Source organism: Cavia porcellus, unplaced genomic scaffold, assembly GCF_034190915.1.
Source record: "Cavia porcellus strain 051 isolate PalLab524CR breed Dunkin Hartley unplaced genomic scaffold, mCavPor4.1 scaffold_4, whole genome shotgun sequence".
NCBI lineage: Eukaryota > Metazoa > Chordata > Mammalia > Rodentia > Caviidae > Cavia > Cavia porcellus.
Genome location: NW_026947487.1, coordinates 84444329 through 84662008, shown reverse-complemented (window position 1 = coordinate 84662008; position 217680 = coordinate 84444329). Strand labels below are relative to the sequence as shown.

General features: G+C 50.6%; 5 protein-coding genes, 3 long non-coding RNA genes and 1 pseudogene across 30 annotated transcripts; 4 read left to right on the top strand and 5 right to left on the bottom strand.

Annotated features, from left to right (window-relative positions):
• The first annotated feature begins 18781 nt into the window (after positions 1–18781).
• Positions 18782–80638, top strand: Kifc3 (kinesin family member C3). 9 transcript variants are annotated; one of them, XM_063247393.1, is made up of 22 exons: positions 18783–19002; positions 50349–50556; positions 52914–53056; positions 56739–56877; positions 59622–59824; positions 69253–69318; positions 69804–69950; positions 70052–70291; positions 70716–70889; positions 71383–71530; positions 71612–71742; positions 72926–73037; positions 74134–74315; positions 74980–75084; positions 77045–77175; positions 77633–77756; positions 77933–78062; positions 78149–78378; positions 78697–78831; positions 79204–79312; positions 79759–79785; positions 79979–80638. In XM_063247393.1, exons 1-21 carry the CDS (start codon positions 18790–18792, stop codon positions 79761–79763), a joined length of 3075 nt encoding a protein of 1024 aa, XP_063103463.1. In that variant the 5' UTR covers positions 18783–18789; the 3' UTR covers positions 79764–79785; positions 79979–80638. The 9 variants fall into 9 exon arrangements, with proteins under 9 accessions (XP_063103464.1, XP_063103462.1, XP_063103463.1 ...); XM_063247394.1 differs by lacking the exons at positions 56739–56877; positions 79759–79785 and adding an exon at positions 59010–59064 and having other exon boundaries at positions 18782–19002; XM_063247392.1 differs by lacking the exon at positions 79759–79785 and having other exon boundaries at positions 18782–19002; positions 56742–56877.
• Positions 34253–50354, bottom strand: LOC134475752 (uncharacterized). Its single transcript, XR_010046983.1, has 3 exons — positions 50027–50354; positions 39256–39634; positions 34253–35667 (listed from the first exon to the last, which is right to left on the bottom strand). It is a non-coding gene; the product is annotated as an uncharacterized LOC134475752 (long non-coding RNA).
• On the top strand, positions 46328–47465 carry LOC134475751 (uncharacterized). Its single transcript, XR_010046982.1, has 2 exons — positions 46328–46837; positions 47163–47465. It is a non-coding gene; the product is annotated as an uncharacterized LOC134475751 (long non-coding RNA).
• Positions 80639–81357: 719 nt separating the features above from the next.
• Positions 81358–101155, bottom strand: Katnb1 (katanin regulatory subunit B1). Of its 6 annotated transcripts, none has more exons than XM_005004676.4 (20): positions 100983–101155; positions 99562–99868; positions 95666–95796; positions 92455–92572; positions 87222–87322; positions 86918–86959; positions 86334–86417; positions 86025–86140; positions 85512–85583; positions 85171–85321; positions 84861–85051; positions 84654–84784; positions 84222–84272; positions 83228–83295; positions 82965–83108; positions 82740–82889; positions 82508–82584; positions 82357–82431; positions 82023–82139; positions 81358–81741 (listed from the first exon to the last, which is right to left on the bottom strand). In XM_005004676.4, the coding sequence occupies exons 2-20, from the start codon at positions 99599–99601 to the stop codon at positions 81609–81611; spliced, it is 1992 nt and encodes a 663-aa protein (XP_005004733.1). In that variant the 5' UTR covers positions 99602–99868; positions 100983–101155; the 3' UTR covers positions 81358–81608. The 6 variants fall into 6 exon arrangements, with proteins under 6 accessions (XP_005004733.1, XP_013010301.1, XP_005004732.1 ...); XM_013154847.3 differs by having other exon boundaries at positions 100992–101131; XM_005004675.4 differs by lacking the exon at positions 100983–101155 and adding an exon at positions 100845–100975.
• A 4745-nt stretch (positions 101156–105900) lies between these two features.
• Positions 105901–125847, bottom strand: Drc7 (dynein regulatory complex subunit 7). 2 transcript variants are annotated; one of them, XM_003471961.3, is made up of 18 exons: positions 124300–124591; positions 121396–121622; positions 120708–120882; positions 119577–119702; positions 119050–119244; positions 117173–117331; positions 116559–116777; positions 113836–113964; positions 111881–111953; positions 110747–110875; positions 110422–110550; positions 109178–109398; positions 108225–108440; positions 107615–107725; positions 107421–107531; positions 107072–107266; positions 106232–106371; positions 105901–106139 (listed from the first exon to the last, which is right to left on the bottom strand). In XM_003471961.3, the coding sequence occupies exons 2-18, from the start codon at positions 121587–121589 to the stop codon at positions 106046–106048; spliced, it is 2616 nt and encodes an 871-aa protein (XP_003472009.1). In that variant the 5' UTR covers positions 121590–121622; positions 124300–124591; the 3' UTR covers positions 105901–106045. The 2 variants fall into 2 exon arrangements, with proteins under 2 accessions (XP_003472009.1, XP_023421775.1); XM_023566007.2 differs by lacking the exon at positions 110747–110875 and having other exon boundaries at positions 124300–125847.
• Positions 125848–126695: 848 nt separating this feature from the next.
• Adgrg3 (adhesion G protein-coupled receptor G3) lies at positions 126696–155880 on the bottom strand. 5 transcript variants are annotated; one of them, XM_013154984.2, is made up of 14 exons: positions 153941–155880; positions 144272–144337; positions 142890–143064; positions 137858–137993; positions 136135–136281; positions 135454–135588; positions 134949–134988; positions 134752–134852; positions 134484–134596; positions 132510–132698; positions 131439–131719; positions 131206–131299; positions 130234–130508; positions 126696–127684 (listed from the first exon to the last, which is right to left on the bottom strand). In XM_013154984.2, the coding sequence occupies exons 1-14, from the start codon at positions 154035–154037 to the stop codon at positions 127572–127574; spliced, it is 1962 nt and encodes a 653-aa protein (XP_013010438.2). In that variant the 5' UTR covers positions 154038–155880; the 3' UTR covers positions 126696–127571. The 5 variants fall into 5 exon arrangements, with proteins under 5 accessions (XP_013010438.2, XP_013010441.2, XP_013010439.2 ...); XM_013154987.2 differs by lacking the exon at positions 132510–132698; XM_013154985.2 differs by lacking the exon at positions 144272–144337.
• A 137-nt stretch (positions 155881–156017) lies between these two features.
• On the bottom strand, positions 156018–191539 carry Adgrg1 (adhesion G protein-coupled receptor G1). 4 transcript variants are annotated; one of them, XM_063247388.1, is made up of 14 exons: positions 191438–191539; positions 168480–168578; positions 167539–167961; positions 166124–166256; positions 165424–165571; positions 164876–165007; positions 164201–164317; positions 163967–164012; positions 163658–163761; positions 162459–162577; positions 160874–161142; positions 159814–159922; positions 158614–158882; positions 156018–157445 (listed from the first exon to the last, which is right to left on the bottom strand). In XM_063247388.1, the coding sequence occupies exons 2-14, from the start codon at positions 168541–168543 to the stop codon at positions 157315–157317; spliced, it is 2064 nt and encodes a 687-aa protein (XP_063103458.1). In that variant the 5' UTR covers positions 168544–168578; positions 191438–191539; the 3' UTR covers positions 156018–157314. The 4 variants fall into 4 exon arrangements, with proteins under 4 accessions (XP_063103458.1, XP_023421776.2, XP_063103456.1 ...); XM_023566008.2 differs by lacking the exon at positions 191438–191539 and adding an exon at positions 184660–185153; XM_063247386.1 differs by lacking the exon at positions 191438–191539 and adding an exon at positions 176083–176255.
• A 31-nt stretch (positions 191540–191570) lies between these two features.
• On the top strand, positions 191571–198138 carry LOC106028129 (uncharacterized). Of its 2 annotated transcripts, none has more exons than XR_002791790.2 (3): positions 191571–192010; positions 192168–192270; positions 192382–198138. It is a non-coding gene; the product is annotated as an uncharacterized LOC106028129 (long non-coding RNA). The 2 variants fall into 2 exon arrangements; XR_010046981.1 differs by having other exon boundaries at positions 191571–192270; positions 192382–192492; positions 193322–198138.
• Positions 198139–210911: 12773 nt separating this feature from the next.
• Positions 210912–212544, top strand: LOC100722268 (cytosolic purine 5'-nucleotidase-like; annotated as a pseudogene).
• The last annotated feature ends 5136 nt before the right edge of the window (positions 212545–217680 follow it).

The following is a 217680-nucleotide window of genomic DNA, read 5'->3' as shown; positions in this document are numbered from 1 at the left end:
CATGACTATGACACCCAGCTCTGAGGTGGTGACTCGGAAGCTGAGACCTGAACAAAGCGAGAGGCAACCCAGGATCTCTCAGCAGGGCACCACCTACCTGCCAGGGCTGTTCCCAGAGCTGAGCTCCAGCTCCTGTGGCCCCCACATGGCTCGCCAGTCCTGCACTTCTGAGCTTGGCGTTGTCTTGTTTGTAGGAAAAATCCTGTCTTTTTTTTGAGACAGGGTTTCGCTATGCAGTTCAGGTTGGCCTTGAACTCACTCTGTAGCCCAGGCTGGCCTCAAACTCACAATGATCCTTTGCCTCGGCCTCCTGAGTACTGGGGAAATTATTTCTGTCACATGGTGCCCTGTCTCCTGGCCCTCGGCCTTGCGGGTTCCAGCGGATCTTAAGCGGCCCCTGGGACCTGGGCCTGCAGGGTCTCCCTGGGCACTTCCGGACCAGCCAGTGCCTGGCGGCCTCACTGAGGCGGTTAGAGCGCAGGGAAGGGCACTGAGGCGGAAGAGTGACGGAGGTGACGAGTGACAACAGCTAGATTCATCCCCTCTGGGCTTCATTTTCTAATCCTCCACCCTCACAGAATTTCCTAGCAGAGATAAAGCCTGTGTTTCCTTTTTATTTTTGAGAGTCACGTGTTTTAAAATGAAACCAACATTTTTTGTTTTTAGTTAACAACACAGTAGCCCTGCCATTGTGGTTTTGGGGCGCAGAGTAGGATTGTATGAGGAAAGTTTCCCGAGGGGGATGTAGACTGTGACATAATGGTGGGGTAGGTGGCAGCTCGAGGGGGTGCACGAGGGCTCTGGTGAGCCTTCCTGAAAGCTTGGCAGAAACAGCTATAATTAGTTTCTCTCTCTCTCTCTCTCTCTCTCTCTCTCTCTCTCTCTCTCTCTCTTTCTTTCTTTTTGGCTTTTAGTTCAGGCTGGCCTCAAACTCATGACAATCCTCCTGCGTCAGCCTCCCAAGCAATGGGGTTACTATGCCCGGTTTAAGTCTTTTTGCTCTTGTAACTCATGGCCTTGCACACATGCCAGGCAAGCACGATCTCCGAACTGGAGCTACAGCCTTCTTCTTTCCTCTCTGATCGTATCCACTCGAGCCTTTCCACAACTCCAACCAAAGTATTTGGAAGGTGGGGAAGCAACTAAGCCGTTTCTTAAATTTGGAAACGGAAGCAGGAAAACGTATTCAAGCAGAGAACGTACATGAGTCCAGTCTATTTCTGGCATGTGGAAAACAAACGTAGTGTGGATGGCTCTGGAAAGCCTGCGTTGTCTGTCTGGAGCACGGCTGCGTACCAGCTTTCCTGCCCAAAGAACGTGATGTCATAGCCAGGCTGTGGTTTTAGAAATGTAACTCTAGCTTCTCCAGAATAGAAACGTTCAAGTATTTTCTGAAATAAGAAAGTAGATATGGTCGCCTATCATCTGTCCTCTATATTATTTTAAGACAAGAGTGTAAAGTATCATTTAATTTTACCTTCTCTTGTCATAAAGCCAAAAAATGTGTCACAGGGTATATTTGTATCCATTTGTCTCAATTTACATGGAATCAAATTTGTTTTGAGGCTTCATCTATGTATTTTCATTTAAATTTGTTAAAGGAGTGCAAGGTTTAGGCTGGATGTGAATGGCCCACACCTGTAATCCCAGCGCTTGGGAGGCTGAGGCAGAAGGATCCTACAAGTGCTAACAGCCTGAACTGCATGGGGAGAGCTTGTCTCAAAAAACAAAAAACAAACAAGCAACAACAACAAAAAGCAGAGCCAGGTGCAGGGGTTCACCCTTGTAATCCTGTTATCCCAGCACTCAGGGAGGCTGAGGCAGGAGAATCACAAACTGGAGCCTACTCTGGTCAATTTAGTATACTGAGACTGTTTTTAAAAAGGAAGTTGGGGTGGGGCTGGGATGTAGCTCAGTGGGAAGCCTCTGGGTCCAATCCCCAGTACTTAAAAAAAAAATCATATATATAAATTAATGAGCTAAAGAAAGTAAATAATCGTTAATTCTACCCCTGGACCAGAACACCAGTCAAGGACAACACAGGCTGCCTTGATGTGCACTTTGACTGCCTGTGCATCTATTCTAGAAGTGTGACAGTAAGGAGAAAATAAAGACGAGCAAAAAGCTAAAATAAAACCAGCCTAAAATTGGCTTCACTTGCTTCTGTGTTCCCAGGAGAGAAAGACCTCACCTGGGGCAAACGGTGACTTCCTGCCGGGCCCAGCTCATTCGTAGCATGTGCTTGATGAGAGAGAGGAGGTTGGAGGAGGCTCCCTGGACACTCAGGAAGCTGGCAGTGGACACAGGAGAGGCTGAGAAGACCAAACTGAGGCCAGGGACTGAGGCAGTGTAGAGGCGGCGCTGGGTGGGGGTTGGACTTCCGGTTCGCTTCCCACTGGGGGTGCTGGCAGGCTGAGGCGTGTGCACTCTTTCCCGAGCGCCTCAGAAAGACCCAAGTACACAGGGGGGTGTCAGCAGGTGGATCCCGTGATGCACTCTCCCAGTGGCATTGCTGATACCGCCTGTTGGGTTCCGTGGTACTGGGTGACGCTGGGTGGGTGAAGAGTTGGGAGGTGCTCCCTGGTCCATCTCCTGAGCACGTGAAGAATTGATGATCTTTGTGGTTTTTTTTTTTTTTTTTTTTCTGCTTTTGCTTTTTTATCGGTACCGGGGATTGAACTCACAACCACATCCTTGCAAGGCAGGCGCCTATGCCACTGAGCTAAATCCCCAGCCCCTCATCTGTTTTTTGTTTTTGTCGTGTCCTCCCCCCCCCCCCTCCCCTGAGGCAGAGGCTCCCTGTGTAGTTCAGGCCAGCCTTGAGCTCTCCAGGTGGCCCAGTGTTATGGCTTGTGTCTCGATGTCCCCCAAAGCCTCTGTGCTAAAAGGTGGTGGCCACGTCTAGCATGCTGAGATCAAGGGTGTGTGATTACTAAATCTGTGTGGGGGCCAACCTGAGAGCTTGTACCTGCCCAAGGGCTGGGAAGGTGAAACAGACACACAATAGGTTAGAGGGGTGGGAGGGAAGGGCTCTTGTTTTCCTCTGACAAGGACCTGGAGTGGCTGGCGCACCTTGGCTTTATTCACTCAGGCAGGGCACAGAGCGAAGCAGGGATCTCAGCCTTCCTCCCTAGGGCTCACAGAAGAGGCCAGTTAGGCCTCAGTCCTTCTCTGGTCTCCCCAAAATCCAAGGATTAAGGCTGCCTCTCCTGGGTGTGAGTGCTCCCACCCTGAGGGAAGGGACAGAATCAGGGTCACTGCATGTCACCTGCTGCTACGTTGCTGCTTGCTGTGAACTGTTTCTTGTCCCTCTGCCACACCATTCTGCCAGGGGCCAGCCGACTATGAACCAAACCCTCTACAGACTGTGAGCTACAATAAACCTTTTGTTCTTTAACTTTGTGTGCTTTGGCTTAGCAAAGAGCAAAGTAACTAAGACACACAGGCTGTCCTCAAACTCACAGGGACCCTCCTGCCTCAGCTTCTTGCTGGGATCCCAGGTGTGTGCCACCACACCCGGTTTTGATTTTGTATCTTCTTTAATTGTGTAGAGTTCCCCAGTGCAACTATCTGTGCCTGGAGTTTACTTTTTGGGAGGATTTTGACTGTGGATTCAATTTGCTCTAGCTGACACAGGGCTGCTTGGTCTATTTCTGCTGTGTGAGTTTTAGTAACTTCTGCTTCAAAGGACGGGCCGCTTCATTCAAACTGGCAGATTCATGTGCGTAGAGTTGATCCTGTTACCTACCCTCCTTCTGTCTGTGAGGTCTGAATTCCACTTCTGAGATGTAACTGCTTCTCTTTGTCAGTCTGGCGAATGTCACTTTTAGTGATCTTTTCAAAGAATTAACTTTTCTTCTCATTGGCTTTTCTCTGTTCTCAATTTTTATTAAAATTTTTCTTTTCTCTTTCTTTCTTTTTCTGGTGCTAGGCATTGAACCCAGGGCCGTCACACTGAGTTCCTTCCTGCCCATTATTTGAGATGAGGTCTCCCTAAGACACTAAGTCATCCAGGCTGGGCCTTCTCTTGAGGTTCTCCTGCTTCAGCCTCCCAGAGTGCTGGGTTATAGGCATAGCCACCATAATCAGCTCCAATTCCAATTTTCTTGATTTCTGCTTCTAATTTTATTATTTCCTTGTTTTTGCTTTGGGTTTTTGTCCTTATTATGGTTTGATAGGTAGGAAGATTAGCTTTTTGAGTTGAAACCCTCTGTCCCTTCTAAGATAAGCAATTTAGAGTTATCAATTTTGCCTAAGAACTGCTTATCTGCAACTCACAAATTTTCAGTTGTATTTTTATTTTCACTTATGGTAAATATTTTCTAACTTCTACAGAGACTTCCACTTTGAGTCATAGATTTTTTTAATTTTTAATTTTTAATTTTTTTGAGAGAAATTCTAGCTATGTGGCCCAGGCTGGCCTCCAATTTGAGGTCATCCTTCTGTTTCAGCCTCCCAAGTGCTGGGATTACAGATGTGCACCATCATACCTGGCCTATTTATTAGCTTTTGAGATAGGATCTGACTATGTCATTCAAGACCTGAACTCTGTGTATAGCCCAAGCTGGCCTTAAACTCATGGAGATCCTCCTGTCTCAGCTTCCTGAGTGCTTGAGATTACAGGCCTGTGCCACTATGCATAGCTATGATTCATAGATTATGTAGCTTTTCCCCCTATATCCTCACCCTTTTAAAATATTTTTTATTTTCAGACAAAATCAAACTTTAATCCTCCTGCTTCAGCTTCCCAGAGGATTAGGTTTACAGAAACGCAGCACGGGCTTAGGAGTGTGTTGTTTAATTTCTGAGTACTCTAAGATTGTCCATGGATTTCTAATTTTAGTCCTTCACAGTCAAAGAAAAACTGTTTATGATTTAAATTCTTTTAAATTTGTTCGTTTGTTTTGTGACCTATAATACTGAGTTAATGAATGTTCTATGCGCACTTGAAAATAATGTCCATTCTGTTTTATTGGATGAGATATTATAATCTATAAATGGGAACCTATAAATGGCCCTGCAATTGTTTGGTGTTGTTTACTTCTACATTCATGGTGATTTTCTGCCTCTTTATCATATAGATTACTAAAAGGTACATCAAAGTCTCCAACTATAATTGCAGGTTTTTCCATTTCTTCTTTTAGCTCTATCAGTTTTTGCTGTATTTGTTATTTTTGTTTTGTTTTTTGGTTCTTTTGAGACAATCTCAGTTTATAGTTTAAACTGGCCTTGATTCACTATGCAACCCAGTTTGCCATCAGACTTGTTACAATCTGCCTGCCTCAGCCTATCGAGTGCTGGGATTCCACTCCCTGTTTGCTGTGTGTATCTGAAGCTTTGTTGTTGGGTGATAATATTTGGGCCTATTAATGTTGGTAAATTTATCCTTTTATGATTCCACAATATTCCTGTTTATTTTATTTTTTTGGTACTGGGCATCGAACTCATGACCTTATACTTGCCAGGCAGGTGATTAAGCCAATGAGCTAAATCCCCAGTCCCCTCTTTACTCTTGATAATTTTTCCTGTTCTGAAACTTTATTTTCATTGTAGGGCTAGGGATGGAACCCAAGGCTCCACAGATGCTAGGCAAGTGCTCTATGACCCAACCTGAAATTTATTTTACCTTTGTATAATAGCCACTCCAGCTTCTGATGGCATGATGTATTTTAAATAGGCTTTTTTGTTCATCAAACCATTATTTATGATAATTGAAAATCAAACAACAAAAATAGTAAATAAAATTGTGTTACAGCCATTAATGAAACGTTGCTTATGAAGAGTTTCAGTGATATGGGAGGCAGTATGGGATATAAAGTTAAGTCACAGAGGAATGTTCAGTATTATATATACAACTTATTTGTAGCTAAGTATGACTAGGAAAAAACCTAAATTTATTAATAGCAATTTCCTTATTATAAGTGATTTTTCTTTCTTTCCTTTTCTTTCTCTTTTTCACCCTCATGCTAGAGATAAAAGCCAGGGCCTCATGCTTGGTAGGTGAGTGCTTTATCACTGAGCTGCCCCCCCAGCCCTGAGACTTTAAAATAAATATTGGCTTTATACATCTTTATAATGAGTACAGTTGTCCCTTAGGATTCAGGGGGATTGGTTCCAGATCCCCCCAGCAGAGAGTATCTGTGTGGAACCTTTAAATGGCACAGCATTTGCATAGAACCTACAGACATCATCCTGTATATTTAAATCCTCTTTAGGTGACTCATACCTAATGCAATGTAAATGCTGTATAAATAGTTGTTATACTCTACTAGGATTTTTTGGAGATAAGTTCTTGCTATGTAGCCCAGGCATATCTTTGTGCCTTTAATATACCTATATCATATGTAAAGTTTGTCTTTACAGAACAAAGGTGTCTTTTTAAAAAAAAACTCTGGCTTAACAACTTTTGTGCTTTCATTGGTGTGTTTAGATTATTTACATGTAATATAATTAATAATATTTGAATTTTAGGTTCATCACTTTACTGATGTTTTTTCACTCTGTTTTTCTCTACTTGCCCTTTCTTTTAGATTGCTTGAATTTTTTTTAGTGTGCCATTGTAGTTTATCTATTGAGATTTGACTATGTTTCTTTGTAAAATTTTCCTAATTATGTTAGGAATAAGAAGTTCTGGTATATCCACACATTTAATTCCAGTTACTGGGGAGATTGAGGCAGGAGGACCCCAATTTTGAGGTTAGCTTGCACTACTATGGAACCCTGTTTCAAAAAAACCACCACCAACAAAAAAGAGAGTGTGCTACCATAAAGTGAGGTGACTATAAATAACAATAACCTACTTCATACTTTAACAATAACCTACTACATATTTTACAAAGCTAGATGAAAGGGTTTTGAATGTTTTCACTATAACAAAATGGTAAATGTTTGAGGAAATGTGTTTAAACTGATTTAAATGCTTTTTGACATACACATGTACCAAAACACGGCATGGACTTTTGTAATCTAGTTACCTGGGAAGCTGAGGCGGGAGGATTTAGAAAATTCAAGTCCCACCTGGGCAATTTAGTGTGACCCTGTCTCCAAAATAAAAAAGGACAGGGATATTGCTCAGTGCAAACTTCCTGAGTTCAATCCCCAGTATAGAAAAAAAAGGGAGAGACACACAGAGACAGAAAATGAATGAGAGGGGAAAAAAAAATCAAATAACACAAGAAATTTTCAAACTGAAAGCACAGAAAAAGGCCTTCAGAAGAGATGGAAAAGTTCATTCTTTAAGGACTCAGGCAGGCATTTTCAATGGGTTTTACTGAGATTTCCACCATTAAGGAACAGTATTGGTGAAAGAGAAATAGTTTCTCTCTTTAATAAAGTTCCTGCACCTTTTTTTTTTCCTTTGGTGCCAAGAATCAAACTCAGGACCTTGTGCTTGCCAGGAAGACACTCGTGCCACTGAGCTAAATCCCTGGCCCCCTTTTTTTGAAGCAGGATTTCACTATATAGTTCAAGCTGGCCTTGCGCTCACTGTGTAGCCCAGACTGACCTCAAACACACAGTGATCCTCTTGCCTCGGCCTCCGGCATGCTGGGATTACAGGTGTGAGCCATCACTAAGATTCTTCCCCGTTACAGCTAAGTGCGGTGCTGGCGCCCTTTAGTCTTACAGCCCTGCCATGAAGCACGGTAGACACTCATTCTCAGCGCTTCAGCTCTCATCTTGTGTTCCAGAAGCAGTGACTTGACATTTTTTTCTTTTAGAGACAGGGTCTTGCTATGTAGTCTTGGCCAGCCTTAAACTCACTGTGCAGCTGGTCTCAAACTCCAACCCTCCTGCCTCAGCCTCCCTAGCGCTGACATTACAGGTGAATTTGTGCTCTTGTCTTTGTAGGCAAAGGGCGAAGGGCATTAATTCTATCTTTAAAACCGCACTTTTTATCTCTCCCTCCTCTCTTTTTCTCAAGTGCACACACACACGGTTTATCCTCCATCTAGCTGGTGTGTGAAGCTCACACTGCCAGTACCTACAACATATCTTAGCTCAGTTAAACCAATCTCTAAGGAATAAATTGAGTGAACTCTGGGTTCCATTGCTTTGAGCATGCAGCCCTTGCCCTGTTTGGGAGGACCACATTTATCTGGGGACTGCTCTGCTTCCCTCACATTAATGTACCAGCCCCAACCATGCCACCGCCTTGAGACCCCTGGAGGTCGGGTATAACCACCATTCCCCCTGCAGCCATCAATCACTCAGCTACTGCTGCTCTCTCTTGAAAGCATAAAAAGTGAGTTGCTTTGTAGGGAACAGCTGAAGCTGGAGATCAATCACATGCGGGACCTGAGCAGGGCCAGCCTCAAGAGCACGGAGCACCTGGGGCAATCACGGGGCTAAACTACTCCGGTCTCAAGAACACTGGGTGCCCGAGACAAGCGGACAAGCTATTAGGCAGAGAGGTTTCACGGGACACTCAGCCTCCCAAGTGTATAAGTACATGTGCTTCGGCCATTGGATTTCTCGCTCCTTCCTTCCTTCCTTCCTTCCTTCCTTCCTTCCTTCCTTCCTTCCTTCCTTCCTTCCTTCCTCCCTTCCTTCCTCCCTTCCTTCCTCCCTTCCTCCCCCTCCCCCTTCCCTCCCCCTCCCCCCCCTCCTCCTTTCTCCTCCTCAGGAGAGAACACGCCATACGGCTTCAGTTTTCTATGTGCCAACTCTTGTCCTTTTTGCTGCATCCTCTCACCGTCCTCATCCTGGGAACATGGAAAGCTGCACAGGACGTGGCATGTAACACCTGAACAGGGAGTTACAATGGCTGTGTTGCCTTTACCAGTGCAGCAGAGCAATTTTGTGTAAAATGTCCCCCCAAATCACAGCTGAAACAAGTAACCATGTCACTTCCTTTTCCTCTAGGCTGCAGGTGAATGGCCTGAGTGGTTGCTGCTTCCAAGTCAGCACCTTGTGTGTATGAGGGGCCAATGTCTGTGCAAGTCCGAATCATCTCAGACAGAGTAGCCTGTTTTTTATAGGCTCATAAGGCCTCTTTCTGTCATTTATTTGCATTTTCAAAGGCCAATTGTTGAACAGTTAATTTATTAGCCTCTGAAATGTCGATAATCCTCTCCCTTTCCTGCAATAGGCATGTCACAAAATCCTGAAAAATTTCATCAAGACTCTGGCAGATGGAGGTCAGATCAAGGTCACCCTTTGAAGGACAGTCCCTTCAAGCCCTTATGGCAGCTATTTTAATTTGTTCATAGACTTGTAGTTTAAAAGTAATTTCATTATTTGTGGCAACAAGGGTATCTTCTTCAATTAACATAACTTTTGTTATGTTATGGCTATATCGTGAGTGGCAGTATGAACAGCCTGATTTGCGTGCACTCAGACAAATTTCCTTCCACAATAAATAATCCCATGGACTTTTTTTTTTGTACCAGGGATTGAACTCATGACCTGGCACTTGCCTGGCAGGCGCTTGAACCGCTGAGCTAAACCCCTGGCCCAATCCCCTGGACTTTAACATGCTTTAACTATTCCCTTCCAATCATTTGGGGTCGTAACTTGTTGTCATGTAAGTTCTCTTATATCTAAGGTAAAAAGGGGACTGTGTGCCATAGGTAGTTGTTTTAATTCTTTTAGGGTCTTAAAGGATATGCCTTCATGAAGACATGTGCCCTGTGCCATTAGGGATTTGGAGTTAACCAAGAGGGTAGAAAGGTTGAAATCACTCAATGGATTCCCCTGCCCATCTGGCTTCTTTTAATGCCAATTGCAACAGAGAAAGAGAGGATGATTCTACTTCCTGAGATGCGGAAGTTTGGACCTGTGATGTAACAAGGTTTCTCTGAGCTGAAGAGGTAGTAGCTGCTGCTTGTGGTGCAGTCAATGTTGTCAGTTTTACCTTGGGCAGCTGTGAAACTGAAGCCGTAGTGAAACACTCCTCTAGTGGGCAAAGATCTTTGTTGCCCCCCATCATTCCTTCCCTGACTGAGCAAAGCCAGTGGGTTCAAGCTGTTGCTGTATTATTTCTTTTCAGCTCAGGATTGTTTTTTTTTTTTTTTTATTTAAGGAGAAAAAGAAAAAAACAAAAAGGGTACAAGTAATACAAAATTTAAAAAATAAACAGTAAGAAATCACTAGTTAATAGATTACATATTCTCATCTTAGAAATAGTTGTTCAAGTTACAAAATTGAAGCATATAAAGTGGATTTTCAAACAGTGAGAGTGCAAACAGTTTTGTTCAATGATCCAAAAAAAAAAAAAAACTCAGTAATATGGTTATCTATCTTATACAGTTAAACATATATGCAGTTATAACCTTTAGAGCACTTTCTTTTCTTTTCTTTTCTTTTGTACAATGACAATTACACATTTTGGGTTTTATTACTCCCACAGTTCTTATTACTTTTTTTTGAAGAGAGTAAAATCAAATGCGACATATCAGGACAGAGTCAGTCAAATCAAAAGGATGAACATAATAGATAATGTAAAAACAAAATACAAGATGATCAACAATGGTTACCATACTGCCTCTTGCTATTTTAAGAAGAATTGCCAATTATAATAAAATTGAATAAAACAGTAAAGAATAAAACCAAAGCATTGGAGACATTACAGGACTTTAAAAGAAGATAATAGTCATCCAGAATGGGCGTCATAATGAATCTTACTGTCTTCACAGTTGTTGTCTATACTTTCAAACTTGGTACTATCAAGCAAAGCAGAATAGGGGAAAATCAGTCAAAATAAGAAGGTGAGGACAATACAGCATTTCAAATCAAGTTAATAGGAAATCAAAGTAGGTTACTATAATGTATCCTGCTATTTTTTATTTTTCCCTTAAAAAGATAAAAAGAAAAAATAAATAATTTTTTAAAAGGGGGGATTGAGATAAAAGGGCATAACAACAGAACAGTGCAGGTCAAAACATAACAATTTAAGCAAAATAGTGTTTCACCACAAGATATCCTGACATAAAAATAGTTACCATAGTGTCTCTTTCCTTGAAATCTTTGAGTATAACTTCGTATATTAAGACACTATAAAACCATTCAAGAGAATGACAGTATTACAGGGTATTTAGAACCAACTAACAGAAAATGAACAATGGTTTCTGTATAATCTCCTTGTCTTAAAAGTTTTTACTTATATTATCACATATAATAAAATCCAATAAGATACACCTTTAAGACCGATGGAGACAGAAGAATACAAGTTTGATGGGACTTCAAAACAAGATGATACTAAATCAGCACTAGCTATTATGATGTCTTGTTTTCTCCAAAATAGCTGTTCCTACCATCCGATCTTTTCTGCCTCATTTCTGTTGAGCTCTTTTTCTGTCATTTGTTGTCAGTTTGTCTTCTTCATTTCTCTTTCTGCTCCATTCATGGTGGCCTCTCTGCCACTATTTCTGGAATCTTGGTATTTTTCTTTTTTAGAATATCCTACAGTATTCTCTGTAGAGTTGAATTGGTGGTTGCAAATTCCTCTTTATCCTGGAAGCATTTTGTTTTTCCATCAATTTCCAGGGACAGTTGTGCAGGATATATCAGTCTTGGCTGGAGGTTATTATCTTTCAAAGCTTGAATTATTTCCCCCCACACTCTTTGTGATTTGATGGTTTGTGCCGAGAAGTCTGCTGTAATTCTGATGGGTGTTCCCTTGTAAGTGATCTGTTTCTTGTCTCTGATGGCTGTTAATATTCTGTTCTTATATTGGATTTCTGGAATTTTGATTATTATATGCCTGGGTGTAGCTCTGTTTGGGTTGTAGGTGGCTGGGGTCCTGTATGCCTTGTACATCTGAGTATCTTTACCTTTTGCTAAATTAGGGAAATTCTCTTGGATTATTTCTGTGAATAGCTTTTGTAGTCCGTTTGTTTGTGTCCCTACTTCTTCTTTTATGTTAATTCTTAAGTTATAAATCCTCTTATCATCTTCTAGCCTTTGTATTGTTGCTGTTTTTTTGTTATTTTTAAGAAGTTTTTCATTTAATGCTCCCACATTACAAATCTGCCCTCCAGTTCACATAATCTATCCTTAGTTTCTTTCAAGCTGTTATGCCAGTTTTTGATAGAGTTTTTAGTTTCCTGGTAATCTCTTTGAACCTGCTTCACGTATTCTATGTTTTCTATATTTCTCCATCAAACAATTCTCCCCTTTTTTTCTGTTCTTCCATTCCACCATCTGATCTGTTTTTTCTTGGGTAGTGTTTAGCATTTCTCTGACTATTCTACTTATATCTTGCTTTAGGTCATTAATAACTTCATTCCTGAACTCGTCTATGAGGCTCTGGAGATAGTACTTTATGTCTATTGGTGCCGTGACTGATATTGCATGTTTCTCAGGACTGGGAGCCGAGGACCCTTTCTTGTTGCTCCCTCTTCCTATATTTTTTGTTCCTTTTATACAAGTGAATATAAGAGGCCCAGTTTCTTTCTTTGTCAGTTACAGTTTGTTTGAATTGCACCAGCTAGGTGTTCCCGCCCACTGCAGTGTACTAGGGAGATGGAGACCTGGGCAGCCTCTGCTGGCCCGCCCCTCCAGGTCAACCTACTGAAGGCTTCACTGCTAGGGTGCACCTCCAGGTGCTGGGACCTGGTTTGGGCTAGCCTACTGGGTCTTAGTGGCATCACGCAGGCCAGGCATTCCCCACCAATCCCGCTTGAGAGGGGAATATTCGACTAAGGACACTGCAGCATCCTGTTCCAGCTAGTTTGCCTGGTCCCAGTATGTCCTTTGCTGAAGCCTCCAATGGAAGGGTCTCCGATCCGCTCACTCACTGCAGGTTGATGCAGGGCTCCTGGCCAATCCTGCTCTCAACTCCATTCACCGCTTCCCAATCTCAGAGCTTTCGTGCCTCTCTCCTTGCCATGCTGATTGGGATGCAGCAGTGGCTGCAGGAAATTCAAATCGCAGCTTCCAGTGGCTCGGGGTCCAGCTTCCGCGCTGAGACCTTTTCTGTTCCTGTTATATCACTGGGATTGTGTTTCCAGTTGGTTTCTCTTAGTTTAGTTCATTCCTGGATCGGCAAAGTATATCTCCCCTTGCTTAGGATTTCTCGCCCGGCACCATTCCTGGATTTTAAGTGTGGTTTCTCAGAGAGCCTCTGAAGCCGCTGCTATCTATCTGCCATGTTCTCCCAGAAGTCTTCAGGACTTGGTTTTAAGATAGTACTCAACAGAATCCTCTGTGGTCATCTCAACAGGTGCATGATCATTGAGACATTGCCTGCTCCAGGTCCACAAAAGAAAGGCAAGTACAGGAATCCATAATAGTACAAGGATTTCTATATATATTTATGGTTCTTGAGAACGTATGTGTCTCATGCTTAACGTCTGATAAAATCAACACACTTCTCTCTCTTTGGCCTGTCTTAAGCCTGTCTCTCTCTGTGTGTGCACAGCTAGAGGTCTCCTCTCACCTGCTATCCAGTGTATTTCCTTGTTCCCTGTATCCCTGTTCAGGTACCAAATGTCACGTCCTGCAGAGCTTGCAATGTTCCCAGGATGAGGACAGTTAGAGGGTGGAGAAAAAAGGGTAAGAGTCAGAATACAGATGTAAATCCTAAAGAAACTTAACTGACCTCAATAAATAACAAAAATTGATTAACACGTGTCTCACTTTAATTTGATCTTGGACATCCAGCAGGATAGTCTAACCACAAGAGGTACAAAACAATTGCCAACTAGACTAGTAACCGATCACTGTTCTGGGATAATGTGCTGTATAGGATTCAGTTGTTATATATAGAGATTTAAAATCTTAGACTGGGGATCTTTAGCCTAAATGGAACAAGTTCACCTAAAATGAAAAAGATTCAAGAAGGGGAAGGTCTTCTACAGAGTCCCCCCAAACACAGCTCCTCCAGCCTCAACTAACTACCTATCACTTACAACTATAAAACAGAAAAGGGGGAGATGTGGGAGCAGCTGGAACTGGATATTGATTGTGTGCAGGGCAGAAGCAAGGCCAGCCTCAAGAACGGAGAGTGCCTGAGGCAAGTCACGTGGATAAACTGCTCCAGTCTCAAGAATTCAGGGTGCCTGAGACAAGCCATGTAGATAAACTATTAGGGGAGAGGTTTCACATTATACCCCCAAGTGCATAAATAAATGTGCTGCAGCTGTTGGAGCTCTTGCTCTTCCTTCTCTTCCTCCTCCTCTTCTTCCTCCTCCTCCTCCTCCTCCTCCTCCTCCTTCTTCTCTTCTTCCTCCTCCTCCTTCCCTCCTTCAGTCAGAAGAGAGGGCTCCATTCAGGCTCAGTTTTCTGTATTCCAATTCTTATCCTTTTTCCTCCATCCTCTCACCATCCCCTCCTTGGAAACATGGAGAGCTGCGCGGAACAGGGCATTGTTTATGACACCTAAGGGAAGGATGCACGTAGCACTCTAGGGTTAATGTTTAAAGGGGCAGGGAAGTAAAGAGAAATTCATCCTAGAAATTTCCTCAAGTCCTGCTCCACCTTTGTAGCACTGGGGATTGAACCGAGGGCTTCCCACTGAGCTACATCTAAACTCTTTATTTTATTTATTTATTTTTAAGTTTTTTGGTTTTTGAGACAGGGTCTTGCTTTGTACAGCTGGCCTCAAGTCATAGCAATTCTCCAGTTTCAGCTTCCCAAGTGCTAGGATTACAGGTATGTCCCTCCATGCCTGGCCTATTATTTTCTGAGAGAGGGTATCCCTAAATGACTAAGATACCTAGGCTATATTTGAACTTTAGATCTTTCAGTCTCAGCCTCCAGAGTGCTGGAGTTACAGGCATATGCCACCATGCCCTGTACCAAGCTTGATTTGAATGAATATTTTCCGCCTTGAAAAAAAATTTAAGCTTACCTCCTACAGGAAATCTAAATTTTTGAGATTTTCTCCCCTCCCAACAGAAGGTGGAACCTTGGAATAGTATATGTAAACTCTTCTAGTTTTTCATTTTAGCTGCCTGAAGGTATGACAGGCATGAAGTCCTGCAACAGGGTAAATCTTCTGGCCTTGATCACCGCAGTCCTCCTGACTCGGTCTCCTAACTGCGAGATTACAGCTGCACACTCCCTTGCGTGTGTGGCATCTTTCTTTGGGAGGCGGTGCTGGGAGGAGCTCAAATGCTTTGTGTGCTCTGCCATTCAGTTCCTATCTTGACGCTGGTCCTGAAGTTCCGCTCCCATGTAGTCTCTCCTGAGATAGTTAAATCACCCCTATTCCCTTCCAGCTTTGTACAAAAGAAAACAATGACTACATAACAACAATGCCAGGACATCTCTTACTTCCCAAGGGAATCATAAAAAAAAAAAAAAAAAATGAATTCTTATCTGGGTAAAATGAGTTGAGAGCTTTAATAGATTCCAAAATGTGTGGTAATACCCAAGCATTAGACAGGAAATAATGACTAACTAACAAAACTTTGGCTTCTGATTTTTCAGTTAACAGCAAAGATGTTTCAACTATAATTGCTCTGAGTATTTTTAAATTGTTTTGCAAAGACTTCTTCTGGCACCCAGACTTAATCTAAAAATATACAATGTACTCTTGGGGCTGGTTATCCAAGATGTAGGCCCTGGGTTCAATCTCTAATACCAGTCAGTCAGGCTGGGTGTGTTGTGGAATGCCTGTAATCTCAGTAGTTGAGAGGCTAAAGCAGGAAGATATCCATGAGTTCAAGACCAGCCTGGGCTACAGAGTGAATTGAAGGCCAGCCTGAACTGCATAGCAAGATCCTGTCCAAAAAAGAAACCCCCAAAAAACACCCCGAACAGTAGGGCAAAGGGAAAGGGTAGTCTTGACCTTTTACACATCTGTATCATCTGCAAACTCCCCTCAGGGCCCCTGTCCATTCCCTGCAAAGAGCAGAAAATTGAACTGCCTTATATGTGTGACATTCTCAGACTCAGTTTGGAATCTCTGATTCTTTTCTGCCCCCAAAACTCTTATAACACCAAATGTGTGCCAAATATGTGTGAATTTTGTCCATGTCAGCCCATGCTGCATGCCAGCTGGGTGTGCAGTGTCATTTGATTCTGGCACTCCCTGGAGTTAGCATCACACAGGGAAGGGCTTCCCACAGAGGAAGGGCTTGGTCTGAGACCACATGCACTCACTGGAGCGAGTCCTCCACTGGTGGTACTTCTGAATGACTGGCTGAATGTTTGGGGTTCCCGCATCCCCCTCCTCAGGTTCAACAGTTTGCTAGAACAAACAGTTCCTAGAGCTCAGGAAAGCACTTAAATCGGTTTAGTACAAAGAATAAAATAAAGGGATAGAAAGGGTAAGATCTAGAGCTGAGAGTGGTGGTAGACATCTGTAATACTCAGTACTCAGGAGGCTGAGGCAGGAGGACTGCAAGTTCAAACCCAGCCTGAGCAATTTAGCAAGACCCTGTCTCAAACTAAAAAATTTTAAAAGGGGTAGGGATTAGCTTGGTGCAGAGACCCTGAGTTCAGTCCCCCGGTACCAAAATAAAAAACCAAACCAAAATAAAACACAAAAAGAACAAAATGATGTGGGTGTGATGTACACCTATAGTCCCAGTACTTGAGAGGCTGAAGCAGGAGGATCACAAGTTTGAGGCCAGTTTGGGTTAATAGTGAGTTCAGGGCCAAAGTGAACTACACGGTGAAATCCTGTCTCAAAAACACCAAAACACTTTCCACCCATAAAAGTTTCCCAGGGTGGAAAGGTGTCCATGTTTCTTGCAGGCACCTGCATTCACTAGCCAGGGTGCTTATGGAGTCTTGGGGTTCAGGGAGTCTTTACAGGACAGGACTTCCCACACCACTGCCCATTTGCTGTTCAGCGTGGAGGCTTTGTTTTCTATTCACTGGGATGGTTCTGAATAATACCAGTCAAGGCTTTAGGAACTCTTCCAAGATCCCAGGACAAAGACTAAATATATTTTCCTGTAGAAAATGAAATTCTTTTTTTATCAGCCTTTCTTTGTTTTGCTTGTGAAAGACTTACCCCAAGTCATAGTCAAACTCGCAAAAATTCCTGTAAATGGGTTTCTCAAAGCCCAGTAATGATAGCACAATGGTGTATGAAGCAAATCTCAGTTACTTAGAAGAGTCACAAGTTCAAGGGCAATTTAGTGAGACCCTGTCTCAAAATGAAAACTTACGACTTGAGTACTTGCTTGGGTATTTGGACCTGTCACAGTGGAATGAACATAGACCAGAGGTGCAGCCTGGAACTAGCCTGGAAGGTGACATTTCTAATCTGCTTTTCACTGCTAGTTAACACCAGACCAGGTATGGAGACACCTGGGGGTGGGAACGGGCGGGGGGGGGGGGGCTGGTGGTGGTAGTGGTGGTGGTGGTGGTGATGCATGCCTAATCTGTAATCGTACTTAGTGCATGTGGTGGGCCCAGGCAGTTGGGTTTCCTGGTAGCGCTTTGCAGGTCACAAATGCTGCTTCTCAGCTCTCTAACAATTAGTACCATCTGGGAGGCCACAGGTGGGGGGCCATCCTGCAGCTCTGCTTCTCCCGCCTGAAACAGTTTGGGGCCTGGAGCTTCACAGTGCTCTCAGGGGGCTCTTGCTGAGACCCTGAGGTGACAGCCCTACCCAGGGTCACTAGGGAAGTCCCCTTCTAGTTGCTTCACCCCTGCTGGAGTTTGCACCTCTGAGGGCCTGGGCTGCAGGCATCACAGCTGTGATGGGCGTGGGCACCTATAGAGCACCTACAGATTGCCGTGGTGGCCTCCATCTCATGTCCCTGAGTTTCCTTTGTGCGAGCTGCTGGGAAGCCATTCCCAAACCATAGACAAAGGCCTCTGCCTTGCAGAGCTTGAAAACAAGTAACTGCAGGTCATGACAAATAAAACTCGAGTCTCTTCCTCCTCTGAGGAGATGGGATGGCCTAGGACAGTGAGGGCAAAACTTTTAGAGCTTTCAGTGTTGCAAACAACCCACTACAGCACAAATACTATAGTTCACCACTGGCCTAGGACAAAAAACCAGCAACTAAAGAGAAGGAAGGGGAGGGGGGTGCAGAGTTGGGAGATGAGGGACTGGCAGTGAGTGGATTCTTAATGAGGTGTTCAGGGACAGTGGTTCCAAGGAAGAGAACCCTGAGCAGGCATGGGGACAGGCAAGGATCGCAGGCGTCTGGTGCATTCTGGGAACAGAGTGGCCTTGAGGAAAACTACTTGGAGTGATGCAGGGACCACTAGAGGCTCTGAGTAGGACAGGAATGTGATTGGCTGGGGTTTAACAGGGTGGCTTTGCTGTGGAGTTGAGACGTGACTGCCCTGGGTCCAGGCAGAGGTGGCAGCAGTGTGTGGAGGGGGTGAGGGAGTTCAGTCTGGGTAAGATTTGACATCAGAGCCAAGGGATGAGGTCTAGGGATGAGGTGGGGATGAAAACCAAAGATCAAGCCAGGAGCAATGATGCATGCCTAATCTGTAATCATAGTACTTAGGAGGCTGAGCAGGAGGATCATGAATGAGACTATGTATTTATCAAGACCTTGTCCCCAAAACAAAAACAACAAGAGACCCCATTTCTTTTTTTTTAATCGGTACCAGGGATTGAACTCACGTCTGCACGCTTGCAAGGCAGGCGCTTATGCCGTTGAGTTAAATCCCCAGCCCCTCAGAGACCCTATTTCAAGATCACTGTGACGCAGGTCATACCCTGGAGGCTGAGGGAGACCTTGTCTTCAATGATTTTAATTGCTGAACTACAGGCTGAATGCCTGCCTTGTTTAACACCAAAGCCTCTGCTGGGTCCAGCTAGGAATTGGTGAACCAAGCAGAAAATTCCAGGGCACAGGCTGCTGCAGGCTACAGTCTGGAGGGAACTGCAGCCACAGCCTGGCAGAGGGGTCCAAGTTACTGGTGGCCATGTTTGTAGCTGCAGCCCTGGTGTGGCTGGGCTGGAACAGGTGGGCCCGGCAGAGGACAGAGTGGGCAAGAGACCCCAGCTTGGCTCCAGAGGGAGCCCCTGGGTGCTGCCCACCTGGCCTCAGCACCTCCAGTGAAGATGTTCATGCTGAACGCCAACCTGCCTCCCTAGGAAGTGTCCTGGTCTCAGAGATACTGGGCCCTGACTCACAGGTAAGGAGCAGAGGAACCTGACTGTATCAATGGTTTATGTGGATTTTAAATAACATTTTCCAGGGTGGAGTAGGGAGGTTTTCCTTTAGGCCCCACAAACATGTCAGAAGTGAAAGAGCTAACTGTAGGGGCTTTTTGTTGTTTTGGGGTTTGGCCTTGAACTTGCTATGTAGCCTAGGTTGGCCTCCAACTTGTAATTCTTTTGCCTCAGCCCCCCAAGTGCTGGGATTATAAGTGTGCACCCAGTGAGTCTGCTCCATACCTCAGAAGCTCCTGCTAATCACCTCCATGCACCCCATGCTTAGCAGGTGCATCTAATGACTGGTCTCTGCACTGCCAGGGTCAAGTTCAGAACTCAATTCTGTCGATTTTATTAATGAGCCAAGGCCTTTTGCCTGCCTTGTGCTGTGCCTATCACTGAAATTATGAGTTTTGAATTTTGCAAGAGAGTTTCACAGGGTGGCCAAACGTGCAGATGGGAGAGCTAGCCCCAATCTGTCTTCCTGAGGACAGGATTTAAGGTTATTTATGGGGTAAAGACATAGCTCAGAAACTGGATATGGTGGTACAAACCTGTAATTTCAGCACTAAGGAGGCTGAGACACAAGAATCCAGCATTCAGGCCAGCCCGAGGTACTTAGTGAGACCCTGAACACAAAGTGGGTTGCCTGAGGTGTGGGGAGAGGTGACCAGAAGTAAAGGACAGTAATGGAATCGGTATTTACACACGCTCTTTACAGGATGCCTGAAAATCAAGGGTAATCTGAGGATGGCATTTTGGTCCTCTGATGGCCAAAGGGGTCACCCCTGGATACTGGCAACCCTGCATAGGACCAAGTGAAGGGTTGGTGGTTTCAGCTTGGTACTAGGGGCTGAACCCAGGTCTTTCACTCTGAGCTACATTCCTGCTTTTTTTTATTTTGAGATAAGATTTTGTTGTTACTCAATTGCCCGGATTGCGCTCGAATCTATAATCCTCCTGCCTCAGTTAAAATTACAAGTATATGCCACAATGGCCTGGTTGTGATTAAGTAATTACTGAACAGAATTATGGAATTGAATTTGTGTGCGTCTGTGTGGTGGTGAGGATCAAAACAGGAACCTCACACAAGCTACGCAGGTGCTCTATCATTGAGCTACTTCCCTTGCCTGAAACTGAGTTAATTTTTTTTTTTGGAGGGGTCTTGTTTGAGACAGGGTTTCACTATATGGTTCAGGCTGGCCTTGAACTCACTTTGTACCCCAAGCTGGTCTCGAACTCACAGCGATCCTCCTGCTTTAGCTTCCCAAGTGCTGAGTTTACAGGCCTGCTCCACTGCCCCTGTTTTGAAACTGAATTCTTCAGTTGTCACTGAATGATTTTTATTGCTATCAGTGTTCTTGCTGATGACATGGTAGTACCTGAAATAGGGACTGGATGTCAGATTTTGAGGAATTCCAGCCTTGCCGCGAATTCCTCCCAAGTTTGTTACCTTGCTCTGCTTGATGAATCAACTTCTCCCTCCGCAATACCCGCTGGAATGTTGCTGCTGCTTGGTCCAAGTCCAGGGGGGTCTGACCCTGAGAGGTCGCCTTGGTTAGTCCCCTCCGAGATTGCATTCCTCATGGTGGAGGCAGACAGGAAATGAGATAATTTCAAAGATAAGAACTGGGGTGTGATGGGATTTAAAGAGAGAAGAGATGGGCGTGGTCAGGGAGGGCTTCTCTGAGGAAGCAGCCTTTAAAAGGGGTGAGCTCGGATGGTGGCCTGGCCAGAGATGAGCTCTGTGTCCTAGTGGATGGTGGTCTGGCCAGAGAAAGGAACATGGAGAAGGGAACAAGCAGAGCAGAGGCTTTGAGACGGGCAGAGCCTGCCCTGGCCCCTCCCTCTGACCCACATGGAGAAGTGTCAGACTTGAGGGGAGGCTCATTCTTCGGCTGGACAGAGCAACGCAACAGCCCCAGCAGGACCTCAAAGGCCACGGTAAAGAGTTTGGGGTTTATGCTCATGTCATCAGGGGCTCCTCCTTGGGTGCAGTGAGTCATGAGTGTTGCATTCAGCCAGGTCCTCCCTGACTACCCTACCTGGGGTCAAAAGCCCTTAGGTAAAGAGCCAGGATGAATTCAACCACCCACCTGCAGCCTCAGGTCCTCCTTCCTTGAGTTATTTTTCCTCATAGTTCTGACTGTCCATTACCACACACTCCATTTCACTCTGATTTTGTCTACTGTCTTCTCCCCATGGGGAACATGGATCGTGCAAGTGCTGGGATAGCTCTGGCTGGAGTAGGGGAGCCAATATGTGTGGAAGGAAAGCTGGGAGAAAGTGGCCTGGTTTGAGTGGTGCTTTCCATGGCTCTCAGCAGCCTAGACAGAGGGCACTGGGCAGGGCAGTGGGGCTGACATCTGGGCTGTCTGTCCTGCAACCAGAGCCCCTGGACTTGTGGGGCTTGAGAAGGAATTCGCCAGAGGTGATGTCTTTTCTTGCAGCAGGTTTTGAAAGCAGTATTTACTGTGAGTAGGAAGGTTGGTGGGGAATAAAGAGAGCCAGGAAGGCACCATCCAATTCTATTAGAGTGGCGTTGTCAATGGAGAAAGGAGGTAACAAAAGCAAAGTACTTAGAATACTAAAAGTGTCAAACTGACAAATATGTATTGCCCGAGCATGACAAATTTTTAAATTAGAAAAAACCCTTAAACCTGGATCTAAGCAAGTCTGTGTAAATACACCTAACACTGAATTTAAGTACAAACACTGAATAATAATGTTAATCAAAATGTTAATCAATAATGTTAGTCAATGATATTATAATATCAAGTCACAAGTATAAAATAAAAAGAGGCTGATAATGGGGGAGGAGCCCACATTTATAGTCCCCCCCAGGGGGAAGCATTTCAGTTACTGAGACATTTATAAATAATTTTTAATTTTTAAATTTTTTAAATTAAATATTTTTGGTGCTGAGGATTGATCCCAGAGCATCATACTTGCTAAGCATTTGCTCTACCATAATCCTTAGTCTTTTTGGGGAGAGGATACTGCCACTCAAAATGAGGGTCACCTCCCAGAGTGTTCTTCTGTACTTTTAGGAAGAGGCCCTGTGTCCTCGAGCCCCTTCTCCTTGCATTTCTCAGGCACTGGTTACTCCAAATCAGCTTTCGATGTAGAGCTGAATGCAGCTGTTCTTGGCAATGCCTTCGGTTGTTTGGTTTTCACACTCACAGAAGATGCCAGATTTTTATAAGTGACAGAAGAGGCAGAAGTGACGACAGGGAAAAACCTGGGAAGACCTGCGTTAAGCAAAGCTCTTTAGCCTTTGAGGCAATTCAGGCTGACATTGGAGTCCTTCTTTTCTCATAGTGAAGTCCCCAAATCAGTATCTTTTCCACCTAAAATATTTTTTCTGTCTTTGCAAAAATAATTTGTTTCCCCATGGAGCTGGGCCTTCTGATCACCATCTTGTCTACACGCCCTGGGTCACAGACCCGCACAGGTCCTTGCCCTTATGAGAAACCGCCGTGGACAAGTGCAGGTGGGGCTGAAGCAGGTGCTTGTCTACGAGCTTCTGAGCTGTGTTTAGTATTCCATGAGCGTTGTCCTCCAGAACCACGTGGCTGTGAGGACCCTGCCAGGGCTGCATCTCATACTGCAGCAGAGCTCAGGAGCCCTGAGTTCTGCATGCCCGTGGCTGCCCGGAGGTTTGCAGCTGGCATGGCAGCTGCCTTGCAGGTAAACCCAGGCTCACTTTTGTCCATGGATGAGCTTGCGGAGGCTGCTTGCTCCCCAGTTTTTCTGCTCCTTGTCTTTTGGCAGCAGATTTGCTGGCAATATGTGGTCTGGCACAGAAAAATGATCAAATTGAGGTCCTGCATTCTTGATGGATTTGAGCTATGCTGCCACCTCACCCCATGTACCTGGCTGGCTAAGGAAGCCAGTGTGGAACAGCCCACCCATGTCACTGGGCTGCGCTCTGCAGGTCCCCTCCATCTGAGCCTCAGCATCAGGTCCATGCAGCCTGCAAGTGCAGGAAGATCAGCATCTCACCATCGAGTGCGTGGTAGTGTTGGCCCTGCAGGCAGGGGGAGCTGTGTGCCGGGACTGTCAAATACCCCAGCTCCCAGGCCTAGTCTGAGAGGGTAGCAATCATTCCCTCAGCAACGAACACCTGCAGGGGGAAACGGGGACACCCTCATGCTCACCGCTCCCTGAGGGTGGAAATCTGCCCCACCTGCCCAGAACAAATGCTGGGGAAATGAAAATGTCAATTAAGCGGTTGCTGTAGCAACCCGATCGCCCGCCGTTTGCTGCTCTGTTTTCAGCGCAGTGCTGGTCTCTTCTATTGAGTGGATGAATTCCTTAGTTGCTCTCCTCACCAACGCTGACACTCATTGGCAACACACACACTACGTTCTGGATAGTGAGCACTGACGGAGTGATAATGTTTCCTTACAGGGCTGGGGTGAGAGCCAGGAGAAGGCTTTTGGATTGAGAGTATCCATTTTTGTTTTCATGATGTGCCTTTTTGGGGTCTTATGAAAAACTCTACCATTACTTTCCTTTTTGACCTTTGATGAACTGTGTGTGTGTGTGTGTATGTGTGTGTGTGGTAATGGGAATCAAACCCAGGGCTTCCTATGGCAGTACATCCCCAGTCCTTTCCTTTTTCTCTTTGAGACAGGGTCTCAGTGAATCTCTAAATTGCCTATCCTGGCCTCAAACTTGCAGTCTTCCTGCCTCAGCCTCTCAGAGTGCTAGAATTACAGGCCTGTGCCTCCACACCTGGTGAGCCAGATGTTTAGGCCTCTATCAGGGGAAAATCTTGCTCTTAGCCCTGCCGCCAGGTCTGATAAAATCAAGGAGAAAATGACTGTCCGAAGCTTTGAGGTCCTGCACAGGGTAACCTGAAGTCAGGTTCTAGCTGGAGGGGGACTTTCGCTTACAGTCCAGCACTTCCTGGGTTTGGAGAGAGGGCCTAGAGCTGGCTTTTGTGTGTGTGTGTGTGTGTGTGTGTGTGTGTGTGTGTGTGTGATACTGAGAATTGAACCCAGGGCTGTCATGGAGTTTTGTTAGGCACAATTTTTTGGTTAAATCCTTTGACTTTTCTGAACCTAATCTATGAAGTAGGGCTGTCAATCAAGAGTTGTGCTTCCTGGGCCTGGGCATATGCAGCTCAATGGCAGCGCATCTGCCTAGCAAGCCCAAGTTACATCCTCAGCACTGCAGAAAAGAAAAAAACAAAACCAAAATCTCCCCCCCAAAACCAGTGCTTCCTTCATGGAGTTATTCTAAGAATGAAATGAAATGCCATAGGCAGTGCTGGCTCAGAATAAGTAGACAGTAATGTTAGCTCAGATTGTATTAATATTAATCACTGCAGAAATCCACAAAAGAAAAGTACTATCCGAAGAGAACATGCTTTAATTTTCCATAGTCAGGTCTTCAGTGCTTTGCTTTTCTCCTGAAGGCAGTGCTTTTTTTCTTTTTTTGAGACAGGGTCTAACTATGTAGCCCAGGCTGGTCTGGAACTTGGCAGTGATCCTCCTGCCTCTGCCTCCTAAGTGCTAATACAGATGTATATCATCATGCCCTGCTTTTTTGCTTACTTGTTTGTTTTTAAAAGAAGGCTCAGTGCTGGGAATGTAGCTCAGCGATATAGGGAGTGGCATACAAAGGCCCTAGGTTGATCACACACACAAAGATTTATTTTTATTATGAAATTGCCCATTATGATTCCTAAAATAGGGGAGTTAGAACCCCTTGATAGGAGTGGCAGCATCTCTCCCATGACTGACCCTAAAACAAAAAGGAATCCTTCCCTTCTTACTCACAGGGCAGACTAGAGGGCCCTGCCGGGAATCAGCCAGCTTTGACAAACAGCAAAGCCATGCAAGAAGCTTTTGATTCCTTCTTTTCCCTTTGTGAACTTTACGGTCATCTCCAGGTATCACCTCTGCTTTCCCAGTCTCCCTCTTGCGTAAGGCCATCAGGTAGCAATGACAGCGAAGGCCAGACCTATACTAATTAATCACTGCATCTGCAGAGCTGAGTTCACCCTGCGCTTCTCCCACTCTGGGTGGTGTCCAAAAGTATTCTCATTGCACAAGGGCTTTAGAATTGTAACCTTAGAAAGAATCAAGTTGCATATTCTATTGAATAATGAATGAACTCTATAACGCCTATAACCTTTGCAATAATTTTTTGAATGTTTAAAAAAATGCCAGGGAGTACAGCTTGCTCAAAGGCAAACTGGTTCCCAAGATTTGGACTTAGCTGAAAACAAAGAGAACTCTGCTAGGAAGCAGCATAGAGATTATCCGGCAGATGGTAACCTTTAGCAGTTCTTAATCAATTTACTTGATGATGTGTTCCTAAACTATAAATGTGTACAGTAGTACTTTACAAGTAAAGTGGTGCCTTCCTAAATATGGAATATCATTTACTAAATATAGGTATAGAGGATATGATGCTACTTTTTTTTTTTTTTTTGCAGTACTGGGATTGAATCCAGGGCCTCCACACCTACCCCACCCCTTTTGCTTTATTTCTACTTTGAGACAGGTTCTTGCTAAGTTCAAATCCAGGCTGGGTTTGAATTTGTGATCCTTCTGCCTCAGTCTGACAGTGCCAGGATTATAGGTGTGCCACCACACCTGGCTATGACACCACTTTAAAAAATGTGACTGAATACTTTAGATCTGACCCTAGGCTTCCTGGGAAAGGGGTGGCCACAAATTCCTTTTCACTAATTTTAGGCCTTTTCCTTCTCCTAGGGGCCACTACCATGGGAAACTCACCCAAAGTCGGAGGCAGGGCTTGAACTCTGCACTTCCACGTCCATGTGGTGGCCTCTGATGCTGACACCTGGGATGTCCCCTCCTTTGGGAACTGCCTCCATCCAGCAGGAACCCAGGGGGAGGCTGGAAGGTCCCGCCAGAGCTCCAGTTCCTGCCTTGCCTCTGTGAGAGGGACAGTGTGTCAGGGCACTGGTGTCTTTGTCCCCAGGTACAAGGTCTGGTGGGGTGAGTGGGGAGGCTGAAGGCTCCACCCCATTTTAATTTTTTTTTTTAAGAACAGGACAATTTATTGAGAAATAGGAATGGAGAATAGGAGAGACAGGGGTGGGAGGTCCCAAATGGGTTGCCCAATTCTTTTTTTAAATCCTAAAACCCCCTAAAATACCTCCTGGGGTTCATTGGTACAGCTACACTTAGCCTAGCATTCCTGAGGTCCCATGTTCGATCCCCAGCACTAGAGAAAAACACAAAAAAGCGACATCCTGGGGGACTTGCAGAAGCAGGGCTGGAGGGGCAGGCTGCCCATGCCACAATCTCCAGGCCGCCTTGGAAAACCCCCTCTCACCTTAGTGGGTTGGGCCCAGCAGATGTGGCTCCTACATGCTCTGCTTGGTGCTGCTCACTTGGAGGGACCCCTTGGGGCTGCTTATTACTCAGGCCTTTGTTCTGATTTCATGGTTTCTGTCTTGGGTTGAGTAATCCTGAACTTGCCAAGCTCAAGTGTGGTGCAAGTCACCAAGTCACCTTAGCTGAATTTCTGACTCTGACGATGCCTTAATTGGAGGCAAGGCTCTCCTGTCTAAATTTTCCCCTCAAAGACCTGGAGGGGGAAAAAAAGCTGACCACATAGTGTGACCCTAGTTACTGAGGCTTTGGTGGCTTCTCCACATTTATTGATGTCTCATGCAAGTCCTTGGTAGAGCAATCACTCTAGGCCCTAAGGATGCTGGGATCTGGATTTTTTGCTTTTTCTTTCCCAAACAAATGAATGTTGTTTGGGCTTTTACTCATTGCAACAGTTTTACTATGTAGAAAACATTTTATGGTGATCAGTTCTCACTATAGCTGAATGGGGTTGGGCTTGATATTATTTGTATTTTACTAAAGAAAATACAGAGTCACAGAGGTCAAGTAACTGAAGGCCACAGAGCACACTAAATAGCAAAGTGGGGAGCCCGGTGCATTGTGGCTCCCAAGGCAGTGATGTCTGCCAAACACCACGGCTACATGGACTTTGAAAGGCAGAATTCCCACGGTAGAGGTGGAGTGTTTTGGATGATCCCTGTCTTCCGTCCCCCCGTCAGTCCTGTCCTTCTCTTTATGGACGAGTTGCCTCCTGCACTAGTTTCTCCACTCTGGTGGCTGCGTGGAAGGCCAGGAATTGAGGCAGGGCTGCTCATCAGTGGATGAGCCCAGCCCAAGTGACTGCTCTGGCTGTGCCCCTGGTAGGGGTGTGGATTCTGCAGCTCTCCCAGGTTGCCCTTTCTGGCTCCCCTGGCACTGGAGCTAGTAGATCTGTGTTCAAGGTCAGTCTACTCAAGTCGCACAGCTACTTCCAAGAGCTGGACACTCTTGCCTTTGTGAGTCCTTTTTTACCACTAATTTTTTTTTTTTTAAACTGGGGATCTAACTCAGGACCTCATGCTTGTGCTTACAGGCACTTACGCCACTGAGCTAAATGCCTAGCCCCTCACTAAGATTTTTTTAATGTACAATATAGTATTATATATTATATGATTGTAATATACATATAATTATATATTATATAAGTATAAAATGTATAATACATAATATACTATTTTTATATAATAGTATATAATATACTATAGTAAGTAGTATAATCATGTATTATATAATATATAAAATACATTTTAATATATATTTTAATATAGTGCCATAAACATACATATATTCATATTATATAGGAAGACATTTCTTCACTCGAAAAATTCATTTTCCCCCTTTTAAATGAAGTGAAAACATTTTTATGGGCTCCTAACAGTACTGGAGACTCAGGCGTTGGGTCTACCACACCTGGATAAGCAGACCTTGTACTGGGGTCCGTGGTGACCTTGAGCAAACTGACATTTTGGAGCCTTGGTTTTCTCATCATGAAATGAGCTCAGTGACTGCCTCTGCTTTAGCCCACTGCAAGGGGCTGGCACCGAGGCCCCGCAGTGGGCTACTTTCTCAGCGCCTACTGAAAGGTGCTGTTGGCCCAGCCGCCAGCGGCCCTGTGTCAGGAAGCATTTGGGCTTCCTCCTCTGCCCACACCTGCAAAAAGGCTGGTTGGGTCAGGGCAGGTGGGACCCCAGCCCAGGGACCTCACTCTCAGGAGTCGTGCATGCAGGGCGCCACCCTCAGGCCGGCCAGTCCGAGCAGAGTTCTGCAAAGACTGAGGCCAGAAGGCCGCCCACGTGGCTCCCTCGGCCCCGCCCACTCTCCGTGTTTCTCACGGAGGCCTCTGCATGTGGGCGTGTGGCCGTGTGCAGCGCCTGGAACCCGGCTCCGGCTCCGCCTGGCCCGGCGACTCGCTGGGCGGGTTACTTCACGTCAGAGTGCTTGCCTGGGAAAGGGACAGAAATCACACTTCGGCTTCACAGGACAGCTGCAAAGGTGATACCAGATGACACAGGCCCGGGATTTGGCACACTCAGGGTTCTGTCACAGGGCGAGGGACAGAGCTGCTTTCGCTTCCATTGCCCCTTCTGGAGAAGGGTGGAGGCCCCAGAAAAAGGCCGTAGGCAGAGGGGAAGGCACAAACCCAGAGTGCCCAGAGTGACCTGGAGCCAGTACTTCACCCCACCGTGCCTCAGCTTTTTACCCAGAAAGTGGGACAATAATAGAACTTGCTGCAAGGTGTTTGGGGGACAATACATGTTAACGCTTGTTTTAGTGCGTGTGTGGGTGGAAGTACCGGGAGGATTGAATCCCTGGCCCTTTTTAATTCTTATTTTGACACAGGATCTTGCTAAATTGCCCAGGTTGGGCTTGAGTGTTCGTCCTCCTGCCTCAGCCTCCCAGAGTGCAGGGATTATAGGCGTGTACCACCATGCCTGGATAAATGTTAACACATGGGAAATGCTCCAGTTGGTATCTGGTATGTAGTGAGCGCTCTTAAGTAGATGTGAGATTTTTGTTTTCCTTCTCGGTATAGGTTGCTGGTGGCAAAGTGGCTTTTGTCTTAAGGATAGAAACTTCTAAAAGCAACATGAGGTTGTGGAAATGGGAGTTTGCAGTCCTTTCCTCTTCAGTGTATGAGAGACGCATGTTCTTTGATCATTCAGAAAATGTTAGCCTAGCTCAAAAAATGACTGTGCTGTCAGAGTGACTGTAGTCTTGAGGATTGCTGTGACATGTCACCCACGCAGCACAAGGCTCTGGAGGGGAATTTGAAGGGAAGGGAGGAGGAAGGCAAGGGATACCAGGTGTTCTGCAGCCCCGCCATGCAGGCATGGGAAGCTCTTTGGCCCAGCTCCGGATTCCCGGAAACTGCCATGTGTGAAGCTCCAGCAGTTGACAGAGCAGAAGATGGCCAGCCAGTATCCTTGGCTCTCTGGACTTGGCTGTTGTCACCTCTTTGGGGAAGGCAGCATCCTGAGACAGAGCTCCTAGGACACCAGGACCTGACTGTGGCCTGGGAGGCTCATGGCTCCCAGGACCTTGGAAGACAAAGCCTGTGTCCCTGACATAGCCTCTGTTTGCACAGCTCTGGCTCCCTGCAGCCTCTTTCTGATGGAGCCCCTGTAGTTTGAAGTGGAGCCCCTGCAGTTTGAAGTAGACCGTGAAGGGGAGACACAGGGTCTGTGCTTTCTGGACGCAGCTTTCCTGGAGTGACTTTTGTGAACCCGAGCATTAGCGGCTGCTGGTGTAAAATATTCATGCATGACTGGGTGTGAGCCCAACCTTCCCCGAGGTGTCTGGTTTCACTGCCCCAGGCAGCAGCTGTCGGCATGGACCACTGCAGGACCCAAGACCCCACATCTTGGCGCTGCTTAGGAGCAGTGTGGCACCTCTGTGTGACAGCCACATCCTGGGAGCCTGAGGTCACAGAGCATAGTGCCCATGAAAGGTACGTACCCCCACGGAGTAGCAACAAAGAGCCTGACTTCTGGAATTGGAACCTAATGGCTCCTACTGTGACAATAGGACAAACTGATGACTTCCTGGATTATGGCCCGCTTCGAACACCCACATACACAGAAGTGATGGTTAGATACAATTTTTCTTTTCTTTCCTCTTTCTTTTCTTTTTGAAATGGGGTCTTGCTTTTGTAGAGCAGACTGGCCTTGAACTCTATAGCCCAGCCTGACCTCAAACTTGTGGTGATCCTTCTGCCTCAGCTTCCCCAGTGCCGGGACTATAGGTGTTCATCATCACACCCAGAAGGGATAAATTTTCTGCACCTATTCTAGTCTTTCTCTTCCCAAGCCTTTTTGTTTTGTTTTAGGCAAGGTCTCTCCATGTAGTTCAGGTGGGCTTTGAACTCATGACCCTCCTGCTCTAGTCTATGTGCTGGGCCCTCTTCCAAAGCTTAATGGGAGAGCCTATGAACCCCATTCAGATACTAAATGCAAAGTAATTGCATAGTTTTATACTGGACAGAGGACCCATATTTTTCATTAACTTCTCAGAAGGCTAAAGAGAGACTTAATTTTCAGCCTAACCATTACTGTTTGAGCTTAGATGAGTTAAAAACAATCACCCAGCTTCTCAGAGTAATGTGCCAATTTGGCTTCCAAGAACTGAAGCAAGCTAGGTGTGGTGGCCCACACCTATAATCCCAGCACTCATAGAACTAAGGCAGGAGGATTGTCACAAGTTTGAGGCCAACCTGGGCTACATAGTTAGACCCTGTCTAAAAACTGAAACAAAACAAAAACCCCCAAAACAAAGACCCAAAGCAGATGGAGGCATGTGAGTGGCAGAACCGAGGCTGGGCAGGGACAGCTAATTTGGGTGGGCAGCTGCTACCGCGCTAAATTAAGCAGGTGGCTGAGGTCAAAGCCTGAGTCACAGCTGGCCCCACGGCGGCCTGGGGAGGTAAGTGGAGTGGTGTCCTCCCTGCACGGTGTTTAACAGCATGCACGCAAGCTTGTATCCTCCTCGTAATCACATGCATCTCAGCTTTCATGGTTGAGCTCAAAGCGCTCACCCAAGGGCCATCTGACCTTTTTGGGGACCCTCCCTGGCTGGCTGGGGAAGTCAGTCTTGCAAAGACGCCTGGCATTTTGCGGTGAAGGGTGAAGAGAGAAAAGTGGACAGTGACTCTGGAGACTGACAAGAGTGTCTCGCTTGCCTCGCCCAGGTACGATACTCGCCCCTTACCAGGTCACTGGAGGGAAGTCCCCTAGCAGGTCACCTGTGTGGCAGCACAGCCTGGGACTGCTCAGGGGCTGGACAGTTACCTGCCAGGTGGGCCGGGCTGGGGTAAGTCATGCTGAAGGCCACATTCCTTGGCCATGAAGTGCCCTGCTGCCTTTTGCTCGTTCACCCTTCACATTGTGTTCCAGCCAAGCTGATGGCCCAGGGATGCAGGTTAACAATTTGCCCGGGGTGCTGGATGAGGTGGTGCACACCTGTGATCCCAGCACTTGGGAGACTGAGGCAGGAGGTTCCCAGTGAGTTTGAGGCCAACCTAGGCCAAATAGTGAGTTCAAAGCCAGCCTGAAATGCGAGGTAAGACTGTGTCTCAGAAAATCAAAAGAGGGGTAAAACAAAAAGAGAAAAAAAAAGAAAAACCATTTGGCCTAAGGCTGAGCTGGAGGGTGGCCTGGCTCCTTCATGCTTCCTGCTACCCATGGGACACAGCTATCCAGGCCCAGGGTTACTTCCCTGCTTTGAAATATTGTGTGCAGGAAATCCTTTATTTGGCTAGCAGGTTGCTGGCCCAGCTCTTGGGTGGGCTGAGATGTCCAGTCTGCATTCTGTTACTTCCTATAACCCTGCCTATGGCCAAAGGGGTGGCCGCAGGGGCTCTGTGGTGGCAGGAAGCCTCATGGACTAGTTTGCTCATTGTACACCCAGGACATTCAGCTACTGGCTGAGGGTCCCCTATCTGAAACACTTGAGACCTGAAGTGTTTACGATACCGGATGTTTTTTGGATTCTGGAATATTTGTATACATATGATATTTTTGGCATGGGAACCAAGTCTAAATAATTTATGCTTCATGTATACCTTATACACATGGCCAAAGGTAATTTTGTATACTGTTTTCGGTATGTCTGTATTTTATCTGTGACCTGTCACATGAGGTCGGGTGTGGGATTTTCCAATTGTGTCATATCAAGGATATCTGTGTTTAAGAAGTCTCAGGGGCTGGGGTTGTAGCCCAGTGGCAGTATGCATGAATCCTGGGTTTGATTCCCAGCACTGGCAAAAAATTTAAAAAAAGTTTCAGATTTTGGATTCAAGGATACTTAATCCATATAGGCTTCACCTAGAAGTGGAATGCTTAGCCATCCTAGGACTGAGCACAGAGAGCAGGATTCTGTGCTAACACCAGGCTAGCTCCAGGCGAAGGGCTGAACAGTGTCTGTGTCTGCAGGGGCCTCTGCACTCACTCAAGGGTGGGGACCACACATGCCTTTCTGTTTTTTGAAATTACAGACTTTACTGACAAGCTGCAAGAGTAATATAAAGGCTTACCAGGTTTCCTCACCAGATGCTCCAGGCGTTAGCAATGTACCACATTGGTGCTGTCCTCATTTCTGCCTCCCTCTGCACTGTGTGAGAGAGTAGCTTGCAGACACAGTACTTGTTTCCCTTCTGATACGTCAGTGTGTGCTTCCTACAGATGAGATGTTGTCTTCCTGGGCCAGTGTGCAACACTCAGAATGAGGAAATTAATACTGAAACAATGCTACTATCTAATCTACAGACGATGTGGGGCTTCTCACAGTTGTCTCCAAAGTGCCCTTTAAGGCAAAAGGAAATCCAGCTTCAGCTGCCACATGCAGTTTTCTTGTCTCATTAGTTTCAATCTAGAAACAGCCATTGAGGTTGAGGTTTTCTGTCATTGAGTGTGTGTGTGTAGTGTTTTGGAGACTGAACTCAGAACTCTCTCATGATCCTACATCCCTATCCCTTTTTGGTTTTTATTTTGAGACACTACCTAAGTTGCCCATGCTGGGCTTGAACCTAGGATCTTCCTGCCTCAGCCTCCCACAGTGCTAAGATCATAGGCATGCGATTGTTGTCCAGGCTGGTTGTTACACTGTGAGTGCTGGCATGTGGCATGCTTGAGCACCCACTGTACCTTGCTGGTTCCTTCATCCCTCAAGGACTCTGATGGTCAAGGACACAGGTCCTCCATTGCTTGGGCTCAGGCTAAGCCTTGCTTGAGGCTGCTTGGTGCAGAGAGGTGGCCCTGAGTTTTAACCCCAGAGCACAAGTTCTTAGTCACAGGCCTCTGTTCCCTGGGGATTTTTTTGGTGTTTTGCTTCTAGGCAATGTGTCTTTAATTTCTGGTCTCTGAGATCAGCACCTATTCCTTGGGGGTCTCAATCCTCCCTACCTAGAATGATCTCCACCCACTGACCTTCCAGCTTTCCCCAGGCTACCAGGCAAAGGCAGCAATTAGCCTTTGGCCCTTTGGAGAGACGCCAGGCCAGCCTGGGGAAAGTTCAACTCCCAGGCTAAAATCTCTGCCTCCCAACCCAAGTCACTGCTATGGGCTGGGCTGTATGACAAGGACCAAGGACCCTTCCTGGTCTGGTCTGTGGTGGTGGCTGTGACTGAGACAGCACAGCATCACCAAGCTCCACTTCATGCCCAAAGCTTCAGCCAGAGGCAAAGCACCACCTCATGACATGCCATCACTCCTCCGGGAAGTCCTCTGGGCTTTCTCACAGAGTCTGGCCACTCCTCCAGGAAGTCCTTCCAGCTTTCTCATGAAGTCTGGTCACTACAGGAAGTCTTCCTGGCTCGAGGCCCAGTATTTCCTCAGCAGGTTGCACTTGGGGCTTGTTCTCTGGGCCTTTTTCTTCACATCCACCCGCCAGTCCAGTCCATTCATAGGTCACTGTGAATCAGCGTCCACTCCTGACTTCATTCATTGTCCATTCAATGAATACCACTGCAGACCTGTGTGCACACGACAGTGTGGTAGGTGCTGAGGTCAGCAGGGGGGAGGACCAAGTCCTTATCTGGCCATGTGGCTCACTCCTAAAAGGTCAGCTACTTGGGATACTGAGCCAGGAGGACTGCAAGTTCCAGATGAGCATGGGCAATTCAGCAATATACCATCTCAAAATAAAAAGTAGAAAGGGCTGTGAATGCAGCTCAGTAGTAGAGCACTTGCCTATATGCATTGAGGCCCTGGGTTCAGTCCCTAGTACTACAAAAGATACACACACACACACACACACACACACACACACACACACACATGCGTGCGCCACACACACGTTCTTGCTTTCATAGGAGAAAGACGATTAAGGAACAAACCATAATCAGGTTAAAAGAGGGAGAAAACATAGATTAAAGCCACCAACTCTACGGCTGCTCTGATGCAGGGACACCTGAGCTGAGTGTAAGGATAAGGACTTAATGTGCAGAGTGCACGGAGAAGCATTCCAGGCAGAGGGAGCAGCAAGTGCAAAGCCCGGTGGCAGTTTGAGACCAAAGAAGTCTGTGTAGCTGGAGCTGAGGCAGGGACAGGCAGTGGGCCTGCCCTGGGTAGCTTTGGTGACCACAGGAAGCCACTGAGGCTTTTAAAACTAGACACAGATGCAGCTTCCTTTATAGTCAAGATGGGTTCCTCCAAGTTCCTCCTCCTGCCTGTGCTGGGACCTGTGTCCCCGGTCCCTTGCTGGGCACTGCTTGGAAAATGCAGGCTCGTTCTGATCTTCTGACCCTCAGCCTTGACCTCCCTTGGTTGTGCCAGCCTCCAGTCTGCAGAGGTGCTCCCAGCTCCGTGGCCTCTCACAGCCTCTGTGCCTCTGGGCCTGCTTCTTCTGGATCTGGCTTCGGATCCTCTGCTGGGAAGCAGACTTAACAACAACCCTTCAGTGTGGGGCTCCTGTGAACACTGGACTGTTGGACACCACCGCAGCCTCACACAGGGCTGATGGTGGGGCTGTGTCTGAGCTGCCACTTCTACAGCTGGAGGAACAGGGCCTGCCACATCTGTCACTGCCTCCTGGCTGCCCAGCTCAGCTGCTCACTTCAAGGCCTGTGTGTGTGAGAGAGGGAGCGATACAAAGATTGAAGGCAGGGCTTTCACGCTGAACTATATCCCCAGCCCTATTTTTCTTTTTTAATCTTGAGATAAAGTCTTGTTGAGTCTGAATTTGTGATCCTCCTGCCTTAGCCTCTAAAGAGTGAGTGCTGAGAGTTTATAGGTGCTTTGTAGACTCTTCTAGTGCTGGGAGTATATATGCTTGGGTTCTTGACCTGGATCGCTTCCACATTGTAACCATTTAAACAGCTGGGCTAATAGTTGAGGCCAATCTAAGCCACAGATTTACAACACCTTTTATGAGCTGGCCGGTGTGGCTGGAGCGTGTGTTATCAGTAAACATGGCAATGCCACTGATCACCCAGCACAAGTAGCCTCAGCTGGTTTAGCCAGAAAGTTCCTAAAGGTCCCGTTAGGTCCTCTCGTGGGCTTACACAGTGGACCCGCCTTGCATTAGCTGTGCGAGTGCAGCCAAATTAGTTAACAGAGGCCCTGGTTCCACGTGGATGGGAGCCCAGCCCCTCGGAGTCACGGCTGGAGGAAGGAAGCACAGTGATGGCCTCCGGAAGAGGAGCCGCCTGCCCGCAGGAGGAGACGGTGGTGGTGATGCGTGGGGGCAACATTGCTTGGATTCCAGCATCAGAGAAGCCGGTTCCCATCCTGGCAATGTGCCCTCTGGCAAGTTGCTTAAACTCTTGACTCTTATCTGTAAAATGGGGTAGAAGCAGTTTCCTGTGAATTGAGAGGATTCCATATGATGTACCGGGTTGACCACGATACCCACTCAGATCCCGGGAATGTGGGCTTATTGGGAAATAAGGTCCCTGCAGATGTATGCAGTGTGCCTTAAACCCAACATGACTGGTTTCCTCCTCATTTTTTTGCAGTACTGGGTGTTGAAACTAAAGCCTTTACTGGGGATTTAGCTCAGCGGCATAAGCGCCTGCCTTGCAAGCAGGCAGTCGTGAGTTCAATCCCTGGTACCAATAAAAAGGAAAAAGACAAAAAAAAAAAAAAAAAAGAAAGAAACTAAAGCCTTTATACTAAGCTACCTCCCTAGCTCTTCTAGTTTTATTTTTAAAATTTTGAAAATAGGGTCTCAGGGGCTGGGGATTTAGCTCAGCGGCATAAGTGCCTGCCTTGCAAGCAGGCAGTCATGAGTTCGATTCCTGGTACCGATAAAAACGAAAAAGACAAAAAAATAAATAAATAAAATTAAATTAAAAAAAAAGAAAATAGGGTCTCACTTAATTCACTAAATTTCCCAGGCCAGACTCAAACTTGCAGTCCTCCTCAAACTTGGGCCCTGGGAGCCTAGCTCCTTGCCTCCCTTTCCTTTCTCATTGAGAGCTCTCACTGTGCAGCTTCCTTTGTAAGAAGAACTGTGAGGGGCTGGGGATTTAGCTCAGCGGCATAAGTGCCTGCCTTGCAAGCAGGCAGTCGTAAGTTCAATCCCTGGTACCGAAAAAGACAAAAAGAAAATGAAAAAAAAAAAAAAAAAAAAAAAGAACTGTGAGAGGCCAGGAGGGAATCTTCCCTAGCGCCTTTGCTGAGAGCCTTGAGTATGCACTTCCAGCCTCTAGCACTAGGACAGAGTATAGTTCTGATGTTTTAAGCTGCCTAGTTGTTAGTGATTTTGTTAAAGCCACCACAGGAAATCAATACATGTGACAGTCCAGGCAAAGCACCGTCCTCAGTATTTTTTATGGGGCACGCAAGTCATGATGGCTGTAGGCCAGTTTGGGGGAGCCCTTCAGCTCCCCTGACCTCAAGTCTTGCTAGCAATAGGGTGGGAAGGGCAGCCTTGCATCACAGTCTGGTCTCCTATTTCCCCTGCCTGGGAGATGCAGCTGGCTGCCCGAAGGGAGCTGGCTGATGTCCATGAGTCTGGAGGGGGCTGATGCTGAGGTCCCAGGGGCCCTCCATATGTCCCTGCTGTGAGAGGGTGGTGGCTGCTCCCTGCCTGGGCCTCCTGGGTGACATCTGGGGTGGCAGCAGCCCAGCCTGGTTCTGGAGCCCGGCTAACAGTGCCTCACAAACCTGTCCAGCAACAACATTCTGAGGGTGCTTTGGAGCCACCGCCAGCTGCCACTCCACAGCCTGTTGTGGTTTTGTACCGCAGACAGGAATGTCAGCTGCTTCCCTGCTCCCCAAGAGAGGTGAGCCCTGACTCACTTTGGCACTTCTGAGCCCAGGGAAGGGTTTTGTGTGTTAGTCAGAACCCCTACCTGCCCCTCCCCACTGGTTTCTGTTCCTTGATGGGGAAGGAAGGGGAGGGAGGGAGACAATGCTGGACAAGGAAAGATCCAAGTCTCCCACTTCTCAGAGCCAGTCACCACTTCTCAGTTTGAGGCGAGGAGTGCTATGGTTTTGCTTTTGTTGTTTTCTGAGATAGTCTCACTGTGTCACTTAGGCTAGCCTCAAAGTATGTAAGCCAGACTCAAATTTAACATCCTCCTGCCTCAGCCTCCCAAGTGCTGGGATTACAGGTAAATGCCACCTACACTGGCATGGTTTGTGTTTTAAGTAGGTTCTGTTCACTTGGGCAGTGGAGAGAAAGCCCCACAGTATCTGAAAATAGTACTTTCTGTGGGCTCCCCACTTCTTGTTCGGTTTTGTTTTCTGAGACAGAGTCTCACTATGGTATGTAATCCAGGCTGGCCTTGAATTTGCACCAGTCCTCCTGCTGCAGTTTCCCAAGTGCTGGGATTACAGGTGTGCACACCTGGTGTTCCCATTCATCCTTTAGAGGCTCAGCTTTCTTACCTGCAATGGGGAAGCTTAGAGAATTTAAGGGACTCTTAGGAGTGTGGTTACCCTCTCCTTTCTCCCCAGCATCTCAGACACCTTTGTTAAATAACCATACGTAGCAAGTCAGATGACTTAGATCCATTGGGAAGGGGGCTTGGCAGCCCCTCTGTGGGTACTGGTTAAAGGCTGCGAATCTACACTAGGACAGAGTAGGCCTAGACCTTAGAGCAAAGGAACAGGACCCCTGAAGCCCCTCACACAGCTGAAGTTCAAGGAAGTAAAAATCCTTTTGCAGCAGGGCGGCCTGGCTGGGTCCAGGTGTGAACAGCCACTGGGGCCCCAGCAGTCCTGGCCATGGCACCCAGTGCTGTACAAGAGCCACTGTGCAGGAGGGGCAGGAAGGGAGTCGGGGTGTTTGGGGTTACACAGAAGAATCTGTGATGCCACAAGCCCAGGAGGCTCTGCTGTGGGACGACCTACAGCTGGACAGAGCTGAGGGAGCGGCCAGACCTTGTCTCCCTTTCTTCTTCCCAGGCTGTGGGAGGAGGTTTTTGCAGGCATCACCATTCCATTTTCCTTTTGGGGCTCACATTTATCCCCCTACTCCCAGTACAGCATCTACTTGGGGCAGCCTCAGGCTCCCTAGTGGAAGAGGCAGCCTAGGCACTTGGGTGGCCCCAGCTTGGCAGAGTGGGGTGAGGGGCAGAGAGTCAGCCCCTGGGGCTTCTGGGAGATGTTTGGAGGGACTTGAGGAAACATGGGGGCCTTTGGCACCTACAGAGCAGTATTTCAGAACATTCTGTTCTCCTGGCCTTGAGCTGGCAACACCACCCCTGAAGCTGTCCTGGTTTCAAATGTGCCTCCAGGACCCCAGATTGAGGTCACCCCTCACCAGGCAGCCTGTTCACTGTGGCTTCTTAACAATCAACGTTTCCCCATCTGTAATGTGAATAGTACCCACCTTGTAGGATACTATACAAATTAAATGTGATCATGCACATTAAATACGTAGCATGTAGCATATAGTAAGTGCTCAATAAATAGTACTATTTATGAGGACACTGAGGCCCAGACAGGTTAAGTCTGTTCTTCAAATCACACAGCAGGGAAGCCTTATTAGGGAGCTCTGGTGTAATGGAGGAGAGCAATGAATCCCCTAGAGTGACCACTCCCATGCTAGGTGAGTGAAGATAAGGGAAGATGGTCCTGGCTCCTCACTGGTCAGAATCAGGAAGTCACACACAGGGTTTCCTGGTGTCTTCCTGGGGCCTCACAGGTGCACAGGCTACTGCTGTGCAGGTAACCGCAAGCCCCAATGGGAACATGTGGTGAACACGAGGTCCCTTCTGAAAGAGGTGCCGGGGCTAGGGATGGCAGAGAGAAGCTGGGCAGGGTGGCGGCAGGCAGCTGGGCCCTGGATGTGTGCTGAAGAGAATCATGGGACAAGGATGCCCTGACCACCTGGGGAGGCCGAGTGGTGCAGGGGCCCGGGCCTGACAGGAGGCTGCCTGCATGGGGTTGTCTAGAAGGTGGGGCTGCTCACCGTGTGCGCACCTGATGGCACAGCCCTCCCGCTGCACCAGCCAGCACTCCCTCCCCGTCTGTCCATCGCCTGCCTGAGTCATGTGGCTTTGCTGGTTGGCAAGCACTCAGTTCCATCTTTGGGCTGGAGCTTTGCAGCAGCTGAGTCTCTTGGTGCCCAGGTCTCTTCCTTCCCAAGGCACGAGGTGCAGGGTGCGAGCGGGGTGCCAGGCTGCATCTGTGCTGTGCAGCAGAGGGAAGTCTGAGTTACCACCTGAGGCTGCTCAGCAGAGGCTTGAGTCCGGCCCTCTGGATGGCTGGGGTCTGCAGGGGCGTCTCCTCTGTTCACGGAGCACAGTGCCATCTGTGTCTTGTGGCTGAATGTGTCTTAGGCTGTCTGCCTGCAGAGATTTACACCAGAAGCAGCACCTCAGGATTCTTCCCTATCAATGGAAGAGCCCCCACTTCTCATGGCCAATTTCGTCCTTGCACCTGTGCCCTTGATTGGGGGTCTAGTGTGTGCTGGCACTGCCCCTGTGAGGGCCACACCTGCATGCAGACCCCGAGTTGCCCAGAGCACAGGGCCAGCTGTGGGACCTTGGGCAGCAGCAACTTCCAACTTTGCTCCTTGGGATGTATCTGTCCCTGGTCCCCGAGACTCGCACCAAGCTGTGTCCCCAGGCCCCCAGGTGAGCAGCACCGTGTCCTGCTATGCTCCCTTCCTGCTCAGGCTCTGATCATCTATTATGCTGCCTTTCTCCACGTGGAGGAGGAAGGGGACAAAGGTGAGTACTGTCACGCCCACTCCTCTCTTGGCAGCAGTGCCTGCTCCCTGGGTGACCCATGTGCTTCTCTCCTGGGCTCTGAGTAAGGGTGTGGTGGTTGGGGGATACCAGGGACCCCACTCCCAAAAGTCAGATTCCAAAGGCAGTGTTGGCTGGACCCATGCGTACTGTCTCCCGTGGGGCTCTGCCTCCTTCTCTCCTCAGACCTGCAGTCACCCTTTCTCAGTGCCACCTACTTCATGGCGTAGTGGGGAGGTCACCACCACCCTGCTAGACACCCATTGGGGAAGAAATCTGCCCCAGGTCGCGTAGTAGTTTAGGGACACAGCTCCTGCCTTGTAACACTCACTTTTGGGGGGAATGGTGCTGGGGATGGAATCCAAGGTCTTGAGCATGGTGGCCAAGCACTCTCTCACGGAGCAACATCCTCAGTCCTTTTATTTGGAGACAGAGTCATGCTAAGTTGCCTAGGCTGGCCTGGAACAGCTGATCCTCCTGCCTCGGCGTCCTGAATAGCTGTGATGACAGTTGGTACCACTGCGTGTGGCTACCACCCACCTTTGCCAGTGCTCCGTGCCACCTGTCCTCAGCTACGCCACACATTCGTGGGCCTACCGTAGTTATTCTCATAATGCAGTGCTTCAGCTGTTTTTCTTTTTTCCACCACTAGGGATTAAACCCAGAACCTTTGCACTGTGCTACGTTCCCACTCTTTTTTATTTTGACGCAGCGTCTTGCTTGTTCCGTCACCTGAGTGCCAGTGACATTGGTGGGGCAGGCGGAAGCTGGGCCTCATGGAGATGACTAATAACAGACCAACCGTGGGAGGCTGGTTAATCAGCAGCGTCAAAACTTCCGCAGCTGTTTGCAAACAAGGGCAGCCCGAAGAGGAGGCAGTGGCGGCTGGGGTTGTTGTGGCTGCTACACAGTCTGGCAGGTGAAGCTGCGGCTCAGGGACAGCCATAGGGGCAGTGCCAAGAGATGGACAGTGCGGTTGGGACTGGGACTGGGTTTTGTACAAAAGGGCTTTCCCTCCAGACACTGTCCCTGCCCCAGCCCCAGCCCTGAGGGATTTTCTTTCCAGGAGTGACTGACACTGCATGAAGCTGACAGGCAGCTCTAGGGCGGGTGAGAGCACCACCTGGCAGAGCCATTTGTGTGCTGCTGGGCACGGGGCAGTGGGATGGCTTGGAGCCACCTGGGAAGTGGCCAGGACTTGAGAGCAGGTGGGAGGGGAGCCTGAGCCAGTGTCCCTGTTCTGTCAGGCCCTGCCTGGCTGACAGCTCCCCACGGCTGACAGCCATCACTCAGATGTTGCCCCATGCCTTGTGCCTCTCAGGAGAGCCGGCCAGGGCTAGAATTTGAGATCCAAGAGAAAATCTGTAAATTACAGTGACGAGTAGTTCTCTTCAAAAAATGCTGCCAATGCCTGTATAAATTTGATGCAGCCCTTCTGAGGGCAATCTGGTAACATGTCGGAAGCAAAACCAAAATGCTGAGATTCTATTCAGAAAGAGTTTATGAAACAGACAGCTCCTTTTCTCCCATCACCCCAGAATGCATGGGCTTGTGAGAGGGACAATGTTGATAGCAATGCTGTCTTTAAGGGTAAAATTTTGGGCACTGCTTGGATATTGGCCTCCTGGCATGGTCTGCTTGGTCCACACAGCACTTCTTTGTAGAATATTATGCAGCCACTAAAAACGATTATTTTCAGTGGGACCCTAGCGCCTCATGAGATCTTCTAACCTCAGCTTCAGTCTGGGGTCTGCAGAAAAGAGCAGATCTTGGTGGGAAAAAGTAACATGGACAATTTTGATTACATTGTAGCTAATCTGCATTCCACCTACTGCTGTTTGTATTTGCAAAAATGCCAGTCATATGCCAGGTGCTGGGCTAAGGGTGTCTCATGCTTGCTTTGCCTTTTATCTTACCACCATCCAGTGGATCAAGTACTACTACTATTAGTGTCATGTTCGCAGGAAGAAACCCAGGTACCAAAGAAGTGACTAAACCGGGGTTCACACGAGTATCTGCCTGGCCCAAAACCCATGGCTTGTTTTCCTCTTATGATTCTAAGGATCGTTTTCTTCTGTCTCTTTTTACTATGAGTAAGTTAGCCCAAGGTTAGACACCAGAAAGAAAATCTGGGCCAACGACAATAAGCTAAGGGTGGCTTTTCCCTTTCTTGGCTTCTATTTATTACCTTGGTGTTGGAAAAACATCAAGTGAAAAAAAAAATAAAAAAACACCACCACCTTGCAGGGCGCAGTAGTCTGAGATTGCAGTCCCAACTACTGGGGAGGCTGAGGCAGGAACATCCGCAAGTTTACAAGTTAGAGACCCGCAAGCATGCAAAAAGAAAGTAAATTTTTAAAAAGCCATAAAGCACCTAGAATTTGCAGTGGAAGGGACAAAGCCAATGAGAAAGCAAGTTAATTAATAATGCGCTGGTTGGTGTAGTAGGAGAGGAGCTGGGCGCAGCAAGTGAAGCGGAGGGGAGCGTTTGTGAGGAGCGAGGGATCAAGGCGAATCCAGGAGCCGGCTGGGCTTACCGGCGGTGCTGCTCCTATCCATTCTTGGGAAAGCTTTTTATTACTGGGTGCTTACTGTATTATCTCCCCAGTGTTTGCATTCCTCTCATTTTTTTAGACTCTAGGAAATGATTAAAAAAGGCCTCTGTTTACTTTGCTCCCAGTGTGCAGGAGGGAGAGAATCTGCCAAATCCCTTGCAGGGTAGAGAGAAGTTTCAGTCCTTTTACCCTGGGAGCCGGCAGTGGGTCCCACCCGGGTCAGGGACCACTGCCTGGTGGCTGGAGGGGAGTTGGGCTCCTTGAAGGGATCTCTGAAAATGAAGAATTTTTTCCCCTTCCAAATGGGCTTTTGGGGGAACACTGGGGGAGCAGGTAGGGGATGGGAAGTGCTAGTCCTTCAAGTATCTGCTGAGCCCTCAGGGCTTGGCAAGACCAAGGCTGGAAGAGGTTGTAGCCCAGCTGAGGGTCTCTGCCCAGTGCATGATGATTTCGGGGGCACAGGAAGACACAGGTTCCAGCTAGCACCTTGTGGAGTCAAGATTGCTCAACATGGAACTCAACACCAGAACGTTTGCTTATTTCAAGAATCTGTTAGCTGAGCATGATGGTGTTTGCCAGTAGGCCTAGCTACTGAGGAGGCTAAGGCAGGAAGATCATTTGAGCCTAGGAGCTCAAGGTCAGCCTGGGCCATGTAGTGAGACCTCATCTCAAAAAAAAAAAAAAAAAAAAAAAAAAAAAAAAAACAGAAAAGAAAAAGAAAAATCGTTACCCAAGATAAGGATACACACATTTCATAGCTGCCGGATGCTCATTACTGAGCACCCTGAAACAAGTGCTTAAAGTATCCTTTTCCTTCTGGTAGGAAGTTTTATGAATTCACGTGGGAAGAAAGTCTGGGTATGTTTCATGCATCGTGTTCTTTGAATTCTGCATGCCCTGCATGTGTTTAGTGAACATGCATGTGACACCAGGCCATGTGGTGAGGCTTTTCTTGTCATTATGTCAGAAAAGGGCTCTGACTCCCAGGAAGGGTTGCCCCGACAGGAAAGGCCATCATATTTGTGTATGTGTGTATGTGTGTGTGTGAGTGTGTGTGTGTGTGTGTGTGTGTGCATGGGGGGGGGGTGTCTGCTGGTGTCTGTGAGCAGGACTCAAAGGAGGACAGAACTGGTCAGATATGAGGCAGGGGGCAGCAGGGTGACAGCAAGAGGCCTTTGGGTGGAGGGCGGGGTATGATGGGGATGTCAGCACTTGCAGAGGGAGAAAAGAGATTGGGTCTCAAGTTAAACTATTCAAACTGAAACGTCTTATGTGTACTTGACTCTGGGTTACTATAAGGATTAAGGCAAACATCATTTCTCCTGTTTGCTGCCTTCCAGGGAAAGGAATCTGAGGCCTTGGCTGTCTTTTATAGATGCAGATGCATGCGAGGTTAGGGATTTCAGCTCCTTTGAACACAAAGATGGCAGCGCTGACCTACCTGGGGGACAGGATATATATGGGTATGGGGTTGCAATCTTCTGGCTGCCAGCTTCTGTCTGGCCTTTCTGGGGACATCTATGCCTCTAGCAGATGGGCAGGAAGTGTCAAGGGCAAAGGCTCATGTTGGGATGGGCAGGTTTCTGGCAAATCCTCCACCACCCCTGTGGCCAGGGGAGAGTTGGCAGCCTCTGTAAACCGTCAGTGAAGTTTCTGGCATAAAAATGACCTTGGAGTTGGTATGCAGTTCCTGGTGATATTATGGGTTCTTAAAACAAATTCCAACAGTTACTTAACAATTCAGTTTTTCCATTTAAAGCCAGAGTTTTCCTAGAATTTCAAATATGTCTCCTTCTAATCTGTCAGTTTTCCTTCACTAGTGCTTTGACCGTAATAAACTCTTGTACTTATGTACATACGATGATGCTTTGTGTGTTCACAGCACTACTGGGCTCATAGCTCAGCTCTGACTCATCCAGCGTTTGTGAATGAACTTTCTGAGGCTCGGGTTTTCCCTCCTTAAAAAAATGGGGCTATGACAGTGCCCACTTCATAGGGCGATCAGGGTTACATCTTTTTTACAAAAAAGCTCAGCACAATGCCTGGCATGGAGTTAGCTTTGAATAAATGGTCTCTATTATGTGCACACGGAAAAAACTTGTGCTGAAATGTTGGCAGCATTTATCCCCAGTGGGTGGGATGATGGTTACAAGAGCATCTATTAGTTCTGTAATCAGAGAAAAAGTACAATAAATGTTATTATTAACCTAAAAACCTGCCTTTGGCTTTGCCAGAAGAAACCTGTAGTTAATGTCAGTGAGGCAACTCTTAAGATACTTGAAAGTGGGCACTGCCTACCTGTTCCGGGCACTGAATAGGGGCTGTAATAAAAGGAGATACTTGGTCAGAAATCTTCAGGTCAGGCAGAGAGCTTCTGAGAGGATGACTCCCCTCAGAGGACTTGGCTGGATATCTAACTCCCCAGAGGGTTCCAGGAGAGTGACATTTACCCTCTGTTTGGCCTTCACTCTAGAATCTCAGAAAATAAAACCAGCCCACTTCTAGAGGGGGGAATTGTTGCTGTTCTGGTCTGGCATCCAGGACACTGTGAGGCTGGGTGAGATTCTCAACTGCCAGCCCAGCCCCTGGACAGCAGCAGGAGATGACCCACCTGAAGCTGCATAACCCTTCGGGTGCCCTCCTGGGCCACCCCCTGCCAAGCAGGAAGGGGCAGAATGCCCACCATGCTGGCTGTTATCTGCAGGACCATCAGCGTGCAGGGCTGGGTTGTGAGCTGCCACTGTCTCCTCCTTACACACTCTGGAGGGGGCAAATGGTGCTGACTCCAGAACAAAATGCTGCCTCTGTTCAGAGACAAAGAGCACAGTGGCTCCTCTGGGTCAGCTGTCTTTCTGGCTGGCATGTTCCCCACTCTCCCTAGGCACATCCTGAGGAGGGCCTTCCAGGGCTGGGGCTAAGCTGGGAGGCGCTGCCCTCTAGGCCTGTTTTCCCTGGGGCTCACAGAGGTTTTTCCTTAACCCCAAGCAGCTCCCCGCTGCAGAGAGGTTCATTTGCAGGGGTGGGGTGGGGTGGGTGGGGCAAGGGGCTGCTGGGCAGGAAGCAGCTGGGCCAAAGTGTGGGTGTTACATGGAGTGAGCATGTGTATGTGAGCTGCACAGCAGTAGTGCCAGAGCACATGGGAATGCATGACAATGTGTAAGCGTACTACCTCGTGTGCAAGAGCACTTGTGCATGCTAGAAGGGGAAGAAAATACGCTTGTATCCGAGACCCTGTGAGCAAAGCATCCATATGTACCAGCTCTAGAGTGTGAAAGTTTTGTACTGGGGTTGAGACTGTGGGTTCTGCTGCCTGTATGAGCAGTTAGGAGTGTGCTTCTCAGCCTGGGGAGGGAGCTGTGTAAAGGCATGTGTGCAGTCCGTGTCGGCAGCAAAGGGCGCAAGCCTGTTTGGGAAAGGACAGGCGTGTGTGCACCACAGGATGAGCATACACGTGTGCGCAGGCATGTGCATGGAGACAAGCGCCTGGTGTGTGTGCATGAGGACGCGCGCCGCCCCGCTCCCCGCCGGGTACAGCGGGTTGCCATGGGAACGCGCCGCGGCCCGAGTTAATCATTTCCTGTGGAAAGTGTGCGGGAGGGGCGGGAGCGGGGCGGGCCAAAGACTGTAAGGAGGAGGAGGAGGAGACGGCGGCGTGGAGCTGCCTCCAGCCAGCGGGCCGGGCCGAGCCAGGGCGCTGCCGCGACGTGGGGATCCTGCTTGCGCCAGGCCGGTGAGTCGGGGCCCAGCTGGGTTGGGCAATCAGGCTCCGCCTTGCTGCCCGGTTTGGGGTGCAGCATTTGGACCGGACCAGCCCTCAGAATTCCTGTGCCGGGACCTACTGGGGACCTGGGAAGGCCGGAATCCTAGACTCATTCCTCCACCGCGTCCCTTGGTGTCATACAGCTCAAGACCAGAACATTGCCCTGTAGCCGGGTTAGGGGTTGCTGGTACCATGGGACCCCCTTCTGATTTCATTGGCTAGCTGTAGCGCAGACCCTACTTGGGAGCTATGTGTCAATCAGCGCCGCCCCCTCCCCTGCCTGGTCTCCGGCACCCCGGACTCTAGGGAGACCTTGTCATTTCAGTCCCTCCCACCGCTCCTTCTGAGCAGTTGCCTCCCCCTGCCGGCCCGGGTGGAGTGTGCTAGTCTGGCCCAGGATTGGAAGGAGGGCCTTGGCCAGTGCCCTCCGGGACAGTGAGGAATTGAGCCATTGACAGCTGCAGCTGGGGAATCCCAGCAGACAGGGTGAGCCCAGAAGCTGCTCCTTTCCATGCCCTTCTGTGAGTTAGAGCAGAACTCTGGTTGGCCTTAGGGAAGGGCCTGCTCTTGCTGTATCAAAATTCTGAAGTACAGTTTGCTGCCCCCCTCCACCCCCAATAGTTCTGTCTCAAGATTGGGAGTTGTGAGCACCCCTGTTCTTTCCCCTTCCCTGGTTTCCTCTGCCCAAGAGTGGGTGAGCACCTTCCTTGCCTGACCTAGTCCCTGTGCCCTTGATAAAGTAGCCCTTTCCTTGACCAGGGAGAGTGATTTGCTGGGATCACAGCCTCAGAATGGGGCCCTGTGTTTGCAGATTGGACTTCAGGGACCAGAGTGCTGGGTTCTGCTGTCTGCAACAGCACCAGGGAGCAGGTGCTTTGAAATCCGAATTGGCTCTAGAAAAACGACGAAGTGTGACTGTGTTGGGGGGCAAGTCCTGGGGAGATCAATCCCTCTGCTGTGTGGTCTTCTACCAACTCTGTTACCCAAACTTTGCAATGTCACTCATGTAGGGCAGTGGGGAGGATGCAGTTCTGCTGTCTTGGCCTAAACCTGGAGAGGCAGATGTCCACTGATGGAACAAAGTTAATAAAATTAAATTTTTGAGCTTCTTGTATATGCCAGTAGTGTTCCTAGTACTTTACATGTGTACTGTCTAATCTTTATACCAGTGCTATAAAGGTAGATTTCTATTTTATATATGGAGGTAACAAGGCATAGAGAAGCAAAATAATTGTCCCAAGGATACTTGTACTAAGTAGCAGATCTAGATTCTGAACCAGAGCCACCACTTAACCCTGTGAATCTTAGGTCAGTAGAGTTTCCAGGATATCAGGTCTGATATCCAAAACTCATGTAACTAGAGAGAGAGAGACTGATTCTTTCTTGGCCTGGACCCCTGGACTTACTGAGATTCCTTAATGCTTCTGACCTTAGCACTCCTCCAGCTGCTAAATTCAGCTGCTTTTTCCTTTTGGGGCTTTAGCACACACCCTTCCTCTTTCTTCCTGACATCTTCCTGGCTGCCTTTCCAACTTCCTTTCCTGATAACGCAGGCATGTGGCCTCCTGTGGCCCATATCTTGCCCTAGCTGATCCCCCTAGTCTTCTCTTTCAACCATGAAGCGGCCGTCTGTGCCAGGCACCAGCTCACCTTGCCAGGAGCTGGGTTTGCAGGCAGCCCTGCCTTTCTCCTTCCTTCACCATCAGTCTGTAGGGTTGATTTCTGCCCATCTCTTTACACAGCTTGGAGAAGGGGACATGGGGCTATTCCCTTAGCTTTTCCACTCTACTCTGCTCCACGTCAGTTTCTTGGTGGTGTTGGGCAACGTTTTCAGATTAGCTTCTGCCCTGGGCTTTGGCCCACATTCCTATTCCCTTCCCAGTGAGATTGTACCCAAGGATCACCTCCTCTTGTTGTCTTAATCAAGGACGGAAGAGACTACAGCTCCTTCTAGGCCTCTGCCAACTAACATCAGGCAGCAGGTGATCAGACTGCCAGCCCCTGGACTTGTAGGTTTGTTGCTTCTGTATTCATGCCTGCTTCTGCGTACCAAACATGTCAGCTCTCCCCTTTTCTAAACACCACATCTTCTCAATTGCCTTCTCCTGCTTCTGTCCCACCCCCATTTGTGGCTTCCCAGATCTGCCCTTTGCCGTCCTCAGCTGACCTCTTAATGGGCTCCCCGGGTCTTTCTGCTGTCTGGGCTTTCTTCCAGAGGTGACTATCTGACCATCCCCTCCCTCCCTCTCACTAGTTGGTCACTTCTCTGACCTCCCATTTCATGGCTGTCTTTACCTGGTCACCTCTCCTCTTGCTCAACCTTGGGGATTGCATCCTGACCTTTGGCAGCAATAGCCTTTAGCTCTGAGTCTGAGTGGCCAGCTGTCACCTCTCTCCCAAGCTTTAGTCAGAGCTTGAGTGTGTGTGTGTGTGTGTGTGTGTGTTTCAGGACAGTCACCCAATAAGCCATTGCAGAACACTTGGTGTAGGCGCAGAAGGCTGGTGCTACTGGTAGTGTGGGTCCCGCCCTCTGGGACCCAAAATGGGTCACAAAAGGTGGACCCTATGCAAATAGATGTCTTTGCTGCCTGACAGAAAGTGGTCGCTGCGAGAAGCTCCATAGGAACTCCCTAGGGTGCTCCCAACTCACTCCTAAAACCAAACTCCATGTTATCTCTTCAGGCTGACTTTGCTTCTATAATTGGCATCACTGTCTGAGCCTGGGACTGCAACTTAGCTCGAATGCCCTCGAGGCTGCTCTGCACAGGCTAAACATGCAGGGTAAAGGTGTGCAAGGAAGGCTCAAACTCTGTTCTGTTCACTTACTCAGTTCCTAATGGACTCACGCAGCTTTCTGTCCTCGATTGGTCCTCTGCACCCCACACCACCTGGTACCTGGCACACCTCGCCATATCCTGTTCATATCCTGAGAGTTAACTGCAGCGTTTATCTCTTAACTGTGAGCTTTGAGGCCACATCTCTCCTGAACCACCCCCCCCAAAAAAAAACACACAAAGGATCCCTGGTAGGTGCCTGGCACATGATAGCACTCAATAAGTACTTATTAAATGAAAAAAATATGAATAAACCTTTGTATGCCAACACCTGCAGGCTGGGTGCAGTGCACATGTCTATTAAGTAATCCCAGGGAGGCTGAGGCAGGAGTAGTTCAAGGTCAGCTTGAACTACACTGAAATACATAATGAGACCCTATCTCAAAAAATCAAACCAAACCTGTAATACCTAGCACAGTACTTGCAATGCTCAAGGCACAAAGTGAAAGCCACTTGAATACATGAATGAGCTACACTGTAGGATCATTTGCCATGTATAAAACTGATTTTCATTGGGCATGGTTGTGCATGCCTATAAACCTGGCACCCTGGGAGGCTGAGGCAGAAGGAGTTCAAGACCAGCCCACCTCACTTAGTGACTTAGACCTTGTCTTAATAAAACAGGGGTGGTTGGACTGGGGATGTAGCTCATGCAAAGGTCCTGGGTTCAGTCTCACTACAAATAAAACAAAATGAAAAACCATAACTTGCCTCTGGCCCTCTGAGCCCCTTAGTGACATGCTAGGATTCAGAGCGTGGCCACTGGGACAGAGGAGTCTGAAGACTGAGGCTAAGTACATGGCCCAGTGTGGTTAGAAAATAAGAGAAAGGATGGACTCACCAGATGCTGCCAGCTCCTGGTGCTGACTCCTGGGGTGCTGTGACCTGGCATGTCTTTGTGCTGCCAGGTACTGGGATGAAGGGCTTGGATGTGGCAGGCACACCTGGTGCCTCCTCACCCACTCCTGAGCCTCCCTATTCTGTAATAAGCATCCCAACACAGAGACAGGCTCTGTTTTGTCCTGTGAGCCCAGGGATCCTTGAAGAGGTTGAGTCTGGGGCTCCTGCCCTGGTAACAGGTGACTGGTCCTTCGTGGACCCTGCCAGATGGCTGGGTGCCCACCAGCCGGCATCAAACTCTGCTCCCCTTGCTGTCTCCACAGGCTGCCCCATGCCCAAAGGAGGCTGCTGAGCCCCGGGCCATGGTCCCCTCTCGGCCCTGGAACCTGGGAGCCACGCCCTCACTGCGGGCCCTTTGGAGAGTGGGCCGGGCCCGGGAGCGTGAGCTGGGGATGGCTCGCCCCGCCCCGGCCCCAGCCAGCCCGGCTGCCCGCCCTTTCCCACACACCGGCCCGGGGAGGTTGAGAACTGGTGAGTCCGCATTTTTAAAATGCCTCTTTATTTCCCTTCCTTCCTCCAGATACTAGAGATGAGCCTAAGGTTTCTCGAGGTTCCTAAACTCAGTCGAGCTGTCAGGTAATTACAGGGTAGCAGTCCGGCAGCTCAGCGCCAGGAAGGGAGGGAACGTCAGTTCTTCAGTCAGTCTCGCCGGAGGAGGCTGAGTGTGGGTTAAACTTTAACAGTTCAAGGCGCAGGGGGAATCGACCACGCTGTCGCTGATCCCACTGGGTTGGGGTTCGGCGGTCTGCCTGGAACACGCTTGGGGGCTCACCCTGGTCCCTGCCCACGGTGTAAACAAGGTAAGTGAAGTGCCGGTGCCTGGCGCGGCACTGACACTCGATGCCGCCCCGGACTCGCCCTGGACGGGCGTGAGGAGCGCACTGAGGCTGTTTGGACCGTGGCCTGGCCGGCTTTGGGTGCTATGAGCTTAGATTTAGGAGTTGCCCTGGGTGGCCTCTGTAGAGATCCCCCCACAGCAGGTGTGTGGTGAAGGGTCCCCGAGTCTGGGCCTCTGCTGTGCCCTGGGGAGCTGTCAGTGCCAACTGGACTTTCTGGGTCATGTCCCCTGGTGCAGGGAAGTCAAGGAGAGAGTGGCTTCTCTGATTCCTAGTGGAAGCTGGGTCGTTGGGGCTGGAGAGCCACCTGTGACCCCTTGCTGAGCTCCCTAGGGGCAGATCTCAGGGGTAGAGTAGGGAGACAGAGTTCCAGCGGATTCCTTTGGGAATCTGCTGTCACTCACCCCTGACCTGCAGGGACTGGTTTAGCTTTCTAACCTGTCTTCTGGGCCATGAGGTCTAAGCCTCTCAGTGTACAGAGGGGACACTGAGGCCCAGAGAGTGCATGTAGGAAGTTCCTGTTCATCCGCTTCCACCACCGCTGCGTTTGTGCTGTCAGGGCAGCCAGAGCAGTGCCTTCCAAGGTCTCCCCACTTCTGTGGCTTGCTGGCACTCACTGCGCCTCACCAGAGCTGGGGATGACCCTGGGAGCCCCCAGGAAAAGCTGTGGGTCCGGAAGACCCAGATGTCTGAAAGGGGCAGAGGATGGGATCCACCCTGCCAGGTTGTTGAGAGGATTATAAATGTAATGTGAGCAAGTGTGGGTTTTCTGGTTAAAAAAGAGAAAAGGAAAACAAAAGCATTTTCCTTTGGAAAACCTAACGAAACAAAAATTGAAAAGAACAGAAAAACCACAGAAAAATACAAAAAAAAAGCAAGCATTTTGTATAGCTCCTTACAGTTTGTGTGTGCTTGTGTGTATATGTGCGTGCACACATGTGTAGGTCTTTAAAATGAATATTATGACAATAATATTCTCAAACTTTGAGACATGGGTCAGATGAACTTTTTAAAATACAGGCATGGTCTGCCGCTGGGGAGGGTCTCTGCCCAGCCTCTCTGAGTGCTCCCACCAGCCCTTCAGGCCCTCTGAGAGTGATGGGTGGCAGTGGGTTGATCAGCACAGAGGGTTTGAATACTGACTCTATGTGACCCCAGGCACATCCTTAATCCTTCTGGCCTGCCGGTTCTTTTCCTGAGTTATGAAGAGCTGGTGGTGGCTGTGACCCTCTAGGCCTGTATCTGGGGGCACTTCCTCTGTGTTTAGTACCCTGTGGGTACTTATTATGTCCCCTCCCTTCTGATCCTCACCATAGGACAGCATAGTTGGTTATCTCTCCCATTTTACTGACAAGCACACTGAGGCTTGGGAAGGCCTGGAAAGCACCTGTCTACCAGCGATAGTCAGATGAGATTGTGTCCCAGGGCGTGGCTCTACAGTTTGGTACTCTGTCTGCTCCACAGGCTGTGGGGTGGGGGAGGTAGGTGGGGAAGGGGCTTGCCCAGTCAGCAGGACACTATGTCAGAGCCCAAGGGGATGCTTTTTAGCTGGTCCTAAGAATGCTTTGGGGAACAGCCAGGGCCAGGCCACCCACTGTGGTTTGGGCTTTAATGAAGGCAGGGAGAAATTGCCACCTAGAGGCAGCCTGTGTAATAAAGCCACAGCCCTGGGGTGCACCTCCCAGGGTACTGTCTCTTTATGGTAATTCTTTATGGTACTGTCTCAAGACAGACCAAGTGTGGATCCTAGGAGTCACTGTGAGGCAAGGGGATACCCCTGTGGGGTCTCATGTGCCCTTCAGAAGGGAGTCTGGGTGGCTTTTGGTACAAAAGTGCGGTGGCTGCCCCTGCCCGGCCTTCCCTGCACACAGGGCAGAGGTATGCGGGCATGTGAGGTGCTCTCGGCCACTGAGAGGGTGCGAAAGCTGAGCTTGGCCAGTGGTCTGTGGCCAGCGGTTTGAGTGTCTCACCTATCTTTCTGTCCTGGGACAGGGCGAGGAAGAGACACGCTGGTTGGCGTGGACGAGGACTCCAGTACCCGCGTTGCAGCTCGCCCTGGCCTAGCGCAGTGCCGAGCCCTCAGCGTGGAGTGGGCGGACCCTGGGAGTCCCCGAAAGCTCTATCTGACCGTGCAGGTAAGCGCTGGGCCTTCAGCATGAGGAGGGGGTGAGTGGGCGGGTGCCCCTTAGTCCTCTAAGCTCCAGCGGCTGGTCCCCGACAGGTTCTGGGGACCTGCCTTGCAGCTCTCTGCCATGCTTCTCACGGCCTATCTGACCTTGAGCCTGCTTGGATGGGGCAGTTTGCTTGTAGGTGATGGAAGCTTTTTGGCCACGCCATGGCTGAGGTGTTGAAGTGGGAAGTATGGAGTCTTCGCTGACTTGAGCAGGGCCTGGAGTACTGAGACAATGAGCCAGTTTGGGGTAGCTGTTTATTTCCTTTTGGGTGTGAGACCATGGACCATGCTTGTATGGTATTTCTTTGAAGTGAGATCCACAGAGGGCTTCACCAACACTTGGAACTTGCCCACTATTATCACCAATTTTTAAAAGGTACACTTTACATGTATGTGTGAGAATGGCGTGATTATTGAAATAATACAGAAAGATCGCAGTGTAGTGGTTAGTGTTTGTTAAACATTGTTCCTGAACGGGTAGGTTTATGTATCTCATATAATCCTCCTAACTGTCCCAAGACACTTGCTGTTTTATCTGAGGTTTAAAGATGAGGCCATTCAGGTTCAGAGAGGTTAGATAACTTGTTGCCGGTCACCCGGTGACTGGGGGTCTAAACTACTGAACACAACTAGCTTTGTAATCCATGGTACAAGGAACTTACATTGTGCAGTTTTACACAATACCTGAAGCTGAATGCCTCTTGTGGTCCCAACTTGAGACATCTACAGTGACAGACTTGGTTATTCATTTATCGTTTCTGTGTAACTGCTTATATTTATAGCCTATCAGCCTCATTCTTTTAAACTACTGTGTAATATTCTACTTGAGGTTTTACCATAAGTTATTATTGGGCTGGGAGTATAGCTCAATGATAGAGCACTTGGATGGCGTGCCAAGGCCCTGGGTTTAATTCTCAGTGCCACACCACTGTGTTATCTGTATATCTATCTATCTGTCTATCTATATTTTGTTTTTTCTACCTTCTCTGTATTGTTTCTGATTATGGTGAGCCCCTTAAATATTTGTACAGCTCTGGCTTCAAGTACTTGAAAGAGCATCATGGGCTCTGCCTGTTTTTAATCCACACATTCAGGGAAGAGATAGGTATGAAAGACCCACTATGCACAAGTGCTGTGCTAGGTGTAGGGAAACAGGGATGAGAATAAACATTTGACAGTCTGGCAGGAGTGCCAGAGAGTCACCGAATGATCATGAATGCGAAGCAGGCAAGGGCCATAAATGCAGTGGCAGAGAATGAAATGTGAATTATCTGGGGGTGTTGCCCAGCCTTCCCTTGTGCTCTTCTGGCATTAACATGGAGAGATTCCGTCTTCCCAGAAGCCACATCTGCATAGAGCTTTGAAGGCGCAGCGTACAGATGGTGGGCAGGAGAGGGCTGCCCACCCTTGCAATGAATCTTCCCCAATATGGATGAAAGCCCTGGGCCTGGCAGTGTATGACCCCAACCCCTGAGCTGGGAAGGAGCCCAGGGCCAAAGTTGCTTCAGGGACAGGCTTGTGTTTTGTGGCGTTTCTCGGTCCTTCTCACATGGTTCATCTGAAAACTAAACCAGTTGCTCCTTTTATCTGCAGGTCTGAGGGAAAGCCAGTCTGGTCAGAGAACAGTTAAAGAAACCAGAGTTAGTCTTTGCCCTGACTTGGGCCACTGGTATTTAAATTGGGAGGCTGTGGTTGGGAATGCAGGGCCTCCAGTTGGGTGGTGCTGTGTTCCTGAGTTTTGATTATGGGGTGTTGGGCTGGAAAGCCGAGGCCTGGGGTCAGCAGATATGCCGAGGCTCTCAGAAGTTGCAGCCAGTCTCCAGGTGGTTCATGTGCCTTTGGGCCCTCTGGTGTGTCAGGATTGTGGATATGCAGCCAGAGTAGATCGTGGTCATAGCACGGCACCCCATAGGCGTGGTGACCCTCAGCCTTAAGACCCTCATAGAGATGCTGCAGGAATCCAAGGCCCGGGTCGTGTGTCCTTCCTGCGCCTTGGCCAGCAGGCCAGAAATAGTGTAACCTTTGCTCCAGTCGACAAATGGGAACTTCCAGCTGGTGCCGGTGCTGTTGCTGCCACCACCAACAAACCTGCGATGGTGTAGCAGCTGGCCGGAGGGTGGGGACAAAATTAAGTCTTCGGGAATTTTCCAAAATACAAGGGGTTTGCTTCCTAGGTTGGAGAAGGTGTGAGTGAGGGAGTGGATGGCAAACGAAGGACCCTGATGAGGTCACATTTCCTTTTCTTTGCAGTTCTTTTATTGTTTTTTTTGATGGTCAAAATAAAAAACAAAAAATGGAGATTATAGAAATAGTAATCACTGCTACTGTGCCAGACACTGTTTTGCTTCACTGCTGCAGTTATGCCACACAAGCACTAGGGGCGCTGTTGGTGTAATTTCTAGTTGAAGGTGGGAAGTGGGGCTTCAGGGAAAGGTGAGTGCTGCAACCTGCCACACACAGGTGACAGGTGGTCCACTCACGCCTTGCCCACTCTAAACTGTTTTTTTTAATTCTTTTTTTTCACAGTGTAGTTCAGCCTGGCTTTGAACTCAGTAGATAGCCCAGGCTAGCCTTGAACTTGTAAAGATTCTCTTGCCTCAGCCTCCTGTGTGCTGGAATGACAGGCATGCACGATCACGTCTTGCTAGTCTAGTTTTAAAACATCTCACTTGTCTGTTTTGAATATGGAGAGCACAAAGACAGGCAAGCTCCGCCTCGACCTCTCTTCCCTGAGACCCTTATTGATTTAAGAAATAAACAGAATGTTGTAGATGTTTATCAGGTGAAAACTTCAAATGCCAGAGAGGTTCAGGATGGACTGGACAGTCATCTGTGTTTCCCTTTGCCTTCCCATTGTGAAGTTTCTTTTGATTCTTCAAAATCTTAAAGGATGCTTGCTTCTCCTCTCCCTTCACCCCAGCCTCCTACAAAGAGCCACCATCCACTGATTTCTCTAGATTGTTTTCTCTGCCTGTTTTATGTTTACTGCCCTCAAATGGGATCGCGCTTCCATACTCTGCCGCATGCCTGGCATCTTGCTGTGTGGGCTGCCGGGCACCGCTTTCTACTCTTCTTACCGCTTCCTGCCTGTCCAGTGGTCTGCTGTGTCTCTGCCTCTTCGTCTGCAAACCTCCTTGATCTGAGGAGGGGGACCCACAGCCTCTAGAGAGCCACATGGGGTAGGGGGAGTAGAGGAGGCAGGGGAGCCCTCCCCCTGCTTGGTGGACTGGTACATAGCTTCCTAGTGCCGGGATGGCAGCAGCTCATAGGGTGGGGTGGCTACCCTGAGATGGAGGTGCATGTGGTGGGGCTGGGCAGCTTTCTGGGGTCAATGGGACTTGTACCTGGGGGGAGCCTTCCGGGCTGGCCCAAGCTCCTCCTGAGGATTTCAGGTGCCCAGAACCTCCTTGGCTGGTATAGAGGTCTGGCTGCCACAGGGCAGGAGTTTGTACCACCACTGTCTTGCTGTGGGATCTGAGGCCACTTCCTTTTAGACTCCAGGTCTCACTGCCCCTCACCAGCACAGTGAGGACTTGACCCGGTGGCCTGAGGGCCACGCCAGCTCCAGAGTGCACCGTTCCCAGGCTCAGGGTCCTTCCCTGGCACAGTCCCTTCATGTGAGGATTCTGGTTGTGTCTTGGCAGCAGGCCCTGCAGAACAAGGGGTGCAAGACCAAGAGTCAGGGGACGAAAGAAGACAATCTCTCGAAGAGGCAGGCGCTGGTCCCCAAGCGGGACAAAGAGGCCCCGGCAGCTGGTGGTGCCATGAATGTAGAGAAAACAGGTAAAGGAGGGCTGCCTGCTGACTCGAAACACCCTGACAGAGCTAGCGAGCAGGGAGGCTCTTGTGGAGTCCAAGATATCCCCGCATCTGCCCCCCACCTTGCCTCTGGCGGGTGGCTCAGGCAGACTTTGTCCACCTTTACTGACACAGAGCGGAACCGAGAGACTCCAGCCTGCCTCTCCCAGATCCAGGGACAGTGTCGTCTGTCCCCTGCTTCTCCCTCGTGCCACCAGCCCTGCCCAGTGATAAGAGGCCTTGGCCAGCAGGGCCTAGGGTTGAATTTCCCCACTTTTTGTCTTTTCCCAGCACCTGTCAAAAGCAGGGCACAGGTGGCAGCCTCCCAGACGCCACGACCTGCTGAGAGGCCTGGCTCCCTCCCCTCTAGCCTGGGCCTGTGGGGGTCGAAGGCTCCCTGGACAGGGATTGGATTTTCCAGCCTCTAGGCTGGGAGAAAGGAGCAGCGGCTCTGCTTTGGCCCAGCAAGGCCAGTTCTAGAAGATTCTACAGGCCCCCTTTGTGGTCTCATGGCAAGGCCCAGCCCATAGAGAACCGGGAAAAAGCATCTTCAAGAGCCCAAGGGGAAGCCCACAGGAAAGGGCCCTGGTCTTCCTGTTGTTTCCCTCATCCTGTGGCTGGAGGTTAATCTGTGTGTCTGAATTTGCTAGGGTCTGGCAGGAGTCTGCCCTTCTTTGGAGTTGTACCAGAACCAGGTTCTGAGATGTTGGGTCCAGCTGAAGTATGGGCAGCCGGCTTTGGGAGGGGACATTGTCCAGCTAGTGAGGCAGGCCTTCCTTTCGAGGTGGCAGAGGTGCTGAGAAGAGGAAGGCCAGGTCCTGTTGGGGTGAGGACTGGCTCTTGTCTATAGGCCCTGCCCCACTGGGCCCTGAGTGGCAGTCCTGTGGTGGGTGGTGCCTGTGAGGATGGACCTACCGGGTGGCTCTGTGGCCTCTTCCTTCCCTCTTCCCTTACTCCACTCTCCATGAGCTTCTCTGAGACCTTTTTTCTTCCTCCAAATGCCCAGGCTCTGTCAGCTCCCAGCACCAGCTCAGGTCCTAGTGCTGAGGTCCTGGTGAGCACCACTGGGGTGGCTCTGAGGGTGTTTTAGGCCTCTGGTGGCAGTGTAGTGTCTCAATGACAGAGTTTTCTGAGGCTTCATTTCAGCCCTGTGGGCTGTAACAGTCACCCACACTGTACACCCCCAGGGCTCCAGGCTCCTTTCCCAAGCCTGCCTTCTGGACCCTGCACACTGGACCCATTCACGTAGGAAGACCCCTCGGGGCCCCTCCCACGCACCGCTCAAGTGGTGGAACCAGCTCCCTGGCTGGAGCCCAGTGCCTTCCCTCCCATGCCACAGCAGTCTGCTGAGGGCAGAGGGCCACATGGGTCACATGCACCCCATGGCAGCCCCGTGTTTGGGCCTAGAAGCATCTGTCTACCCTCACTTTTTCTAGAATAGGCCACAAAAGCTCGGGAAACTCTGTGTGACTTGCACGCTGTATCACATGCAGGCCACACAGCCAGGGCCACTGTCCAAGCAGGGAGAGACCAGCCCCACCTCTCTGGAAGGAGGGAAAGCTGGCCTGGAATGCTCCTGCGCTCTAGACGGCCCCACTTCACCCCTGCCCGTCCATACCCGGGCCAGTTCTGAGATGGTCTTGCCTATGCCCAAGATACCCGACCCTCCCCCATCACTGCTCCCCTCCTCTGCCCCTCACACCCTTTGGCAGAACCCTGAGTGCCTTTCTGCCCCTGGGTCCAAGATGCTAGCCTGTTTGGTGCAGGTGGCTTCAGTCACAGAGTCTGGGAGCCCCTCACCCTGGGAAAGCCCAGAAGCCCTGGACCAAGGCCAAGTAGGGAGATGCATTGGTTAAGAACTGGGCTCTGTTCGCTTGGATACTCTGCAGTTTCTGTTTAGGCCACTGAAAGGAGGCCACCCCCCTCCCCATCCTCTTCTGTTCTCTGTCCTTGTATCCCCTGAGCTGCTGGCCAGCTCCTCCCTGCAGAGACCGTGCTCATTCTTGGTGCTCTGGCCACGAGCTGGCCAGCTGTGACAAGCATTCTGGGCCCCATTAGTAGGCCATGGGCCTCAATTCCATATCTGTCTGTCTCTTTCTTGCTCCTGGTGGTGACAGGACAGTGGAAGGCCATGGGAGGAGGAGGACTCAGGCCAAGGCCCTGCCCAGCTCGGTACTTGTCCCTTTCTCGTGCTGGTGTGGTCTCCATGTACAGGTGTCACCCTCAGTGCTGGCCTGGCTGCCCCTGTTCCATGTGCTGGTTTGCCTGTGTCCTGTCTGTCGCACTTGCACATATTCCTTTTGCCCCCTCTCTGTGCACAGGTGACCACTTCCTGCAGAGACTGCTGAGGCCTCTACTCCTTTCTCCTCCCGAGAGAGCTGGAAGTTTACTTCCCCAGGCACAGTGTTTCCTGGGTGAAAAACCTTTGTCTTTCTCAGTAGGAACAGCCTGTGAGCCACAGAGAGGGGCTTGACCTTCAGACCTGGGATATGTGCTTTGAGAGCACTCAAGCAAAGTTGCTCTCCTAAGCCTTGGTCTAAGCAATTCGGTCTCCCAGAAGCTGCCTGCTGAAGTCCCCTAGTGACCGTGCTGCCACTGCCTCCAGCCCTCGCCCACCCCCCACCTGCTTGCACCCCTTCCCATTGCAGTGGTCTGCCCTGCCATGCTGCACCCTCCTCTGCCAGCAGGACCACCACAGCCCTGCTGATCAGCCACTACTTTGCTTGTAGGTGGGCGACTCTTTGGCAGCGGGAGGTGCTCAAGCCTGTCGGGGTTGCCAAGGGCAGCCCCTGTGGTGCATAGGATGGTGGAGGCCATGTCCCAGCTTCAGAAGGAGAAAGCTCAGCTTCAGGAGGAGCTGGTGGTCCTACGGGAAAAGTTGGCCCTCCACGACAGTGACCAGCAAGCCACATCCACCCAGCTGCAGAACCAGGTACCTGGGGAGGTAGGGATGGGCAGAGACCACTGTCCACTATGGAGCAGTTGGAGGACGTTGTGGGGACACCTGGACTCCACCAGGCCTATGGCATGGTAGATAGTTGGGTTCTCCTCTCCTGGCCTGGGAAGATGCTAGAGAAAGAGGTGGCCAAAATCAGAGGCTCTGGGCTTCCTTCTGATCTCTTCTTGCTAGGGAGAGGGGTAGGAGGGGCAGGGACACTTACACTTTGAGGCCTGTACTTGGTCCACCCTTTCTTCCAATGTCCTGGCCAGGCAGCCTGAGAGGTCAAAACCAATCACGCACACACACATGCACACATGCACACATGTGCATGTGCCCCAGGAGCTAAGAGCTCGATTCTCAGGAGAGGTGAGCGTGAGTGGGAGGAGATACCCGGAAATGAGAGAGAGCTTCCTGTTTGTGCTAGGAGGGTCATCGCCCTGTCAACAACTGGTCAGGAAGTGTTTGGGGACCCTGAGCTGGGAGCTTCCTGACACTCGCCCTCCCCTGTGTAACTCACTGCTTTGCTCTTGTCCTTCATCTCCATGCAGCCCCCAGGCTCAGCTTCCTCCTCCATAGTCAACGCCCATCTAGGCGGCTGTCTGAGCCTCATCACTTGCCCAGGGTCCCCAGTTCCATGTGCCACATCATTCCCACGTGGGGTCCCTGTGTTCTTGGCCAGGCTCGGTTGACAGTCCTGCCTGGGGCATGGTCTTCCTCTGTCCTGTGAACCAGCCCAGAGGTGACTAAGAGATACAGCCTGTCTACTGGAAAGGAGTCACCAGAGCTGGACCTGACCTCAGTTCCAGGAAGCTGGTTGTTTGCATGTGCCTTGAGGCCCCCTTGGGGTGCCCCTTTGTGCTGTATCTCCCTCTTATACCCTGAGCCCCGTTGCTTTACTGTCTGGGTCTGCCTAGCCTGCAGCCCGGCAGTTCTTCGCAGCCAGCTCTGTATCCAGCTGCCTCTTGAGCTGAGTACAGGGCTTGCCCAGGTACAGCTGCAAGCTCCTGCCCCTGAGGCTTGAGTCTGGGTAAGATGGGTATTTGTTGCAGCCACGTGAAGTGGACAGACTGACAAGGGCTCTGCAGAGAGGGTGTACCTGCCAGGGGGCTGTTACCTGGAACAGTGCTGGAGCTGAGGTCTTGCACGCACATTCTGAGCTGAGGGAACAGCCTGTGCGCAGGGACTGTGGCAGCAGAAGAACCAGGTCCCAGGACGGCCGTAGGGGGTGTGGTGGTTCAGGACCCATCCTGCATAATGCAACTCTGCTCAAGGCCAAAATTCAGCAGCAGCTCTGGCTTCTCCGGTTGAAACTTCCCTGACTCTTTACTTTTCAATCTGAGCCTTTCTCTCTCTCTTTCTCAGTTTTATAAAATCCATCCTTAAAGTTGGTCAATTCAGTTGTTTTAAGTGTGTGTATTTTTTTTTAAAAATGTGTTTAATTTTTGGAAATTTTTAGGATCTCATTACATAGTTAGGCTGACCTTGAACTCATTACATAATCCAGGCTGGCCTCAAACTCAAGGTGATTGTGTTACTTTATTTTGTTGCTGAGACAAAATACCTGATACCCAAAGTTAAAGGAAGAAAGGTTTATTTATCTCACGTTCGTAGAGGTTTCAGTTCAGAGTTGGCTAGCTCCTGGGTGGGGTGGCACAGCAGAGGGGCATTGCAGAGGACAAACAGTTCATGGCAGGCAGAGGCAGCAAGCAACCAGCAGGGAACCTTTTTCTGCCCCATATATCTTATCCAGTCTGCCCACCTTTAGGGAAGTAACACACCCCTAGCGTTACACCCTTGATCACACACTTCGAATCAGCTACCTCCGAAAAGTTCCACCTATGACTACATGAGGCTTTGCGGGGTTATCTAGATACAAGTCACAATATGAGCCTCCTGTATCACACTGCCAAGTACTGAGATTTCAGGTGTATGCTTTCAAGTCCAGCAGTGGTCCTAAGCATATTAAGACAGTGTTACACCTGTCACCACTGTCTAGTTTTATTGAGACTGGGTCTCACTGTGTAGTCTAGGCTGGCTTCAAACTCATGGTGATTCTCTTGCCTCAGCCTCCCAAGCGCTGAGATTATAGGCATGTACCGCCAAGCCCAGCTGTCTATCTAATTTTAAATCATTTTGATCACCCTGAAAAGATTTAATAACAATCACTCCCCATCTCCTACTCACGCAAGTTGCTATTACCTGCTTTCTGTTTTTATGGACTCACTTTTGTTGGCATTTCGTATGAATGAAATCATAAAACTTTCCTAACTTTTTTTTTTTTAATCGGTACCAGAGATCAAACTTATGACTGCACGCTTGCAAAGCAGGTGCTTATGCCACTGAGCTAAATCCCCAGCCCCAAACTTTTCTAACTTTAAACAAGTTTTTTTTATTGCTCGTTCCTTCCTTCCTTCTTTCCTTCCTTTCTTCCATCCTCTCTCTCTCTCTCTTTCTTCCAATACTGGGGATTGAACCCAGGGCCTTGTGCATGTAAGACAAATCTATGCCATTGAGTTACATCCCCAGCCTTTTTAAATCTTTATCTTGAGACAGTTTTGCCAAGCTGCTCAGACTGCCCTTGAACTTTTGTTCCTCATGCCTCAGCCTGCCGTGTAGCGTGCTCCACTGTCCTTGGCTAAACAGGTTTTTAAAAACTTCTTTTCCCTGTAATTGTCAAGATCTGCTTAGATGTCTTTGAGCCCTAGCTCTTCGCCTCCTGGGGAGACCTCCAGCCCACCTTACTCCCGAGATGCTGTGGGAGTTCCAAATGGTCCCTAGTCTTTGCTCAGGGTTTGTCCATGAATTTCCTGCCTGCTAATTTTTTTTTTTTCCTAGAACTGTCTTGGTCGGGGCGGTGATGCTCCAGTCTCTGTGCAGTTCTCTGGAGGGTCTGACCTTGTGGGGGGACATGGGCAGCCACATGGGCCTGGGGCTAGGATCAAACCTTGACTTTGACACTGCCATTGACTGTGTGTATGGTTAGTCTTCTGCCACTCTGTACCTCAGTTTCCTCATTTGTGAAGTGATCTTAATAACAGTTCCTGGAGGAAATAAGACCTAGCAGGTTACTGGTGTTGCCACCATTACCCGAAAGTTTCAGATTTGGAATCCTGGGAGCTGAGCCCCAGCTATACCCCTCACCAGCTGTGTGCTGTAGGAAGTCATCACCTCTGTGAAGTTCTGTTCTCTGTTTCAGAACTGGGGTAACAGCATGGTTCTGTGGTTATCCAATGAGGCAATTGTGAGAGTGGACAGAAAACGGACGGCAGACGAAAGCGCAGTGCCTTGTGGGTGTTGCCCTGTGAGCTCTGTCCTCCTGTTAGCTTCGCCAGGGTCTGACTCTGACTCTGACTTGCCTGGTGTTCCTGTGCACTGCTTCTGTAAGGAGAACCTGCCACAAGGTGTGCTCGGCCTGCTTCTCCTGATGCCTGGTCCCCAGCCTCGCCAGGCCTGAGCTCCAGTCCAAGGCCCAGCACTTAGAGGTCAGGTGACCTCGGAAGGCCCACTCCGTCTTGGAATGTCGGCTTTCCTTTCTACCCAGTGGGGACAATGACAACCCCCTTCCTGGGTTGGGGGATCCTGAGTGATGATCTCATGAGGCCCCCTCCCCTGCAATTGGCTGAGTGAATTGGCTGCTGCTGGCCCTATTGGAACCTGGGCTTGCTGGAGCTGTTTGCACCCCTCATGTGAAATGTCATGTGGAGGGGTCTGTTGCTGGGAGCATGAGACAAGGGTCTGCAGTCCTAGGGCACAAGGATTCCACTTTCTCTTCATCCACACCAGTGCTTGTTATTTTAGTTTTGTAGTCCTAGCGGGCGTCAAGCTGTGTCTCCCTGTGGCTTTGACTCTGGTAATGTCTCCGGTGACTAGTGAGGATGAGTATATATTTGGACAAATGTCTGCTCAAATTCTCTGCTTATTTTTTCATCAGGTTTTGTGGTTAGAAGAGTTCTTACAGACTGTGGATATTAAGCCCTTGTCACATAGATGATTCGCCCATGTCTCTCCCATTCTACAAGTTTCCTTTCTACTCAGTTTGATAATATTTTTCATAGTACTAAAGTTTTTAAAAAAATTTTTAATGAAGATTAGTTGTCTACTTTTTCTTTTATTGCTTTGTGTTTTTGGGGTCAGAGCTAAGAAATCATTGCTGAACTCAATATCATAAACTTTTTCTCCTATATTTTCTTCTAAGGGTTTTACAGTTTTATCTCTTACATTTAGGTCTTTGATCCATTTTGAGTTAATTTCAGCTGTGGAATAAGGTGAAGGTCCAATTTCATTTTTTTGCATGTGGATAACCAGTTTCCCAGCATTATTTATTGAAAAGATTGTCCTTTACCCACTCAGTGGTCTTGGAACCCTTATCAAAAATCAGTGGAGCCAGGCATGGTGGCCCATGCCTGTGATCCCAGCACGAGAAGCTGAGCTGAAGCTCACTGTGAGTCTGAGGCCAGCCTGGACTACAAAATGAGTTCAAGGCCAGCGGCACTGCATAGTGAAACCTTGTCTCAAAAAGACCTAAAACAAAACCATTGGAACATCCCTGTGAGTTTATTCCTGGACTCTCTCTTCCCTTCTGTTGTTTTTGTGTCTGTTTTTAGGCCACGCTGCACTGATTTGATTACTGTAGTCTTGTAAGTTCTAAAATCAGGAAATACGAGATTTCCTCCTCCATTGTTCTTTCTCAAAATTGGTTTTTCTATTCGATTTCCCTTGAGATTCCATATGAATTTTAGTATGATTTTTTAAAATGCCTTCAGAAAATTCTGAGATTTTGGTAGGGACTGCATTGCATCTGTAGATTGCTTTGAGTATTATTGATATCTTAATATTGAGTCTTCCAGTCAGTGGATATGGAAGGTCTTTCCATTTATTGATGTCTCCTTTAATCTTTTTTGGCAACATTTTGTTGTTTTTAATTTGTGAGTCCTTTCCTTCTTGGTTAAATTTATTCCTGGATATTTTATTTTTTTCTCAGCTACTGTAAATGAAATTATCTTCTTATTTCTCTTTTTGAATTGTTTATTGTGAGTTATAGAAATGCAACTGATTTGGTGTGGTAATTTTATGTCTTTTAACTGTTGGATTTGGTTATTCTGCTTGGGCTAATATTTTAATCAAATTCATTGCCAGTATTTAAATCTTGATTTATATAAATATCTAGACTTCATTTTTGTGGTAAAAATTGGAAGATGCAGCTCCTCTGGGCCCACATTCCCCTGTGGCAGGTGCTGCCCGCAGTCCGAGTGTGTGTCCTTTGGGGTCCCTCAGCCCAGCACCCCTCTTGCCTCCACTCTTAGCCTGCCCTATGAAGCCTGCTAAGCCTGCCCCTTGCTTTTTCAACATTCATCCTGCATATATTTACTGACCACCTACTATGTGCAAGACACTGCAAGTACTGCTGAGCTTCTCAGACAAAAGTCTCCACCTTCGTGGACCTTTCATTCTAGGGTTGAGCACCCCTATTCCAAAAATTTAAAATACAGAATACCCCCAAATCTGCAACTTTGTGGGTCAGCATTGATGTGGCAAGTCAGATGGCTCAGGGTGCACAAACTATTTCATGCCTAAAATTATTTATTTAAAAAAGTGTGTAAAATTATATTTACGCTTAGGCATTGTGGTAGACTCCTGCAATCCTAGCTACTTAGGAGGCTGAGGCAGGAGGATTATAAGTTCGAGATCACCTTGAGCAATTTAGCAAGCCGTTATATAAAAATAAAATTTAAAGAGATAGAGATATAGCCTCCAGCATGTGTGAGACTAGGTTTGATCCCCAGGACTATAGGAGAGTAGTCTTCAAGCAGTGTATATAAAAGTATATATGAAATATAAATGAATTTTGTGTTTAGACTTGGGGTCCCATCCCCAAGATATTACTTAAGGGAAATGTTCCAAAATCTGAACAAGTCTAAAATCGAAAACACTCTGCTTCCAAGCATATTGGGTAAGAAGTATTCAACTTGTATCTGCGTGTATGTGCTGGACTGTGCTGTGGTACTTCACATTTGTTATCTCGTGTTAGCTTAAGACAACCCCTGTGAGGTCGCCTCTTACACAGATGACGAAATGGAAAGGTACAGAGAGGTTAGGAGACCTGTTCCAGGTAAGGCGAGCTCTGGCTTAGAACCCAGGCAGTTTGGCTTGGAAATCTGTATTTTACAACTGCTGTTCTTGCCACCCCCACCCCACCTTCTGCTTCCTGTGGCGGCCGGGCAGGGTGTGAATATTTGACCGTGGAGACAGCTGTGTGGGTGGGCTACAGAGGCCTGGCCAGTGGTCACGTGGGCCTCCTGGGTGAGGGTGCTGGGCAGGATGGAGAGGCAGCTGTAGAAGGGGTGCTCCCCAGGCTTTTCCTTGAAGCCTTCCCAGCTCAGCAGTGCCAGGGGAGGTGCCCCGTTACCCAGAAGGTGGCTGACATGGGCAGCCCAGCACGGTGGGAGGTAGGGAGTAATCAGCAGGTTGTCTGCATGAAGAGGCCACCCCAGGAGCAGACAGCTGAGAAAACACAGACCCAACAGGCAGCCCCACCTGCGGGGCTGTTCTGCCTGATGTGCAAATGCAGGTTTGTGTCAGGTCAGCAGACAGGCTTGGCTCTTCCCAGGCCAGGCCCTGTGCCATGACTCAGTTTCTCTGGCTGGTGAAGAGCTTGGGCCAGGGAGAGGTGTTGCCCCTACCCAGCTCTGGCTTGAGCTCCATGCCACCCTGGGACCACCTCCTTGGCCTGGCCAGGAGGCTGCTTTCCCGGGAAGGTTCCTGGGGAGCCCTATCTGTGGCCAGCTCCCCTCTCCCCACTTCCAGCCCCATTTCCATGTGTTTCTTGTTTCCTACCTTCTTTTGTTAGCTCTGCCCAATCTACCTGCTCTGTCTTCCAGTTCAGGAGAAAGCTGGTTTTGTTCCCTGCCCCCTCCCCAAGCCTCCAAAGCCAGCCCTGTGGGCTGGGGGCAGAAGGCCCACTCATGGGCAGCACCCTGAATGGTGCCGAGCCTTAGGGTCATGGAGCAGTTGAGTCATCTGTGCCTGACTGATGGTGCTGTGGCTGCTTTGGCCAGGTGCCCCGTGGGTTTGGTCTGCTATATCCCAGCTGGGTCCCCCCGCTCTGCTTCCTGCTGCCCAAGGCAAACTGGGCAGTGGCTTGGTTTGTGATGACTCTCATAGCCCCTTCCCAATCCCTTCCACCTCCTGCCCCGTGAAAGCCAACTCTGGGGGCCCCCTGCATGGACTCCACAGACCCAGGCACCTGGGTTCCCGTGGTAATGCCAGGAAGGAACTGGAACCCGACTTCGGGCAGGAGGCTGGGGTGTCCTAGCTCCAGGCAGACACTGACCACCCACGTCTACCACGTCCCCAGGGCCCAAGTGCCCAGCAGTGCTGTGTGGGGACAGTGGGAATGAGTGCACCAAGGGGTGAGGCAGCAGGCAGGGGAGGGAGGGGGGCTGGCCTTTCCCTAGGTGGGGAGCAGACCCGCTTAAGTCAGGGGGCAGCAGTGTGAGAGGAACGAACTTGCTTTGAGACCTAGACATTCCTGAAAAGCACATTAAGTTTGTCAGCCATAAGGCCGCAGCCCAGAGACCGTCTTCATTGTGTGCCACAGTCGTTTTTCCTTTGACTTAATATGCTGATGAGCTGCATGGGCCAGTGGAGGAGGGCTGTGGGGAAGGGGCTGAGGTGTTGAACACAGTGCTCTTTGGACTTGCAGTAGGCAGCAGAACAGGAGACACAGCTGAGAAGCTGCACTTGAGACTTCAAACTTTACACTAGAACTTGCAGTGAACATAATGTAATGACTGTGTAGTCCTATGTACAGTAGCTGTGGGCATGCACTGTCATTTACCTGCTTTCTGACAGTGGGTTCAGGGTATCCCCAATTTTATGGCTAACAAATGAAAAACCACCTCTCACTTCCTTGTGAGGCCAGAGGCCCGAGCACCCCTCACCTCAGGCTCTCAATCCGACAGGGAGCTGGGTGGTGTACATCTGTAATCCCAGCACTTGGGAAGCAGAGGCAGGAAGATTGCTGAGTTCATGGTCAACTGGATACATAGCAAGTCCTTGTCTCAAAAAAGAAACAGAAAAATCAGCCCAACAGAAGCATTGCTAGTGCACAGACAGGCGGCATGAGCATTGTTGTTCTGCTCAGGCTGTGGCCCACTGCCGTACTAGAGGTGGTAACAAAGGTGACCTCACTGGTTTGTCCTCCAGGAGGCCTTGTACAGCTCTCAGCTAGGCCTGTGCCCTGAGTGCCCTGCTCCCAGCCATGAGCAAGCAGCCCTGGCATCTCTGGCCCATTTTGGGAAGTGGACCCTGTGATCCACTTCTGACCTCTTTGGAGAAGGAAAAGGCTGAGTTGTTCAGCATCCACCCTCTCTGTCACCAGGGGACAGTGACTTCCGAGGCCAAGCACTGCGCAGGTTTGTCTGATGACATTTCAGCCAGAGGAAGTGGGGAGATTTTATTTTCCTCCAAGACGTTCAAGCATCTGGCCTCTCTCGAAAGACAGTTTGGTGAGACTGGAAATGCATTCCCTGGTCAAGGCCGTGGGAGCACATCATGGTAGCCTCCTGGAGTGGTACTTGGTCATCCAGTCCTGCACAGCACCTCTGGCTACAGAGATTTGGCCTGCCTGGATTATTTTCTGGGGAGAAGACAAGTCCCCAGTGTGGGCTGATGTGGGCTGGTGGAACATTCTTGCGAAGGGTCACTATCCTGGGATCTCCCTCTTGGCATCTGGGTACCCTTGCTTACAGTAGGATGTACCCCTTCTCTCTCACAACCTTGGCCGGCCACAGCTCTCCAGCAAGGCAGATTGAGAGCAGGCATGGATACAGGGTCCCATGGGAGGGAGAGACTCAGGTTCCAAATGTGCTCCGGCTGCAGTAGGCAAATCAAAGTGGCAAGTTCTGGGAGATGGGCAAGGACAGATCCAGGGCTCATGGGACCCAGAGTTTATTACTGATATTTGTGGTGCTAGGGATAGAACTCAGGGCCTCTCACACTAGGCAAGGGCTTGACCATTGACCTGCGTCCCTGGCCTGGGCCTGGAGTTTGTACAATCTGGGTTTTTGAGGAAAGCTAAGATAAGATTATAGATAGGAAGGCTGGTCCAGGACCTCAGAGTGGCCTGAGTTTGCCTGAGAGCAGTCTGGTGGCCCAGGTGGTGAGGGAGGAGGAACCCAGCCTGTGCAGGTCCAGTGATGGGTGGGATTGGGTGCTTCAGGGTATCAGGAGCAGGCCAGCCTCTCAACACCTGGAGTCCTAGGCCTGGTGTTTGAATGCAGGAAGGCCTGAGGCCCAAAGCCCGAGGCCAGAGGGCTCAAGGCCATCATCATGAATCATCCAAGGTGCAAGGCCACAGGCCTGCGTGTGGGCTGGAGGTGCGGATCCACTTCACTGTAGCCCTGGCTTTGTGCCAACAGGTGGAAAACCTCAAGGAGAAGCTCATCAGTCAGACCCAGGAAGTGAGCCGACTGCAGTCAGAGCTGGTGAGGCCCCACCTGCAATTCTGGGGTGGGGGTGGGGTGCCCTTCCACCCAGGGGTGCAGCCCCATCCTCCAGCCACTCAAACATGCTGCCCCCACCATCTCAGAGACTGCTTGCCCTGCTGGTCCCCTCAGAGCAGCTGCAGCTCTGGAGGGGAGGAGCTGATCTTTCTGGCTGACAGAGCAGAAGTGTGAACTCTGCATCAATGTGACTTCTTGTGACTTTCACACTCAGGAAATAGAGCGAGGGGATGGGGCAGCCGGAGCACTCAGCTTCACTTCACTGTCTCCTCTTCAGTGTCTCTTTATTCTCTTTCAACCCCGCTCTTCTCTCTCGCTTGCTCGCCATTCTCCTTCTCTTTTTCTTCGCTCTGTCTTGCTTTTCACCTCTCCTCTCCTTCCCTCTCCCCTGCCCTTGGACCTGCTGGCCCCTCTTGTCCCCTGCCTGCCCTTGCCACATGCCCCCCTTGCGCCCCGGCTCTCTGCAGGGTGGCACTGACTTGGAGAAGCACCGGGACCTGCTGATGGTGGAGAATGAGCGGCTGAAGCAGGAGCTGCGGCGCTGCGAGGCTGAGCTACAGGAGCTGCGGACCCAGCCGCCAGCCGCACCCTGCCTGGGTTGCGAGCACGTCCAGGTGAGCTGTGGGCTTGGGAAAAAGGCTCCACTCCTCTCAGCTACCCCGGCTTTTTATAGAACCTTGCCCATCTGTCCCCTGTGCTCCCCAACTGCCTGCAGGAGAGCACCCAGCTCCGAGACAAGGTGTCCCAGCTGCAGCTGGAGGTGGCGGAGAACAAAGGAATGCTGTCAGAACTGAACCTGGAGGTGCAGCAGAAGACTGACCGGCTGGCCGAGGTGGAGCTGCGGCTCAAGGACTGCCTGGCCGAGAAGGCACAGGAGGAAGAGCGGCTCAGCCGGCGCCTGCGCAACAGCCATGAGACCATTGCCAGCCTGCGGGCCCAGTCTCCACCAGTCAAGGTGAGCCACCCACCAGGCAGCTTTCAGTCCAGGGTCCGGAGCAGGCTGGCACAGAGAGAGGCTTCTCCTTGCATGAATTCCTCAGCTTCGTCCTCAGCATCGCCCCTTCCCTCCGGTGGTACAGCCCAGGCACAGGGGAGTATCCAGCTATCAGTGCCTGAGGTGCCCAGTGGGTGTCTGGTCAACATGCAGGGCAGCTTCTACATACCACCTTCATCTTTCCTATCTTACCTATTTCATGCCCAGGCCAGGCAACCTCCAGGCTCTCAGTTGCTGCCTCCATAAGATAAATAGATCCCAGCAATCAGCAAAGCCCAGGCCTTGTATAACTCCTGGGGCTCTTGGTGGGAGTCCCTGAGGCCCCCTCCAGGGTCCAGCAATATCTGCTGTGCCTCCACATGCCGATCATGCCCTTACCTTGCAGTATGTCATCAAGACAGTGGAGGTAGACTCGTCCAAGACCAAGCAAGCCCTCAATGAGTCCCAGGCCCGGAACCAGCACCTGCAGGAGCAGGTAGCCATGCAGCGGCAGGTGCTGAAGGAGATGGAGCAGCAGCTTGAGAGCTCGAATCAGCTGACCTCGCAGCTCCGGTCGCAGGTGTGTGTGTAGGCCGTGCTGTGAATACTACTGGGCTGGGAAGCCAGAGGCTAGGTGTTCAGTGTATCTTTTGGTTAAGTGTTAGGGCCCCATAGTCAGGGGTCCAGTCCCACCTCTGCTGCTCACCTGGCCGAGAGCAAGTTTTGTCCAAGTCTCCATTTCGTCATATATAGCATGATCTGGTCACAGACCCCTCTCTACAGTGGGGACTCCAGAACAGGTCACAAGAGGCTCTTTGCTACGGTCCAGCACACAGGTATGCTCAGTGAGCAGGGCTTCCTGACCCCCCTGAGGTCACCTGTTAGGGTGCCTGGGACCAGGTTGGTGCCAGGGCCAACACAGGGAGGTGGTAGCTCCCAGTCTTGTCAGGTAGAGACCATGCAATCCTTCTCCCCAATGTGTGTGTTCAACGTGTGTGTGCTTTTGGGGGAATGTTGGACTTCCTTTCTGGAACCTTTCCACTTTACCCTAAGCCTTTTCCTGGCCTCACCAGATCTCCATGTATGAGGCAGAGCTGGAGCGGGCCCATGGGCAGATGCTGGAGGAGATGCAGTCCATGGAGGAGGACAAGAACCGGGCCATCGAGGAGGCCTTCGCCAGAGCCCAGGTGGAGATGAAGGCCGTGCATGAGAACCTGGCAGGTGAGTCTACAGCTGGGGCCCCACCTGCCCCTTGCCCCAGCTCCATGTGTGGTTTACCTCACACCCTTTGTGTCCCCCTAGGGGTCCGGACAAACCTGCTAACATTGCAACCGGCACTGCGGACCCTCACCAGCGACTACAATGGGCTCAAGCGGCAAGTGCGCAGCTTCCCCCTGCTGCTACAGGAGGCCCTCCAGAGCGTCAAGGCCGAGGTGAGCAAGGGAAACCAGGGAAGCCGGAGCAGGACGGGGGAGACCTGGAACCTTGGCAGCCCAGTATCCACTCAGGGCTCCCTTCCAAAACTCAGAGCCCCTAGGCAGGCCACCCACCTCTGCACACTCTTGCAGGCCCTGTTTGAAAATAGACCAGTAGACAGGTCAGGCAGGTTTGTGGGTATTTGTCTTACTGTGGCTGTTTAAAGCAAACATGTTACGTATGTCTCAAACATGTGTATTCTTACATTTGCTGTGTTAGTTTGTGTGCAAGGGCTAAGCATTGAACCCAGGCCTTGCACATGCATGGCAAGTACTCTACCACTGAGCTACTCCTCCAGCTCCTAAGTTAGTTTTTTAAAGCTGTGCTTGTACAGTGCAAGACTAGCCAGCGTCTCTTAAGTGCCTCTTATGTGCCAAGCCTTTTGTAGCTGTTGGCTCCTCAAATTTGTATAACCGCTCTGCAGAGACTAGTACTTTTGGGAACAGAAATAGTTCTCCCTTAAAAAAAGATTGTTAGGGCTGGAAGCATAGCTCAATGATAAAGCATTTGCATAGCATGTGCGAGGCTCTGGGTTCCATCCTTGGCAGCACCAAAAAAGAGAAAAAGTTAATAATGTGCAGAAGGACACAGTGAGAGGTCAAACTCCATGGGAGAGGGTGCTGAAAGGAACATCCCCGTGGTTACCCACTCCAGAGTGCTCTGAGCATCTTATGCCCACTGCTGTCCATGCCCAAGTACCTACACTTCCCTTTTACTCAACAAAGGGGGCATGCTGGACATGTGGTTCTATATCTTGGTTTTTTCCCACTGAAATGTAACATGGAGATCTTCACCTATCACCTCCCACAGATTCATAGGTTAGATGATCTTATTTCTCCATTGTATAGATAAGAAAACTGAGGCTCAAAGACAATGAGGCAAATTTTCTCAGGTCCCCAGCTACTCGGGAGAATTTGATTCACTAAATCCTGGAGTCAGGTGGTAGTGCTGGAAATGAAGGCTCAGTCCTGGCTCTGCTTATTCACAGGGTGACCTCAGGCTGTTAACTTAGCTTCTCTTAGTTCCATTTCTTCATCTGTAAAATGGGTATGGTACCCAGAGGGGTTACTAGGAAAATCTGACCTATGATGGGATGGGCAGTTGGTCAAGTGGGGCTGATGGCAGTGCATGTGCCCCCAGATTGGCCAGGCCATCGAGGAGGTCAACACCAACAACCAGGAACTGCTGCGCAAGTATCGCCGGGAGCTCCAGCTGCGCAAGAAGTGTCACAACGAGCTCGTGCGGCTGAAAGGTGATGAGTGGGGCCAGGGTGGGCACCAGCTCAGCAGTTGTTCTGGGGGCAGGGCCCTGCCACCGAGGAGCCATCATAGATGGAAGCACAGAAAAGGCAGGGAACTTGCTCCAAGCCCCAGGGCTGGAAAATTAGCCATCTTGGACTTGAATTTGGAGCTGCCCAGCATGCCCATGGCAGGTCGCTCCCAGCTCTGTGTGGCCGAGGTGTGGGGTAATGGTCTGGATGCCACCTGTTCTGACCTGGGTTTGGTTAGCCTTGAGACTTTGCAGTTCAATGCATCAAGCTCCTGCTCTGGGCCGGGTGCTGGGCCAGACACTGGGCACTGGGCTGTGGCCCCACAGATACCCTTCTGAGCCTCAGTGTGCTCCCTTTGGCTGAGAGAACAGATGGCAATCGCCATTCACCGAGCACACCCCATTACCAGGGCAGGGAGGGGCCCTGGGATCTCCTGGATATGGCACCCACAAGGCTGTGGGGCCTTCCTGAGGAGGCAGCATCAGAGCCAAAACCTGGCCCATGAGCTGAAGCAGATGGTGCAAGGAGAGGTTGGCCAGGCTGGCTGGAAGTGGAGGGGCAAGAGGGCTTTCCCTTCATTCCAGGGGCACAGGGATCCCACAAATGGCAGGAGGCAACACGGTTAGCATGGTGCCACTGTGGCTGAGCCCATCAGACATGCTGCCAGGCATCCATCCCCATGTGGTCCCGCTGGCCCATCTGGTGCCCAAGCCCTGTCCTGACATTTATGCTGCCTTTTCAGCATGGTAGGGCAAGTCCCTTGGCTCGTAGGGCCCAAGCTCCTGATTGTATTGCTGAGGAAACAGAAGTCCAAAGAGAAAGAGTGTCCTCCTTGGTGTCTCACCAAGACTGTGACAGTGCCTGAGCCACAACTAACCTCTTCTCCCTGTCTCCAAGGCAAGACTCCCACCCTCAACTGTTACTAAGTAAATTCACATACAGTGTGAGTCACTAACAACAGCTTTGTGGGTCACTTGCCCTGTGGAGTTTAAAAGGTAGGACTCTGGGCTACTAGGCCACCAGAATGGAAGCTGTCTGGTCTTAGCTTGGGCCGTCTCTCCATCCCCAACCTATCCAGGAAACATCCGAGTGATTGCTCGAGTTCGGCCCATCACCAAAGAGGATGGGGAAGGGCCTGAGGCGGCCAATGTTGTGACCTTTGATCCTGATGACGATGCTATTATTTACCTGCTGCACAAGGGCAAGCCAGTGTCCTTCGAGTTGGACAAGGTCTTCTCTCCATTGGCCTCACAGCAGGACGTGAGTGTAGCTGTGGGGAGGAAGCCGAGGAGAAGGGGTTGGGTTGGGGAAAGACAGGCCAGGCCTGTGGACCGGATGGAAAAGTGTGGTCCCTCTGTCCTTTCCACTGGAAGGGAGAAGAGTGGGTGGGGTTAGGATGGAGGAGCTCAGGTATCTGCCTAAGAAATGGGTGGCCCGTGCCAGACCCAGCCCTTTCAGAATTATGCCTTCCCCACACATGTGGCCTCAGTCACTCAGCAGTGCCATGGTCTTTGCTAGGGCTCCCCTATTCCCGACCCAGGGCCTCAGCTTTGCTCTCCTCTCGCCTGCCTAGGGCCAACCTGCCAGGCCCGCCCTACCTATGCCCTCCTAATCCTGCACTGCCTTATTCTTTGTCTGCTGGCAAGTAGACCCAGGCCAGAGGAGGTGCCAGGCACATGCCTGCCTCTGCCTTTTTGCTAAGGGTTCCTCGAGAGTGGAGAAGTCGGGGAGAGTACAGACAGCACGGGCTGTGCTGTTGTCACAAGGTGTAGGGCAATGACTCTTAGTCGTGATGCTCAGTAGCAAGGTGTCAGCTTTGGGACCCTGTGCTTTGCTCCAGGAGGCTTTGCAGGACAGGTAGCTGAGCTCAGAGCTTGTGAGGTCCCTGGAAGCCCCTCACTCCTCATCCCATGTACCCCACCAGGTGTTTCAGGAGGTGCAGGCCCTGATCACCTCCTGCATTGATGGCTTCAATGTCTGCATCTTCGCCTATGGCCAGACGGGTGCCGGCAAGACATACACGATGGAGGTGGGTATCTGTTGGTGGACTAGGGGTTCCAGAGTGAAGCCACCCCTTCTGCTGATGCCCGGGCATGCCCCATGAGTCTCAGGGTTCTGTGTGGTTCATGCTTTGGGAACAGAAGTTGTGGATATTGTGTGGACCCTCAGGCACCTGCCTGATGAGGGATGCTTTGCCCGAGAGCACTGCAGTGGGCCCCACAGGGCCAGGGTAGGGGCAGATGTGCCAGGCAGCACCCATTCAGGGGGGTTCTTGACCCAGGGCCAGACCACGGTAGGACACGATGATGCCGCTCAGGATGGAGCTGTCAGGCCTGCCACATAACACTCTATCTCTGGGCCGTTGAATGAGGTGTGTTGCTGGCCCCAGGAGATGCCAGGGCAGTGGGAAAGACCGGCCGTGTAATGTGGTTTGTTGGCTTTTTGTCACTGCGAATCACAATTAAAAGGAAGGAAGATTTCATAGGCAGGTAGCTGGCTCCACTGGGTTAGGCCTGCAGCGAGGCACAACACACAGTGGAGGAAAGCTGCTCAGTTTCTGCAGCCAGGAAGCAGAGAGCCAGAAAGGACGGGGACCAGGGACCAGCCCTAGATCTTGAGGTCATGCCCTCAGGGTCCACTCCCTTCACTAGGCTGCGCCTGTTTCTGTCACCTCCATGTAATGCCACTGAAGAAAGCCTCAGCAGATTATCCAGAGTTACCCTCATGATCCGATCCTCCCCAGGCCTCACCTCTGCACACTACTGTTCTGAGGTCAACGCCCTCAACACATGAGCCTTAGGGGACACAGGATATTTAGATCATGACGTGGGGAGCCCACCTCTTGGGGCGGGCCCATGTCCCTCTGCTGTAGCAGGCCCCTCTACCCGGTGTGGTGGGAGCAGGTGGCATGGCCTAGAACTGGGGGCCCGGAGATGAGGAGGAGTCTTGAGTGTGGAGAGAGGAAAATGGGAAGCTGGCCTCAGGGGTGATTTCCCTGTTCCTCAGAAGGTATGAGGAGTCCCCCAGGCACTGTGCTAAGGGGTCTGGATGGGCTGGTGTACCCACTGGGAGTCCCACATAGCAGCCCTTACACCCAACCTGGGCTGTCTGCCCCATTCTAGAGGAGCTGAGGTGGATGGGGGGGGGTGTCTTAGGGCTGTACAGAGTTCAGGTAACCACTGGAACCCCACAGTACTTGTCATTCGAGCTCTCTGCTGAGGGCTGAGGTGTGTCAGGCATCAGCCTAGCACTTGGGACCCCAGTGTGACCAGGCAGTGCGTGATCCTCCCAGAACCTGAATGCACCAGGGAGTCGGCAGTAAGGGCAGCAGATTGGTTGGGGCTCTGACAAAGGCAGCTGGGGGTCCAGGGCGCCTCCCTGAGGAGGATCATGGAGCAGACTCCTGAGAGAGTGTAGAGCCAGCCTTTTATGTCCGGGAGGCCGCTTCTGACAGGGAGCCACAGGCTGAGGTCAGGAGGTACATCTGAGGCCTGGTAGAAGGCCTCCCAGCAGAAATAGGGGCGATGTGAGGGCCACACTTCCCAAGAGCCTCCAGGGCCCAGCAGGGACTCCAGATTTCCTGGTGGAAAGGCCTGGGGCCTTGGCTGCTGTGTGTTGCCTGCCGTGCACTGCCCACACAGCCCTGCTCGTACAGCCTTCTGGTGCAGAGCTTCATGTGGGCAGCGGGAGGGAACTCGCTCATTCCTGCTGCCTCTACCAGGTCCTGGAAGGGCAGGGGTGCCTCTGGTCTCAGCCCTGCCAGGCCCGCCACCCCATTCCTTTGCTTTAAATCTCAGGACCATCCTGAGGCGATGCTGCTGTAAAGGAGAGAAAATCCAAGTTGTTTGATTTGAAGGTGGAAGGTGTTCTGAGGGGCAGAGCGGCGTCAGCCAGGGAGGCTCACCCGTGAGGGCTGTGCAAGGGCTTGGGGGTGACAGATGCCCTGCAAGTGTCTGTAGGGTCACTGGGGCCTTGTCTCCCACCCCCAGGGGACTCTTGAGAACCCAGGCATCAACCAGCAGGCCCTGCAGCTGCTCTTCTCTGAGGTGCAGGAGAAGGCGTCTGACTGGGAGTACACCATCACTGTCAGTGTCACCGAGATCTACAACGAGGTCCTCAGGTGGGCCTGAGGCACTGAAAACACTGTCCTGGCAGCTTTGGGTTCCCTGGGGGAAGGGCTGGAGCCACAGGGCTAGGCAGTGGGGTCTTCTTGGTGGGAGCTCACTTGTTGGTAAGATCATGAAGGATCCGTGCCCCAAATTTGGCTTGATCCAGCCCTGGGACCCAGATGTTTCCTGGGAGGGTCACTCACTGAGCTGCCTAGGAGACCCAGACCCAGGGACCCCCTTCTCCACTGGTGTGGGGAAGTGGCCCAGGGGCTCAGTGTTCCCACAGACTGTGGGGGATCAGTTGGGCTCCCGTTTCTGAGTGCAGGGAGGAGCTGGAGGAGGTAGCCTCATGGTCCAAGACCGTGTGAGGGGTGGGGAAGATGTTCCAGCCTGGGAGGCCAGTGCAGCGCAAGTGGAGGCAGAGGCCAGAAGCTGGAGGAAGGTGTGACTACCCTGCCTGCCCTACAGGGACCTGCTGGGGACGGAGCCTCAGGAGAAGCTGGAGATTCGGTTGTGCCCAGATGGCAGTGGGCAGCTGTATGTGCCAGGGCTGACAGAGTTCCGGGTGCAGAGTGTGGACGACATCAACAAGGTAAGAGGCTCTGGAGACCCTGACCCAACCCAGGCAGAGCTGCTCTGGAGTTGGACAAGAGGGACCTGGGAGCAGGCTCTGCCATGTCTGTGCATGCAGCCTCCCTCGGGCAGGGAGCTCTGGGACAGGGGACTCCACAGTTCTGGTTCTAACCTTGTGCTCTGCCTGCCATGCAGGTGTTTGAGTTTGGTCACAACAACCGCACCACGGAGTTCACCAACATGAACGAACACAGCTCCCGCTCACACGCTCTGCTCATTGTGACAGTGCGGGGCCGGGACTGCAGCACAGGCCTCCGCACCACAGGTGAGTAAGGGATGATAGCTGGGCCAGGGACCCAGGACCTCGGGCAGCCGTGGGGCAGCCATGACCTTCCTGACGCCCTCCTCTAGGGAAGCTGAACCTGGTGGACTTGGCTGGCTCAGAGCGTGTGGGCAAGTCGGGGGCTGAGGGCAGCCGCCTGCGGGAGGCACAGCACATCAACAAGTCACTGTCGGCACTGGGGGATGTCATTGCTGCCCTGCGCTCTCGCCAGGGCCATGTGCCCTTCCGCAACTCCAAGCTCACCTACCTCCTGCAGGACTCGCTGAGTGGTGACAGCAAGACTCTCATGGTGGTGCAGGTGAGGGCCTGGGGACTCCCTGCCCTCAGTTGTGCAGTTGTGGTGGCTTCTTCAGGAGGGCAGGAAGGGGCCCTGGTCAGAGGCAGCTCCAGCATCAGCCCTCTGTGCCCTCCCGTCAGCTGCACACACAGCTGGCCACAGGTGTGGCACTAAGTGCACGTCGCCAGTCCCTTCCCGTGCCCTTGACATTCCTGCCACCTCTCCTGCCCTCCTGCTCCTCTCCTCTCCACCAAACTCCCTCTGGGAGCTGTGCTGCCCCACCATGCTGTGGAGACAGCCAGCTGGCCTGGATGGGATGTGACCTCGCATGTCCCCTAGGTGTCCCCTGTGGAGAAGAACTCCAGTGAGACGCTGTACTCCCTCAGGTTCGCTGAGAGGGTGCGTTCTGTGGAGCTGGGCCCTGGGTCCCGCCGCACAGAGCTTGGTTCTTGGTCGAGCCAGGAGCATCTGGAGGTATGGGAGGTGCTGGGGGTCTGTTTCGGGCTGGCTCGGGGCTAGCTTTGGGGGTCACAGTATGGGGAGAGCTGTGAGGAGAAGAGAGGGCAACCAGAAGTGGAGGGGGAAAAAGAAGTTGCCTGGGGGTGTAGCTGCAACTTGAACCAAACCCAATGGCCCCAAGTGCTCAGCCTTGAAGGCACCTATGGCTCGTCAGCTCGTCCTAGTCTCCCTTAACTCACTCAGACTCTGTGAGGCAGGAGCATCTTCATCACACCCATTTTGCAGATGAGGAAGCCGAGTTTCAGGAACGAAGGGAAGCGCAGTGTGGGGGTGGGGAGGAGCCAGGTCTGCCATGGACCCCAGCCTACCTGCCCTTCCCGCTCACAGCTGGAGCCAGCTTGCCAGATACCACAGCCAACAGCACGAGCGCACTCGGCCCCTGGCTCTGGGACCTCAAGCCGTCCTGGCTCCATCCGGAGGAAGCTGCAGTCCTCAGGTGAGCTCTTCACAAGTTTTCCTCAGCTGGAAGGTGGAAGGTCTTTTTCTTTCCTTTTAAAAATCTCTTCTAAAAGTTCAAAGTCTTTCTCACACTTCCCCTCTTCTCAGCAGCAGTCAGGGCATGCAGTACTGTGTCCATTTCACAGATGGGGAAACTGGGCCCCAGGAGGGGTGGTGGAAGGAGGCTCCAGGATGAACGTTTCAGGCTGGCTGCCGCGGGCTCATGCATGACCCCTGGATGGTGGGCTGCCTCCCTGCCCTGGGCCTCGATGCTGGTGGTGGTACGGGTTGAGGGGCAGAAAGCTCTGTGTGCACTTCACGTGAGGAGTGGGCTCCCCTCACGCAAGGTCCTGGCCAGTGCTGGATTCCAGAGGGTTGGGGGCAGCAGGGCTCTGGTGGGACAGGATAAGCTCACCAGTGAGACGCCTGTCCCTTTGATTTCAGCCTGACGGCTGGGGCTGCAGTCTCCAGGTGAGTGCGGGGCCAGGGGCCCAGGGCTGCCTGCCGCCCACCTGGTGCGGATGCAGGTTCAGCTGCTCAGGCGGGGCCTGTGCTTTGTTGACCGCTGTTTGCCTGCTTCTGCGGGGGTCCCTGCTAGTCTCCCCTGCACTGCTGCGGCCCCACCCACCACTGCAATGGCTAAGGACCTCTGCCTTCCGTACAGGGAAGTTGAAGCCAGTGCCTGTGTAAGGAAAAGGACAGGCCACCTTATTGGGCCTGGAGCTGGCCCTGAGGACTTGCCAGCCTGCTCCTGCTGCAGCATCGGGATGGAAGTAGAGGCCCTCCTGTTCTGCCGCGACATGAGAAACTCCTTCAGAGGGAAGCCCTGTGACTCGGCACAAATGGCACGTGCCAGCAGGGCAGGAATGCCTGCTCTGCCTGGCAGACTCTGGGCATGGGAGCCGGCCCTCATGGGGAGGGCAGGCCTCGCACTGCACTTGCCTGGCTCCTTTCCTGAGCTGAGGGCGGGTAGCCCTCTCCTAGTACATGCCCTCTGGGGCCTTCAGGAAGGCACAGGAGCACTGTGGAATAGGTCTGAGCTGCTGGACAGTGAGCGTGCCCTGACCCCGCTGTCCCACACAAGGGCATCTGATGTCCATAATGTTATTAGTGTACATAGAAGCCCGCCACTTGCCATGGCTGGGCTGTATTTATGGCTGACAGAAGAGGCCAGTGGGCAAGGTTCTGTGCTCTCGACTGCCTGGCACCAGGCATTCTCCTTGCTCACTGGCTTCCTGACATTTTCCTCCCAACCTCTGAAATCCTATTTAAGAATTTTTGGAAGTTTAATCCTTTTTATTAAAATAAAAACCTTTTTACACAAGTGTCCTCTGAGAGTGTTGGTCTCAGGAGTCCTAGGGTTGGATGGGAGGGGCGGGGGGCACTGGTGGTTGCCCCTCGGCCTCCACAGCACGGGGAGACCCAGGAGTCATCACTGTCCCTGTCCCAGCACTGCTTATGGTACGCACATGAGGTGCCTGTGTGCTGCGGTATCTGCTTGTCCCATGCTGTCACCTCCATGGCACAAGCGGGAAACTAAGGACCCGGAGAGCTTTCAGGTTTGCTGAGGCTCTCATACCGTGCTGGAGCTCCAGCCTGCCTGCCCCTTCTCGCCAGCCTTTCCTTGATTAAACTGACCAGAGATGAGCACAGTGCTCCTTCTGACACCCCATGACCCCGACCACCATGCAGCCCCAGGAAACCTGTACAGGGGTTCCTGGAGGAACAGAAGCATTTGGAGCCCTCAGCAGAAGCAGCAGCTGCCCTTCTAGCCTTGCGCCAGCCTGCTGGTGGCCACGCCTACGAGGCTGAGGTCCTGTCATCTTGCAGGGACCCAGGGACAGCTGGGAGGGTGGCAGAGATGGATGATGACCTCATCTGTTCCCTAGCCTGGGAGGCCTACAGCCTCCCACTTAGTGCTCAGTTGAACTGGCACATCTCAGCCGTCACTCTGCTGCCCCCTCCTGGCCACACGGCCTGGCACACCAGGCCATTAGGGTGAGCTGTATGGCCAGAGGATGCCCCTTGCACAACAAAACAGGGAACAGTTACAAATTTAATAAAACCTGCCTATAAATTATAGCAGCAGCCCCAGGACTGTGTTTGCTGCCCCGAGAAACAAGAGTTGAGCGAAGCTGGGCAGCTGTTGAAGGTCAGGGCCCACTTAGCCACCTCCAGGATGGCCTTGGGGCAGTAGCAGAGACCAGGCAGAGGCTCCTGAGCCAGTGGGCACACAGGGAAGAGGAAGGAGGCCAGGTCCTGAGGGCTGCTGGGTGCCCTGCCCACTGAACCCCTCAGTCCAAAGCAGCCATGAGCAGGTGCAGCTCCCGGAAGGCACTGCCGTGGCGGCCACTCAGGCTGGACTTGCTCTTGATGAGGCCACTGATGCTCTTGAGCTGCTTGTAGCAGAGCCGGCACTTGTGTAGCCTGTGGGCAGAGGGCAGGGCCTCAGGAGGTCAGCATGGCCACCATGATCCGCTCCTAGCCCTGGGAACTCTGCCTGTCCCACCTACTCTGTCCCTTCTCAAACAGGAAGATTGTGGCCCAAGACCTCCCCACCCTTTCTGGTCATCCCAGGGCTTGTGGGGGTACAGCAAGGCCACGCGGGAACCTGGGCTCTGGCCATACCGACCCCATGTGCTGAGCCCTAGCCTCAAATGACTCAACATGTGTTTTCTAAGCTGTTTGGAAACCAGCCTGGCTCTTACCTCTCCTCCCGGCTGATGTCAACACCCACGGAGGGCGGGGCAGCCAGGATGTCTGTGATCAGGGGCAGGAAGCGCTGCAGGATCAGCTTCAAGGATGTGCAGCCAGTCTGGACGTAGCTTTGGGGATGGACAGACAGAGCAAGACAGACAGACAGACAGACAGACACACACACACACACACACACACACACACACACACACACACACACACACAGAGAGGCCATTTTCCACTCTGACCAGCCTGGGAGTAGAAGGGCTACAGTGCTTCCCAGCCACTTCCAGGGCCCTGAGGTCTTCCAGTCCCTGGTTCCCCCCAGCAGGCCTCATTCCCTACCTCTCATACTTGCTCTGCAGAAGCTTCTCGATCTGAGGCAGGACAGTGGTGCACAGGTCCAGTTTCCACAGGGAGCTGGGGAGAGGTGGAGTGTGGCCCTGACAGGCAGCTCTGGTCCCCCCGCCCTTCCCCAATCCTCGTGGCCACTTACGCTTTCTGGTTGACTATGTTCAGGAGGTCCACCACCACTGACAGGTCATTGATGGCCACGGCAGAGTCTACTGATGTCTGCAAAGAGAGCTCCATCATGGGGTGGAGACAGTCACAGTACAAGCAAAAGGCTCTCCCACCCTACATGTGGCCATCTCTCAGTTCAGCCCTACACTCAGGCAGCAGGCAGAGTGGGGAATGTGGCCAGGCCCCAGGCAGGGGTGGGCACTTGCCTTGATGTCACTTGTGGTCCACACAGCCCGCACGGTGTCCAGGTTCTTGTGGCGGCTGGTGAGTACTACGCACATGGTGTCATGGCCTTTGCGGATCTGTGACATGGCATCTTCATCCACCAGCTCTGCTTGCTGGGGGATCTTCACAGCCTAAAGGATGGGCCCAGACACTAGCATGGGAGCAGGCGGCACAGCTCTGCCCACTCCCCATGGCTGCCAACTCACCCCTCTGGCTGAGTCCCCACTCACGGGCAGGAAGTCGGAGGCCTTCAGACCGATAGGCTCGTTTCGAGTGGCTGGGATGATGGCGAGCTCACTCTTGGGTGTAGGTGTGGATGTAAGCACAGGGGGCTGGGCTGGGCCCTCGAGCTGTAGAGGGCAGAGGTTCAGCAAGTAGCCTGCCTGAGACCTCCCCTCCCCTCCCACCACCATGGTAGGCCTTGGGCCTGGCCCTGACCCAGGCCTGCAGCCCCTCTGCTTGGACATACGTTTGGCATTGGGCACTGCACATCCATGGCTAGACTGGGCTTTGCTGCCTCCTTCACTGTGGTCGTGTCTGAGTACAAAAGGAAATGATCATGGGGTTAGGTTGGAGGAGGACAGGACTTGGGGAGACTCTGAGTGGCATCTGTAGTTGGGGGATGGAGCGGCAGACAATGGGGAGCCCAGGGCGAACTGGAGAGGGGAAACCATCAGCAGTTTGGGGTCCTGGAGAGGCAGACAGCAGGGCTGGGGCTGTTTCTCCACCTAGTTTTGTATGGGGACCCAGGACATTCAGGCCATCTTGTCACTAGGAATGGAATGTGTGATGGGGAGGGGACACTGGTGAGCAGACGGTACACAGGAAGTGGAGAAGGGAGCAGCTTTTAGGAAACTCAACCTCAAGAAAGCATCGGAGAAGACGTGAAGCCAGGCAGGGATGCTGCGGAGGATGGGGGTCCCACCCATTCCCCCTCCATCCCAAAGTGGATGTTCCCACCTTTGTCCCCACTGTAACCCAAACTCCTGGCCAGGGCTCTCTGGGCTTCCTGTCTCCAGTGGGGCTCACCTGTTGCTGCCTCTTCCCTGCTCCCAGCCTGTCCCCTGCTGCAGTCCCATTTTCTCTTTTTTTTTTTTTGTTTGTTTGTTTGTTGTTTTTTTCTTTTTTATGGGTACCAGGGATTGAACTCACAACCACACACTTGCAAGGCAGGCGCTTATGCCGCTGAGCTAAATCCCCAGCCCGCAGTCCCATTTTCAAAGGTCCCTAGTGGCCTACTGTCCTCCATGGTCTGTGTCCCAGTGTAGACTACCTGTGGGTGTCCACTGTTTCATACACATACCTGCCTGGCTGACATAGTCACTGGGACCTTGCCCAGTACACAGTAAGTTTTTAGGGAGGTGAAGGGATAAGATCTAGGGGAAGAGAGACTGGAGGCCATACCAGGGTAGGGCTGGGCCAGGGAAGAGGGTCCCTGGAGGCTAGGCTCTGCCCTGACTCACCGTCCTCAGGGGGTGCTGGGAAGGGCTCGCTTCTTCGGGGTGGTGTCCGACCTGCCAAGACAAATGGTGCTGAGTTCTCAGGGCTCCTGCCTGTGAGTTAGCATGGGGGCATGGAAGGTGCTTCCCCAGCAGTGTGATCATGCTCCTGGCCCAGGTGCCCTCAGCCCTGCCCTTCCCAACCCAGTGCTCAGTGGGCTCCTTGTGCTCAGACCAGGGGCTGTGGCACTTGAGGGTCCCCTGACCTCTGCCTGGGTGCCTAAGTTCCTACCAGGAGCAAGGTCCAATGAGGACCACAGGACCAGGGCAGAGAAGCCTGGCCCAGGTGGGGTCAGGAGTGTGGCTAAGGGGATGCAAAGCTACAGCAGTGCCTCCCTGGGAAGGACCCTGTGGTGAGATGGGGTCGCAGGGCGGCAGGGTGGTGAGTGGCCTCACTGATGCTGTTCTTGGGCTGGAAGATCTCGTTGTAGTCCTCAGCGTTCTGGATCTCAGCCCGGGACTCGCGATCGTCCTTGTCATCCTCGCTGCTGGGGCTGCGGCGCTCACTCTCTGAGTTGTGCTTCACCCTGGCAGCGAAGGCTGTGGTCAGGCCCAGCCCCACCCCTGGGTCCCCCATGCCCTCCAAGGGCCCCAGCAGCCCACCTCTGGGGCTTGCTGCAGGTCGTGCTGGGCCGCTCGTAGATGCGCCGGAGTGGGGCACTGGGGTTGGGTGGCTGCTCTGTCAGGGGCCGGCTGTCCTGCACGGGGTCCTGGGCCACTGTGCCAGTCCTAGTGACCCGTGTCAGGTCCACCACGTAAGAGGAGACGTTGCTTTGGGAGAAGGCCACGCCTATCTGGGAAAGGAAAGAGCTGGGGCTGGACCTGAGGATGGGCCTAGTGTTGAGACCTGGCAGGGCAGGTGGGAGGGAGGGGGGTCTGAGGGGCAGTGGGTGGTGGGTTCCTTGGCTCTCACCAGCTGGTCATTGCAGATGGCCAGGTCAGCCACCTTGCCCCAGTTGACAAGGACCACATCGAAGCAGCGCTCAGGCTCCCAGCCATAGACACGCAGTGAGTCCTGGCAGCCACTGTACAGGCAGCAGCCATCCGGGTTGAAGAGGACGCTCCTGGGCCAGGCGAGAGTTGGCTATGGGTCCCGGGACACCCAGCCTGTTGCCATCCCAGGAAATCAGGGGAGCCCAGGACCAAGAGGTAGCTGTAGGAGGGACAGGAAAAGTCCCTCTATCCCCCATATTGCTGCCTGGGGAACAGGTGGGGAGAGGAAGGGCTGGGCATGCTCATGCAGCTGCTGGATACCTGACAGGGCCTGGCTCTCCTTCGATGCAGCTCACTACCTGGAACTTCTCCAGATCCCAGAAACGGATCGTCCTGCAAAGGGAGCCCCACTGTGACAGGAAGCCTGTGTCCAGCAGGCCTCCACACAGGCCCATGGCCTGGGAAGCCAGCTTTCTCCAGATACCTCTCTCCCTGGGCCAAGAACACAAGGAGAAATGGCTCTGCTAGGGCCTGGCCCCGCACAGCCGGAGGAGAGATGAGCACAACTGAGGCTGAGCCCGACAGCCCAGCCTCCAGGGCTCGAGCAGCCACGGCCTCCCTATACTGTGTGGGCTTGCTGGACCCTGAACTGTCTGTGAAAACAGATCCAGGACATCAGAGCTGGGGAAGAGACGGGAGCAGGAAGCAATCCTGGCTTGGCTGAAAGCCAATTCAGCCTACATGGGTTCATCAGGCATATGACACCTTGGGATGGAGAGAAGGGACAGAGATGGTGCAGGACAGCAGTCCCAGGTGACGTGGCCTGCTCCTCACCTGTCAGAGCTGCCAGAAGCCAGGAGGTACTCGTTGGGGTGAAACTCTACCACGTTTACAGGCCCCGTGTGACCAGGGAAATCGGACATCATCTTGCCAGCAGTCAGGTCCCAGAGCTGGAGGCCAGACAGGTGGCAGTCAGGGACAACTAGGCCCCTGGCTGTTCCTTCTCTCTCTAATCCAGCTCCAGCTCTTTGACCACAAACCTCCCACCCTGGACAGGCTGGGTGCAGAGTGAGCAAGGCGAGGACTCAGGAAGGCTGTGATCAGCAGACCCCAGCCCCAGCCCCACATCCAGCGAGGAGTTACCTTCACCGTGTGGTCATCTGCGGCCGATGCCAACCACTTCCCATCGGGGCTGAACCGGAGACACCGCACGGCCTGGCTGTGGCCCTGAGGAGGGAAGTCAGTGCATGGAGCTCACCCAAGGGCCTGGGCTGGGCAGGCCTCTCTCCAGCTCTTCTAAACAAGGAGAGGTAGCCTTGGCTGGGAGACGTCAGACAGGTACATTTCTCTACACATAGCCACAGACTCTCAGGCCAACAGGACAATGTGATCATAATGTCTGGAAAACATATTTTATGGCCCCTTTCGGAGAACGAAATGACATCTTTTAATGCAGAAGCTATGAACATCTCCGGAAGTAACAGTTTGGCACAATGCTACCAAACTTACATGAGCAGAACCCCATTTACCTACCACTACCAGTTACCTGCCTGCACAATCGAGTGCAGAGCAGTTAGATAAACATGGTTACAGTTCTGGGCACTGGTGGAAAGCCAAGGGGTTGGGATGGGCAGCCCACAGCATCTGATTCTGCTCCAGACCACAATCCAGGTCTCACCCATGATGGACTACATGCCACACACAGGCTGATAGGGTGCTGTCCTTACCCGGTACCGGAACACACAGCCTTTCCTCCTGATGTCCCAGAGCTGTGGGGAGAGGAGCAGGGGGCAATGTCATAAGAGGTCATGACCAAGAACCCGGGCTAAGGGCACTCCAGATCTCAATAGTTACAATGCCAGAGGCTTGGATACCACTTGCCCCAGGTGGGCATTCTAAACCCAGTGTCTGTGAGCGCCTGCTCATCCCCCTTCCCAAGCAGGTGTGGGTGCTGCCAAGCGGGGAGGATGCCCGCAGATGCACATGGAGGCCCGTCTGTCATGCAGGTTGCCACCCAGAGAGGCAACTCACTTTGATGTTCGTGTCCTGGGAACCGGAGGCCACGAACTCGCCATACGGGTGGAAATCCAAGCTGCAGATGTTGGCTTTGTGCCCCATGAGTGTGCGAAGAACTGAGAAGGCAAAAGAGAGCAGAGGCTGTGGCATGAGAGCAAGCAGGCCGGGAAGGAAGGCAAGGCTGCAGGGTGCGTCGCTGCACTGCAGAAGTAACTGCTGCACAAGGAAACAAACCAACTACAGCTCCACCACATCACCACGAGTGTTCCTGCTCTACAGAGGACGCCATTCCTGTTTTTATGCAAGTTCCCAGGAAACATGTGCATGCTGTGCACAGCTTAGACTAAACAAAGCCCCCAGGGCAGCAGAGCTGGACAACTGCACATAGCCTAGGCCCTGAGGCTGTCTGCAGGGCAAATAGCCCCTACCAAGCCAATTAGGGGCACAGAGAGGGAGGCAGAGAGGAAGGAAGGGGCAGGAAGAGAGAGGGAGAGAGGGGGAACAGGAAAAAGGGAGAGAGGGGGAAAGGGAAAGGGTGGGGAGGAGGGAGAAAGGAAAGGCTCTAGCACTGGGAGCTGCTATTTGGTCAACAAAAGAAATCCAAAAAGGCTCTTCAGAGGAGAGGGTTCTGGGGCAGACGTCAGGGGGTGGAGGACGAAGAGCCCTGGGAGGTGGAGGGAAGGGAGGGCAAGGGCAGGCATGGCTGGGTGCTCACACTCATCCAAGCAAGGGATATTGAGGGCTTTTGTCACAGCATGTGGAGGAAGAAAGGGCAGGGTACACACAGGGAGGACATGGCCTGAGCTGGGACCAATCACCCATCTCTATCCAGAAGCCACACCTGCCGCCCTAAAGGTCAGGAGGCTGCTCCATGGCAAACCCTGCACTGTCTTAGGGTACCCTCTGGTACCAATTGTCTGTTCCCTGTATCTTGCTTTTGATTTTTACTTTGCCTGTTTGGATGAAACTGATCAACCCATGAGTGCTGGGGCAAGGAGTGTGACAGTCCAGCCAATCTAAGGTTTGAGTGAAGGTGAAATAAAGTAAGTCTTCTGTGGCAGGAGGTATTCAAGACTCCAAATGTAGTATTTCAGACACAGGAGTGTTGAGATCCAAGCACTGGATGAATGGAATAAAGTCTCCATCCCTTGACATGGGCCTAGGCTCAGGAGCCAGAAAATATTTGCAGTCAGTCCTGGCTCTGCTCCTTGCTTGCTGTGTGACCTTGGAAGTCACATTCTCTGAGTCTCAGGCTGGTCAGAACCAAGTAAGAAAATGAAGTGCTTAGCATGGGCCTAGAACACACCAAGAGCTTGCTAAGTGCCGGTTATAATTATTCCCGCAGAAACCTGTCCATCCCCCATTCTGGACCTTTCTTTTCTCTTCTTCTTGGAGTATGCATCTTGCTTCTCCCTCTCTGGTCTCAGTGACAATGCGCCACCCAGAGCCATGGCCATCTGGCACCTCCCTTGTCCCCAGGATGTCTAGTGAGCACTCGCAGTGTTAGGCAGGCTGAGCAATGTCCCTGTATTAAGTCACTGAATCCCTCTAACCATGCTAGGAGGCAGGTGAGGGCTCAGGACACAGCTGCTGGCCTGAGGCTGAAGAGTGGTGTGCAGGGCCAGAAGCTGGACCACTTCAGCAGCATCTTTTGCTGTGTGCTTCACTGTAAGAGAGGAGTCGGTGCTGGGGCCACCAGCACAGGGCAGGAATAAAGGCGGCTGCTACCATCCTCATCCACCTTAAGAACTGTGTCATGTTCGTGTGGCCTCAGTGCCCCCTGCAGCAGGCTGTTGGGCACTGGAGCTGGGACTATGCCCCTTCACACCACGGGAATGTGACAGCCTCCTGCCACAAATGTCCTGTGAATGTCCAATTCAGCTGCACCAGCCCTGAGCAGCTGTCTCTCCTTGCTCTGCGGTGCCACGTGTTGCTAGGGGCTCTGCACTGCTGTGCCAGCTAAGGAGCCTCAGGCTAGCTCGTTCCATGCCACCCCTAGTTCACTCACTTTGCATCCCCAGCCAGGAGCCAAAGTCCTGCCCGGCTCCACATAGCTGTGGCAGCTCCCAGCCCTGCGTGGGCCAGCTTTTTAGGGTGCCATGTTGCCCTCCTGTGGGATCTGCCGGCTGGCCCACCTTCACCCTCTGGCTGTGCTGTGGAAAGCTGCCAAGACACATTCTTCTGACCTGACTTCTGCTCCTGCTCTTCTGGGAGATGCCTGGACTTGGTCAGAGGACCCCAGAACTGTAGAGTGGAAGGCACTCAGGTGTATCTGCCCCATGCAGGGACCTCCCAGCTTTCCAGTGGAGCAGCTGCTTGGCCTCTGCCTGAATCCTCCAGGGCTGGGCTGATTTCAAAGCAGCCATGATGGATGGCTCTCTCTGAGCCCTGTCTGCTCCTGGCCTTCCACTGCCATCCTGCTCTGGCAAGTGTGGTGGAGATACTGAGGTTCAAGCACCACCTGCTGAGGGCCACCTCCTCTTGCATCTGGAAAGCCCCCAACACAAGGCAGTAGATGGCAGAATGGAGACCACTGGGGTGGGAGTCCTGTCACCAGGATTCAAGGTCCAGGTTCTGTTAGATGAGAGGGCCAATCTGCCAACCTGCCTCTGCATCAGAACCTGCTAGAAGCTACTGAACACCAGGTGTAGGACTGACCCCACTACCAGCGAGGTTCTCAGGTGCTCTGGTGCCTATGTGTGATAAGCTCCTGTGTAGCACCCAGGGCCCCAAAAGCCAAGGTCTTCAGTTTCTATTCTTGACCCATCACGGAATCGCATTTCCCTTATAAGTCAAACACTGTGGCCGAGGCCTGGGCTGGGGGCACAGCACTCCTGGCTTCTCCCTCTCTCCTTGTTCCTCAGTGAATTGTGAATGGTTATGTACAGGGTTTCAGGTCTACAGTGAGGTTGCTGAGACGCCCTAAAGCCAAGCTGGTCACCCTCTCATCCCAGGCATGCTCCTTGTAGCTTGCTCAAGGCCAACAGTGCCTGAACGCGACAGCCCTGGGTCCTGGTGTGGCTGGGCATCAGGGCCATATGCCGAGAAGCAAATGTGCGGCCTGCTTGTCCTCAAGGGGTCCTGTGGCTCGGTGCTTCTTCCACAAACCACTGCAGGGTGGGCAAGAGTCACTTGAGGCTCAGGGGCACTGTCTTTCCTGAAGGCCATCAGCATAAGACCACCACCCTTTTCTGGCAGAGTGAACCTCACCACTGCATCACCCTGCAGCAGATGTGGACACGGGCCAGAGACAAGGCACAGAAGAGGCTGTGAGGCTCAGCCAGGCACAAGGGGCTGCCTGGCAAAGCCAGCCTCAGCAAAATCAACCCTCTCACAGGCTGTGGAAGACGACCTCCTGCCTCGAACAACCTGGAAGCAGCAAGAACAGCAGCTCTATCTGAGTCTCCCACGCCGGCCTGTGCTGTATTCTGCAGAGCACACAGTCAGCCAGCAGCACTGAAAAAGTGGGTGGATCCCACAGAAATGTGCAGATTTCCAGATTCTTTTGATAAATCTGTGGGGCTGGTAGTGCTATGCCTACTGCCACATGACAACAGCCACTGAGCCTGTGTGGCAGCCCACCTGCCAGAAAAGCGAGACTCTTAGGGGCCTGGAAATGATGGCAAGCTCCAGACTGAGAGGACCCAGGTCAGGGGTGAAAACAGACCCACTCTGAGGCTCCTGGGCTTGTAACGCTGTAGGCAGACTCTACAAGGTTGGTGTGAGACAGGGAGGGAGGGGGAGCAGATCCTACCCAAAGAGGAGCCTGGCTTAACAACAGCATTGGCCTTGGACCCTAAGAGGCAATGGAGCTGTATCTTCAAAACCCCGAGGACAAATTACTTCCAACCTCGAACTTTATGTTCAAACTTTAAAAGAAAGGATGGTGGTAGAATAGTCACTTTTTCCCAGGGATAGTCACTAACACTGTGCCTGCCAAGCATCCCTTCTCAGTAAGCCACAGGAAGATAGGCTCCATCTCAGGAGGAAGGGACCAGGAAGTTGATGCCATGGGAGAGGACAGAAGGGCTGAAAGCTCCTGTATTTCCAGGCCCTAGGACCTGCGGAACACAGTTCTGAGAAGACAGCGGGGTTATGTGATAGGCTTGAGGGGAACAGGAGTTTACTCCTCTGGTTGAGAATCTGAGACGAATAGGTATCAAGAGAGAAAAGAGGAACAAGTATTAACTCCAGGAAAACCAAGTTATAGAAATAAACATAACCGGGGCTGGGGATTTAGCTCAGCGGCATAAGCACCTGCCTTGCAAGCAGGCGGTCATGAGTTCGATCCCCGGTACCGATTAAAAAAAAAAAAGAAAGAAATAAACATAACCAGTTGTGAACGACTTTCCTGTTGCCCTTACAGCATAAACACCGACCCTAGCCAGCCATGGTGGCACACACCTGTAACTTCAGCACACGTGAGGCTGAGGCAGGAGGACTGCCTGAGTTTGAGGCCAGCCTGTGCTACACAGTGAGAATTTGTCTCAAAAAACCCAAACAAAAGTTCCACAAAAACAAACAAAAGATTTTGACCACTTAATTGGTGATAGCAGAGAGACAGAAAAATGTAAGCGATGTGGTCGAGATGGCTGAAAGAGCCAAACCCTGGCTCCCATAGCAGGAAGCATTTTAATACACACGTTTATTTAAAAAGAAAAAAGAAAGGAGATTGCAATGTCCCTTTGTTCAGAAGAGTAAAGGCAACTAGCGCAATGACAGGTGAAGGGCAGAAAAGTGAGGCTTTGGAGGATGGGAAGGGGCAGGGCGAAGGCTTCCTCTTCATCATGACTGATTCTAGAACCATCTGGACTCTAAAACACACAGTTAAATTTCTATTCAGAGAAAAACTAAATTAAACATTAAAGCAACAGCCAACCCGACCACCTGAAGCACGTGTCCCTACAGAACAGCGGGGCTGAGCGTGGGCCAGCCTGAGTGGGCTCTTCACGGCATACCCACTCCTCCCCGTGGCCTGCAGGGTCCCCCGCAGCAGCTGACATCTCTCCAGGTCCCAAATCCAGACCAACCCACCCACACATCTATCCTTCCTCGATGCTGTTCATTCAGACATTCTCAGCACCGCTCAGTGCCAGCCACTCAGATGACAACAGCCCGCACTCCTGCTGGGCTCAAACAGGCAGGTGGGCGCCACACCATCTGGTCAGATGGAAAATGCAGTGCAGCCCCGCCCAAGCCCAAGAGAGAACCCAGGCACATGAGCGAGGGCCGGGAATGAGGGGCCTACTTTTGGCAGCTTCCAGGTCCCAGACGCGGATGGAGCCCGACTGCGAGCCAGCCACAATGAGCTCCTCTGGGGTGTTGAGGCGGACACTCTCCACTGGGGACGTGTGACCAGTCAGGCTCTGTGGAGAGAGGGTGGCAGCTTCGGTGCACTGCTGGGACATGCCCCAGCTGCAGTCCCAACTTTGGGGTCCCAGGGAAGTGGCTAAGGGAGGTTGCTCCATAGAGCCACACCCTGATCCTCCTGCAGACCATTTCTGCGTGGCCATTTCTCCCAGCGGCAGTTGCAGCCACAGGACTATGACAGACAAAACCCTAGTCAGCCACCGACCCCCTCCCATGGTGTTCCTGGTATGGGTGTCATCTACAGAAATGGGAGCAGCTGATCAAGATAAAGAAAATGCCTTAGCTGTGCACATGGCATACGCCTATAATCCTAGCATCTGGGAGGCTGAGGCAGGAGAATCAGCTCAAGGCTAGCCTGGCCTACATAGTGATCTCAAGATCAGTTTGGATTATATAACGAGATCCTGTCGAAAGAAAGAAAGACAGACAGACAGACAGACAGACAGACAGACAGAAAGACAGTCAGACAGGCTGGCAGGCTGGCAGGTAGGCAGGCAGGCAGGCAGACACCAATTCTCTAGTCCTGAATCCAAGTGACTTTTGCTAAGGTGCTCCTATCTGCACTGTCTGGCACTGCACTCAGCAGTGTTCATCTCATCCCTTTGGGTTTCTGGCTCAAGGGGCTGCCCAGCTCTGTCAGGACCCTGACACAGAACCCAAGGAGCCCGGGAGTTGCTCTGCGGGAGGACATGTGGGTTCCCACCACCCAGAGCAGGCAGAGCTGGGCTGGGCTGTACCTGGGCCAGCTACTCTGAGTGTGGTAGGTTCCAGCATCTCCAGCTTTCTGGAGAGGAGGCTGGAGACTAAGTTTGTGGTGTCTGTCGTTCTTTACCTGCTCCTGGCCACCCCAAAGCACAGTGGTGGGTGACTATATCAGTGCTTGCTAAGATGACATTTCCACTGGGAATGGTAGGAGGGCTGCTCTTCAGCAGATCCAGCCCCAAGACCCAACACTTCCATGCAGCCTGTCTAATTCCCACCCAGCTCTAGCTGGGGCCTGAATGGGCAGAAATTCTTTGGACCACAACTGGACAAACCTCACGCATATTAGGTGCATTCCTTTCCACCAGCAATCCGTGTTGGAGGGCTAGCCCTGGCCACGTGCAAGCCCAGGAAATAGCACACACCCAAGGGTACCTGCTGAAGTGAGTCTCATTGGCTAAGTGGTAGTCAGTGGAAAATTAGCCACTGAAACGAATGAGGCAGTGGGATGTAGTGGTGCATGCCTGTAATCCCTGCATTCTGGTAGCCAGAAGCAAGAGAATTATTGCAAATTCAAGCCCAGCCTGGGCAACTTAGTGTTTTAGGGAGATTATTCCAAGAATAAAAAGGATTGGAGACGTAGTTCAGTGTGAAAGCCCTGGATTCACTCTCCTTACATACCACAAAGAATATAGCAAACTTTTAAATCTGTTAAGAGACTAATCTCCATGAGATTTTTAAGTGAAAAAAGACCGAGAATGGTGTACCCAGTATGATACCCTCTGTCTGAAAAAGTGGGAGAGGAAAGAGGTAACACATTTGCTTGTCTACACTGAAAATAAGTCTAGAAGGACACAGCAGGCAGTCGGGGAGAGAGACACCTTACTGTTCACTGTCTTTCCAGTGCTGAGCCACACAAGTGTCCCATTTATTCAAAGGTAAACACGAATAAATAGACCATCTGCTGAGAGAGTAGCACAGATACAAACGCCCAGGCAGGAGATGTCAGCAGGTCTGTGGTACCGAAGGCAGAGTGAGTGCTTTGCGACAAGTGAGGGGACAGAGATATAAATTAAGGCCAATTGGAGACCTGAAGGCTGCATCTGGTGTCCAAAGAGAAATGTGATAGCCAGGCCCCGGAATACACTGTGCTGCTCTAGGGAAACAGCACGCATCAGGTCAGGTCCTACTTCTGATGTCTGCGGATTTTTCAGCTTGTGAATGTGGCTGGTATTTCAGGAGGAGAGAAAACATTTGAATGCTACACAGTAAAATCAGAACAGAATCTCACTTCTAGCTGTGGCCTGGGAAGGTCTCAATGAAGTGACTACATTTCTACTGATAAATGTCATCTCCCACTATTTTTCCTTTATGTTTACTTAATCAACAGTTAAAAGAATAATTCCCTGTGTTAGCAAGAATAGGGGTGGGCCTGGCTCCTCTAGTGCCGCTGAGAATGGTTTCCAGAGGGTGATTTGGCAAGAGGTTCTGAAAGCTTTTTAAAAAGTGCACACCCTTGGATTAAATGCAGTGATCGCTGACCCACTGAAAGGTCTGTGTAGACGACGATGCTCACCAGTGTGGGTTAGCACAGCCAAAAACCTGGAATCAGACTCTAGCTGATAACAGGGTGTGGCAAAGCTAATTACAGCTCATCCCTACAGTGCAATACTAGGAAGCCATTAAAGATCATGTTGTAAAAGAATATTTGTTGACATAGGAAAATTCTCACAACATTGTTAATTCTAAAATACCAGGTTACACAAGAGTAAGACAGTAATTAGAAGATATATTTTAATATATGTGTGTGCAAGTATATGTGTATTTCAACACCTAGAAAGGCACAGATCAAAATACCAACAACATTGGTCTTGGAAAATAGAACCTGTCTGTGATTAAATTTTATGTGTTTCTTCCTTTATGCCTCCTTTATACTGCATTGAAAAGCTCTTTCCAGTCCTGAATCCGGTTGTATAGCCAGGAAAAGCTCCTACTAAAGAACTAGTTGCCTAATCAGCTTCAATAGGGTCCCTGCAAATCCTTCTTGTGAACTGAAGTAGAGAAAGAATCAAAATGAACATACCCAAGCAGGTCAAGTGTAGGTAAGCGGCCCAGCCATGGGCCAGGTGCTTATTTGGACTTTCCAGTGCAAACCTAATTGTGTCCCACAGCCAGGTGGCTGCTCTATTCCTGAGAGCCAGCTGCTGTCCCAACTGTCCTGGGGCTTTCTGAGCAGACAGGCAGGGGTTGCAGGACAGTGTGTTGTGTCCACTCCCTGCCTGGGCTGGCCCCAGAGGATGGGTGTCTTGTGGTCTATGGTGCCTCGGAAGCTGCCTGGGCCCTTCCTGCCACAGTCCCTGTCCCTATCCCCATCACCCGAGACTCACCATGATGCAGTTGGGCTTGTTGATGGACCATAGGTTGACTCGGCAGTCATCCCCGCCTGTGGCCAGAAGCCGTCCCGAAGCTTTGCCCAATACCAGCGAGGACACATTGCTGGCATGGGCAACAATCTCTTCTACAGGGAAAAGAAGGGAGAAGGCAGTCAGAGGGTATCGGTGGTCCACATGGAGGAGGGGTGGCTCTGCTTGGCCACCAGCTATGGAACCTGAAGCCCAGATAGCCCAGATTTTAGTCATTCTGGTCCTGCCTCGCAGCCTCCTGAGCTTTTCTTTTTACGCACATTAACAGGAAGCAGACCAATCACATAGGTGGCCTGACCCTCCACAGCCACAGACTCAACCCACTGACAGTTAAAAATATTCCGGAAAAAATTCATCTGTGCTGGACAGGTACAGACTTTTCATGATTTCTAAATAATACACGGTAACAACTATTTACATGGTGCTCACACTGGATCCGGTACCATAAGTAACCCAGAGTGACTTAAAAGTGCAAAGGAGGCCACATAGCAGTGATGTGCTCCTCAAGCTGCTCGGCATCCAAGGATTTGGGTGTCTAAGCATAGAAGTCCTGGAACCCATCTTACATAAATACCAGGATGACTACAGGTCAAAAGTTATTCTCTCTTCTTTTTTAACTGCAAAAAGAAGTAAGCTGCACCAAGTAAGCTACCACCAAGCTGCACAGGAGCTGGTCTGAGCTCTGCTAGTTGCCACTGTATGACTTCAAGTCACCTGTCCTCTCGAAGGCTGGTCCTTGTCTGGTAATTGGGCTGACAACAGTACAGCCCCTATGGGGTGCTGAAGGTCTGTGTTTCAGAAACACAACCCTGTGTGAGTAGGGAACAGGTGCTTGTGGCTGTTAAGCAGGAGGTAAGGACTGGTCACCAAGACACAGTGGCCAAGGGGTTCCCAAGAAGGCAGCAGATAGACAGGTTGGGGAAGGGCTGACAAGACAAGAGATGGAGATAAAACCTGTGCACAGCTAACAGGGCCCCTGGGCTGGACCCTGGTGCTGCAGCCATGAACTTTCAGGGGCCCTGTCAAGGCTCCCAGAGGCACAGACAAAGACAAGGAACCAAAAGGCAGCCCAGGCCTATGAGACAGTTCCTAGAACGAGGAGAAAAGACAGATCTTCCCACAGAGACACAAAAAAACCCCCAAGGTGCCAATGCCCAAAGGCTGGCCTGGTGATGCAAAGAAGGGTGTCACAGCTTTGTACTGGGCACATCCTCAACCAGGCTCAGACTCCACCTGCCTGAGTGGCACTGGTGCAGGCCTCAGACCACAGAGAGGTTGGAGTGGGGCCAGGAAAACAGCCCAGCTCAGACAGACTAGTAACGATGCTTAGGAGCTCCCAGGAGGCCCTGGCCAGGGCAGTGCTGGCATGGGTAGTACCCAGCTCAGCAAGGGTGAGAGCTCCTTGCAGACTCAGACATCAGCCATCCGGATTCTAACAAGGTGGACTCTTTTCCAGTGCCCATCTCAACCACAGAGCCTTCTATCCTTTGGACACTGTAGGGACAGAGGCATGGAGTCCTGGTCACTGACACTTGTGTGTTCAAGACAACAGTATATCTGTTTCCTAAGTACTCCACTTCAAGTCCTGAGCCCTGTCCCCTTCTTGGAAGCCACTCCCTGTCTGCACTGCCCTCTCTGTGGACCCACCTGGCAGCTGGTTCTACTTTCCAGGGAAGTTCTTGCTGAGCCCCACTTCATTGGGTTTAGGATTTCTGGAGGATCCTAGAAAACCATAGCCACTAGTTCATAACACAAGTGCTTTCTATGTCTGGCACCGGGAGGCTCTAGGGAACGAGAGAGAAGGCTCCTGCCTGTGTTTGCCAGTGTTAACTGGATTGCTCCTGGTCGAGGCAAGGAGCTGGAAAAGGTGAGACTTTGGGTAAAGTTCCTCTCCTCTAAGCAGCTGACCAGTGTATGGAGGCAGTGCAGGGCACAGCTGAAAGCTACCCCTCTAGTTTGGCTGGAAGGACACCAAGTAACAGTGGCCCATGGCTGGGACCTGATTTTAATGCTAAGAGATCAAAATCCTCGGCATGCCTCTGGATCTCAGTACAGCAGGCCAGGTGACAACTGCTGTACTGCCCCATGGTGCAGGCCCTCAGCAGCTTTCCAGGCTCCAAAGCTAGGGAATACTTTGCCTTCTAGCCAGAGGAGCTGAGGACTTGCATTCCAGAAGAAGGATGCAAAGAACTGGGCATCAGCGACCCAAGAGGGTCAAATACCTTCTATAGCCTCAAGGAGCTGCAGGTCATATAGTCTCAGGTGCCTCAGACATCTTATAACTGGTCATCTCACATCACCACCTGTTCAATATGCTAAGGATTTGTCCTTTCCTTTCACATAAAGTCAAAGCCTCAAAAGGGCTATGGACGTGAACCCCTGCAGAACTCACGAGCATCATCTGGCACCATATTCTCCCTGCCACCACGGCACAGATCATGGCCTCCTTTAAATCCTTGCTATACATCAAGCTTCCTGCCTCAGGGCCTTTGTGCTTGCTATTCATGCATTCCCTGCCTCACCCTCCATCCTCATCTCTGTTAACTGATTCAAAACACACACACTAGCATGGAATTAGAGAAGGCATGGAAATGAGTGATTATCAATTCCTGCCTGATGGTCTCCCCAGGTGGGACTCCTGTTATATAATGACTCTGTCTATTTTGTCCTTCACTGGCTCATGCACAGGAGACCAACTGTTTAAGTGATGGATATATAATCCTGATAAAATAAATAGCTGCTCTGTGCAAAGTATATCTTCCTTGGGAAACCATAAAAGGGTTCTTCAAGAATGCTAGAGCTTTGAAGAACAATCTGAAAATAGCCCACACCTCTTACTTTACAAATGAGGAAAGTGAGGTCCAGCAAACTCTTTGGCCAGGGTCTCCTGATTAAACAGTGGTGGAGCTTTACTCTTAGTTCCTGAAAACAAACCCACTGAGGATGGGTGACCAGGTGGGCTACCTCAAGTCTATGCCAGCAAGTAACAGCTGGGATATAGCCCTCTGTTGGCCAGTGTGTGGAGCAGTTCTGCAAACATGATCTGGGAAACACTTGAGAGCTTCGAGATCCTTCTGGAGGGGAAAAGAGAATAAAACCACTCCATAATGCTACTAACATGGTGATTGGCTTTTGAACTCACATTTGCTCACAAACATACAGTAGAATTTTCTAGAAGATACATGACATGTGGGCGCTTTATCAAATAGTGTCACATTTGATTATACATTTCTTACGTTTTAAAAGTCTGAGAAATGTTTCTAACATAGTAAACACTGATAGGTATACATTCCATAAAGAAGAGCAATTTGAGGCCCTCAATAATTTTTAAAAGTATAAAAGGTCTTAGATGAAAGCATTTAGGACCACTAGCATAGAGCAATGATGGGATTGGAGAAACACATGCCGTTACATTCCAGAGCCCTGTCAGTGTCCCTCTGTGCCGCCCCCCGACAAATCCTCTCACCTGGCCACGGAAGTTTGACTCACAAGATGTCCAAAATACCTAGAATATTTCAGGATTTCTCATCATATTCTTCCTTATCAAGCTAACTGGAAACCCTACACTAAGTACTGTCTTATATTCATGATTTCACTTGAATTTCATAGCAACTATAGAATGTTAGGTGTGACTATCTGATTGTAGAGAAAAGCAAATTGAGCCTCGGCCAGCTTAAGTCACCTGCTTGATGTTACTGCCAATCTAAGAGATGCTAGTCATACTTCCCATCTTGGACTATCTCACAACAAAGTCTGGGGGTCTCCCTCTCTGCCAAGAGGATACAAAGCTGTGAGAATGAGTTGGCCAGCAACAAACAGCTAACAGAATGGGGTAATAAAGAAAACTGCAGATTACTCACGTAACTTCCAGGCTGTCTTGGTGACCACAGGGGTGGCCATCCTTCAGGGGCTGGCACCTGAAGCCTCACCCACAAAATGGAATATGCTTTCTTTGTGGGGTGGGGGTGGACACCCCCGCCCCGATCCTTCAATCAAGTTGGCAGGGAGTTCCCACACATCCAGGCAGAGAGAATGCCTCTTCTCCCAGCCCTGGACTGCCTGGTGCTTTTAAATCATCCACAGCAACAATAGCAGCAGCCTGTGCACATCTGTCAGGATCCCAACTCACGGAATGTCAGCCTTGAGCCATCTCAGTTCAATGCCTGGCTGGAAAACAGAGGTGATGGCCTGTTAGGAAACACTTGGTTATGAGAAGTACTGTCTTATATTCATGATTTACTTGATCATCCAAGATCATCACTAAGGCTGCCTGATAGTGATACCCACCAAACCTACCAAAGATAAGAAGCTGTGACACAAACTGAGTTTGAGAATCTGCAGAGGTGTCACCTCAAGCATAGTGACTTAGGACACAAAGCAAATGAAGGTCCTCCCGGGGAAGTGATAATGGTGGTGGCTCTGCTCCAGCATGCTGGCTGCCCAATGTGTAGTACCTGCGGTGCGGCAGGGACGACTAGGGGTCTGCAGTGACAGGTTTTTGGGCATCACTGTTTTCAACTGATGTAAAGATGGAGGCTGTAGACTGATGCTAAGCTTAGGGGCCCACGAGGGACAATCCTGTGATAACCAGTGAAATCCTCTTCCGGTGACAATCTCAAAGAGGACCCTGAGGGTCTAATCTTCTGGTTCCTGGCAAGGTAACTACAGTGCCCCCTACAATTCCCAAAGACAGAACTGGGAGCCAGGCCTCCGGTTTGGGTGTGAGTCTGAACGACTCTTAAAGGCCACCTCACGCGGAGCCTCCCACACCCTCCCTACAGCCATTTCACCTCTTTCCCAAGAACCAGCTCCTCTGTATTCCCTTTCCCAGACCCCCTGTTCTCTCACTTCGCCGCCGCTATGGGCGTTTCCCATTCATTCGCGCTCATGTTTCTCCTGCCCTTACTCATTACCCGTTGTCCTGGGACCCCCCAGCTCTGCTTCCGGCCTCCACGCCAGCCCCGCTCGACCCAAGGCTGGAGCTGATCTTTCAGCCCCACCAGGTCTTCCCTCTTCTCGCGCCTTGCGAGGTATAGTGTCTAGTCTCCCTCGAGCCCGAGCTCTCTCCCGTAGCCCATTCAGCCCTGCGTAGCTCGGCCCAGTCCCCGGGCCCATCTTCCTCTCACCCCTTTGCCCACTCTACCTGCAGCTGCGGCTCTGGAGGCCGAGGACCTGCTCCAAGAGCGACCCCCACTTGCCTCCATCCCCTGCCCTGATTGGCCGCTGCTTGACAACCGACCCTCACAACAAAACCTCCGGCCTGGAACCCCGCCCACCTCACCTATCTCACCAATCAGCTGCGGCAGACGCTCCACCTCCCTCAAGGATTACCAAAGAAAGCAGGCTCTTCCGCGGCTTTTCGTAGGTACCCGCTCCCTTTTCCTTCTAATCACGAGTAAGAACCATGCAAGAGCCGCCCTTCGGTCTCTAATGAACCAATGCGGGCTGCCATTTCGTAGGTCCCGCCTCCACCTCACGCTTTTCCCTCACTTCCTTCTCTTCCTTGAACCTAGTTTGCGTTTGAAAAATTTGCGAAATGCCCTCGAATGGTGGCTGCGCCAATCACTTTAGCAACCGTCCTAGATCGACCAATAAGCGATCGTATTGTTGGAAGACTAATTGTCAACTAGCCAATGGGACGGGACTTCTGGAGCAGCGTGAAGCCAAGGATCTTCCATCTTGGAATGGGGCGAAACAGCCTTAGTTAGCATTTTGCCTGCTTGTTCCCTTTAACTGCGGGGCGGTGCCTCCCAGGCTTGAAGACTTTGCTTCCCTTTTTAGATCTAGACACCAGTTTGAGTCCCCCTCAGGAGGCCTACAGGGAAACAGAATTCGAGTTGCACAGCCGCGAGTGGCTGCTCCCACGAGGGGATGGCGAACCAGAGCGACACCGCCCGGATTTTCCCCTACACACGCACTGCAGGTCAGGCCTTTTGATCTCAGTACACTCACCACAGCTCTAAGGGTGGGAATCCCAGCTCCCGTTTACAGATGGGGAAACTGAGGCCCCAGAATGCTTGTAAAAAAACACGTAGCCGAAAAATAGGAGCCCCAGGACTGGAGCCGTTTTTCTGAAAATCAAAGTCTGGGGAATTCCGTGCTCCGCTGTACCGCACCACCACCACCAGCCACACTAGAAGCAGAGGGTCCATGTTCCCCGCTCTCTGAAGCAGAGCTAATTGGAATGATAGCAGGTCAGTCTGTATCCCCCCTCAACTTTTTATTATACAGAACTTGAGAAAATTTGAAAGGATACCACCTAGAGTTTGACACTTGCCAACAGTTTGTCACATATACTTTGTGTATTTTTCCCAGAACACTGACATTTATACATAGCGTGACAGTTCAACCCTGAGCGTGTAACTCTTTAAAATAAGGCCTTTATTCTACATAACCATTCCTAAGAAAATGCATCCTCTTACTCATTCCCAAAATATATTTTAACTTTTTTTTTTTACTCTTTTAAATTTTTTTTTTTTTTTTGTCTTTTTTCATTTTTATCGGTACCAGGGATCAAACTCATGACTGCCTGCTTGCAAGGCAGGCGCTTATGCCGCTGAGCTAAATCCCCAGCCCTTTTTTTTTTTTTTTTTTTAAGTAGGAACCTGGTTGGGGGTATCACTCAGTGGCAGAGTACTTGCGTGTAGGCCCCGGGTTTCGACTTAAATATCCTAATTAGGAGCCAATCAAGATTCAACACGCTTGGCTCTTTTATGTTCATTCCATTTCTTTCCTCCGACCTTTTTATTTTAATAACACTGATGTCTTGCAGTAATGAAGCCTTTCACTTTGAAGATTGTCCCACAGGATTTATCAGTTTTCTTCTGGTATCCTTTACCTTGCACTTCCCCTGAGTTTCTTGTTAACTGGAAGTTAGGTCTAAAGATTTGATTAGACTTGTGACATGCCTTTTAAAACACTGAAGTATAGTGCACATACCCCAGAAAACAAATACTGTAAGTGTACCAGGTCGGTGAGTTTTCACCAACACTATCACCTCCAAGAAGCAGAACGTCACCAGCACCCAAAAGCTCCCCTGCTGTTTCCTCTCACTAATCCTCACATCCCAGATAGGACCGCTGTCCTGACTTCTGACCATCAGTTAGTTTCTCCTGTTTTTGTTCTTTACACAAATGTATTCATATAATGTATACTTTATTGTATTTGGAATCTTTTGATAATATTATACTTGAGAAATTCAGGTCATCCCAGGTAACTGGCTCATTCCTTGCTGTACAGCTACTTCTATATTCTCACATTGCGGGGCTGGGTATCCTTTGTTGGAGGGGGCTGTCCTGAGCCTTGTTGGATGAGCATCCCTTGTATCCACTCACTAGTTGCTAGTAGCATTCTTTTAGCCAGTTAGGATAACCAAAATAAAATCTCAAGACAACTGCATTAGTCAGTTTTTCATCCCTTGGACTAAATGCCTGACACAAACAGCATGGTTTCAGTCCATGAATAGCTGTTCCAAGACAGAAATGGCAATCAAGAAACACAGTGGGTGAGGAAGAGCCAGAGAGAAAGAGGCCAGGGACAAGCTCTAGTCCTCAAACTCACGCTGCCATGCCTACCAATATGCTTCCAGCGTGCTTTGCTAGTCTAAATGTATCTCAGACTGTTTAACTTGACAATGAAGATTAACCATGACATCTATTGCATCCAGGGGAGAGTGGGTACCGCACTGTTTGAGCAGCTCACTGGGATTTGTAAACCCAGCCCCAGTAAAGGATTAAAGGGACCAAGTTTACAAAAAGAAAACAAAAACACTTTATTTGAAAGAAAGAAAAGAAGCAAGGGACTGACAGCTAACCTAAGGGAAGGTACGAGAGCTCTGAAAAGATGGGACGACTCTTTGTTCTGGCTGTTTTTTATCAAAAGCATGGCAGAAAAACTTTACCGCTGGAGTTTGTTGCAATCTGATTGGCTATTTCAGGCCCTATTCTTAATTTGGGTGTCATCATCTATGGGCAAATACCTATGGTCGGCCTTATTTGTATTTCCTTTATCCTATCAGGTCCTATGTCTGAAATTTATGGGTTTAAAATGACTTTACATACAAGGTCCAGGAGAGACAGCTGCCTTTTAAGTGGCCACCTCTTTCCTTTGCAAGGTGGATGTAACTTAGTTAGGCTCCTAGTTTAGGCTTTCTCTTGTCTTTTTAATTGCACCCTCAGTAAAATTTTAACTCTTTCTAATAGGAATTAGCCAGGAAGCCCAATGAGGTCTTTCCCTATTCACAGACCCTTTCCCCTACATCATCACAATTTTTTCTTTTTTTTTTTTTGGTCTTTTTCTTTTTTATCGGTACCAGGGATCGAACTCACAACCACACACTTACAAGGCAGGCGCTTGTGCCGCTGAGCTAAATCCCCAGCCCCCATCATCACAATTTTTGTCTCTATGCTTTTCCTCTTTGGTACTGGGGATTAAACGCAGTAAAGTAACACCTTGTCCCTGCACTACATTCTCAGCCCTTTTTATTTTATTTTTGAGATAGGTTCTTGCTAAATTGCCCCAGCTGATATCGACGTTGATGATATTCCAGCCTTAGCCTCCTGAGCAGCTCAGATTACAGTCATATATGACTGCACCTAGCCTTTGGTTTTTACTCTTGATGGGCATTTGGTAATTTCTAGTTTGGAGCTCTTATGCATAGTGTTGTTGTAGACATTATAGTACATGCCTTTTGGTGTATAACTGCCTATCTCCATTTCTGTTTTGTTGTTGTTGGCACTGGGGTTTGAACCTAAGATCTTTGCCCTAAACTACAGCCCCAACCCTTTTTTAAATTTTGAGACACAGTTTCTCTAGGTCAGTGAATTGCACAGGCTGGGATACAACTTGCAATTATTCTTTTTCTTTTTGAGACAGGGTTTCACTATGCAGTTCAGGCTGGCCTTGAACCCACTTTGTAACCCCGACTGGCCTTGAATGCATGGTGATCCTCTTTTTCCAGCTTCCCGAGTTGGGGACTACAGGCCTGCACCCCTAGGGCCAGCTAACTTGCAATCTTCCTGCTTCAGCCAGCAGAATCCTGGGATAACATGTGTGTGCTACTGTGCCTGACTTCTACTTCTGTTATGTTGTCCCTTGTTCATTGGGTAGATGGATAGATGGATGGGTAGGTGGTGTGTTAATCTCTCCATCACTGTAACAAAATACCTGAGGTAATAAACTTATGAAAACAAAAGGTTTTTTTGCTCACAGTTTTGGAGGTGACAGGCCATGATCATGCAGCCACACTGATGTTAGGATTCTGGTAGAAGACAGCACATCGTGGCAGGAGCCCACAGCAAAGCAAAACACCTACCTCATGGCCAGGAGCAAAAGAGGCAGAGAGAGGAAGATACTGGGGTCCTGTAGCCCCTTCAGAGGCCCTTCAGTGACCTAAAGACCTCCTGCTGGATCCCACTTAAAGCTCCACTTTTTCCAACCCTTTAACAGCTGGACCTTTCTGGTGCATTCCAGATACAAATGATAGTAGGTTGGCAGAGCTGACCCAGGAGTAGGATTGTTAGGTGGTAGTTATCCTTCAGTAGATACTTCCTGTTTCCCCTAGAGCTTGTACTGATTTAGACCTCAGGGGAAAGCTGTTTATGAGTTACTGTTGCTTCTCATCCTCACCAGCACTTATTATACTGGTTGGTATATGGTGGCATTTTATTTTCCTGGAGACAAATTTGACTTTCATGGTTTCACCCACCTGCCTTGAGACAGGGTCTCTCTGTGTAGTTAGTTCTGCCTCAGCCTCCTGCCTCAGCCTCCTGAATGCCGAGATTATAGGTGTGTCTCCCCTATACTTGCCTGAACCATTTTCTAAGCTAACATTTAGTGAGTGCTTTCTGGGTGGCATTGCCAGCCCTTTCTGCTTCATAAGCCTTGTTTAATCAGCAGTGTCATCCCCATTTCACAGAAGGGTAAACCATAAGAAGAGGAAGGTACCTGTGTTCTGGGATGTACACCTTGGCCTGGCCATTCCCACTCTGGGAACAGGGCCACCTCACCATGTGGAGGTCTAACCCGCTTGTGGCTGTGGGACCATGGGCAGAGGTGCTGTGGAAACTTCACCTTCCCATGGGGAGGCAAGGAAGCAAATGAGGAAGGTGGTTGAGGTGGGCGGGAAGGGGCGGTCCCAGGCTACAGGCAAACAAGGGAGGAGAAAAGATGGAATGAAGCTGATCCATCTGTGGCACAAATGGCAAATTAAAAGTGCATTTATTATAGGAAAACTACAGGAGGTGGGAGGCAGTGTGGTAGAGACCAGGCCCGAGTGGATGGGCTCCTATCTGGTCTCTGGCAGCTTCCACCGTAGGTCTGTGAGACTATGAAGGACTTTGCGGACTATTGAAGGACTTTGAGGAACTCTGCCAGGCGTGGATCCTTGTAGAGCTTTTCCTCCAGTGCCAAATACTTCAGGGGAGCCAGCTCCTTGTGTCTGAAGCAGACAGAGGAGGGAGGGAAGGAAGTGAGGGGTCACCAAGCCAGGCGGGGCAGCTTCTGGGCTCCTCCTTGGCTCCGACCCCTCACCGATTGAGCCGCTGCTCCAGGATGCGGATGCGGAACATGGCCTGAGAGCAGTAACTCAGGTACTGGTCTTCTTCCTCTGGTGTCAGGGTCACCTGGTTCTCCTGGTACCACTGCTGCTTCTTCTGCAGCTCCTGATTCTCCTGTGGCCACAGAGAGACAAGTGGGGTGGGGGATGATGAGGGCTGACCTCATGCAGGCTGCAGGTGCCATCCCACTGGTCACCAGACAGCACCACTAGACAAGCCGGACAGGCAGACACAAAGGTCCTTGCAAGTCTTGGATAGAAGGTGTTGGATCATGTTTAGAGAGATGCCACATCCATGAGGTCAGAGGGTCAGCCACATGATCTGGACAAGTTACTGACATTTTCAGGCCCTCCAGTTTCCTTTCTTCAAAATGAAGGTTACTGTCCCCTGACCTCTACTCCTTGTGGAGCGCTATGTGAAGACTGCATGGGAACTATGTGGTGTGTGCCTCACCCACAGAAATGGGTCAAGGATTGGGCTTTACCTGGAACCAGAACCACCACAGTGACAGACCCACCCATCCAGTTGCTTGTCCATTCCTTGGCCTATCCCTCCATCTCCCTGACTACCTGCCCATCCACCCATCATCTATCCATCTATCCATCTATCCATCCATCCATCCATCCATCCTTCCATCCATTTATTCACAAGAGCAAGGAAGAACAACCCAACCATCTGGAAACCCCAAACACTGACAAACTCATCCCCTCATGGGTCCCTTACAGATCTGTGTGACGCTGGGCTGACAGCCCTGGGCCATCTTCCAGATGAGGATACCAAGGCCTCCTTCCCTTCCCTGCCCCAGCCCCTGTACCTTCTCAAAGCGGGCCTGAATGAGGTTGGCCTTGTCAATGAGCCGCTGCTTGAAGTCACTGAGGCATTCATCCCTGAGGTGCACGGCCTGTATGCGTGTCAGCTTCTCACCCGGGGGCAGCTGGGCCAGGAACGGTGCCAGGTAGTCCAGCTGAGCCTCAACCTGCCTCAGGTGCTCCTCGTGCATCACGCGCTCCTGAGGAGTGGGGGGCAGCTAGGTCGGCAGGGCTTTCATTCTTCACCCAAACACCACAGGCCTTGGCTTGGCCACAGGTCTCGGAGAGGGGCCGGCCTGGATCCTGACCCGAGGGGCCAGGAAAGTCCAGGACAGGGCTAAGAGCAAGGCTCACCATGGCCTCCCGATACTCCTTGCTTTTTTCATTGCGCTTGGTGTCATAGATAGAGATGTTCAGCGTGTGTGCCTCCTCCTCTTCCTCTCGAAGCTTTAAGATCTCCAGCACCTGAATTGAGAAGTGACATAGGGCATCCTTAAGACACCCCCCATTCCCTCCCCCCGCCCTCTGTCCTGTGGGCCCTACCCCACCTCCTGCTCGGACTCCCAGGCCTGATGTTTGGACAGCTTCTCCTCGTTCTTGAGGTGCATCATGGTCTCGTACTGGTAGAGAAGCTTCTTGGTGTGCTCCATGGGCTCCACCTGCGACCAGAACCACCACAGTGACAGAGAGGCCATAATGGGCCTGGGACCATCTAGTTTGAATGTATTCCTGCCATGTGAGCTCAAGCAAGTTGCCTAACCTGTCTGGGCCACTTTGCCCATTTATAAAAACGCAGGTAGTAAAACACACAGAGCCACCGAGAAATGTGCTGGCAGAGTGTGGATCTGACAAAGGAAGGTGAGCACCTTAGAGGTGGGGAAAAGAATCCCCCCTGCCCCACATGTGTGACTGGGATCAGGAGTCTGCACTGACCAGGGGTGGGACAGGGACCATCGCAGCCTACTGGTTCTCATTTGGGTAGGAAAGGGAAGGGTCTCCAGATAGGAGCTGTGGACTTTCCCGTGGGGCAGAGGTGAACTTCTGGGCTAGCTTCAGAGCCCTCCTTGGTTCTGCAGAGTAAGGAGCAGGGCAAGGGCCCAGTCTCTTCGTCCACTCCACTGGCCTCACCCCCCACCCTGGCCAGTAGGCCCAGCTCACCTCAAAGCTGATGCACATGTCCGGCGTCATGATGATCTTGTTACCCTTGCTGTCCACCTCGGAGCGCTGCAGGAACTCGCGCTTGGAGGCCGTGATGTGGTCGTCGCGACAGTGGTAGCGCAGCTGGATGCGCTCCTCGGTGATCAGAAACACGCGCTCCGCCACGTCCTCATCCGCCGGCTTCTCCGGGTTGCGGGAGAACCGCTCTGTGATTTTCTGAGAGGCCAGAACACACACAAGATGAAGAGAAGGGCATTTCTATGGATTCTCTGAGGGCAGATGCAATAGACCCTTGGGACATGAGTCTCGGGTTGTCTGGGGACCATGTAGAACAGCCTGGCAATGGATTCGGGGGTCCCCATGGGTTCTCAGAGTCAGGCGCCTCCAGCCTTGTATGGTGCTGGGGCCTTTGCCCAGCTTCTTCAACAAGACTGCTTTGGCTACCTCGAGAGATGGGGAGCTCACCCCTCTCTAGACAGCCTACTCCATCACTAGACGTCTGTCACTGCTAGAGCTTCTTTGGAAGCAGTTGTCAAATAATGTGTAATGATTTGGAGAGAAAAATGCACATTTTAATGTGAAGTGAGTAACAGAGGGATGCTAGCTACCACACCATCCACAGATGACAGACAAGTTAGGAAAGATTCTCAAGCCCAAACCTATTAACCCAGTAATGCCTGGGATGCCATTGTATTTGTCTTTATATTTTCCCAATTGGTCATAAAATGTGTTTGTCCAGATGGAGAAGGAGACAGCAGCCCCGTGGGTTGAGGCTCAGTCTGATTCCAGTCATGCAGGGTCAAACAGCTGCTAGAATGCGGGGCTCCTACTCAGTGCCCAGGAAATGTCGCAGGTCTTGCTGCCACTCCAGAGCCAGGGCTCTCTTAGTCCTGGAGTGCCTGAGGTGTGCCAAAAAGGCGGAAAGCCTGTCCCCAAGCCCAGAGAACTCTTACCACCACGGGCCGGGGATTTGACTCTGAACTGGTCAAAGTGAGCTTCTTGACCCTGGGCCCGAAGTTGATGTGGCGGTAGGAGAGGAAGTCTGGGCGTCCTTGATAGTACTCGGTCATTGTCCTGGGAGTCTCCTCCCGCTTTATCAGGCCATCCACACGGGCCGTTTCATAAAACTCCATGACACGGTCATTCTCCGGCTGCATAGACTTGTAGGAGTGCACTGGGATGGAGGGAGATGCCTGGGTGAGGCCAGGCACCACGCCTGCTGCTGTGGTGAGCCCACCCCGGGCCCAGGGAGGAGGTGGCTCTATGGTGTGGATGAACATTAGCTGGACCTGATTCCCTACTGCTGAACGTCTAGGTTGTGTCTAACTTTTTATTACTCAAAGCAACACCATGATGACCCCCTGCATCATGCATTTTTCTGTTCCTGCTCACTGTTTACTAATGCCAAAGACTCAGCAGTGGAATTGTTGGGTCAAAAAGTGTCCACATTTTAAGGTCATAATTATTTTGGGTGCTAAGGGTTGAACCCACAGCTTTGGACACGGCCCCTACCACTGAGCTACACTCCAGCACAAGACTATTATTAATCTATTTTGTCTGATTTTTCTCTAGAAATATTGAACCAATTGGTAACCTACCAGCAGCAATGGGGAGCATCTGTCTGCCACCCCCACACCTGTTCCTGTCCAGCAGGATCATTTTTTGTTTTTGCTATCAGGAGGGCTGTCAGATGGCCCCTTATTGGTTTAGTTTCATTTTTAAAATTTCAACTGCTGAATGAGGTTCATGGTATTTTCCAATGCATATTGGCTCTGTACTCTTCTTTGGTATACCCTGGTTAGGGATGTGGATTCTTGCCTAGGACATTTTCTCCCCTCCCTCTCCAACCCCATGGGCCCCAGGCATGCCCACACTACACACTCTGCCCTCCGCATTGCCCTTGGAGGGGAAGGGGATTGGCTTTATGCTCAGCATCCTCACCAGCTCTAAGTGCAGCTTGCATTGGGTGCCCCGGCTGGATTCCTGCCCAATCCCAGCCTTGACTGGAGACAGGAACGTGACCCTGGCCTTGACCTCATTGGCCATGCTTCCTCAGATCCTCCATGTCCCCTGTTGCACATCTGGTTTGCTTAGGGAGCAGATGCCTGGCGGCTGGCTCCTCCCCTGACACCCTACTATCACGGAGGCCATTCTAAGGCACGTGTCACTCCACCTCCCGGATCCCAGCTCCATGTACCACGCAGAGCCTGGGGGTGGCCCGGCCTGAAGTAGTCGGTGTGCAGGCCCGTGCTGTTATTTATGTGCTTCAGCTCCAGTGTATCTTCGCGGTTCTGGTACCACTCCTTGATCTCCAAAATCTTGGTACCTGTGGGGTCCAAGATGCTCACTGCAACCAGGGCAGCATCACACTGTTCCCAGCATAGAGCCCAGTGATGCCCACACTTGCCTAAGAGAGTAGAAGTGACATGCCCAAAGTCACAGGGCATATTGGGGACCCAGCTCTCTAGCATCCCACAGCTAAGCCTCCCTGTCCCGACTCCCCAGCCAGCACTATCCCTTACACTCTAGGTCCTCATAGGTGGTGAGGCGGCACACCAGGCCATTGCTTTTGAGGTATAGGGCCCATTTTTCCAGCCGAGCCCTCTTGTACTGCAGCACCTTCCTCCCATTCGGGCAGCGGGTCTCGAACGCTGTGGGTAGGCACAGTGGTCTGGGGTCTCTCCTTCCGGGCTGGGGCAGGGAGGGCCAATCCCACCTGGCTGCTCATGCTCATCCACACCATGGCACTATGTACTAAGAACCTCAGGCCCTGAGCCCTTCCTGGGAGGAAGAGAATGGTCACCACACTGGCTCCAGCTTGAGCTGTTCACAGCTCTGCTCAAGAATGGGGTTCTCACAGACCAGAGGCACCATTCTCACTGCCAAGTGCTTGCCTGTGCAGATCTCTCTGCTGGGAACACTGTGGCCTCCTGCCCTTGCTGGACTCAATACAAATCCTTCAAAATTTAGCCCATGGAGTCAAGTGTGGTGGTACATGTCTATAATCACAGCTTTGGGAGGCTGAGGCAGGAGGCACACTTGTGAGTTTGATGCCAGCCTGGGATCCATAGTGAGTCCAAGGTTAGCCTGGACTGCATAGCAAAACCTTGTCTCAAAACACTAAGAAAACAAAAACAAAATGTAGCCTAGTGACCCTGCTCTGCCTGCCCTCCCTGCAGTGGGGCTGTGTATTCCGCCTCCTCTGTAGTTCTCACCTCGTATAGAGATGGCCTGTGCCCTCCCTGTGGTCTAGGGCTCCCAGATGGGAACCTGGGCAGCTAGCAGATATGAGCACGGGACAAATGGAACCTACTCTCCAACCACCTATCCAACCACAGATCCTGATACTCTGCACCATCTGCCATGGCGCATGGCCACTCCAGACAGGCATCAGAGGGAGGGGAAGGGCTGTGCCCCACTCCTCAGTGGCTCTGATGTCAACCAAGCCCTTCTTGGGGGCCAGACAGAGTCAGGCCCTGGCCACAGAGCTGCTGTGGGTCGAGGGCGGGAACGAGGATGGGAGGGAGTGAGGGTGAAGCAAGAAGTATGGCGAGGAGGGGCAGCCACTGCATATTTCCCTGCCTGGCTGTCGGTGGACACCTTCCTGGAGCCCAGGGATGGTTCTGGAGAGAGCAGTGCATAGCATCAGCAGAGACCTTCTGGGGAGATCTCGATCTGTTCCACCCACGAGGACGGCATGTCGAAGCTCTTATCCTCGGTCTCCTTGTCCTGTGGGGAATGGGGGGTGGGACCCCATCCAAGGCAAGGGAAGATGGAGGTTAGGAGTGTGATCCAAAAATACAGAAGTCAGGAGGAGTCAGTGCCGGCAGGGAGCCCTACCTGCTGTCCAGCGTAGTCCATACTCCTAAGAAGTCAGGTGGACCCAGCTGCCCCCTCATCCAACACCAGCTAAGCAGCCCAAGACAAGTCCCTTGACCTCTCTGGTTTCAGTTCCCTTAACTGAAGACAAGGAGAGGGCTCACTGACATAAGGGCTGAGTGTCTAAAGGGCTCAGGGGTCTCCGGCCAGCTGATGTTATTCTTTTGGAGTCTTTGTTTCCTCCTTTGTAAAATAAGACCTAATCGAGGCAAACAGCCCTCAAACTAGATATACACAGCCACTTGGATGAGCTTTTCCCAGTGTGCAACTGTTCTCCTGTAAAGATTACTCAGACCTCCTACACTTGCCCATCTACTTGTGATTTCTTCAGGAGAAACAATGGTCAGAAGTGAGCTCTGGCAGAAATCTTAGAGGTGGCTGATTCCTAGAGATGGTATATGTCAGTCTTTGTGGAACAGTGTTTCTTGGCCCAAGGATGGACCAGGGTTCGAAATCCTAGCCCTAAGGACGGGGCCTCCAGGACCGGTCTACACCTCATGGCCAGCAGGGGGCGCTTGTGACTGAGATGTACCACTCAGGGAAGGTCCCCTGGTCTCCAGAGAGGATTCCTAGAGTGCTCTGCTTTTTCTCTAGGTGAGTCACATTGTTGCGCCTAGTAGGTTGCATCTTCAGGCATAGTTTCCTTCTCAAGCACCCCATGAGAGTGGCTGTTGAGAAGCCAGACTTTGGAGCCAGGATGTTTAAGTTGAGATCCCTGTTCTGTCACTCACTGGCTGTGTCCCTTTGGGTCACTTAGCATCTCTGTGTGTAAGCCTTCTCCTCTGTAAAAAGGGACAATGGATAACGCTCTAAATAATGGCACTGGTACCCAGGTCACCAGATGGGCCTAGAGGTTTAAATGGGCAAGTTCAGGCTCAGCGTGATAGCAGAGCCTGATACTCAGTGGGGGCTGGGTGTATACTGCTCGACACATAGGTGTTGCTTTGTGTGTGTCCAAATTCGTAGGAGATAAAGTCCTTAAAGAGGTAACCGAGTCTAAATTCGGCCATCAGGGTAGCCCTAATCCAATAGGACTGGTGTCCTTATGAGAGGAAGGCAGGACAGACTTGTGCAGGGAGGACACCATGTGAAGATATGGAGAAGATGCCACCTGCAAACCCAGCAGAGAGGTCGCAGAAGAGACTTCCCTGCTGCCCCTGGGTCTGGGACTCCAGTCCCCAGAGCTGCGGAACCACACATTTCTGTTGTTCAAGCCCCTCGCTAGGCAGCCCTAGCAGCCTAATGTACCTATTATTGTGACTGTGAAGATGGATTCTCCCATCCCACTTTACATACAGATGAGGATACCGTACAGGACATTTGCCCAATGCCACACAGCCACATGGAAGGCCGGGGCCTCCAAGTTTCCCACACAGACCTGCCTGTGATCTAGGTAAGGCTGGTGATCTAGGATCTGGGGCCAGAGCTGGACCAGTGACAGTAGAGCTGAGGGCAGACAAGAAAAGTCTGCTGAGTGTGGGGAATCACAGTGGCCCCTCAGGACGGAGCCCCTGGGGAGTAGCAAAGAGGCTCTCAAGCCTTGACTCTGAGACTGAGATTTCTACAGGAGCAAGACGGCCCCTGAACAGGGTGGACTGTTGAGGGAATGACCAGGAGGCCCAGATTCAAAGCCCAGCCCTCCCCTGATCTGGGCAGCCTCACTGGGTGTGTCTGACCTGAAGCAAGACAATATGCAAGGCTTCCCCTGGCTCCACGCACCTCCCAGACTCACCAGATCTTCTATGTCATCATCATCGTTCAGCCCTTCGTCCTCTTCCTCATCCAAGGACAGCTGAGGCTTGTCCGTCCCCAAGAGCATGTACTCCCACCTCACAGGGTCTCCCAGGTCAAAGACCAAGTCCTGCCAGAGAGAGAGAGAGATCAACTGAGTGCACCCCCTATACCTTCCCTATACCTCACCTGCTCCACAGGAGATGGGAGACAGCTCCCCAGAGGCAAGCAGAGGTCTGTGCAGAATGCCACCTCCATGCCCACACTCTCACCTCACAGGGAAACTGATTCCCCGCAGGACAGGGGCCAGCACTCCCTTCCCATTGCCCTATCTCCCTACAAAGAAATCTTGTGTTAGTCGCTGGGAGAGAACTGGTGACGTTTCTGACTGCCAGGGCAGGTCTGGAGTGAGCTCACTGTGCACCTCTGGGAGCCGCTCAATGGATAACACCTGCCTCCAATATGCCCCACATGCCCCCTCCTCCTCTACCCCTGATGCCATTTCAAGATTCTCAGGAGGGACAGGCACTTGTCCTCCAGTGGCTGTGACCCTGAGGGTTGCTTCCTTTAGCCCCTCACTTAGTGATGCAGTTCTGTCCCTCTGACTTTCACTATCCCTCGCCTGGCACAGGTACGGGGTGTGCTCATTTGGGGATGTGGGTGCTGCAGGACAGGATGAGGACCTGCAGGCTGCAAGAGGGGCTGGAGGAATACAGCAGGGTCTGCAGGGACATTACTCTCTGGGGACACTGACCACAGAGGTTCCCAGCCTGGCTCTGGGGAGAGCAGGCTTAATTCTGCCCGCTGGTGTGGTGTGGGAGGAGTTTCACTTTGCTGAGGCTCAGTTTTCTGATCTGTGAAATGAGCATAATAAGTGCCAACATTCATTACACATCCAGGGCCTGTTCTGAACCCCTGGGTGTTATCTCTCCTACCCCCTCGAAGCCATTGAAAACTGGGGTTCCGGAATCACGTCCTTAAGAGAGACAGGGCTGAACTATACTGAAGGGAGAAATTTCGCTATCTTGGAACTTTTTTATTTTTGGCAGTACTCAGCTGTGCAAGTTACATGTCCAGCCCTTTTTATTTTTTATTATGAAGCAGGTTCTCACTAAATTGCCCTGTGGGAATTTGTGATCTTTTTGCCTCAGCCTCCCAGAATTACAGGCATTCAGCACCACATCCAGCTCTGCCTCGGGACTTCTGCCAGACGCAGAGCAATTTGCTCTGCCTTGCAGGTTGACTGACTGCCTGTCTCCCACAGTGGGTGAGGGTAATCCCTAGGAAGTCACATTAGAATAGGAAGCAAAGGGTCCAGGGTCTACCTCTGGGAACCTGGCCTGGTCAGGAATAGAAGACCTTGGAAACAAGAAAGGTACACAAGCCTCAGAGCCTGGAAGCTGGAGTCCAGGCCAGCAAGTCCAGTTGGCTTGTTAGTGCTTTTCTCTACTACTCAGAGGCACACTTTGGGCGGAGCCTTGTTTACCTCGCATGACATCTGTACACCCCACGTTGGCACAGTACCCTTACAGACCCACTGGAACAACTGGGATTTAATGGATGGAGGCATGGGTAGAGCTCCTGGAACTCTCACACCTGCTGGTAGGAGTTGATACAATGATTCTAAAAATGGGCAGACTCTTCCAAGATGAAAAACGTGCCTCTCCTAAGAATCTACTCAGCAGAAACGAGTGTTTCCTGATGTATATGCGGCACTGTCACCCTGCCAGGAGTGGTACTACATGCCTGTTATCCTGGCACTCGGGAGGCTGAGACAGGAGGATTGTTACAAACTCAAACCCAGCCTGGGCTACATAGTAAGCCCAAGGCCGGCCTGAATTACATAGTGAGACCCTATCTGAAAACACAGAAAAACTAGAAAAAGGAATCTAAATGTGCAACTATAGAGTAGAAAAATAAATTCTGCTGCACTTAAATAATGGGAAGTTAATAAACAATGGAAATGGATGAAGCACAGCTACACACAAAACATAGATGAGTCCCACAGACATAGTGATGGATGAAGGGTGCAGCCATAAAGATCTGCACCATATGAGTCAACTGATAGGATGTCTGAACAAGCTGAGACTGATGGGTGTGCTTACATTCGGGATAGCGCTCGGTGACGGGGCAGTTAGTGACCAGCAGAGGGAGCGGGAGGGCACTTCTGAGGTGCTGGTCCTACTTCTGTAGAGGGCTCAGCGTATTAAAATTTAAAGATGTATACTAAGGATTGTGTACTTCTCTGTACTCTCATGATGTGTGTGTGTGTGTGTGTGTGTGTGTGTGTGTGTGGCCAGTCATGTAAGTTAAAAATACACACACACATAACTTGAGATGCTCCTGCCTCAGTCTCCCTCAGTGGTGGGATTATAGGTATGTACCACCATGCCTAGCTCTCTTTCTTGATCTGGTTGCAGGGAACAATGGCAGGCTCAGTCCACGGGCATTAACTAGACTGTATGCTTAGGGTGGGCACATGTTACAGAATGTATCTTATACTTCAATACAAGGCTTTTAAAAAATTCATTCACACAATGTACACTTTAAAAGGGTACACAAGTCCAAATGGAGAAGTTAATCTTCTCGAAAAGGCACAGGCCGTGAGGATGGAGCTATGGGAAAGTGCGATGCCCTCATGGTCACGAGGCAGCTTTGCCTGGGCCACCCCACTCCTCCCTCTGTCCTCCCCTCATGCCAACCGCCCAGGCCCCTGCAGGGCACCTTGCAGCAGTTCCAGCAGTCCTGCATGTTGATCCAGTAGTTCCTGTGGTTCCAGAGGCTCTCAATGCCCAGGAAGTGGTCATCCTGGGTGCTGTAGCTGCGCCCTGTGAACGGGTCGATGAAGAAGCTCTCGGGCACCTCTCGCTTCCCAGACAGCACCAGGACCCAGCAGTGCACCCGAAGGCCATGCAAGGGATCAGGCTTCTCCTTCTCTGCCTCCTGCACAGGGAAGGGAGGTGACCACCAGCTGGCTGGGTGTGCATGTGGGGTCGGGAGCCCAGACCTCTCCTCGGGGCTGGGAACCACAGCAGAGCTGAGTTCTTTTTAGAGGGGACCATTGCCTGGCTGCCTCTGTCACCCACCTCTGAGGTCAGTGTTTGAATGAGTGAAATGAGGTCTTTGTCTAGGTCTGAGGTCACAAACTGGACTCTGGGCAGCTCTAGGTACTGGGGTTGGCTCTGTGCATTGAGATTCTAGGTGGAATCCTTCAATAGAGTTTACTGGTGGATCCAAAGAAAGGAAACGTTTGGCTTCCTTTCCTTATCCTTCCAGGAGAACTGTGCCTGTCATGGTCCTTAGCAGTGCCCCCAGGGTGGAGGCCACAGGGGACCCACCTGGAGGCGCTCCTCCTCCTCCCACCGCCGCTTCTCCTCCTGGGCTTTGGCCTCCTCCTGTTTCTTGATCTCCTGCTCATGCTCGAATCTGCTGGTCAGGTCCCGGGGTGGTTTGATGGTGTACTTCTTGGGCTGTGCCTTCTCTTTCTTCTTGACTGTCTGTCCAGCAAGAGAGGAAGGGTGACTGGTCCAGAACTGAACCCTTTACATGGCTCTGAGAGCTGAGATATCCTGGCCCTATGGCCAGGGACTGGTGGCTGCTCCTAGAGCCTGCAGGACCGGTAGCCCCAACAGCAGACATAGTGGCACTTGTAGCTCTAGGGCCCTTTGGGTCTCTGGCTGCTTTGTAAAGGGGATGAGAATATTGGGAAACTTCTCCCCAGGCTAGTGCAGCAGAGAATAGGAAAGGGCCCACGAGAGGTGTCCATCAAGACAAGGAGGGGCCGGGGAGGAGGGAGTTTCTCCTCTTCATTCCCTACCAGCCTAGTGTGACCTCGATCCAACCCAGAAGGTGGGGTAAATTGTGGAGGGTTAGATTTTTCAAGTTAAATTATTAGAGGGTTTCACATGTTGACTCAAAGTATGAGTTTGCAGGGTCAAGAAGGAAAAGAAAAGCCTGTGTGTGTGTGTGCACATGTGTGTGCGTATAGGTATGTATACGTGCATGTGGGTGTGGATGTGCATATGGGTATGTGCCCATGTGCAGATAGCACATGTGGGTGTGTGCATGTACACGTGTGCTCTCAAGTGTGAATGTGCACATTGTGAGGCAGTGAGAAGTGTTTCCAGGGAAGAGAGAGACAGAAGCTGCAGAAGTGGGCAAGTGACAGTTTGAGGACAAACAGGGAATCTCCAGGGTTTAGCTCTGAGCACTGCAGTCCCTGGGTCTCCCCATGCCTGTTGTGATCACGTGATTTCACATTCCTGTTTCATCTCAACAGACCCATCTGCAAAATAAGAGCCATCACTTCTTCCACACACGGTTACCACAGACAGGAGCAACCAAGTGTGCGGACAGCAACGTGGTCTGCAGACCGGAAGTCCTCTGCATCTGTTACTTGTTGATATAATTTTGATTATTAACATTTGGCTAAGAGCCCATGCGTGAGCTCAGAGCCACAGCTACACGGGAGCTTTTGCTCCACCACCCCTTGGGGTGCAGGGCTGAGCGAGCAAGGCTGCCCTGGGGATTCCCTTTTTCTTGCCCTTCTTCCACTTGCACCTGGGGTTCGGGTGCTCCCTCAGTGACACAGGTGAGTGGCCTCAGGTCCCGAGATCCCCACTTTGGCTCCCCTGGGCAGCTCGACCCTCATCACAGAGTCCTGGAGTCCATCCAACTCGTAGGAAGCACTGGCAGGACTGTTTCCCAAATGTAAAACCATGGCTGGGAGATTCTAATCACTAAAATTCATTTAAGAGCATGTCATGTGTTCAGCAGCTCTGGCCACATCAAAAAAACAATCACCATTGGCTGGAGGGCCATATTTTTTTCGTACTGAAAAAGGACCTTTTTTCCCTGGGTAGAAGGAGAGGATTGAGAATCAAATCTCTGTTCTCTCTTTCATTATTCCCCTGGATGTGAGTGGCAAGTGGGTTTTTGTCAAATGCAAATAGTAAATGTGGAGCAGCTCTGGCGGGGGTATGTGGCATTCACCAGACACCCAGGGGGCACAGTAGCTTAAACTCAGTCTCGTGACAGGGGAGGGCTGTGTGTGACCCATAGGACTAAGAAGTCACCAGTGGTTTGGAATGTAGACTCAAGGGCAGCCGAGGGGAGCTTAGTGACAGAGCTGCGTCCCCATGGCCCAGGGCAGGAACGAGACACTTTAAAGCTGGCGCAGCACAGGTGTGCACATCCCGGGGCATGCTGGCCGTACCTCCTTGGGCTTCACGGTGAGCGGGCACACCTCCCGCGTCAGGTCCATGTTGCACAGGGCCTGCGAGCCGTAACCGCTGACGCAGTAGGCGTCGTAGCCAGCGCCGAGCAGCATGGAGCAGAGCAGTGTGCTGAAGTCGAAGCAGTTCCCCTTCTGCTGCTTGAGCACCGTGGTCGAGGAATACAGGTGCGAAGGCTGTGGGCCGGGCGGTCAGCATGGTGGGCCACTGCCCCTCAGCGTCCCCCACCTGTCTGGGAGCTGCGCTGAGGGCCATGGGCAGCTGGGTACCTCCCATCACCACCTTTCTGCACCTCCTGAAGTCATGTAGGGGACTGAGGCAGGCAGAGAGGCAGCAGCATGGAGACCGGGCTTGCTGTGTGCCCTCAGGCGAGTGGCTAGCTCTTTCTGGCCCCGTTTTCCCATGGGGTCCCCGTGACCCTGGGTGTGCCTCCTTCTCCTACACCTGCCTGCTTTTTCCTCATCTTGGGTCTACGGGTCCTACAGATGCAGCCTGTGATGGTGCCTACCAGCTTGAGAGGATCAGGCAGAGGCACCCTGGTGAGGAAGTCGGAGACAAAGTTGGCACAGCCGTCCCAGTTATAGAGGTCAGGGTAGGGCATCAGCGTGGGCCGGATGGTGGTGCTCACAAACTTCTGCAAGGGGAGAGAACGTGCCAGGGGCCCATGCACAGAAGGGACGTCTGCAATCCCATGCCTACAGAGGCCTCCAATGCATGGGAGACCTTGGTGTCAAGGTCCATGCCAGGCCTGAGGACCCTGGGTGGCAGAGCAGCCCCTGACTGGAAGGGTGCTGCCCAGATCTGGCATGCAGCAGCTATCAGTGGAGCAGGGCCAGTGATGGGAGGTGCCCATCATGTTATTGGCACTGGAACAGAACAAGTTTACTCAGGATCTAGGCTGGGGGGCCTGAGAGAATTCCTTCCTCCATTCCCCAGGTTACCAGTGGAGGAGACTGAGGCCCAGAGAGGCCAAGGGAGCTATCCAAGGTGACACAGCAAGTTGAGGTCTCCTACCAGGCATGAGGCCCTCCTGAGGCCTACAGAGGATCTGGGTGGGGACAGGTCCTGGGCATGCTCCGGTCTTAGAGACAGGACCACCAGGAAAGGGCAGAGAAATGAAGCAAAATAGATCAGGACTTGCACCAGGACCAAAGCAAAACGCTGACTTCTTCCTTTCAACACTGTAACCCTAGGCAGCTCCCTGGTTTTTCTCTGGGCTTCAGTTTCCCTATCTGTAGATGGCACAGCATGGAATTAATCCAAAGGCTGCAAAACAGCAGCCCACAGGTCAACAGTGCCCCTCAGCCCTGTTTTATTTGGCCTGCATGGAGATTTCTAACATTTATGCCAACTGCCACATTTAAAATCAGATTCCCATTCAAACTCCACTCCTTTCTTTCCTTGATCCACTGACCCCAGGCTTCAATGTCTCCTGCAACAATCAGCATGGCCTCTTTAGGTGGGCCTGGGTTTGCAGGCTGAGTGACCCTGAGCCTGTGGCCTGCTGGCATTTGCCGTTATGCTGTGGGGACTAGAAACTCAGACTAGCAGGAGACCTGCTAATCATCGGAGAACCAGTGTCACCTCCCTCTGTCCTGTGCTCCCCACCCGGGGCCCTGCCCTCTGCTCCCAGCCTTACAGGCACTTCGCACTCATTCAGGGGGTGCAAGAAGAGCGGCACACGGTCTGGACATAGGTGGCTGTACTGGCGGGAGAAGTTGTCGGCCACCTGCAGCAGGTGCTGCTCCTTGGGTGTGTTGGTTTTGTAGGAAGGGGGCAGGTTGGAGATGTCAATGGTGTCCTCAATTACAGCCCTGCATCACAGCACAGATGGCATCAGTCCAGGTGAGGTGATGCCAGGTGCTCGGGGAGCCCTCTGGTGACTTAATCATTTAATCTTACAGCTGCCTGGGAGCCAGGCATCTTTACTGGCACCTGCACTTTCCTTTCTTTCTAGCACAGCAGATTAACCCAGGGAGCACCGAGCTCCATCCCCCACCGTTTTTATTGTTTATTTTGAGACCAGATCTCCTTAAGTTTCCCAAGCTGGCCTCAGGCTTGTGATCTTCCTAGCCCAACCCCGAAGTGAGTAGCAGAGGTTACAGATGTTACCCTCACCTAGCACCAGCACTTTTGAACCAATAAAGGGAAGCACAGAGAGGTTGAGTGATCTGTTCACACTGCCAGAGAGGGCAAGGTGAGTACTCGGACCAGCCCTTCTGGAAACAGAGCCCTCAGTCTAGCTCACTCCCCTATGTCCTCGGTCCTCCTCCTGGCCTGGCTCTTCCTATCCCTGCCCTGATCTGTCCTCGCCCCGGCACACTCACGGGGGCTCTGCTGGGATGGGGACTTTGATCTCTGACAGCTTCCTCTCCAAGTCTCTGAGCATCTCCTGGCTCATGATGGTTTCCTCCTTCTGCACCTCTGCTGGCCGCGTTTTCTCCATCCTTTCGGGCCACTCGGCTGCCTCCTCCCGCTCGGCAGCCTCTTCCTCCTCTACTTTCTCTTTCAGGACCTCCATTCTGGCGGTCTCCGGCTGTCTAAGAAGGTGTCTCTGGAGGGAAGGATAGATGTTCTCAGAGTGACCCATCAGGCCAGGCAGGAGCCACCCAGACCACACACCACCTGCACATGCCTGGCCATGGTTTCTAGCAGTTTCCATCACTTAGGGAGGAAGCGATTCTTGCTAAACATCTGTCCAATCAAGGAGAAAGTCTCTGGAGAGTTCTAGCACATCTGTAACACTTCTACACTTGTAAATCAACAATGACACTTAGGCCTCAAGTTGGGAATAGTTCTTGGGCAGAGGCAGTTAGCCCAAACTCCCCAACGTGGCTTTGCTGTCGTAATCTTTATTTTTGACAGTTACCTTCTCTTTCTGGCAAGTGATGCTACTGATGCTGTAGGAATAACTACACAGTATAATGTCTATGATTATGTTATCAATTAAGATATATTTATTTTTTAAACCTATATTTATTAAGGCCAATAAGTGACTTGGCTTAAAGAAAAGTGTTCAAAATAGTAAAGTGATAAAGAATATCATTAAAAAAGAGAGACAGAAGAAGGTTGTAGGTGAATGATATCTCCTCTTGCCAAACTAGAAACTGAGGTACAGAATGAGCAAGGGCTGGGCTGCCACTTGGGCACCTAGACAAAGGGTTTGGGGTGACAATTATCATTCTTTGATCCACACAGAGAAGCTATCTGGGCTCGGTACCCCCAGGAAGACCTGGCCTGTGGCCACAGAGCAAAGCCTGGCTAACTTGGACTCCTGGTCACCTACCCAAGACTTCAGGCCCACTTTCCTACAGCACAACCCATTTTGTAAGGGGAGACAGGGTGCCCAGTTTGAGATGCCCAGCTGCTTGCACTGTCCTGGCCTGAGATGCGGCCCAGTTCTGGCCAATGAGATCTGAGCAGAGGTTGCTAAGCGATGGGTTAAGGACCCCAGGCCTCTCTCCTTTTCCTGCCTGAAGCATGCACACGAAGCAGGAGTGAGCTGGGGCACAACTGTAAGGAGTCCATACGTGAGCACCAAGCCTGCCTGCTAAGGATATAGTAACAGAGCAGAGAGATAGGGAGCCAGGGTGCCCCGTGACACCACCGAGGCCCACATGCCACCTCTAGACTTGCAGTGCACGTGGAAACTCAGCCTCTCCTTGGATCTCTGTTTCAGGGCCCCCAATGCAATCCCAGGGGACCCAGTAGTCCCTGCCTCCAGCTGAGGCCTTTCTACCATCAGCCATTACATCTGCTTTCCTAACGGCAAATAAGCTTGGGTCCAGCACCCCAACCACCAGCAGTGGTGGGGGAGATGGGGGTATGGAGATAAAAGAGCAGGGTCTCCAAGATTTGTTCCCTTGGAGAGGAGCCGGGACTGAGAGGGGGCTTGGCTGGGATGTGGCTGAGTGTAGCACATTTGCCTAGCGAGAGTGTGGTTCTGTATTGAATCCACAGCACCACACAAAGAGGGTAGGGCAAAGAGGCACTTAGCTCCCCACTCTGCACCCCTGCTGAGGCCACCTCTACCTCTTGGGGTGCTGAGTCACAGCTGCTGGTCAAGACTGAGCATGACTAGGGGAAATTCTGGTTCTACCAACTGCTCCTGCTGTGCTCTGACCCCTTCTGGGTCTCTGTTTCTCTTTCTGCAATAAACAGGGAGAATTTCAGGGGTGTGGCTAAAGTGTGGAGCACTTAGTATGTGGCAGATTCTGGGTTCCATCTCCCGCATTGTTAAAAATAAAAAGAGGAAACTGCAGCCAGAAGTTCAAAAACAGAAAGAGGAGTGACTTTCGGTCCAGTGCTCACAATGTGTGCGCTGGGACTCAGGAAGGGCTAGACATGTCCTTTGGTGGAGGCTGGCCTGCCTGGGTCCCAGACAGGTGAGGTCTTATGTCCAGCAGGACCTGGTCAGGACCCCAGTTCCCTCAGGACAAACCTGTAGCCAGACGACACAGCCTGTCATCAGGTCCAGCTGTCTACATCTCGGGCTCTGAGAATCAGAGCCCAAAGAGGGCAGCTGGTGTGGCAGGTGCCATTTCAGTACACTGCACAGCTGCTGCCTGGTAGGCTCCATGCTAAGGGCTTTGTTTAACCCTGATTGACTCCATGAGGCAGGGAGGCTTATGGGATCCACTTTGCAGATGTGAAGACTGAGGCTTCGAGAGTTTAAGTGAACTGCCTAAGGTCACAGCACTAAGCAGCAGATTTGGGGTATGAATCCACATGGGTCCTGCTCTGAAACCCATGTTTCAGGACCTCGGAAGATGGGAAAGTTCTAGAAGGGAAGGTGGGGGTGGAGGAGTGGTGGGTGGGTAGGAAAATAGGATGGAAAGAAGATCAAAGTGGCAGTGAGCAGCTGGTACAAACACTCAGCCCAGGGTCACAGAACACCTTTGTCAGAGATGGCTTTGGAACCAGACTAGTGATGCTTTATTTCCTCTTCAGCTACAGCCAAGTTGTTGGGGTGGGAGGCGGGTCCCTCAAAATTCCCTGGACTCTGGCTAACACAGGCCCTGCACACATTCTCCAGCAGCAACTTCTGCCTCCTCCTTCCTGCACACACACACACACACACACACACACACACACACAAAACAATAAAAACTTTCCCAGAAAGATCAGGCCTGGAGGTGGAGGTCAAAGAAGCCCCTCACCTACCTCCTTCCCCCTCCCCACTCCCTGCCAGGTGCAGTCCAGCCACCCCCAGCACACTGCACTCTCCTTACCCTCTGTGGACAGCCTCAGCTATCTGTTAGCTATCTCCATGGTTACAGTTGAGGGCTGGTCCCAGGAGAGGGGGCTTCTGGGAAATGTAGTCCTCTGTGATCAGCCAGGTCCCTGATCTTGATAGGTTGTGTGCAAGAGGTGATTGTTAGTAAAGCTTTAAGGAATCTTTGTGAGTCAGTTATCAGATATACTACTATTAAAAACTAAGTGATAAAACCTTGCAAAGAAATAACTATATTAAAAACAAAAGCAACAAGTACTCTAAAAACTCATGACTTTCTAATTACTTCACTCTATTTTCCTCTTGCCTGGACTCTTGAGGTGGTTCATATTTTGAGGTAGTTTCATTTGAGTCATCTTCTAGCACCATCAGCAGAAAACCTATCTTTCTTGGCAGGGCTACCTTTGTTATCGTTTTTATGGAGTCTGCGGCTGTGTGTGCTGTTCTGTTCCATTTTCTTCCCCTCTCTCAGTCTCTGTGTAGGGTTTAGCACTCTGATCCTGAAAATATCTTTCTATATCTGGAGGCCAAGTCTTTCTCCTGTGCCTGCTTGCATTAAGATTGACAGTAATTAGAAGCTTCTAGCCTCCATATATATTGTAGAGTAAGTTTTTGGAGAGGTTAAAACATAAAATCAACTGGAATCGTTATTAGGGTTGCATCAAATAGATTAATTTGTGAAGGATTTTAGATCTTTTAATATTAAGTCATCTGAGAGCATGGAGCACGTAAGTCTTCTTATGTCCTGCATGTTTGTTATGTTGTAATAAAAACACTGGGGAGGAAGACCTGACAGAAAGAGAGCAGGCAGAGATCCTGGTGAAAAGGGACTGCTCTGTCTCTCACTGATGGTCACTCCCAGGTGAGACCAGCAAAGCTTGGCATGGTCACATTCACGGTGGGCCAGGGCACAGGCACTGGGCAGTCTAGAACCAGTGTCTCACATACACTTTCCCCCTGTGCACACAGCTGTGCAGGCCAGGAGGTGAGGCCTGGCCCTGGGTAATTGCTGAGCAGAGTGTGGGGAAAGCAGGGGGACGAAAGGCTGCTCCCAGCCCTGAGGGTGTCCCCCTTCGTGGTTGCTAGTGTTGCCTGGTGATGATGGGAGCTCCGTCCATCAGCCCTGGCTTTGAGGTCACTGCTTTTGCAGTGAACTAGGACACTCAGCCCCTGCCTCACCCTGGGGTAGAGAGACAGCCGGGAAAATGTTGGCCACTTCCCGGGTCAAGCTGGGAACCACAGCGGACGGGAGCATGTGCTCTGAACAGTCCTACAACCTGCCCAGCATGTCTGACCGAGCTGCAGCCCAGGCTACCCCTGAGGCTCGAGGTGGAGCCCAGATGATAGTCTTGCTGGAGAAGAGAGAGCCATGCCGAGGAGCCTGGCCCCAGCTTGAGCCCAGCCTCAGGAGGGGCTTTGACTGGGCAGGGGGCTGGGCCTCCATTTCCATGGTGCCTTCTCTGAGTTAAGGGGCCAGGAAGGAGCAAGAAGCCAGTGAATTCCTGCTGGGTAAGTGCTGGGGGCTTTGTTTCTATCATATGACGTACTACTCTTAGGATGAAGCAAGGACTTTAGTATCCCCATTTTAACGGAGGAAGAAAACGAGGCTGGGAGAGGAGGGGACAGGCCCAGAGTCATATAGCTCCTGAGTAGCAGAGTCAGGGTCTAAACCCAGGCCTGTCAGATACCAATGGGAACAGGTGCTGCTCGGTTAATCACGTCACTGACTCAGAGACTTTAGGGTAAGTTGGAGCCGAGACCTTCAGCAGGAGAAGCAGATGTCTGTGAAGATAAATCCCCAAAGGCACCATGCCCGCAAAAACACATGTGGCCCAACAGACACGGTGTCCACACCCCAGGATTTCCCTTCCAAGAACATAGCGGCTTGCACAAGCACACCACCTTCCTGTCTCTCATGCTCCAGAGCCCTGTTTGCTGGGTGGGAGGAGGGGGAAGGAAGGATGCCCCTCCAGAGGACCTCTGCATCCCCACTCCCAGAGAGCAGCCCACAGAGTGAGGGGCTACAGGAGCCTCTGAGAAAGACAGCGAGTCCCCTCCTGTAGAGTCCATGGCAACATTAGAGAGGATGGGTGGGTGGGGAGGTGGGTGGGGGGCTGAGACTAGAGTGGGGGTGACAGCTTGTGGGGAGCAAACAGATGCTGTCCTGGCTGTGGCTATCACTCTCTGCCTGTGGCTATCACTCTCTGCCTGTTTCCTATCCATGTCCATCCAGTCTCTCTGTGTGTCTGTCTTCTATCTCTTTCTATTTCTGCTGCTATTTGCTTCCTACTGGGAAACCTGTCTGCAATTTGTAAAGGAGGCCCAGATACTGCAAGTGATGCCCCCTAACAGGGTACAGCCTGATTTAAGAGCCCCATCAATACATCTATCTGCTCAGCCAGCAAATATGAGTATTTATTCAAACATTGTGACAATTTGGCTTGACATGGCCAGCCCTGGGCTGGAGTGGTGAGTGAGGCTGCCCAGGTCCCTGCTCAGGAGGAGATGTCCACTCTCTGCCTAGCAAGCCCTCTCCCTGCTTAACCCCTCAACCCCACACACTGATTGGATGTGATGACAGCAGATCAGAGGTCCAGCCACCCCGTTGGCAGTTGGTGGCACATACACTTCAGAGAATGCATGTACTAGGAAGCAAACTCTGAAAACCATTGACCCCAGGACCCTGAAGGCTGACAGCTGCTTGAATGGTAGGATTTCTCCCGTGAGAATGGGCACTGGTGGGTGGGCAGAGACTAAGACCAGCCTACTCCCAAAACTAACTTCTAGCTTATAACTCCCTGGTGCCCAGGGACAATGACCTTCTGAACATTCATTGGGGGACAGGCAGCCAGAGGGCAGACTAGTGATAGGGAGAAAAGAGGAAGAGGCTGAGTGCCCCTTCAAGGGGCTGTGTAAGCCACACTCCGCTCTTTGGGTTCAGGTTCCTGCTGAGAGCAGCAGGTGGGAATGGTAAAGAACCAGAGCGCTTTGCTATGCACACAGGGAAGGAGGTGATGGCAATGTTCTTTGCTGGTGGGGCCACAGGAACTGCAGCCTCCTGCCAGCCCAAATGTGTGACTCTCAAGCCCACAGACGTGTCTGGATGGGACATGCGAGGCCACATGGTCCAACCTCATCTCTGTCATCTCCCTCTGCAGCCACAATATATGAAGAAGGCAGCTAAGGCCTGGAACAGAGCAGAGAGCCCCTGAGGCCACGCGGAGAGCCAGAACTGACGAGAGAGCCGAGAGAGCCGGGCTGTGCTTCCTCCTACTGGTTCAGTGTGGACTGGGCTTGGTCCAGTTGGGCGGTGCCAGACAAGGAAGATGTGGAGCTCCGCCTCGGGAAGTAGAGGACGGTGAACCAGCAGAAGATGAAGACACCTGCAGTGGAGAGAGGAACTTGGTGGCCTCAAGGTGCTGGGCAGCCTGGGTGGCGGCTGCTGAGGGCAGAAAAGCTCCATTGTAAGTGCTCAAAGACTTAGAAAAAATTCAGGCAAAAATAAAACTCACTCCTATAAAAGAACGGAAAAGAAATCTTGGAAATGAAAAACACAGACCTTGAAATAAAATAGGACTTTGAAATAAAATACATACCTGTAAGAGTGATCAAAAATAAGGTTAACATTTAAATTTTTAAAAATATATTGCAGTAAAAGACACATTGCCATGAATTCCTCAGCTAAATAATCCTCTGCTCTGAATACACGTCTCTTCATTCCTGCCACTTCAGAGCAGCTCTGGGTGTTCTCTTGTGCTTGTCTTTTTGAAGTGTGATCAGAATACAAGGCATGCCGCTGCTGAGTGCCAGCCGATGGGAAGGCAGGCTCGCAGAAAGCATGGGAGTCCTTGTGCACCTGATTCAGCGGGCCTGGCACCGTGTGACTGCTGGGCTTTCTCTAGTCAAAGTGGCCATGCAAGGGAAACATGTTGAATTGATTCAGGACTTCAAGCGGCCCTAGCAGCTCAAGTAAAGCCTGAAAGTGGCAAGAATGACGGGATAAGGATGCTCAAAGTGAGGGGGAAGTATTTTGTGGTGGATTAATGACAATGTGTTTTTGTTGCTATTTTTTATGTTTAAAAAACACACACACACATCAGCTTTTTGTCAATGTAACCTCATACACCTATTGCAGAAAAGAAAAGGAAATTTTGGACATACAAAACAATCACCGTTACTGCAGTGGGCTTTTCTACTGTTCCTTTATAAGTGATTACTACAGGATGCATTTCAGCAAGAAGAGGAAGGGTGTGGGATGCAAGAAATTAGAGAAAACAAAGACATTGAATGAGAAAGAATACATGTGCATTTAAAGGAAATGCATAACTAAAATGCTATACAACAACAATATTGAGAAGTGTCCCATGGACAGTTAAAGTGTACCCAGGGTTCTGTTGGGAAGAAGCTAGAAATAGCAAATAATCCAGACTCAGCTGAAGCTTAACTAAATACAGTGACTCATGCAGACTAAAATATTAAAGTGACTTCTGCAAGAATAATGATCTAAACAGGACATGGTGGTACATGTCTATAATTCCAGCACCCAGGAGACTGAGGCAGAAGGATCGTTGTGAGTTCGAGACCAGCCTGGGCTACAAAGTGAGCTCAAGGCCAGCCTGAACTGCATAGAGAGACCCTGTCTCAAAAAGACAAAAAAAAAAAAAAAGAATAATGATATAATCTATAATTTCAAGATATATCTCTCCCCAGTCCTTAACCAATGGAACTTTCCAGGCATGGACTCAGGATTCTTGAGGTGGAACCAGCCTCAGATGATCCCAAAATAATCATTTCTATTGCTATTAATATAATTCCCATATACCAAAGACCTGCTAGGTCCCACACATGTATAATTAGTTATTTATTTATTTTTTATTTTTGTCTTTTTTCGTTTTTATCGGTACAGGGATTGAACTCACAACTGCCTGCTTGCAAGGCAGGCGCTTATGCCACTGAGCTAAATCCCCAGTCCCTAATTTATTTTGAAATCTGGAGAGGTAAGAATTGAGATGACTAGAGATGAAGAAGAGCTGGGGATGTGGCTCAGTTGAGAGTGCTTACCTCGAATATTTACAGGCCTGGGTTTGATCCCCAGCACGAGAGGGAAAAAAAGGAAAGAGAATTGAGGATTGGAGGTGTTGAATAATTGCTGGAGGGGTGGGTGCTGCTGGGACTCTAATCCATATCCACCTGGCCCCAACCGCCAAGCACACAGTGTCATGGAGGCTCTGAGGCCAGCCCTGGCGTTATTTGTGAGTTTGCATCTAGGCTGGCTGAGTTCCTACCAATGGCTCAGACAAGATGACTCTTGTCATCCCCTTCTCACCTGTTACCCTCACAGTCAGGTAGTGTGCTTTTTTGAGCTGTTTGTGTGTGAACAAGGATCAAGTTGTTGGAAAGAAACTGTGAACCACTCTCTGGACTCTTACTTTCCTGGGCTCTCAGAGGAAGGAGGAGCTGGGCTAGGGAATAGATATAACAATCTCTTTAGAGACCCCATCCTTGCCATCTGGACATCAAGTCACATGAACTTTCCATCCTGATCACATCTGATTGGACCAGAAATGGTCAGCTGACTTGCAGATCATAAAGAGGCAGCCATGTTGGACAGCCACGTGGGGCCATGGCAGCAATGGGCAAGAGCAAGAGAATGAAGGCGTTTCCACAGACACCCAATGAGAACAGCACGCAGCTTCAAAACAAAAGAGAAGAGAACAGTATGTTTTGGTTTGGGTGGTTTTTCCCGATTCTGGTACCAACTTCTGTGAATCTGATACACTTGCCCCAGGTCCTAAGGGAGACCTGGGGAAATCAGTACCTCCAATTGGCACTACCCTCTGTGGAATCCTGTTTGTTGCAAAACCCTCTTCCTCACTTCCCAGCCCCTGGTGCAGACAGGCAGCCCATGGCCCTCCTGACCCAAGAGCCTCACCTTGTAGGGAGTTGAAGAAGGCAAATATATAAATGGTGGACAGGCCTAGTGGTGTGAGGATGGCCAGCCCCCAGGTCATGCCCACCAGACTTGAGAGGCCCAGCACGGTGATAACAGCCTTCCAGTTCTGTCCCTGCTGCTTGTTCGCTGTTACACTGGGCAGAGTAAAGATCTTCCAGGCTACCAGGGCCAGCACCACAGCACCAAAGAGGAAGGTGATGAGGAAGTAGCCATGGACAGTGACATAGAGGGCAGGTTCTTTCTGGATCCAACACCTGGAAGAAGTGGATGACCACTGGGATTGGGAGAAGACCACCCCCCCCAACAACAAGCCCCAGGAAGTCTCCCTGGCTGATCTTTTGTGGTCAAGAAGATGCCTTTTCACCATTTCCACCCATCTGCCCCTTCTCTTTCCCTGGGCAAGGAACCAGCCTGGTGGCTCTGTAGACAACAGGTGAAAAGGGCTGAATCAACCCCAGAATGGTGTTTCATTTGCTCCACATCATGTTGTAAAAATCCCAAATTAGTAGCTACATTGTAAGTCAGAATGCTTGACATAAACACACAGATCTCTGCTTCTCTTGACAGTGACCAGCAGTCCCTTAGATGGACATGTGACTTCCAATCCACCGCAGTCCTCCCTATTGTATAGATGAGGAGATGGCAGCCAGGCTCACTAGCAGTCAGGGGAGAGACTGGGCTGCTGGAGTTGTTGGGCAGATTGTGCTCCACTAAAGAGCACCTGAAATCCAGCCCATCCTCATTCACCAGGCTAAGTGCTGGGCATGGGGAGGGAGTCACATTTTTTATTTTGCCTCCTCCTTCCTGGGCCCTCTCCCACTTCACTTCCTGTTCCCAAAGCTAGGCAGATTTGAAGATTGTTCTCTCTTCCTAGGACACCCTCTTCCCCCACCTCCCTCCAGCCCCAGGGTGTGAGCCTGGTGTCACCCTGCTCCCAAGGCCACCACTCACAGCTCCAGTGCTGTGCGGTTCTCCTGGTCACGGATAGCATAAACGCCATAGCTACCGGCACTCCCCATACCAATGACTACTAGGGTGGGCAGACCTGGGCACAAGGAGAACAAGTGGGCATTACCAGGGAGTCCTGGGCACATCCACTTCCAAATCTCCTCCAGCTGCCCATTCCTCAGATAAGCACAGGGCTGATCTGAGAGGCCCCCTTCTGCTGCCTAGATAATACCCACCCCAGCCGGCCAGGCTCAGCTTCAGGAAGTAGTGGCCGAAGTAGGTGTTGAAGACCCTGATGGACAGCAGGTAGAGATGCAAGGCTTCCAGGCCCATCCAGGTGAAGGTGCAGAGCAGGAAGTAGTGGAACACAGCAGCCCGGACCCAGCAGGTGGCACTGGACCCCTGTGAACCGCTCCCCACACTGATCAAGAAGGCGAGGTTCAGCAGGAACAGGCTACAGCTTAGGGACAAGTGGATCTTGGGAGCGTCTTCCGACTTGAACCTCTGCAGAGAGAGCCTGGGGCGAGAAGGGCCAGTGGGGGCCCCAGGAGCCACAGCTCAGTGGGGCATCCCGTCCACCCACACCACTCTCCGTTCCACCCAGCAGCCCCACTGCCAGATCTTCCAGCTTCTGCCATTGCCAGAAGCCCACATGTGTGCTCTCAGGTTCAAGTCTAGAAGCTTCCTCTGACCTTTGTGGGTCCAGTCCTGCCAAGATCAAGGCTTGACTCCATGTATTAGGCTGTCATTTCCTCAGTGCCTTTGGCTTTCTTATGCCTCCCAGACATGGCTCAGCCTTCCCTCTGCCCTGACACCTTAGCCTGCTTCTTCTTGACTCTGTCCTTTCTTGGCCCGCCCAACACCTACACCACCTTCAAAACCCCCAGGGATGATTTCTTCATAGGAGGCTCTATCAAATGGCCCAGAGCCCAGATAGACTTGTATGTTCCCAGCAGTGCAGTGGGACCCACAGTCTTCCCTTGCTATATTCTTTCTGAGCACTCAGGGCCCCAGCATAGTGGGCCGGAGAGCCCTGGGTTCATTGGTTGGATGAATGGGTGGGCACAGGATGGATGGGTGAGGCCTTGGATGTAGTAGGAAGACAGGGTCAGAGAGGGACAGGAACTTCAAGAGTCACAGAGCCTCGGGCCACCTCTCTGCCCAGGACTTCCTAGCAGGTCTTGCCTCCCCCTCCTCCATGGACCCCTCCCTCTAGATTCCTTGAAAATGAGGTCCCACAGGGCTCTCATTAAGTGATGGGAGCCCCAAGTAGTCTAAAGTATCCTAAGGGACAATGTTGCCCTCACCTGAGATGCCAGCCCCCACCCTTGGGAGCTGGTGACATTTCCTCCTGGTGCTCCAAGCCCAGTTCACAGGGTCCAGCAACGCAGCCAGTTGGCAAGTGGTGCTCAGCTTGTTGGGGGTGGGGACAGTGTCGTAGGCCAGGGCTCAGAGTGGGGAGGGTGGGGCGATACCACTCACTCCAGGGTGCTGGCCTGTGGTGGGGTGGGTGGGCTCATGGGGCTGCAGCCCAGTGCCATACTATGACAGAGGCACAGAGGGGGCAGAGGGGAGCCTCAGACTGGAAGACAGGGACCAGATTGCTGCTCCACACTGAGAATGGTGAGCTGGGGCTGCAGGAGCAGAGGCAAGGCAGGCTAGGTGGGGGACAGGATTCTCAGATCCTGGGGCTCTTGAGCCAAGGACGGGGCTCAGGAGAGCAAGGGGACAGTGCTTACTGCTATTCCTGTCTCTCCTTACCTGCTCCTCACTTCTGATACAGCCCCAGGTGACCTTGAAGAACACCCTTCCCACCTGCAGCCATGAGGCACACAGGGAGGCGGCGGCGGTCTGTCCCGTACCAGTTCCACTCCAAGAGCGGGCACCTGGCCAGGTGTGGCCAATAGCAGTGCACTCCTTCCCTTCCCTGACCACATGGCTGCGGGCACAGGCTGGTTCCACCACAGCCATAAAGCTGGACTCTGCTGTGTGCATGGATCAGCTGCTCGGGGACACACACACACACGCACACACGCACACACACACAAACACACACACACGTGTGCACACATACACGCATGCACAGAATGGACCAGTATTGTGGATGCATGACCTCTGCAGGGGTTACCAGAGCCTCAGTCTTGGGTAATACTTCGCCACCACCATCATGACATTCTCAATAATTTTGCTGTTGTTACTGTTTTGTAGTCCTGGGAATTAAACCCAGGACCTTCACACTGAGCTACATTCCCAGGCTTTTTTATTTTTCATTTTCAGATGAGGTTTCACTAACTCACTAAGTTGCCCAGTGACTCAAACTTGCCGTCCTCCAGCCTCAGCCTCCCAGAAATCTGGGATTACAGGTGTAATCTAGTTTGTTGCTGATTTTTGAGACAGGGTCTTACAATGTAATCCAGGTTGGCCTTCAACTTCCTATATAGCCAGTTTGAGCTCAAACTCACAATCCTCCCGCCTTAGCCTACCAAGTACTGGGATTACAGGTGTGTACCACTGTACCTGGCCTGCATAATATTTGTACAAGAGGTCATGTATTTTTATTTTGGGCTGGGCCCTACAAATTATATCCCTACTAGTGTCAGACACACACAAAGACACACACACAGGAACATATATTTAAAATAATGAAAACCTTAAGAGACCTATATTCTAGTCAGCAGACTATGTCACTGTCAACATCCTGGTTTTCATACTGCACTATGTTATGTTAAGATGTCACCACTGGGGGAGGGTGGTGTGTAGGAGAAGGGATTCTGTGCTGTTTTGCAATTATCGCTTCTTATATAATTATTTAAAAATAAATTTTTGAATAAAAGAGAGCTCGATCTTATGGTTATATTTCCTCGTGAGCATCTAAAGAGCTGTGTGTGGGGAGGGCTGGGTTTCCTAAAGGCCTGAGTGGGAAGCAGCTTGACATGACTGGCAGAGGAGAGGACAAAGCCATGAAAGGTGGAGACGAGGTCCTTCTGAGGCCCTGGATCCAACCCTGCCTGAAGTCCATACACCTTGGCTTTTTCAGTTGCATGAGACACATATGCCCTACCATGGTAAGCCAGACTGGGTTGGATTTCTGTCACTTACAACAAAACATCCCTTACACATTTCAACCTCCAACCCTGCTTGTTCAGAGAGGAGATATGGAGTGAAGAGAGTGTACAGAAGGGAGTACAGAATTTTTCATTTTCAGATGAGGCTAGGTTAGGGACAAGAGTATACAAGAGGGAGTACAGAGGAGAGTGTGGAGTGGAGTTGGAGTCACCCACCTGAGAGTGATGTAGAGAACGATGGTGAAAGTGAGGAATATCATGGACGCCCCGCAGCCTGCCTGGGAGATGCGTGTAAGGATCGCCACGGTGGCCCTGTCCAACATTGGCCTCTGTGGATGATCCCCGAGTTGGGGCCACATCAGCTGGGAGACAGGCCCAAGCACCCCAAAGGCTCTGGCCTTAACAGGGAACCCCACCCGGGGTAGGGACTGGGAGCCTGCAGGACTCCTGGGATCAGGCGGCGGGGGGGGGGGGGGGGCGTCACCAGCAGCAGGGCGAAGAAGGTCAGGTGGTCACAGCGGCACACAGTCTGCTCAGCTCCCAGCTGGGTGGAGCAGCCCCTGGAGGCCCAGTCTCCTGTGGGCCCTGGACAGAAGAGGGACATAGAGGAAGGAAGAGAGGGGGTCACCCGAAGCCCATACCCCCCTCCTGTCTGCCCCAGAGAGGTCCTCCAGGCCCTACCTTTAGTCACATCCCAGAACACACAGGTGAGGGTCATGTTCTGAAACCAGAAAGTGAGAGTCTCAGTGGAGGCGAGCAGAGACAGGGTGGCCTACCCTAGACCACTCTCCTGTGGGCTGCATAGGAAAACCAGCCACACAGACCAAAGTACCCTGGACTGGTATGCGAGGATGCTAACATGGCATGGAGCAGTGACTTTGGACTTTGGAGGGACTCCAGGCCAGTTTGCATGCCAGTGCATGTTAGCCAGGTGGGTGTGCACGCTGTGTGCACACAGGTGGGTTTCTTGAGTTCTCATCTACACTTCTGTGAACACAGGAGTGTTTGTGAGTGCGTAGGCACACATGACCTAGATAGGCTGTGTCCCCAGGCACAACTGTGCAGATGGCTCTAGTGGCCTCCCCTGGTGGATGTGGAAAGGAAGAGGGCACAAGTTCCCACGTGTGTCTACTTCACGTGTCTGTCTGCCTTACAGCGACTGTCAAGCCTTGGAGTGGTGACTCACAGAAGGGTGACGAGGGTGGGAGAGGGTGATCTCCAGAGGTTCCGACAGCCCAGTGACAGGCATTTGGCCCACACTCAAGCCCACCACATGGTTGTTCAGCACACTGCTACCCTCCTCCTGGAGGAGCCTGGGGCCCTGTAAGGGGAGATAGAAAGGCCAGGCTGCAGGAAGGGGTGAATCAACCCACTCTGGTCGGCAGTCCAGGAACCTCCAGGACCTGTGACCCTTGCCTGAAGGCAAAGTTGGAGGCTAGGGGATCAAAGGGCCATGGGAATGTAGGGCAGTCTTCTTCCTGCTACTCTCTCGAGTCTCCCACTTGGGGTGACCCAGGCCCTGTGCTACAGACTGGTCGCAAAGCCAAGTTCCTGACAGTGCTGCATTGCTGATCTCCAGTGCTCCTCTGCCCTCTGAATTGCAGGGCCAAGGGATAGGGCCATCTTAGAGATGGAGCAGAGGGAACCTCCACGTCCACAGGCACATGCATATCCTGGGCCTGCAGGAAATAGACTGCAGAGCCAGCTCTGGAGTGATCGGGCCACTTGGAGACACTCTTGGAGGTTCAGCACCACCTACTCCCTCCCCACTGATCCAGGGTCCCCGGCAGGGGCCCTTGGTTATGGAGCCCTGAAAAAACTAGCACTGAACCTCACAACTTCTGAGTCCCCAGTGGCCTCTCCTCACCTTGAAGACGTTTCCTGAACCGATGTCTAGAACAGTTATAGCCAAGCGCACCATTGGCCTGTTGCCTGGCAAGGATCCAAAGAAGCTCTTGGGAAACCAGAGTCTGTCGGAGGGCTTCTCCTCATCCTTCATCACCTGCCTTGGGATCTGCAACCAGACCCAGGGGCTCCCGTTTTTACCCAAAGATTCTTTGCTTCAACACAGGTCCTGCCACTGCCCCAGCTGAGACAGGAAACTGGCTGAAGGAGGCAGGAGGCAGCTGGCTGAACACGCAGCACCTGGGCACTGGTAGCTCTGAGAGGCAGGAGCTCAGGCCAGACTGCTCCTCACAGGCAGTGGACACAGGGACTAGTGACAGCACATATGGACTCCACTTTCCCAATGTGGAAAATGGAGCTAATTATGTGCTTTGCTGGCCACCTGCCAGGCTGGAACTAGCTGTGAGGGATGACACCCAGGCAAGCTCGGTTTGCAGAAGGGTCAACTGTGCTGTGCTTTGGATGTTAAGGTCCGATAGCCCCCATGTCAGCATGGGGCTTGATGGTGGTGGTGTCTGGTTTCTGCCTTGAAAATAATGGAAAGAACAAAGTCACTAAGAAAAAATTAAGCAAGGGAAATGACATAGACATGAACATTCACATGGAATGTGAAATCCAACAGTAAGTGTTTTAAAAACTAAGAAAAGTCAAAATGTTAAAATAAGCTGCAGCAGTGATTACAAAGCATGTTTTGTTCAGCTGCTCATCTCCTTGGGTCTCCTGCAGCTGCATCCTGATCCTGCCTGCTCCTGGCCTCAAAGGCATCCTGTGTGCACACTGAAATGGGGGGAGCTAAGAGTTAGAGCTGAATAGTTCAGCTTTCTCTTTCTGGGCTCAGCCCTTATCAAAAGACATGTGGATGATTTCTGGTGCCCGTTCACACCCGGGCAGTGGGCTCAGCTGTCTGGTTAATACAGTAAGGGATTGAGAAAGGACTGCATTTCCATTTCCCCTTCTCCAGACATGCGTACAAGTCCCCTGATGATAACCAGCTTGCCTGGCTGCCTGGACTTCCACCCTTGGGTTCATTTTCCCAGGGAGGCTAGCGACTTGCTGAGCCCTCATGGTGCTAGGAATTTCTGTGCACTAACTCAGTTGATCCTCTCAGTCATCTCAGAAGTGGGCAATATCTTTATCATGTGAGGAATCTGGGGCACAGAAAAGGTAACTTGCCCCCAGTCACAATGGCTGATAAGGGGCAGACCTGGGAATTGAATCTGGACCAATGTAGATGCAGGGTCCTCTTGTTTAGCCTTTAGTTCCAGAGTTTAGTCTTTAGTGCCTTTTCTTTGGTTTCTTGGGCAGAAGAGCTCCTGGGTATTTCCGACTTGGAGGAGCCTGTGTGCTGAGTTTACAGAGAAGGACTTTGGGACACAAAGAGGGAGAGGGGTTTCCCAGAGTATACCTAGAGTAGTGTGGGAAAGGCAAGACTAGATCGAACCTAGGTCTCCTGATCACAACTCACTTACCTCTTATGCGTCACCCAGGTTACATGTCTATACCCTCAATCACCAATGCCCAGGTTCTGCATGTGCAGTTAACTCACTAGCACCCACTGACAAGGTGGCAAAGCTCTACTGAATGGAATCTGGGAGGGTTAAGCATAATGGGCACCAGTACTGGATAGAACTTTCAGAAATGAGCACAGGACCTGAGCCAGCCAATGGGCATGAGGAGGTCTTCACCTGAGAGCGCTTCAGAGAAAAGAGCAGGTCTTCTGAGGTGTCAGTGCTGATGTCCTGTACTAGAGACTTCACAAAAGGCCTGTCCACAGTCCCCACTGAGTTTTCCACCAGATAGGACTCATAGTACAGCCAGTGCCTGCAAGGGAGGTGGTAAGGGTCAGGGAGGTAGCATCTTGAAGGCTGAGATACCCACTCACCAAACTGATGCAATGAAAGGCCTGACCCAGGACATCAAAAACTTGAACTCCCTGGAGGAGGAAGAAGCTTGGAAACCAAGTTGTTCCTGAGAGATTTAGCTACTGAGCATTTTTTGTGTCTGTCTTTTTCTTTTTGTGGTAGAATACATACAGTAGAATTTTCTGTTTTAATATTCAATTCAGTGGCAGAAGTACATAAGCAATGCTGTGCAACCATTACCACTAACTAGTTCCAAAACATTTTCACTACTCCAAAAGGAAACCCCATGACTTCTATACAGTCAGCCTTCCCTCTTCTCCTAGCTTTGCACACACATTAAATCTGGTTTAGAATTCTATGAATTTTCCTACTCCATATATTTCATATAAATGGAAGCATAATGTCTGACCTTTCATATCTGTTTTTTTCGTACTTAGCATAATGTTTGTGAGGTACAATCATGTTGAAGCCTGTGGCATTGTTTCATTTCTCTTTATTGGATGGATGCAATTTCACTGCATGGATACACCACATCTTGGTTATGCATTCACCTGTTGATGGACAATTTGGGTCTTTCCCACTTTTTGGCTATTGTGAATAGGGCTGCTGTGAAAATCCATGTACAAGCTTCTATTTGAAGACTTATTTTAAACTTTTTTGGGCATATACATGGGAACTGAGTTGCTGCGTGTGATAATTCTTTTTCTAACATCTTAAGGAGCCTCCAAACTTTCCCACAACAGCTACATCATTTCACACTCACGCCTGTGAAGTACGAAGGTCCCAGTTTTTCACATCCTTGTAACCACTTACAGTTTTCATTTTTTGTCTTGTTTTAATTGTACCCATCTTCGTGGGTGTGCAGAGGCATCTCACTGTGGTTTTGATTTGTATTTCACTAATGTCCGGTGAGGTTGAGCATCTTTTCATGTGCTTTTTGTCCTCTTTGCTCTTATATGGGAAAACTCTCTTCACACACATTAGTGCATCTATTTAAATACTAGAAATCTAACTTTTGAGTAGTGCAGGAACTGACTGCATGGAAGTACAGCTGATACCCGAAACACACAACACAAAAGGTAACAACGGTTCCTTGGTAGTTGAAGAAAGCTCGGTGCGCTCTCCGTGGTGCTGAAACCACAATGTCTATCAGATTCCTTTTCCCAGGGCCCGGCTGAACTGCTGTCCAGCTTTCCTAGCACCTGAAAAGCGAGGGCTCAGGTAGTACTAGAAGGAAAGGCAACAAAACGAGATACAGCTAGACTACCACTATGGGAAGAGATTAGCTATGAGGGCAAAAAAGAGAACTTTTGATTTTGTCATCATTTGTGAATAGTAACAGTTACCAAGAGGGGAAGTAAGCCCTAAAGAGATTACAGAAGATATATTGTACAATCAGAACAGTAAGCCAGACAAATATCTGCAAAATATGCTTGGATGGAAAACACACAAGAAAGCCAGCCAGAAGTAGAATCCAATTGATCCTAGCTTTACCTTTAAAATATCTAGGTGTGGTGAATTCTTATGATCTTCTATTGCTTGGGCATTTGTTTTGATTTGGACTTTCCTATACATTTCCTATACCAGAATCAAGGCTCACCTTTGACACAGTGTCCAGTGTCTGCACTATGTCCAAGTTTCTTCACGTGTTTAATCCAGAAAGCTGTCTTGTACACTTGTGCCTGCTGACCATTGCTGTGGGTCAGCTAGGATCAACCTAGTCACTGACTCCCACACCCTGCATGGCCTATACAGATCTGACACAGTGGCTGTGTCTCAGCCAGTGTGACTCACTGGAACTCAGGCCTACCTCCCTCAACACCACCAATTAAAACTCCCTTGGGAAACGTTTGAATAAGTCCCTGAGCCCCCAAGAAAAGCTCTGGCCCATGGATATCTCTCTTTGGCTGTACCCTCTGACTTGTGTGTGTCTGTGGCCTCCAGCTCTATCAGATACCCCAAAGGACCCCTAAGTGATAAAATATTTATCTACATTTTGTATCCTTCTTAATTTTTGAAGCACACTCTTTATTTTAAAGGCTCTAAATCACATCAGGATACTTTAAAAATTATATCAGCTGTGAAAGATAGCTGATGTTCAACAAATTCAAAGCATAGATGTACAGTAGAATTATTAATAAGTTGACACTTATGTATCATTTTCCTCACCTGATTTAGTACAGTTGCTCAGATTTCTTTTGGCTAGTATTTGGATAGCATGCATTTTCCATACTGTGCCCTTTTTTTCATAGTAAGGGGTATGAGCTCCAAAGACTCATCTTTCATTTTGAAAAGATATCTTCACATTCTCCAGGCCTCTGAATGTTCAGAAAATTCACTGGGGCGATGCCCTCTTGAATTCTTGTGGGGTTTATTTTGCGTGTGTCTTCCTAACACACATTAAGTACTTGCTGCCTTCTGCTCACCAGATCTGATCCACACAATGATGCGAATATAGTAGACAAAAGAGATTTTTTGGAATGTCAAGATTATCAAGATCTCTGTGCACTATACTGAGGGAAAGCAGAATCGGCAAAGCCCCAAGGTAACACTGGAGCAGTATCCTGTTGGCTCTGCCACACAAAAGTAAACTGTTGCTGGGGAGGGGAGGGCACACCAATAATCCCAGCACTCAGAAGTCCAAGGGTTGCCATGAGTTCAAGGCCAGCCTGGGCTACTTAGTGAATTCAAGGCCAGCCTGACCTGAATAATGAGACCTTGTCTCAAAAAAAAAAAAAAAAAAAAAAAAAAAAGGAAACTATTCACTTGAAAATTAGTGTAGAAAAAAAAGCATTAATCCACATGAGAGCTGCACTCTAATTTCCAGGGGCTGTGTTGATTTGCTGAGTAAAGATGCTCACCCTGAAGCTTGCAGGTAGAATGACAACCTGATTAAGTTTATCATCATCTAAAGGATCATCTGGAGGCTAATCATTCTCTAAGTCTATCTGGTGGATGGAGAATTAAGTGTTGTGATATAACTATCCTGCTTCTTTCAAGTTTTTGATGGGGAGGTTAATTTCTGTAGTTTCCCCCCAGGAATATGGTTTTTGCTTTTGGTTTACTATCTTGGTAGGGAAAAGATGTTTCTGGAGACTCTTAGAGACTTAGCTCTCTCATTTGAAAAATGGATTGAAACCAGGACCTACCTCACAAGCTCATTATGATGATAAAGGAGATAACTCGAGGTGCTTGGCACAGCTTGTAAGTGATAGAGTTGGGAACAAACCCCACATCATCTGATCCCAGCCCTCTGTGTTTTCCAAGATGCTACCCCCCACCATGGGCAGCATGAAAGGGGCCCTCAGAAGAGGTTTGGGGTGTTGAGAAGCTGCTGGAGCAGCTATATGTGTGCATGGGGACACTTTCAGCCCCCTGGAAGAATGTGATTCAATTAGATAGCTGTCCTAACATCAAGCCTGTGAGCACAGGGCTTTCATTCATACCTTCAACAAATAATCAGTGAGCACCAGTCAGAAGCTAGGTGCTTTTGTGAGTACCCAGAGGAATTATGGCAACTTTGACTAGAAGTGAGAGCAGGGCAGGGGAAAGAGATACATTTGGAGCTGACTCCTGGGATATTGTACCCTGAAGCCCTTCCTCTCCCTCACCGCACTGAAGCCCATCTCTTGGTCCTGTTGACCCTGTGTCATCTGACCTCCCAGGCCTTGCCTGTCCAGGTGCACAGGGCACACTTCAGGTGGCAACGTCATTCTGCACTCATGCCTCAATTAGCACGGCCCCTCCTGTATCTCTACCTCTGTGTCTTTCCCTAAGCTCTGGAAATCTTTCTAAAATGCAGTTAACTGCACTCTTCCTAAAATCTGACATTTCCTTGCTGCCCAGGGTTGATCTAGCTTATACAACCTGTTACTCCTTACTCCCATCTTGCATTTCTAGTCCTGTCTCCTACTTGTCCCTCTTTGTCCCTTGTGGTCACCATTTCCAAGCGCCCTACACTCTACACTCTCAGGGTTCAAAGTATTGCAGTCCTCTGCAGTTCTGCTGCTGTATCGTCTGCCACTGCCTAGGCCAATGGAAAGACTCCTGTGTACTCTTCAAAGCCCTTTCATGGTTGCTTCCTCTGTGAGGCTTTATTAGATTTCCCTCCTCTGGCCTAACATGACACCTTGTTTGCCCTTGTATGTGCATGTAATTGGTATTTCAAAATGGAACTTTAAGGTTAAATTTTTTCTTTTAGAGATAAACAACTCCTCTAAGCTTCCTGCTGCTGAGCACATAACTAACACCAGCCCAAATGAAGTGATGGATTAATCAGATGCTGGCCCAAAAGGCTAGAACTGTTTGTTTTCCACAGAAAAGGGGACAATGAGCTGAAGGGGGCTAGAAGCACAAGCAAGTGTGAGGGCTGCATTGCCTGTGATCCCCCCTCCCTCTGTCCCTTACTATAAAAGACCCTTGCCCACCTGTACACAGTGAGATGGTGATTTGAAATAAATGGGCCCCTCTGTGTGAAGGAAATGGGCTAGCTTTGAATAAATCTTTTTTACCAAATAGATGGCCTTTTTTTTTTTTTATTGGTAGTGAGAGGTGCACCTGAGTGTGTGAACCTAAGTGTGAACACATTCTGGAATCATTGCTATTTGGGTTCGTATCTGTTCCTCCACAGCTTACAAGGACAAAAGCTGACCCGTTGCCATCTCTCCTGTGTCAGTGGGGATCTCTAGTTGTCAGAGAAGGGAGGCTGGGGTGGAGGAACATGGGTGTCAAGCAACAAGGTGGAAGGGTAAGATGGGAGTGGTGTTTTCTGGTGCCCCAGGGACAGGTGGCCTTGTCCCTTCCTCATGTCTCCTCCTCTCCCCACGTGGAAGCCCCAGGTTCCTACTCCTCTCACCTCTCCAGGTTTCCGGGAACACAGGAGTCACTGCTCCCTCCCTGCCTGCACTTGGCAAAGCACTGGGCGGTGTCATCCAAGTAGAAGGGGTCAGATGGGTGTGGCTTGTTGGGGAGGCTCTTGCAGGCATCTCTTGGGGTTTCCTTTTCTGGTGCACCAGTGGACCTCACCCCATCTAAAGGAGAGGTCAGAGTATATCGGGTCAGGACCCCAGCTGCAGTCACCCACCCTTCCCCAAGTTTCAGGTCCCAGGGTGAAAGAAGGTTCCCCCACCACACACACACACACACACACACACACACACACACACACACAGGCTGGGGGGTGCTTTGAGGAAAGCATAATACAGTACTGGAGATACAAGGAGGTTTTTCTGTTTTTGTTGTTTGGTACCGGGGATCGAATTCACGACTGCTCGCTTGCAAGGCAGGAGCTTATGCTGCTGAGCTAAATCCCCGGCCCCACAAGGAGGTTTTTTAGTGCCATTCCTCCTTTATTGTCTCCTGCAGGGAGCAGCCTGGCTTTTCTGAGCTGTTTCATATCAGAGGCTCAAGGCCTTTACAGCTGTGGCTATAACCTCACAGCTTGTGGCACCCTGAATACCCAGATCGTGGCTCCATACATCCTGAGGAATGAAGTCATGAACCAAAAGAGGAAGTCAGGAGAGTTTCGATTGGAAATAAAGAGACAGAGAATAGAATAGCTCCTGGATTTTTAGGAGAGGTCCTGAATGGGGTGGCCACATGGCCACTTGATCTAGAACCACTTATAGATAAGACAGGAGTCGGGAATTGCTTAATAGTTTAGTGATCACCTGTCACAGGTGGCCATTAAAGAAGTGACCAGTTGAAACTTAGGCTCACTACCTCAGTTCCTCTCCAGTGTTTGCAGTGAACTGGGATCTTAGACAGTGGGGTGGTTTGCACTATTATTCCCTCAGAACTCCAGAACTTAGGGGACAGCCATTAGCTCCTTTTTAGGAGGGATGGGCCACATTTTGTGTGCCTGAGGAATGTTTGTTTCTGGCCCAAAGTTCTAGTTTGCTATTTATATTTAAATTCCCATTGGTATGGCTGATTACTCAATTCTATTGCGGCTGCTCCCTTGTCTGGCTGTCTTACTCTAAGCTACCTAAATAAAGTTAACATTTTCCCTTCTCTGAAGAAGTATCCTTAACAGTTGTTAAGGGAGAACAGGCAAAGACCAAATCTAGCTGCTTTGTGCTGAAAGGGATCGATGTTGGGGAACCAACAATCAGGAACTTCCTCCAGAGTGTTGGTCTAAGGGAGCTTTGATAGATGCTGGGGTCTTTAACAGCTACAGACTCTTCTGAAGGCCTATGCAGTGGATCAAGTAGGAGTTGTGTCACGCCTCATCATTACCATCTTCCTGACCATTTGTTGGGAGCCGTGGCACTGTCAAGTCATCAGACGCGGTGATTGCGAGGCCTGTGGGAAAGTACAAAAGCCTGAGCTAGATTACCCCTCTCATCGAGCCCGCCTGTGTGGCACCTGTTTCTTATCACCCCACTAAGTTCCCGCCTCACAGGGTAGTCTGCCTAGCTATTAATCCTATATATAGCCAGTGCCTCCACCCCCGAGAGAGAGACTGAAGCACGGAAGGAGCCGCGGAGAGCGGACCGGTAGAGGCTTCGGGGCAGACTGTATAAGGAGAGAATAAAGAAAAGCCTGACCACCGCCAGACCTTGTCGTGTGTCTTTCCTGCCGGGCGGGAGCGACATCGACAACCATTTACAGTTTGACAATCTCTAGTGGAGAATAAACCAACTTATCAAGTGATTAAGAATTAAAATTGCACTCCCCCAATTACATTGTGAATTAAATGTAACTTTTGTGGAAAAAAAAATCATGGCCCAAATAAGAACTGGAATGAAAAAGCAAATTGGAAGAAGGAGCCGAGTTTAGATGCTATTTTTTAGGGATCGAAATGGAGATTGTAAACAGCAGGGGCCTAGACTTGCTTATGGAGGTCATCTGTAAGTCTAATATTTCTTTTAGCATTTTTAACCTGATGTGAATTGTTTATCTGAAGATAAGTTTTATTTATTACTGTACAAGTCCTCCCAGTTTTTTCTGTAAGAAGATAGAAAGCTCTAATTTTAGCTAAGGAATTTAAAGACTCATTGAGCTTTTACAAATGTTACTGTGGATTTCTAGCCTCATGAAACCATAACAATGGTCAGCTACAGCTGTAGCTGGAGGCTGTGGCAGGCACTAGTGCCAATCCTGGAGCCCCTTCTCTTTATCGGTATTATTATTGTTTTATATATCTTTTGATTGTACTTTTCTGCTGACTGTTTAAGATCAAGTTAAAGTAAGACCTGTGTTAAACAAAATTAGCCTCTCACTGTACATATCAAAGTCAGTTAAGGCTCCTCAGGTGTTACTTCTGGAATCACATACAGAGCATCTCTGGCTGTGTCATCTCCCAGGGTAAGTCATGGTCTTGCTTGATCACATGGCTTCCTATGGGAGACATTTCTCTCTTTAGTGACCCTCCTTTGCATTGATTGACATCTATTCTGTTGGGTCCAACGATTTCCCTGTTCAGGAGATTGGGTGACTGACTAGAGTTGTAGGATCTCATAGAAAGTTCCCCTTATATCCAGGGTCCTTGTTGATGTTGGAGGTCCAGGGCCAAAATATTGGCTGTCCTCATTACCCAGTAATCCTTTTATCTTTGGTCTCCAAACCTCAGCTGTTGAACACCTAGGAGGTTAGTCATGCCAGTATGCAGCAGGAGCAGTAGTTTAATTAGCTTATCTGGCTACTAAGCATCTTGAAACATAAAGTATGATCAAAGAACTGTTATTTTTTTTTACCAATCACAGTTTCTTAGAAGTCAAATTTCTGTAGAACGCTAGCAGACAATTTTAAAGTTTTTTAAAGAAGTTTTGAGATAGAGACATCATATTTTAGCATGACATTATGATATTATTATATGTGAATAAGGTTTTATTTTGCTGCATAAGGTTTTATTTTATATGTGAATTAGGTTTTATTTTGGAAACATTTAAATTTCTATTTTAGTATAAAATAACTTTTTAGTCAGTTATCTTTATCTAATTATAAAATATTAAATGACAAACTTTTTTCTAAATTTATTTTAATAAAGTATTGAAGAAGTCAAATGTAGTCATTTTATATGCCTAGGGTCTAGATATGTATTATTTACAAGAGTACATCTATTAGTTACTTTGAATATACTAACCATATATACTTTTAATATTATAAATTTGACTTTAAAGCTTATATTTACTACATTTTTTGATGGATTTCTAGTCCCATACATATAGGTTGTACCATAAATTAATAGTCAATTATTTAACAAACATAAGCTGATTATCGAAAACATTTTATATTACAACATTAAAATATTTAGCTCTTAAAGCTCAATTTTTAGTAATCAAAGCCTAACAATAGAAAATGTAAGAAACTATCTTAATAACTTATAGAACCTTTACCTTTTAAATTTAACCAATAGCATCTCAATATTTTAAGAAAAAATTGTTTTAAACATAAATGTTTAACTTTTTAGTTATAGCCAATTTAGTTACATAAAACATGTAATTTTTTTTTTTTTTTTTTTTTTTTTGTCTTTTTTGAGACGGAGTCTCACTATGCAGTTCAGGCTGGCCTTGAGCTCACTTTGTAGCCCAGGCTGATCTCGAACTCGTAACGATCCTCCTACCTCAGCCTCCTGAGTGCTGGGATTACAGGAGTGAGCCACCACGCCCAGCTCAACATAATATTAAGGAGATTTTTTGAGTGAGGCTCAATAAATATCTGAGGAAAAAAATGGAGAAACTGCAACCATCAGTGAGAAAGACTGAAGCAAACTGGTTCAGTCAGCTGTTCTTTCTGGCCACAGAAGGGCGTTTTGCTCAGTAATTCCTCAGTAAGTGGTCCCCACTTAGTTATCCTAACCGTTACTTAGATGGCTCATCTTGACAGTCAAAACTTTCTTAAATTAACTAAATAAATCATTTCTTTCACTACCTCCTACAGCAGGTAGAGTAAGACAGCAAACTAAGGCTACATCTTCTCACCAGCGAAGTGAGCTAATAATCTCTCTCTTTTAAATTTTAGAGGAAGATTAGTGATAACACTATGGTAACTACTATTAAGTCGGGTTATTTGGTGGTGAAGCACTAGGTTGCTGAAACTGTCATGCTTTGACCTGTATTGTTATGTGTTAAGCCCTCTTTTATTTCATCCTCTCCCTTATTCATTACTTGTACCCTTACACTGTTTTGTTTTGTTCTCTTTTTTTCTCTTTTTCCTTTTAAATAAAAAAAAAAAGCAAAGATTAGTGATAACATACATAAAGGAAACAGCCCATTGTTGGTATTCAAGAGCCATTGTTTTTTTGTTTTTTGTACCGGGGGTTGAACTTGACCTCGAACTTGCCAGGCAAGCACTTGTGCCACTGACCTAAATCCCCAGCCCAAGCCTCTGTTTTTTATTCCGAGAGAGGGGAATTTTACACCGAAACAAGTTGCTTACACATATGTGGATGTGTCTACATATTTATAGCTCTCTTTCTCAACAAATGTAATGCCATGCAAGGCAGCCAGACAGATGGTGGGCAAGTTTCCTTTAGGGTGAGAGATTGGGGTTTCATAAGCGTTTAAGAATGAGGAACAAGGGTCAGTAAAATTGGGCAGCAAATGTGATTACTTAGAGAATGTCTTCCTAAATCATTTAGCATCTTGTAGTTCTTCTGGGGAGAAGCTATATTCTTTAAAAAAATTACACGTTTACCTATGCAGTGTTTTTTTTTTGTACTGGGAATGGAACTCGGGACCTGTGCTTGCCACACAAACGCTGTACTGCTGAGCTGTATCCCTAGCCCCACCAACACGATTTTGACAAGATCATTTCTTTTGGTTAACAGAAGACCTGTAACTTTAGATAAGGAATCTGTACTCACTGGGAGGAATGAATAGCTTTTACCACAAAGATCTCTTTCTCTCTCTCTCTCTCTCTCTCTTTTTTTTTTTTTATCAGTATTGCTATCTTGTATCAGTACTGTTATGCCTTACTGGAGCCTGTTGGCCAGGGTTTTAACCCTTGGGCTGTGGTGGATGACTACACAGGTGCTACGTGCAGAGTTAAAACCTAAACCAGTGATGACGAACCTTGTAGAACTTTCAGTGAATGGTAAGAAACAGCCCACCTTAGCACACATGCCATAGTTTCGCCACTGATAAACCATACACAAGGACACAAAATGAAAAAGTAAAAGTCTCTTTTCTTACAGGTCCCCAGCCTACACCTCAGCATTCACCACTTTTTTTAGTTCATCACTTTTAAAAGTTTATTTTCTATGCATATGTAAACAGAAAATTTCTTGAGATATGGTCTTGCTGAATTTCCCAGGCTGGTCTGGCACTTGTGAGCCTCCTGCCTCCGCCTCCTGAGTAACTGAGATCACAGGAGTGTGGCACCATGCTCCGCAGTAGGGAGATCTTTTTGTTGCTGTCGTTGTAGCTTGGATTATTGAGACAGGGTCTCACTTTGCAGTGGCTGAGCTTGAACTCACTGTGTAGCTTAGGTTGGCCTCAAACGTGTTGATCCTCCTGCCTAAGCCTCCTAAGTGCTGGGATTACTGTAGTTAGGTCATTTAAAAACTCACACAAATGAGACCACTCAGTGATATATCTTGAAGGGATTTTTTTACCTTATCTTTTTGTATAGTTGAGAGGTAGGATAGAAAAAAATAAAAGGTAGAAAAGACTCAAAGGAATCACAACTAAAAATTGTACTTCGTAAGAAGACTGCAACTTCTAAGACTCAGCCAGAATCACTCAAGATAGCCCCATGCCAGCAGACCTTGGCCAGATTTACTCAGAAGGCCATAAATTGACCCAGTTAAGAAAATAAATTACAGACTGAGTAGATCCAGAGAACGTTTAAGTCACCTATCCAAAAAAAAGTTGAGGTCACCTCTCCAAAAAAACGCAAAAGTTAAAACCCAAGCCTGTGAACAGGCCGGTACTTTTAGAAGGAGGTGGGGAATGGGTGGGAACGTCTATCCCTAGCTTTTCATTCCCTCAAGAAGAGTATAAATGTACCCAGTCCCAAACTGCAGCGCATCGCATTTCTTTGAGCACCTGCACTCTACTCTTGAATGCCTCCTGTAACTGTATCTCTGCCTAATAAACCCTGTTTGGCCCTTTTTCCGGCAAATCCTAAAAAACTGTTTTCTGCAGTGGACATCAGCAACCCTGCTACAGCAGAGTGGGTTAAGTTTGGGAGACTCTCAGACCCAGCCCCGTGACAGTCTCATACTACTCCAGAGAGAAAGTTATTGGATGTTGGGATACTTTTCACCTGCACCTCTATTGATAAACATGTAGGGTTTTGGTTTGAGGCTCTCTCCCTCCCCCGTTTTGAATGCTGCCGTAAGAATTCTGGAGTATGTGTCTTTATCAGCACATGGTGAGGAATTATAGAAAACATTTCTACCAGAGGAATGTACAGGTCAAAGTGTATGTGCTTTTAAAATTTGCTAGGGATGTGGGGCTGGGTGTGTAGCTCAGTGATAGAGCACTTGCCTAGCATGCACTCATCCCTGGGTTTGATACCTAGCACTGAAGAAAGAGAAAAGAGAAAGAGGGAGAGAGAGAGAGGGAGAGAGAGAGAGAGAGAGAGAGAGAGAGAGAGAGAGAGAGAGAGGAATGGTTAATGAAAAAGTGCTATTTATACACAATAAATCTGCCACCAAGAAAGAAAAACTTGAGTCATTTGTAAGAAAATGGATGTACCATGAAACCATAATGTTAAGTGAAATAAATCAACACCCAAGCTTAAATATCCACCATTTCTCTTTTATGAAAAAGTACAAAATATGGTGAGAAAAAATAAAATGATAATGATAGGAAGCAGGGAGGTAGATCTAAAAGGGAAAGGGTTCAAAAGATAAAAGGAGGCAAGAGAGAGAGGAGGACAAAGAGCTAAAAAAGGAATTAAGATGTGTTCTGTGCATGTACCGATTCCCCACACAGGATGTAAACATTATGCCTGCACACGTGTACTATAAAAAGGAAAAGGAAAAAAGGAGCTAGGTTTAGAGCGTGGGTACATCTCGAGGCTCAGTACTCAGCACCAAAAATATATAAAGAAATATTCAAAATTAGTGAATTTCTCCTAAAAAAAAAAAAGGATATGCCCACCAAAAGTGGGTAAAAACGCCTATTAATGACATGCTCACAAGACTAAATTTTTCCAAACTTTCACATTTTTGCCAACCTGCAAGGCCACGTTGAGTCTCATTTTAAGGATCAGAACCTGTCTTTGAATGGTCTTCACCTGCCTGGTAATAGGAACGAGGTCAGGACGCTGAGCCTGGCGCTGTTCACACTGGCCCACCAGGAATGAGGTTTTCCCTTTTGTTCCTTTGTGTCAACACTGGGGACTGGACTGGGGCCTTTGCACTGAGCTGCAGCCTGAGCAGCGTAGCTCAGGCTGGGCTCGTACTCACAATCATTCTGCGTCAACCTCCTGAATAGCTGGGGTTACGGCTGTGAGCACCCCGCAACTCCAGCAGGAACTGATGCCAGCAGAGCTGCCCCTGAGTGCGGGGAGCAAGGTGGGCAGGGCACGGGCACTTTCCATTTCTTAACACCTTTCTCTGGTGTTTGAGGTTAAAAAAAGCACACGCAGTGGTATTTTCCATTTAAGAGAGATTACTTCATTTTGAATCATTAAGATAAAAATAAAATCCATGTTAAAAGTGATGGCATAACAAAAAATTAGAAGAAACGTTGGGTAAAAAGAAGAACATTTTAAGTGCTGGGCACTGGTCTTTGGTGCTTTTTGCTCCACCACTGCCCAGCTCCTGCGGAGAGCTGAAGCCATGGGGTTTGGGGTTCTGATGATGTGGAGGATGATGTAGGGGAAAAATGGCTTGCACAGTATGAGGCAAGAAAGCCAAACAGCCTGCACTCATGGCCAAGCCTTCCGTCTTCCTAGTCGTGGTAAAGATAAACGAGTGTGTCCGAAGCATTCAAGCAGATGTCTTGGTGTGGGGTTCCACTAAACACGTTCCAGGCCGAAATGGAATCAAAAAGCTGCAAATACAGTGTGTGGTTGAAGAGGATAGAATTGGAACCGATATGTTGGAGAGGCAGATCCTGCTTTTGAGGACTGTGTGCAGTCCAAAAGATCTAAGAATTATCCCACGTCATTGCATTTTAATAACAGTTTGAAGGACAAAAAATATTTAGAGCACATTTTTATACTAATCAGATATATGTGTGACACTGTTGTTTTTATTAGCAGATAAAGGAATTTTACACTTCCCCTAGCTTGTATGATGCTCTGCTTGCTGGGGAAAGGTAGCTGGAGGAGCTGTCCATGATGGGTGGGTGTTTGCACTTTAAGTAAAGGGAGAGAGATGGACAAGCAGAGGAGGAAAGGAAAAGAAAGAGGAGGGAGGAGCAGAGAGGAGTGGAAATTGACAGCTGAAGGCGAGCTGCCATCTCTGTCCTCCCACCCCAGTGTCTGCCCTAGTGGTTAGGAACGGTCCAGGCGGTGCAGGGCACAGAGCTTCCCTTGTGCCCTCCTGTCCTGCAATCCTCTCATTCTGCTCTACATTTCACAACTCAGCGACAGGAAGTTTTAGGCAAGAACCCAGCTTAGAGAAGCCCATAAGACTGCATTCAGCGCAATCAAGGACACCTCAGGCCAGGCGCGAGTGTGGGAAGAGGCCGCCTCACCCTACAGACGCCCGCGATCTCACCCTGGCTCTGTGCCTGCAGTGCCCACTGTGAGGCCCGCAGAGGGCTGTGGAGCCAGAGGGCCGGAGGCCACAGCTCAGACGCTTCACACGCTGTCTTCACACAGAGGGACCTTTTCCTTCTTTCAGGACTCCCTGTCTTGCTCCTCAGCCTCAGAGTGCTGAGATCTTCCCGCAGGCAAACTATCTTTTTTTCTTTTCATTTTTGTTTTCCTGTCCACATCTTTGTAAAGTGTCCTTCTCCCTCACACACTGTTTTTTGGTGGCAATGGGAAAGAATTAAGCCTGAGGGTTTCATACTGAGCTACATCTCCAGACCATGTTATTTATTTTTAATTTTTTTTTTTTTTGTCTTTTTCCTTTTTATTGGTACTGGGGATCGAACTCAGGACTGCCTGCTTGCAAGGCAGGAGCTTATACTGCTGAGCTAAATCCCCAGCCCCCTATTTTTAAATTTTTTGAGACAGGATCTCCCTAGATCAAAAGCTAAGTTGGACAGTCCTATGGTTTGTGTCTAGGTGGCTCCCCAAACATCATGCAATCATGGAAGTGCCTGAATCTAGTGTTTGTGATTGGTTCGTTGTCTAGCGCTGGGATTGGTGGTGTAAGAGCAGTATCTGCCCAAGGGCAGAGCCAGCATTCAATGTAAGGATGGGAAAAAGACATGTTTTCCCCCCTCTTTGCCCTTTCACTCTTGCTGTTTGCAGCCACCATGAATGTATGCCCCTCAGCCACACCACCCTGCCTTGGAACCAGCTGAGTATGGATTGAAACCTCCAGAAAACTGTAAAATAAATAAAAATTTCCTTGCTTCACTTTGAGTGTCAGGTATTTTGTCTCAGCATGAGATAAAAGTAACTAAAACACACTCAATGGGCTGGAATTGTAATCCTCCTGCCTCAGCCTCTCAGTGTGTTGGGATTACAGGTGTATGAGTGCCCATCATTGCCTGCAAGAGCATACATCTGTCTCCTTCCTGCTCAGTCCTAACAACCCAGTTCCCAAATGCTGATCCCCATCGCTCCCCACAGCTGAAGTAGCTGTCCTTCCAATAGACTGTAAGTCTTGGGGCAGGGGGCATGTGGTACTAAATTAGGATGGAAAAAATAAAAGACAAGTAGAAAGGAAATCAGGCTTTTGAATTTGTGCTGTGCTTGTAAGAAAACCTTCAGTTTCAGCCCACAAAAGTTACTCTCAAGCATTTTTCCCTTCCAGGAAACTCATTTTTTAAAAATCCTAAAGACCTTAGACACACAGTAAGCCTGTAAACTGGGCTCTGGACCACCTCTAGATATGAAGCTGCCAGGCTTTGCGTATCTAACAACCTCTGAAGCCCAAGAGTAACAGCTCTTGTGAATGCCTCAAGGCCCCTGAGGCACCACCAGCTCATCAGTGCATCCAGGGCTGCTAACAGCCTGTACCAGGACCTTCCACTTGGACAGCATGTCTGTTTTTCACTGTTTTGAGCCAGAGGCTGAACCATGTCACCAAATCACCCAGAATTTGAAGAGAATTCTTTGAAGCCCAAGGAGGTTGATCCCTGTAGTCAATGTTACATGGCTAGATGCAAGACAGACACCCAGGGAGACAGACACACAGACTACTTGCTGAACCTAGGTAACCAAGGTGCCCACAAAGAGCTCAGATGTGAACAAACACCAGGGAGGGGCCCACAGGGCTGCTACAGAGTCCTGAGAAAGGCTACAGGGCCAGGTGTGGTGGGTGGCTGTCCTGGGAGAGAGGGCAGCAAGGGCAAGACAAGCCTTCGGCTGCCTCTGAGACCCTGTGTGTCCGGGAGGGTAGAGAGTGGGAGGCACCGGGTCCCCGAGCACAGAGGGCTGCAGCGAGACCAGGAGAGGAGTGGATGTGTGGGTGGAGTGGGTGCAAGTCCTGTCCAACCTCAGCTTCCAGAGCGTACATCCTGCCCCAGGAGCTCAGAGCCCAGTAGAATAGCTCATCCCAGGCCCATTCAGGCCCTGGAGCCACAGCTTGGATGAAGGGCACCTCCTCCACCTTCCCATCCACAGCGCACTATGGGGAGACAAGGGGACCTGAGTCACATGCTGACCAGGTTCATTGGAACAACAGGACTGGCCCAGAGGGACAAGACTGGAGGAAGGGTGGAGGTGGTCATGGGTTCCTCAGAAGTCACACGCCAGACTCCCCAGCTCCTCATCCTCCCGCCCTGCCCCTGCCCGCCTTTGGGTCTCTGTCCTCCCTGCCCCGGCATTTTCTGTAACAGAGAGTCTCTCAGGCTTGGCAGGAGGGGCCAAGGAGCCAACACTTACTTGAGGCCAGGAGGAGGAGGAGCAGCACCCGCAGATCCCTGGGTATCTCCATCCGTGGCAGGCAGAACTGTGTGGCTCTCAGGTCCTCTAGTCTCATACTCTGTCCAGCTGCCTGTCTTTCCCCTGGCTTCCCCACGCCTCTTCCTGTGGCTTATTTCTTCCTGCTCAGTGGCACCATCCATTGGATTGTGAAAGGTAAGTGTGGGGAACTGGGTGGTGCTCTGAGCCTCACCGTGCAGAGACCATCTGCAGAGGGAGCCAGACTGAGCTCCCAGCGACCCTCCCACAGCCAACTGCTCTAAGGAGCTGGGGGCCTCTCTGACTCTCATTTCTCTACAGACCAGTGACAGTGACAGCTGCCTCCTAGGGCTGTGTCGGGATTAGATGACCTTTGACAAGCTGAGCAGTCTGGCTACAAGGATGAGGTCAAGGATTCTGATAGTAGCTGATCGGAACACAGCTGGACTCGAGCCCATACCTGCTGGGGCCAGAGACAGGAGCTGACCTTCCCCTGCAGACTGGAGAACAGGAAGCACAGAGAGGCAGGATGGAGGGCCAGAAGCGTGGGCCCTGGCGGATGATCAGGACTAGCTGACGTCTGTTTTGACCACTTCCTAGCCAATAATCCTGTGTAAGCTCTTACCTAGCATGGGAAGGACCGAGAAGTGATGCCTGGAGAGCTGTTGGGGCAGGGAGGGGTTGTTATCACTGTTGTCTGATGATGATTGAGTTGGTTACTGTCAGTCTTCCAGGCAGGAAGTGAGGACAGCAGACACACATGAGCTTCATTGGGAGGAAAGGGTGTGGCTGCCAACTTGGGCCCAAGTTCTGTGGCCCCCATGGAAACCTGCATGTGGCCAGGACCTTGCTGTGTCCCATGCCACTGGGAGGTTGGAAGTGAATGGGCATCTCACAGAGCAGGGCCATGCTCATCAACATCCCCTTCAGACCTACAGGCTGGAGCCTCAGGGCCTAGCTGGGGAGTCACCAGGCCCTCGATGGCCTCTATCTCCCCTTCCTCCCACATGGTCCCCTGCTGGGCCCTCTGGGCCTGGGGAAGGGTGGAAAAGGAATGTTAGAATCCAGATGTCCAGAGCATCCAACCCACCCAAGAGGCCAACACCAGGAACCCAGAGCAATCAGCCTTCCTGCTAGGACCCCAGCAGGTGGGAAGCTGACAGGACGGTCAAGGAGAACCAGGAGGGCCACCCTGCTTACAGCCCTGCACTGAAAGGCTCCAGGGGTCCAGGGACTGTTCTGGAGCCACTTATGCCAAATCCCTGAGGGTCCCTCAAGCTCTCACATTCAGGCCCCACCAAGAGCATTGCTCAGCTGCCCCCAACCACCAAGGCAGCCTGGCACTTGTCCTCCCAAGCCCAGCCCCAGGCCACTTTCCCCTGTCCAAGCTCCCCTTGGTGGCTGATGAGGATCAGAGACTGCAAGGCCCTAACCTCGACCACAGTGGCACTTTACACCCAACACACATGGCCTCTATCAGAGGTGACCTGGTGGTCACCAGATCCCTGCCTAAACTGTGTCACAGGACAGAAGAGAGATTTAGCAGGACAAGGCAGAGGGCAGGCTTGGGAGAGGGCCCACTCTAGCTCACTGTTGCAGCCCGTCTCCTTCAGTCTGGTCATGAACCTGGTCACCTGTGTCACATGACCAGGCCAGGGCTGCATTCAGCCCTCAAGTGTGACCTCTTTGGCCACAGAATGTTTTGGATTTGGCAACACGTTCCAATCAGTGCATTTTGATACGATCATCTGTGTTTCTCAGAAAAAGCAGGCTATGTGGGGCTTTCCCTCACCATGCAGTGACAGGCTACCCTCCTTGTGGGGTTTATAATCCTCACTCCACCACAGACCCCACTCCTTGTCACCCCATCACTAACATCCACACCATCTCGCCCGGTCCCCTCATCTCCCGTGACACAGGTTGAAAGGTTCCCAGTGGCTGCTTTTCCCACACGTAGGCCTGCGTCTCTTTCTCGTTTCCTGATTGGCCCAAGGTGTTTGGGTCAACAAGGTTTCCAACGGGAGCTCAAGGAAAAGCTCAGAAAAAATGTTGGCACTGCTTTCTTAGACAACAAGAGCTGGCTTTTATTTTTCTTCTTGACAGTCTTCTACAGTTTCCAAATCCTCTACAACAGATGTATACTTATTTTTCATATCAAAAGACAAGTGAATACTAAATACTAAAAAACACATCTTCCTCATTTTTATGGCTGAGGTCAAGATCCAGTGCCACCTCCTGCCAGAAGTCTCCCTGGGTTCCCAGCCAGGAAAGACGGTACCCCAACCGATGCCTGGGACTCACATACTAGGCTGAGATTTGCAAGGGGAGTGTTGAGATCTAATAATCTGTGTCCCTATCACCTAGTACAGGCTGATGATTGTCCAGTGTATGTCTGTCAGGTAGAATTCACCATGATGGGCACTGAGCATGTCCGGGGCCACTTTCAAGGATTCAGAGATGACCGTTTAGGAGAGTCAAGTCCAGATCAGCCTCACCACAGGACACCTCAGCCTTCTGAGTGTTGGGAGGGAAATAAAGCCAGACTGCTAGGTCCCACAATTCTGGCCACGGGAAAGCTTCTGGAGAGGCCAGGGTCCCTTTGAGATGTGAATGGGGGTGAGGCAGCTCAGAGAGAGGCTCCAGTGGAGGGACCTGTCCAGCCCGGGCATCAATGCTGAGCCCAGCCACAGACAGACAGGCAGAGGCCTGGGCAGTGAGTAGACAAAAATTTACAGCAGGCACCAGGCAGCTCTTGGAAACCGCTGCCCAAAACTGGGGACTTAGGTACTGGGGTAAGACTAGGGTGACCACAGGGAAGGATTGGGGAGAGGGAAGCAAGAGGAAAGCCTGGGAGCTGGCGGACAGAGCCTGGTGCAGAGATAGGTGGGTGCTGCTGTGCTCCCGGAGCCCCTCTTCCTGGGGGCTCTGCTCCACCGACCTGTCCTGGGTGCCCCGGGGTTAGAATGACAGGGGCCACGGATCCTACATGGTGACCACCAGGCACAGAGCAGCTATAGCTACATCTTTGTCCTGGGTGGGGTCACAGAGGTAAGAATGTGCCAAGCCTCCAATGCCCCGGCCTGACTCTGAGGCTTGCAGGCCCCAACCATCAGCAAGGGAGGTGTGGCTGGGGAACACAAGGCTTCAGCACCAGGGTGGGGACAGGACAGTCCCACAGCTAGAATGGTGGTGCGCCTGAGCCCTTTTGGGGCCAAACTTGGAAGTTGAGTCATCCCCACGGTCAGGTCTAGTCACCCGGCAAGAGCGCATCTCTCTAGGGTCCAGGGCCTTCTCAAGCCAGAGCCAGGGGTTGTGGGCAGCTCCACATCCTCACATGGGGCAGCTGAGCTGGTGGCCTAGATGCGGCTGGACGAGGTGCTGCCCGAGTTGATGGGGAGCCTGGCGCTGTCCGAGTTGCTCTTCAGAGGGGATGGGCCACCCCGAGCCTGCAGCCGCATGAACCAGTACCACAGGAAGATGAGGAAGCCTGCAGGAAGCGGTGGGGTGCACAGGGCTCAGCCGGCGTGGAGGTGACCCTCCCCACCTGCCTCACCCCTCCCAGAGGCACTTCCCCTCCCAGCCTCTCCCCACACCAGCAGCCTCCAGGCACCAGGCATGTGCTAGGTCCCCATCCTCGCTTCTGTCTCCTCCACCACCTCCTCCAAGCCTGCTCCATTTGTTATGATTCTGTTTCAGAGATGAGGACACTGAGGCTTGGGGACCCAGGGAGGGGACTTGGCTGAGTCAGAGTGGGAGCTCACCCCAGCTCGGGAGCTCATGGGGCGAGCTCCCCGTGAGCTCCAGGTGACACCCTGTACTGGAGAAGTGGTGCAGTGCCATCTTGGTGGCTGTGTGCACTTTACTATAACTCTCAGGGGGCACCTTCCTTCCACAGGGGAGAAAAGGAGGGCTCAAAAATGAAAGAAGCGAGGGGCAGAGGAGCCCAGACTGGACTCTAGGGCGTCAAGCCGGGAGCCCTATGAGCCTGCCCTCTGCCCCTTTCTCTCACTGGCTGCCCTTCAGCCATGCTCTTTCTCATCATTCTCCCAATGCACAGCCTTGTGCAACCTCAGAACCTTTGCTCGTGCCTCTGCTCTCTGCCTGGAGCTCCCTCCCCACCCTTGGACTCCTCAGCTGTGATGTGCACACAGATGCCCTGGACATCTTGCTAAAATGCAAATCTGGTCAGCCCACAGCGGGCCACCTCCATGCTCCTAATGAGCCCTCAGTGATGCTGATCTGGTCTGCGAGCCCATTCGGGTAACACGGCTCTAGATCTCACCATTGCAGGCTCTGCCTATTGTCCTCAACTGTCTCCTACACAAAGTGGGTCCCAGGCCACCTTCCCTAAAGCTCTCCCAGCCCAGCTCAAGCGCTGCCCACCGCACTGCCCACTCCAACTGCCCTTCTTTCTGAGGAGCCCGTGACGGCTGCGTTTGGTGGCTCAGGCTCAGCCTCCCTATGAAGGCTGGCCTCTGTGAGAGCCAGATCCTCATCCAGCTGGAGCCCAAGACTTAGCACAGGGCCTGCACATGACTGCACATAACACATGACTGAAGCCCCGACAGCGAAGCTTTAGGTGCCTGGGCCTGCTGCTCCCAGCTCTGGGCTCCACACAGGCAAGCTGCTAGGCCAGGGGCCTTTTGCCCACCTACCTTGGAGCGAAGTTATGATGCTGAAGAGGTAGAGAATGACAAGCTGGAAGGTGCCAGAGGCAAAGGAGAAGAAGATCAAGGCCCAGGGCAGGCCGAGGACCAGGCTGAGGCCCAGCAGCGTCAGCACATGAGGCCATTTCTGGTTGTGTGGGCGCAGCCGCAGGATCTGCACCACCATGGTGCCCAGCATGGCCAGGTTAAACAGGAACACCAGGCTGAAGAGGCCAAGGTTGGTGACGTAGCCGACCAGGGAGTCCCGGATCCAGCACCTGCAGGCCAGGGTGCCAGGGTTCAAACATGGCCAGGCTGGGGCCGTAAATCCACAGTGGACATCACACATGTTGCCATGGTTACCACTGCATGCCAGCTACTTCTTGTTTCCTTTACTCTCTCTCTCTCTCTCTGTTCCTCCCCCCCCCCTTCAGTACTTGGGCCTAAACCCAGAGACTCCACACTGAAATACATCCCATCACTTTTTTAAAATGTTTTATTTTGAGACAGGTTCTTGCTAAAATTCAAAGTTGCCCAATCTGGGCTCAAACTTACTAGCCTCCTATCTTAGCCTCCCAGAGTCTTAGTATTACAGGCATGTGCTGCCACTCTGTATATGGAGTTGGTTTAATTTTTTAAAAGCTCATGTAAATTAACAAGTCAGATTCTCTAAAGAAAACATTAACTAAATAACGCTAGCAGTGTCAAGTTCATGAATTAAAGAGACGGAAATCTTAAAGAATTTCCTCCCAGGCTGAAGCCCAGGAAGCTGGCTGCCAGGCCAGGCTGGGTTCAGTCAGGACTGCAGACAGGACCTGCACCAGCAGGGTAAATGAGCGGGTAGATGGAGGCTGGATATCATCCCCCTCGTCCCCTTGCTGGGTGCTTTGAGCAGCCCTGGATGGCCCAGAATGGGTCCCCAGCCTTGAAGCCTTGCCCTTTCCACCTGCACAGGCAGGCAGGCAGCCTAGGCACAAGCAGGAGCCACAGGCCTCCTGCACACACAGCCTCCACCAATGAAACTCAGCTCACAGCAGGGCCAGGACTCACGCATGGTCACCTGGCTGATCCAGGCCTTTTGTTACTCAAGTGACCCTCTGCCCAGGGTTCCAGCAATCACTAGGCCAATCCCTATAGCAAATTGGGGCTCAAGGAGTCTCTCTGTTCTCTGCAGTTAAAGCCCCAACCCAACCCAGCACAGCCACTCACATGGACGGGTAGATGACGCTCTCCGGAGTCCTGTGCACAGCCAGGATGATGGGCCCATAGTTATTCACATCCACCAGGGCCACCAGCATCACCAGGAGGGCAGGAAAGCCTGGGGACAGTACCGCCCTGAGCTCATCTCCATTGCCCCTTTGAGGTCATTGCCTGCCCTCAAGACCCTCTCTCAGCCTGTGCCTCCAGCCATCTGGGAAGTCTCCCAAGCTTGGGCTCTGCCCTTGCCCAGTCCAGCCAGGCTTTCCTGTGGTGTTGGGCAGGGTCTACGCTAACCTTCCGAGGCCCCAGGAGATAAGGCCTATGCACAGGGAGGAGAGAAGGAAGAGATGAGAGGACATGGCGAGTGGTAGCTCAGCGGATAGCACGAGTGCGGGCCCAAGAGCACACCTCTCCATAGGTGGACAGAAGGCTCCCTGGGGTCCTGGCTCCTCACACCTGGGGCCTGACACAGAACCTGCTCAAGTTTGTGAAACAGGAGGGAGCAATGAAGAGGGGCCCATGAGAGACATAGGGGTTGGTCAGAGAGGGAGAGGTCAGAGGGGAGAGGTCAGAGGTCTGCAGAATGTCCAACACAGCCCATGGCACGAGCACAAGAGATCTGGGTGAGCTGTAAGTGGTTTAGGTCACAGGTGACTTGGCCAAGAACAGAGTGATGAAGCCACAGAGCATCTGGCACCTAGAGTCCAGGGGGATTCCCAGGCAGGGCCATTGCCAGCCCACATGAGTCAGGTGAGTGAACCAGGACCTGATTGTAGCCACACACATCCCCCAACCACATGGGCTTGAGCAGTGCGCAGCCTGCACATGCAGACATGGAGGCCCTGCCCACAATCCCCCTTTAACAGCGTGAACAGTGTGCAGAATTTATTTACTTTATCTTCCTAAAGGGAACCTTGGCCAAGTGCAGGGGAGACCCCAGAGAACAGGTAGGTGAAGGAAGCCATGAGGGAATTTGGAACCTAGGAGGAGAAGCAGAGCCAGCTGCCTATGCTCAGTCAGAAACAAGTGGGAGAGGTGGTTCAGGGGACCCCTCACCCAACTCACTCACCCCAGCCCACAGCACTCAGCTTGAGCACATAGCCGGGAACATAGGTGCCGAAGACCTCCACCACGAGGCGGTGGAGGTTGTAGCCCTCGAGGCCCATCCAGGAGAGGCAGGCGAGCAGGGAGAAGTGCAGGAAGATGGCACTGGCACAGCAGGCTGTCCGGGAGCCTGTCAGGGCCACCGGCTCACTGAGCAGGAAGCTCACGTCCAGCAGGAAGACGGCCAGAAGCAAGTTCATGTGCACCTTGATGGTGTAGTCCCGGGGCTTCCTCCTGCAGGTGGGGTGCAGGAAGGTGGGCTGGGACATACACACCCTCACGCGCGCATGCACTCTCCTCCCCACGGCTGCAGCCGGGCCATACCCACTTGTCCCTGGAACCTACAATGTGCCTGGTCCCCTGGGCTAAGAACACACGCACATGTTCTATGTAGTGGAAATTAAACCCAAGGCATTTGCACTGAGTTACATCCCCACCCTCTTTACATTCTTTATTTAAGGTCTTGCTAAGTTGTTGACTTCTAAAGTGGGGCTTGAACTCCCACTCCTCGTGCTCTGGGCTTCCAGAGTGCAGAGATAACGGGGGACAGGATAACTACGCACAGTCAGCAGTGGAGGAAGACAAGGCCGCCAGCATGACAGGCCAGGCCTTCCAAAGCCATCGCATGAAGACCAGTGTCTTGGCTGGAGGGAGGAACCTGTGCCTCCTCTCTGGCTGTGTCTGGGAGTGTAGGGTGGGTGCATCTGTCCCCTGGGCTTGCAGGGACTGTGTGCTTGGTGCCCTCATGGATTCTAGGTGGCCCCAGCCTAGCCGTCCTGGATGCCTCCTCCTGCTCCTAACTCGTGACACCACGGTAGACTGCTCCCTCAGGCTCAGATCTTCTGCCTACTCCTCCATGAAGGGAAGGAGGGTCCCTCATAGAATCAGGCTAAAGGTCTGGCACAGACGCGATTTCAGTTTCTAATGGTTCCTGTGCCTGTGGCATGTTGTTGATCCAAAATGACAAGGCCATGCATGCACACATGTACCTGTATACAGCTGCACATTGTTCTGCTCCCCTCCTCCTGACTGAGGACAGTGAGGACATCCTGGGTGTCCCCCAGAACCAAGTCTCTCTACTACCCAAACATGCCCAGGGCCTGACTGCAAACAGACTCCAATCCAAGCTAAGCAAAGCACCAACAATCTGACAGGCTTTGCCACTTCTTGCTGTGTGACCTCGGGCAGGCCAGGTACTCTCTCTGCCCTCTCCTGCCTACGCTAGTTGCAGGGCTGGACCAAGCTGACACTTGTGCAAATGTTTACTGTCATCACTTCCACTACACTATCGTGTGCACACAGCAGTCACAGCTCATCACCCAAAGGTGGGAGTGCGGTTTCTTATGTGAGCTCACCAAATCAAAATGCCCGTCATGAACTAAGAAGTGTGACCGAGATCGTATCCAAAAGCCATAGACACAAGGGTCAAACGTGTCCCCCTGAGGTCAACAGCTGCCCCAAGTGCCGCCTCATCTTGGGGTCTAAGATGAGCAACAAACCCAGGAAGCTCTCCACGGTGGTGGGGCCCCGCCCCGCCCCACCCGCCCTACCTAGAGCACAGGTGGGCTGCGATGGTAAAGACACAGGCCAGCGCAGAGATGACACAGCCCACGTACGACAGCAGGGTGAGGTAGTGCTTGTGCACGGTGTCCACCTCCACAGAGGAGACCTGAGGGACAGGAGGGTGTCTCAGGGCCAGCTCCACACTGAGGGCCACTCTGGGAGGGCTGGAACAGGAAATCCCCCAGCTGAGCAGCCAGGGGCACTGATACGGGTTGATGCCTTCCCCATATCCAGAGAACCCCAGTTCTGGCCCAGCATGAATGACAGATGGCCCCTGACTAACGATGGCTCACTTAGGACTTTTTCAGCCATACAAAGGTACAGTCAGGAGAAGCTCGTCTTCTCCCGGGCCCCTGAAGTCGGGCAGCAGCAGTGAGCTGCAGGCTGAATACCCCCAGGAGGAGTCCTGGAACCATTCCCCATGTGCTGGTCAGCAGTTCAGGAGGACCCGGTGCATTTTCGTCTTTCCGTGGTGCACTGGGGGTGGATGTGACAACACTGTAAATTGAGCGGCATCTGAATGTTTCTTCAATGTTCAGGAGGCATTTTCCAGAGGGAGTGCACATCCCAAGCCCAAGGGACTCTGGGAACAGGAGCTTGGGACACGAAGCCCCGTAAGAGACTGAGAGCCCACCTTTTGACGTCCAAGCCAGCCCTCAGCTCTGGTCAGTACAGACTTCTTTTGGGGGAACTATCCCTAGGCATCTATCTAGGGTCATGAGATTAACTATTGCCAATGGAGGAGCCACATATGTTGATTGTATCAAAGCCAGCACAGTGAAGGGACAGCTGTGCCTTTTCCTGAAATATTAGGCAAAGATTCTGAGACCCTGAGAAGATAAAGAATGTATGAGGGCGTAGGTGTCTGAATCCCTCATCTCTACCTGCCAAGAGATGCTCTCTGAGCTACAATAGGAATTTGAACATTAACAAGAAACACCATGGTAACTCCTGCCCTGTGGGCTAGGAGCAGAAATTTGCATTTTTATCTCATGCCAAAATCTGGGTATGGAGCAAGGGCTTCACATAGAATTTCTTTTGTTAATAAGCTGTGCAACCTTGGATAAGTTTCTTAGCCTCTCTGAGCTTCACTGTTTCCTCATCTATACAATGGGGCATGTGCGCTCTTGGACCAGCACAGGACATGAGTTCGGCCTGCAGTGTGGCTACAGGCAGGGTCACCTACCATCAGCACTGCGAAGTAGGTTAGATGGTCACACAGGCAGGATGTCTGGGTCTCTTTCCGGTGGGTCTTACACCCAGCGCTGCTCCAACTGCCCGGGCTGCTCACTGAGGGGGTTAGCACAGGGCTCCGGTCAGTGCTGGGCCCTAGGACCCCACTGCACCTGTCCCCAGTGCAGGTTGTGCTGCTTTCCCCAGTCTTTGCCCTGCCCAGTGGATCCCAGGCTTCTCCCTGGTACACCCCATCTCCCCTACCCTGGGACCCCACGTCTCCCCCAGATACTTTCTACCTCACGGGCCCCTCCGCACTTACAAGTGGGGCCTTCCACCCAGAACACGCACTGCAGAGTCACGTTCTTCTGTAGGAACAAGAGAGGGGGTATGTGGGCCCCATGGTCTGCTCACCCTGTCCCAGGCGGCAGAGGACACACAGGTCAGGGACAGGCTACAGTCCCTGCCTGACTGGCGCCCTTCACTGGCAGTGGATCCGATGGATCTGTTACACGGGGTGGGGACCCAGGCCCAGTGGGGACCCAGGCGCACTTACCGGCTGTGGCTGATGCTGGAAGGTGAGCACCACGGGCTCCGGGAGAGCAGTCACTTTGGTGTTCTGCACGACGATCCCCAGGACCTTCTCGCCCAAGACTTGGCTGGAATTCTTGTCCTGGACATATGGGTTTGGGGGGAGCGTGGGGTGGGGTGGGGTGGGGTTCAGGGCTGGGAAACCTCTCCCAACGCACTGCTCTGGGAGCTGAGTCTCCCTCGGAGCCAATTCTAACCTCCCACATTTTAAATTAGTGCATACTGATTACACAGATTCTGAGTTTCACTCAGGCAGACCTGTCTGTGCACAAAGCATACTTCAGCTGCTCCCCACACCTCCCTTCCCCCAGAGTTTCCCATGTTTGAGGGGTGAGTCCGGTGTGTATAATGTATTTCTATTATATCCATGCCCCATCACCTGCCCCTACACCTCCTCTTCATCCTCCTTAGAATCAGCTTGTGTGTGTGCACACATGTCCGTGTGCATGAGTGGCCGTGGCCGTGTGTGTGAGCATGTGTGTGTGTGAAGTCACACTGTAGTGAGGACAACAGTGATAAAACCTCTCCCAGGAAGGTCTGCAGTCTGATTTCTGACTTGACAAGGACCAACTATGGCTCCCGGAGGAGGAGCCCTCCCAGGGGAGGGCAGGAAGGCATGGACACGACGGGGAGCCCCCACCTGGAACAGGGCTTGGCTGCTGAAGTCCACCAGGAGCAGTCTCTTCTCAGCCTCCCCGCGCCGGCCCTTTGTCCGCTGGAAGAGCGCACGGGGCAGCAGCACCGAGTATTCTAGCACCTCACTCTGCTCCTCCTGCAGACCAGGGCCCCTTAGGGTTCAGCTGACCACAGAGCCCCAGGTCCTCCCGGAAACACACAGCCCATTCTAGACATTTCCAACAGCATGATGCCCTGGCTCCTCCTCCCTCCACACTGGCCAGGGCCAGTGGTGAGACTCCTGGGGTCAACAAAGGATCCACATGGCCTCCATCTAGCTGGGTCCCCACAGAGGGCAATCCTGAGGGCAGGGTGCAGGGGCAGGAATGGGGACTGGTCTTCCATCTACACCAGAGAGCCCAGGGGCCCTGGTAGGGAGCTGACACCTTTGTCCCCTGCCACATTGTGCCTAGGACCCACCTTCCTGGGGCTCTGGGGACAGACTAGAGTATCACTGCACTGTGGGGTGCTGCATTCCCAGTCCCTAATTCCACCCACCCCAGCCCAGCCAACCTCCTCCCTGGAGTGAATGTACAGGTCCTGGAGGCCAGCTGTGGGCCGCAGCTTCCACACTGTGGCATTGACCCGTTCCTCCTCAAAGGACAGCGTGTCCCCCGGGAACCTCACTGAGGACAGCTTCGACTCCAGGCTCTGCAGTTGCCTGGCAGGGAGGACAGAGCGGTGGGTGATGTCAGAACCCAAGGCAGAGAGAAGGGGCCAGCCAGGTACACAGGAAAGAGGAAGAGACCAAGAGAAGGACAAGGGTCTGGAAAAGAGGGGAGGGGACAAAAGGGACACACAGCCAGCCACACACAGGAGCAGGTAGGAGAGAGATCTAGAGCCAGGCTTCAGAAAAAAAAAAAAAAAAAAAACAGGACAGGGGAGGGACAGGATGAGGTGGCACTGTCCTGGGACTCAGCACCAAGATCTGGCCTAGTCTGCCCACCCTGACCCTCTGTGGCCACGGAGCTGCCCCAGCGTCTCTGAGCGCCCCCTCTGCCCAGCTGCAGAATGGACCAATCGCTTCTGTTTGCTGGCGGGAAGAGGCCTGGATAGCTGCCCAGCCAGTGGATGTTGGTCTTTGCTTATCTAGAAGGGCTCAGGGCTCAGCCTGGTGACTGTGTATCACCCCCTCCAGGAGACAGAAAAACAAGAGGTCTGGAGACTCTTCTGCCGCCCCACACGGGTCCCCTATCTCCTAGATCACACTCACTGGCTGGCAAGGGTGGCTGCTGGCCTGCGTGAAGCCTTCTGTGGCAGCTTCAGGAGCTGGCTGAGCCGCTGCAGGTCCTGCTTCAGCTCGCACATGTCCACCGAGGCGTTGGTGGAGGCCCTCTGAGGGGGGTCTGTGGAGGGATGGAGGCTGTGATGGAGGAGTGTGAGTCATGAGACATTCTGTGCCTCTACCTCACTTTACAAGAAACTGAGCCGCTAAGACTTGGTGGGGACTCCCTCAGGCCACTCAGAGGTGAGGCCAGCCAAACAGGGACTTGGTCTCATAGACGCCAGCCTGGGAAACTTAGTGAGACCACGTCTCAAAATAAAATAGAAGTGGGTAAGTAGATACACATGCAGGGACTCTGGATCAGTGCAGTCCAAGCAGGGACAATCACAGGGAAGCTCATACAGCCTCTGCCTCCTCTCCCACACAGGAGAGACCACACCACACCCGTCCCACCAGGCAGCAGGTGCAGTCACCGGAGTTCAGCATTGGCCTGCAGCCTTCCAGGCCCTGGGGCTGCTTGCTTCCCCACCCCCATCAGCCACTGTATTCAAATCTGGACTCGCCACCTGCCCGCTGAGCCCCTGTGGGCAGCCTCCCTGTGCCTCAGTCTCCTCCTGGGTGATATGCAGGTTGCAGTGAGTATCTATGATTCTGCTGCCTCCGTGCCCATTTTGGATCAACTGGAGTTTCCCACACCCAAGGTCAGGCTAGCTCTGCACCTCCGCAGGACCTCAATACCTCATCTTCCATGGACACTAGAGACAGCCTACTTGTGGGGGGGGTCCTTCTGGCCCCAGCTGCAGCCACCAACTCTCAGCACCCCACTTTCCTGGAACACATGCCTGCGGCTTTCAACCCACCAGACAAAGCATCCCACGGGTGCTTCCATCTGGTTCATGCCCTGGGCTCCAGTAAGAGCATCAGCCCAGGGTCCTCTCTCCCCAAGGGCTTCCTAACATGCATGTGAGCGTACGTGTGCACGTGTGTGGAGGGTGTGTGGCACACACCTTCGGACACTCCTGTCTTCATTTCCATCCCTTCCTTCTCCTGATCACTGGAGGGGCGCTGTCCGTCCCACATGTGCTAACCTATAACTCGGATAAGCACTGCACGTAGGTGCTACTAGAGAATCTCTCCAGTGCATTTTTCTGTTCTCCCCAGCCGCCTCCGCCTGCTCACTTCTCTTCTTCCTCCACCTGCCCTGCAGCCTCTGTAGGTTTTCACTCCACACCCTCTCCCGGGTATCCCAGGCAGCTTCCTTTACTTTGGCCCCCATCCCCCTCTCCTCAGACACAGTCCCCCCGGCTCCCTCTGCCTGTGAACGAAGCCAGGCCTGTGGCCTGCAGTCCAGACGCCACATCCCAGCCTGCCTTGCTCTCACCTTCCCCCCGCAGCTGCCCTACCATGGAAGTAGAAGGTGAAGCCGGAGGCCCCGGGCAGGCTGCTGTTCTTCGGGCTCCACCAGGACCTGACGGAGGTGGCAAGCAGTGGGGGTCCCTGGGCGCGGCTCTCCTCCTGGTGCCGGAAGCAGAGCAAGCCAGAGGCCTGGTTGCTCAGCAGGTAGTCGTGCCTGCCATAGCGGAGATGAAACTTCCCCGAGTGGCGGTCCCAGTAGAGGCAGAAGTGGTAGAGGCCCCTGGGGTCCGGGAAGAGCCAGGATGCTTCCTGGGCTGCAGGGAAGGGGGCGTGGATGGTGAGGACTTCCTCTGAGTTCTTGATGGCAATGTGCCGCTCCTGCGTCCTCTCATAAAGGAGGCTGCTCTTCTGTGTCTGGTTCCGCTGGCCGCAGAAGCGGAAGTCTTCCCGGGGGCCACCGCCATGGGCACCTGGGGAGGCAGAGGCTGCAGATGAGACCTTGCGGCTGGGTCTAGCCAGGAGTTTGGGAGGGAGGGGTCGAGACCTGTGCAGAGGATGTTCATGCATGCGTTCTAAAGGTCTGTACTTCAAAGGGTCTACAAAAATGTGAGTCTGCCTTGCTCAAAACTTTGTGGCTTCAAAGTACGAAAGACAGTACGAAAAATAAATGACTTAAAGGCTGAAAGAATTTAATAGCAATAAAGTGTTTAATCAGCACCACAGACTGCTGCATGTTGTGTACTGCTCAAAAATGCTTGCTGCAAAGATGAGCAGGGCCAAATCCAGCCCATTTCCCATGCCGAGCCGTGCTGAGGGGCAGCTTCTGCCAGAGGAAGAGATTTTTTTCCCTCCAAGGTTCCACTCAGCAGCTAAGCTGCGATGCACACCTGTGCTGCCCAAGGGGTTTGTGTGCAAGCAGGCAACTGCCCTAGACACAGGCCGGCAACCATGAGTCCCAACAGCCGTTTAAGGGCCCCTGGACGCCTACCTTGAGCCAGGAAGAGCAGACTCAGCAGGGACAGCGCCGTGTGCAGGGGCACTTGGACAGCCATCGTTCCTCCCAGAAGCCAGCCCTAGAAGTCACCACCTGGAAGAGAGACCAGGGCGTTAGCTGGGAGCCTGGGCCACCGGGCAGCGCAGCAGGGCAGAAATGTGGACTCAGCGCGGCTACGGCGCCCTCTACAGGGGCCGGAGTGGAAGGGCGCTTCGTATCCTGACCACCAGGGGGAGCCAGCGGCCGCGCCTGGGGCAGAACAGCGGTGAGAATTCTCTTAGAAAGTAACTTGCTGTGGCCCAAAGCAGGGAAGGAGCCCTAGTTACCCTCACTCCCAGCCTGACCGCCCATGACGACTGTTACCTGAGCACCTACTAGCCGGCAGCCTCTATGCTGACCCCCCACCTGTATATACTTGTACTCCAGCCCTGGAGGTGGGCATTATGGTATATCCACTGCACAGACAGGGAACCCAGGGGTTAAATGACTTGCCCGGGATTGCCACACAAGCTGGAGACTTTCCCCGCCCGGGCAGGACCGCAGTGCTTGGTGACCACAGAGATGCCAGGTGGTTGTTCCCCTCTTCCACCAGCTGGCCTGGTGACCAGCCAGTCATCCTTGCCCTGTGGGGAGCTGCATCTGATTACAGTGGCAGATGCAGTCACCTGCCACCAACCAAAAGAAAGGACACCTGGCAACTTGGGCACAAACAAGCAGTCTGAGTGGGAGAAATAAAGGAGGACTTCCAGGACGAGGAATACAGGAGGACTGAGTATTTGAGAGCTTTGTTAAAGGCAGGGATGGCCCAAGCAGGATCTTGTTATCTCTTTCCTGATCTGGGTATCCCTCAAGCCAACATAGCCCCTTTGAACAAATGCCAGTCCCCTAGGTCCCAGTGGAAGTATGGAACACCAATTTCTCAGGTCCTGTGGTCTCACCTGGATTGCTGGAGCATCGTGGGGCTCTTGAGGACTGAAAGCCTTGCAAGGAAGGTCTGCTTTCCTGGGGTTGTGATGCTCAGGTTTCGCTCTGAGTTCTCTCTAAGCACTTCCGAGGACGGGGTGTCCCTCCCAAGGGCCCTTTCTTTCTTCTTCCTTCTGGCTCCCATTGCTCACCTGCCTCCCCCCCCCCCCCCCCGCCAGGCCAAATGTCGCCTCCTCTAGGCAGGCCCCTCGTGGAACTACGAGCACTGCTTTTCACTTGTGAACCAGAAGCACACAAGTCACATTGAGGATTTGGCTCATACTCTCCATTTATCTAAGGGCCAGAAAGGACCAGTGGCTTTCTGGGGTCACACAGCAAGTACCAGCGGGGCTGGCTGGAGATCATGTGTCCCTCTGGCCACGGACCTTCAAAGCAAGCCACCATGATGGTCGATAAGGCTCCAGGACAAGATAGAACTGCCCACCTTGCAACAGACCCCTGAGACTAGCCTCTGAGGGCAAAAGGTGCAGGCGCAGGAGTGAGTTCCCCATCACTGGAGGGGTGTAAGTAAGATGCCAGGGAAGGGATTCGGACCAAACAGTGGCTTGCTGCCTGGATACTTCCTGGCTCACTCTATTCCACCTGGGCTATTGGAGCGGCCATGCCAAAGAGGACAGTGCTCCCCCCATCAGCATTCCTGGGGGTCAGTGAGGAAGGGCTGCCTGGATTGCTCTAATGGCGTGGACCCTGGGTCCAGGTTGTTTGGCTTCAAATCCCAGCTCCCACATTTATTAACTGTATGCGTGGGGTGGTTATTCACTCTATTTGCTCTTTTCAACTATACAGAGGAAATTAAACAGTGGGAATTACATTAATTGATATCCAGGGGGGCAGCTAATAACCCTGTGTCCTTCCTGACCAGCCATGCTGCCCCTGCCCAGCCACCGGGACCATCACTCAGTCACACTCCTTTCCATGGCCCCATCCTTCCCAGGTTGGGGCCTCCAAGGCCTCGGGGGAAATTCCTGGAGCATGAAACCTCCTTTCCGGTGCACAACGCGGGGCTGGAACCTCACCTAGAAATTTTCCTTCCTGTAGCCAGCTTGAATGACTGCGGAACCCCATGGGCTTCTCATGGGGACAAGAGAACTGGGCTGGGGACCAGGAGAGGACAGCGGACCTAGACCTGCCAGAGGAGGGCACTGTCCTGCCTGTGCCTATCTCCTAGCCTAGCCAGCAAGGAGGGGACCCAAGGAGAGGCCCACGGTCTAGAGACTGAAGCTCAGCACCCACCAGGCCCAGGGATGTTTCCGGCTTCTGTGGGGAAAGGCAGCACTGGCTGGCCTTAGCCACCAGGAATCTTAGGCTCAAGTGCCAGGTGACAGCAAGGCCCTGGTCCACCTCCCATGGCACTGACTGGAGCCTGGGGAGTCTCAGAGGGGTGGGGTCAGCAGCGGCAACCCTCAGCAGCAATGACACCTACAGCCTCGTATTAAATCTTCAAGGTTGCCCCACCAGGCAGATCCTACAAATTCACCATTTCACAGATCCCTAAACTGAGGCCATCGAGGGGCTCTCTGCTCCCAGATCCTCTAGGGCTAGGACTGAGCCCTTTCTGCTGCTGCACTGGTGGTGTTGGTGAAGGTCTTAGAGATACACCCACTCTGCTCTGAGCTCTGGGGTCTACCCACAGAAGAGCAGAGAAACGTGAGGGACAGTGAAGACCACAGGCAGCACAGCCAGTTCCGGCCTGGACGGAGGCTGTGAGCCTGAGCCCGCTCCCCCCACCTCGGGTTCTCCTTTCCGAGCATCGGCCATTGACCTCAGACCTTCCGTAAACACACAGGGAACAGAATGAGCTGAACCAGACTGACACAATGGGGGCCGTCATCCCAGGTTCCCAGGGGTCCAGCAGGGTGGAGAGTGGCCAGGACCCTCCCAAGCCAAGATACCCCATGGCCCCCCGAGGCCAGCTGCCCAAGAGAAGGGGCTCTACCTCAGCCCTGCCCCTGCATGGTGGGCAGGGGACTCGGGGCTCACTTTCTTCCCGGGGGCCTGAGTCACTTCCTCTGCCATCCTGTGTGGAGCCACCAGTCACCACTGGCTCAGCCCGAGCTCCTGGAAAACCCATTTCCTCGGAGGATGGAGGTGGAAGTTGGACTGACTGGACTGACGGGACTTGTACGCTGAGTTAACCCTTCCCAAGGCCGGCGCCTCTGCACGCCTTCCTTCCGCTCGCACTGTGGCCCTGAATGGCTGCGGGTCACCCCTAGACCCTTATTCCTGCCGCTGCCTTGCCGGGAATGCCTTCTCTCCCGGAGACATTCCAGCTCAGCTTTGAGATGAGACACAGACTCCATGAAGCGCCACCCCACTGCCATTCCACATCAGAACTGACCCCACTGCTGCTGCTGTGCCCCCAGGGCTGCCCTCATGGCCCAGGGGGCAAAGATGCCTATTTGCAGGCCTCCAACGCCAGGTCTCAGGAGCCTGGCTTTAGCAAGTGTCCCACGGATTGACCCAGTGTGGGCTTGGGGACCATGCTTACTGCCAGGAGAAACAGCAGGAGCCCTGCTGTAAAGTCAGAGAGTGGACAGGACTTGCTCCAGGACATTCTGCAGCTGAGGACAGGCCCAGAGGTCCGGGATGAGGAGCTGGGAAGGTGCCTATTCCCTACCTATGACAGGTCTCCCCAGCATTTAGCCAGATGTGGGTGCCAGAGGGGCTCCTACAGGACAGCTAGAGAGAAGCAGGGCGGTGGGGTGATGGGAGCCCAGCAGGGAAGAAGGGAGCCCTGGAGTCTCCTACAGCCTGAGCCTGGTCCTGCCTGCCTAGGCTGCCTGCCCAGAGCCCTCACAACGTGGGGGAAGCCACCGAAGGGGCCCCAGCTCTGCTTCCAGCCGCACCGACCAGCCTCAGCTGCCCTCCAATCTGAGGCTGCACCCCATCCACCAGGAGCCCCAGCAGATGGCGTGGGAAGGGAGGATGTGGCTGGGAGAGGGCGACACCTGCACAATGCAAGAGGTGTGCAGGCACAGCATGCGTGTGTGTATGTGTGTGTCTCTGTGTGTGGGGGGGTGCGTGTGTGGGTATGTACGTGTGTGTGCATGCGTGCACCCCTGCATGTGTATGTGCAGGAATGGGAGCCAGGAGGCAACACAAAAGGAGGCTGGGAGTAGGGGCAGCATGACAGGCTCCCACAAATGTCAGAGGCCGGGGTGGGGGTTGGGCAGGTGTTTCCTCCCTGGGGGAGGGGCAGGGGCTCACAGACTCCCCTAATCCCACTTTGCAGCAATGTCAGACTAAACTGAACCTGGAAACACCACATCCCCTCCACCTCCCCGGAGATGCCGGGTCAGACCAGGTAAGACCAGAGCCACACCCTCACCTGGCCAGCCCCAGTATCTCGGGAACACGGCTTGCAAATGTGAGCCCTTCTCCTTCCTCTGCCCCTTTCCACAGCGGGTGCTGATGCCCAGCCTCTGCCCCTCACCGGGAAAGCTGCTCCAGGGCCATGGGGCAGCACAATGACCTCAGGTTTCAGGAATTTTTCTGTAAAGGGTAATAAAATTCAAGCTAGAGCTTGCAACCCAGGGCTGGCGCTGCCAGGCCTTGCCTGCTCCCTGCCAAGACAGCCTCTCATCCTTCCCCGGGCTGCCTCACCTCTGCAAGCCAAGCCCCTGGGGCCACGCCTCCCTCTGCACACCGGGAGGGTCCCGTCCTGTGGGGAAGCTGAGGAAGGGGAGAGAAAGGGACTGTCCATGAGGAGAGACCAAGTCCTTCTGAAGAGCAGTCTTCAGGACCAGCCACCGCAGCCTCCTTCACCCAGAGCCCTAAGCTGCTCATGCCCCAGAGACCCCGTGGGAGGTCAGTGTTCCCTCCTCCAAGACCTTTGCACACAATAGTCCTCTGCCCTGCAGTGCTGACCTGTGACACATTAGTGAGGATCCCAGTGCCTGGGGCCTGGGCCTCCATATCTCCCCAGCCCTCAAGGCGCCCAGCAGGACAGAGATAGTGCATGGATCTGAGGTGGATTCCAGAGTGGAGGAGTCCCTGCTCCCTTTAGCAAGCCCAGAATGAGTGTCTGGCACCAAGCAGGCCATCCTAGCAGGTAATGAGTCATTTGGTCCTCACAATAACTCTGAAGTGATGCCATTTCAGAGATGAGAAAGTCAAAGCCCAAAGAGGTTAGGTCATGGCTAAGACCACGTAGTAAGTACATGGCAAATCCATGACTCAACCCAAGCCCGTCTAACTTCGAAGCGTATGTGTTCAGCCACTGTGGTCCATGGAGTTCTTTCCTGTCCCTGGGACTCAGTCTCCCTGTCTTTAACACAAGATAACTTGTCATAACACTGTGAGGGAGCACCAGTCCTCCATTTTGAGAAATGCTTTGGGCCCTTTTTCTTTTGTGCTTCTATTCAGCAAAGGCTCTGATAAGTCCTGCAGGCAGACTCTGCACAAAACTTGGCTTTTAAGCCCAGTTTCCCAAGCCAAGGTTTCAGCACAAAGCTTTCAGTATGGACACCTGTTATTGCTCTCAGGAATCTTGATGCCACATGGAAAGCAGCCTGCCACCACGCCTCCCCTCCCCTCTGAGCTGTCCCCAAGGCCATTAGCCAGCAGGACATGGAGGGCAGGAGCCAGTTAGGCTGCAGTGGCCCCTGGGGCCACTCATCACCACCTCTGACACTTCCAGGCGAGAAGTCTTCAGGGACATTGGGCCACACTCAGGCCCATCCTGCCTCCCTCCATTGCAGTCCAGCTCGCCAGGAAAGGGGCTATGCCAGGCCTGTCCCCAAGTGGCCCATTCCATTAAAGTCAGCTACAGCCAGCTGGGCCTGCAGTCTCACCTCAAGCAGTGAAGACACTCAGAATGTTGGCGGGGAGGGGCCGCAAGCGCTTTGAGCTCCTAAGGATCAAAGCCTCTCAGAATTTCAGAATGGAACCCAAGAGAGAAGAGGGGACTAGGGCCTGGACCAGGAGCCCAGGCCTGGGACCTCAGAATTATCCCCATCTGGGCAAGGCTTGGGCAACGGGTCTTCTATAACCATCCGAGGACTGGTTCCAGCCTGGTCAGTCATGCACCCCTGGCCAGTGCAGAGCCAGGCAGGGCTGCAGCCAAGTCTTTGAGACCCAGCACCATCCAAGGAGCAGCTATGGGCACCTCCTACACACAGGCATACAGAGCCAAGCACCTGCCAGGGAACACACCTCCCAGAACCAGGTGACAGGAGTTCCTGACTAGCTCTGCGGCCACTAGCTCTGAGACCTTTGGGACAGCCTGGCCCCTTTCTGGGCCTCAGTGTCCTCCTGGATCAAGTGGGCAACTAGGATCCCTGTCACCCGCCTGTCTTCCCTGTAGCCAGGGCTCCTCCTGGGCCCCATAGAAACTAAGCAGGCTTTGAGGTGCCCATGGCTGAGGGCAGGGCCAGACTCAAAGAGGATGCCGAGCTGGCTCCTCCACCCTGGCTAGACTGTCTGGAGACCCTGCTGTCTGGCTGCAGTTCCCCTTCCACAAGGCCAGGCCACTCCGTCACCCAGCTGCCTCCCCACAGCTTCCCCAGGCGGGCAGAGTGCCCATCTTTGGAGTGTACAATCCTTCGGGTTCCCAAGGCCACCACCTTCCCTCCCTTTCTCTCCTCCTCCACATGCCAGATCCCTGGCTCAGGGACAGGCAGGGCACAAAACCAGGAGCCACCCACCTCCGAAATAAGGCTAAGCCACGTCCCTACTATGCCCAAGGCCTGCTTTGAGGAAGGGAAGTGGAGGCAGTGAGCAGAGACCCCGGCAGCTCCTCGATGAGCACGTAGCTCAGCGTCCCTAGCACAAAAGGGGCTCTCGGTCACCGTTTGTACCCACAGATAGGGAGCTCACCATCTGCAGCCCCGGATACCCGTGAAGCACTGAAAACTCAGTACGCACAGCACTTTATACACATTAACGCATTTAATCCTCTTAAAAACCTAGGAGACACCATTATGCTCATGGAACGAACGACAATGAGGCCCCAGAGGCCAAGTTAGGGTCAGGGTCCCACAGTCAGGGAGCAGAGAAGCCTGGATGGGGATCCAGGACAGCGCCAAAGCCTACCCGAAATCTGGATTGAAGGCAGATTCCCTGGAGGAACTCACCTGCTCCTGTGAAGAAGGCTTCGCATCAAGAGCACAATAAAAAGGTGTTTTCACGGGGTAGGCTGGGTGCTGTCCCCACAGGAGCCCAGATGGAGAGGCGGCAGAGCCCTGCCCCACACAGCACCTTCCCACAGGGTCCCAGGCCCCTCGGCAGCCCAAGCCACCTCCTCCCACCACCGCTTGGTGGGTTATCTTTGCAGCCCAGGGACCAAAAAGGATCTTTGCAACCAGGGCTTCGAGGGAGGGAGGAGAGGGTGTAAAGCCTCACCCCCAACCACTTCCTTATGCTAGTTCGCAAGGCTGTCATTTAATTGATCAAGTCCTTTTACAGAACATGCATGGCTCCCCGAGGGTGCCCTGTGCCACCCCAGCTTCACCCCTGCTCCACTCATTAGCTACACTGCAAATATTGGGGAGAAGGGGTGGAGGGGAGAGGAGGAGGGAGAGAATAAAGAGTGAGGGGAGGGGGCTGAGGCAGAGGGAGGAGATGGAAGGAAGGCGGGAAACCAGGAGGGAGAGGCTGGGGAGGGGAGTCCTACCTGGATCCCTGCTCCAGGCAGGAGAGTGCACACCCCAACGCAGGACGGATTAGCAGGGTCTCCTTGTTTGCAGTGGCCCTGTTTGCCCAAATTCAAGAAGCCGGGGAAGAGGGGAAGTGGGGCCACCCAGCCGTGCTCTTACCCACAGCCTCAAACAAAGGGGGCAGCCAGAAGATAGGCTGGGAAGCCCCAGCCTCTAGCGCCAGCGGGGGAGAAGGGGCGCAGGTGACAGCAGCCCCTGGCAACCGTTACCCTGGCAACCGTTGGCAGCTGCGGGGGACCACGTCACTGCCAGCTCGGACCCAGCAGTTCAGCGCGGGCTCCCAGACTTGTCCTGCACCTAAGCACTGGGGACAGCCCCTGTTCTGAGGGGACGTCAAATAGCCAAGGTTTCCCGGTTCTCAAGAGAAGCAGAACCTCAGATATTTACATGAAATCTTTGAGTTTGTCAACAATGACTTTAAACCACATTTTTAGAACCCCAAAGGGGACACTCTCATGGACAAATTAAACCCAGTGGAAATGAGTTCACCCTAGAGGCTGCCAGCCTGTGGCCTTGTTCTTAAGCCAGGGTAGACGTCCTCTAACCCCCACGTTTGGCTGTTCTGTGAGCCCAGAATGTGTGCCACACTACCCTGAAAACTTCTTAGGGTCCACCCCCTCCAGGAAGCCCTTCTAGATTGCATAGCTCATCAAGAATCTCTCTGAGTTCGCCTGGCCTGCGGGCTCCTCCTGGCTCTCTTCTAGTGCTCCCTAGGGTCAGGAGCAGACCCAAGCCCCTTTTCCAAGCTGAGAGGGGAGAACCAGGCCAGGCTTCTGAAAACTTCACTATGCACCAGCCCCCCCCCACTGCGTTTTGCAAATCTGTGTCTGTTACTCTGCAAGGTGAGGCTGTTGAGCTCATCTTACAGATAAGGAGACAGTGGCTTGGGAGGGGTTGTGACATGTCTAATGCCACCTCACTGTTAAGTGAGGGACATGGAATTCAAACCATGACCTCCTCTGAGACATGAAGACATACAGTCCTAACGTCCAATCTGATTATTCCCTCCCCCAACCTCCAGTGCACACCCAAACTTCACTTGATCACCTCCAGTGACAGGGAGCTTACTTCCTGCTTCCTCCCTCATAAGAGGATGCATCGTTTTGATCTCTGAGTCCCTTGTACCCACTAAGTCAAGGGAAAAGATCCCCCTAAACTGCGGTGGCCTCTGTGCACCAGACACATGGAAGAGAGCTGGGGTGGGGGCCCACCTCGGCCTGCAGCTCCAGGCCAGCAGCAGGACAGGAGAGCGGGTAGAGATGCTCGGGGTGCAGAGTGCCCGGGATGGGTGGGGGAGGGGCTGGCAGCTCTGGGCACCTCCCCCCGGCTGCAGTGGCCCAGGGCCAGGACGCGGCTATTGTCTCACTGCACCAGAGTCCAGGCCCATTCAGGCACTATTTTCGGCCTGGAGGAAGAGGAAAAGAAAGCAAAGAAAGGAGCCACTGTCCTCTGGGGGACCTGCACCCGCCAGGAAGGGGTCCAGGCCTGCTGGACCGAGGAGGCAGCCAGTGCGATGAAAGGAGCCTGTGCCTCAAAGGGGCTGGCAGCGGGCAGCGGTACTGGATGTCCAGGGGGAGGGCACACCAGCGTTCCACACATTTGGCGCTTAGCGTCTGCGGTGACACGCAGAGGGACAGGAATGGCATTTCCTGGCCCACCTGTAGCCGGAAACGTCCTACGCACTTCCAACAAGGAAAATTCCTGTGACAGCTCTTTGCAGCTCAGAGACCCGTGATCCACTTTCCCATTCGGCTCCAATAACACTGCTGATCAGAGTGGAGTAGGCACAGGGATGCTGAGTGTCCTTTTATGTCAGACACTGGCGCTCAGGGAGCAGCATGGCTACCAAAATCACAAGCTAGTGAGCACACCCATCTCACAGCTCCTGTCACCCCTCACCACCTTGTGGTCACTCAGTTCAGTTGCTCGAGAATCCTCTGCCCAGAAGACCTCAGGGCTTTTGCACAGGCTTTCCCCCACAAACTAGCACATTCTTTCCCCCACAAACTAGCACATTCTTTCCAGGATCTTTCCCCCAACTAGCCTTTTCTCGGGTTTTTCTCCATCTCTGACATGCCTTCCATGACTGTCCAATCAAAACTGTTTTCTGTATGCATCTTGGTCTTCCCTGTCACACGTTTTATTATTCTCAGGACACCAACACCTGTGTGAAGTCTTAGGTGTGACATTCTTTGTTTCTCAGCATTTGCAGTCCTGTCTGATTCCCTCATCATTTGTGCCTCAGGTTCCAGCATAGTCCACATTGCTGCCCTGTGACTCCTGGTTAAATTTTTTTTTTTCCATCCCATTAGTGAGTTAGACTCCTGGTTAAATTAATGAATGAATGAGACAGAGTCTGGCCTCTGAGGCCGGTCAGCCGGGCACCCAGGGTCTTCCTGAGAGGAGCTGCCGACTCCTATGTTCTGGATCCAAGCTAAAGTGCCACTTGGAGCAGGATAGACAAGGGGCACTGAACTGTGCCCACTCCCCAGCTCTGACTGTGCCAGGGGCACACAAGGCTCTGCTAGGGGCATGGCCAGAGCAGCGCCCTGTTATGGGAGCTGGCAGGGGATCTGAAACCCCTCCAGCACACGGATGCCTGGCAAAGGCTCTGTGGAGTCCCGCAGCACTGCGGCCCCGGAGCCCAGGGCTTCTCCCACCACGGGTCTGCAGGTAACTGTGAGGTGCTGAGATCCCACCTGCAGCAACTCTCGGGTTTCCTCTTTGTGTAAATGCAAAGTCACCCCAGAACCCCTCAAAAGCCCATGACTGTGATCTAGGGCCAAGGGAGCCTGGTTAGTGAGGTGGGCCCTTTTTCCCTGTACCAGGTGCCAGGCTCACTGTGGGCCATCCAAGATGGCGCAGGAGGGAAGTGACAGGTGTCTGTGACTGGGGACCATAGAGCCCACGAACCTGGGTAGGCACATCCTGAGTACCAGCCTGTAGAGGCTTGGGAGGGAGCTGGGGCAGGGCAGGACCATGTACCAGAGTGAGAGGCATGGCATGCACCTGCCTTCACAACCCCACTATGAAGGGGGATCCTCCCACCATTCTACAGCTGGAGAAACTGAGGCTCAGAGAGGAGAAGCTGTGTGCCCAGGGTCACAGAGCTACTACCCAAATCCAGCCCATACACCCCACTGTCGCACATATCCCCAGCCTTGTGACAGAGAGCTAGCAGCACCAGCCATTCCGCAGGTGGATTGGGGGCCCAGAGAGGCTGAGCCATGGTCCCAAAGCCTCACAGCCCAGGGACAGGGCCAGACCACTCTGCTCTACTCCGGTGGGCTGTGAACACGACTGGCTCCCAGGTCCCAGCTACTGCCCTGCTGACTCTGCCCCTCCACTCCCAGGTCGGGGGACAGACTTGGGCCGCCTGCTTGTGCTGATGCCTCCTCAGGCCCTCCACAGTTGGAGACAGGTGCTGTGTCCAGGCCTGGCTTCCCCAGCCCCAGTTCAGGGAACATGACCCTGGCTGGCGACCAGGCTGTGCCATCTGTGCCAGGCGGATGGTGCTAATGAGGAAAGCTTGGTCACAGAGAGCAGCAGGGCTATGGGCAGGGATTCCCAGTGGAGGCATCATCCATGCAGCAGCTGGGAAGGGCAGGAGGATTGATGCCGCCTCCCACAAAACCAGGAAAACTCCCGTCTGGAAGGAACTGTGAAGGATCCCCATGTCCCTTCTGTGGTTTCCCTGACACCTGCAGAGATAGGGAGCTCACCACCTCCAATGGGAGAAGCCATATGTGGTACCATGGGAATAGGCTCAGGCTTAGGAGCAAGAGGTCGGGGCTCAAGGCCCTGCTATTCAGCGCATGCCCAGTGACAGCAGACTGTCTGGGCCCAGTCTGACTCAGCGGCCCCATCCAGCCCTGGAATCTACTCCACACATTTGTCACCATCGGGGCAGGTGGGTCTGGGCAGCTGTTCTCCTGCTATGGGTCAGAAACCCAGTGTGTCAGCCACAGAGCCACAGCCTGAGGGCCAGACTCAGCCAGGGACCCAGGAGGTCAGTCACTCAGTGCAGCCCTCAAGGACCACAGAAACTCAGCCCAGCAGAGAATTTTCCAAGTTACAGTCACCTCTCCTTGCCAGGATTCTAAATTCTAAAGAAAAACTGTACCCCAACAACTAACATAACTGCTGAGCACAGAAGCCATAACATCGGGGACCTCCGATCACATCAGGATGTGTGATGCCCCTCCTTATTTTCTGGTTCCGTACAGCAGCAAGCACAGAGCACATACACTGTGAGGTTTATTTGCAGTGAAGAGGTCTGCATGTCTACAGACCAGCAGGAGCCAGCCCCTGCGGTTACGGTCAATTGGAATGTTCTGATCACAGCAGGAAGAAAGGAGACCCATACCCTGAGGACAAAAACCTGCTCGGCGTGGCTTTCCTGCCCATCATCAGATCGGACTGTGCCTCCTCTCATCCCTGTAAAAAGACCTTCCATGTACCTGAGTCCCCCACACAACTCCTCAGACCAGCAGATCAAACCCTTAGAAGGGCACAGCCCAGGGTGGGCACTCTGAAACGGGCACCTTTTCCAGTGGCATCCTGAGAGTGGCTCTGGAATAATGTCTCTACTGCTCCCTGAAGGAAGGGCTGGCTGGTGGCCCAGGACAGTGACAATAACAACAGCACCGATGGTGCGCCAGGCACAATGCTCAGCGCATAAAATCCGATGGGTCCCTCTACCCTCTTAAGACACTCTCACCACCCTCGCTTGGCAAATTATGAAAAGGAAGAACACAGTCTTTCAAATGAGGACAGTGCAGGTGAGACTCACAGGGCTGGGACAGCGGGGCTGGAGTCTCCATATCACCATTCCCTACAATGTGTATGCTCGCAGTTAATCCCCAGGGGGTCTCTCTTAGCCATTAGAGGCTTTGGCGTCCTCATCTCCATTTTATAGCCTACGTAATGAAGCTTAAAGAAAGTAAGCCACTTGCTCAAGGCACTTATAAAGGACTCAATCTAGTTGTATCTCAATCACACCACTGGGATAAAACCCTGAGCAAGGCTTACAGGGATCCTTGAAGCCACACATTTTGTCGGGTACACAAACTTCACAGCCAGCCGGAGGTGACTTACATTTCAGTGATAACCCTACTGCTATCTCCACGCACAGGTATGGAAACTGAGGCCCAGAGAAACTGTGATTTTGACACCAGGATACAAGGCTTCCATGTCCATCCACTTTGCCTCCTGACCCTGGAAGACCCAGAAAGGGTGACTGAGAGGCAGACGACAAAGGTCTTAGACCAGAGAGTGGCATCTGAGAGGTAGCAGAGGCAGCATTGTAGCTCTTGGAGGTGAAGTGGTCCTGAGCCTCGGGAGCCAGCCTGGAGCCATCAGCTGCAGGCTCACTGACCCTTCAAGGGTGAGAGCCATGGCTGTGACACTGAGCGCCTCGCCCAGGTCATCTCCCAGGAGTGCAGAGAGACCTCTCTGCTGGTCCCAGAAGCGCTGCCAGCTCCTCCAGGGCTGAGGTCTTTTGTCCGGCCACATGGAACTGCCAAGCTCATCACAGCCCCCTAAGCTGGTGCCAGCCCAGGAGCTTAGCACCCACCACTCTGGCCTCACTACCAAATCACAGCCCAGGCTGGCAGGAGGCGAGGTGAGTCTCACTGGTGCCCCGCTCTTGAAGAGCTGGGGCATGGAAAAAAGGCTTCCTGAATTGAGATAAAATGTGCCTAATCTGCCCAGCAGGAGACAAAGATAGCCAGATGATCTTCTGAATGCTTTCCCACATCAAGACCTTTAATGCTCATGACAGCTCCCTGAAGAAGACGCAGTCACTAACCAGTCCACAGACAAGGAAACTGAGGCATAGACCAAAGTCCCCCAAACCTGAAATGAGTGACTCCAAGGTTCTCCGTAGGTAAGCTGGCCATGTTACCCATCTGTTAGGTCCTATTGTCCTAAAGAAACATGGACTTCACAGCGGAAGAGATGACGCTCAAAACAAGGCACCCAGCATAGTACCCAGCTCAGGTGAGGAGCCTCATCCCTCTTACAGAGACCAAAGAAGCCCCAGACTCTGTGGGTTTCTCCTTGCCTCAGTGTCCTCATCTCTAAAGTGGCACAGCATACTAATCCCAGAGACCAGCGTCCTGCAGAACCTGAGCTCACAGAAGGAGTGGAATGCTCTAGCCCAGGCTGAGCCTCCAGGGAACCCTGGAGACTTTTGGGCCTGGGGAGGTGTCCTGGCCCACCTCATGTCAGGGCTGGCCAGCAGGGGAACAGGCAGAGCACCCTTCACCCCTGCAGCCCAGGTCTAAGTCCAGAATCTACGAGGGTCTGCCTAGGACTTTCAGGAGCCCCAGATGGGGCAGAAGGACCCGGGCTTGGCACAGAATGGCTCAGGGGAGAGCAGGCTGGGAGGCGGGGCTGGCCCGGCAACCCGCTCATTTGAGAGGCCCCTTTGTGCCAGCCCTGCCCCACCCCCATTTGCCATCTGCCGGGTCCCTGGAGTCTGGTCACCCTCGGCTGCCGGGTGTGCTCACATGATGCCCCCATCTGCTGTGAGTCAGAAGGCGGGGTCCACACAGCCATCCCAAGGACGGGAATGTGGTGGGGCAGCACTGGGGTCTGGGTCTGCATGGTCACATCCCCAGTTGTCCCTACAACCATCTCCCACTGTTTGCTCTACAGCCTTCCACGGCACCCTGTCCCTTCCCCTGCCATCTCGAAGCCCACCTTGCAGTCCTGAAGCAGGCACGGTGCCCACCACCCACATACAATCCCCTTCATGACAGTCCTGGCCCGCTCTCCCTTCTGCCCACACAGCACAGTACAGCCTGCCCTCCCCTCCTACTTGGCCTGGCCAAAGCCACCATACCTGAGTCCGCCCCGTGGCTCGTCTGCAGAGCAGACTGGGACTGCCAGCCTGGCACCTCCAGAGACCATGCCTCCAATGCCTCCATCATCCAGTGCCTGCCCCATCTTGTCATTCCTCAAATCATTTGCCCAGAATGCCCCAAGCGAGCTCCTAGAGGCACATCAAAGACTGCTCCTCTCCCATTGTTCTCAGGGCACAGCCCCTGGGTCCTCCAGGAGGTCAGGAGGACTCTACTGCTCCCAGCACTCAGGCAGCTTATCTCCCTCCTCAGTCTCTCCAACCCGGTTGTGTCCCTCACAAGGTGAGGGTGTCAGCCCAGTGGCCTGGCCCCTGCCTAGGTCAGTAAAGTCATAGCACAGTGCAAGCTGCACACACAGCCTCCCACTCACCAACCACACCTGGATTTAGGGCTCTGCCCACTATATCTTCAGAGCCAAGCTCTGGACCCTGGAGCCTGGGCAGCGATGGTCACCACCATACACACATGTACTCTGGGATAACTGAGGCACAGGGCGGAGGTCAGACAAGTCGTGCCTCAGCCCAGTTGGGGTTGTATCTTAGGTGTCTGGGGTCCCTGAAGCAGAGGTCAGGGCTGAGCCAAGAGTTCCACTCCAGGACAAAAGAGAAAGAATCCACAGGTGCGTTGGCCTGGGTACTGGGGATTCACAGCAGGCTATGACTCTCACTGACCATAACCGCTCCTTTTCACACTCCCTGACCCCAGCGAACCAACCCTGTGATACTGGGGATCTGCAGGGAGGGAGTACAGGCAGAATCATCCACAAATTTCAGCAGATCTTATTTGCCTGATTTATGGCCATGCTTCAGGCAGTATGGTGTACACAGTGGGTGCTTAATAAATATCCAAATAAATAACTTTCACTACTTTCTGAAGGAAGCATAAAAGTGATTCCAAACCACCCTGCCTACTCAGGTCACAGTTGCTCCAGGTGAGAACAAGGGGATGAGAGGGACCCTGCCTCGACCCATCCCAATCCACCCTCAGCAAAATGAGGACCCTGACCCAGCACCACCCAAAGACGGTGGGGTGTGGGGAAGATGGGTTTTTGCTCAGTGGAGCAGGGAAGAAAACCCATCAGTCCCAAGCAGATGGTCATCAAGCCTGATGGTTAATGCCCCTCAGCCTGGCTTCGCCATCCATGTGCTCTGGTTCCTGGGATTCTCACACCTAGGTGCCTCTCTGTCAGACTTTTCTACCAGGTGACAAAAACCTGGTCTGCCCTGGCTTGCCACAAGGACCCCAGATAAGGCCCCCGAGACAGCTGCATGGGAAACTACTCTAACATATCCCTATGCTGCCCCCCATAATAGCCACTTTCTCATCCCTGGACTCCTGTGTGACCTTGGACAAGCCACCTGCCCACTCAGAGCCTCAGTTCTCCCATCTGTGTAATAGGAGCTGCAATTTCAAGAGCCCAGAGACTGACCACTCTGAGGCTCAGTTTCTCTTGTTACCAAAAGACCAGTGGCTCGGAAAGGTTCCCCTCCTCCTGAGCTCCATCCCCTGCCCGGACACCATCCAGTTCATACACCCTCTACTCTACACACCCTTCCACAGCTGTGCTCAACTGGGATCCAGCCCAGTGAGCTACCCACCCTCTGCATGAGCGGGCATGAACACATGCATTCGGGCACACACACACATATCACACAGCACTCCTCCTACCTGGGGGGCTGTTGAGTCCTTGGCCAGGTACCAAGTGCCAGTTGGGGGTCTTGTGAAGGATGGGGTGCCTGGACCACCTTGCCAGGTCCACCTCTGAGGTTCAACCTGCTGGTCCCGGTCCTGCTGTCCGTGAGCACAGCTGGTAAGTGGGTGTGGGAGGCCCAGGTCCCTCTCCTGCTCTCCTGCCGCAGAGCAGGGCGGCCGCCAGCGTGAAAGGAGCCAGGGGAGGAGCTGGCTGGCTGTTTGTGGGGGGACACCTCCTCCTGCCCCAGCTGGGCTCCTCCCTCTTCAACAGGCTGGGCTGGGATGACAGGATTGAGTAGGTGAGTCATGGATTTCTCAGAAGGAGGGGGTAGAGCGGAGGCTGTGACCCTGGGGGATGCCCGTGACTCAGCACTCGGTGAGGGGGAACCTCGGCCTCACCAATCACCATCCATGCCCATAGGTACCAGCCTTGAGGGACAGACATGGGCCGGGGTGATGCTGCCTCTTCACCCTGTATCTGTCTCTCTCCTGGGGCTGTTCTCTCAGAAGTTTCCCCAGAAGCCAGAGTTGCCACGGCAACAGGCCACTCAGATGCTGCCACTGCCCACCCCCCACAACTGGCCCTTCCTGAGGGAGAGTCCAGCCTCCTTGGCAGCGATCAGGAGCCGGTGCTGACCGGAAGGCGCGCCAGGAGGAAAGGGGTGTCGGCAATCTGGCAGGAGGCCATGCAAGTGATCACTGACCTAGAGTCTGTCCTTCTGAGCAAAGCTCCCATGTCACAGCTCCCTAGGCATCCACAGTCCCAACCTGCAAAACTCAATTTCTAGGTCCTCAGACCCTAGAGGTCTCTGGAAATGGCCTTCTGTAGTCTGTCTGCCATGCCAAAGGGGGAAACTGAGGCCTAAGTGAAAATCATTCCCAGTGATTCCAAAAGGTCCAAGAGACAAACGTGGAAGTGGGCCGATGTCCCCATCCCCTTTCTGGATGGCTTCTGTCACTGTCAGCTGCCTGCTCCCCTGGGTAAAGTTCATGGCCCCTCTAGAGCCTGGTGGGGAAACTCTGGAGAAATCTACGCCCATGGAGTGGGGACACCCGTGTGCCCCGCTTCTGAGCAGGGTGGATAATGACTCCCATGTCCTAAGTGCTCAGATTTCTCAACATAACGAGGGCAAGTGGTGACAACAGCAATAATAACAGTAATCAGAACACCGATTACACTTACTGGCCACTTACTGTGTTTCAGTGTTTTCCCCACGCCATCTCCTTAAGTAGCCACCTGACCCCTTAATAAATATCCCCTGGGAAGGTGGTAATGGACAAGGCAAGAAGTGAAGCTCAGAGAAGAGAAGCAACTTGCCCAAGGTCACACAGCTGGGAGCTGGAGAGTTTTCCTAAGCATACATAAACCCTGCCTCAAGATGTACAGTGTGCTCGCTTCCTGCCGCCTCTCCCACTGGGGTCTGCATTCTAGAAGAAAGGCCTGGCAGAGCTGCCCATGAGACATGCTGGCAGCACCAATGGATGCTTTCCTGGCAGCCTAGAAGGCAGATCTGCTGGAGATGAACTGTACCCCTCACCTGCCTGCGCCAAATTAAGCTGCAAGAGGAGGAAGGGCAGAAAAGCCACACACGGGCACCATCAGGTTCCAGCGCCAAAGCTCCCTGAAAGCTGTTCTGTGCTCCCCAAAGTCACAACTCCACTGTCCAGGCTGTGGCAGGGGCCTGCACGATGCCATAGTGGGCTTTTGGTCCACATGGGATCTGCTCCCAGCTGGACCACATCAGGTCCCGACTTGTTGCCAGGGGATGAGGGACCTACAAACTAGGGGGCACAAGTGAGATTTCCAGAAAGGGATGGGAATCCCTGGCATGCCAAGACCCCAGCAGGTTGCCTCAGTTTCCCCATTGTTGACCTTTCAGGGCATTGCCAGATGGCAGCTGAGGCAGCCTCAGCTGTATACCCTACAGAGAGTGCTGGCTGGCAGGGCTCAGGGGAGATGAAGACACAGTACAGTCGAAGAAGAATACTGTTAGGAAGGAACCCAGGTCTCAGGGTTGCCCAGAGCTGCCAAATCTGAGCCTGTGGTTTAATAAGATACCTGGGGGGTCCAGTCCCTGATAAGCCATGACAGGACTTCCCTCTGACTCCAGGGGGTCAAAGCAGCCATGGTGGGTGATGGAGGCCACCTGGGGCCTTGAAGAAGATGGTCACAGAGGGGTGGTGTGGGCCAGAGTCAGGAACAGGAGCCCTACCACAGATGGGAGATTAGGGACATAGGGGAAGATGTCAGAACTTTCCCTAAGTGTGGGGTACAGGCATGGGAGGCAGGGGATGCTGCCTTGGGGCACCGTGAAAGGGGAGTGGCCCTGTGGTCCTGTGGCATGTAGGGGAGACACGTGACCCCTGTTTCCAACAGCCAGCTGGAGAACCTTGTAGGGCAGCCAAGGGCTCTGCTGGCCCAGAGAAGGTCTGTTACTGGCCGGTGTCGGAGGTGAGAGCTGGTGCAGGGAGCAAAGAAAGCTGAAGCAGTCCCTTGGGGGTTGGGGGACAGAGGTGAGGATGCAGTGCGGCTATGATGTGTGGCCCAGACTCTGCACTCAGGCAGCTGGTTTCCACCCTGGGCTCTGCCACCCAGGTGACTTGAGCAAGCTTCTCTCTCTACCCTCCCGTCCTTCCTTGTCAGGTGAGGACATAAATAACACCACCTATTGGGCACAGAAATGAGGCCACATAGACAGGCCTGGGACAAAATAAACACCCTGATGGCATTGCTAGGGCGTTGTCATTCAGACCAGCAAAGGTGACAGAGAAGCAGTGCTATGGAGAAGGAGAGATCTTCAGGATCCCAGGACAGGGTGAAGAGGCCTGTCCCTTCCTGTGACTGAGATGTGGGCCAGGTCTGGGTACAAAGCGGAACATGGGGCTGCAGGCAATCAGCCCTCAGGCCCTCTCTTACCCCAGAGTGACTTTTGGTGTGAGCCAATCTCACCACAGTAAAGAGCTGTGCCTGCGCTTGGGGAGGTGGCTACTGCTGCCTGCCCAGAAGTGGGCTCTTACTGCAAGGGGGCTTCCAGTCCAGTGTGTAAGGACCAAAGGCCCAGGCCCCCACAGTGTGCAGAGCCCTCTCCCATGCAGCATCCTCTGCAAAACAGGGATGACTGGTCCACTTAGCAGAGATAGAAACCGAGGCCCAGAGAGAAGACTGTTCCGAAGTCAGCAGCCTGTGCGCCAGACGCAGGTTTCATGGCCAATGCTCCCAGCCACCTCCCTGCTCATTCCCGTGGGAAAGCCTCCTGCCCACAAGCGTGGGGGCAGCACAACCCCGTGATAAGGCCGCCGTCTCCGTCATGCCTGCCCCAGGGCCCAGCAGGGACGGCAGTGCCCATGTGACTCAGCTACCCTCACAAAGGGAGCTGTGTACCCTGTGCCCAGGCTGCCTCCCTCCAGGGCCCAGCCCCCAGTGGGGAAGCGCAGGGAGCCTGACACAGCCACGAGGAGGAAGAGCAAGAGCTACCTTTCTAGGCCTGTCTGGTGGGGACTCGAGCCCAGGTGTTGGGTGCAAGGAACTGATGCCAGGTCCAGTGGTGGAATGAAAGGTCTGGCAACAGAGAGGTGAGGTGGCTCAGGTCGACTCTGGCGTCTGAGACCTTATTTGGAGTTCCAAGACCAGTCTTCCTCCCAGCGGCTTCCTGGGGGCGGGGCCGGCAGATGCCCCTCCCACCTCTACCTGCACTCCAGGTTTTAAAACACTGCTCCCTTTGGTCAGAGAAGAGGCACTCTCCAGATGCCCACATGCCGAGCAGGGCCATTATGTCCAAGCCGCAGCACTCCTCTCAACACCTTTCCCTGAGAGTTCCAGACTCAGAGCCCATGGGTTCCTGTCCTGTGACTTTTCTGCCACAGCTATGCTAAGGAGACTTTGCCCCACTGCCCACAGGAGACTGAGGCTCAGAGAGGGAGGCCAGCCTGGGATCACAGAGGATGGGAGCCAGGATCTGATTTTAGGGCCTGTTTCCTCCCCAGTACCCTCTTCCTGCTTCAATGGCATCTTGACCAAGGGCAACAAGTGGTGGCCTTGGACCTGGTGCGGACAGTCTTCCTCCCCCGTGAGCACCTTGTTCCTGCCTTGTGTGAAGGTGGCCAGTACAAAATGTAGCTCCTTAGACAGGTTTGGGTTGACTGGGCCTCCAGGGGCTGCCCCCACCTGCTTCCCAGGAGGTGGGCATGCCTGGGTGCCCAGCTGCCCAAGGCAGAGGTAGACGGGGCACATTCTGTCTCTTCCTAGGCATGATGGAATGTATGAACTTCCCAGTGTTACTTGGCAGGAGGGCTGGATCCAACCAGTACCACCCTTGAAGGTCACTGGCCATGCCGAAGCCCCTGAGCCTAACCTTGAACAATGTCTCTACAGCCAAAGTGCATGGCTTCCAGCCTGGGCCCCTCATAGTATGCAGGGTAGGGTGTCCAGAGGCCTGAGTTTCTCCCATGAGACTACACCACAGGGTTGAGGCCAGGTGACCAGGATGGAGCTGCACTGCTGTGCCTCTGGAGCCCGCAGTGCAGCCACTCCTCAGATGGGACCCCAGTGACCCAGTCAGTGTCCTGCTCAGAGGATCCTCACCTGGGAAGCTAAGCTCCTGAGACTAGGGATTCTGAACCTCTCTTCACCCATCTGGATTCTCCTGACACTGTCCCAAAGTCCCCAAATAGCCCATTGTGGGATCTGACATCAGATGGTCCCGACTGACCTTTTTGTGCCTCAGTGTTCTCAGGCGGACCATGGAGACGTGACCTATACCCAGCTTAGAAGCAAGAGTTCTTGGCATCTTGGGGTTGCACATTCTCTACTCACTGGGTTCTCTTTTAAAGCACAAATGTCCCATGTGTGGGAACAGAGGCGACTCTGACTCCTCTATAGGAATGCTGCCCTGGACAAGAGAGTCCAACCCTGGGGTCACCAGTATCCCCCATACAGGCCATCCCAGCTGCTGCTAGACAGTTGGGTCCCTTCTGTCGGTCACTCCCTAGGTCCTGACCTGGAAGGTTTGAGTGGCAGCTGCTGGACATCTGTCTTAGGTCAGGTGCCTCTGGTCAGTCAGTGAGGCATCGTCACACCTGTGCCATGATGCAAGTGAAGCCCAGAGTGGCTTAGTGACCACAAACAGATGGAACAGCAGACTGCAAAGAGAGCAGGATTTGTTCCATGCTCTGTGTGTGTGTGCGCGCATGTGTGTGTGTTTGTGTTTGGATTTTTGCAGTCTTGGGAATTGAACCCAGCCTCATGCAGGTAGGCAAACACCCTACCACTGAGCCACACCCCCACCCTTTAACCTTTATTTCTGAGACAGTCTTGTTAAATTGTCCAGACTAACTTTAAACTTGCAGTCCTCCTGCCTCAGTCTCTCAGGTAGCTGGGATTATAGATATGCACCACCAAGGCAGGTAATTTGCTCACGTCCCACAGAGTCCCTGGGGTCCTGGATCTCAAACACACACAGACACATGCAAACACGGACATGAGACACACTCAAACACACACATATGAATACACACACCCACAGAGCTGGTTGCTGCCCAGTACAACTATAATATAATGTGGGCTGTGGGGCACTTCTATTTCCTTATCTGAAACCACATTTTTTACAAAATAAAGAGCTAAATTTGTAACTATTCGTGGAAATCCCCCAGAGGACCCAACCCTCCACGCAGGAGACACCCAGAACCGTAGCCTTCTGCAATATCTCTGCCCCAGCAGTCGGGAGCCCCCAGGGTCTCCCCATAAGTGCTGGGGCGCAGATGGCTCAGAAGGCGTAATGGAGCAGTGAAGACAGCCACTCATTAGCAGGGGCTGCCTCGTGCACAGAGGGAATGTGGGGAGCCCATTTTGCTGTCCAAGTGCCCCAGGGAGCCCAGTTGGTAGACACGGAGCAAGAAGACGCCAGGCGCCCACCCGGCTCCCGCTCCCCACTGGCCCCCACCTGTGTCTGGCGGGGCTCCAGTGTTTGTTGTCAGGCTCTGCCCTCACACCTCACACCTCCCACACCAGACAGATGGAGAAGGGGCCCAGGCAAGGAAAGCAGAGTCTCCCGGAGGCCATGGTAGCCAGCACTGGCTACTTTTCCTCCGCAACAGCTCCCTGCCCACTGAAGAGTAGACTTGGCCCTCAGGGGGAGGCTCCATTTCACAGCCACCTCCTGCTCCAGGCAGCTGGGGCACAGTAGAGAACAAGGGAGCTGGGCAATGCCCCCAAGCCTGGGCCCAACCCTCCCACTAACTCCCCAGAAAGGCTAGCTGCTGCTTTCCTTGTTAAACGTCAAACAACCCAGGCCAACCTGCTCCCAAACCGGTTTCTCACGGGATCCTAGGAAGAAACAAGCTTTCTCAAGGAAGAGGAGGGGACAGGCAGGTTGCCCCAGGTGGGTGTGTGCCCCCTGCCTCCCCATCCAGGTGCAGGGTCCCAGCTGCACTCCCACCTTCAGGTCTGCCAGGTCTTCTGTCCCTGCTTGAATGCAGGGACACATCTCCCACCCCGCCAGTATCCCAGTGTCAGGATGATGGCCCATGAGCACGGCCAGCCCACACTGAGCAGCTACAGGGTCAGCACAGCCAACAAACTCAGCCTCTCCCCTTGAAGACACTCAGAAGTCTGGAGAGCCAAGAAGCACCAAACAGGTAACCCCAGGACACTGCACTGGACCCTAGGTTCGGCCAAGGTCAAGTGGCCAGGCTGGCTGCCACGCCGCCGCGGCTGACTCTTTCTCTCCCATCCCCACCCTAAACAGCAGCTTCTTACCTCCAGGTCTGGGCAGGCTCCTCTGCAGATTGCAAGTGCCACCTTTTCCCTCCTCTTCCTTTTCCCAGGACACCCAGCGCCCAGTCAGAGCGTCTCCTGGCACTCAGTGAGCCTGGCCAGGTAAGACTCCGCCTGCACGCTGGCTCCACTTCCGTTTGCCACTAGCCTGGCATTCCTGGGTTTCCCTGTAGGACCTGCGCTGGCTTTTGGAAACTGTCTCCCACTGTTGCCAGAGCCTGCCTGGACTTTTCCCTGAGAGGAAAGCATACACTGCTCCTGGATGTGTGGGGGTCACCAGCTGTCTCCGCCTGAGTGCCACCCCGGGCTGTCAGGGGAGCGTGCTGGCTCCATCTGCAATCTGCCAACACCTCCTGTGATTTTTCCCACCTCTTCTCTTCACCTGGACCCCACCTGAACCCCAGGTCCACACGCACCTGCTGCAATCAAAGGCAGACTCAGCCTTCGGTTGGTGGAGGTGGGAAGCCAAGGTGGAGCACAGGGTGGGGACTCAAAAGCTCCAGCCTCCTGCAGGACACAAAGAGGGACCCGAGGAGGCAAAAGGTGGGGACAAAGGTGAGAGTTTCTTCTTGGGTGGGGAAGTAGCAGCTGCTCCAAGCATCCAGGCCAGCTCTGCCCCCATCGGACCCACAGGAAGAGCCTGCCTAGTCCCAGCTCTACCCTTCAGGCCAGCAGTTGAGGTAAGTTCTCACACCCTGGCTCCCACTCCCAGGTGTCTGAAGGTCCCACTCCACCCCAACGCTGTGACCACTGGCTGAGCCACCACTACTGCCCAGGAGCAACCAGACAGTCATGATCATGATCGGCACCATATGGTCAGGATGGGTACCTCTGTGGGCCAGGCTGTATGGGAGGGGGGTGCTGTGGGTGCAGCGATGTTCCTGGGGACCCTTCCCTGATTTCTTCCTCCCCTCTGTCTCCTACAGCCACCAGGCACCTTCTCACTTCTCACCTTCTCGCCAACGCCCCACTGTTGGGATTATCCTTTCCTCTGCTGTGAGACACCCTGTGCAAGGCCTGGGTCCGAGCAGTGCTAGGTAAAGAAGGCAATGTGAGAAGGAAGGAAGGATGATGGACAGATGGAAGGATGGGCAGGTGGACAGATGCATGCATTTGTTGGGGGCTGGGCACTGTGATAGGCACAGAGGATATGGCTGCAAACTCAGCTCAGCTGTGAGACTGAGTGAAAGATCAATGTAGGAATGAGACCAGGGACGTGGTCTTCAGGAATGAGGGATGGATGGACAGATGTGTGGATCCAGGTCCAGCAAAGTATTGGAGGGTGTTCCAGTCCCCTGAGAAGGTGAGGGCAGAGTCATTTGCTGGCCACTGTTCAGCAGTGCCCAGGGCCCACCGGGGTTCCTGGCCCTCAGATCATCCCTTTGCTCCTCTTCCCCATGGAAATTCTTGTCTCCCCATGCAACCTCTGCTGCATCTGTGGACAGACACTCTGCTCTGCCCAGCAGTAAGTGTACACCTCCCCAGCTGAACACAAATCAAGGGCACCAGAAGGAGACAGCAGCAAGACAGCTTGACCCCTAAGGCCCGGAGTTTCCCTACAGCCCAGAGATGCCACCCACCCTGATAAGGACATAGGGCAGTCCCAGTGACTTCCTTTATGCCTTCTGCTGACACCCACTGCTCTGTTCACACTGCTGATACACACACTCCACATCCACCTCTGTCCTGGGGCCCCCTGGTGTGTGATGTAATCCCCAAGTCCTGCCACTTCAGCATCAGGACCTGAGGCTCCAAGCCCCAGGCTTGGGCCTGCTTTTCCTGAGGGCAGTTGGGGAGACTGTTGAAGTCTGTGGCTTGGGTCATCTATCAAATGAGGACACATGCCTTTGCTTTGCTCACCTCCAGAGGCAAAAGAGTCAAGAAGTTTCTTGGGCACATGAGAAATGCGTGGAGGTGGAAGCTTGGTCTCTTGCACTCCTGGTCTATGCAGCCCCTGGAACCAAATGGAACCGAAGCATCTAAACTGCATACCTGAAGGCTACAGGGTTGACTATAATCACCCTAACCCTGGCAACCACGCCCCAGGCTAAACCCACTGGGTGGATTTCCCCATCAACTTTTACCATGCCACTTGAGGCTGGGGCACTTAGTACTGTAGACCTACAGGCAAGATGAAGAGGGCTGAGGGACAGGCTTGAGGTCACACCCAGCCAATATATCTCCAGAGTTTGCAGGAGACTCTGAGGAAGCCCAGCCTTACCCTGAAAAATACCCTACCTCTACTTAATGCAGGGTCTCAGGGAGTGCATGAAATGCCTTTCCAGTCTTTCCTGTCTGCATGAAAAGACACCTTATACCTGTGCAGGACTCCAGGTTGAGGGTGAGCTCTGCATCTCCGAGGGAAGCAACAGAGGTGCATTAGGTGAAGCACTGCAGAGCAGCCGTATCTTTGGGAAGAACAAAATGGTTTCTAGGGTAACTTTCCATTCACAGGCTAATTTCCATGGGTCTTTTTCATCAGTTCCTCTATTCATCCACTAAACAAATATTTGCCCAGTAGCTCCTCGATGCCAGGCCTGTTTGCAAAAAGATTTCCTGAGGGCCATGGTACTCAAGCAGACTGTCTGGGAGTCTTAGCACGCTGGCTCATCTTCCTTAGACCAAGCTGTGCTTGTCTTGTCTGCAAACTAGAGGTGGCGGCAGCATCTACCTGTGTTTTGTGAGGATGAAATGCTAAAGTGCTCTGAACCATGGAGGCACACAGTTAAGTGCTGGATAAATGTTTGCCACATCCAAATGCAGAGGGAAATTTACATTCCTGGCTTCAGAAAGCCCCGCCTACCCTCCAAGTTGCTTCTGTTGAATGCAATTGGCCTCTATTCCTTTCATTAGATCAATAGGAAAATGTCCTGCCTTTGGGACACATCTAGAAGAAAATGGTCTACACGGCCAGATGTGGATGGGCAAGCCTATGGCTCTGAGCCAACCCCAAGATCAGCCCCGGGGGATCCCCATGCTTTCCAGAAGGGAACGGGAGGCTGATGGCACTGCCCTCCCCTTGATAAGTTAGAGTTCATCTCCACCTCTGCAGGCTTTATCACTTTCAAGCCCAGCCTTCTAGCTCTTTCAATATGTGGTCATCTCTCTATGCCCTGGCTGGGGTTAAGAGACCCGGTTCACCCAGCAGGCAAGTGCTGAGCGGGTCAGGGGTCTTCCCTCAGCCTCGCCTGCAAGATGATTGACAAATAGAGTGAGCATTTAAATTTTAAAAATGTATAACAGTAAAGAGCACATTGCCATTAATCTCCCTTAAAATACTCCCCCTGGCTTCAAGCACATCCCATGATTCTTGCCACTTTCTAAAGTAGTGCTGGAAGCTGTCTTTCATGAGTGTTTTTTGTAGCTATCTCTGGGGCTCAAATCAATTCAAAACCTACACAGCAATTTCTATCAAATAAAGACACAACAGTATAACGCATCCACACTATTGGCTGGATCTGGTACCAAGCAACTTTTGGCTCTCTTCCAAATCAAAATAGCCATGAAGAGTAAGTATTTTGAATCAGTTCAGGACACTAAAGCAGCCACAACAGTGCAACTTAAGACACTCATGAAAGTGGATTTCCAGAGCTGCTTCAGAAAGTATCAGGAACAATGGGATAAGTGTGTTTAAAACTGGACGTGGCAGAGTATATTAAGGGAGATAACGGGCTATGTGTCTTTAACAAATTGCTTTTAACTAAACCATTCGCCATAGTTTCCTGTATATGAAGACCCTGCATATGAAATGAGACTAATGGGGAACCCATCTTGCAATGCTTTGAGTCCTCAGAAATGAACAGTGTCAGCTGAAAGGCTCTCTTGACTGTGCCAGCAGTCTGAGCCCACAGAAGTCAACCCAAAGTAACAGCCTCAGTGAGTCAGCGGCAGCGGGCCACCCCTTCAGTGTTCCGTGACACTGTGGGAGCACTCCTGAAGTGGCACCAGAGCCTTCCCACATTTGCCCCAGGTCTCGAATTGACTGAGCCCTGTGGGGTTGAGGTCAAGACAACTGAGTAACCTTTTTCTGGGGCATTAGTAGCCAGGCATCCTCAGCGGCAGCACAGGAAACAGATGACAACTAAATGTCAAGAGTTTGTCAGAGACTGCAGGTTTAGAGCAGGGAAGCTCTGCATGGTGCTGACCTCTGGCCCCGAGGATGGTGAGAAACACCTCTCTCTGCAGCCCCAGAAGGGGTTCAAGACCTCAGGCTGGGACTGGGTCCCTCCTCTATCCCCACTCGCCCACCTGACAATTCTACCCACCCCATTTCATGACCCAGTTCTAGGGCAGCCCTTCCATGAAGCCTTCTTGGAGTTCTCCCTTCTTCCCTGATGGGTTCAGCTTCTGAACCTCTGAGCCCCAAAAGTCCCACATTTCTTTACCTGCAAGAATGCTCAGATCCAACTCTTTGAGCTTTGTCCCCACCAGACCCATCCCTCACCCTGCACAGTGTGATGATGATGAGTTTAATCCCCATAGCAGTCCTATTCAGGAGGTGACCATCGGGACTTCGGGTGAGAAGGATTGGGGCCAAAGATAGATAGCAACCTGCCCTAGGGCACATGGCCACTAAGTACCAGCAGCAGGCTTTGAGAAAAGGCCTGTGTTAGACCACAGATCTTTGATGTACCTCTATGCCATGCAGCCTCTAAATCAATGTATCCATTCATTCATTTGACAAACATTTGCCAACTACCATATCTCAAACTGGCCTCTGTGGGCATGAGACAAATATATCCCTGCCCTCCTGAACTTTATAGCTTGACAAAGTAGGGATTTTTAAAAAGTCATAAGGTGATTAATCAAGTAATCTAAAAAGTGAAGACAAATATTTACAAGCAACAAAAAAAGCGTGAAATAGGGAACTCACTTTTGCTGGGTAATCAGAGAAGACCTCTTAGAGTAGATGACATTTGCAACAAGGCCCTGATGGATAAGGAAGAGCTAGCTTTGGGGAAAATGGACATGGGGCACAGCAGACAAGGGAAGAGGAAAAGCATGTGCAAAATTCAGAGGACATACCACTCCAAGTGTGGAGCAACTGCCAGCTGGCAGGTGGGGCCAGAGCAGAGTCAAGAGAGGAGAACAAAGAGCAGAGATGTGCAGACAGGTGGAAGCGCGGTCATGTCCCAGAGCAGCAGGAAGTGCGGTGGAGGTAAGCAGGAGCCGAGGGCCCATTTACATTCAAGGGCAGCAGCTGGCAGACTCAGCCCTGCCCACCTAGGCCAAGGCAAATATATCCCTGCCCTCCTGAACTTTATAGCTTCTGTCCTGGCCGGGCAGAGCAGCCTCCTGCTCCTCCTCATCCCAACATGACAGGGTCTTGACAGCCAGAGAAGTAACAGAGGACCAAAAAGGAGCTCTGCAGAAGCCCCTCCCTGCTGCCACCAGGGTGCAGAGCAGGCAGCCATTCACCCTCTGGCCACCCAGCAAGCTGGAAGGCAGCATTGTGCCCTGGTCAGCAGCCTGTCCATCCTCCCACCCATTAGGCTTCTGGAGCCTTGATCTTCAACCACCACTGGCCACCCTTGTCCTGTGAATTTTGTTTTGATATGAATATTGATGTTCTTTATATTGCCAAGTATGTTAAAAATGAGACAATAAGCACATATGTTGGAACTTTATTTATTCATCAATGATGTGAATGATTTAATTTTTTTTCTGAATTTGAGAACAGAACTCACAATACTGGAATACTTGTCAGAACTGGATCGTGGCCTCCTGGGTTTTGGTGTGACTTGTGATGCACAGGGCCCACGTGATGGGTGTGCCTTATTTAACCTTATCACCTCTACTTCTTCAAGTTTGCCCAGGTGGATAACAAATAACAAATCAAGGGCTGACTGATATCCCTGGCAGGCTTGCACAGTGTAAATATCACCAGCATAGCCAATTTCAAAATACACTGAACACAGAGTTAGAGAAAGATACCCAGGACATCACACAATACAGTGTTCCTATCACCCCACTGCCATGTCAGTAGCTCTGAAAGTATGTGTTTAGCTTTCAAGGCTGCTGTAACCAACTCTCACAGACTGGAGGCTTGCACAATGGACATACATGGATGTACCACTCTGGAGGCCGATGTCCAAGGTCAAGCATAGTGAGAAGTCCTGTCCTGTGTGTCTCCCTACACTTCCAGTGGTGGCTGCAATCTTTGGGGTTTCTTGGCATGTAGAAGCATTACCCCCATCTTTGTTTCATCTCTCCATGTGCGTGTCTGTGTCCATGTTTCCCCATTTTATAAGGACACTAGTTGTTTTGGAGCAGGAGGTGTCCCCAAAAACTTCGTGTTAACTGGGTTACCTCAGTAAAGACTCAGTCACCAAATAAGGTCTGTCCTGAGGTGAGCAGGGGTGGGACTTAAACATATAAGCTTGGGAGAAGGTGTCTCCCCAGAGTGACCAACCAACCCTCTTATTTCAGTGCCGGAGCACTGAAAAGTTTGCATCCCAGGAAACTCTTTGTCCTAGGAAAACTGAATACTGGGTCATACTCACCTCCTAATCATAGAGTCACAGCCAAACAAAACAAAACAAAACAAAAACCACAGTTTGAGGGGCTGGGGAATTAGCTCAGAGGCATAAGTGCCTGCCTTGCAAGCAGACAGTCTTGAGTTCGATCCCTGGTACCAATAAAAACAAAAAAGACAAAAAAAAAAAAAAAAAAAAAAAACTAAAGTTGACAAAAATTAAGCAGAATATAGGGCAGCATCTCAGCAGATCTCAGGGCTTGATTCCCTGCCTAGAGGCAGAACTGGTACCCAGGGGCTTCTCAACAAGGTCTGCAGCGAGAACCAGCATGCAGAATCTGCATTTCTGGGTCAAGCCTCAAAGTAACAGGGTGGTGCAGCCAGGAGAGGTGACCCAAGGGCTGAGCAATGGTAGCACCAGAGCTGAGCTCAAGTTCTAGCTCTGTCACACAGTAGCTGAGTGACCTTGAGGAGATGGCCTACTTCCCTGTGCCTTGATTCTCCCATCTGTAAGGTCTTGGTGGTTGGTCGGCAGTTTCAGTGAGACCCACTATGGGAAGTACAGTGTCTAGCTTATGCCAGGCTGTCAGGAAGCAGAGCCAAGCAAATAGGAATGTGGACGCTTATTTTATTTTTCTGCTTTATAATTTTTTCCACTGTGGCTGGTCTAGTGTTGTGTGTACAATCAAAACAAAACAGAAACCATGAACATCTAGAAGCACCAATGCACATAAAATACAGCCTGAAACTAAATGTTAGCGGTGGGGGATGCAAGAGAGCTGTTGCAGGCTAGTTCCTGGGCATGTCTGCGTTCTGGTATGCATCCTTAGAAAAACCAGAGAGGCTGCTGAGCACTCTGAGCCTATGCCAACCCATGCTGGAACTAAAGCTTAAACAGGTAGCTCCCTGTGTAGCTAGCAACAGCCCAATTCAGCTCCCAAGTCAGAAAGGGGACCTGTGTTTGCAGAGCAGCCCAGCACAGGCTCCATGACCCACCCCCATTGCTTGACACAGATTCTGTTCCTGCTGCAAACTTGGGGCTTCTGCAGCCCCGGGGGAGGAAACGCCATTATACAGAAGGGGTAGCCACAGTACTTGCTGTTACATGGGGACCTTCTCTCTTCCCCTTGGCCCAGAGTCCTTCCCAATCATCAGCACATCTGGTTCAGAGTGAGACTGGGGAGGTGCCCAGGATACAGAATTTTAGGAGGTGCTCACTGTCAGGTAGTGACAACCCTGTTCCTCATGTGATTCTGGGAAGCAGGCTCTGTTCTTATCCCATCTTATAACAATAAATAAAAAATAAAGTAAATAAAAATCAAGACTCAGAGGGCCAGTCTCACTTGCCCTGGAAAGTAGTAGAACCAATATTTGAACTCAGGCCTATCACAATTCAGCTCCTGTTGACCTAACCACAGGGCCGTCTCTCCTCCTGACACAGGTGCCCTGCTGATCCTCAGGTGATCAGCATGGCAGAAAGTCATGGAAGCTGTTTGCAGGCTGGAGCTGGGGTCCCAGCTCTTTTCAGGCTCCCTGGGTGACCTCAGGCATGTCCCTTCTCTGGCCTCCATTTCCTTGTTGGCTGGACCAGAGCAGGAAGTGCAAATTACAGTGTCTGTGGGGTTGGGAGCAAAGCCAGGGAGAGTGGGGGAAGGTTGGCCATTGGGTGTAGAGGCCCTAGAGGGACCGGAGAGTCCAGGCCACCCTGGGAACACTGCTCAGCTCAGAGAACAGTCCTTTGGGCAAATATGGGTCCAATGTAGCCAGATACTCCAGTTTTTCAAAAGAAACCAGAAATGTGATATTAGTGTGAAAATCTCGCTAAAAGTTGGAAATAATTCAAAATTCAAAGCCAGTAGGGAAGCAAATGAAACCTCTAAAACCGGATTGCAGCTGTGGGTTTTTAGCTCACTCTCTTGACTTTATATCAGACAATGTAAGTGTTCCCCAGGGTCCAGCTGCCCCTCATAGGAATAGGATCTCTGATTTTAGCTGAGCCCAACACCCTGGGAATAGAAGCTTTCCTTACCAGCTTCCCTTGCAGTGACCATGTGACAAGATCTGGTTACTGGAAGCAAAGTCTACAACTTTGAAATGAAATCTTTAACAAAAGATGCATGCCTGCTCTTCCTATACCCTGTCCGCTGAGCAGAATAATGACAAAGTATTGGTGGCCGTGGACCTTCACACAGGATAGGATGAGGACAACATCCTGGGGATGGAAGAGCAAAAGAAGAGTGGGACCTGGGGCCTGATACCTGTAGGGCAGTGCTACCAGCCTGGGCCATTCCCTGGAAGTCACAGCACACCTGGCAAGGGCTTTAAAAAAAAATTGACATATATTTGGCCAAGCAGTGACTCAGGCCACACTGCCTTTACTTTAACTAACCCACTGTGAGCCATTTTGAGTTGACTTTTGGATGTCTTGAGAAATTTTTGATATGCTATAAGGTTTAGGTTTTTTGTACGTAGATATCCAGTTGTTCCAGTATATTTATTGAGTGTACAATCCTTTCTCCACTTAACTGCTTTTGCATCTTTGCCAGAAATCAATTGTCTGTTGTGTGAGTATCTATTTCGAGACTTTATAATGGTACATTTGTGGTCTGTCTACCTCAATATTAATGCCGTTTAGTCATGATTGGTGTAACTATGATAAGTCATGGGACAAGGGAGAGTTGGAGCTCTAACTTTGTTCCTTTATCAAAGTTGTTTAAACTATTCTGAGTCTTTCCTATTTTTACAGAAATGCAAAAATCAAAATGTCAATCTTTATGAAAAATGATTTCAGCAGTTTCATAAGGGATTGAGTTTTCTGATCTTCATTATTTTCTTCTATTTGTTTTTGGTTTTATTCTGTCTTTTATTTTTAATTTCTCAAGGAAAGATGTGAGAATATTTCATAACTTTCTTCTTTTCTAATAAATGTACTTTATTAGATGTAGAATAGAGTAGATGTAGTTGTTGTAGAATAAATAAATAAAAATTTAAAATTAACATTTAATAGCTCAGCATAAATATAGTGCACGCGGAAGTGCTACAACATACATTTATATAAAGACCTTATTCTTTTTAAAAAAGTGTTATTAGTGCATGCTTGCAGTATATAATGATTGTGTTCATTGTGTGGTGTTGGTAGATAACACATCTTAATTCTTTTTTGTTTGTTTGGTTTTTTTGTTTTGTTTTGGTACTAGGGATTGAACTCACAACCTCACGCTTGTCAGACAGGCACTTATGCCACTGACCTAAATCCCCAACCCTTAATTCTTTTTATGCACCTTTTCCTTTCCCCTTTCCTTCCATCTCTTGGTACCTTTCTCTTTTGCAAAAGATCTGTCTCCCTGTCTCCTATTATCTATATTTTATTTTGCTCTTTGTCTTACCCATATTTTGAGTTTCTCATATAAGAGAAGCCAGGTGATGTTAAGGTTGTGTGTCTGATTTATTTTACTTAGCATGATGGCATCAAGGCACATTCATTGTTCTACAATTAACTTACTCATCCCTCTTTGTAGCAAAGTGGTACTCCGTTGTGTGTAATTACCACACTTTCTTTCTCTGTTCACCTGTCTATGGACGTATAGGCTGCTTCCACAATTATTATGAACTGCGCTGCTATAAACATGAGTATTCATTTACTGTCATAGGACGTGTTTAACTCTTTCAGGAAGATAACTAGAAGAATAAGCCAGCAAGAGCTTTTTAAGGGTTATTCCTCAGGGCTCATTATTTGTTAATTGATTGATTTCTACAGTGCTGTGGAGCAAACCCAAGCCTTGTGCAGGACAGGTAAGCATTCTGCCACAAAGTCAGCCAAGGTTCATAATTTTAAACCCAAAACTGTCGACCCTGATCCCCACCCCTCCTGCCCATGTATGCATTTTACAGGTGGAGTGAGTGAGGTTCAGACAGGCGAAGCATCTACCTTCATCAGTGAAGTGCAGACACAGCACACACAGGATCCTTCCACTCCAAACAAAGCTGTAGAATTCACCATCTAGTCAAGCACAAAACTGATGCCATGCGTCCCTCTCAGGGGCCACTGTGTGATGAGCAAAGCCTCCCTGCACGGCCAGGGCCCCTACAAGTCCCAGATTTGAACCCCAATCCTATACTTATTTTGTTGTCTCCCCCAGCCCTGCCTGCCTCTCTCCAGGCTGAAGAGGCCTTCAGGATACTCCTGTCTTCATCCCATAGCAGCTGGGTGGCCTCTGACAAGTCAGTGTCCTCCTTGGGCTCCTCACAGTCCAGCCTTCTACCACTGATTTCACTGGTTTGGGATGGTGCTTGCTACTAATCGTTTTGTTCAAAGTCCTCATCTCCAGGCGACCCAGGAGAAGGGTGCTCGCTTTCCAAGGGGCTCCAGGACCAGATGCCAGCCCCTCACTGGCCTCCACACCATTCTCATCCCCCACCCCTGGAAATGCGTGGGCTGTGGGAGCCATGAGCTGGAAAGCCAGTTACACAGAGACCCCCTGAGGGGCCAAGTCCAGGTGAGGAATAAAACCGTTGGCTGGCCCACCTCGGGAGCTGCACCTGGTGCTCTGCAAACACCCCCGCTCTGGGCCCAGGAGCCTCAGCCCCGCCCCCAGTAGGCACACAGCCAGGGCCTCTCCCCAGAGCTTCTGCCAGCCTGCACTGCAGTCACACCCAGGAGGGCCACAGCATGTCGCAGCAGCACACTGGCCTTGGAGCCAGCCAGACAGGTCCTCCTCCCCTCACCACGTGCAGTGACCTTGGCAAGTCTTTTAGTAACCTTGAGCCTCAATAGGCCTAGTGTTGGCAACAAGGCCACCAAGTGCCCAACCCAGAATCCAGGCTGGAGCTGGTGCTGCAAACAGCTTCTTATCAAAAAGCACAGCAGGAAGGGGGACAATGAGAAGCTGGTTTTTCTTTTTTTTTTTTTTTTTTACTTTGTGCAAAAGTCAGTAGATAAAGGCCAATGGTAATAAATCAAACAACAGCAGGATCAGAGTGTTATTCATTGCTCTGGGGTAACCACCACCCACTGGAACTGTCAGAGGGGTGGCCAGGGGAGGGGCTTTGCATCGCAAACTCTTTTTACCAGTTGGTGTTTTTAAATACCTACTTAGTACAAATTATTTATTTAAAAGTTTTTTGGCCTGCCAAGTGTTGATTTGCAAGGTCAGTACGGTTAACAGAAGGATTTGGGGCCCATGAGGCCACATACAAGGAGTTACCAGGGGTCAAATACCTGCTTTACAATTTACTAGCTGCCCCACTACGGGCAAATTACTTAACCACTCTGTGCCTCAATTTCTTTATCTGGAGAATAAGAAAACAAATAACTCCATGCTTCTGGTATGTACATTAAATAATACTTGAGACATAATTATTACATACCACTATAATTCATATGCGGAATTATTTTGCAAAAACAGGACTAATATGATTTACGTAGATTTGCATCTTGCTTTCCTTTTTCTTGCCAAGATATAATGGATATCATTTCAGGTCAGTACATGCAGTCCTAGTTCATCTTTCATAACTGATGCAAGAATTCCATTGTCCAGAATGTAAAGTTTATCTAAGGTAGTTGGTCACTTTCCATCTGTAGCGTAATGCACTTTGTAACAATTAATGTACAATTTTTGTGAAAACATGGGGCTCTTTCTGACAGATTCCTAAAAGACATATTGCTAAGTCACGGTGTTCATGCTCCTAAAAGTTTTACTGATATCTCTTAAAAAGTGTACCAATTTAGAATCCCACCAATAACTATGAAAGTTGCCACTGCCTCTTTCCCCTAAGGTTTTTAACTTTTGCCTCTCTAGAGAGAGGTGAGCTCACTGTTTAATGAACTTATCTCTAATTATGGTGTAATTTAATATCTTTTCATAATGTTTTCATACATTTTAATTTCTTTTCCTGTGAAACAAATATTACTATCCTTTCCAATTTTAATTAAGCTTTCTATATATTTCTATTGACTTATAAGACCTCTTTAGAAGCCTTTTTTGATTTTGTTTTTGGATTTTTCTTGTAACTGGGGATTGAACTCAGGGCCTCAGGCATACCTCACAATTGCTTTACCTCTGAGCCATGTACACAGCCTGCTTGTGTTTTAATTTAAATTTTGAGAGACAGAGTCTTATGAATTTGCCCAGGTTTACCTCAAACTTCTGATCCTCCTGTCTCAAGCTCCCTGAGTAGCTGGGGTTACAGACACATCCCACCACAACCAGCTTTGATTTCGTGAAATTTTTAGCGTGCTTTTGGTCATGGAAAATTTCACATTATTATGTAGTCCAATGTTATTTTCCTTTATGACGTCTAGCTTTCATGTCTTACTTTAGAAAGACTTCTATGACTGAAATTTATTTTAAAATTCTCTGAATTTTTGGGAAGGAAGGGAAGGGAATGAGAAAAAGGAATTAAGATGTTATGTCCATGTACCAACTTCCTACAAGGAATGGAAACACTATGTACCGCAAACATGTTTTGATAAGCTAAAATAGTAAGAAAAAATTTTTAATTCTCCTACTTTTCTTTTAATACATTTATAATTTTGTTTAACATTTATTCCACCTCTCCTTAATCTACTTGGAATGACTGTGTATGTGTATTGGTGTGACCCCATGAATTGATAAAGCCCCCTTCCCTGTTTAATTTAGGCTGTCTCTTGGCATTTTATGCAAAGCTCTTTGGCTTCCTTGTGGCACAGGTCAGAATTCTATAAATGTTGGCTTTCAGAGCAGCTGCTATGACAGCCATATGACAGGTCGCATATTCTATAGCAACACAACAGGGGATCAGAATTCAGACCTAGACTTGAATATTTGTGGCCTTGATTTTGGTTTTATTTTCAAGTCAACTTTATTTACCTACCATAAAATTTCCACACTTTACACTTACAGGTCCACAACTTGGCAGATATATACACTCGTGTAACAAACACCCCAACAGAACATTTCCATCTTTCCAGAAAGTTCCTTTGTACCCTCTTTGTAATCACTTCCCCCTAAACCTACCCCAGGCAATTCTGATTATTTTTAAACCACACATATGTAGTGCATCGATAACATTCTCAGAAATAAATAACCCAGCTGCTGTGTGAGCCCGTTGACCGTTGGCTGAGGAGGAAGGCCAGCTTCCCCCAAAGGAAGAAACTTCCCTCATGGGGCTGGCAAGCACCTCTGAGACCAGGGATAACCCGGCCCAGACCTCCCAAGTTCTCTTTCTACCTTTTTTACCCCCTGAGTCTAAGAATCAACTCTGTCAAATACTTTCTAATGTTTTTTCTAGATCTATAGATTTTTTTTTACATTGACTTTACAATGATTGCTTGTAAAATAAAACACAGTCATCTCTGCATAAAATGATCAGAGGCACATTTTTATTTAATTTTGAGACAAAGTCTAAGTTGCCCAGGCTGACTTCAAGCTTGTGATCCCCCTACTTCAATATTTATGATATTAAAATCAATCTGGGTGGCTGAGGAAGGAGGATCAAAAGTTCAAACCCAGCCTGGGCAACCCAGCCACTTTGAGAGACCTTATATCAAAATTTAAAAAATTGTTTAAAGGTCTGGAGATGTAACTCAATGCAAAGACCCTTGGTTCAAAGGGTCTTTGGAAAAGTGAAAAACAAATAAATAAATAACCACCCTATACAACTCTTGGCTGGGGATATGGCTCAGGGAGAGAGCATTTGCCTAACATATGCAAAACCCTAGGTTCGACTGTCACCTTTACAATAATAATAACAATCATCTGTGTACCTAAAACTGGTGGCCAGTTTTAATGTTGCCACAGGTGAGACCAAAACCTACAAGAAGTATCCAGAATTTGTGGGTGGAGGCTGGTGGCTGGAGGGATGGGAGAGCGAGCCAGCCTCTGCAGATCTGAGGCCTGAGGGATTCCTTCCTGGTGCTAGCAGTGGAGTTGTTCTGGGAGCAGACCCCAATCCCCACACACCCTTCCTGCAAGGCCATGGTGGAGAGGGTGTCAGAAACAGCATCTTAGTTCACAGGTTCTAGATCCTTCCAGCCATAAAAGGGAACATGGGAAAATACCCTTGGAATCAGACTGATAGCAATTTGTTTCTTAGGTGTGTAACTTGGGGAAGAGAATAAAGTTTCTGAGTCTGTTTTCTCCTCTTTAAAATCATGTCTTGATGTAAAAACTGAAGAGATTGGGCCCAGAGCTGGCTCTCTAAAAATGATAACCAGTTGTCCTCATCTCCCCCTGAGAGGATCCTGAAGGATACAAACCCAAAGATATCAGCTTTTGCTTGAATGACCAAGTGGTTAATAAAATCAGCTGTGACTAAAAGAAGTGGCTCTGAGTCACTAGTCTTACCAATTAACAGTTCATTAAAGTCTTTATGTGGGGTGTTTACTGGGTCCCAATGCCATGCTGGGACCTGGAGCCCCAGGAAACCAAGCAACCACTCCCCTCCCTGGTGAGGGGCTGTGAGCCTGCCAGTGAGGGCTGAGAATCAAACATCACATTCCCCCACATCACCCCAGTTAGCAAGTGGGAGCTAGTGACATGGACATCCCTTGAGAGGCTGACCATAGGCAATGTAGTAAATAGGAGGGATTTCCTTCTACCATCTCTTTGAAGGCAAATACTTTTATCACTGTTTTGCTTTAGTCTAATTACTGGTGTTATTTTAGCCTGTTTGTTTTGTTGAACTTCAATATACATGAAAGTATGGACAGCTATTTTAAAGAGAATGAGAGACTCTACAGCAGCCATTAGTGACTTCCCTATTGTCTGGTTTTGAAGACCTAAAATGCCTTCCTCATTCTGTTCAGATCAGTTTTATACTATGTTGCTTTGTATGAATTCTCTGTATGTGAAGACGTGGACAACTATTTGGAAGAAAACAAGAGACAATATGATGGATAGTGAAGATCTTGAGTCATCTAACTTTGAAGTTTATATCTCTTACATTGCTTTCTTATGCCCTGTTTTGCTCTGTTTTGTTGTGTTTAATTTTACCCCCTTTAAAATAAAAAAAAATAAAGTCTTTGTGTTTTGCTAATACAAATAAATAACTGCCTGCAGGCTGGGAGCCCTAAGGAAATGGCCACTCTGAGGGCTGGACTGAAGACAAGGCAGGATCTGGGCATGTGGAACCCCTTGTCCCAGAGGGACTTCCACATCACCTCACCAAGGCCTGTCCAGTTCTGGCCTCCTTTGGAGGTGGCGGCTGAGGCCTGAAAGGCCTGGGAATGCACTCCAGGACCAGAGCCTGGTAGGGCAGGGAGGAGCAGCAGTGGGCTGGGAATTACTTCTGCATCACTGAGCAGGGAGCCCAGGCCCTGGGTGAGCAACCTCCAGGGATCCTATCAGCCCTTCCCAGAAGTTGTTGCTCTCTAGGCACAGGTGGGGCACCAAGGCCCTAAGAGGTCAGGCAGCAAGAGGGCAGAGTGGACCCCAGAGCTGGCTGGGTGGGGACCAGGGCCCTGCATAGGGAAGGACCATCACATCTCTGCCTAATGGGCAGGGCGAAAGACACCCTTTAGACTTAATTGCACTGCTCACATCCCTGTCACCAGAGGCACTGGGACAGAGAGTGGCAGAGGCCAGGTCTGAGGCCTCAGTTCACAAAAGCAGGATTGAGAACAGCCCCAATATGCAGAGAGGGCAGCCTGTGTTCCCGAGGTTACCAAGCCCAAATGGGGTGGCAAGTTCTACCCCTTTCCACAAGAAACCGCTTGCCCCAGCAAGATGTGGGGTAACACTTACAGAGGTGCCGCGGGCGTGGTTGCCCCTGAGGCTGACTGTTCTCAAGCCTGTGGATTTCAGTGGCAGCTTCCCACCACAGACCTGGCTTGGCCATAATATATCCCAGCCCATCCCCACCAAGGGTCAGACAGGGTTGGACCAGGCCCTTCCTCTTAGGTCATCAATGAGGAAACTGAAACCCAGGGAGTAACAGACTAGGATGCAGTTGTATAGCACCTGTGATGCTAGATCTAAGACTAGATTCTTGGGATCTGCTGGCTGGTGAGGAGTCAGAGGCCTGCTGCCTTGGCTGAATTCCTGCCCTCTCTGGGTCTGTTTCTCATCCAAATGAAGGATTGTACAGGTGGAAAACAGTAAGAGCAGTGGTAATACTGTGTTCCGGATCCCAGTTGACCTTGAGAGGTACATGTGATATTTACCACCCCCTCTTTAAAACTAGCTAGTATAGTGCGCATTGTGTATGCACCAGCACATGCTTATGGACACTGTAATTTTATTTTATTTTTTGGATTGGGGATCAACCTCACAACCTCACACTTTTCAGACAGGTACTTACTCCACTGAGCTGAATCCCTGGTCCTGGACACTGTAATTAACTCAGATATTCTCCTATCAGCTCTATAGCTAGTTGCTCCTGTGAGCATCCCCACACAGCAGATCTAGAAACTGAGGCATGGAGAGGTTAGATAACAACTCTCCTGATCACACAGCCAGTAAATGAGCATTGGGAATCCTGCCTGGCCAGTCTGCTTCAGAGTCCAAATTCTTAACCAGTTACCACACTGCTCTTCACTTCATGAATCATGGAGGAAGAGCCAAGAGGATCTCTGAGCAGCTGTCTGGGGACAGGTGGGCACAGAAGAGGTCACTCAAGACGTGTACCTCCTTCCGGCCTCCCAAGGCAAGGAGAGGCTCAGAGATTCCCGGCCTTCAGTCTGCTGTACCCAACTCACTTCTGCTCACACAAATTGGTGACCTAATGTGGCTGGGGGTGGGTGAGCTCTGTATTGAAAGGAGTGTGTTTTTCTTTACACAATGCATCACAGAACAGCCCCTAGATGTGTGGGTCCCCTTGGAGCCTCAAGTTCCAGGAATTTGAAACTGATCTCGAGGCTTCCTTCTCCAGGAATGGCAGACTTCCTCTTCCCACTGAGGATAACAAAAGCTCCTGGATAAAGAATTTTTTCTTTCTTTTTTTTTTTTGTCTTTTTTCATTTTTATCAGTACTAGGGATCGAACTCACGACCGCACACGTGCAAGGCAAGTGCTTACGCCACTGAGCTAAATCCCCGGCTCCATGGATAAAGAATTTAGTGTGGAAGAACTGGAAAGATCATAATCAGAAGACTGAGTCTGAAGAGAAGCCATGAAGCCAGAGAGATAAGCATATAAGGAAACTACCATTAAGTCGGGTTATTTGGTGGTGAAGCACTAGGTTGCTGAAACAGTCATGCTTTGACCTGTATTCTTATATTGTTATGTCCTGTTTTATCTCAATCTCTCCCTTATTCTTTAAAAAAATTATTTAGTTATTTCTTATGTTTGTTTTAATTAAGGGGAAAAATTTTAAAAATTAGGATATATAATAGTAACTCTTTTTGATTTCCTATTAACTTGTTTTGAAGTCCTGTAATACTCCCACGATCTTGTTTTGACTGATTAGACTCTGTTCCATTCTGTATGATAGTGTCAAGTTTGAGAGTATAGGCAGCTACTTGAAGGCAATAAGATTCACTAAGATGCCCATTCTGGTTTGACTATTGTCTCCTTTGGAAGTCCTGTAATGTTTACAATGCCTAAGTTTTATTGGTCTTGTTCTCTACTGTTTTGTCCAACTTTATAATATCTAATGAGATAGACAATTCTTTTTAAGGAAACAAGAGACAACGTTGATAACCATTGTTGATAACCTTGTACTCTGTTTTACATCATGTGCTATGTCTATCCTTGGTTTTGACTGACAGCTTTGTTTTGCCATATTTGACTTTATTCTCTCCCCCTCCAAAAAGTAATAAGAACTAAGGAGTAATAAAATCCAAAATGTGTAAATTTTGTTGTAAAAAAGAGAGGGGAAAAAAAAAGAGCTCTAACGGATATAACAGCAAGTGTGTTTAGGGGTGTTAAATAGCTGACTATATTAATGTTTTTGGATCATTGAACACAGCTGTTTGCAGTCTCCCTGTTTGAATGTCCACCTTGTATTCTTTGATACTGTGATTTGAGCAACTATTTCCAAGATGATAATATGTAATCTATTAACAGGTGATTTCTTACTGTTATGTTTTTTTTTTTTTTTGTAGTTCTGTATTACGTGTACCCTTACACCGCTTTGTTTTGTTTTGTGTTTTTCTTTTTCCTCTTAAATAAAATTAAAAAAAAAAAAAAAAAGAAACTACCAAAGCCACCACTGTGTCGGGGCATTTGCACATGCACAGCCCTGGGCTTAGGCTTGAGAGCTGCCACTGCAAGCAGGATAGATGTCAAGGGCCAGTGCCAGATAATGGAGCAGACCCCTGCCATGGCGGGGGGACCCCAAAAGGAAGGGTAAACTGGCACTGAGCCAGGTCTCAGAAAGCTGCAAGAAGAGCTGAAGCAAGCGGAAGGGGAGGAAGCCTGTTCTGAGAAGTGTTGGCCACAGACGCCCTCAGCCCACTGCCACTCCTGGAACCGTGGCCTGCAGCAGCCACGAGACCTCAAGCCGAGGACTTGGTCTGTGATGTTTCTAGCTATAAATGTCCCACGGCCTATCAGAAATGGACTACATCCATTTTAGGCCTTGGGGGACCCCTGCACGAGTCACTTTTCAAAGCCAACAACCACACTTGAATGGTAGGTAGATCAGAAGGAATTGTGGGAATATACTCCAAAGAGACAAGAAGATGGGGAACATGGTGGGTACACGAGAGAAAGCCAAACGTACATTAATCAGTCTTTGGAGAAAGTAAAAACACCGAGGTCAAAGGACATTTATGAAGCGACAACGGTTGAATATTTTTAATATTTTCCCGAATTGTTATAAGATATCCATGCATGTGGGCTGGGGCTCAGAGGTAGAGTGTTTGCCTAGCATGTAAAAGCCAGGAGTTCCATCCCTAGCACTGCAAAAGAAAACAAATAAAACAAGATATCCATACATACAATTATAATCCCCAGAAATCCCCCAAACAGAAAAAAATTTTAAAAAGTGGCTGTCTTGAAAAACAAGACAGTTGCATGCTGGGATTGCTGCCAAAGGGACTGAATTCAGCATACAATTAAAATGACAACCTCCTGGAGTGATTGGTTACAGAATGCAGCAGATATGCTTGCAGATGTGGATAAGCATGCCCTAAAAAAGTAGTGGTGAGAAGCCTATGGTCAGGTGTTTGTGAATCGAAATTTAGCCATGGAAAATATAGAGTGTTTTGGTTTTGGTAAGAGTTATACCCTCGCTGTGAACAAGTCCCTGGAGTATGAATCCTTGACTTTGAGCTTACTGTAGGGAAATTAGCTTCTATTGGTTATTGCCAGGAACCGCTCAGCTTTGCTTATGGCTGTACATTCCCTATCAGAGGACTTGTCTTTCACATACTATATGGAAACCTTTTGAAAGTCAACACCTATGAAAACCTCTTGGTCTGCAAGGATGGATTTAACTTTGTAAGAGGGCCAGACACTAGTCAGCAGTATGCAAACAAATTTATCCAATGAGATGACACAAAGATTTTCCATTCTGAACACACTATTCAATCTTCCAGAGACCTACCTGTTGGCTGGCCTAGTAGATTATTTTGCTAATTGTCCAGATATACCAGCTATGAGACAGGATTTAAGGATGGGGACCTGTTTGTGTCCTACCAGAATATGCTGCAGGTTGTAAGAGACACTGTTGACTGGATTCATGACAAAGGCTCTCTTACGGAAAAGACATTTGAAAATCTTGAGAAGTATAGAATCAAAGATGGAAAACTGCCTTTGCTTCTGAGCCGGATAAAGGAAGTAGGCAAAGTGTTTCTTGCTACCAACAATGTCTATAAGTATATAGATAAAATTATGACCTACCTGTTTGACTTCCCACATGGCCCCAAGCCCAGGAGCACCCATCAGCTGTGGTGGTCCTATTTTGACCTGATCCTAGTAGATGCATGAAAACCACTCTTCTTTGGAGAAGACACAGGGCTGCAGCCAGTGGACACTACAACTACAAGCTGAAAATCCCTTGCAACACAGCATTGTCCACTCAGGTGGCTCATCTGATACAATCTGTGATCTTTGGGAGCCAAAGGCAGAGACATTTTATATATTGGAGATCACATTTTTGGAGATATTTTAAAATCAAAGAAACAGCGAGGGTGGTGAACTTCCCTGGTCATTCCTGAACTTGCACAGAAAGCTCCATGTCTGGACTGACAAGAATTCGCTTTTTGAAGAACTTCAGAGCTTGGATATCTTCCTGGCTGAATCCTCCAGGCACCTTAACAGCAGTAGCAATGAGTGCCCAGACATAAGTTCCAGCCAGAGATGTATTAAGAAAGTGACACATGACATGGATGTGTGCAATGGGATGATGCGGAGCCTGCTAAGCAGTGGCTCCCGGCAGACGCTCTTTGCCAGACAAGTGAGGTGCTGTGCTGATCTCTGTGCCACATCTTTCATTAGCCTGCTGTATTACCCATTCAGCTACCTCTTCAGAGCTGCCCACATCCTGATGCCTCATGAATCAGCAATGAGATACAGTCCCCCTCTGTCACCTGGAACTACACCTCTGTAAATTTTAAAGACACTGACTACAAGCAGCACCAGCTGACAAGGTCCATCAGTAAGATCAAACCCTCCAACCTCTTTCCACGCACCGCCCTGAAATTACACACTGCCATGGTGAAGATGAGGAGGAGGAAGATGATAAAGAATAAGAAGGAAAACCCAAACCCTGACCTTCCATTAGACAAGTGCTGGCAGAATTCCTGGGAGCAAAGGCTGACCTTGTTTGGGTTTTCTCAGGTGGGGTGGAGGGATCCTTCAGAAGAACACCAGGAAGGTTTCTGAAGACTTCAGAATATCTAACCATAGAGAGATACTCGTTTCAGTTTTGTGTACCTGTATTTTTGTGGAATGGTTCAGAACTGTATTGGAGTCTGTACAGGAAGAAACAAGAGTCAGGTCAGGCGGGACCACACACAGCTGGCTCCAGGCAGCCGATGGTCGCGCATCCTTGTCTTTTCGGTACACTGAGGGAGGTAAAGCACCTCGGGATGGAGCACAGAGGATGGTAGGAAGGGGATTCAAAATGCTGGACTGTTCCAAATTGTGCTGTTACTCCAAAACCCAACTTTTTCAGTGCATTACACAGTAGCGTGTACCAGTGGGGAAATCCACGGTTTCCATTACTCATCACTCTTCATAAGCCTTTGGAATATCCTCAGCGAGCCTGGCAAGGCTGAGGCTCTGTCAGTGCCTTTCCAGAATATCCTCTGCTGCAGGGCCAGGCTGACTGGACTGCAAGGGTTGTATTGTAAAGCAAAAACTCTCATCCTTTTTACATTTTAGGGGGGGTTGTGATAGCACAGATGCTTGTTATCTAAAAACCTAACATGTTTCTCATTCGATAAATCTATAAAGGAATATAGTAGGAGACAAAAGGGCAAGCTGTCATTGAAGGAAAGAGTCACCTCCTTCAGTTACTGCAGAAGCGAGTGGCGTTCTTTAGTGTGGCCTGTAACCACGGTTCCTGCTGCCCACTTCCACAGTGCACAGACGTCGGGTTGATCACTGTGTTTTAAAGTTGAACATTATAGGATAGGAAGAGGGCGTTGTGAGCCAGAACCTGACTAAAGCAAAAGCCACAACCAGTGAGAATAAACTCACTTCAGAACCCCAAGTGGAAACACCTCTTGTTTTGAACAATAATTACTCAGTATTAATGTATAGGTTAGAGGGAAAGTTGTTCTGACATTTTCAACAATGGTAAGATTCTTGCTTAAACCTTTACATATTTTCTTACATTTTTATTGTCATTGGTCAACAGGGAAGGATTAACTATTTGTGGTAAAATTCAATAAAGTGTAATCTTTCTAAAGAGGAAAGAAAAACCATGAGGAAGTACTAAAACCAGCTAGAGGGAAAAGATCGTTTACTTTTCAAAAAATGGCCATCAGATACACAGTCATTCTCAACAGCAATGTGGAGGTCAGAAGCTGATGGACTGAGATCTTTGATGTCCTGAAACAAAATAACTGCCAAGCTAGGCTCTATAGCCAACCAAAATATCATTCAAAAATGACACCAAAAAAAGGAAAAAAAGGAATCAATGAGGTGGCATGCACCTGTAATCCCAGCACTCTGGGAGGCTGATGCAGGAAGATGGCAAGTTGGAGCCCAGCCTGGGCAACTTAGCAAGACTGTCTCAAAATAAAGAATTAGAAAAAAGGGGTAGAGATACAAAGGTCCTGGGTTCAATCTTCAGTCATGCAAAAAAAAAAAAAAAAATGGAAAAAGAAATGAAGGAAAGATGCTCTGACAATAAACACTTAGTTCGTCATCAACAAATCTTCACTAAAGAAAAATCTAAAACATATACTTGAAGCAAAAGAAAAATGATATAGATGGAAAATCAGAGGCACAGAAATTTAAAAAAATAGGGAATAGGGATAAGAGAAAGTGGTAAACATATGGACAAATGTGCAGAAACATTGTATGAAACAGTAATCATGTCTAGTGGAGTCTAAAATACATTAAAATACCAGCGAATGTAACATACAAATTGGGAGCAGGAAGTATAAAGAATAAACATGCCCTAGTATCAAAGTGTTACTCAAAGGAAGGGCAAAGTCTTGCCTTAGGTCAGGGCTCTGGCAGTCCGTGTGTTATCACGTCCAGAGTAAACACAGAAATGCCCCGCCCACTGTGGCCCACGGCCCAAGCCAGACGGCAGCCTGCTCTGGCATGGCTGGCCAGCTGGGAATGGTTACTGCATTTTCAAGTGATTATAAAAATTTAAATAAAGGTTGCATGGTTGGCTGTCTGTAGCCCACAGAGCCTAAAGTATTTATTTTCTCTGCTATTAGAGAAAAAGGCAGTACTAAGAAATAGAAACAGTATGACATTTCAGACCATTTAGGAGAGTAAAGTGATAAAATACACACAGGTAATCTTTTAAAAGCCAGAAAAAAAGAGAAAAAATAGAGAAAGGTAAGTAACACAAAATGAGATGGTACATTTAGTTCTAAATATTTATGTTAAGTATGTGTTATATTTATATTGAGTATAAGTGAGACTCTGATTATAAAAAAAGGGGTATGTCTAACATATAAAAATAGAGGAAAGTTTAATGTTATAAGATAAAAATACTAGTAAAAAGAAAACTGACTACTCCATTTGTAATCATGACATAATGATAATAATAAAAATTAATTTTACTAGGAGAGCATAACAATATTAAACTTACAACTTACAGTTGTAAGTTCAAGTTATAGACCAAAGGTTAACAGGACCATATGAAAAAATCAATATACATAATAAATACTAAGACATCTTTTTCATTTTGATAGAAAAAAGATAAAATGATATAGAAGATTTGATTAAATTAAATTTAATGAACATATGTGGAACACTGCACATAATTTAAAATACATGTTTTAAACACTCCTAGGATACTTTAAAATGTGACATACTATAGACTATAAAGCAAATCTCTATAAATTTTAAGGAATTTAAATCATCCATATGATATCCTTTGGTACATGTAATTAGGCTAGAAATCTGTTTTTAAAAACAATGAAACCATGCTGGGTATGCTGGCACATGCTTATAATTACAGCACTTGGGAAGCTGAAGCAGGAGGATTGCTGAAAGTTTGAGGCCAACCTGGGCTACATAATGAGTTCAAGGGCAATCTAAACTGCAGGATGAGATTATCTTAAAAAAAAAAAAAAAAGAAAGAAAAAAGGCAGAACAAAAGAAACAAAAAAACTCCATAAAATCTCCATATATTTGGAAAATTTAAGACATTTATATAATACACATCAAAGAAGTCATAATTAAAAAGTAAAAAAAAAATCTTAAACTAAACAATAGTGACAATATACATAAAACCTGTAGGAAACTTTTCTAAAGAAATACATTGTATGAATCATAAAAGAATATAAAATCTTAAAATTAGCAAGATGAGTGTCTATCTCCAAGAGTTAAATCAGCAAATTAAATTCAAAAATAAGTATAAAGGAGAAGAAAATTATAAAAATTCAAGTTAACAAAATTGTGATCCAACATACTACTAAAACCTCAACAAAAGTCGAATCTGGCTCTTTAAAATGACTAGTATGGTCATTCAAGAAATGCAAATTAAAACAACACTGAGATCCCCCCCCCCCGAAAGAATGGCTAGAATCAAGAAATCAACCAATAATAAATGCTGGTGGGACTGTGGGGAAAAAAAGAGCCCTTCTCCACTGCTGGTGGGAATGCAGACTGGTGCAACCACTGTGGAAATCAGTGTGGAGATTCCTCAAAACACTAGGACTACAGGTCCCATTCCACCCAGCTATTCCCCTTCTGGGTATCTTCCCAAAAGAATTTAAAACATCATATAACACAGTGATGTATGTGCACCTACGTTTATAGCAGCACAATTTGTAATAGCCAGATCTTGGAAACAACCTAAATGACCATTGACTGAGGAATGGATAAAAAAGATGTGTATTTTCAGTACTACTCAACCATAAAGAAGAATAAACTAGAGACTTTTATAAGTAAATGGATGCAACGTGAGACTATACTCATAAGTAAAATAAATAACACATGTAAATATCATATTGTCTCACTAGTGTAAGAAGCTGAAAGAAACAACATGTACATGTATAAAAATGTATATAAAAAAGTAGTTAAAAAACTGATTTCTCTGAGTTCACTGAAGAGAAGATTTGTGCTGGCATTGTTCAGACCGTTGAATGCAGTTATCTTGTGCTCTGGGTTTATGATTTAGGACTGTCAAAGCACAATGTATAAACCATTGTTACCCAATTGACATGCTTTGAAATTTTGTTTTAGCTTTCTTTTTCTTTTTCTTCTTCTTCTTCTTCTTCTTCTTCTTCTTCTTCTTCTTCTTCTTCTTCTTCTTCTTCTTCTTCTTCTTCTCCTTCTCCTTCTCCTCCTCCTCTTCCTCCTCCTCCTCCTCCTCCTCCTTTCTCTTTGAAATAAAATGGACTTGAAAAACAAATGACCAGTAAAATTAACAAACCTCTGGAAAAATGATAGATACAAGGAAAAAAAGCACAAATAACCTCTGTCAGGCAGAAAAGGGTGGCACTGTCATAACAGTAATTATATAAAAATATTATACTATAGACAAATTTATGTCAATAAATTTGAATTTCATAGGAGCCTTAGAAAAGCTTTGCATAACTAAACTGACAAGTAGAAATAGAAATCCTGGAAAGAACTATATAGTAAGGAATGAGTATCTATAGTTAAAAATTTCCCAACAATGAAAACTCAAGGCCAGCCAGCCTTACTCTCAAATTCCAGCAAACATTCTGGAAAGAGATAAATGAGTCCAAACCCTTCTGAAGGCTCAAAGTACATCCATAAAGCTAGAATAATCTGGACATCAAACCCCAGAATAATCTGGACAAAAAAAATTATAGGCTACTTTCTCTTGAGATCACAAAAATTATAAATAAAATATTAGTAAACTAACTCCAGTAATATATCAGAGGATCATGTCAAGTTAACCAGTGTGAGATACAGTTAACATTAGAAAATATTAATTCAAAAACCAGTTACACCCTAACCATGGGCCAGGAGGAGAGAAAGGAAGTGGTGCAAGGCTGGAGATAAAAACCAAACCCCCACGCCCCCTCCCCGCCACTCCTCCCCATAAGCAATCAGCTACCTCAGAGGAACACAGACTGGGTTGATAGATAGCAAGTGAGGTACAAGGCCACCTTAATTCTTGTACTGTTTCACTGACGTTACAGGCTCTATAGCTGGTAATTAATCACCTATTTAGAGGATAACAACATAATATAGCAACCATGGGAGATTTCTTGTCT

Bases quoted from the DNA above. Each gene is read 5' to 3' on its own strand.
- Kifc3 (XM_063247390.1), top strand. From the start codon at position 18,790: ATGTTTGTAGCTGCAGCCCTGGTGTGGCTGGGCTGGAACAGGTGGGCC. The intron at 69,319-69,803 runs GTGAGGCCCCAC...GGCTCTCTGCAG, and splicing joins GCCGACTGCAGTCAGAGCTG to GGTGGCACTGACTTGGAGAA. The intron at 71,531-71,611 runs GTGAGTCTACAG...GTGTCCCCCTAG, and splicing joins CGTGCATGAGAACCTGGCAG to GGGTCCGGACAAACCTGCTA.
- Adgrg3 (XM_013154984.2), bottom strand. From the start codon at position 154,037: ATGAGACTAGAGGACCTGAGAGCCACACAGTTCTGCCTGCCACGGATG. The intron at 136,282-137,857 runs GTGAAGACCTCC...GTCTGGTTGCAG, and splicing joins TTTCTCTGAAGCGCTCTCAG to ATCCCAAGGCAGGTGATGAA. The intron at 131,300-131,438 runs GTGGGTATTATC...CCTTGTGCCCAG, and splicing joins GCTGAGCCTGGCCGGCTGGG to GTCTGCCCACCCTAGTAGTC.
- Drc7 (XM_003471961.3), bottom strand. From the start codon at position 121,589: ATGGAGGTCCTGAAAGAGAAAGTAGAGGAGGAAGAGGCTGCCGAGCGG. The intron at 119,245-119,576 runs GTAGGCACCATC...CCCGGCCCACAG, and splicing joins TGCCTGATCCTCTCAAGCTG to CCTTCGCACCTGTATTCCTC. The intron at 109,399-110,421 runs GTACATGGAGCT...CCTCCATCCCAG, and splicing joins CCACCCCCAGGCTCTGCGTG to TGCACTCCTACAAGTCTATG.
- Adgrg1 (XM_063247388.1), bottom strand. From the start codon at position 168,543: ATGGCTGTCCAAGTGCCCCTGCACACGGCGCTGTCCCTGCTGAGTCTG. The intron at 162,578-163,657 runs GTAGGTGACCCT...CCTGTCCCTCAG, and splicing joins CCTACTTCGCAGTGCTGATG to GTCTCCTCTGTGGAGGTGGA. The intron at 159,923-160,873 runs GTGAGTGAGTTG...TACTGTCCCCAG, and splicing joins GCTGAGTGCTGTGGGCTGGG to GCTTTCCTGCCCTCCTGGTG.
- Katnb1 (XM_005004676.4), bottom strand. From the start codon at position 99,601: ATGGCCACCCCTGTGGTCACCAAGACAGCCTGGAAGTTAC. The intron at 87,323-92,454 runs GTAGGCCCCTCA...TTGCCTTCTCAG, and splicing joins GGACCTGGAAGCTGCCAAAA to TTCTTCGCACACTCATGGGG. The intron at 82,140-82,356 runs GTAGGGAATGAG...CCATCCCCAAAG, and splicing joins CTGCAGAGCAAGTATGAGAG to CTACGTCCAGACTGGCTGCA.